At 33.9% G+C, this 239,569-nt stretch overlaps 22 protein-coding genes, 1 long non-coding RNA gene and 1 other non-coding gene across 32 annotated transcripts; 12 read left to right on the forward strand and 12 right to left on the reverse strand.

Annotated features, from left to right (window-relative positions):
• Positions 1–18,994: 18,994 nt before the first annotated feature.
• On the reverse strand, positions 18,995–23,319 carry LOC106714035 (beta-1-syntrophin). Its single transcript, XM_045678692.1, has 7 exons — positions 22,583–23,319; positions 22,014–22,208; positions 20,851–21,068; positions 20,632–20,717; positions 20,222–20,517; positions 19,908–20,098; positions 18,995–19,550 (listed from the first exon to the last, which is right to left on the reverse strand). The coding sequence occupies exons 1-7, from the start codon at positions 23,076–23,078 to the stop codon at positions 19,443–19,445; spliced, it is 1,590 nt and encodes a 529-aa protein (XP_045534648.1). The 5' UTR covers positions 23,079–23,319; the 3' UTR covers positions 18,995–19,442.
• Positions 23,320–26,253: 2,934 nt separating this feature from the next.
• Positions 26,254–26,688, reverse strand: LOC123721147. The gene is made up of 2 exons (XR_006756156.1): positions 26,579–26,688; positions 26,254–26,537 (listed from the first exon to the last, which is right to left on the reverse strand). It is a non-coding gene; the product is annotated as an uncharacterized LOC123721147 (long non-coding RNA).
• Positions 26,689–28,727: 2,039 nt separating this feature from the next.
• Positions 28,728–30,905, reverse strand: LOC106714071 (THAP domain-containing protein 2). The gene is made up of 4 exons (XM_045678616.1): positions 30,731–30,905; positions 30,269–30,440; positions 29,618–29,740; positions 28,728–28,871 (listed from the first exon to the last, which is right to left on the reverse strand). The coding sequence occupies exons 1-4, from the start codon at positions 30,799–30,801 to the stop codon at positions 28,728–28,730; spliced, it is 510 nt and encodes a 169-aa protein (XP_045534572.1). The 5' UTR covers positions 30,802–30,905.
• A 2,900-nt stretch (positions 30,906–33,805) lies between these two features.
• LOC123721128 lies at positions 33,806–34,916 on the forward strand. The gene is made up of 5 exons (XM_045678617.1): positions 33,806–33,927; positions 34,035–34,160; positions 34,366–34,552; positions 34,766–34,838; positions 34,898–34,916. The coding sequence occupies exons 1-5, from the start codon at positions 33,832–33,834 to the stop codon at positions 34,914–34,916; spliced, it is 501 nt and encodes a 166-aa protein (XP_045534573.1). The 5' UTR covers positions 33,806–33,831.
• On the forward strand, positions 34,906–39,174 carry LOC106714036 (zinc finger protein 85). Its single transcript, XM_045678730.1, has 7 exons — positions 34,906–34,993; positions 35,241–35,476; positions 35,878–35,993; positions 36,713–36,821; positions 37,037–37,189; positions 37,670–37,865; positions 39,001–39,174. Exons 1-7 carry the CDS (start codon positions 34,918–34,920, stop codon positions 39,123–39,125), a joined length of 1,011 nt encoding a protein of 336 aa, XP_045534686.1. The 5' UTR covers positions 34,906–34,917; the 3' UTR covers positions 39,126–39,174.
• Positions 39,175–41,492: 2,318 nt separating this feature from the next.
• Positions 41,493–45,770, reverse strand: LOC106714114 (tyrosine-protein kinase transmembrane receptor Ror). The gene is made up of 4 exons (XM_014507060.2): positions 43,367–45,770; positions 43,081–43,223; positions 42,760–42,909; positions 41,493–42,026 (listed from the first exon to the last, which is right to left on the reverse strand). Exons 1-4 carry the CDS (start codon positions 45,650–45,652, stop codon positions 41,672–41,674), a joined length of 2,934 nt encoding a protein of 977 aa, XP_014362546.2. The 5' UTR covers positions 45,653–45,770; the 3' UTR covers positions 41,493–41,671.
• A 381-nt stretch (positions 45,771–46,151) lies between these two features.
• On the reverse strand, positions 46,152–47,238 carry LOC106714117 (glycoprotein hormone beta-5). Its single transcript, XM_014507063.2, has 3 exons — positions 47,048–47,238; positions 46,447–46,605; positions 46,152–46,262 (listed from the first exon to the last, which is right to left on the reverse strand). Exons 1-3 carry the CDS (start codon positions 47,183–47,185, stop codon positions 46,161–46,163), a joined length of 399 nt encoding a protein of 132 aa, XP_014362549.2. The 5' UTR covers positions 47,186–47,238; the 3' UTR covers positions 46,152–46,160.
• Positions 47,239–51,321: 4,083 nt separating this feature from the next.
• Positions 51,322–54,309, forward strand: LOC106714037. Its single transcript, XM_045678618.1, has 6 exons — positions 51,322–51,351; positions 51,936–52,025; positions 52,616–52,827; positions 53,063–53,198; positions 53,547–53,806; positions 54,097–54,309. The coding sequence occupies exons 2-6, from the start codon at positions 51,974–51,976 to the stop codon at positions 54,307–54,309; spliced, it is 873 nt and encodes a 290-aa protein (XP_045534574.1). The 5' UTR covers positions 51,322–51,351; positions 51,936–51,973.
• Positions 54,310–55,759: 1,450 nt separating this feature from the next.
• Positions 55,760–63,153, forward strand: LOC106714115 (leucine-rich repeat-containing protein 40-like). The gene is made up of 10 exons (XM_045678550.1): positions 55,760–56,116; positions 56,193–56,377; positions 56,607–56,810; positions 56,904–57,027; positions 57,194–57,506; positions 58,072–58,257; positions 59,787–59,930; positions 60,673–60,861; positions 62,047–62,238; positions 62,875–63,153. The coding sequence occupies exons 1-10, from the start codon at positions 55,954–55,956 to the stop codon at positions 62,981–62,983; spliced, it is 1,809 nt and encodes a 602-aa protein (XP_045534506.1). The 5' UTR covers positions 55,760–55,953; the 3' UTR covers positions 62,984–63,153.
• A 3,066-nt stretch (positions 63,154–66,219) lies between these two features.
• LOC106714136 lies at positions 66,220–75,293 on the forward strand. Its single transcript, XM_014507093.2, has 14 exons — positions 66,220–66,844; positions 69,214–69,486; positions 70,124–70,271; positions 70,458–70,624; positions 71,341–71,435; positions 71,634–71,844; positions 71,928–72,138; positions 72,338–72,481; positions 72,584–72,732; positions 73,537–73,634; positions 73,923–74,063; positions 74,336–74,597; positions 74,759–74,882; positions 75,050–75,293. Exons 1-14 carry the CDS (start codon positions 66,790–66,792, stop codon positions 75,180–75,182), a joined length of 2,211 nt encoding a protein of 736 aa, XP_014362579.2. The 5' UTR covers positions 66,220–66,789; the 3' UTR covers positions 75,183–75,293.
• Positions 75,294–80,467: 5,174 nt separating this feature from the next.
• Positions 80,468–81,905, forward strand: LOC106714038 (protein SCO1 homolog, mitochondrial). The gene is made up of 5 exons (XM_045678709.1): positions 80,468–80,871; positions 80,976–81,099; positions 81,286–81,367; positions 81,449–81,575; positions 81,726–81,905. The coding sequence occupies exons 1-5, from the start codon at positions 80,587–80,589 to the stop codon at positions 81,876–81,878; spliced, it is 771 nt and encodes a 256-aa protein (XP_045534665.1). The 5' UTR covers positions 80,468–80,586; the 3' UTR covers positions 81,879–81,905.
• Positions 81,906–82,487: 582 nt separating this feature from the next.
• LOC106714133 (zinc finger protein 2 homolog) lies at positions 82,488–88,929 on the reverse strand. The gene is made up of 13 exons (XM_014507086.2): positions 88,671–88,929; positions 88,326–88,480; positions 87,084–87,157; positions 86,547–86,643; positions 86,411–86,433; positions 86,050–86,111; positions 85,722–85,902; positions 84,766–84,934; positions 84,190–84,357; positions 83,973–84,103; positions 83,711–83,831; positions 83,468–83,595; positions 82,488–83,068 (listed from the first exon to the last, which is right to left on the reverse strand). Exons 1-13 carry the CDS (start codon positions 88,893–88,895, stop codon positions 82,488–82,490), a joined length of 2,115 nt encoding a protein of 704 aa, XP_014362572.2. The 5' UTR covers positions 88,896–88,929.
• Positions 88,930–92,647: 3,718 nt separating this feature from the next.
• Positions 92,648–94,228, forward strand: LOC106714072 (mitochondrial basic amino acids transporter). 2 transcript variants are annotated; one of them, XM_014507011.2, is made up of 3 exons: positions 92,648–92,860; positions 93,131–93,196; positions 93,273–94,228. In XM_014507011.2, the coding sequence occupies exons 2-3, from the start codon at positions 93,163–93,165 to the stop codon at positions 94,115–94,117; spliced, it is 879 nt and encodes a 292-aa protein (XP_014362497.1). In that variant the 5' UTR covers positions 92,648–92,860; positions 93,131–93,162; the 3' UTR covers positions 94,118–94,228. The 2 variants fall into 2 exon arrangements, with proteins under 2 accessions (XP_014362497.1, XP_014362499.1); XM_014507013.2 differs by lacking the exon at positions 92,648–92,860 and adding an exon at positions 92,939–93,038.
• Positions 94,229–94,380: 152 nt separating this feature from the next.
• Positions 94,381–102,399, reverse strand: LOC106714075 (kelch-like protein 10). 2 transcript variants are annotated; one of them, XM_014507016.2, is made up of 13 exons: positions 102,348–102,399; positions 101,219–101,382; positions 100,474–100,725; positions 99,848–100,112; positions 99,603–99,767; positions 99,299–99,385; positions 98,993–99,139; positions 98,560–98,752; positions 98,190–98,335; positions 97,671–97,888; positions 97,198–97,378; positions 95,061–95,229; positions 94,381–94,718 (listed from the first exon to the last, which is right to left on the reverse strand). In XM_014507016.2, the coding sequence occupies exons 1-12, from the start codon at positions 102,387–102,389 to the stop codon at positions 95,092–95,094; spliced, it is 1,998 nt and encodes a 665-aa protein (XP_014362502.2). In that variant the 5' UTR covers positions 102,390–102,399; the 3' UTR covers positions 94,381–94,718; positions 95,061–95,091. The 2 variants fall into 2 exon arrangements, with proteins under 2 accessions (XP_014362502.2, XP_014362503.2); XM_014507017.2 differs by having other exon boundaries at positions 102,102–102,386.
• Positions 102,400–103,303: 904 nt separating this feature from the next.
• On the reverse strand, positions 103,304–120,837 carry LOC106714130 (alpha-aminoadipic semialdehyde synthase, mitochondrial). 2 transcript variants are annotated; one of them, XM_045678826.1, is made up of 21 exons: positions 120,647–120,837; positions 118,236–118,364; positions 117,937–118,083; positions 117,505–117,681; positions 117,171–117,323; positions 113,026–113,172; positions 112,704–112,782; positions 112,204–112,331; positions 111,418–111,569; positions 109,136–109,258; positions 108,724–108,895; positions 108,438–108,508; positions 107,878–108,002; positions 107,253–107,487; positions 106,306–106,442; positions 105,062–105,174; positions 104,771–104,939; positions 104,563–104,657; positions 104,240–104,441; positions 103,851–104,027; positions 103,304–103,497 (listed from the first exon to the last, which is right to left on the reverse strand). In XM_045678826.1, the coding sequence occupies exons 1-21, from the start codon at positions 120,716–120,718 to the stop codon at positions 103,379–103,381; spliced, it is 2,922 nt and encodes a 973-aa protein (XP_045534782.1). In that variant the 5' UTR covers positions 120,719–120,837; the 3' UTR covers positions 103,304–103,378. The 2 variants fall into 2 exon arrangements, with proteins under 2 accessions (XP_045534782.1, XP_045534783.1); XM_045678827.1 differs by lacking the exon at positions 118,236–118,364.
• On the forward strand, positions 108,228–108,309 carry Trnas-uga. Its single transcript has one exon. It is a non-coding gene; the product is annotated as a tRNA-Ser (tRNA).
• A 1,202-nt stretch (positions 120,838–122,039) lies between the features above and the next one.
• On the forward strand, positions 122,040–132,436 carry LOC106714039 (ethanolaminephosphotransferase 1). The gene is made up of 9 exons (XM_045678573.1): positions 122,040–122,271; positions 122,431–122,499; positions 123,098–123,290; positions 128,725–128,851; positions 130,215–130,344; positions 130,548–130,705; positions 130,836–131,016; positions 131,497–131,682; positions 132,334–132,436. Exons 1-9 carry the CDS (start codon positions 122,221–122,223, stop codon positions 132,394–132,396), a joined length of 1,158 nt encoding a protein of 385 aa, XP_045534529.1. The 5' UTR covers positions 122,040–122,220; the 3' UTR covers positions 132,397–132,436.
• Positions 132,437–134,854: 2,418 nt separating this feature from the next.
• On the reverse strand, positions 134,855–135,776 carry LOC106714096 (RNA polymerase II transcriptional coactivator). Its single transcript, XM_014507039.2, has 2 exons — positions 135,542–135,776; positions 134,855–135,151 (listed from the first exon to the last, which is right to left on the reverse strand). Exons 1-2 carry the CDS (start codon positions 135,602–135,604, stop codon positions 134,894–134,896), a joined length of 321 nt encoding a protein of 106 aa, XP_014362525.1. The 5' UTR covers positions 135,605–135,776; the 3' UTR covers positions 134,855–134,893.
• Positions 135,777–136,107: 331 nt separating this feature from the next.
• Positions 136,108–137,623, forward strand: LOC106714086 (nucleolus and neural progenitor protein). Its single transcript, XM_045678734.1, has 2 exons — positions 136,108–136,260; positions 136,367–137,623. The coding sequence occupies exons 1-2, from the start codon at positions 136,188–136,190 to the stop codon at positions 137,515–137,517; spliced, it is 1,224 nt and encodes a 407-aa protein (XP_045534690.1). The 5' UTR covers positions 136,108–136,187; the 3' UTR covers positions 137,518–137,623.
• Positions 137,624–138,703: 1,080 nt separating this feature from the next.
• Positions 138,704–149,966, reverse strand: LOC106714040 (formin-2). Of its 2 annotated transcripts, XM_014506972.2 has the most exons (10): positions 148,759–149,966; positions 146,390–146,554; positions 144,397–144,572; positions 141,964–144,136; positions 141,330–141,721; positions 141,039–141,248; positions 140,812–140,952; positions 139,956–140,139; positions 139,221–139,557; positions 138,704–138,907 (listed from the first exon to the last, which is right to left on the reverse strand). In XM_014506972.2, exons 1-10 carry the CDS (start codon positions 149,633–149,635, stop codon positions 138,799–138,801), a joined length of 4,764 nt encoding a protein of 1,587 aa, XP_014362458.2. In that variant the 5' UTR covers positions 149,636–149,966; the 3' UTR covers positions 138,704–138,798. The 2 variants fall into 2 exon arrangements, with proteins under 2 accessions (XP_014362458.2, XP_045534482.1); XM_045678526.1 differs by lacking the exons at positions 146,390–146,554; positions 148,759–149,966 and adding an exon at positions 145,325–146,123 and having other exon boundaries at positions 138,709–138,907.
• Positions 149,967–154,086: 4,120 nt separating this feature from the next.
• Positions 154,087–195,640, reverse strand: LOC106714127 (hemicentin-2). Its single transcript, XM_014507077.2, has 11 exons — positions 195,266–195,640; positions 169,773–169,953; positions 166,352–166,612; positions 162,118–162,314; positions 157,438–158,592; positions 156,775–157,334; positions 156,100–156,294; positions 155,592–155,793; positions 154,996–155,379; positions 154,499–154,897; positions 154,087–154,375 (listed from the first exon to the last, which is right to left on the reverse strand). Exons 1-11 carry the CDS (start codon positions 195,315–195,317, stop codon positions 154,185–154,187), a joined length of 3,777 nt encoding a protein of 1,258 aa, XP_014362563.2. The 5' UTR covers positions 195,318–195,640; the 3' UTR covers positions 154,087–154,184.
• Positions 195,641–196,142: 502 nt separating this feature from the next.
• Positions 196,143–203,470, forward strand: LOC106714111 (juvenile hormone esterase). 2 transcript variants are annotated; one of them, XM_014507057.2, is made up of 4 exons: positions 196,143–196,198; positions 200,595–200,733; positions 201,551–202,845; positions 203,125–203,470. In XM_014507057.2, the coding sequence occupies exons 1-4, from the start codon at positions 196,170–196,172 to the stop codon at positions 203,297–203,299; spliced, it is 1,638 nt and encodes a 545-aa protein (XP_014362543.2). In that variant the 5' UTR covers positions 196,143–196,169; the 3' UTR covers positions 203,300–203,470. The 2 variants fall into 2 exon arrangements, with proteins under 2 accessions (XP_014362543.2, XP_045534467.1); XM_045678511.1 differs by lacking the exon at positions 196,143–196,198 and adding an exon at positions 199,839–199,896 and having other exon boundaries at positions 203,125–203,469.
• A 1,019-nt stretch (positions 203,471–204,489) lies between these two features.
• On the reverse strand, positions 204,490–208,895 carry LOC106714112 (splicing factor U2af 38 kDa subunit). Its single transcript, XM_014507059.2, has 5 exons — positions 208,647–208,895; positions 208,215–208,369; positions 207,345–207,502; positions 206,837–207,036; positions 204,490–204,766 (listed from the first exon to the last, which is right to left on the reverse strand). The coding sequence occupies exons 1-5, from the start codon at positions 208,688–208,690 to the stop codon at positions 204,640–204,642; spliced, it is 684 nt and encodes a 227-aa protein (XP_014362545.1). The 5' UTR covers positions 208,691–208,895; the 3' UTR covers positions 204,490–204,639.
• Positions 208,896–209,423: 528 nt separating this feature from the next.
• Positions 209,424–238,339, forward strand: LOC106714042 (multidrug resistance-associated protein 1). 4 transcript variants are annotated; one of them, XM_045678754.1, is made up of 26 exons: positions 209,424–209,825; positions 211,030–211,332; positions 212,446–212,712; positions 213,052–213,245; positions 213,457–213,642; positions 214,385–214,639; positions 215,134–215,374; positions 215,865–216,002; positions 218,965–219,114; positions 220,520–220,604; positions 223,094–223,285; positions 223,533–223,709; positions 224,127–224,260; positions 226,063–226,273; positions 226,585–226,701; positions 232,304–232,410; positions 232,560–232,706; positions 233,013–233,088; positions 234,128–234,351; positions 235,501–235,718; positions 236,071–236,269; positions 236,362–236,460; positions 236,541–236,743; positions 236,996–237,210; positions 237,508–237,674; positions 237,952–238,339. In XM_045678754.1, exons 1-26 carry the CDS (start codon positions 209,778–209,780, stop codon positions 238,144–238,146), a joined length of 4,548 nt encoding a protein of 1,515 aa, XP_045534710.1. In that variant the 5' UTR covers positions 209,424–209,777; the 3' UTR covers positions 238,147–238,339. The 4 variants fall into 4 exon arrangements, with proteins under 4 accessions (XP_045534710.1, XP_045534712.1, XP_045534711.1 ...); XM_045678756.1 differs by lacking the exon at positions 234,128–234,351 and adding an exon at positions 234,941–235,161; XM_045678755.1 differs by lacking the exon at positions 218,965–219,114 and adding an exon at positions 219,871–220,017.
• Positions 238,340–239,569: the final 1,230 nt, after the last annotated feature.

Genomic DNA, 239,569 nt, shown 5'->3' on the forward strand with positions numbered 1-239,569 from the left:
CGTCCGCGCGGTATTTAAAAAAAAAAACTAAAAAAAGTAGCCTATGTGATCTTCCAGACTTTGTTCTATGTATCCATTGACTCGTTTTGGAGATACCTTCAAACAAACATCCATCGATCTAAACTTTCGCATTTATAATATTAGAAAAGTAATAATCCATAATTTCTTAATTTTTGTCTGCCACTGGAAATAACTGGAAGTAACTGAATCGAAACGTATATTATAAAAATATTATTGACCTACAAAGACCTACTCACAGATTTGTGGTAGGATCAAACCTATCGGTGGGACGTGGGACTAAATTGTAATCTTTGAAAAAGAATACTATATTAAGTAAAAAAATAAGTGAAAAATATATCATATTTTATATGTTTCAAGTGTGTGAAAATTGCCTGAGTTTTAAAATTAAAATTGTTTTTTAAAAGAGTCACAAAGTAAAAACATTATTTGCCCCGCAGCGCGAAGTCAACGTCGAAAACTTTGTTATATCTTGCATTCACAAATGATGAAAAATGTCTCGCCAAAAGCCTTTTCTTTCTACTAAAGCGGTACCCAAATCAAGATTTATTATAATGGAACATTTAAAGGCATATATGTATGTTCAGAGACATGCCCAGTTAGAGCCGACATTTATACTTTGACTTGTTTTATTTTATGATAATTTGAAAGCATGATTTTATAAAGTTTTCTATAAGAATGAGTTATTTTAACATAAATCAATTTATATTTAAATAGACTGATAAATATTAGGCATTTGAAAGACTTAAAATGTATATAAAACAAACAAATATAAAAACAATCTAGTTTCAACAATTTTACGTTGTAATTTAAGATACATTTTTGTCTTTGAAATACATTCTATTACTAAGTTTTAGTACTAACAAAGGCGACGTCTAAAAAATGGTCATTCAAATTATATTTCAAGACAGACAATTTTTTAATTGCTTTAGAATCCTGTTAGCGACTAAAAGGCACTTAATTACAACATTCAAATTGGAATTAGTGTTAACAAGATAGACAATTCCACGCGAAATCGCGTTGGACACAAATTTATTTTGACAAAAAGTGACAACGAAAGAGGAATAACGAATGAAGTTAATCGAATATATTATTATTTCATATAGTGACGAAGAATTTCCGGCACTGACAGTACTTACATTGTCATAGTTAAAGAGGCTTAACCAATTTAACTGCCGCCGCAATATTGGTTATATTACGACTTCTGGCAAGCGTTTTAGGCCCTTCGTACGCAAGGACAAATATTCGTGCTAGGCCCACTGGTAGCACTGGCGTCAGCTACGAAAGGATAAAATGTAATCGATAAGTACCTAAATAGAACATCTGTGACATTGTCTCGCGTAAGTCGCTTAGAGACTGAAATCGCCGGGTATCGAAAATTTACATAGCCTTATGTGCGTAGGGCCTAAGTACACTTAATAAGATGTACGTAGCCGACGTTCGGTCTTTGTTTTATCAATCTCAGGGGCTTTCCTCACTTGGTAACGATCGAGTCTATGCACGGCGAACCTCGCATCAAGATTTTAAAAAAAACACTTTTATACGGAAGTGGTCCATATTATGTCAGTGCGATGAACTTTCTTGATATAGTACCCGATAAGTCGACACTATTGGATTAAAGTCATTTTTCGTTATGATATTGAATTTTATTTGTTTAACAATCATTTCTTTTATTTACTCCTAGGGAAAGAGTACTTACTCATTACTGAGTAACTTCTAACATTTGGTTACTCCACATAATTGAGGTAATTTTCTTATGCAAACTTCCTTAATATGTCTACGGAATGTGTATTGAGTAAAGACAGTTACAAATATTTCTATTTCACACTACATATTTCAAACAACGTAGAGCTTATCTATTTTATAGCAGTATAAAAATACAATATAAAAAATGAACAACGCAGCATTGTTAAGCTGTAGAAGGTTGAAAGAAAATTCTTACAATGTTAGGTTCTTGACTTCCTAGTCACGCAAAACGTAGCAGCGTATTGAATTTTCTTTTGATTTCTAGAAATACTTTATTTATAATAAACTCTTGTCGGTGTAATATCACCTATTGTTGTTTAGTTGCACTGTTGTTAACCTTTTATTTTTTTAATTAAAGTTTTTACTCTGCCTGTACTTACTCAAATAATTTTAATTCAGTGACAATTAACGAAATTGTGACAAAGACAAAATTAGTAATTAATTACGAAATGTAAATTTTTTCAAGTATATGACATAATATTTCGTACTTAATATAAATCCAATTCTTTACAATTCTTACGCTTTAGTTCGGAATCCTTTCACCAGTTTCCTTGAGAAATGCATCTCAGGTCACGTAACGTTAGCGTCAGTCAGCTCACGTTTTTGTTTTAATTTGTTCTTACAACGCAGTTGTAAGTGCCGCACTAAATGAGATGTTTCGCGTTTACTTTAACAATAATCATAGAATGAAAGTTCATTTTAATTTCTGTAGTTGGACTTTTATCACATTTTTAAAACATAAGAGTACATTTACTAAAATTAAAAATAGATGATTAATTAATGCTTCAACATAATGCAAAATAACAGGCTAGAATTTAAAATTGTACACGTAGATTGTTATTAGGTAAGCGACAAAGTTAATAAGAAAGGATTTTTCTAGATTCTGCTCATAAAGTTATTAAACTGATAAATTGCTTGGTAAGTTTCTTATTAGATTACAGAACAATACATTTATTACTAGTAGTTTTGGATACATAGGAACATAATTCAAAGTACGATGCGATCTGTAAGGACGGTTGACGTTTCTCGTATTACTCAATGTCGAAGAGACTTGGCCTAATCAGTACAATAGATACAGAGTAATAGATATTATTAACATTGATTTATTCCCTCTGTAATTGAATTAATCAATACAATAATAAAAATGTAGCTGTGATATGTTCAATTTATATTTATATGTTAAAAAGTATAAAAAACGAAAATAAGATTACATTTTGGATTTTTGTATAATGAAACTAACCTCAACATTAAATAGACTTGTAATTATTTATCTTACTAATATTATAAATGCGAAAGTTGGGATGTTTAGATAGTAATTTGTTACTACGTATCTCCAGAACAGCTGGACAGATCTCGCTGAAATTTGCCATATATGTAGAACGTAGTCTGGAATAACACATGAGCTAGTAATTAAGTTTTTTTTTAATACCGCGCGGACGGAGTCGCGGTCCAAAGTTAGTAAAATAATAAAAGAGATGATAGCTTGCAGCTAATATGAGTTAAATAAGTTTTTTTGTACCACCATACCATCAAAAAATAGTGCTGTCAAGAAACACATTAATCATAAAACAACTACTAATTTCCCTACTAGATTGTAAAACCAGAAATTTAAATGGACAAAGGCTAGTTTACTCGTTAAATATATCTTTTCGTTACTACATTTATCTGTCGTTTAGTTAAAAAATTCCCGTCCGATACCCACACGAGACGAGGTGGTCTCGTAAGAGAATTCATCTTCCGCATCGCATATTTACGCGACGTGAAATTCACCATAAAATCCGGTGGCTTTCGCAAGCGTCAAGCGCTGACGAGAGATTATTTGCAAATACTTATGAATGAAGAATAATGTTTCGGCTTAAATTCATCCGCTTACCTTACACGAAATTATAGCGATTTATTATCCGCGGGCAGCTGTGAGACTTTATTATGACATGTACTATATTGACGTCATAACAAGAAGCAATTTAAATCTCAAATAACATCTACTAAATTTACCTTGGGTGTAGGAGCGAGTCACCTATTTTCATCACACCATAGTAACCTTGATGCGATAAGGACCTGGAAGAAATAAACTATTTTATTAAACGTATGGTCGTTAGTATGACAAATCTTTATCTGGCCACGTAATGTTAAGATACCGCCTAAGCCTTGTAACACATTTAATATTAAGACGACGACTAATTTCCTTCTCAAAGCCGGGTTTTTCCCGAAATATCTTCGGATTATCCTGAACCATGTCGGTTAAGGATTAATACACGTCCGCACCGACGTCTCTTGTAATTTATGTAAAATAAAATTTTCCACGCAAACAGGCATAATGAGAAAACTTATTAAAATCCGAACGAGCGCTGTCTTTTTAAATTAACCACATTTAGGCTACACCTGACGTCTCCGACGATGTTTTACATCTTTTTTGTCTAATAATATTAATCTTAAATGTACAATCACGGTTGTTCATTAAACTTTATTCAACACTAACCCAAATTAATAGTTTTCTATTCTTAAACTTTTTAGTCACATAAATTAAAACTAGCTAGTCTAGATTAAACATTTCAAATTATTTACGCGTTAAATTATCTTGTCCATCATATGCTCAGAAGCAAAAAGTCTCCGTCCCACGGCTGTCTAAACTTCAAAGGGACTTTACCTATAGATGGAGTTACAAGTAAGGAACATAAGCAGATTAAAATCTCCGGAACGTCTTGACCGGTACTTTAACGGAAAGGTAGCACACATCACATTATAGGCTACAATTCTTCCCTGATGAAGTCGAGGGCAACCGGTAATGTTTAATATAAGCGAAGTATGACTATGTTTGTTAGAGAAACGTAATACGCTAACGATATACTGCGCAAAAAGATTCGCAAGTATTAAATACAAGTTTTTACCCGCGACTCCGTCCGCGCGGAATAAAAAAAATAGAAAACGGGGTAAAAATTATCCTATGTCCGTTTCCTGGTTCTAAGCTACCTGCCCACCAATTTTCAGTCAAATCGATTCAGCCGTTCTTGAGTTATAAATAGTGTAACTAACACGACTTTCTTTTATATATATAGATTAGCTTTTACCCGCGACTCTGTCCGCGCGGAATAAAAAAATAGAAAACGGGGTAAAAATTATCCTATGTCCTTTTCCTGATTCTAAGCTACCTGCCCACCAATTTTCAGTCAAATCGATTCAGCCGTTCTTGAGTTATAAATAGTGTAACTAACACGACTTTCTTTTATATATATAGATGTATTATGTTTTAACATACAAATGATTGTATATACATAGTTATATTCTTACGTATGATTCAACAATGTTAACTTTGCCGGGTCCGAAACATGAATTATTAATACAACGTTTGCATTATGTTCTCCTTGTGTGAAAGTGTCATTGGAATAGAGATTTATTTGACTTGCCTCACGCAATACATAAATAATGAACATTGAATTTATTACTCAAGCTTCAACATCAAACTATATTGAACAAAAAAAACTGATTGTAAATTTCAAAAATGTAGTAAACCCTACTGTAGGGGGTCTAACTCTGGGGGAAAATACAAATCGATTGACATCTCGTCCGTCAAAATAGGATTAACCGTTCAGACTTAATAGAATGGACATATCATCTATAAGTCGTGTAAAAAACAACTCAACATAGACAAGAAATCAAAGCATTAATAATATTTAAATGTTAAAATTATTAGGTGTTTTTGTATTGTGTTTGTAATACCGATTTTCTTGAATAATTCTAACATAAACTTGAGATACGTGGTCTGGACTACTCATACGTATGTAGAAGCTAGTAATAGATAAGACAGTACTATTGTTCAGTTGAAACCATTTGAAACTCAACGTATTTCACAGCAGTATTATTTGTTTAGTTTACGTAGACAAATTCTTTACAAATCTTATCTTTCTAGTACAGTTTGAAACTATTTTATACAGTGAACATTTTTTTTAAATTCTATATTACTATTTAATATAATTGTATTTAATTTAAATATAAATTTTAAAAAAAATCCATATTTTTTAGCATTTGTAAATTTAAATTATTCAAAAATATTACCACACTTGTTTTAATAACATCTAACAAACAAGTAACCTCAAACTTACAACAAATTTTAGAAGAAATAACAACTTTTTGTTATTTCTTCAACAATAAATATCTTTGTTACCTACTTTAGGCAAAAGTTAAACAGAACAAAGGCAATTATAACGAATACTTCTTGTTGTTTTGTTTACTGATAATAATTTTAGAATTTTAACTTAATTTACGAAGGTATAATAAAAAAATTATGCAATACCGTTTACCGGAAAGTAGACAGAGATTATCAAGTAAAACAGACACTTAGCCATTGTTATATGGGTTTAAAAAAACTTAAACTTTCTAAGAAAACGAAAAGAAAATGTATTGAAGTAATATACCTCTGAGACAGGTGCTAAAAATTCAGCGTTTAGGTTTGGAAATAGAGTTGATATTATGCATGCTAACACGAGCCGAAAAAATACTAAAGCACCCAAATGCTCTCTGGAGGCGAAAAACATTAGTTACGTTTAACCCTCAAAATATGTGCATAAAGTGATAAATAGTAAACTTACATTTATCTTTCACATTTTCAGGATTACATAACATATATTTAACATAGTAAAAAGAAACTTTTTTTAAAATAAATTTCGGTTATAATCTTACGGTTAGAACTTTTTTAGAGTGAAGATGTTGTAAGTAACAGTTTTAAAAATCAAAATAAAGAATTATGTAACCTACCCAAGTTTTTCAAAAACACAATTGCTTTTATCCATTTAAATTAAGTTTAAACAAATTCATTTAATATAACATTATAACTGAGAAGCAAACACCAAATCATTAAATTATGTCATTACTTCACCGATACGATATTGTGGTTGTAAACACGAGATATACAATATGTGAATATTATATTGTTTCAAATACATTACGTGAGCCGGTGCTCAGGTGCTAAAGCAAACATAACTAATATGGGTATCCTTTGTAAACTGTTACATTTATTTGCCATTATGTGTAAACGTAATGGCGCAGTTTAATTTTTATCTTTTATTCTTTTAGTCTTTGACAACATGTTGCCAGTGATTAGACACTAACTGCCAGTAATTAACTTGTAGAACAAAAAAAATCCTTAATTTCTATTCTTAATTAGAATTTTTTAATTACTAAACTTAATATTATTTTGCTATATAGTAACGAATCTATGTAAAGTTATAATGTAAAAAAATCTTTTTCTAAATATATGATAAATTTTCAATTATGTGACATGTCACATAACTATTTGGAACGTATATAATATGTGTAATATAAAAATTATGTTGAACGCGTGAGTAGTAAAGGGATGTAGATTATTTGTAAAACACACGCAAATGAAGATAAATGTCGACTTAAACTTTTCCGCGGCCGACTCGAAATATTGCTCTGTACAGATTTATTATTCAGAAGACTAAAAGCTGTTTTATTACGCTCTACATCGTTAAAATATACGCGTATATACAAGTACATTTATTTATCCTCCGAGTCCACGACACCCTGGCCGAAACGAATTTTATTTGGTGGTATTGCTTAGCATATTTTATTTTATAGGTTTTTCTCAGCGGTATTTCCAAACAGTTATGACTTAGACTTCAAGGCTTTTAAGAAAAGCGTATAACTTTGTTAAAGGCCGGCAACGCATCTGCGACTTTTCTGGTGTCCACGGGCGTCGGATTAATTAATATAAGGCGATGCAGTTCCCGTCAACTGTAAAAATTGGCTGAGGTATCTTGGCTCAGGACTTATGAAATTCGTTGTCATTCAATAACTGTCACCAAAAATGTGTAAGTCAATTGTACCAATTTATAATAACATCTTATTTTCACCAACACAAAATAGAAAAGGATTCAATGTCTGTATGTTTTGCTTTTCAGAGGCCAGCATTTCTCGTGTTTGAAGAATTGTAAATTAAATTGTGATCATTCTTCTACTGTCAATGTTTTTGTCTAAATGCATTACTAGTGCTTTCAAGAAAACTATATAAATAAACTAGCTTTTACCCGCGACTCCGTCCGCGCGGAATAAAAAATAGAAAACGCGGTAAAAATTATCCTATGTCCGTTTCCTGGTTCTAAGCTACCTGCCCACCAATTTTCAGCTAAATCAGTTCGACCGATCTTGAATTATAAATAGTGTAACTAACACGACTTTCTTTTATATATATAGATTGTTCTATAAGTGTATACTAAAATTGGTTACAGTTATTGAAGATGTCCATTTGACAAAAAAAACTCAAATTGACGCTTAATTTTTTAGATCTCGTAACCGGGTTTTCTCGGCGCAGCGATAAATTTCTTTGAGTAGTCAGAACAAATAGATCTGTTTGCACATTTTCAGCCACCTCTTGTAATTAAGCTGCCTCATTGCCTCCTTCTTCACTATTGGTTTTTCCATTTATGTTTTAAGAAAGTTTTTTTAAGTAGTAATTGTATTTTATGTTCGAAGTTATTTAAGAACTAGTTGTCGCCCGAAATTCTGTCAGCCCGAAATTTAAAATAGCCTAATTAGTAGCTTATGTATACATAGCTTAAGCTATGTCCTACATCTATGACAAATTTCAGCAAGATTGATGCAGCCATTCTGAAAAACCTTCTAACAATCCATCCATCCGTCTAAACATTTTCATTTATAATATTAATAAAAATTATTGTGAAAAAATCTTATTTAAATTAACCTAAAAGTCGTAAATAAATTTTGTTAGGATTATACAAATTAAATTAAAATCACAATTTATTTATCTTAATACATTATAGTCTAAAATTATACTACCTTATTTACCTTATTTGTCGCTCTATATAACCACCTAAAAAATGAAAGACGAGTTATATTCAGCCAGTCATTGACATAAATAAAGAAAAATATATTTGAACAAAATATTCTTGTCACAAGCGCAGCGCTGCAAAAAGGATAAATTTAAAACGAGATGACAAAAGACATTCGTCTAAATCGCATAGCGCGGATAATGTTTAATAGTGTTTAAAAATGCCAGTTACTTTGTAAGGAGATTTTCACGGTTAAAGCTGCATCTAGTTGCAAGATAGCTTCCGATTTTACGTAAGCCTTTATTTCTTTTGATATTTTTTCAACTCTACAATTTATTTTTGACTGGCAGACTAGTATTTAAATTTTTTGAAATTATGATTAAGCTCTTTTTAGATTCTTAAGACAGAATACTCGTAAATGTAACTACTTAAGGGCTTTCAGTCTATGTATGACAAACTATTGCTGTCGTTATTCTTGCGTCTATGTTAATTGAAAGTAAGGTGCTTTAATCTTTTAATAGATACGATTTAGTGGTAATATAAAAGAGATTTACACGTATTTTCATAGGTACACGCTGGGTCCTGTAATGGGTCAATGGAAACAAACGACGAAGCGGCAGAAGTTAATTTAATTAGCAATTTTCCGCTTGGCCCTACCTCAGCGGGTTTTCCGCAGATTAGACAGTGTGCGGAGGAAGCGATGTAATACACCTTTGATTTTAAATCTCAGACCCCTGGTTTGACTTAGTATTATTTTTAAATTTTGTAATGTTAATCGCGTATTTTTCATTTTTCAATTAAGCGTTTAAAAATCACAGTGTGTCGAATTAAAGTCAATGTTAAAATTGCAGGGCATTTTATATTTACGTTTTGTCAACGTTGAATCGGAAACTTTATTAGTTTATAAATTATCTACTTCAGAATTGCATTTATTTGTTGTATAATTTTAAACATAACAAAAGGTTATTTCGTGTTTGAGCTGTTTTTTAACTTTAAGATGCTGCTTTTGTTTACGTTTCGGAAATTAATGTTTATTTAATACATGTAGTTCGATTGTCAAATTACAATCAGCTGTTTGAAGAGCACTCGTTTGCATCTAAGTCACGCGTGCCGCAACTAATCTAATTAGAAAAGTGTGCGCGCCTGGTTTTTAATTAGTTCCAGTGCAATATCTCTTTGACAGAGCGAATTGTTGAATAGAATTTACTATGAGAAACATTTAAAGAAAAAACCTTATTCAAGATACTTATTTTAATAGATTATGGGAACCTTTGAAATATTAGAATGTCTTCATCTTTTTATAAAGTGTTAAACTTTTTCTCATTAATAACTGATTTTTTTTTCCATAAATATAGCATCTAAGTAATATACTAATTTAAAGCCAAATAAATATTTAAATTAATGTTATTGCAACATCAATACACTATTACAACAATAACAATTATCACAATGATGACGTAATATGTGCAGTTGAGATAAAGTGAGAAAACTCAAAGACTTACAAAGCTGCATTAGACGTTTAAAAGCGTAGATAGCGAGCGAGAAACACGAGAAAATAACATTTTGACTTAAATCCAACTTTTATTGTCCGTTTTAAAAATTGTAAAGGCTTAAATATTTTGAAAATTTGATGTAAAAAAACTGTCACACTTATAACCTGAAAGAATACTCAGTAATTATGTTTTATAATCACATAAAAACAATTTGTTTTATGATATTAATTTAATAAAATTACTATACATTATTAAAATTATTTCAAAAGTAAGTTGGAATACTCGAAAAATCTTAGCAAATAAAATTATATTAATATTACTGATCACTCATTAAGTCGGTCCCTATTTCTGGGGATCGTGGTCAGCATGTGGAGCAGATGATATGCCTTCACCCATTCCTTTCCAGCCCGTCTCTCACAACGGTGTAAAATTTTGTGTACATCTCCTTGACTTCGTCAGTCCATCTTATTGGTGAGCGGCCGCGTGATCTGGTACTGACACAGTATTTTCTTAAATATTTATTACATAATATTGTGAAACAACATTATTAGTAATATAGCCGCAGTTTAAATAATATGTTCTCTCAAAAATATTTCGATATGAAAGTATATTCCCATTGACAAAGACTGTTAGAAAGGAGAATATGTTTATATTGGATGTTTTAAAACTTTTAATAAGGCCCCAGCTACTGGCTGCTACGACGAATATAAGCTGAGAATAAAATGCAATATAACGCTAGAAATGTCCGGATAAAACTTAATTAGAAATTCGAGAATTTATTTAATAATTAAGTAGTGGAGTTAATAGAAAACTAAATGTAGGTCAGTTCATGGTGTCGACGTCTTGGTACAGCACATTTTTATTATCATTGCTCGAACGAAACTGACAAAGAAAAGGTGAACCGTTTTAATACTGAGACGGATTTTCATGCTTCGTTATTTTAAATTTGTTTCTATTCGTCTTTTAAATGTTATTCAATTTAAACAAAACATAATCCGATAATAACTAAACAATGTGTACTTGAAAACGAAATCCGTGACTTATGACAGAGGATTTTCCTGAAAAGTAAATTTTAACACGACACTTCAATCGTGAAAAATGAAAAGAACAAAGGTAAATACTTCTAAAAGATTGTAGAAGAGAAATTCGGACCAGTCGAGTGCTTTCCACTTATACATTAATGGCCTTGCTATCATGATTCTCTCAAACGAAAGGACCAAGGCATTCGAAGACGTTCGTGACTTAATTAAAAAAGGGAACAGAAATAAGTTCACTTTTCGATTCGATTGACTCAGTTATGTGTTCGAATGGAAATCGTTATTAGGTTTTTAATAAGATACGAGGGTAAACTTCATAGTGTTGAGTTTAGAGGTAAGAAGTCATGATCATACCAAACAAAGGAACTTTCGTTTAGATTTTCATAGACAAAGGAAGAATGTATTGTCTTGTTTTTGTTCTGTCAATGCCAGTTGCAATTTTATATAATATACGTGTTAAAACGTGTTCTTTTTAACCTACGCTACAGCTTAAAATAATTTTGTATCCATCAAACATTGGAATTTATTTTTAAAAGCGCTACTTAATTGTCCTTTTATTATAGATGAAAAAAATATGGTCTATTTTCTCTCACCCCGGTTAAATGTTACTCAAAATAAGTTTTTGTTTATTATACTTGAACATAAGCTGTTTGTTTGTGAGCTGTACATTGAACTGTTACGTTTGCACAAAGCACATAATTACGCCGTCGAAGCCTGTTTACAATACAAACTGTTATTATCTAATACAACCTAACCTATGTTAGTGTTGAAAAACCATTAAATATTTTTTTATTTCGTGTTAAAACCTGAATAACGATATAGTAGTGTTTTAAACAGTATTGCATCTAGGTGGTGGTATTTTTCTTCTATAAACACCTATTATTATAATACACTAGCTGTCACCCGCGACTCCGTCCGCGCGCAGTTAAAAAAATGAGAATCGGTCAAGCCGTTTCGGAGGAGTACGGGAACGAAAACTGTGACATGAGAATTTTATACATTAGATTTTGTTTTCAGCTAACAGTTCTATGCAGCTCTTTAAAAACTCCCCACAGAACTAAATAGGACATTTTATACGACTTAATTATTGTCGTATATTAACCACCTAAATATAAACTTTTTAGTGAAAAAGATTTTTTAAAGGCCAGCTAGAAGTAAAGATTAAAAGTTCCTACATTCAACCACTAGACCAGAAAATATCCTTCACAAATAGTACCACTATCTTCACAGGGCAACGTAAATTGGAGGATGTTTTCGCCAAGCCTAATGAAGTCACGGAGTGTTGCCAGTTCCCTCGCCTGTATAATCTCGATCAGGATCGTATTAATTTAAGTGCGCTCTGGCAACACTGTCAAGAGCTCACTTGAGCACGGACATACTGACAGTGGACTTTCTAATCAACACGGAGATTTAAGGATATCTATGCACTACAGTGATGTGTGACGTAATAAGTACTAATTAAGTATACACCAAGGATAGCCATAGAGATTGCAAAATGCAAATTGTTTACGCAATAAAGCAAAAAAGAAATCTTTTTAGAGTATGACTACCGATATCATTGTAACGTAATAACGTACAAACCTACCTTCATTTATCAATCAAATGTAGGTACGTTAGTCTAATGTTCTAATACAGTTGATTCTAAATAACCGTTGGTTTTTGAGACCAAAATCTCTGTATATAACATGACTCTTTTTACAACTCAGAGATAACAATATGTTTTAAATGTAAATTTTGGTTTCGGAAACCTAAGTTAAATCAGTCCTAACGCAAGTATCGTATCTTTAATACGCATACATTACAAAGTCAGAAATGCAGATGTTATGCCAAATTAAGAATATACACGTTGCATGTCTAAAAAATTTTGGTACAAAAAGGAATACTTGCATTTTGTACTTTTTCGCTTCTTCGAAGTTCAAAATATGATTTAAGCAATAATTTGAACTTCCATCGAAATATTCAAAAATAACTTATAGTAAAATGTACCTTAGTTCTTTAACTTTATCGTACATTTTCGAATAGAATGTATATGTCCATCTTATATCTGAAAGGAGTAATAAAAGGCAGACTTCGCTATAGACTGTGACCAAGTGCTCTCAACCGATCGTTGGCCCTCACTATGTTAGCACTTGACCCAATGAAAATTTATTTGTTAAAAAAATTATCCTGCATTTCCGTACACAAGATATACCAATAAATTACTGACAAAACTAGAACATCAATGTGAAAGGCTTAAAGTTAACCAATATCTTTTTCTGACAATATTATTGTACCTTATCTTACTAATATTAAAAATGGGAACGTTTAGATGTTTGTTTGAAGGTATCTCCGGAACGGCTAAACGGATCTTGACGAAATTTGGCGCAGATATAGAACTTAGTCTGGAAGAAAACATAGGCTACTTATTACTTATTATTAAATTCCGCTCGGACGGAGATGAGGGCGACAGCCAGTAACGTATAAATACTAATACTAGAAATAATATTAGTATTTATACGTAACTGGCCAATAACCTATAAATATAATACTAGAAAAATAAATCTCCTCTTTAACGGGATTTACTTAAGGCTTTTGACTTTTATTAACAACTGGCTGTGCTTTGTCCGCGTGAGTGTCTTTGAGTTGCTTTTCCTTATTGTTATTTTACACCCTTGAGCGTAAAACTTTTACAGACATTGAATGTCATATTTGTTCATATCTAATCAAGTCTAAAAAATAAATTTCAAGCTTCAAACCTCTAAGTGACGATACTTCCATTCGAATTTTCATCATCTTACAAACCTTTTTTCGCAATAAAAAGTAGCTTACGTCCATTCTCATGATCTAGATTGTGCACCGACACGAGGGTATGAAAAAGAAAACAATAAATTTAACTTTCGTTGTTTTTAATGAATCAGTTTGACAGAGTACGAAGTAAATTTATATAACAGCTCATACAATTGCAAAGTACAACGCTATACTATACCATTATTTACTAATCATAGATTATATACTAAGAAATTTACAGTGAAAAAAGACTAAGCTGTTATTGTTTTTTGTCTGTGACCTTTCGTATAATACACATCATCCAATCAATTAGTATATTAATCTATGATATCAAACAACACACTTTTACAAAATTATACATTTCTGGTTTTAAACTAAAATTTCTTTGCGTTACTAATGAAAGCGTCAATGTAACGAAAACAAGCAAAAAGTTTCATTATATCGCAATTTGTTTACAGCCTTCAATTTATAAATTGACTTATAGATTCGCTAATACAAACAACAACATTAGTTCGTTGGAAGAGTATCGCCAGAATGTCTTTAAATTCATTCTTAAAATACTCTTCATTACGAATTTAAAAATAATGTAAGGTAGTACTGTCGTTATTTCATCCAGTAGTGCTAAATTATTTCAGCACTTATGCTAACAGTTTGCGGTACGATTTTCAAACCTAAGTTGGAAGCGAATTTAATTATTTCACTGTAAGTAGGTTATCGAGGTTATTACTCGTTAATCGTATTTTATTGAAACAATTCTGACTTCTTCCTAACTCTACATATAGCCGTATAACAATGGTACAGAAAGCGTTCCCCATTTTACAACTGAAGTTAAAACAATTCAAGGACTAAGAAGATATACACACGGCACGCATAAAAAACACTACATACCTATTAGTACTGCAAACTCATATACACAATCGAGTGAAAGGTATAAAAGATTTCTAAATTATCAGAAGTATGTAATTCGTTTTCTTTTACTATAAATTTAAACGTGGATATCCATTGTTGAAACAAACAAGAAAATATTGTTCACCAAGATGTTTTGGTATGAATTTTGGATTAGTGAAAACCTACATTATATCAGTAGAATTAATGATTTGATATTTTTTTTTAATTATATAAATGTATTAACAGGCAGTGTCTATTGCTGTAGATTAATTGTGCGATAAACCAAAGACAATAACCGTTTGTATTGCTCTGTGGAAATATATCTTTGGTACACAAAATAATTGAATATAGAACACAAAATAAAATTAGATCACAATTAGAAAATTCTAATAATGAATGCAATTTTTTCGTTGTATTACGAATGAATCTAAACTCAGTGTTGCAATTCAAAAACACATCGGTATCAAGTATTGCAAATGGAAAAAAAATCAATTATCAGTTTACTTTAGTGTCCTAGTTTTAAGACTAGACTGGACCTGTAATTTTTTTTTTTTATTTATTGAAATAAAAGCACATGATAGAACCTGACAAGAGAACTTTGTTATAATAAAACATATGTGACATTCTGACAGACTATTTTTTTTTATTGCAACACTGGGACTTTGTTTCTAACTCTTAAGTATTGTAGGTTAGAATACAAACATGAAACGTATATTGTAGACAAAACTGTTTATACTCTGTAACTCTATCGTTAAACTGATTTTGTTGTAAATTTTTTAGACGAATAGTTAAAAATCTAGCGAGAAACATCATTAAAAAACATTAATACAGTATATAGGGCAGGAAATATACATTCGAGAGAATTCGATGATATATTTTAAAAGTACAAAGTCTTAGGAAAATTTAATTACTGTAAAATACAATCAGTAATACAGAAAAATCGTAGAAATTCTAGGAGATTACATATCCTTTATGACTAATTTCGTATAAATTGATATGGCAACAAATTCATTTAGATATTAAGACTGATATTAGTGTGGGCTACTTATTACTTCGTTGAAGGCTACGCTACTAGATATTAGTGACTTATTAAGATAAATGGTAACTTATTATGCATTAAATAAACATACAGTAACATATATAATGTTCGTAAGAAACGGGATTCTTACCACGATTAGGCTGTTTGAGCTCCCGATATTTCGGCACAGTTGCATGCGCCATGTACACAGTGAGTGTAGTTTGTCGACAAACAAAAGTAACATCGAGTGCGGACTTAATGTGCAGTGAGAACGCGGACAGTGGTAGTGGTCGCCGAATCAGGAAGAAGGTAGACCGATACGGCTACCTTTAACATTTTTTACACTACCGCACAACACCAGTCAACCCGTGAACATGGCGCATGCAACTGTGCCGAAATATCGGGAGCTCAAACAGCCTAATCGTGGTAAGAATCCCGTTTCTTACGAACATTATATTAGTAAAAACCACGAAAGTTTGAAGTTATATATACAGTAACATATATTGTCATGACCATAATAATGCAAACAAACAAAAAAGGCATGATATCATAATTAAAAAAAAAAATAACGGTAATGGGATTTTATTAAAATATTTTATAAGATTTTTAAGACAGGCAAAAATATTTTTTTAATGGCAACATTGATGTTTATGATTATCTGTCACAGAGTGATTTATCTGTCATAACTTTTACCTATATTTTTTTTAATAATGAAAGATAATTACAAAACCATGCCTTCTTTGGTTATCTTTGGGGTTCCGTAAAATAAACTAATTGCATAAAAATTTAAAAAACAAGATCCTTATTTTTGTTTTAATGAAGAAGCTACGGAACTCCAATACATAGCTTTTATAGAAAAATTAGCTAAATTAAAATATATACCCGAATTATTGTGATTAAATATCTTAATGCACTTATTCTAACTTAATTCTATATTAATTATTTAATGGAACCGTACTAGTCTTTTCGTACCAATAAAAAAATACTGCTTTTACACAAACATAAATGTAAAAATATAAAAAAAAAAGATTACAAGATTCATAGCAAAATTGAACACAGTACAGTCACAAATAAAACAAATCTATTAATAAAAATAAATAATCAAGGAATTTTTTATTAAAAAAAATACATATGTTATTCAATAAAAAGCCTCTACAAAAGTAAGAAATAATGAGATTAAGGCAAGGTAAATACATACAATGTCATCTCTCATTCAAAGCAAACCAAATGTTTGAAATTCCGACCAAAGAAAAGAGTCACATCTCTAGAGATCTAACAAGATCTCATAAGACATGTAACTTTATTCATTGAATGAGTCGATTTCTTAATGTACCTAAATACTACTCGTTCAAATACACGCTTACAAATGTCTTATCACCACAAATATTGCCCATAAACTTATGTTAACTACTTCATTAAACGCTATATTAAAAAACCCCTTAAAACGCATGAGATTAAACACTACCTAATTAAAGCAAATATGTATATTGTTCTACATTCTGGGAATGTAACGGGTCACATAAACAAACACTAACTTTAATATTTACAACTAATAAATTACAAAAATATGTCAACAAATTATGCTGTCTAAAAATAATGTGAGGAAAATTACTATAGGAGAAGGTTATATTCTTTGGAAAAGCCACTGCCTTAGATTGGAGTGTTAGAAGGAATAGGCCGATGTTATACCCCTAAGATTATGACATACATTATATATAAAAAAGGAATAAATAATGAAGATTATAGAGAAGTACAGTCAGCCTCAAAAGTGTTAGAATTTTTTTTTTTGAATACTGTATTTTTCTAGCGATTTTCGACAGATCGAGGTCATTGAGTAGTGACATTTTATTTGATACGCATTATATTTATTTGACTGTACCTATCATGAAGATTATACAGAAAAGTGAATAAATAATAAAGATTATAGAGAAGTACAGTCAGTCTCAAAAGTGTTCGAGATGGTTCAGCAAAGCGAATTCGCGTGCCTAATTTTTTTTTAATCTTTTCTTTTCTAGCGATTTTCGACAGATCGAGGTCATTGAGTCGTAAAATATTATTTGATTGTACCTATCACGACCATTATATAGAAAACAGGAATAAACAAAGAAAATTATAAAGTAGTACAGACAGCCACAAAAGTGTTCAAGATAGTTAAGCAAAGCTATTTTTCACTTTCAATTTTTTTTAATCTGTACTTTTCTAGCGAGTCGTAAAATATTATTTGATTGTACCTATCATGAACATTATATAAAAAACAAGAATACACAATGAAAATTATAAAATAGTACAGTCAGCCACAAAAGTGTTCAAGATGGTTCATCAAAGCTATTTTTTTAATCTGTACTTTTCCAACGATCTTTGACAGTTCGAGGTCTTTGTGTCATGAAATTTTATTTGAAAACGCACTATTTTTTTTTTATCGGTACAATATATTATCGAATACTTTATTAAACTGATTTTGGTACTAGATTAAACAACATATCCACTTTCTAAACCTTACTAATTTTACAAACATTAAAAATTATCAGATAATAGTTGCTTATAGCTTTCTACGCAAGGCAACACAGAATCATTAAAATATATTTTTTTCTAACGTTTAATTTGCCAATTACAAAATGCCACTTGAACAAAGCCATTTTTATGATAAACATTCGATATACTGAACACATGCGAGGCATTAGATGTTTGAGTTTTTTTTTTTTTAATTATATTATTAATATTTTTAATTAATAAATTGGAATGTTACAATTTGTTGAAAATATTCGAGAAATATTAAGTTTAATAAATAGTAAAAACTTAATTTTAATATAAAAATATACACAATTCTTGGTTTAAAATAATAAAGGTTATTGCTAAATCAGTGCATTGGAAAAATAAATCTCCATAAATTATTCGTAATGAAAAGAACTATAAATAACAAAAAGTGCATTAATTTAATAGAAAATCATGCGAAAAATAAGAATTTGAGGTTATTTTTTTCTAAATTACACTTACGTATTTCGTAATGAAATATAACAAATATTATAAAAAATAATAAAAATACAAACTTAACAATTAAATTAGTAATATTTAGTCATTTTATTGTTAAAGCAAAAAATAATAATCTGAGAGGTAGACATGGGGTACAAATTTGGATTTTAATAAATTATAAACTTGTATCCACAACGAATTTTAACATATAAAAAAAATTAAAAAAAAAGATCAAGACAGATCCATTGCAATGTCATTCAGTTAATTCTAGCCTCACCTTTATTGTCAAACTATCATTCATCTAACAATATTTTTTTTACACATTCGGTGTCAAAAATATCGATCCAAATGACTTTAGATTTTCATTCAATCATTCACTCATTCAGTTAGTAATACGATGTTATATATTCTAATAATATCAAACTAAATACGAAACAATGTAAAATTTCTGATCTCATTATTAAACTTATGTTTTATTCTTTTTGTCTTTTTAACTCGCTCTTGTATTAGTATTAGCGTAGAACTTCACTGCTGTGATGCTTATATTGTCATATCGTTGTCTGTTTTGTCAAAGTTAATGAAAGTGACGACAATATGTAATACAAACGTATTGACAGTGGAAACCTACTCTTATCTGTAGTTATTTGAATTTTTGAATACATTACGTGTATAAAAAGTATTGGTATGTATATACTTGTTGTTATAGAGGATTGGCGACCTCCTCCCCCGGCAGTGAATGCACTCGCGCTGACAGCAGGTTGTGTAGTATGAACACTGCCGGCTTTGGACTACCTTCCATATCCAACTCCTGGGGGAAATCATCATCAGTAAATATTACACTGGATGTGGATAATCTTACGTAACAAACGTTTCCTAGTATTACTAGGTAAGGTCTATATTATAGATCACACTGAAATATCAATCTTTTTCGAATTAATTCGTAATCGAATTGGAATTTTTTTTTCAATTCAACATCTCTAGACAACAAGACGTGTTTGTTAAAAAAGTTATAACTCAAAAACAGCTGAACTGATTTGATGGTGGGTCTTAGAATCAGAAGACAGACACATAAATTTTAATCAAGTTTCCATGGGACGTGAGATAAGAAGATTTTTTTAATTCTACTTTTTATTCAACTAGTGTGTCAATAAATGTTTATGCTCACAAGAGTGTCATCGTCTGCGAAGTGTAACCAGAGCGCGGTGCGGTCGTCATCAGCGGAGGCGCGGAGTGCGTGCAGCGGGCGGCGGTACAGCGCGCGCGCCCCGCCCCGTCCCAGCGACCCCGCCGCCTCCCACACGCACACACCGCCCGCCCCCAGCGACAGCCGCGCGCACGCGCCGCGGTACCGGCATCCTGCACACACACACAATACATTAATACTTACTTGTGTCACTAAAAATATAGTCACATTATTAAATCTTTAAAGACTTAAAATAATCGATTCATTTAAAAAAAAATATCAGACGTAGTACTTACGGAAAGTGAACTCGGGCTGGGCTCTGACCGCGTGGTGTGCGCCGTCGACCAGCGCGCCCGCCACCGCGGCCAGGTCGTGCGGCGTGTCCGCCCGCAGCGCGCGCACGCACAGCCCGCCCGGAGTGCCCGCGCGCACGCCCAGCGCCGCCGCCCCGCACCCGCCCCCAGCCCCGCCACCAGCCTCCGCCTCCTCGGACACGCCGCGCCGCCACCACGCCAGCCGAGTCGCCGCCAAGTTGAAGTTCTCAGTGGGCGCGCACCACGCCTCCGCCGACCACGGCGCCGCCTCGTACAACCTGGGAACATGCTTTACTTAATTAACATTGCAGCGATTGGTTGAAAAATATTATATTCATGTTCGATGACGTCACGCTAAATCCATTCATTAGCTTAATTAAATAAATATTCACCTCAATTCACGATCTGTGATAGCAACGAATGTTGGCACCCAACCTTCCGAGTCGTCGGAACTGTCAGATCCGCCTGAAGCTCCCATCTGAAACGAAATGAGGACAAATGTAGAAAATCTTCAATCAAATAAAATATTTATATATGTTAAATATTTTACCGTGACAATAATAAATGTTTAAGACATAACATTCTCATAAACTGTATGTATAAATACTTACGATATCCTGGGGCGGTCTACGCGCAAGCCAACCAGCATACCGCACGTCACCAAGCAGCGCACGCAGGCGAGGACGCGCACGGGCAAGCGCGGCGCGTGCAGCACGGCGAGCAGCCGCGTGTAACGCGCGGTGCCAGCCCGCCGCCGCACCGGCGCACCCGGCGCGCAATGCCAGTGCATGCACCCCGTCCGGCGAGTACAACTCGATTATACGCTCCTCTATAAATGTATAAAACAAAATATATTAAATGTATAAAATTAAATATCTCAAAGCAACATCTTTTGACATAACACACATAAAAAAAAAATACAGTCGAATTGATAACCTCATTCTTTTTTAAGTCAGCTAAAAAGACGATGTTTTAATGGATGAATTAACTATTATTGCCTAAGCCCTATTATTGCCACTGTCCAGTCGTCCATTCTTGTGTCACCCGCGCTTTCGTCAGCGCACAATGAAAAAATTGTTTTAAAATTACCGCACATACCGCGAACCAGCTACCTTCAAGTAACTATCCTTGCAAAATCAATCTTGCGCACAGATAGACAAGTAGATAGACAAAAATTATAAAAATATGACTTTATGTATACCAATGCATATACATCATGTTGAGAAACATGAACTTTTTTCGATGTTACACACAAAAACTCCAATTTTATTAATTGTATGGATATATAAAATATTGTCACCACAAATAGCGTTAACTTGCTACGGTTTGTGGGTTTCACTGTAATTAATACAAACGTAATAAGATATTGTTCACCTGTCCACACATAGGTATTAAGTTCACTATTTAATTTAAGACTGCAAAAGTTGTATATAAATTAATCTTATTAATATTATAAATGCTGAATGTTTGGATAGACGGATGTTTGTTTGAAGGTATCTCCGGAACAGATCAACGCATCTTGATGAAATTTGGCACAGATGTAGAACATAGGCTGCTTATTTATTTATTTTTATTTTGCGCGGACTGAGTCGCGGGCGACAACTAGTCTTTTTATATATGCCAAATTATATTAGGTACTATTGCATATGCATTGTTATTGACAAAATTGGACAGTAAGTAAATTTTATGTTTAACAAAACAAGACATCTAGATTTAGGCTAGTGGAATTGTCTACACCCTACACCCCATAGTATGATTTGTAGTGCCTAATTACCTGGGTCATGATGGCGAAGATTCTTAGCCACACATGCCATCAGCAATGGTACGTAACGGGTGTCGGCGCGCCGTCTCCTTGGAGATGGCGGAGAAGGGGGTGCCTCAGCCATGTAACCACGCTGCAGCTCCCAGCCCACCTCGCTAATGATAGACGCCTTGCGGAAATATGGTGTCACTTCACGAAGATATTTCACTAGGAAAAATTCATATTCATATTTTATATTGAATTCTATGAAAACATTGAAATATGTGATGAAACGTGACTCAAGTTGCTTAATATGATTCTTTAAATACGGGCATTTATTTAGTTGTATAATAAATTGCGGTAGAATTCTAAAATAGTATCATAGATGAGATGAGAAATGAGTTCTACTATTATCTGTGTGTGTATATATATGTAGAATACAGTAACAAGACTACACACACCAACCCTAATTACTTTGAACCTAATTAAGAGGTCATTTCAATTTGAAGCAATTATATCTATGAACTCATATTCAATATATATGTTAAAAAGAGATAATATTATCTAGGCCAGATATGTTAATGAGAATTTTATCATTTTACCTTCTAACTGCACCATTTTTCCTGCTCTTTTTAATGCTTTCACAGCTTCTTCATGTGTTGCATCTTTTAAATCCTCACCATTTACAGAAAGAATAGCATCACCAACATATAACTGCTCTGTAAGATCTGCGGCCATGCCTTTAAAAATTTTTGATATTAATATAGGCATATTATTTTCTATCCCTCCTTTTATAGATATACCTAAACCATTATTGTCTGATTTCACAACTTGCACCAGGCGTTTCTGATTGGCAATAGCTTCAGGCACCTCTGTGAAGTCACTATTTGGTGTTTCTACGTTATTGTTATTCAATGTTCCATTTAAAGTTGTGGTAGCATCGTACCCATCGTCTAACGATACGCTCAGGTAATCATCTTCGAGAGAACAATGCACCCGGTACCAAACACCACGTACTAATGTCTCCAGCAACCCTGACCGGGCACATGTTGCATTAGGACTCTCGCTTCCACCGCTGGAACCACCGTTCTCCACCATAATTACAATTTATTCGTTATAATTGACTCGATAAGTAAATGTATACCAAAACTATAGTTCCTTTTCGTAAAATATTGAAAAAATTAAACATCAAGGTGCACGTTTTTATTTTAATTCAACACATTATCGTTTTTATTTCTCCAAGGTTTCGACAAGTATGACAATTCAATAATATCATCAAATAAACACAGATTCATTGCACAATCAATATTACGACATAAATTTGACGTTCCCCGTCCGCCCACCGATTATAGAGAATGAATGAATAAGCACGAATTCGATCAAAAACGAACGAATGGTACACAGTGTTGTCAACTTTAAATTTTAAAAAATGGGCAGTTTATTTTCTAATGTTAGTAGAAAATAATCTTGTTGATTTAAGATCGCTAGATTTATACATAAGTCTCCGTCTTTGTCAAAAATTGTGCGAATTTTCTCAATTTTATCTAATTTTTAGTAAAATATTTTAAAAAGTTATCTGTTGAACGCTCTATGACAGGATAATATCTAATGATAATGACAGGAACAGGCCACTGAAGTAAGTATGAAGCCTATGAAAATGAAACAACAATAAATTGCGTGCCAATGTGACGTCATCTGGCCGCTAAACATGGCGGTTTTAGTGCTGCCCAGAAGATTTTAATGTTATTAGGTTTTATCGATAAACGCTCTTGGCTCATTTTATTTTAAATATAATTGAGTATTAATTATTTGTAGAATTTATTACTGTTGTAAATAGGATCTTCTTTGAGATCTAAAAAGGTCGTACATTGTAAGACTGGCATTGTTAAAGCAAGACATTTTTAAATGTGACATGCTTTTATATTCGAATATGTTCTTGAGTTAGAATATTCATTGAAGTAATTTTGTATGCTGTTATAAAATGAATTTGTATTAGTTTTTTTTTTTTTTATAAGAGAAGGGGGCAAACGAGCGGCGCGAACAGCGAAGTGATCATCGACGCCCATGGACATCCGCAACACTACGAGAATTGCAGATTAATTTAACAATAAACATTGTTTACTAATTTTTAAATAGTGTTATTCGCTGCGCTAACCAAATTACAACAATTACATTTACTTCAATTGGAAGTAAGTATATTTTTATCTTTCTAATATTATAAATGCGAATGTTTAGAATTTAGATGGACGAATAGATGGATGGATGTTTGTTTGAAGGTATCTCCGTAATGCTTCAGCGGATCTTGATGAAATTTGGCATAGATGTATAGTATAATCTGGAAGAACACATGGGCTACTAATAAAGTTTATTTTTAATTTCGTGTGGACGGAGTCGCGGGCGACATGTAGGTAAGTGAAAGTGATTGATATTTTAAACTTATCAAGGGACCGCGTGTTAAAAAACACAACACCCTCAGAACACTTATTTATTTACAAACGTCATTCATTATGACTTCCGCTCTAAAATCACCGAATTATTACAACTTTAACGAATTTACAAAACCGAATGTCTAAATATGTTTTGATGACACATTTTATTAAGAGGTATTTATGATAAGTGTCATGATTAATTGATTCCCACTGTAAAATGGTGTCCGATTTTTCAGAGTAGTGCTCCACAATGAATTGAAATATATATCATCGACTTATCCAAGGTAGGTTTAATGATCTTTTCTGTCTTTTTCGTTTTGTCTTCAACATCTTTCGATGGGTATTTCAGACCACCTCTTGTTTTAAGATGAATCAGCGTTTTCGGATCTCCAAACAATAACGAAGCAAACGTCTGACATTTTATATTGCGGGATAATTTTCTCGATACAAATCCTGCGATGTTAATAACAACTGAGTCAGCATATGTAGAAAGCGTGCTATTTAAGCATCTTGAAACGGTGGATGTGGAAGCGTGCTGGGCCCATAACCTCTTGAAATGGTGGATGTTGATGATGGGATCACTCTCAAACCAATTATACACTTATAGACTGATTCGGAAAATATTTATTCTAACTCAAACATATTGGATATAATTTAGTTGATACAAGATTATTATTAAATATGTATATAAAAGTTAAACAGTTATTTTTGATTACTATACATCTTACTTATTTGAGAATATAAACGGAATTAATTTATTATAACATACTTCAAACTTAAGAAAATAATACTGACATTCCTAATTCAAAATAATTTAAACATACTACATAAAAAGCCAAGTAGGTCAGAATTATCAAAAAGAGTATGTATAGGTATATTCTGTGATTACCAAATCAACACACCCCCTTAATCTCAGAATATACATCATAACAACAGACAAATACAAAAAACCCAAATATTTAAAGTTATCAACAAAACACCAATAATAAAAAACAATAGAACATTCTCTCAACAAAACCACAAACTCTTAAACTCTAAAACCACAAGAAAAACACAATAAACTATAAAGGATGGAGATATTAAAAAATCCTGTAAAAGTTTCTCTTAAAAATTTCATTTGAATTCCGTTAAAATATATATTAGACTGTAAAATATTTGACCTTGTATTAAAAGTCAAACCATAAGTCCAAAACTGAGCAAAAGAAAAAATGAAAAATTCAGAATATTCCTCCACTAACAAAAATTAATTGATTCACACCCACGCTTCCACTGCCCGAATCTATTAACTCCACCAAATTATCAACAACCCTTACACTAACACTTTCTGCAACAACAACAACATCAACAACTTTCTGCAACAACAACAACATCAACACAACAACAACAACAACAACAACAACTCCAACAACAACAACTCCAACAACAACAACAACTCCAACAACAACAACAACTCCAACAACAACAACAACTCCAACAACAACAACAACTCCAACAATAACTACAACAACAACTACTCCAACAACAACAACTCCAACTCCAACAATAACTACAACTCAACAACAACTACAACTCAACAACAACTACAACTCAACAACAACTACAACTCAACAACAACTACAACTCAACAACAACTACAACTCAACAACAACTACAACTCAACAACAACTACAACTCAACAACAACTACAACATCAACAACAACTACAACATCAACAACACCAACTCTTCAACACCAACTCTTCAACACCAACTCAACAACATCAACAGCAACCCTCTCTATTCTATCTTCATTTCAACCGTTTCTTCACAAACCACTTCCATCCGCCGCTGCACTCTCATCTTTTCCAACACCGTCGATGGTCACCTCTTCTTCACTTCTTGAACCGTTTCTTCAAAAATCACTTCATCCGCCTCTGCATTCATCATTTTCAACACCGTCAATAAATGGTAGATGGATCTTTGACAAATTTGTTTGCAACTGTCACTCTTCCTCCATCTTGACATATTTGTTTGCAACTGTAATTCTTGCTCTCCAAACAGGAAAAATGCTCCAAAAAATATAAATATCAGCATTGCTGGGTCCAAAACCTCTTAAAATGGTGGATGTGGAAGCGTCCTGGGCCCATAACCTCTTGAAACGGTGGATGTGGAAGCGTGCTGGGCCCATAACCTCTTGAAATGGTGGATGTTGATGATGGGATCACTCTCAAACCAATTATACACTTATAGACTGATTCGGAAAATATTTATTCTAACTCAAACATATTGGATATAATTTAGTTGATACAGGATTATATTAAATATGTATATAAAAGTTAAACAGTTATTTTTGAATACTATACATCTTACTTATTTGAGAATATAAACGGAATTAATTTATTATAACATACTTCAATCTTAAGAAAATAATACTGACATTCCTAATTCAAAATAATTTAAACATACTACAAAAAAAGCCAAGTAGGTCAGAATTATCAAAAGGAGTATGTATAGGTATATTCTGAGATTACCAAATCAACAATCTATGTATTCCTCCTATAAGGTGCTGTAATTTTCTGGCACTTCAACAAATTGTTTTTTTCGGTTAAATCGTTCAAGGCGTTTTGTGGGCACGTGCTTGTGTTATTTGAAATATTAACTTGCTCCAAGGCAACGCAATTGCCGAGCCCTTCGTCGCGAATTTCGGATCGAATAAGAAGCCTGTTGAAGGCTGCTTTAAATTTTAAGGCATTTGAATTATTGTTAAAACCCTTTTCTAGAGCTCTTATAGCCGAAAAAATTGCTCGACGTGATCCTAGCTGATCTTGTACAGCAAATATTTTAATAATTTTGTGTTTTCGACAAGATGTCGATATAAAATTAATGCGCTTTTCATATCAATGATCTGCCCCACAAAGCCAGTCTTTCTCGTCAACTCAATTATTAACTGCCCTGACGGCAGCCTCAGGCCGCGTATATAGCTAATTGCACCTTCAAACAGCACTTCGATAAGGCCGATGTTTTGGGGACACATGGCTTTTTTAATCCAGTGACTGACTGTTCAGAAAATCGAACACATCGTTAAGAAGTTTTATAAAACTTACGGTGCCCACACAATTTTCAAACGCTTTGAGCACACGCACAAAATTCAGAGTTACAAAACTCTAAAGCATCCGCCACAGAGTTAGTTAGAAGTTGAGTTGACAAACGGACTTTCATCTTTTGCTTGGCAAAATATGTGGGCTTTAGTTATTTTTGTGGTCATGTGCAGTCCCTCTCTTTCTTGCAAATTAATAAGCGCCTCCAGATAGGTAAAATATTTTTTTCTGCCATGCACATCTTCTAACACTCTAGGTCGCTGAATGTATTTCAGATTAACTTTATCATATGACAAGGATCAAAAAATGCATGCAATGCGCTTTCGCCGCACTTGAATGTGCTATCAGTTTGTCCTCTGGTATAATGGCAACCAAGCTCTTGTAACATCGCAAAATTTGCTGCAGGCCCATCGCATGTAACACTCACAATGTTGATGCCTACTTCCTCATATTTTTGAACGCACATTTTTAACTATTCACATTTTTGCTCTGTCAAAGATGTAATGAAAAATTTCCAACTCCCATTGATGTAATTTACTAAAAATACGAGGCATTGATTCGCCAGCTCCAATGCGTCATTGTCACATTCTGACCCTATTGTAACTCATCCGTAATACTTTTTTTTGGGATCAAAGATTAGCGAGCAAACAATAGGTGTGTCACTAGCTAGAACTATGTTTTGGAGAGCCTCAAACGCTTCCTCACAAAAGCCGGGATGTGTATTTATTTTTTGATACCACCTAGTTAAAGTCCTTGGGTGAGGCAAGCATGTATTGTATGTTCGACACACAAAATTGTAGGCCTTCGGCGAAAAGAAGTGGAGCGTAAGGGCAAATTTTCTAGTCTCCTCCGAATATTGGTTTTCCAAAGGCAAGCCTTCACTTTACGAAATTTGCCTTTTTAAAGAGGTATTTAGGACCTGAGCAGGCTTCCAAAACTATAGAATTCTCGTTGTTGACAAGGTTCCTTTCCTGTAGATCTTTTATAATGGTCTGGAACTCAGCAATTTTTTTTGTTTGCCGCCGCACTTTTTCATTTAATATTTTTACTTTCTTCTTTAAGAAATCACATTTATCTTCAAGTTTTTTTATTTTTTGTCCTTGGTTCTGAAATAAAAAAATATTATAATTGAATACACTATGTTTACGTGTAGGCGATCACGAATTCGGAGGTTTAAAGTTATTTGTCAATACTACTAGTACTGGACGGCAAGCACTCGGATGTTTTTCAATATGAGCGTTGCTAACTGGCGGTTAGTGGGTCGATTGAAAGGATGCCATAAGGTAGGTCATTTTGTAGTATACGTACCGGTAGATTATCCACGCTTGTGGTGCCAGGGACAGAAGCACAAGAAGCAGTACATGCGGCGGTCATCGTCATGGGGAGCTGTGTATAAAAAAAGGTGTGTTTAAAACCAGACTAAGACTAAAGGCGCCCACTGATTACCAGTTCTCCGGAAGATATCGGCCTGTCAGTCAGTGTCACAAAATTTAGCATTTCCGAACACTTGACAGGCTCATATCGTCGGGCGAACTAATAATCTGTGGGCCCTTAAAGTGAAGTACCTATTAATTCTACGCAGACAAAGTTGTAGTTACTCATATATTTTCCAAAAATTGGCAGCTCTTAAATTATCTTAAATTATTAGAAAGCTCGACAGCAATTCATATGTTAATAATTTTATGTGGTTATACAGAACAGGAAAAGGCTTTTTTTCTTGTAACGTCACCATTACGTAGGCTAGTCACGGCTCCTTTAATGATGCATAATATATTGCCTATGTCAAACCAACAATATGCCATTTGTCAAAAAAAATTGCTTGTTTATTTAATAGTACAGCTTTTCTCATAAAATAATGCAAAACTGAGTTGTTTTTAAAGAAGTCAAGAATCCGCGGTAAAAATCTGTCGAGATACTCTTTCTCACCGAGTATACGATAATTTGTTTAAAGATAATTTACAATTTAGCAAATGATATTATTTCACTCAGTCTCAAAACCAAACCACCTCGAACGGTAACTATAGCTGATAGATTCAAATTAGCACGGTAGTTTTGGCGCTACTGCTGTAGAACAAATATAATTAAGATAATTCATAGCTAATAGCAACCATTGTATTAAAAAAAAAACTTACTTTTGGAATTCCAACATCTAAAGTTCTATGAACAGGTGTAGTAACTGTAGTGGCGACCGAAACAGGAATTGTTTCCAACTGATTTTCTTTTAATATTCCAGTTTTATGTTGGCTGGAATGTTGCTGCAAAATATTGAAATATTAGTTTAGAATAATTGTATTTTTATACCACAGTATTTTTTTCATAAAGTTTGCTTCAATGATGACATTATCATTCAAATTGTGCTAATATATTTCTTAGATAGAATCGCAGTCACAAAACCCATAAGTTTTTCTAAAATAGTTATATAGAATGAGAATGACATAGACCACAACTAGTCGTAACTAGCATATCAGTAAATCAGTAATAATGTAAAAGCAACAAGTATATCAAAGGCTGTAAAAGTACAAATTTCATTTATACAAGCAGTCTCCATGAGGGTAAGTGGCACGAGAAGACATATTAAGGCCTTCAACTGCAAATACTGAGCAGGAATTATATAACAAGCCGACAGTCCAATGACTATCCTGCTGATCATCATTCCACAATAAAAAACTTGTATGTCTTTTTGATTTATTAAGTCATTATTTTGTAAAATAATATGTATGTAATAACAAAAAAGTACATCAATACTAACTATAAATGTATATGCAGTATTAACAAACTCTTACAAATTTGAAGGGCACAGCATCATCTCGTAGTCGTGTCACATCCAGAGTTTTGTTGAAACATTTATCATCAAAATGTAGCGAGCAAATATAAATATCTTTTACATTTGTCTTAATATTTTCCATTCTAATTGCTTCTAGCCACTTTTTCTTTTTAAGCTCATTTCTTGGGATCCTATAAAATATGTTTTAATTATTATTTTTGTATGTTTTAAGCGGGGTAGCATGATAAAATAAGAAATTTTATATAAGCAATCATTTTAAATCGATATCAAAGTCGATAAATACTGTACAACCCCAGCTTAAATTAACATTATTTAAGCGTCAAAATATAGTTAAAAAAGTCAAATCCATTTATGACCTTTAACTGCACATAAGAACCTTGCTAATTATAATGTAATTCTTCCTCTATTTTACCGGTAAACTTAACAATAACCAATATTTTTAATGTTATTTATAGCGTACCTGTGTATGGTTAAAGATGGCTGATTTGGTGTTTTTCTTATGCCGCACCCTATTACACTACACAGTGGCATATTTGCGACGTAATTATTTACATTTGGCTTCAATTATTTTAAATCAAGATAATTAATTATTTATTTTGATTAAAACCACGACTTTCTGACAAGTATCGGCTGAACTGACTGACAATGACATTTGGTGCGCTAAACATGGCGGATTTTCGAACTCATTAGTAGTGATGCAACGGATGTCTGTTTCCGTTTCCGCAAGTGCGGAAGTTCCGCGTGCTTTTCAACATCCGTTTCTGTTTCTGTTTCCGCAACTTTTATAACGGAGATAAAACGGAACTTTACGATGGCTGAAAGATCCAAATGCGCGGCGCAAGACGCGCAGTCCGTGCGCGGCCTTTCGGCACTTGTCGCATTTGTTTGTTTACGTACTTTTTCGTGATAAATTCACGTAATATTTTCTGCTGCTGTTTGAAACAATCAGTTTCTCTTGCTGGAGTAAACTGTCTAGTTGTTGTCCATATAAAATTTGACAACTGGCAAAATGTGACTATTTCATACTTACGAGTTATTAAATGTACTTTTGAATAAATGATAACCATGTAATATATCATCATCATTATTATCATCAGCTCACTATACATCCTCACTGAGGGGCTCAGAGCCTACCCCAAATTAGGGGTGACTAGGCCATAGTCAACCACGCTGGCCCAGAGTGACGCTTCACACATATCATTAAATTTTTTCTCAGATATGTGCAGGCAGCATCACTATGTTTTCCTTCACCGTAGGAACGTCGGATAAATGTAAATATCTAAATCGAAAAACACATTGGTACATAGCGGGATTCGAACCCAGGCCCTCCAGATTGCAAGTCAAGTGCCTAATAATTATTATATCTTTTTCTAATCTAGATTTGGTGTTTTTGATACTTAACACATTCGCTGTTTACAAAATAAAAAAGGTAACAGCTGGAAGCCAAAACTTTTTATGGTGAATTTTTATTTAGTATATCTGGGAGTGTTTGAACATATAGATATTTTAATAATGTTTTTTGTATTTGAGCGCTAGGGATCATCATTTTGAGTGCTAGGGATGGCAATGGTTTAGTTCACTAATATGTAGATATTTGTTCCACGATTGCATTTCGGTGTACTAATATGTTACAAGATTTTGACAAAGTCAAGTTTTTCATCAAATTCCAGAATATTGAAACATGTAAGGATACTAATCAAAACCAGCTTTTATCTTCTCGGTTCAAGATCTTGTAACATTTCATACACACCCACACATACACACACACCTACAGGACATACATATATTTAAAAAATATACATACATAACATAAAGTTCAGCCTTAGCTTCATGTGATACAAGATATTTGTATGTTTGCCTCCGTACGAACGTGGTACTAATCACTACAACACTGTAAGAATGAAACTAATACTCTTTTTCGCTAGTTGACTATATTGCCATAGTGGCCTCACAAAGCAACATGGACTCGCTTCAAACGCCGGCGGCTTACTGGCTACTACAAAGTGAACGGGCCCCTCGCTCGGATCCGAGGAGGAGGCGCCGCTACTAATAGCTCTGCCCACTCGGATCCGAGTGGTCAGCAGTGAATGTATTAATAAAGAAATATATTTGTCGTTTATCAACACGAGTGGTTTGGCGAACATTAATTTGTAAATAGTGTAATTTTGTTTCCTGAAAATAAATAACAAAAAACGTATTTTAACTTATTGCAGCACAGTAAAAATACATATATTGAAGGCTAAAGGGCACCGATATCCAATGCCTTAATGAATTAAAAACGAATACAAACTGTTCTTACCAAAAAAATTTTGTAAATATGTTTTTTTTTTTATTTACACTTCTGTTTCCGCTTCCGTTTCCGTTTCCGTTTCTGCTAAAATTTAATTTTGACATCTGTTTCCGTTTCTGGTTCCGGTAAGACACTTCCGTTGCATCACTACTCATTAGGGGTGTGTTCCGATATACACTGCGACCACTGTAGAGTGTGACGTCAATTCAGTATACTGTGAAGCCGTTCCTTAATAGCCAGTTATACTGGTTACGATTTAAAACGGAACGCAATCTCGTATACTGTCAGCCGCATTTTTTGACGCAACATTCAAATGAGTGTATTCAAGTTTTCTAGTACATAAAAAAAAACTGTTTTGGAGTACTGTCAAATTAAAAATATTTTAATTAATATTAATTATAAATTGTATTTATAATGTAATAAAAATAAGTACTTTTTCATAAAAAGAATATGTTTTTCACTATCAACACAGTCTAATAAGGTTAATTTTTGCAATTCTTCCATTGTTTTATTTATTTATCCAAACTAATTACAGAACTTTAACATTTTCTGATTAAACTGTAGCTTTGTTTATAAGATGTCAGGCACTCGGGTGGTTTTGACTGATCACGTGATCAAAGTACTGCGAGTACCTTACCTCGAAAACGCCAGTGCTCACAGTAGAATATGGCGGCGATTTATGACGTCATATATTTCCCTAGGGTACTGCGGCAGTATACTGGCAGTCCATAACGGAACGAATATGTCTACAGTGATAGCACTGTGCAGTGCTCGCAGTGTATATCGGAACATACCCTAGGTATTTACGTATACATATTCATCTTTCACTTTATGTAGGTACTGAATACTGTTATGTTGTTTTCCTGCGAGTTTCAGTGCTAAGGAAGAACGATATAGATATATGTTTATGTGTGTGCCTTCAAAATGGATACTATTTATTTAATTGTACGTATAGAACAATATGTCGCGTCCCTAATATAAAGGTTTATGGAACGGGCAGATATATTGAAAATTAAAATTCGACAATCACAAACGATTGTCATCTACGAAAGACTAGGCGGTATGGTCGAAAGACTGCCTGCGCCATGGGCGAAAAAAAAAGAAACAAACAATTGTCAATGTCAATTGTCAAGTGACAACAAAGTGATGTCTTCGCGTTTAGTTTTGTTTGGAGTGACACTCGAAAAATATTGAAAATATAAATATTAGCATAGTTCCCCTCTAAAATAAAATTATTTAGACTAAACAAATTATAAACTAGTAGGGAAATAATGGTTACTTGTCGGGCATGTCTTGAAACCAATAAAGAAATGAGAACTTTTGATGAGCCATTTGCTATTCAGTATAATTTACTAACCGAACTTGAGGTTGTCATAATCATTTAAATTAAAAATTAAAATTAATTGAAACACTCTTATTAATTATTTGGTCTCATAATTATGACACTATAGCATTGTTTTTGTTACTTTTACAGATATGTGTAGGTGATAAAATGTCGCAGCTAATCTGCTGCGATTGTTGGGAAACAGTAAATTATTTTATTGATTTTAGGACCAGGTGTATTACCTCAGAATCTGTTATGAGAAATGCAATATTGAACGTGAGTATGCGACTATAGTCTATCTAGTATTAATAAGTTCATCACCATCTTATATGCAATCAAAATCACATATGATGGCAATTTTGGCGGATAGCCTTCTAATCCTAATCCCTTTCTTAATTAATGCTATTGTTTTGAGTTATTTAAGAAAATATAAGGAGAATAAAGAAAGAGTACAAAGTAAATATATTTTATCTTATTACAGATAGTAAAAGATGAACCTGATAGTACAATAACTACTGAAAACTGTTTATATATTGAAGTAAAATCTGAACTTAAGGAAGAATCAATGGATTCTGCTGCCTTTAACAATATTTATGACAATGATAACTTTGAGACTAGTGAAAAATTTGAATTACCATTGTTTTCTATATCAAATGTTACCTCAGAAGGTATGTTTTGTCTATTCTATGTTTTATCAGATTTTGCCAGACCATGTTCTGTATCTATGCCAAAAATTATCAAGATCTGTTGAGCCGTTCTGGAGATAGTTTCTAACAAACATACATCCGTATATCTTAAACTTTCGCATTTATAATATTGGTAAGATATAAAGCTGATCATTAATAATTATAATATTAAATAATGAATATGTTTAATTTTAGCAACTAAAACAAAGAGAATCTTAAAAAAGAAAAAAATTAAACAACCTGTTAAATTTGAAAATGAAGAAAGAAAGCAACTTAATAAGAAGAAAAACAAAGTGACAATGAAAATACCTTTGAAAAATGAAGAAGAAATGAAACTGATAACTAAAATGAAAGAAGCAAAGATTAAACGAAAATTAAAAGAAAAGCAAAGAGCTGCAGAACTTGATTTAAAAAAACTATGTGGTAAACAAAATAAAGTAATCTACATACAAATTATTTTAATGTCAATTAAAAAAAAAAAAATGTCACCCCCTCTTCTATAAGGGGCAGTTGTTACCTCCTATTTTAGAAGTGACTTGGCTACAATCAACAATGCTAGCTCAGTACAGATTGACTTCACACACACCTTTAAATAGATTTGCTGATATGCAGTTTCATATTTTTTTTTTTTTTTCATTTAAAAAAGTTAGATAAATGTACAAACTTTCAGGTATTTGTAAAGCATCATTTGAAGATAGTAAAGAATTATTTGATCACTTAGAGGGTCATAAAAAAGATAAAATGTGTCAATTATGTCATGAAACATTTACTGAATGGCCGGAAATACTAGGCCACAGATTCCGGCATACTCCAGATAGTCAAAGAAGGTGCCATTTATGTAATAAATCTTGTATGAGTCATGTATATATGGAGCATCATTATAGAAAAATGCATTATGATGGAAGTGTATGTATTATTAGAAGTTATACATAAGTATCTATCTATATATATAAAAGAAAGTCGTGTTAGTTACACTATTTATAACTCAAGATAGGTCGAACTGATTTCGCTGAAAATTGATGGGGAGGTAGCTTAGAACTAAGACGGACATAGGAACTTTTTTATCTTGTGTGCATTTTATTCCGCGCGGACGGAGTCGCGGGTAAAAGCTAGTTATTAATAAAATAGTAGTGTTTTTGTTGCTTAAATAATACTTCATCTTTACAACACTGTTTTTTTTATTAAAATGTTAATCAAAGGGTAAAATAACCTCACAAGTTTAATTTAATCAGTACTTTTGTTGTATATTTCAAGATAGTTCTTTTTTATAGTGGTCTGATTATATATAATTACTATTTTTTTTTTAGGTTAGGTTAAAATGCAACCAGTGTGATAGAACATATGACACACCTCGAAATTTAAGAAAACATAAATCGAGTGTACATTCTGATAAACAGTTCATCTGTGATGATTGTGGGGAAACGTAAGTAAAGAACTTTTTTAGTTTACATTATTCTAATCCAACGATTGAATACAACTGAAAATACGTAAACCTACATTAGAAACAGATTGAATTTTAGTGTAGGCTTACATTTTTCCAGTTGTAATCCATTCAAACTGGACTGGAATAATATATACTGTTCGTAAGAAACGGGACCCTCACCACGACTAGGCTGTTCGAATAGTATATTAGTAAAAACCACGAAAGTTTGAAGTTATATATGGAATAATATAAACTGTTTATTTAAATCTTACCACCTATCTTTATATTTAAAAGAAAGTCGTGTTAGTTACACTATTTATAACTCAAGATCGGTCGAACTGATTTAGCTGAAAATTGATGGGCAGGTAGCTTAGAACTAGGAGACGGACATAGGATAACTTTTACCCCGTTTTCTATTTTTTATTCCGCGCGGATAGAGTTGCGGGTAAAAACTAGTATTGTTATAATGAATATATATAAGTCTGGAAGGACACAGGCTACTAATAAATTTTTTTAATTCCGCGCGGACGGATCGCGGGCGACTGCTAGTTTTAGTATAAATGTCCTTTTTTTTAATCCATAAAACACCTGTGAAAGAGTACATTTTTCTGTCAGTTTGTATGAGGGAATAAGAGAGACATCAATATGTTTGCATTTTATTAAATATTTTACATCTAATTAATGGTTTGTAAGATATTTTCAAATCATTTTTATTTCAGATTCAATACAAAAGGGAAAATTAAAACACATGTATTAAGACATACAACTGTGAAGCCGCATGTTTGTAAATTTTGCGGATATTCAACCAAATATGTTAGCAGTCTGAGGGTAATATATTACAAGCTCGATTTTTTTTTTACTTTTTTTTAAAAAATGAGAAAAATAACTTGATAGAAACATTGAAAAAAAAAAAGACAAATAAGTTGTACATGATTTTCCTTTTACAAAGTTCCTTTGTCAAACATAATCGTAAAAAAAAAACTTTATTTTGTTTATAGTCACTTTTGTTTTAAGTTAAATAAAAATACTTCTATTTATCACAGGATCATAATTTAAGAAAACATACAGCATTAAAGGTTTATTGCAAAGGCTGTGGTACAGTGTTTTCATGTCAAGAAAAACTTGACAAACATGTTTGTAAGCAAAAGTCAAGAGTGTGTCCAATATGTGGCTTGAAAATGCATAAATCGGAAAGAGTAAGAATTTTATTTTCACTTTAAAAATTTTTTTTTTTTTTAAATGTTCTCTTCAAACAATAATTCGTTCGAAAGTTCGAAAGAAGCAATATTTTTAAAAAGAAAAAAAAATTATGCACAATGTTTTTATGTGTGTTACTAACTGTGATTCCTTTGCCATAAAACTTGTACAAAACTATATATTACTGTCAGTTCTAAAAATCTAGACTTACACTTACTAAACACTAGTAAGTGCATACCATCTTTTCATTAGTTCAGTGACACGAATCCGTGTCGAGCGCTAGTTTATTCGTTATAAAAAATATAAAATGCTATATCCATTAATACAACTATGACTTCTGTATATGGATAGGCTATAAGCAGAAGTAGTTTGTGCCTATTTGATTTTTACCATTTTGGCGCTGATAATAACGGATTTGAACTTAAAATAGAGTTAGGATTAACTGTCAATAACATCCAACAGTTATTACGTTATTACAGATACATAGTCATTTAAAAACTCATGAAAAAGAAAAGCCGTACAAATGCGAGCTGTGCGCCAACACGTATATGAGTAAAGTAGCACTAAAGGCGCACCTCGACAAGCACAACGGTAACCGCACCAAGCAGTGCGAGTACTGCCCCGCAACATTCTACTACGGTTCTGCTTTGATCAAACATCGCCGCATACATACAGGTATTGAGGTTGGCAAATATCATGGCGGCTTAAGCCGCATTCACATTTGCCTGACGTGTCGTGTCGTGATGCTTTCTGTCGTGATGGCTACTGTTCACATCTATGTGACGCGTTATGACGCATTTTTAATCAGTTCCGTTATAGCTCTCGGAGAGTTTACACATTCGCAATGTTTTTTCATGAATCATCCGATTCGGATTCAGATTATGAAGAAGATATGCAGTTATTGGCACTGGCAACACTTCTAATAAAACAAAAAAAGAGAAGAAGATATTGGATACATCCAGTAAATACAAAAAGATAGTTTAGTTTTAATAGATTGATCCTTATATTGTTTACATTTTGTATCATAAATCGCTTTATATTGTCGTACGTACTCGATCAGCTCGTCGTCCATACCTTCTGACGCGTCACAACACGACACGTGCGCGTGCACACTAGTCCGACCCGCTGTGTCGTGTCGCTGCGCCGTCCCCCGCACCTCACCCAACTGACGCGGACCGGGATCGCTACTGACGCGACACGACACAAGCCATCACGACACACTGCGTCAGAGAAGTGTGCACGCAACCATATTAATTGTATGAGACCGATACCTTTCTGACGCATCACGACACAACACGTCAGGCAAATGTGAACGCGGCTTTAATTGTATGAGACCGATACCTTTCTGACGCATCACGACACAACACGTCAGGCAAATGTGAACGCGGCTTTAGAACATCGCAACACAATACCTTTCTGAACCAAACGTTTTTTTTTTGATGTGAAACATCTATAGGATCACTTGTAAACCGAATTGTTGGCGTGGCGACGCTTGCCGTGGCGACGGGTCGCCACGCTATACATATATACTAATTATTATTTTGTTATTATCATTATCATCATTATTATCATTATTCTTATTATCATCATCATTATTATTTATTTTTTTATAATATTTAATATTTTATGCATATTGTACACACACGATGTTTTACATCTGCCAGGCGTCCCATGACGGATCACATTTTTTTTTTTTTAAATATTAATTTACTTTATTAATTATTTTTTTTTCCTTGTCATCTTTGTAACACAGTTAATCATTAGAAATTAAATTTCACCAGAATTGTTAACATTTTCTATTATTTTACAGGAGAACGTCCGTACGTTTGTAAAACTTGCGGTAAAAGTTTTACCAGCAATTCTAACCTCAAAGTACACAGGCAGATCCATGGCGAATACTTGATAAACAAGATAGTCAAAACTGAAGATATATAAGCAACTAGCTTTTACCCGCGACTTCGTCCGCGCGGAATAAAAAAAAAAAAAAAAAAGAAAACTGGGTAAAAATTATCCTATGTCCTTTTCCTGGTTCTAAGCTACCTGCCCACCAATTGTCAGTCAAATCGATTCAGCCGTTCTTGAGTTATAAATAGTGTAACTAACACGACTTTCTTTTATATGTATAATAAGATTATTATGAATGAATATATTGAAATAAATAAAATAAGTAAATATTTCGGAACATTTCTTTAATAAATAAATTACCGTAGAAATACAGATTATATCTAAGTAAAAAAAAAAGTAAATGTATCACATACAAAAGAGTCTTTGGCAAGTACAAAATGTACTATAAAACTTTTAAATTTACAAAAGTATAAGTCGAAGGTAGAAACATTAACGAAACAAAAACCATCTAAATAATATTGTTATAAAAAATTACACGCTAAGAAAACATGTCCAAAATACTGGCAAGAATACAATAAAAAAAGATGTAGAAAAAATGTTACCATTATTATTTTAAATTACATCAAATTACATTCCTTATTTTAAGTAATAGCACGACCATTACAAAATAATATTACATACTTTTCATAGCAGAGAAATATGTTTTCAGTAATGACATGGCAATATTATATCTTTAATCATTTTTTTTTATTTTCACATAGACACAGACAATATAGGGCAGTGTTTTGTTACTGTGTTTTTATTGTACAATTTTGTGAAAATATATTTTCATCCCCACTCATTATCTTTGGAAGGACAAGAATGACATATGACAAGTGTACTGCAGTGACATTTCACGGTTACACCAATGGCGTCGCCAGCCAATGATCTGAGTTAAATCTAGGGAGGGCTAGTAGTATTTTTTTTTATTTCAAAGGATTATTAACATGTCCAATTTCTTTAATCTAAAACTGACTGGTAGTTTTAGAGTTATTATACGAGATTGTAGGCATCCTAGTATTTCAAAATAGTCTAATATATATTATAAATTTCCTCGTCTTTCTTGGGCCCCTCTCCAAGCTGCGGCCCCGGCCCCCTTTGCGACGCCCATCGCAACTCAATATTGAACAATAATAACATAATTCTGATATAAATTTGAATAATACATCTTCTTTAAAAGGGTTAGATCAGTTGCTTCATTACAATATTATGAAGTTTCATCATTGTCTATGGATTTCGTTTTTTTTCTTTTCCTCATTTCATAGCAATTGTAATAACATCTTATAATACTTAAAATTAGACTTAAGTTGGTTTCCATTGTTGAAACAAATGTACAAAAAATTTGACATTCCATTTGAAAAAAAAATGTTTCACACAGTTGTTTCCGCAGTGGAAACCTACGTTAATGTTACTTAAATACTTATACAAAGTTTTATAAAAACTAATTGTAGCTAATAATTTAAAACTTGCCGATCTACATTTTATAATCTATATTTTTTATTTATTTAATCTAAGGGCAAAATTTAGGTACTTTTAAAGGCAGATTTGTGTTAGCAAATATAGATTTTATGGGTATTTATTTGTAGAAGATAATTATTGTAGAAAGACAAATTTAATACTTTGAGTGTTAACAAAATTTACTGCATAAACCGGAATAGTCATTTATATTCTGACGTTTGTCATATCTTTTAAGTACAAATATTAGACAAAAAAATTGTTATAAAAGGCAAGCAAGGAATTACTTAAAAAGTATGGCATAGTTTGTTTAAAGTTACTAATTAAAATAAGTAAAAAGTACCGAAAAAAGCGCCATAAGAATTTCTGTTAAATAACAAAATGGACATTAGAGATAAATATTTCATGCAGTATTTACTTTTTTATTTCTTAATACCTTGGGACATGGAAAGATTTAGACAAACTTTTTGTGTATATCCAAACTTATATAACTAAACAAAAAATATATATATAATAAGATGTAATAGTAAAAACTAACTTCAAACTTGTGTCATCCTTTAATTATCCGGAACCACAGTATAAAATAAAAGGTAGGAACCAAATCTAATACTTTTTATGACGAAATACTTCAATAATTCTAACAAAGTTTATGTGATGAGTGTACTTTTAAATGATAAAAAAATGGGACAAACACAAAAAAAATTGTAAAGCACTAGACACAAAAGTAGAAACTACTTACGCTTAATTTTTTCTAAAACAACTTGCTCAATAACTTGTGATTCTACTTTGATGTCTTTTAGTACAAAACATTTATAACAAATTATTGGAATGTATTATTTTGTTAGGTAATTAATAGTATAAGACACATATCTTGTACACAGAATTATTTAATTTGTTTACGGTTGGAACTATTTTATTGAGCTTGGAATAATATCATTTTAACGTAATGTATTTTTATATGTTTCCAGAATAAACTGATTTAATAGAATATAAAAAACTATGAGTGTTAATTCCTTCACTCACCCTAATCCTTTATAACCATCAACTTCATATCCTATATCCATAATAACACATTAAATGCCACTTCGAGTCACAAATGTGAACTTGTTGGCAGTAAATGTGTTAAGAAGTTAAATACTGCATTAAATATCATTACTATAATGAGTGTTGGGTATCCTAACAATTGTGTCTCTAGTACCAACCTTATCCCCATCTATGAGAGAACCCGAGCTATGTTTCTTTGACTTGGGTGCTAAACGTGGTACTTCACTGCAAGTTGATCGATTATCATCTGTTACCTTGGTACTGGAACTTGCTGCACTGAATTTTTTTAAGCTCCCAGTTGCTAGGGAACCATTGGAAGAGGAACAATGTGGTGGTAAGAGAGGCGCCCGTTCTTGTTGATCCTTTGTTGATGTGGTCGGTCTATGGGCACAAGATGTACCTTCCGAAGGACCAATCTCCGGACAACCACCAACTTGTATCCATTCTTGTAATCTAAAATGAATGTTCATATAACATTTAAATACGCGCATAGTTAGTAGAAATGGGTATTAAGAGAAAGTGGATGCGCTGTTCCACTACACATAGTAATTATTTAATAAATTACATGTCTGATACGGACAATAGTTACATACCAATGAATAATGATACAGTATCAGTTATAATTAAACAGCAATTAGTACATTTCTTTAACATTACATTATACAATGGAATTTATACTTAGAAAAACGCCTGTTTTCAACTTTTTAGTGTCTGAAAATAAACCAGCGACTAACAAAGAATGTAATCTAGTAGTATATTCTCAATTAACCATCATTTCAATCAACATAATTCCGCGTTTCGTTTGATGAGTGTGGTGCCGGAGGCCTAATTCTAGTACTCTTTCCCTTCCCATCCTTTCCTTATAAGGAGGAGGAGATTTGATGGAGGAGAAGATGCATAGGAAGGTAGGAATATTCTTTTCTTGTGCGTCTCCTCCTTCGTAGATTGAGGGTAGGCAACGCATCTGCAATTCCGAATGTCTATGGGCAGCGGTCGCTTTGCCATTTCGGTAAATTCATGTGGCCGCTTGCTCGTTTGCCACCTTGTAATATAAAAAAAAAATTTTTGCGATCCCGCATATTCTGTTAATATTATTTCGGTCTCTATTCAGGTTCTACCCAACATTACACTACAAGCATAATATAGAAAAATACAACAAACTATAAACCGCGTATAAATATATTACCTGTTAACAATATCTTCAAAATTGGGTCTTCGTTGTGGCGTATGTTTCCAACACTCCCGCATAAGTGCGTACATTTGCGGCGGGCAGTTAGTGGGAGCAGCGAGCAGTTCCCCGCCACGCACCATAGATATCACCTCCTGGTTGCTGTACCTAATCACGAAAAAGATTTATAATAACCAGCCAGTAGGATAAACCAAACAGCCAGTTATATCTCACAAAGGAGGAAAGGAAAACCTCCTTAAAAAAATTTAAATTAAATAAACCAGCCATTTTAAGATGGAACTTTTTATTTTAGTCTACTATGATGCTTTGTTTTCTTACCCATAATAAGGCTGGAGGCCATAGCTATATATTTCCCATAACACTACTCCGTAAGACCAAATATCACTTTCTGTTGTAAATTTACCATACAATATTGATTCTGGCGGCATCCATCTAACTGGCAAGAGACTTTTAGATTGTACCTAAGAAATAAAAATATAGTGAACAAGAGAGAAACATTAATCATATTTGGAAACAATGAATTTCTAAGATATGTATCATCAAAAATTATTCATATCTTAAAAATCGGAAATTATAATTAAAAATGATAATGAAAAATACTCACTCTGTAATAATCTGAACTGTAAATATCCCTGGAAAGACCAAAATCGGATATTTTTACTATAAAATCATCTGATACCAAACAATTCCTAGCAGCTAAATCCCTATGGACATAGTGATGTGAGGCAAGATATTGCATGCCTGATGCAATATTAAATGCAATATTTAGCAATCTCATAGGTGGCAATCCTTTTCCCGAAGGTGGAGCTCGGCCCATAAGAAATTCATGAAGATCCCCTCTTGCCATAAACTCAAATAACATACATAACGGTTCTTCTCTAAGCGCTACACCAACTATACACACAATATTCTCATGGCTGAGCTCCGAAATCAAATCAATTTCACGTCTAAAGTCAGCTTGAGTCTTTGCTGAAGCATTTTCCTTTAAAGCCTTTACAGCAACATACTGAGTTTCTCCATTGTTCTTCAAGGCTCCTTTATAAACTTTACCAAACGCTCCTTCACCAAGTTCTTCCAAAAACTTAATTTGCGATAAAGAATATTGAGGAACACGAAGTATGCCATTTCCTCTCACACTTCTACATAAATGTGGCTGATTGTTTATATTTTGATTAGTCAATAGCTCATTCATTTCAATTGGAGAATTTAATCTTGAGTTACCATAAATATTCTTATCAGCATTTGGTAGATTTATATCTCGTATTGTTGCTGCATTCCCTTTATTTTTATGTCTATAGCAGAGACAGGCAACTAATCCAATAATAATCAGTGTCACAAGTAAAAATATAACTAAAATGTATATCCATATTTTATGTGCACATTTGGGTATGTCACAGATATGTATTTCTGTTTTTCCATCTTTTTCAACAACACACCATGGTTGAGTATTGAGACTACCTGGGTTTCTGCAGTAACTATGTCTTCCTGTAAGTTCAGGGTAATCAGAAGGTTTTACACGGAGCTGCATGGACCACTCTACACAAGGCATTCCATTACTAGCTACATTCACTCTTCCTAAGTATCCACTGCCATCTTCCCAGTAGCATTCATCATCTGACACCATCATAGTGCCTATGTCAATTTTCAAGCAATCAGGGTCATCTTCTGGCAAGTCTTGGCACTCCTCCAGTGTCAATTGTTGACCTATGTGAGGATGTCTTTTAGCAATGGCATATTCAGTTTGACACAACTCATTTTCTAATATTTCACAGTCTTGTTTACAAACTCTTCTAAGTACTGTTGAGTTATAGCGATAATTGAAGATATTGGATGTTGAATTCTTACTAGATTTTGCATTCAATGCAAAATCCTTAGGTAAATTCTCAAATAATATATCTGGCAAATTATCTACATGATCATTTGGTATGTTTAACAGTCTTCTTGCTTCCTTATAGAAATTTTGATTAATAGTTTCAGGGTCTCTACAGATTGGAAATGTTGAGTAACAGAGACTTGGCACTGCATAACCTTCACAATGTGAACTTATGTCTTTTGAAAACTGCGTAACTTTTATGGCTTTAGAAAGTTTGTCTTCTAGAATGGCCTGAGTTGTGTCATAAGGGATGTACACATATTTGTCTTTCAAATGGTCACTGCATTCAATACCAACATATTTTTGACACAAAGGCTCGAGCTTGCGAGTGATAGATACATTTTGGGGCTTTAAGCTGCTATCAACAGTCATATCTTCAAATTTCAGTTCTGGAGTAGTTTTAATATTTATTTCAATTTCATCACTTACCCCTATATTGGAAAATAAAGGTGTGAAAGTAGGTAGTTCATAGTTTTCGACATCTATCAATTTCTTTTTGATTTCCAATTTTGTGGTTAATTTTTTCTCATGGTTTTGTTTTATAACACAGGAATAGTTACCTTCATCAGGCAAATCTATGTTCTTCAATTTAATACTTGTTCCTATTGTGCCATTTGTTTTATCTATTATTGTAGAAATATTAATCCTTTCATTTTTTGAGAGCATTCTATTATCTTTGAGCCAATAAGCTTTTAAATTTTTCATAAGTCTTTGTTGTATGTAATCTGGAGGGGCTTCTTTTAGCGATGTCTCGATTCCTTCTTTGTATTTGGTGAAAGTCTCCACTTTTGTGAAATTCATTATAGCTTCACACCTGAGTCTGACGTCCGCACCTGATGGTTTTCGTATGATAGACGGAAGTGTCTTTGTAAAATAAATATTAAGATTTATATTCCATCCTTTTCGCTCTGGTGTTGAGTTACCCTTTATTACTGATACCGAATCTGTTTTATCGGTATACAATGTGCAACTTTCACGTAAAAAGCAAAAAGCAATAATCGCACAAAAGATATACATGACTGATGTTTTCCATAACACTTATTTTCAAAGCTTTCTCTCAATATATGAATCACATGGTCACTATGTAGTTTAATAATGTATTCCAAAATAATTGTAGGAAAGTATTAAAGAAATTGTATGCCTAAATTTAATTGTAATTTAAATTTAATTTAATTAAAAGCCCGAGTAATACGACACTCTTTCAACCTTTCAGCAGTCGACCATAGAGTATACACATACACGACATGACAGACGCGACAAGAAATAAAATAGCAAGGCCAAAGAGTGCCTAATGCTACGACGGCTAACTGCATAGTTAAATGATATTAATTCTTTCCACTTATGAAGTCGACAATGCGAAATATTTCCTAAAATATTAAAGGGAAGTAAAAAAACAAATATTTATATGTATTCTTAGTGCATAGGTTTTATTGTAAAGTGTAACTCACAAATGTAATTTAGTATGTAAACAATGTAAACCATTTATTTTATTTATCAAGAGAATGCAATAATTTTTTTCTGATTTCTAGTCTAGTTCTTCAGCTAATTCTTCTCTTAGGATAAGTCCATCCAGCAGAGAAGAGTCAGGGGGTAGCCACTCGCAACTCGTATCTTCAGACGAACACACCTAGAAGTGAAAATGGTTTAGTTTTCTTATTACTTTTAGACATCATATAAATGACAAGATATTTTGTGATAGGCATTTTAAATAATTATATAGACTTTTATTACAATCATTATACACATTTTAAACTACTATATACTTTATAGGACACACATTGCAAATGGTCAACTATAATATCTATTCTCACCTGACATTTGCAGTTAACAGCCTCAACAAAGTGGTAGATATCAGTTCCAGGTTGTACTCCAGGATCGCAGTTCTGCAGTTTTACGGAGGCGGGACGACGTTCTCCGTGCACGCATACCGGATGGTGGGATTCTTTGTATGGGAACTGCCAGTGAGAGATCTATAAACATATAAAATTATCTTAATTTTTTTTGCTTTCTCTTTCACATTCTTACTTCCATGCTTTGCTCGCATATCTGGCAATGTATCTAAATGTGAACTTATTGGTTAAGTAGGAATTAATAGAAATAATACGAAATAGAAATAGTTATTTTACAAATAGTCCATGGACTGTTCGAAGGGATTACATGAAGTATCTACCCTCTTCACTGATAGGAAGCCTTTAAAGTGTACCATTATCATCACGGTACGTACACCTAAATATACAGCTATGAATAGTACTGGACGGTTTAATTTTCTGTCCGAAATCTATAATAGTTAATTCTATCATAGAACTATGGATTTAACTATTTTACCTCTAGTGGGACATTTACATACAACTCCTAGTAGTTTAATAAGACACTAACTTACAGATCAATTTTTAACTACAATAAATCCTTTACCTCGTAGGACAAACAGTAACCCCAGCACGATCCGATCTTCACATCGTCCCAGCACCGTCTTCCATTCAGGTCTGTCTGCATTGCTTTGTGTGAGTAGCGCTTAAGCTTACAACGAAAGTTTGAAGCACTCACGCACATAATAACCCAGTAGAAGCACAGAGCTGTAGCTATGCCGTAAATAAAAGTTTTATTCCACATCTGAAAAAAAAATCAATTCATCGGTACATTCAAAACATTATTGTTATACATTTTTCAACAAGTTTATCTTTAACTAAACGGAAATAAATTGTAAATTCATTAAAACGAAACACTATATGTAGTTATAAATATTTTTTTGATTTTGTGAATATATAAAATCCAGAATTTATAGTTTGCTAGCTAGGTACTCTGAGCACTTGGCTGGCTTGGAATGAGCGAATAAAACATTATAATACGAGTAAATTTATCTCCAACCTTGTTGTAAGTCTGAAGATGGTATGATGAATCTGGGAACCGACTTGTGTTTTTATTAAGATGAAACGAAGACGTCAGAACATTTCTTCCACTTCAGCTCACGTCAAGGCAGTGTACAAGCCATTTGTTCTACGACTTCGCATTAAAAAGAAATAGGGGCGCTTAGTATATTTGAATATTAAATCTGAGGACAAAGTTTTCAGGCTTGCTAAATGCCGACCGACAGTGTGTGATAGATGCGTAGAAAATAAAATAGGGAGCAACATAATGGGCCTTTTCATAATAATAAAAAAAAAAACTTAGAAAGTGTTTAATTTAGTGCCAGGCGCAGATTTTTTAAAAATCACGGTTATTGAAACATTATTATGTGTAGGCTTGCAAAATAGGATCTTTACCAATAAATAATGAAGTATTTATACCGGAAGCATTGTGGTGATACATATTTATGGTGAAACATATACTCGTAACCACAAGTCCTTAGAAATGGTTTCTTTTTTTAATGACATTAACGTCAAACGAAACAGCCCAAAAACTTGTAAATTTGTTGGCACGGAAAATATCGCCTCATTTGGTGGCGGTCTGCCTCAAGAGTGCGTGTTTTATTACACAGATATATCTAAATTTAAACTAATTGTACAGTCTGTCTACTACTAAATCGGAAGTGCCCTTCGGTTGGCACTGATGTAAATCCAATATAAAATATTCAAATTAATTTAGTTTCGTTAGGATAGAATAAGACATGAGCGTCACCATCCAATTATCTAAGCTAGGTCTAGGAGGTGCAGCTACCATTAACATGGTCTTATACGAAGTAGTTTTTATTTCTATTTTACATTTTCAATTGTTTAAGGGGATCTTCCGTGGCCACACTCATGGAATAAGACTAAAAGAAAACCCTTTTTGAGGAGCGTCGGAACAAAAACCGATAAATCATGTTTTAAGAATTTTTTTATTAAGATGCCAATTGGTTGTGAACCACCAACTTTAAAAAAAGCCATATTAAAAAAAAACAACTTTTCCAAAAAAAAATTAATTCGTCGGTTTTTGCCAACGCTCCTCAATTGTAGACCATATTATAAAGACCTATTTTGGAAAAATTTATGTAACGTCGGTAGGTACCAATATACTAACTAAAAGTTAAATTCAGTGAAATGCGCATTAACTATGAGTCACACACGCTACCTTGTATAGCTAAGATCTCGGTATCTGGTGGCCGGTGGCCATTCGTCTTTTGCTACAATTTTAAAGAGATTGTAATCAGCCATATTTGTTAACCGCACGCGGACCTTAGCCGGAACAACTGATGCTGATTTGTATGCAAATAAACACTTGAAACTTGTATTTTATTATGCGTCATTTATAATGGAATTTGATTTATTAAAATGTAAACCAAATTCATAAAAGAAGCTTTTGCACATGAAAAAAGTTATTCCGAGAACCGCAATTCTAGAACGACAAACATATTCCAATGGAGTTACTTTGTTTTTAGAAAGGTAAAATAGTTATCAACTGCATTCAACTCTATATTACTTACTTAAGAAATTGACAATTTGTACTATTCTAGAGCTTTACGACGAGTTTACCTCCAGTCTTGGCTTATGTAACTGTTGCTTACTGAGAATATAAATTTAATAACAAACATTTATTCAAATTAAGTACATTATAACGCTGAAACCATATACTTAACAATATCTCTGGTTAGACCTAAAAGTTCAGCTAAATCTGGTAACTGGTATGTCTACGCTGTGTGCGGAATAATGCGGACAACTTTATCCGAAATTTTTGAATTTTATTATCACTCTTAATTGCAAACTACTCAAAACAGTGAAATTTTGATACCTCATATGTTGATTGTGAAAATAATAAATGATATTTAAAATCCTTATTATCAAACCTTCTAGAAATAAGAATATTTTGGTCCCTCGTACATAAAAATCAATAAACATTAACTCTTCTAATACTACGTTGAGATTGTCCTTGATATACCACTATCATGGTGAACGTACCAGCATCTGTGCTCCCGTGCATTGTGTCCAGATCAATTTGCAGTGTGAATACATTTATGGCAACGGGTGATAAGTCTGTGACGTAAGTATGCCGAGCCCGCGCCGTTTTAGCCGGACAATGGGCTGCTCTACGGTTTTATTGCTTTGCGCGATAATTCACGAGTTCGTCAAGATAAGTAATCTTAACTTTAAAATGAATTACCTACTTTAATTCTTGTACTAACATGAGCTTACTCTATGCTTCAGAACATATTTGCGACTTCTGTAAAAACATGTAGACCTAGATTACATTTTGAGCATTTACTTTGAACAAAATACTTTCCTATCTGGAATTTACCTACATTTTACCATTTTATAAGTTTTACAAAATTTGAAACTTAAACGTAGGTACGTTACTTTAAACGTACCTAATCAGATAAGTATAATATAAGTAATCATAACTTGAATGAGTATGTTAGGAAAATATCATCGGTAAAGATCGTATCGAGAGAGCTATTTGAGCGCCTGTCAGTTACAAGTAGAGCTAAAATACGATATGTGACATATAAGATGTCCGTCATTTTAAAAATATTAAATTAATTTTTCTATTTTCCTTACTTCTATTCGATGTCTGGATCTAGACAATTATCAGATTTTTAAAAGTTAATTTAGATCATCTATATATATAAAAGAAAGTCGTGTTAGTTACACCATTTATAACTCAAGAACGGCTGAATCGATTTGACTGATAATTGGTGAGCAGGTAGCTTAGAACCAGGAATAGGACATAGGATAATTTTTACCCCGTTTTTTTTTTTTTTTTATTCCGCGCGGACGGAGTCGCGGGAAAAAGCTAGTTTAACATAAATAACATCTAAGATTTATTTGGTAGTGATAGGAGCTTCGATAATCAGAGCTTTCAGATATTTTCGAAGACGAACGGCAAACTGCTACGTTATTTGAAAAGCGTTGCTTGTAAAAGCAACACGCACGCTTCGGAGCTGCATGTGTTGACATTAGTTTACGCGGGAAAAGTTTACTATTATTGTTGTGTTTAAATTATTAACAGAGTAATTATAACATTTTACATTTTAACTGTGGTTATGTAAGATAATTCAAAATGAATATTACGTAAGGTGAATATGCATTTTTTAATTATTATTTATGTTCTTTGTGCGTAATGGTTCTACTAACTACTAAAATCTAGTGTGTTTTTATTGACGTTAAGGAGATTCAGAAGGTTTGTTTTGACCAATAAATAAGTTGTTAAATACAAATGAGTGTTAAGAGAAATTATGGATTTACAGGCTTTAATCTAGAAATATGACTTTGCATATAAGGGTCAGAAGCAAAGTTATGATTTTTAAAAAGCTAGAGTCGAACACTTGAGCAGTTTGCTCTTTTCGCTTATTGATTAGATTAGATTTGATTCATATATATTTTCATCATTAACCTTTATTAATTGTAATATCAACTGTTACACAATTAAGTACACTAGAAATATTATCAGAAAGCTCTAGGAACTTTCAGAAGGCAGACGTAAAGAACATCTACTACTAAGTTATGTATGATGCGCTAAGTGTCTCGGGCTTTTCTATAATTTTCTGTATTCACTTCCCCTATGAAAAACGCAACGTAACGTTCTTGATGCTTGAGAATATGAATGTCTAAATTTTTTTTTCTACTAAGTATTAAAATCGTTAAGTATATTACAACATGCTTGTTAACGTATCACGACTCCATAAATGTATTCTATTTTCTAAGCGGATATTAAATGTCAAACGCGCTATTCTCTTGTGTGTTATAAAATGTCATTAAGAACTTTGTCTTCCACACGACATTTTGCAACGTGCTATTCAAAATAAGGTCGCGTAACTTTAATTATCTTTATTAGGGCAGGACGCATTCATTATTCAATTAAAATAATGATAAGATAATATAAAAAATGATCATAATTTGTGTGAACATTGCTATATCCTTTAGGCGTCAGTCGGTTGAAAATAGATTACCTTAGGACTTACATCGCTATTTTACTAGTCTAGTTTATCATTAATCTGCAATGAATCTTGTACTACTAATGATTACAATGAATAAATTCTTTTTATTGCATTACTAACGGGCACTTATAAAACCTTTTAGGAAAAGATGTATCACATTTCGCTATAATCGTAAAGTAATTTAATGAAGCATTTATCATCGTTCGCTTTCATGATCGAATTTGGGACGATCTTAATTTGTAGACCGTTGATAGAATAATCCGAGAATATCTTACGTTGCGTCATACTCTTGTAAGCTTTACTTTCATTTTGTTCAGATGAGTTACCTTTTTATGCTGTCCTTAACCGACATAAAAAAAGAAGGTTTTAGTTCTGAATAAGTCGTAGACCCAGGAAAAAATAATAAAAAATTAAGATTTAATTGAGATACGAGTAATTATGCTTTGCTTCCAGGTGTATAATGAATAAATTTGTCGACGCCGTTCTAAACTATGACGATTTCAAGATATACATTAATTCTCTATACATTTGTACTTATTTTTGGTAAGTTTCCACTGGCGAAATACTTGTTTAAAAACATATTTACTTTATAAGTATTTAAAGGTGGAATTTTATATATTTACTAAGAAGCTAATATCGCACGATAGAATAATATGAACACTTCTTATAATTCCTATTGTCTCTGTTACAGAACCATTATTCTCTTGGAAATGATTATTTTATAATACATTTTTTTAAACAATAACAACACGCCTGCAGAATAATAACTATGTACCAGAAATAGTACAAAGTTATGTACGTACAACAATGGTTACAACAATTCATTTTATATAGGGTACAATGAAAAGATAATAAATCGGCAGTTATATACACTATAGTATATATACAGGCTCAGTAAAAATTTTACGGAGAATTAGGAAAAAAATAAAACTAACTTAAAAACAATTACAAAATAATTTCGTGTCCTCTCTTTTCCTTTTTTGTATCGTATTGTACAATTATTGTTATTGTGTAGTCGGTATCAGTTGAGGTATATCAGACACTACGGATATACTTAAAATTCAGTTGTGTTATTTTTAACGTAAAGATTAATTGCAATACTATGTCTTAGTTAAGGTACATTTCTCTTCCAGATTGCTTGTTGTCACTAAAACTACTAGAATTACGAGTACCAAGTCACGTAAAGCTTGGATCTCAACCTGAATTGACTTGTCATTGGGAGCTGGGCCCGCAAGATGTACTTTATTCCATCAAATGGTATAAAGACGGTCAAGAATTCTTTCGACATGTGCCGCGCGATCCTGAACCACATAGGAAGTATTATTTACCAGGAGTTGAAGTTAATGTAAGAAGACCACATTTTCTTTATTTCATTGGAATTTTTATGTTCACAAAGGCAAAGATAATAGAAGACATTTGGTCACTTAATTTTTATATCCACTTCTTCTTAATTATAACAAAAAAAAAAAAAAAAACTAGGAATAAATACTACGATTATGGCATAAAAAATCGCACCACTATATCGAACATTATCTCCACTAAAAAGTTTGTGTGAGTTTGTGTTTACTATCTGTTCTTAGAAATCAGATGAGTTGGCGTCACACATAACACTTTATCCCGCCACACTGGACACAGCAGGTCGTTATAGATGTGAGGTGTCTGGAGAGAAGCCGCTTTTTCCAACAGTCTCTGAACACGCCAATATGATCGTCGTGGGTAAGACATCACTTGTATCTTATTACTACCAGAGTGGTTAATTAGCTAATGGAGGCGCTCAGTGTAGAGTTTTCATAATAAGTGTTGATTGACAAACACAAAGGGAGACTTAATGTCTTTGAGATAAGGCGCCTTAATTGCTGTCATTGTTGTGTTCTGCTATTAAAGTTTTTAGCATTAAAATTTGTGCATATAGCATTTAGAAACTAAATCCTACATACAAAAACCTATCCTGTACATATCTGAAAACCATACTATCTATTTGATGACATGAAAAGAATTTAGTGCTGTGGAAACTCTACACTTTTAGTATAAATTTGCTTACATAATTATTTTTCTTCTATTTAGTTTTACCAGAAGACGGCCCTGTGATATCAGGGTTCAGTCCATACTATAGGATAGGTGATCAGCTCAGAGTGAATTGTACATCGGGTCGATCGCGACCGGCGGTACGACTGACTTGGTATGTCAATGGTGAACCAGCGTCGTTCACCGCTATGACCTCACCAACTGTATACAGAGATTCTGAGGGCAACGAAATCACAAATCTGTTTCTATCTTTTCAACTCAATGAACAACATTTTGTTAACGGAGTAATTAAAATCAAGGTACTTATTCAATTAAAAAAAAAATCCTTATACCCATTTCATTTTGTTCTAGTAAATATATGAATTATTCACGAGTTACTATTAGTGTTTTATGTAGCATGTATGTTAATGGCATGGCTGGGGTATATAAAAATATAAGCAAACTTACCCACCTTGACCTAAGAATACTCTAGACTAGATAACTAGCTACCTATATCCACTAGAGTTAAACATCGTAAATTGTATTGTATGCTGTATGCTTCTAATCTATGTTTATTTTTTTAACGTTTATTTCCAATATTATTTTTCAGTGTCTTGCTACCTTGGCTTCAGTATATTGGAAAAGCAACGAAGAAATTGCTCGTGAATTGAAAAGTGTGACTCAAATGAGGGTTGAAGAAAGTTCTTACAATGCAATGAAGACTATCGAATTAGAACTTAGTAATAGTAGTCATTCTCGATTTAGATTACAGGATATGATCTTGACCTTGCTTATTTGTGTAATGTTAGTAAATAATGAATAAGAAGTTAGATTAAAAAAATCACTATTCTCTTTTTTTTTAATTTGTGTTTTCGCGCGGAAAAATTGACAGCCGTTGATTTAATTTAGATTATCTGACAGCATCTCGGCTTAATATAGGTGAGGTTTAAAGATGATTGTTTGATATTTAATGAATAATTAACGGTCGGTATTAAAGAATATTTGTGTAAAAGAATAATCCATCTATATATATAAAAGAAAGTCGTGTTAGTTACACCATTTATAACTCAAGAACGGCTGAATCGATTTGACTGAAAATTGGTGGGCAGGTAGCTTAGAACCAGGAAACGGACATAGGATAATTTTTACCCCGTTTTCTATATTTTTTTTATTCCGCGCGGACAGAGTCGCGGGTAAAAGCTAGTTTTTTATAAAATAAATCTGCAAAAGCATCAACACAATATTGTATGTTGTAAAAAAAGTATAACTGACAAATTAATGACATTTTAGTGACTTTTCAAAAAGCTCGGTACTATAGCCAATCCATATTTTTGTATAATAATAACTTGGCCAATCTAAATGTAAATGAAACATACCAGAACTAGAACTACATTAAGTATATTTTTATTTAGTGTATTAACAAAATTTTATTCCACAATAAAAAAAGGTAATAACAATATAAAAATGTAACCTTAGTAATTCGTAATTCATAGAAAGTTTTCTACAATGGTATTTGTAAATGATACACAGTGATAATTTTTATAAGGATGATAACCAAATAGGATAATAATTATTTATTCCTGTCCAACTTTTCCACATCAAATCCTTTTATCACTCTTGAGACATTTTTCTAAGAGACCTCACTCATTAAACCATAAATAACCTCATTATACCTACCATTATACCACAATAAACTCATTAAATAAAGTAACCAAATTTGGTCATTAATATAATTAATGCTTAGTAACATCTTTACAGAGGATTATGCAAGTCGAAAATTATGACCCAATGGAAAACCGACGAATTGTAGTATTCTGCAATGGGTTTGTCGGTAACAAACTTATGTGTTTTAATATTTTATTTTATGAGATCATTCCTTTGAAAACGTAGCTATTTCTAACTAATATAGGTTCTTTAATATTATTCACCTAAATGATACGAAGCCATTGAGGCTTCAGTGCTGTTTTTTTTTGTACTTCCAAAAAAAGCAACGGTGATACCACCTTAATGAATTTCGAGCATTAGCGGGGAAAATAATTTTAAAGAACACATTATTTATATACAGTTACTGTGTAGATAATGATAACATTTTCAATTTCAGTGGTTTTTAATTTGATGTCCTTAAATATTGTTTAGGAGAGTTCTGTTATCGAAATACGAATTACTTTTTAAATTTAAAGTACGACGAAATAACAACTTTTATAATGGCAACACAATACCAATCAGCCGGTCTGTGTTGAATTGATAAAGCATGTGGAGGGGAGAAAGGTATGAGGTGGAGTGCGGGGTCCGGGGTCGGAATTACCGCAACGCGAGTGCGATTACGATTACATAGTTTTAGTGTAAAACAATAAAATAACTGGATTGTTTTTGTCCTTTAATTAATTGTGACCGTTGTTTAGAATAACTATGGTGGTCTTATATAAGTATTTTGAATAATATCAATAAAACCTAACTAAATATAACGATGTCTCGTCGTACACCAATTAAATCAAGAATTAAAGTTTGTAACAAATCTGTTTTCAATCTTCAAGATAAGGAAGCAGATGCAAATGAATTATCAAAAGGATTAATAAAATCAGCCAAACGCACGGGCCAGTTGAGTCTTTGTAACAGAGGTTTGGGCACAGGTATGGTTATATTTTTAAATAAATTGTTTTTTTATTCATGCTCTCCACAATATTTTTCCTTGACGATGTATTTTAGTACCTGACAATGTTTGGAAAATTGACGAATTGGTGTTGGAAGAATCGAAAGAAGTAGATTTTGCAAGATCGGACAACAATAGCTGGTGGACTGATGTTCCATTGAAAACTCTCGACCTCAGTTCTAATGTTATAAAAACAATTTCGCCAGATGTTAAACTTCTTCAACAGCTTGTTACTTTCAAGGTAAATAATAAAATAAAGCCTATTAAATAGCCTTTGAGTAGTTTATTCTAAACCATTGTTAATTAATTAGCTATAAAATAATTGATTTAAACAAGCAAAGTACTAAAAACCTATAATAGGTTTAAGTAGACCGGAATTTGTAGCAAAAGATTTTAGTTATTATTTCTACAATTCAGTTAATGTTTACATTTTACATGTTTATAATTTAATTCTGCAATATTTTTTATAGCTTCATGATAATGCACTGACAAAATTGCCAGCAGAATTTGGTGAATTGAAAAACTTAGCTAACTTAAGTTTGGATCGTAACAAAATATCAGAGTTGCCCAAAGAATTTTATACATTAACTGAACTAAGATGGCTAAGTATGTCACACAATGAACTGAAGAAAATTGAACCTGAATTTGGTGACCTTGTGATGTTGACATTTTTGGTATGATTTATATTTTAATAAAATATTAAATAGTTGGTAAAAGATGTTAATAAAAAAATGTTATGTTATACAATTTATTTTTTTATTTTGTAGGATATTTCACATAACAAGCTAACGGAGCTCCCACCTGGCATGGGGTATTTAGTACGATTAGTGGATTTAAATTTATCCCATAACGAACTGACCGAGTTACCCCCTGATATTGTTAATTTAAGAGGTATGTTTTAATATGAAATAATTTGACTTTATGAAACTTTTAAACACAATTGTAATATTTAGTGCCATATTAAAAACTAGAATTATACTTAATTACATTATTACATGTATTTTATTTAAAAAAAATTGAGTAATAAAGTTAATGAATTTTATGTACAAAATTTTAGAATTAAGAAAAATGAATATCAGTCATAATAATTTAAAGAATCTGCCAGCAATGGGCGAGCTAAGGAAAATGGAAATTTTAGATGCAAATCACAATGATATAGAAAAATTACCTGATTTCTATGGTTGTACTGCGCTGAAAGAAATTTATATTGCTAATAATTTTATTAAGGAAATAACAGAAGAATTCTGTGATCAAATGCAACATTTAAATGTTTTAAATATAAGAGATAATAAAATTGAATTGTTACCAGAAAACATATCATTGCTACAAAGACTGAAAAGGCTTGATTTAACCAATAATAATTTAAACAAGTGAGTTCTTCTTTTCTATCCACCCCTTTTATTTATGTCACCGTCTGATTGTGAATGCCATTTGTAATTTGGCTTGACAAATAGTAGAATGAAGTGACGTGTTTCGACATTTGATAATTCATCATTAACATATCGTTGTGCCGAAAAAATTCATGGGACCTCAATTAAGTTTATTGTTAAATTAGATGTCGCCAGCGACTCCGTCTGCGAGGAATTAAAAAAAACTTTATAAGTAGCGTATATGTTCTTACAGAAAATGTTCTACAACTGTGCTAAATTTCATCAACATCTGTTGAGGCATTCCGGAGATCAAACATCCATCCATCCATCCATCCATCTAAACGCATTTATAATATTAGTAAGAAGTATAAATAAATAAGTAAAAGTCTTTTTGTGCGTCTCCTCCTTCGTCAATTGAATGTAGGCACCGCATCTGCAATTGCGAATGTCTATGGGCAGCGTTCGCTTCGCCATTTCGGCGAATTCATGTAGCCACTTGCTCATTTGCCACCTTGTAATATAAAAAAATATATATTTTAGATCAATGCTTATTACATATTTCCAGGTTACCAAGAAACTTAGGTCTGTTATCGCAGCTACAAAGCATAAGTATGGATGGGAATAAATTGTCATTTGTCAGACAGGATATATTAAGAGGGGGGACTGACAGGATGATGAAATACTTACGAGATCGCATCGCTGAAGAGGTGGATAGTGATACCAAAACATTACACAACGAATGGCCGGACAAGTGAGTGATAAATATATTACTTAAATTAAATTATTTTGCTTTTAAAATTAACATACTATTACGCCAAGACGTACGTACGTACAATTCAAATTATTTTAGTTTAAAGGTTTATTTTTGTCTGATTTTATTGTTATTGTTTGTGGATATATTTTTTCAATATACCAGTTAATCTCTTTCTATAAGTCTACACGTTTCTTAGTAACACAGAGTTATAATATACTAGTTGTCGCCCGCGACTCCGTCCGCGCCGTATTCAAAAAAATACAATTAGTATCGCACGTGTTCTTCCAGACTATGACATTTGTGCCGAATTTCATCGAGATCCGTTGAGTCGTTCCGGAGATACCTTCAAAGATCCATCTATCCACCCAAACATTCGCATTTATAATATTAGTAAGATTAATCTAATGCGAAAGTTTAAATGAATGGATGAATGTTTGTTAGAAAGTATCTACAGAACGGCTAAACGGACCTTGATGAAATTTGGCACAGATATAGAACATAGTCTGGAAGAACACGTAGGCTACTTGCTAAATTTTTCCTCTACTCAACCGCGCGAACGAAGTCGGGAGCAAAAGATAGGTATTTATAACAACAAAAGAAAGTAATGAATCGGAAATCAAAAGTAAAATTGTTAATTTTATCATAATGCATGAACATGAAACCGTTACTTTCGTATAAATGCAATTATAGTACATTCGCTTTTAATGTGTAAAGTTATTTACTTATTGGAGAAGAAATTGAAAGTAGTATTATAGTCTTACTATAAATGCGAAAGTTTTGGATGGATGGATGTTTATTAGATGTAGAACATAGTGTGGAAAAACACATAGCTTCCTAATTCAGGTTTTTTTATTCCACACAGATGGAACCGACGTCGACAGTTACGTTACCATATAATGTTTTCAATTTCTTAATCACTCGCACTTTCTTATATAAACTTATATAAATGCGAAAATTTGGATGGATGAATGTTTGTTATTATGTATCTCCGAAACGCCTTAACGGATCTGGTTGAAATTTGACACAGATCGCATAGCCTGGAAGAAGACATAGGCTACTTAGTTTTTTTTTAATTGCGCTTGGATGAAGCCGCGTACAAAAGCTAGTTTTGAATAATTCTTTTGTTTTTAAGTGATGTTTTGTATTAAATAAACAACTCTAGCTTACACTGTCATGTTTATTAATACAACTTATCATTAGGTCAATTTGTTTGACGCGTTAAGTGTAATAAAAACTCCATTAGTGTTACAACAATCCCAAGAGTATTACGAACGCGTTTCTTTTACACATAAAAGTATCCATTGTTTTAATAATTTAATTATATCTTAATAATATTATAAATGCGAATGTTTAGATGGATGGATGGATGTTTGTTTGAAGGTATCTCCGGAACGCCTCAACAGATTTTGTTGAAATTGAAACATGGTCTGGAAGAATACATAGGCTATTAATTAGTTTTTTTTTTAATCCAGCGCGAACGGAGTCGCGTGCGACAGCTAGTTAATGTAATAAATATGACGTTTCAGATTTACATTGAAGAAAAGTCAAGCATTAATGTTGCCTGGCAAAGATTTGACGTCAGTACCCGAGGACGTTTTCACTACTGCCGCTAGTGTGGAAGTACATATTGTAGACATATCAAAAAATAAACTGAAAGAGGTGCCCTTGGGGTTAGTAGACTTATGTAACCAGTATCTGAAAGACTTGTCCAACTTATTCAACACTCTTGTGACCTTTCAATTAGTTCACCATCAGCTCACTATACGTCCCCATTGAAGGGCTCGGAGCCTACCCCAAGTTAGGTGTGACTAGGCCATAGTCAACCACGGTGGTCAAGTGCGGGTTGACTTCACACATATCTTTGAATTTCTTCTCAGATATGTGCAGTTTGCATCACGATGTTTTCCTTCACCGTAAAAAATGTTCAATTTGAATACCATATCATAACAGTATGAGAATTAAGAAACAGATAGATTCAGATCTTAGTAGATTTACATTGTTTTTTTCTTTTAACTGAACTATAAAACGACAATGATATCTGCCCTAGTGGAAAAAAGTCAAACTACATTATGTTACCTCATTAGCGCTCTCCTATACTTTAGCTGTCATCTCATGTTTTTTTTTATTTTACGTCATTTTCTACGTTCATTTTACATTTTTTCTGACATAACTTACCTTGAAAACAGCGCCTTTTCACAGGCCCTGATATCAGACAGACAGAATATATAGTCATACAAGGATATCTGGCCTACTTATAAGAAAGTTGTCAAGACAGCTACTGTATAACTAAGATCTTGTGACAATTTTTTCATATTGACAGGTTAGGATTAGTGAGTTGTCATAATTTAGTTTGACTTATGCCCACCAGGTCAGACATACTTGTCGGTCTATATATAAATTTTTTTTGTTCAGAATATGTGAAATAAAAAATACATTATCCCAATTGATATTATCCTCCAACAACATCGAAAGCATTCCAAGAGAAATAAGTAGTTGTATACATTTACAATATCTGGATTTGGGCAAGAACTGTTTAATGGATTTGCCCTTGGAATTTGGTAATCTGAAGCACTTGAGGGAGTTAGTAATTTCATGCAACAAGTAAGTATACTTTAACAAAATTATACTTCCTTAATTATTCTATTTAAATGTCTAAAATCCCAATCTTTGAAACTCACTGAAACTCAAATCTTTGAAACTCACTGAAACTCAAATCTTTGAAACTCACTGAAACTCAAATCTTTGAAACCCACTGAAACTCAAATCTTTGAAACTCACTGAAACTCAAATCTTTGAAACTCACTGAAACTCAAATCTTTGAAACTCACTGAAACTCAAATCTTTGAAACCCACTGAAACTCAAATCTTTGAAACCCACTGAAACTCAAATCTTTGAAACTCACTGAAACTCAAATCTTTGAAACTCACTGAAACTCAACTCGGCAGATATTGGACTCATTCGTTCTATTTCCTCTGATCCTTCAAACGTTGCTGTACGGTTGTGTCAGTTTATTTCATAGACCGAGAAATAGCTACTATGGGATTGACATGTTCTATATGGACAAAAATAAAAAATAATCGTAATAAGTAATGATGAAACATAAAGTTAATTTATTAATGAAAATTGATAACTAATACTGAGTTGTAAGGACCTGTGAGCAATAGTGGTATTTTATGATCCTTCGAGTCGGATACATCGTATTTAGAATAATATTTACTAATGGCTTCGGTGTTAAACACTTGATTTGCAATCTGCGGGTCCTGGGTTCGAATCCCGACATGTATCAATGTGCTTTTCGTTTACCAGGCGTGAGTTTTTATTTACATAGTGTATACAAACGGGGGTAGATTCACTAATTTTCAATGTATTATTAACTCTGCCTATGATTAGGAGCTATAAAGCTTGAATATTGATAATACAGTGCAATCTCACTAATCCGGCACTATTAAAAACCGGAGGGTGCCGGATTATTGGAATGTTCGGATTACTGGGTTATACTGAAAAAGTCATCGGTAATAAATAAAATAAAGCATTTCATAGAGAGAATAAATGTATGTAATGTATTATGGAACAATTGAATTAACATGTAGGCACATATGTAATTATCTAGTTTTGAAATAATCACAGTAACCCTCCGCCCACGCCTCCCTTTCCCCTCTTTACCTGTGCGACCAAAGCGCAAAGGGAAAGGGAGGCGTGGGCGGAAGGTGCCGGATTATTGGACGTGCCGATCTATCGAAGTGCCGGATTAGTGAGATTATACTGTAATTCATATATTCACACAGATTTACGAAGATACCACGATGTGTATATGATATGGATAATCTAGAAATTCTACTAGCTGGAGAGAATAAAATCACCGAAATTAACGTATCCTCCGACGCGTTAGCCAAATTGAAGAAATTAGCAGTTCTAGATTTAACAAATAACAGTATTATTACAGTGCCACCTGAACTTGGTAACTTTACTAATTTGAGGTGAGTATATATTTTATATCAAAACATAATAGAATAAGAGACACTTGTTAATGTTGAATATTTGTAGCTAGCTCTTACCCGCGACTTCGTCTGCGCGGAATAAAAAAAATGCACACAAGATAAAAAAGTTCCTATGTCTCCTAGTTCTAAGCTACCTTCCCATAAATTTTCAGCTAAATCAGTTCGACCGATCTTGAGTTATAAATAGTGTAACTAACACGACTTTCTTTTATATATATAGATTACAGTCACTATTTACTATTTCAACTTAATACTCTTCAAATTTAGACAAAAATATAGTTCAATGGTAATCTTAAAACGTAATCTTTGTTCTTCACTGGAGATGGGTTAAAATAATAAATTGTTGAACGTAAAGACTGACATTGACAGATGACAGTGACAGTTGACTTTTGACAGTAGCCGGAAGCACATTAAGACAACTCATACACATAACCTACACATTTGTTCATTGCTTTTCGTGAGTGCCAATAAAATGCAGTTAATAAATGCAGAGTTTATTTTCACAACGGATAACAACCCAATCATAAATTATTCATTAAAAAAATCTTCATTAAAATAGTAACTAATTCATTAAAATAATAAATCATCCAATTAAAATAAACATGTTATTTTCAGGGCTCTCGAATTAATGGGTAATTGTTTCCGACAACCGCGCCACGCCGTTCTGGCAAAAGGGACGGCAAGCTTATTGTCTTATCTTAGGGATCGTATCCCTAACAAATAAAAAAAAAAACAATTTATACATGAGTAAAATTATATTGTCAATGCTTGCCTTTAAAAGTACACGGGCGACGTGCTTTATAAATTGTGTTTATCTGTATTATCTATGGCGTACAGTGTTGCCATATAGCAACCAATTTAAACCAAAGTATTTATTTTTGTTTGTACCTGATTTCCACCTTTGTTTTTTTTTTGTATTAATATTTCATTGTTATTTTTTTATTATTGTTATCGATTTATTTATGAAATTTAAAATATTGAATATTTTTTACAATTAGTATAAGATTTATTGGTTGTGAGTAATTAAATTGGATGATGTGATTCTAAATATTTAAAAACTAAGTGTTAGAGACCTAAATGGATAATTAAAAAAAAATGTTCGTACAAAAAATTCAAGTAGTACAATTATAAAAGCTTATGAATTGGATTTAAATATTTTTATCTAGTCATTAAAGTCATTACATGAAGGCTTTTTTTTCTCGTTTGAAATAAATAGTCAACATTACTTTTGGTTTTCAAAAGTTTGCGATCTATTTTCAAATATTGTTGTTACTTTTTTATTACTAAAGTTTAATAAAACACTAATTTTATTGCATTAAAATTATTTAATTTTTTTTCTGGCCACATTATATCTTTGATAACTAGTCCAAGTTTGCCATATTTAACAATACATTTATAATGTGGTTATATTATCAAATTATATGCGAAGTTTGTTTCGTTAATTAAAATAAAATTTGTTGCCAAAAGACTTGTGTTAAATTGACCCCTTGAGATAACTTCGTCTTAGAAATCAAAATAAGAAAGAATTTACATTAAGCGATAATGGTCTCTAACATTGTATAAAATTTTAGATTGTTCTTTATGTTTGATTTTGTGATGATATAATATGTTTTTTTTTATTTAAATAAATACTAACGATATTAAAATAAAACTCTAAAAGGGTTTTGTAAAAAATAACACTTGATTCCAATTTTACGCTCGCTGTAATTTTATTTATATTTTACCTCTATTCTATGTATATTAAGAAAATAAAAGTATTAAAAAAGCATGTTGCCAAAATATTAATTGATAAAAAAATGCTTTATTTTTGAGTGATATTTTTAGATGTATAAAATTAAATTTATCTGGAATTTACACTTTTATTGAGGTTTTTAATTAATAAATAATTAAATAACAACTTAATAATTTTGAATTAATATTCAATTTTACTTTGTGTCATACAGTTTTCGTTTCGAAATTTAAACAGATAATAAAATTTAATACCAAAATGCCTTAATTAAAGTGCAAATTATGAAAAATATCAATAGTTTTTCAAAGTAAAAAAATATTATTATACAATTTGAATTGTTAAATATTTTATGTATCAGATTTTATAATAAAGCCATAAAGAAGCTATATAAAGAGCATAAAAGCGTAAAGCTTATTTAGCACAGCCTAATATGGATTAAAATGTAGTTTTAACAAATTATAAGCTAGTAATTTGCGTTGGCATTTGTCTGAATTATTTTTATTATACAACTCGTACGCATTATCATGACAAGTCCAATGACGTCTGCGCAGTTCTAATAAAAGTTAACATCGCTAAATAATCTAACGAGTCTAATACTAAAAGTGACGTAAGTCTGCTTGTATCATGTTATGGCTCACGGGTTGTAAATACTATGATATTCCAAAGTGTGGCATCTATATCACGGATTTGTCAGCGCACAAGTTAAGTCATTATTATTGTGTTATTAAATTAAAATGCTTTCGAAAATTGTTTGTTTTTTTTTCTTATACGAAACGATTTAAAAATACTTCAGTATTTGTATTCTGATATATGGCGTTATTAGTATGTTCAGTTTTTAATTCGAAAAAAATAATCTATTTGCCGACATTTTCATCGTTAGCAAAATAATTCGGGTAAAACACATTTTAAGGAATTCCTTCCGATTCTAATTTTTTTTCTGCTTTACTTAAGGGGTTAGTAAATAACCTCAAATAATAAACTTCGATAGGCGGAAGAATTGTTACTGTTAAGAATCATATGTGAAATATGTTAGCACATCCTTTGTTAACAGTTATTACAAAGATAAATAATCAACTTGACCTTGTTGTATAACGCGTGACAAACTATTGTGTGACATCTAAAATTTATTTTTATTTAGAGAAGTGTTTTTGATTCAACTTATAAAAAAAAGTATAACGATGTTAAGAAAATACTGTGAAGGTGTAAAATGTAAATTAAAAAAAAGGCAAACGACATTGGCCGCACAATTCAGTCGTCCTTTAAAGTATTCGGCATGGTTACTCACGCGATCACAAACGTACCTTTTTTTGTTGATGAATTTACATCACAATAAAATGAATGGATTTGAATTAACATAACAGATCGCCTTTTTAGGTCGCTATATAATAAACTGAGGACAGACAGAATGAAATACAAAAACGTGCAACTTATTTTTTATCCAGTTCGATCTTGAAGTGCTATAAACACTTGATGTCCGTGATTCCCATCACTGCAATTTATCGTTAAACTATGTTTGTCATGGAAGCATTGATGAAGAATTTGAATGAAGAATTCCACAGCTCTTTATTTCCAGACTGCAATTTTGAAAATAAATACATTTTTTTTATTAAATCTTTCACTGTTAAGTAAATAATCGTATCTCACAATATTTTATTTCAAAATGTTCTGCGTAAATTTTATGTGAGATTAAAAAAGAATTATCATCAGCTCACTATACGTCCCCACTGACGGGCTTGGAGCCTACCCTGAGTTAAGATTGAATAGGCCATAGTTAACCAGGTTGGTCCGTTGCGATTTCACACATATCTTTAAATTTCCTCGCAGACATGTTCAGGTTGCATCTCGATATTTTCCTTCATCATAAGAACGTCGAATAAATGTACAAACATGTGAATCGAAGATCGAAAAACTCATTGGTTCATGGCGGGATTCGAACCCAGGACCTACAGATTACAAGGTCATGTGCCAACCCTTAAGCCAGTGAAGCTCAAAAATATACATAATTTAACATTAGACAACCGGTCTATAGTTTCTGTCCTGCAAAATGTGAGTTATAAACACCATTATTTATACGCATCGAAATACGAAATAGTATGCTATACCTACTTTGTACAATACTGAGATGTCATCCTGGATATCGTCGTTCAACAGTTTCCTACAAATTACGCAAGTAATAATTCACAGTGACGCAATGAACAGAACGTCGCAACATCGGAAAAACGAAAAGTATCAGTTAGTCAAATATACGTTGTACCTATATCATTATAATACCCGCATGGGTTAGTTACAAAATATAATGCATCGTTGTCGAAGGACCATAACATTTTCACTCTCGTTCGTCGCTTGTTCTATTGTAAATTGTCCGTAAAACCATAATAAACTTCAAGGTCGTGGTTCAGTAGTGGGGGTACAGCTGATGCATTTTGCACCTTCAGTTGTCAACATTTGAAGACACGATTGAGTTCTCTTTACTGGAAACAAAATGTGGTAATTGAAATTGATAGTTTAAAAAATGAAACTACGCCTTGTTGGAATGTCTTGTACGGAATGATGTGTGTTTGTTCAGTTGTAATGTGACAATACCACAAAACGCATTTAGTTCAGTTACCGTGTTATGGTTCGATTTTAAAGGACGCGCGGCTGTACCCATGGAATCCTTGATTTTAGTGTTTTTAAATAAAAACCATATTAAATTCTATTTCTATAATAATTCTTGCTGTGTAATATAAATGTCATTTGTTGATGAAATATTAGTTTCACTGTGTTATTTGTTTTCTTTATGTGTTTGAAACGATTATAATATGAAGAGTTTTTGTGCAATTTTGACGATCTTATATACACTTGGATTGATACAAAGTGAGTTATTTTAGTATTATTTACTTATAATTTTCGTCCACTGTTGTTTTAGACATAGATTTGGCTTTGTAATTATTTTTAATCATTCACGAATACTTATCGATTATGTAATCAAATGCATTTATCTGGTTTTATTAGTTTTACACGTTTGTCTCATGTTCACAATTTAGGAGTCGCTCTTTTTTAACAAAGATTTCTACATAAACAAAAATAATTAAAACGAAAATAACTTAAATGATTTTTTTAAACCATAACTAATGTGTTAATAATCAATTATGTTCAATCTCCGGGCCGCGGTTGATTACTCCTGTACTTGAGTCAGTTGATACCTTAAGCCGCAGATATAGTCATTATTGTGTATCACAGTATATTATGCCGTTTAATTAATTACAACTAAAGCACCATTTAAACGTTAAATTAAAAAAAAGTTATTAATAATTAATTAATTTTTGTATCAGGATTACATTCTTGTATTTATAGGTTTTGTGAAAATACTTGATAGTACTGCGTTTGCCGTTCATGAGCATTGCTTTGACTGCACTGCAATGCTTTGAGATCTTCGATCAACAATATAGAAGTTTGAGACACAGTTAAATGGATAATGCGTTTTATTTATAAACTGCGGTGACTTATCCTAAGACACTAAGTTACACCATTAAAGTGTTACCTACGAATAAATTAACTACAAAATCCTGTACGAAGTAAATAAAATAAACACTGCAAATTGCGCTGACTGTACCGAGCAATCAGTACGCCCGCATTTGAGTCCGTGCTATGTTGATGCTTTATACATAAATCTCCTTAATATATTATGTTTCACTTACGTAATGTTATTTTATTGTAGAGAACTTTGAAACCAAACTAGGTAAGATTAAACTCAATAATAAAATGTATATTACAATACATCGATGTTGATTGAAATGGAATAAAACGGATTATGTGTTTGATTGATAAAAATTATTTTAATTTATCGATTTAATTATTTTGATTATGCTATTAAAAACCAAAAATTAAGATTAACATAAAGAGAAATATTAAAAATCAAGAATCATCACTAGTTGTATTTCTCCGGCAATAACTTCCGAAGCCAATTTTAACTCTTATAGTACTTGTTGGACATCTCACGTACTCTGACCCTGGTAACACTCCTGCATGCACTAGCATTAGTGAAAAACCCAGCAGTAGTAGAAATACTAGACCATAAACTCGAATGTTGCAAATCTGTAAAGAGAAAAACGATACTGAAACTATAACGCAAAAAGAAAGTTTACTTTTTCACTTAACATAAAATTGGTTTTAACAATTCTTCTTAAATTCATTGTTAATAAACACTGCCGTTTATCAGCACAATAATCGATTGGAGCATTCTTACAACACAATTAATAGCTGAATGTTGGTTTAAATTACAACCTAAAGTTTGTAAACAACGTCACAGACTACCTATTAACCTTTTATATATGTTAAAAATTGCAGAAACCAACTTTTTACAGTTTATATTCTAATATTAACCATCCGTATTGCATAAGTAGGAGCAGTTTCTTTTACTTACCATCTTATTTTCTTTTCCTGAATAGTAACAATATTTAAGTGTAAAATACAGACCACCTTTTAGTTTTAAAGATTCATCGAAACTGAATGTCAGATGTAAACGCATCCGACGTATACAGGCGAACAAAACAGGTTTCCATACGTGACGAGTTGCTTGATTAATTTATAATATCCTCGAAACTTGACCCCAATCTTTGCCAAATCATGTGATGAATGTATGGCGCCAATAGCCTTGTTTACCGATCTAGCGGTCGTGGGTTCAATTTCCGCTTTAAGCTAAGCTTTTTAAAAGTGCTAAAGGCATAAACAGACTTAAAAAGTAGATTAAGAATAGGATTAAATAATAAAACTTATTACTGTGATCGTTGTTTTTTTCATTCGGTCAAAGATGTCAGTTTATCAAAGTTACATACAAAAGTTATAATTTTGGTTTCGTAAATATTTTTTTTAATATCACATTCTTAAGGTTGCAAATTAGAAAGTTGTCACCTGCAGAAAAAGCGTAGCGACTGCTGCGCATGACATCCGAAATTGTAATTCCTACCTTCAATCAACGGAGAAACATGATTTTTCCCCTTTCTATGCGTCTCCTCCTCCATGCAATCCTCTTCCCCTTCTCATTCTTCCTTTATCTTACTTTTATTGGCATCACAAGTACCTAAGTCTTACACAACACATATCATCAATAATTTTTTTAGTAATTTTTTATTAGGAACAAGATTACATATAGGATTTTAGTTTTTTATATTTAAGATCTTGGTTTTCTTCATTTTCATTAGTTAATTAGTTTATCAATGTGTAACCAAAACCTTATTTCGAAGGTAGCAGCTCACAATGCACGAACGGCCAGAAGTTATCGTTCATCCGCTGGTCTGGAGTGACCCCGGAGCGGACTGCGCCTGTCTTTATGTACTCAGCAAGCGGCGAGGAGCAGTCATTGGTCGGGGTCTGTCTGTCTCGATGTAAAGAGTTGGATGACTGCGCTGCGGTTGTGGTAGAGTATGGAAAGGGCAGCTGCCAAGGCATGAATACTGCCACAGGAAAACTACACTTCGATAATGATGTCGCCTACTTCAGCAAGATATGTTTGAAATGTATGACTTTTTTTTTATTATTTATTGTGCGATACTAATGGCGGAATACTTGTAAAAAAATATTAATCTCGTTTTTTCTTTAAAATACATTGAAAGTGAGTATAGAATAGAGGAACAAGGACTAGCTCTGCCGCAATTGCTATTCAAAATGTTCAGGCCGCTTGTTGCACTTGATTTTTCATCCCTCTTTGATAAAACACGGCAGTCTAGACCCTCAGTAAGATGTTGCACATATTAGTATACGAACGAAAGTGTTCAGCGAACTTATCGCGACCTAGTTACTTTCAGTTACGCAATACGTTGACAGCGCACGGCTGCTCATAAATTTTATCTAATATTTTCAACATACCCTCAACATTGTTACAACTCGACTACAAGTTGTAATAACATATTAAACATATAAACGTATAATAGATAGAGACACTATAAAGAAAGCACGAGAGCTATACGTTGAGATCTTGTACGATGAAAATTCATGATTTCTTATGTCATATTGTTCTTATTTTTACGATTAACACCGTTACTGTGACTAAATGACGTAAAATATAATCGAAAGAATAATCCCATATTGCGTCTTAACAAAGGTGGGAATTTTAATTCTAATCGACTTTCAATTTCTCATAGAAACTGTTTTCAGTGCCAATGGAATGCGAGCATCGATGGTGGGCGCTAGAAAGCACGCCTAGTTATTATCTGCAGTCCACTACCGCTGGGGAGACCAGGCTGAATGTCACAGAGCAGCAGTGCTACGAAGCTTTACTTGCAGCAGACAATAATACATACCGGTACGTCAACATTGAGAACAATCTTCGCATCATTAATTTCGAAGCGGCTGCGAAGCAAACTGCGACGACGCCAATAAATCGTAGTGGCATGAAACGTGTTAAAAAACCTCAAACACAGATAGTAACTGACCAGTAATTTACCAAAAAATATCACAAACATGTTTCAATATTTTAATTTGTATACAGATCAGCGCAATGGATTGTACCCGAAAGAAACTTTATTATGTTCGAAACAATGACGAGCAACTTGGGCAACTGTATTCTGATCGTCGAGAACAAATTCACTGAACCAGAGTCGTATCGGGTCACCAATTCTTACACATATTATATAGAAAATCAATGTGGACATGACTGTGAGTAAAATCAAATTTTACTTATTAACATCTCATTTCTTAATTACGTTCTTTATTTCACCTAACCCATCTTATCATCATAAAGAAATTCTGAAACTTAAATCATTATATTACGTGAAAAGAAACTTCCTACCCCTTTTTAAAAAATTGGCGTGATCGTATGAATATCGTGACACAAAATAAATAAATTTAAAACGTTTTTGAAAATTTGAAAACTTTGATTGAGCATATTTTCTAACTTTTTACGATGTTATAAAAGTACATTACGTAAATAATGTTAATTTATATTCCAAGTAATTACTTTAAGTGTATGTCTTATATATGAGTTGCCGGACGTAATCTGCTTTATGTCATTGTAATAACTTTTGTACTTCACATTATAATTATGGCGATATATACAAAGTCATTGTTTACTGCATTAGACATATTGCAAGTGGAAATAACCATAATAATTTTATAACTATTTTTAAAAATGGTGACAAAATAATTTTTTCGTCTATAAAAACTTTTTTGTGTAATTATTCGATTCTTTGGTGGAATCATAAGTTAAAGTTTACATATTTTTAATGTAATATTGCTCTCTTATTGAACAAACAACATTTTGTGGTTACTTCTATTTTGTTTACTAAAAGATGGTGGTGTGTTAGCCGTGGTGGGTTAGGGTGTTTGAATACAACTGTTTTTCCAGCGGAATTTCACAAGAACTTTAATTTCAGATCCACAAAGAATAGACCGATGTTCTTATGAGGAATATTACAATCAGACACTGAAGCATATTGATTTTACGACAAACAATGTCACCAAAGATGAGGTAAGAGATAATAACAAACATTTTGCGTGTAAAAAATTTCAGCCAATCCTACAAGTTCCATATTTGATTAATGAATTCGCTTGATATGCATTTTGCCGAATCTTTATAACTTATGATGGAAAATTACGGAAAAGCAGAATTCATGATTTGTCCGTAACAGATATAAACGGTGAGGCAAAAGCTTTAAATTTGTTTTAGTGTAAAACTGCATGTGAATTGGAGGAGCGCTTCGTTTGTCGTGGCTTCACATGGGGCATGCGGGGCGTGCGGGGATTGCGGGATGTGCGAGGTTCGCGGGACGGCCGCGGCCTCTGCGACTTGCACAGCGAGGACCTGGTGACGTCGGGTTCTTGGCTGCTGCGCCGCAACACTGATGCTACGTACTACCGACGCGTCATTTGCCTCAATAGTAAGTCTTCACGTGTACAGTACAGTACTTTCCTCGTATGTCTATGCGTCGTTGCCTTCAACTTCTGTTGTTTCATTTAACAGTAAGCGTGGAGTGTCAAGACAGCAGTATGCTGGTAACGTACAGGCCGCGCGGTGTGTTCCGCGGCCGCTTGTATGTGCCCGGGCGCGGAGAGGCGTGCGGCGTGCGAGGGGAGGGCGCCGCGCCCGTGCGCCTCACCTTGCCTCTGAGCGGAGACTGCGATGTCAACTACGCGTATGCCATCTCCAATGGACCCGGAGGAGTCGTCAATCGGTTAGATCGGTTAAATTATTTGAAAGACTATACCATTTTTCTTTGAATGTTCTTCTGCGTTCTTTCCTTAATTCAACTATAATAAAACAGCGCAACTTTTTTTACAGCATTTTGTTACCCATTTTTTTTATAACTCTAACAAGAACATCGAATTGATTTATTGTCTGTTTTACTGGATTGTTTATATGCTTCCTGTTAGAACAATGGCATACGTGATGGTGATGATCCAGAACAATCCGATCATCCAAACGGCGGGTGACCGCTGGGTGCGTGTCGGTTGCTCGCCGGGCGGCGCACGCGCATACACTAACGTCGACGCCACCGTCGCTGTTAAAGATACGGGGTAAAACATTTGCTTATATTATACTAGTATAACAGTAGACAGAGTTTAAATGAGACCCGTGTAGATTTAGTTGACTTAACTACCCGCTTATACTGATTATAGGAAGCCATCACAAGCGAGTGAGTCGGGTGCAAGCGCGGTGTATGCGAGTACAGCGCCTCTCAGTATGTACGTGGTGCGTGCGCAAGACACGGCTCCCGCTCCCGCCGTCGCCCTCGGGGAATTGTTGGAGCTGCGCATTGAAACGACTGGTAATTATCACAACTCCATAACTCATCAGACACTGTAAGCTTTAAGTTTGAAATAAGAGTGTGCACGTATATAATGAGACTATGTTTTATTGACCTGTAGTACCTATTTTCTCATTTTTTAGAGCTATGACGTCACAATATGGCGCAGTTTTATGCGCATATGTGGAACGCAATGCAAACTATTGAGAACTTTTTTTAGAAAACATCTGTAGTATTAATTCTAGTTGTAATCCATTGCATTGATATTAAATTGTTTAATTTGTAATGAAGAAAGATTATCGCAGCAGCAGTAGACCTTGACATGATGCAAGTACATTTAAACAATAGACACTCGTTTATTATAATGCGACTGCTGAACGTTGTATATACAATTATTGTTGTTATGTAGAAGAAAGCCTATCAATTATTAATAGTAGTGTATCATACTTTTAAAGCAACCTTTTATTACTTTTTTCTAGTATACTTAATTTTAACTATGATATATATAAAGGCAAATATTATTATATCACTTGATTTCGCAGTTCCTACACAATTTCTATATCCAAATCTAGCACTTTAGTAATCCTTTGTTAACTTGTTAATTTACCGTTATCTTATGAAATCAAAAACCCGTTTAAAACATATTGTTATCTTTTATTTGTCAGAAATAGTGACAGGGATAATAATATACTTCATACAGAGTTTTTGGTCTTAGAAAGTTTTTGCTTAGTCGTTTTGTTTTGTCACAAATCGACTACAGGCCTCGTTTAGTTATTAATAATTTAAATTATTTTTTTGTATTAATAAAAAATTATTCATTTCCAGCGGAGACGGAGATCGAAGCATACCACCTGGTGGCATCGTCCCGCCTGGGCGACAGCTCTGTGCTGTTGCTGGATAGTAGGGGCTGCCCAACCGGACAGGTTAGATTCATTCAAGTTACGATATTCATCAATAATTCACGAAGAATACCTTAGTATTCCTTAAGACTTAGCCTGGCATCGCGAGGGGGGTAAATATAATAAAGAAAAAAAAATTAAAAGTGTACAATTTACATACGTCTAGAAGAATATCTCTTGAGAAGAAAAGATTTAACTTTTTGTTTAGCAGTCCTGAATAGGTTGTAAATTTTTTTGTCCATATATCTGCGAGTTTGAAAGTATGCCTGTAGATTGTAAAGATATTTATCATTTGGTTATTATATTCTTAAGGTGGACTTCCCAGCGTTCAGTCGCACGTGGCACGGCGGTACGCAGCGGCTGACTGCGAACTTCAAGGCATTCCGCTTCCCAAACTCACACGTCGTGCGATTCGCGCTCATGGTGCGCTTCTGTCAGCGCAAATGTAAACCGGTCAGTATTACAAGGCATTATACATTACTATGGAGACTCGTAGCTAGCTGGCCTCGCCTCCATACTGCGTCTCGCCGATACCTGAATTTGTGTTCTATATAGTGGCTCGTGAGATATTCCGAGCGGCCATAAAGTTTTCATAGCACTATATTTCAGTTGAACTAATAGATAGGTAAGAAAACACTGTGAAAAATTTCCTACAAATGCAATAATTTAAATAATAAAAAACGTTGTAGAATCTCGCTAACTTGTCATTTATTTGCGTATTCTAGGTAATATGCGGCTCGCAACAAATCAGAACATCGCGGCAAACGGATCTATCGAAGAACTGGAGCAATAACACGGGAATGCCGGCGGCGGTGCAAGAGGCCGTGTGGTGGGAGGCGCCGCGGGCAGGCGTGGTGGCGCAGGGCGGAGCACCCGCCTGCGTGGGCGCAGCACCCGGCAGAGTCCCACTTGAGTTGGAAATGGTGGTGGGCTCGAGGGATATAATATCCGCTGATACGCTGGTTAGAGCTGATCATCAGTCTGCACGTAAGTTTATCGATATTTAAATTAATCATGTTTATGTTCAAAATCTTGTTTTTACAATTATAAAATCTACTATGACAAAATTGAAATCATATTGCAGTACTACTATTATACCTTTACGACTTAATTTCGCATAGAAAATCAATTCTTGTTATAACTTCCAGAGTCTGAGAATGAGAGCGAGAAGTCGCTAGTATGCGTCCATGAGTTGCTGCTGGTGTCACTCGCGCTGACCTGGCTAGCCGTGCAGATTCTCCTCCTCCTCGGCTGCTGCGTGCTCGTTAAGAGGTACACCATTCCCTCAGAACAATAATAACCACCAACGGTTTTTATAAAACTACCGTAGGCACAAAACTTCGCTCCCGAAAGATTTCTCAGGAGCGAAGTCAGCTCCGTATTCTCGTATTTTATGTAACATCGCAGTATAATAGCTAATGTTGAAATTTCGTTGCCAGATACCGCAACCTAGCAGAGATGAGCATGCAGAAAGACTACCACTCGTTCGACAACCTCGGCTTCGAGTCGAGCAGCACTCCGCGCCGCGTGCACTGGCCCGACCAGACCATAGACATACTGCACACCACTTAAGCTCTATCTCCCATAGACTACACATTTTTTTTAAAAAACAACTGTGTAACTTATAATGCAGTATAACAATGAGCTGAACAAAATTACTTTTTCCTCAAACCTATCCAATGAACACTCTTATACTCTAAATGTATTAAATTTTTGTAAAGCTTTTTATTTAAGTTCCAATAAACAAGAGGTACATTTAATATTTTATGACCTCAAAAAGCTTTACAAACATTATAAACTACTAGTACTAGATTTGATAGATAGACAGACATACACAGACAGATAGATAGACATTTGATAAGTTAAAAACGAATCGTGTTCAATTATTATTATTTAGGTATTTATTATTGTCCAAAAATAAAGAAAATTTCCCTAAAATGTATTATTATTATTATTACATAAATAAGCGCGACTTTTACATGACATTATATATTACACAATTTATACTACCAGTAATTACGAAAGGGTCCCATAGAGAAGGGATAGGGGTCAATAAATGTCTAGTTATCCTAATCTTCATGATGTTAAAGCCAAGGATATCTTTCCTGGATACACCATTGTAATCAATGCCTTTGCCATTATTATTGATAATTGTATCTATATCTATATATATTAAAAAAAGTCGTGTTAGTTACACTATTTATAACTCAAGAACGGATGAATCGATTTGACTGAAAATTGGTGGGCAGGTAGCTTAGAACCAGGAAACGGACATAGGATAATTTTTACACCGTTTTCTATTTTTTATTCCGCGTGGACGGAGTCGCGGGTAAAAGCTAGTTTTATATAAAATTTCATATCACTGTTCACTGTTTATTAATTTGATATGAAGCGAAAACACAATCCGGGCATTTCGATACGGTTTTCTAAGCCATAAATAAAGAAGGTATTCGTTTTAAATTAAGGCAACATATTTGTTATTACAAAACAGCAATTTTTAACAAAAAAAAACAATAATATGAATTTTACAACGTCATTTCAGCGAGTTTAAAATGTATCCTTTTACTTTTTAGCCGACTTCAAAAAGAAGGAGGTTATCAATTCGACTGAATTTTTAAACTTTTAATATTCGGACGTAAAGGAGGTATTTATTTGTTATTAGTGATGCAACGGAAGTGTCTTACCGGAACCAGAAACGGAAACAGATGTCAAAAATAAATTTTAGCAGAAACGGAAACAGAAACGGAAGCGGAAACAGAAGTGTAAATATTTAAAAAAAAACATATTTACAAAATTTTTTTTTGGTAAGAACAGTTTGTATTCGTTTTTAATTTATTAAGGCATTGGATATCGGTGTCCTTTAGCCTTCAATATATGTATTTTTACTCGTACTGTGCTGCAATAAGTTAAAATACGGTTTTGTTTTATTTATTTTCAGGAAACAAAATTACACTATTTACAAATTAATGTTCGCCAAACCTCGTGTTGATAAACGACAAATATATTTCTTTATTAATATATTCACTGCTGACCACTCGGATCCGAGCGAGGGGCCCGTTCACTTTATAGTAGCCAGTAAGCCGCCGGCGTTTGAAACAAGTCCATGTTGCTTTGTGTGGCCACTCTGGCAATATAGTCAACTAACGAAAAAGAGTATTAGTTTAATTCTTACGATGTTGTAGTGATTAGTACCACGTTCGTACGGAGGCAAACATACAAATATCTTGTATCACATGAAGCTAAGGCTGAACTTTATGTTATGTATGTATATTTTTTAAATATATGTATGTCCTGTATGTGTGTGTACGTGTGTGTGTATGCGTTTATTTTTATGTGTGTGTGTGTGTATACGTGTGTGTATGTGTGGGTGTGTATGAAATGTTACAAGATCTTGAACCGAGAAGATAAAAGCTGGTTTTGATTAGTATCCTGACATGTTTTACTCAATATTCTGGAATTTGATGAAAAACTTGACTTTGTCAAAATCTTGTAACATATTTGTACTCAGAAATACGATCGTGGAACAAATATCTACATACGAGTATTAGTGAACTAAACCATTGCCATCCCTAGTGTTCAAAATGATGATCCCTAGCGCTCAAAATGATGATCCCTAGCGCTCAAATACAAAAAACATTATTAATTTATCTATATGTTCAAACACTCCCAGATATACTAAATAAAAATTCACCATAAAAAGTTTTGGCTCCCAGCTGTTACCTTTTTTTATTTTGTAAACAGTGAATGTGTTAAGTATCAAAAACACCAAATCTAGATTAGAAAAATATATAATTATTAGGCACTTGACTTGCAATCTGCAGGGCCTGGGTTCGAATCCCACTATGTACCAGTGTGTTTTTCGATTTAGATATTTACATTTATCCGACGTTCCTATGGTGAAGGAAAACATAGTGATGCTGCCTGCACATATCTGAGAAAAAATTCAATGATATGTGTGAAGTCAACCCGCTCTGGGCCTGTGTGGTTGACTATGGCCTAGTCACTTCTAATTTGGGGTAGGCTCCGAGCCCCTCAGTGGGGATATATAGTGAGCTGATGATAATAACGATGGTGATACATTACATGGTTATCACTTATTCAAAAGTACATTTAATAACTCGTAAGTATGAAATAGTCACATTTTGTCAGTTGTCAAATTTTATATGGACAACAACTAGACAGCTTACTCCAGCAAGAGAAACTGATTGTTTCAAACAGCAGCAGAAAATATTACGCGCTTAAATTCACGAAAAAGTACGTAAACAAACAAATGCGAAAAGTGCCGAAACGCCGCGCACGGACTGCGCGTCTCGCGTCGCGCATTTGGATCTCTCAGCCGTCGTAAAGTTCCGTTTTATCTCCGTTATAAAAGTTGCGGAAACAGAAGCAGAAACGGATGTTGAAAAGCATGCGGAACTTCCGCACTTGCGGAAACGGAAACAGACATCCGTTGCATCACTATTTGTTATACCTTAAATGTGGATTTCCTCAATAAATGCGTTCGGTATTACCCCTCGGTTCTTTACCGTAAGTCAATTGTTATCGTTATCAGTTTATAGTTCTCTAAGTAATCTATTAACAATGTAAATATTTCGCAGTAATATAAATTCTATTTGTGTATGATGTCATAGTTGTCACTAGGAAATGGAAAAACCTATATTTTATCTAAAACTAATGAATAAGATTTTTAGTAGGATTAATTTTTAGGTTAACTGAAGTTTAACCTATATTTATTATTAAAGAACTGACAAGGAAAAATGCGTTGTTAATAACATTTTATTTTTAATGAACATTTATTTATATTTGACAAGAAAATTACTACTAAAAATAATTAATTTATGTAAAATCCAATGCATAATGCAATGATACGAAACATAATTCACAAATCAATTAAATATTAATAATTTTATTATAATAATTTATAATATTTTCTATTTAAGTCATTGATCAAAATTACTCGATTTTCTTTGTTTAAATCAAACATATATTTCAATTTGATAGTTCAATCCGCTACCACGTTCGCTCTTCAGTCTAACGTTAACGAAAGAGAAGCCAACGCCCCCTGCTGTCACCGTGGCTGAGCCCTCCGTGTGGTCCAGGTCTCTTGCAACGACCCCCTGAAAGTAATTGTAACTCTGTCAGTGACCCTAAAAGTGTTGTCTCCCTTTCTCTGTCTTTTTCAACGAGTGTGCGAGGAATGACAAAATCTTTCAATACTAGTGTCGCAGCTTCCCAAACCCTCAGTAAGATAGATAACTATAAGGTGGCTCGTGGTTTGCTGCGAACACATGTCTTCTCAGGTGGTGGTCTATCGCATGTGTCTGTGTCTGTATTATTTCGCATTAAGTTTGTATATTTCGGTTTGTAGAACGATTACTTCGTTATTGTCATTTGCAAAAACTACTAATCTTAAATTAAAAGTTGACCCTATTTATCATTAAATATCCTAATTATATAAACTCTAGTCTAATTATTCGATACTAATAAAAACAAAACAAAGTATAAAAGATTAATATGTAAATCAAATTATCAAAAATAGCGTCACATTTGACCCTATTTTATCATCTTCTAAGAAATACAGTTAAGTTGTCATCACCCATTATACATGGGAAATGTGAAATATTTACCCTTATAACTTGCATGGCTGGGTCAGAGTAGAACACTTCTTTCACTCTTTTTCGAAATGGGATACCCATGTATTCGGCCTTTTGCTGCCACACCAGACGAGTATTATATGTAGTGCCTAATAAAAGATCACGGCCATAACACGTAGACAGACATAGTAATATAACAAAACTAAGAAGGAAAATGCTCCTCATTGTAAGAGATGCTAACAACAAATGCCACGACTAAACTGCACAGAGGAAAACGATAAACTGAATCTATATTGCAATGGAACTGATTTATGATATGGAATATTGGTATTAATTTTTTACGCTTTACGGTTCACATTTCAAAGTGTGACGCTATGTATATTATCATGTTTACTAAAGCTGATCTTCAATTATACTGAATGTAAACATGTCAAGCAAAGACTTAACTATTACGCTGATAATGGCTGATTAAATCACCAATATTCATATTCTAAAATGTTTTGTCAGACATTAAAAGAACAAAGCCTTTTCCTCGTTCCTTTGGAACGATTCTACTAAAGAACATTGACTATGATAATACATGCAAGCGTTGTCGGTTGTATGTAAACCGTTCTGTAGAACCAATGTCCTAGGCCAGAATAATATAATTTTGGTTACTACCCGACTGAATAAGTACTATGACCCATAATTTGTAGCCCTTTGATCGTTGTTTCCGTATACAGGCGCAATAGGCATGTTCAGGGATAGTAGGCGCAAATTTCAAGGAGCTCGCAAGTCAAATTATTGGGACTGTTTCATTAACCCTAACATACTGAATTATTGTCCTCTCTCCTTCCCAGTAACGTTATTTAATCATACTAATATTATAAATGCGAATGTTTAAATGGATGGATGGATGGATGTTTAATGGTATCTCCCGAACGGCTCATTGTATCTCAATGACATTCGGCACGGATGTAGAAAATAGTCTGGAAGAACACATAGGCGACTTATTACGTTTTTTTTTTAATTCCGAGAGGACGGAGTCGCGGCGACAGCTAGTGAAAAATATTTTACAACCACGGAACTATTGTAACAATCTTAAAAGTTTAATAAAATATTTAAATTCAATTCCAATACAAAGTTCTTGTGTTGGACTGTTTGCAGCAAAAATTAATTTTGCCAACAATCAATTTTATACGCTGCGAAAGAGGCTAAAGGACACCGATATCCAATGCCTTAATAAATAAAAAAAAACGCAGCGAAAGAAAGTGACACTGACATTTGACAGTTGTCAAATCTGCCGGAATTGTAGAAACATGAGATATTTAAGATAAACTCATGTTGATAATTGATAAGTTATAACATTTTTTAAAATAACCTGCCGTGAAAAAAAACTCAAAATGAATTCTATAATAAGAAGTAGATGTATATCAGCATGTCGCACATTTACAACTTCAAATATAAGACGCACAACTGCTCCTCCTCAGCCACCTAAGGCTAAGCCGAAAAAGTTTTTTGGCCCTATTACATGGAAATCGATGGCAGTAACTGCCGTAGTTGGAGGTGGTTTAACTGCCTTCATGATGTACGTAAGAAGAGAAAAACAGCAAGCGATAGATCGTGAAAGAAAACGACAACTGGGTAAAGCGAAAATTGGAGGAGCTTTTGAGCTCATGGATCCTGAGGTAGGCTTAATTATTTAGTCTCTCAAGCTTTGTCAATTTTATTTATTTAAAATGACTTTGTGTAATATACACTGAAAATTACACAATTAATAAACTTTTTTCAGGGCAAATTGGTAAAGAGCACAGATTTGTTAGGCAAATGGCTTCTGATATACTTTGGATTCACACACTGCCCTGACATTTGTCCTGATGAATTGGAAAAACTTGCTGAAGTTGTAAAATTGCATGGTATATTTATTTACTTTTGTTACATCAGATTTTAAATGTAATTGCAAAATTTTTAGATTCTTAAAATATGACAAAAGATAAATTTGAAATTACTTAATTTGTATAATTCCCTTGTTCTTTATTGAGATTGAGTATGTTTGTTTTAACATCAAACATTAAATTTATGATATTTGACTGTGTTTTTAGATAATAGTGAATCTGCACCTCCTCTGCAGCCAGTATTTATATCAGTTGATCCAAAACGTGACAGTCCTGAAATTGTTGGAAAGTAAGTTTTATCGGAATATCTAAGCTATGTATTTTTGTATGTGTCAATATTAAAAAAATAAAAACTTCTCTTTGTTTCTAGATATTGCAAGGAATTTTCTCCACGGTTCTTGGGTCTAACTGGAACTGAGGAGCAAGTTCAGAAAGCTTGCAAATCATACCGTGTGTACTTCAGTGCAGGACCGCAAGATGTTGACAATGATTACATTGTAATATTTCATTTAATTTATTCCTTAATATAAGTTTATTTTTCATTACAATTTTAGTGTTAATAATTAAAGGTTTTGAAAAATATCGTATAATTTTAACAGTAGTATATTTTGAGAAAAAAAAAACTGATTTTTTGTTAACTCTTTCAGGTGGATCACACAATAATCATTTATCTAGTGGACCCGGATGGAGAGTTTGTTGATTACTACGGTCAGAACCGAAATGCAAATGAAATTTACAACTCAATGCTTGTTAATATTAAGAAATATGAAGCATCAAAGAAGAAAGCTTGGTTTGCATGAATAAAGTATGATTGACAATAGTTGTAGATGTGAATGTTTGTTTTAATAAATTATTTTGATGTTAAAAAAAACGTTGTTTCATTTATAGATCAGTGTTAACGGGGTAGGCAGAGACTATAGAGCTAAATTGGGTTCCTACAAAATTATCATATGATGAACTATGACCCAACTATTTCTGATGCATTGTTCTTTGACACTATTCCATGTCATCATCAGCTCACTATACGTCCCTACCGAGGGGCTCGGAGCCTACCCCAAGTTAGGGGTGACTAGGCCATAGTCAACCACGCTGGCCAAGTGCGGGTTGACTTCAATTTCTTCTCAGATATGTGCAGGTTGCATCACGATGTTTTCCTTCACCGTAAGAACGTCGGATAAATGTACATATGTAAATCGAAAAACACATTGGTATATGGCGGGATTCGAATCCTAGACCTTCAGATTGCAAGTCAAGTGCTTAACGCCTGAGCCACCGACGCTCTCCATTATGCACAATTCCATGTACCACATTAAAAATAAAATAGCATATATAAATAAAACATTTATATTTGACTATATACAACAATTGATACTAATTAACTTTTCACAAAAATTGTGACTTTAAATGCGTTAAAAGTCGGTCTTCTTACTGGTTACTTTGCGCACAGTTAACTCTTTACCCAACCTGTGTATTATGAAACTGTTTGCTGTTTGCTCTAACTGGTAAAGTTTTATTCCTCCATCCTCTAAAATGGCCGATGAAATATTAGGTCCATTTTCAGTCATCTTAATGTAATGTATATTACTTTTTAAATTTTCACAGACATTTCCATCACTTGAATTAGTAACATATTGACTAGTTTGTGAGTTTTGAAATAATTCTGTTCTATCCTCGTTGTCTTGGAGTATCACTTCCTCTGTCACTTCCAATGGCATTTCGTCAGGAATTATAATTTTTGAATCAGTGTTAAAATCACTTTGTAAATTCTTATTTCCATCGTAAGTTTCTTGATTTTTGCTAGTTTCAGTTTTATCATCAGAAAATATAATTTTTTCAGGTGATACTTTGGGTTTTGATATTTTTGGTTTTTTAATGATAACTTCTTTTTTAGCTGGTTTCTTACATTTTTCATGTATTTTAAAATGTCTCATCAGTTGAACTTTGGTAACAAACTTATCGTTACACCTCGCGCATTCGAACGGTTTTTCGCCTGAAAATATGTATATTAAATATTGTAAATTACAAAAAAAATTTACATTATTCTACGTTGTTACATGAAAATTAAGGCCCATAAAATTTCAATTTACAATTAGGTTTTAAATATAATAAATGCAAGTAGGTTTGAGGTCTCTTCAAACATCTTCGCTACAGTTCTGTGAATTACACAGTGTCGCGTACACTCTGGCCCCAAAACATGGTAAAAAATGAGGAGCCGTAGAAATCTCGCGTAAGGCGTTATTAGCGCTGAAATGTTTACACAATTAAACGTTGAAAACGCATCTGCAATTGCGAATGTTCACTTCAGTATTTAGACGAATTTAGATGGTCGCTTGCTCGTTTGCCGTTTTATAAAATCAAATAAAAAATCCGGCCCTATTGACTATACAACCTGTATGCAAGCGGCTGTGCTCGCGCAGGGTCCAGAGCCGTACGAAGCGTTTGCCACATGCGGCACATTCGTGCGGCCGCTCGCCAGTGTGCATCGCCATGTGCATTCGCATATTGCTGCGCGCAAACCTGCACACAAACATACATACATACATCCATTTCAGTAAAAAAAACTATAAAAATGAGATGACACCTGCACAATGAGATATGTATTAGGTTTAAATAATTTCTTATAAGTACTAACCTCTTGTCGCACACTTTGCATTGGTAGGGCTTTTCCCCGGTATGGATGGTCATGTGATTCTTCAAGGAAGATCCGCATCCGAACTTGCGATCGCACACTTTGCAAGTGTATGGCTTCTCTCCTGTCGAACGCAAACAGATAGTTCAAGGTTTGAGGCCAATAAATTGTAATTTTTCAAATACACGTGTAGTGTTTAGTAAGTGTATTGCAAGATTCAAACTTTATAGCACATGTGTGTCATACAGTTTGCTTGTCATTGTACCGGTGTGGACGCGCATGTGTCGCACGAGGTTGGAGCGCTGTATAAAGGTGTTGCCACAACGCGCGCAGACGTGCGGCCTTTCGCCCGTGTGAGTGCGGTGGTGCGTATTGCGCGTCGACACGTGACGAAAACTGAAAACATTTATTAATATGTGGTAAATTAAAATAAACAATTGTAGTAAAGTCCGCAGCAATCAATCTGACAATAATGTTCTTACGTCTTATCGCAGTAGTGGCACTTGTAAGGCTTGTGGTCGCGGTGCACGAGGCTGTGCGAGGTGAGCAGACGCTCCGAGGCGAAAGTCTTGCCGCACGCTACGCACGTGCACGGCCGCGCGCCGCCATGCTGCGCCATGTGCGCGCTTAGCAATGCGCTGTATCTGAATCTATACGTACATACAAACTACAATTCATAAATATACTTTATAAAAATTACTTCATTCAGGCCGCATTAAATGTCCACTTTGTGACTTCATTCACTCACTCATTCATTCGTTCTAGTAAATCAAATAAAATTGATGACCTGTAGACCAGCTCACGGTTCATATGTGCAGTAGGTCAGTGATTCGACGACAGCAGGCGGATTGTCTGCTTAAATAGTTTTAGAACATCGCATTGAGCCATGAGCTGCCCATTTAGTAGATGAGCTATAGATCACTGTTCAATTGAAATGTGACCTGAACTTTTGAACCGATTCAGAGCTGATACACACGTCTAATTTATTCCATTGTTTCATCCAGATTTAGATTCCATTCAATTCGATCGTTCCCTTTCATTCGGAGTGATTATCTGACCGTTTGTCGCAGAGTTGGCAGGCGAATGGCTTGTGGAGTACTTCGCCAGTGTGCACGCGCTCGTGCCTGCGCAGTGAGTACTGTTCGGAGAACATCTTGCCGCACGCCGCGCACGCGTGCCTCTTCACCTCCATGTGCCGTTCGATGTGACGCTTCAACTGTTTCTTGCCTACGAATTACATTCGTACGGCTATTTTACACGTAACAGAACTCGATCGCATTGAATGTGTTAAGAACGAGAACTTAGATAACTTTATTATTGAACCTTTGTCTAATAACATGCATTCAATAATCTACATGCAATTAATACAATTGGAGTGTATACAAATATATATAGAGTTCCCAGGTCGCCAAACCTAATAGCCGGACAGACCAGCCAGTTTGACCGGACATTTGGGTAGAAAGACCGGACACGACCGTCAGTCGACTCTCGTCGCCGGCGCTGGGCCACTCTCGTTTGCGAAATGTCAAAAGCCTAACAAAGCCGGATAACCCGGACACCGTTTATTTTGGCCGGACACGCAATCAAAAAACCTACCATGTCCAGCTTTATCCGGATCCCTGGCAACGCTAAATATATACAATTAAAAAATTCTTCGTACACACATTATCTGCGCCCGCGACTTCGTCCGAGTGAAATGCTTCGGGTGGCATTTTAATTATAAATGCTAATTGTTTTACTTAAACTTATAAAGCACTAGCTGTCGACCGTGACTCTGCGCGGTATTTTTTTTTTTTCATTTTCAAAAATTATAAGTAGCCTATGTGTTCTTTGAGACTGTTCTACAACCATACCAAATTTCATCCAGATCCATTGAACCATTCTGGAGATACCTTCAAACAAACATCGATCCATTTATCCATACATCTAAACTTTCACACTTATGATATTAGTAAGATTGCAACAAAACATCATAAAAAACATTCAACAAGACATAAAAGTAAATTTTTCTCACAATTAAACTGTTTGTTACATTCAGCACAAGTCCATGCATCACTTTTGGCATGTATCTGCAAATGTAATTTCAAGTCATGCTCTGATGAAAATATTTTCTTGCAATTGCCGCAGGAGTGTGACCGCAGCACCCAATGGTCACTTTTCACATGAGCTTTTAGTGTTTGAGCTTTAAGGAATCTCTGAAAGAAGCAACTGACTGTTATATACAGTTTTTATTGTTATATAATGTCATATAAGCCTCATCTACAAAAAGCTACAACATGATAAACAAAACAAGCAGATCACTTCTTTTTGTACAAGTTTACTTTTAGTAATTATGTACTTACCTTAGGACACATTGTACAACTATATGTTTGTCTTGATTTACTTATTTTTTGGCATCTTGAATCTGAAGAAAAAAATAATTATTATAACATATTAATTTATATTACACTAGCTTTTACCCGCAACTCCGTCCGCGCGGAATAAAAAAAAAGCACACAAGATAAAATAGTTCCTATCTCCGTCTCCTAGTTCTAAGCTACCTCCCCATCAATTTTCAGCTAAATCAGTTCGACCAATCTTGAGTTATAAATAGTGTAACTAACACGACTTTCTTTTATATATATATATATATATATATATATATATATATATATATATATAGATAGGTATCCATTACAATAATGTAAATAATATTTGTCTCACCTGAACTTGATTCTGGTATATCCCTGTTAAAAAGAAAGTTTTTTTTAATAAAACATATATTAAAAGAAGGTTAATTTGGAATTTGACAATGGAAACCAACTGTATATGTATTAAGTTATTAAATAATTTAACTCACTCCACATTTTCTGTTTCCCTTGTTATAGTTACACTGATTTCCTGGTCATTGTTATCATACATATCGTAATCCAGAGTATCATCCAAATATTGCACATCTGTAAATAAATAACAAATATGCTATGTAACCTTTGTTTTAATTTTTACTATACTTTGCGAAGAACAAAGCAAATAAGGGTAGTAAATAATTCAAAGACTAAAACATATGAAAACTGTTAGTTACTAGCTGTCGCCGACCCCTCCGTCCACGCGAAGTAAAAAAAACGTAATAACTAGACTATGTTCTATGTCTGTCTCAAATTTCATCAAGATTAATTTCTTTTTGCCTTTCTGTAGATACCTTCAAACAAACATCTATCCATCCAAACTTTCGCATTTATAATATTAGTAAGAAGTAAGATTTATCTATAAAACATTAGGCATGATTTGATTAAAACATGTATATATATATACATATTTAAATCAAGAGTTTTGATTTAAACATGTATGTAATATGTATACATATATAAATCAAAACCCCAAAATCAAAATCACATACCTTCATGCTCAATTACTTCATCTTCTTTCATTCCCTTCCCATCATTTTCAATTTTTCTAGCAGTTGTTACACTTCTGAAAATAATTATTGACACAAATAAAATAAATTTTATTTATCTAATATTAGTTAATCATACTCATTGTCCATTTAATTAACTGAAAGATGAAGTGATATGCAATTTTATAAAGTAATGGGAGAAAAATTAATTTCTTCTAAAATCTAGTTTTGGGTTATTTAAATTAATTTTCTTGGTATTGGATATTACAAACCTACAATTTGACTGCAACATATACACATATAGTTATTACCCACTAAATATCCTCTCTTTATGGTGTGGTCAGCTGTAAAAGAACTCTTTTAGAGTTAAGCCCACCAGTACGTCACCACATTTCTAATGTAATGCTACAAAAATTAATTTGTGTAGCTTAAATAAATAAATAAACTATTATAACACAATTTACTAGCTTTTGCCCAGAAGCAAAATCCATATGAAATTACAAAAAAATTTAGTAACTATCCTTTGTGCAATACTAGAGAACAGACAGATCTAACTCTTTGCAGAATTTAATCCAGACCCTTTAGTTGTTTATGGTTAAAGAAATCTTTATTTTTCCTTAATAAGAATCGAAATTATAATTCACTTACTTAAGGCTACAAGAATTATTTTACATTTGTTTTGCAAGCGTAGTGATTTTTATTATTATACAATGTAGGTAAGTTTAAACTTAAACAAATTGAAGCATTAATGAGTTTACAGAGATACGAAAACTAGATGTGGCATGGAATACATTAATTTATTATGCAAATGTAATCTATATTTTTTTTCTTCACATTTTTTTTTTCTTTAGGTTTAGGTAGCATAGTTTATAAAGTAGTTTCCACATATTTTGGTGAGTTACATGGTATATCACGAACATTTGTTAAGTTTGGTTGTGACCCACTCAAGTTTAGGAGTCACTGTTTAGGAGTTACAAGCTAAGAAATATATGTCCATCCATCCATCTCAACTTTCACATTAATATTGTTAATAACATAAGTTCCAGTATGAGAAGCAATTGTATAAAAACTAATTTTTGTCTTTTTTTTACCAAAGAGATAGTGAAAATTAACAAAATAGTCGAACCTGGATGAGCTAAGCAAAAAAAAAATGGTAATGTCTTAAATTGTCCCTTATGAAGTTTCAACTGTATATTGTTTTACAGGTGTTTTGAGAATGCAAACCTCTTGTTGCATTCTAATTACCTTGTGCCATCATCTTCATTTGTTTTGTTATCACCGATTAAGGTCTTGAAAATAAGATCAGACTTCAGGCATTTCTTTTTAAAATCATAAAAAAATGTGAGATCATTTTTACATATTTCACAAATCTTAAATGCATAATGACTATCCATATCCACCTGAAAAAAAAAAAACTTTATTTAATATTCACATACATAAATAGATTAATTATATTACATTAGAGAATTTGTCTTTTTTTATGATTGATTTTAAAAATCCTACAGAGAAGCAAGTACATACTTGTTTATAAATTAATTTAATTTTTATTTAAAGCTGTCCTACAATTAATTACTAAAAAATTATACATACCTTTATTGATGTTACAGCAAAATACATATCAGGTAAATCTTTGTGAGCTTCAGATAATGATGAAAGTAAAGATTCCCTTGTTAATAAACATATTCGGCATAGGTGATCAATGTTCATTTTAGACGAATTATTTTTTTCATTGGTTTTATCCTCATTCATATTATCTATTGACTTGGGTTCATTTTGTTTTATTTCATCTAATTCTTTATTAACCTTACTATCCATTTTTGTCACACTACATTGTTTTTTATTAACTGGTTTCATTGTAGAAACATACATAAAATATTTAAAGTATATAATACTTTAATGATTGTTGTTTATTTACACACATCCATCCTAACTTTTTATTAGAATTTCACTTTCCTTTTTCTTTATTTGGAACCTACTTGATGTTTCCATCCATTTTAATGAAGAAAATATACTGCTCTTGTTAATAATTCAATAATTTCTCAAATCTGCTAAAATAATAATGAAAACCTTAATTTTCATTAAAAATCCTTATTTTGAATGACATTTGTCACTTGTCAATTAGTTAGTTGTCAACTTTATCATCTTGGCAGTCGGCAAAGAGCAGGTGGCGCTTGATGAGTTTGACTTTTTACTACAGAATTATCAGCGATTATTTTTCATGGTAAGAGAGAGGGCCATAAAGGAAGTATTATTATAATTCTTAATCTGAGATTATTAGTAATACCTATTGTATTAGAAAAGGGCACCCTCCCAGATTTATCCAAGAACATACACATTTAATGATAATTTGAAAAAAGGTTCAGAGATCCCGAAATATGTAACTAACTAGGGTGACGCAAAGACCCGAAGTAGGCCTTGGCCTCCAAACAAAAGGCTCTACTTTGTTGTAGAAGCGACTTATTTCATGCAATGGTCTTCTTGATTGATTGATTCATTGATTGGGAATGCCAAATATGACTTGTTCCTATTGTTGTTATTAAATAGTTATTAATATAAGGCTGACTTTGCAAGAGGCTAAAACCTCTCTCTCACATATATCTATTTTGTTTAAATAAGGAATAATCCGCCTCTACGTTCTAGATCTCATAATCTCTCACAAGGTTAAAATGCAAGTAGAAAACACATTCATAAATCTATATTATATTGACTTGACTCATTGATAACCGTACACCTTGTTATAATAATATTTACAGTACATCATTCACATTCATAATTAATTTTATAGGGGTAATTAATCTCATTCATCTAGGCATTTATATATTGAATGAAAAGACAAATATTATTGTGATGATTATTTCAAATCAAAGAAAGTGTTACATCTGTCTCCACCAATTAAAAGAAAACACTTTCTTTTTATTGTTTTTCCTGAATTTTTCTTTATCAGACGGTTACTGTGAATGTAAATAATATTGAGATTAATTTGAATGGTGTTCCGTACTTCTGCACCGCCGGCGCGGCGGGCTTTCTGGCCTTTCAGATCTCTTCCGGCACCCTGCTCACCCTCACTTCAGTTGCGCTTCAGCGTTCAGCGCACTGTCATAACAAACATCTTTGCCTTCTATTTTGTACTGATCATCCTTTATATTATAAGTCTTCATCTACCAGAACCACCTTTCCGCCATTACTCAAAATACAGTCCACACGCTTAATAATTGAGGAGCAGTAAAAATTAAAAATCGAAATTTTATCATCCACGGAAAGCTTTAATTCATGGGAAATTTTACGTTTTTTTTTTTCAGATAATAATTGAACAGAGGGCCTAGCAAGAAAGTTTGCGAGAAAGTATTCGTCGTCGCCAAAAGTTGTATGTATGTCGATGTCTGTCGATGACGTTTCGAAAACGTTTATCGCAAATATTCGTGATAGACCCTGTGTTAACTCATAGTTATTAGGTACCTACCTACTCACTTACCTAATATCTAAAAATATGATGTGATCGTTTGCTAAATAAGTATAATTAATTTAAGATAATTTTTTCGATATCTATATCGAAAAAATATACATCCAGTTTGCTTTGCGCTTTTGGTCACTGACATCTATGTCAGTGACCAAAAGCGCAAAGCAAAACTTGTGTTCACGTAGTTTCACTGTGAAAAACAATTTCATCACAATCTCGGATAGTAAAGGTGAGAGGTTAACATCAACTATATGGCGGTAAGTTCACTGAAGATAACGAAGTGTATAGTTCTGAACGTGTATTTACTCTTTTAATTAAAAAAGCGCTTATTTTCACTACCGCAAGACATGTTTAAATTTTTCGACTCTGTTTCTTAAAAATAATTTCTTATTTAGAAAAAAGAAAAAAAATTTATTGATAATGAGGGAAATTAATATGTTTTTTTTAATAGTATTTTAGTAGTACAGACCTACATTTGAACATCTTTTACACGTTTACTTTCACATAACTAAGACTGGCACCACGCGGCACTAATCTGCGAATCAAAAAGTAAAGCCAAATAAGTCATCAATTGTTGAGACACAGTCAAGCTTTGAGAATGAAAAATCATTTCCCTTAAAGTAATTCGTAAATTGCAAGTGTCTCGCTCTTGCATCCCTTCACTTCACACTTTACCTAAAATTGTATTGTGCGTGGTGTCTCGTGCAATTTGGATGCCTCTGTACTTTAGAACTTACCCACTATACTTGTGCGGCAGTTCATACTAAATCAGTCATCATTACTGAATAAATTTTACCATTTTGTGATTAACAGCGAAATAAAACATGTAAAAAGATTTTTTTTTAAATGACAACGAGTTTCTCAGTATCAAGAGCCAAGTACTTACACTTTATCTCGTAGTATAATTTTAAGGGATGGAGGTTAGCGTTTTTCCCGTTGGGTCGATCGATCGGTCCAATGGAAAGTCAAAACACTGGATCTAGAGACTTGTAATACTACTACGTCGACAACTTAGGAATTTTCGAAATTTATCCATACTATAGACTATAATGGGCGTCCAAAGTTTGTATATAGGAAAGTTATTCTTTCGATAGAATTACTTGAAAATTGCCATAAGCACTTTTCAGCAAAAATAAGAATTCACCACATCTATCACGCTTTTTTTATTTATCCTCTAAAGGTATTAACTAAGGAGTGAAAGTTTATTTTAAACTTTAATACTCCACGCGGACGAAGTCGCGGGAAACAGTTAGTTCTCTTATGAAAATCTGAGATAACATATTATACAAGTGTAGGTGGGTGTGGTATCAGTTCTGTTACGTATAGACTATGATAATGGTAGCTATTTTTTTAATGACGCAAGATTTTTCCTTTCAAGATTATTTTTTATTAAGGAACCTGGCGCTTTTCATTGCTACTGACACGCCAACAAAACTGGTCGTACTCAAAAATCAAAGCATCGACGATGGTACGTTACAGTGCTACGCAAACTTTATGGCGGCTTGTAATTTCGCACGCAACGCTGCGCGTAGGTACATGGGTCGTATTCGTTCGATTTCTTCTACCCGCAGTAGGTCACATTGCGGGAGAGAAAGTTACCATCATCTCTAGCCTTATCCCACTTACGTGGGGATGGCGTCTTTATAAACCTAAAAAGAAGAAGTAAAGTATGTCTATTTAGAATTACAAAATTACTCCGTTTCTTTTACAGAATTGCTTAGTATTCTACTGTCTATCTTTAACTAATCCAACAGATTATAGCTCAACGACTTTTCTTAATTTTAAGAACTTGCCACGACTAAATCAGCAGTCATAATTGGCTATAATCAATCTACATTACATAATTTACATGAGCTTCAGAGAACGAGAACAGAGACATAACATGTAAATATTTATTTTCATGTTAAGTATTCAATTAAGTAAATAGGAAGTTGTAATGAACTTTCACTTGCACGAGAAAGATAATCACGTACGATAAGATAAGTTAAAACAATGAAATGCAGTATGAATTAACAATTAAAAATATAGTAAAACATGCATGAAGCAGCGAGAAATGGGAGTTGAAACAAGACGCATAATGCCCCCTTAAGATAAAGGTTGACCCCAAAGTGATATGTGCGTGGATGAGTCTTGAGCGGGTTGAAGCGCGGGAGACGCACGGTGACCGTTGTCTGAGCAGACCGTCAGCACTCAGCACCGAAAGCCGCAGCGAACGCCTCAGGAGCCCGCTTCGCCCAGCCCGCGGCAACATGTTCATTGGCATCACCTCCAGTGGTGGCAACGTAAATTCACACTACGATTATTTGATTTGAACAATACAGAGGTAAGGTTTCTTTGCAATTTCGTCTTATCGCAGGTCAACTGTGCTAACTATCAGAATGTTATTAAAATAATAACACTACGCTGATAGTTAAACAGTCCAAACCGCTACTGTGGTCGCGCTAAATGCTGCGGGCATGACGTCCGTGCGTGTTTCAAACTTTTATGCCACACTTGACAAAGTTTGTGTTGAATTATAATCAATATAAAGAAAAAAATTGTTTTTCTTGGCAGTGAAAAATAGAATACTCGAACAAAATTATTTGTATTGCAGATCACACACGACCGCACAAGGGTTCTATAATTATGGCTCTGGATTTTGTAGCTGGATGTATCGGAGGTACGTGTGGCTCCTGCCAGATTGAATACGATACGAAATCGAAAATCATTTTAATTATGCAACGATCTGTTTTTAGGAAGTGTCGGCATTATAGCCGGACACCCGTTGGACACTCTGAAAGTACACATTCAATCGGGACGAGGAAGTGCGTTGGAGTGTACGAAAGCTCTTCTGAAAGGAGGGACGTTGTCGACGGTGTATCGCGGCGTGTGGGCGCCGTTGGGGGGAATAGCAGCAGTAAACGCTATAGTATTCGGGGCATACGGGAACACCAGGAGAGCGTTACCCAACCCTGATTCGTTGACGACGCACGCCGCGGCCGGCGCCTCGGCCGGTCTGATGCAGAGCGTCATTTGTGCGCCGGTCGAACTAGTGAAAACCCGACAGCAACTTGCTACAGCGGGTGAAGGCATGCCCAAGGGGGCGTGGGCGGGCGCTCGACATATACTTCGAATCGGAGGTTTTAAAGCGCTTTTTCGGGGCTTGAGTATAACAGCGGCTCGAGACAGCCCCGCGTTTGCTATATATTTCACATCTTACGAGGTGATGACTAGAGGAAATCAATCCGCTTTGAGAGTTTTCACTGCGGGGGGCGTTGCCGGCGCCCTCTCGTGGGTTTTACTGTATCCTATCGATGTTGTGAAGTCTCGTATACAAGGTGACACAATCGGAAGATACGTGGGCGCGTGGGACTGTTTCCTGAAGTCGATACAGAGCGAAGGTTGGCGCTGCATGGGGCGCGGACTCGGGGCGGTCACACTGCGCGCATTCGTGAGCAACGGCGCTTGTTTTTCTGCCGTGGTGTGGACAGAGAGGGCGTGGCAACACTTCACGCCGGACACGGCTGTCAAGAAGTTGGTACAGGCGGCGGCGATAAGTGACGCGGTACTGCACGAACCCGACTACATCTGTGATATGTAAACACTCTGCAAGTTTGTAATGAGGTTAAAATTGCTACATTAGCTGCCATTTATTTTACAGAATTATTTATTTGTTTATACAGCCGTATCATTTTACAGTAAACCATAATATGTAAAACAATGCACTTTTTGTTTTCTTGTACAAAACTATTGTGTGTATTATTTGTTTCATGATTTAATTTTCAAAAATGCGATGTTATTATAGATAGAAAACATAATTTAACACAGTATTTTTGGTTTTGCTCTTTCAGTTAATTGTTCTAAGTCTTTCTGTGTAAATGATGATAATGATGATGGAAGTGAATGTAATATTAAAAAAGAACAGAGATAATGTTCTTATAGCATATATTTCTCAGAAAAAATTTATACAATCGTCAAAAATGATCGAAAAATACAGAAATGATTCGCATTACGAAATATCACATTATAAATATGCCAGAAACGTTAAAAACAAATGTAAATATGTTAAAAATTACCCGTTACGTTATAATTTTACAAAACTAATAACTTGACTATATTGTATCTTACTTTTGTATAATACTTTCCGTCTTATTCGATGTCTTATGACTCAGCATACCGTACGACTGAACATTAAACATTTCCTGCAAGCAAACAATTTATATAAATTATATAACATGATTCGACCTAAACATCTTTTAATATGGAACTTTATTTGATTAGGCTTCATTTTATATTTGGTTACTTAAATTCTGTCCTTAAAATATAACAGCGAGAATAAAACATTTCATTTACAAATTACAAATCAGGAATACAAGTAGAAAAACGCCTCTTCGGTGATCCATTGTGTTAGCATGAATAAGCGGGTAATTCACTATGCCCCCTATTCGGAGCTCAAGCCCCTCTTAAAGTTTAACCCACCTAAGCGAATGAACGGGTTGATTTATCAATTCTATTTCATAGAAAGTAATATGAGCTAGAGTTACCAGGAGTATATGAGTGTTGGTGTGAGTGGCTTCAGTTTCTGTCCTGCTCCATGGGCTGCGGCGGCAGAGGCGGCGGCGGTGGGGGCGGGATGGCCAGGTTGTTGTTGGCCTGGTGCTCCATCAGCCCCAGCTGCTCCAGCATGTCGTCGTTATCTTCCATTAAGTGGACCTAAACAGTAAAAATTCTAAACCCACTTTCCACTAGCGCTATTCGACACGCCTCTGTTGTATGTCAGTGCTATGCTACGAGCAATGTATTTTCGATTTACACCAGCGTGGACGCAACTGTTATTGAAAATAAAATGGCGATGGCTCGGAGCAGAACAACACCTTATGGCGGCGAAAGAAAATTTAAGTGTTTTTTGTTAAGCGTAATAACTTTAGTTAAAATATTGTTTTAAAATATGTGGCCATTGAATAATATTTGAGCGTCCGGAAAGTTTGTCGAAAATGTTTTTGTTGCATATTCTTAAGGTGTATAATGTTTATTTGGCGAAGCTTTTCCATTAAACTTAAAATCTTCTCTTTATCTTACGGCCTTGGAATTTCTAAAAATAATTTGTCGTGTTAAAGTTTTTCGTATATGTGTTTCGTTTCTCGTTTCTGAATTAATTGGTATCAAGTAATCATTCCGTTAAAACATCTTCAATATTCGCAATTTATGTTTTAAACGAACATAGTTATTGATATATTTGAATTTATCTTAAATAATTATTGATAACATTTGATACAACTCTATTACGCAAAATTCAAACTACACTTGATAATAGACGTCTAAAATATAGTTGATTAGAAGCGTTATAATTATATATCGCGAAAGCGTACTACAATAGTAATATAACAATAATAATTGATTAAACTGAATTAGTCTAAAAGTATTTTGATCCACATACAAAATTCGCTTTTTTTTCGATATCATTCGTTTAATTTAATCCTGAATCAAACCTGTAGCCAAAGCAAAACCAAGCAAGTGAAAGTAAAATTTTATATTCCATATTGTGTCGACGCTTATGTAACTACTACTTATTTCTAATTCGTATATATCAGTATACTAGTACTCTTCCAAAATATATTCTACATCTGTGTCAAATTTCACGAATATCCGATGATACCTTCAAACATCCATCCATTCATCTAAACATTCGCATTTACCTATATAATATTAGTCAGATAGTAAGAAGTAAGATTGTAATCTCATTCAAATGAACTATTTAATAAAATTATATTGTAATATAATGTCATGACCAAGTTCATTCTTAAGGTCTCAGAAAATCGTGTTACATCGTATTTATAAAAACGCATGCGAACCATTGATAACCAACTTATTAAAAAAGATGAATGACATTCAATAACCTTGCATGATAAATAACTCTTATACAACAAGTATTATTTCAAACTTATGTTGATAGGCTAAGTAACAATTCGAGAAAAAATATTTGAGATTGACCTCTTCTTGGCTACCTATGTTTTAAATTGATGGAAACACTGGTCAAAATCAGCTCACTAAACATCCCCACCTAAGTTAGGAGCAAGTAAGCCAAAGGCAACCAAGCTGGCCCAGTGCGAGTTGGTTGACTTCACACGAGTCATTGAATTTCTTCTCAGATATATGCAAGTTGAATCACGATGTCCTTTGCCGTCAGAACGTCGAATAGATGTTCATATGTAAATCAAAAATCGAAAAACACATTGGTACATGGCGGGATTCGAACCCAGGACCTGCAGATTGCAACTCAAGTGACGACAATGGAAACACCAACGCAGTACCAATTCTTTGCAATAAGCACGGTAAAAATTAAATTTATAGTTATATATTCTATATAATATATATATAGTAGTTATAATACATAAAAGCATACGTACAAGTTCAATTGTATGTACCTTAAGTGTATGAAGGATTACTTATAGGGAGGTGTTATCCTACCAAGAAACAAACATCTGTCAGATGGAGCGGTGATAGTCGTTGCTGTATTTGACAGAATATAATTTCGGTGAGTTTAGTTCCACTGAACTATTCATTTAGACCGTTGCTATGAAAGTAAGAGACCATTCGATATAGCTCGCTTTATGTGACAGCAATTTGCTTTCGTTACAACGATCTCTTCATTTCTAACATAATATTAACCAAGAGACTAACATCAGGCAGTGCGGTGCGGTGCTGTCCATGACGCGCTGTTTCCGAGAGCAGGATCTTTTGTCGCTTCTCCTCCATGAGCCGCTCGCGGTGCTTGTGTATGTAGTCGTACACGTTAGGCAAGCCCATTATCACGCACGCCGACAGCGCCGACCGGTAGATGTTCATGTCCGTCGCCTCGTACCTGAATTAAACTCTCAAAAATATACCTTCAGAACCTTCTTACAACAGTACGGTTAATTAAATTCAGAAATAGTCATAGAAATCTGTCAAATTTGAAATAGTAAACATGAAATTAAGTTTATATTAATTTTCATTAAAACTTTTTCATTAAAAAAAAAAAAAATTCATTAAAAAAAAGTTAAATGACGTGCCCAAGAAGAGTCTGAAAGTCTATCCCTTACCGTCCTATCTGAATCTTTTAGTGTCTTTTTCTAAATTATTAGACGGCTAAGTGAATCATAAAAGAAATGAACCATTCGTTAGTCTTCTCATCATAGCACTCGACATGGTAGATGGTGGTGACGCCGTTAAAACCGCCGATGGCAAATATCATGTCGTCGATGACCTCGATGGCGAAGTTGCTGCGCGGATTGTACATGTCGGGTACAGGCGCCCACGTGTTCGCCGCGGGGTCGTATACCTCGCCGCTGCACATCCGAGAGATGCCGTTAAAACCACCTATCACGTAAATCTGTAACAAGCCAACGTACAGTGAGCTCAACAGCAAGCAGTGACTCATCGAAAATAAAATTATGTGACTCTAAAAAATATCCAGTGTTTGCTGTTTATGATTCTCATTTATCTTTATTGAGTCTTGTACACAAGTCTCCTGAAGTAATCTTCTGACAAGATAAACAGATTTTTAGCCCATTTTGATTTCACTCCTAATTAATCTATGTCTTTTATTTTTTAAAAAAGGTCACCGTGAAGTAGTTGATAATAAATTAGTTGTTGAATATAAGATGACAGCAACAATGGATGTACCTAGATACCTTGTTGTGGTAAGCAATGCAGGAGACGCCGGAGCGGCGCGAGCGCATCGGCGCCAAGTTAGTCCACTGGTTGGTGTCGGGGTCGTACACCTCCACGCTGTTCATGCACTCCTGCCCGTTGAAGCCACCCGTAATGAAGATCTTGTCTATAAAGTAACCAAAGCATACGTTACTACAAAATTCAATCACCGGAAACATTACATGTACAGTTGATAATTATTATTAAAAAAATGTGAAAATCCAACTGTCCATTGAATGCAAAGTTGTATTTAAATCGTACAGCTACTGACGGCTAGCATTGTGTTTAAATACACTATAGAACTTCGAACATATCAAGATTGTATACTCGAGAGAAGCAGAGTGGACTTACTGTCAAGTGCTGCAGCACTCGCGTCTGACCGCTGCGCATTCATGGGCGCTACCAGCGACCACTGGTTGGTGCGGTGATTGAACCTCTCTGCAGTGTTTTGCCGATGGTGACCGTCGTAACCACCCATCGCGTAGATCGTCTCTCCCAACACCGCTACTGACACGTAGCAGCGACGCGCGTTCATTGGTGCCACCTGGTATTACAATTGCTTCGTTAACTAAATGAAACCGAATTATATAAACAAGAGCTATGTCTTTTAGATGTAATAAATCGTCTTAGCTTCAATTTTTTCCGTTAGTAAATTATTAGCAAGAATTTCTAAACTGAGACCAAGAAAAACCTTAATACATGAATTCGTGTTTACGAGAAAAAACCTAAAATTTCTATCCGGAAAAACGCTGTGTGAAAAATTAAAAAAAGTACTTTTAACAACCTCTCGCCAGGTTTTGTTGACAGCGTCGAAGCAGCGACACGAGTTGAAGTAATCCATGCCGTCGAAGCCGCCGATGACATAGATGCAGTAGCCCAGCACCGCTGTGCCGTGGTACGCACGAGGGCCCGCGGGATCTACCTCCTCAACCTTTATACAAATGAAGAATTGAAGATTTTACTCCATGCAACAGATAATATGTACAAAGACATAAAACGGTAAGTTACGTTACTTAGTTACGACTAATTCTAATGGCAATGCAATTAAAGATCAATTTTCTACTGAAGAGATAAAACTTTAAAAGAATACCTTAATCCAACGATCTGCTCGAGTATCGTAAGTTTCGATGAAAGCCGTCGGAGAGCCGCCACTCCAACCACCGATAGCGAATAACACCTAAAATATATTAAAGGAAATTATAATATAAAAAGACTATTTAAGAATAAAAAAACATTAGTTGATAAAAAAATTACACCGTTCTGTTAAATTCTAGAGCACTTACATTTCCAAGCCACATGTTTGTAAGAATAAATCCTGTCATTATTTTTTAGGATTAATATGTTAACTATTTACAAAAATTAGAAATTTTGAATTATTTCATTCGTTCCCTTACCTCATGCGGCACCCTCGGACGCGCGATCTCCGGCGTGGCGACCTCGCCGTCTCTCTGCGCGATCATCTCCAAGTCGTAGAGGAACTTCAGCGTTTCGATGATGATTGGCCTCGATCCCTCGTTGCCCGTCACGTACGGATGGTCCTTCACGTTCTCTAGAAAAAACTAAGAAACAAATTTATTCGGTACGGTAAATGCACTAAAAGATATTTAATACGTTTAGTTAGTCTTTTTTATCTATTTACTTGTGTGTCCAACAAGCCGAGTCGTATGCTGGCCATAAGTTTGACGGTGTGCTGCCAGCGCTGGTCGGGCTCGTAGTTCACCCAGCGCAGCACCGCGTCCCACACTGCCTCCTCGCTCTTCACGTTCAACTCGTCCTCCAGAATGATGGCGTTCAGCTCATCCAGCGGCAGGTGCAGGAACTCGTCGCTCTGCGTCGCCACCGTCACGAAGTACCGAAGCAGGTAGCGCCGTGCGTCTGCCTCCAGCTTGTAGCAAAATACGCGCCTACATGAATAATGCACCTTGATTTATTATCATCCTCATGTAATATACATCCCCAAAGAAGAGATGACACCTACCCCAAATTAGATGCGACTTAACCTTAGTCAACCGCTCTTGTCCAGTACAGATTGACTGATTTTATACGATTCTTTGGGTTTCTTCGCGCATACTTTGTATCATTCTATCTTTAAAGCTTTTAGGAGGAGTATATGATATGTAACATACGATAAGATGCACTAAAGTCTCTTAATTTATGTAAGAACCCACACTAAACCGGGTACGGGATTGCTACTTATTCACATTAAAGAACTATTGATACCTTCCTAAGATGGCATACAAACGGCCCTTAAGTAGGTGATATGACCTGGCAAACATCATGATGCCGAGACAGTTGCGCGGGCTGAGGGCGAGGCGAAGGTGGTCACAGCAGAGCTGGAGCACGCCGAGGAAAGCGAGGTAGTCGGCGGTCATGAGAAGCTCGTGCACGTTGCCGTCAGTGACGTCGATGCGGCGCAGGTACGCGTATTCGATCAGCAGCAGCAGGATCTCTGAACGCACGCCCGATATCAACACGTCGCTCTGCTCGCGTGAGTGCAGCGTCGTTGTGAATAGCGCCCTGATCCAAACATATTCTTAAAACAGCCGACATTCTCACTACATCTTTAATAATATTGTAGACTTCAGAAAACCGCAAACTCAAGAAATTAAGAGAGTGATAAAGATATTTATATATATAAAAGAAAGTCGTGTTAGTTACACTATTTATAACTCAAGATCGGTCGAACTGATTTAGCTGCAAATTGATAGGGGGTAGCTTAGAACTAGGAGACGGACATAGGAACTTTTTTTATCTTGTGTGCATTTTTCGCGCGGACGGAGTCGCGGGTAAAAGCTAGTTTGAAATAAGTACTTCGTGAGATAAGCAACTCGCAAGGCGCTTTTTTACATAGATTCGCTCTTTTTAACGTAACAGCTGGTAAACCTTCTAGAACTTACTATTATTGCTTTATTTATCGCTGATTAAACATCATTTTACCTGAGGAAAACTAACATTTTATTTAGTTCCTCTATCATAGCCCAATTAATAGTAAACCTATAATAAGACTAACAGAAAGTAAGGACTGCAGGCGGAAAGTATTGCGCGGTGTACTGGGAAGACGGCGCCGTCGTCCGCGCGCACCACGGCGTCACACAGCAGCCGGCACTCGCGCAGCCGGTGCAGTGCCTGCATGGCCGCCACGGACATACACCGCCCCGTCTCGCGACCCGCCGTCTGCCACACCGCAACCATACAAATAAGCCGACAGTAAGCCTCATTAACCCTTTAGTCGTACATGCCGAGTTAAGTTGGGCAAGGTAGGTTAACTAAGATACTCCAAGGAAGTATAGGAATCGAATGTCATATCAATAAAAACCCCTCCCGTGCAAAAGAGGGTACAATTGTCTATGTATGTTTTCGTTAATTCCTCTTAATCTCTCTCTCTCTCTCTTTTTAATCTTTCATAAAAGTTAGCGACAATAACCACAAGTATTGATTTTTCTTTTTAACTTCTATGTTTGGGGATGTAAAAGTGAAATGCATATTAAAAATTAAGGAGTTATAATTAAGTTCACTTTGCATATTGGCTCCCGCCAATGGTCGACGTTAACGTCTAGCCTTCTATCCATTTATTGTCACCTTGTGGAATGAAGTGGCAAGGAAGAATCAGTCACCAGAGCAGTGTTAATTTTTATTTTACAAGGACATTTAGACTTAATAAATAAGAATTTATATCTGTAGATTTATATGTATCAATTGCTTTGGTATTCTCATTATACTTATTATTTTGCATTTTAATTACATTACATATCTCTTAGGATTTAGACAGCAAACTTCAGATAGTATAAACAATTTTGTTTATATAAATTTGTTCGGAAGTGTTACGACTAAATCCCATTTTAAAAAAAACAACATGCAGAATAAAGCGGTCGTTAGTTCGAATGTTGACTTACAGTGTTATTCGGGTCGGTGTCCATGTTTTAACTTCTCTAACGCATTGTCATCATTAAAAAAATTATCACACGTTAAATAATACGTCGAACCTAAAACGAGTTGTGTCGCGATACAATCGAGATTTGTCTTCGTAAATTTATGGAAAATATACGTAAAAAAATTAGTAAAAATAGCGAGATCAAGTCATTTGATAAAACATTTTAGGTTAGCAAAAAAATGGTACTTGAATGACGTTCATGTCAAACCTTTTTCTTCCAGATGACATTTCTGAACAACAGTATTTTCATTTTCAGTGCGGTTGCCTTGTAGACATCACAACATTTTACTTTCATTTTTTCCAACACAAAAGTGCGTTTGTTTTTGGTCTTGGAAAAAGTTTGTATAAGCCGAGGGTTGCAAAAATTCACCAATTCTTTAATTTTTCTTGGTATTGTTTTACTTAAAATATATCTTTTTCTATCCTAGATTGCTTTCCAGAAAAAGATTACCGTTACAAGTTATTAACGATGTGATTATTATTAGCTAATATTAACCTCCTGAATGTAAGAAAGATTTAATTTACGAATTTTTAAAATAAATAATCCTAAAAATGATAAGCTCACATATTTTTACTATTTTGGTAAAGCTAAATGTTGTATGGAAGTAAACGAAGCAAATTGTAAGGTAAATAGAAAAAATTATTTGTATAAAATTGCATAAACAACTTGAAACAAATAAAACCGTAAATGCCAAATAATAATAATACATTTTTGTAAAATAGTTTTATTCAATACATAGAAAAAATTAAACTTAATAACACAAACAATAAACTTATAAGTAAACGTAAATATATTTACAAGATATAAATAAAATGAAACACGGAGTATTTTATTTATTTCTAGGCTTTTAAGACAATCATGTGAAATGGAAGGATCACCTCATAGTTTGTATTTAAAAGCCTTTTTTTCTTAATTTCGTCCTAAAAAGTTTAAATAAAGCTTTACTAAAATGAAGTAATGCTTTTCCAGTACAGATTTACTTACAACTTCTTTTCAGCAAACATAGTTTTGAATAACTAAAAAATAATTAAGTAAGTAGTTATCTTCATTCAAATGTATACCGATGTACATATTACTTATTTGTAAAAAATAGATAGGGTCATACTTTTAATTAATTATTCCTAATTACACATTATTACATTAGTACACTATTAAAACATTAATTTTAACTTTCTTAAAATGTAAGTTTGTGACGTTATTTTTTTGTCTTTGAAAAAATTAGGTTATTTTTATACAGATTAATTTAGTGGCCTTATCACCTCCTTAGCAGTAATGCCGTCGGCCCTCAACCTTGACAATAGAGATTTGTAAACAGTCGGCGAAAACGGTAGCACCACGCCTCGGTCTTGAATTTCACCTGAAATTAAACAATGAAAAAATTAATTATCAGAATGAATCATTTTCCTTCTTTTCACTATCATTTGTTAAAGGTAAACTTTCAAGTGAAGTGACATTTAAGAAAATAATAGTAATTGCAAAAGATCTGATACATATGGAAGCAAATACGGATAGACTTTTCCCTTTCTTGTAATCCTAGAAAGGAACATAAATACTATTGCACTAAATAAAGCAATGAGATTTAACGGATAGTCCAAGAAAAAATATAATGGCGCCGTATTGTGATCGTTTGAAGCAGACAACGGGGAATTAGAGTAAAAAGTAGTCAAAATTTAGTCAGATAGCAGACGATAAAGATAGTTAAATAATTACCATCTAGCAGCATCTTGGCGGCGATGGCGGTGGGCAGGCCGACAGTGCGCGCCATGGCGGTGTGCCGCGCTGGCTCGCCGCGCACCGTCATCGTCACCTCGCGCCGCTCGCGACGTCCGTCGCTCCACGTCACGCCCAGCTCGTGTCGGAGCACCACGAAGTCGGTCTCGTCCTTCTCTACACATCCATTTGGAATTATACATTTTAGTTTTGTGATTTACCAACAATATTGCAACATTCATAATAAATAAGGATTAAATACGAGCAAAATACACCTAGGAAATGTTTAAGTATACAAGTGTACACACAGTGCAATCGGAATACAACGTTGTCAATATCTAATTTCAGTGAACACGAGTTATATTAAACACACTAAAAGGCACACGTACCCAACTGTAGCCGTTTGGTTAGATAATGACTGATCGTATCGAGCGGTGTGCCACACTTGACCACCGTATCGTCGCTCAGCAGCCCCAGAGACTCCAGAGCCTGCGCCCCCGACACGCCGATACGCTCCGATAGACGCGTCTTGAGATTCTCGTAGAAGATCGATGTGTCCAGAAGACCAAGCAGCTCGCAGGCAAATTGACGCTGCATTGGAATAAAAAAAAACATTATTGATACAAATTATATCTTGTAGCTACAGTATCTTATAGTTAAGTTACTTGGGAGAACATTGCTGTATTTTTTTTTGTAATATAATACCACGTACCCAAGTAATTGATGGTCCCTCAGGATGCAATGATGGATGTGGGTTGGGATCTATTAACCCAAATAACTGCATTGCTTTCATTGTTTCCGCAAAGCCTGCAATAAAAAATAATCAGCTAGAAACAAAGAAAGGCCATCATTTCATTAATATTTAAAAATGTAACAAAGAACACTCTCATTCATAGTTAGTTCTTTGTGTGCATCGCTACCTTTGTATCTGATAGTGCCTCGGAACATCGTATGAACGTCTTCAATGCCGTACAGTTCGGCGTACTTGGTGCTGTCCCTGTTGGGGAACCCTTCGAACGCGAAGCCTGGCAGGAAGTCCAGCTCGCGAGCCACCGACATGAGCTCACCACCGCTCAGGACTTCCACTATCTAAATGTAGGAAAGATTGGTTGGATATATTATGCCAATAAACGACACTCTACAAAGTCTTGTAATTGAAAAAAAAAACCTAAAATTTCCATTAAGTAATTAGCCATTTTGTATGAACTAACCTGACCCCTGCTCAAATATTTAGCACTAGAGATGGTGTTGAGCAGTACGCCGCGAGGATTCCAAGAGAACTTGTAACGCAGTGCGTTGTCGCTGAACTCTGGTGCGGGTAGACCTTAAATGTAGACGAAAAGTATGTATTATGTTTACTTTTCGACCGTTTCCGTTTAATTTCTAAATATGCATTACTCAATAATTGATTTACAAAATTTGTTGTATTTTATACTATTTTCGATGCCCATACAAGTAATACATATTTTCTGACAGAACTAACCGCGATAACAGCGCCTCTAACCGGGCCAGATATTCTTGTTTGACAAAAGGTCCGAATTTGAAATGAAAAACCCATTGTTAAAATTTAAAACTGATAACATTCTACGTATATTTAATACTCCTAAAATAATTCCCTCTCTTTCTCAGACTTCTTCAATACATTATCTTTATGTTTACATAAAATGTTTGCCGCAAATTATTAACGATGATTTTAATAGTCAAATTTGTATGATTGTAATTAAACGTTCAATTATTATCACAAAAATAATAATCGGACAACAAAAACCTGATTACCGCGTGTCTAGAGCGTGGTAGAGACATTTTAATATAACAACTTAATACTTGATCACAATCCAAAAATGATTACATAAAATGATGAGATCTTGTTGCTAATATTACGTCTAAGTAATCTATCTTCTATCTATCTATATATATAAAAGAAAGTCGTGTTAATTACACTATTTATAACTCAAGAACGGCTGAATCGATTTGACTAAAAATTGGTGGGCATGTAGCTTAGAACCAGGAAACGGACATAGGATAATTTTTACCCCGTTTTCATCATTTTTTTTCCGCGCGGACGGAGTCGCGGGTAAAAGCTAGTATATATAAAAGAAAGTCGTGTTAGTTACACTATTTATAACTCAAGATCGGTCGAACTGATTTAGCTGAAAATTTATGGGGTGGTAGTTTAGAACTAGGAGACGGACATAGGATTATTTTTACCCCGTTTTCTATTTTTTTTATTCCGCGCGGACGGAGTCGCGGGTAAAAGCTAGTATGCTTATATAACTTAAACTTCTCGGGTGTAGTTTTTTCTTTTGGTTGTCAAATCGTAATAAGAATAACTAAATATGTTTCTTATGATAGAGACATCAAATGGAAATATTTTTTTCAAACTCAATTAATAGTTTCTGAAATCAGAAGGATGTTACAACAATCACAACCAGTCATAATATTCAAGATTCCGTACCCCCGCAGTAGGAGACAAAGGAGTCAATACGACCGCCGTGGTTCTGAATGTCGTGAATACACTCAAGCGCCAGCAGATGGTCAATGCCGGGGTCCAAGCCGACCTCATTTAGTAGAGTTACTCCAGCTTCTTTTGCCCTGCATACAAAGTAAGTAATACTTATATCCATAATTTTTTTTTATTAATATTAAAATCATGAATTTCTCGTCAGCGATTTCTAAACTGATCTGTTATTCTACTATTACAAATATTCTTACCTAATAAGACCATAGATCGACAATTTGAGATTTAAAAATAGTTGAACATGTTTTGGAAATCATAATTTTTTTTCTAGTAGTATTATAATAATTATTATCAAATTACATTGCTTGGTATGTAATACGTAACACAGTTATACTATCTATATAATTAAAACAAAAACGTAAGTTTTCCTGCGTAAAATAATAGATTATTTATTGCGATTTATCATGATAAAGATATCGTCGTTATCTTTTTATCCACAGAATGTAACAATAAGACACGCCTTTGTATCATTCATTTTTATTGATATTAGAAGTTAATCTTATTTGTGCGTTACAATTTTCATTTGCTGATATCACAACTTTAATCTAAGGAATAAGATAAATGAAAATCATTATTATTATTATATACGAGAGACGCACAGAAAAAGGGTATATCCCTTTTATATGCGTCCCCTTCAAAATCCTTTCTCCTTTAAATCCCTTTCCCCTTCCTATCATTTATTATAAGGAAAGGGTAGGAATCGAAAGAGGACTAACATTAGGCCTCCGGCGTCCACACTTGTTAAACGAAACGCGAAATCGCTTCCACTTCACGCCGATCTTTTGTGTAGTCGTGGTATTTCACCGGGTGAACCGACCAATAGGGAGCCCCTAGCGCAAGCCTCGAAATCGGACCAGAGGAGTTAGAAGTGTTGTTCAACATACGCATCATGCAGTTCCTGTACTTCAGGTCTGACGTAAGACGCGGTGACCATGTGCACGCCGGCGCTGACGCAGGCCCTCGCCACGGGACCGTGCAAGTCATACGGCAGTAAGGAGACCACGAGACGTGCGTCTGACGCCAGCGCCCGAAGGGCACTGTCGTCATTGGCCTGGATGTACTCTGCACGGACGCCGTAACGTTCCGCTAGTGCGTCTGCTTCCTCGCGCACTTGAGATGCTAGTGGAAAAGTTGACACATTTGAATGATTGTGCGTTAGCTAGCGAGCTGCGCAATCGCTAAAATCCAGATCTGGACATAAGAGTACTCAGATTTGTATTTGTACTCACACCAATAAGAAAATGAACACACAGTGAATTGCCGAAGTAACTTCTTACCGTGAATGTCTTATAGAAACAAGTGCAGTAAAAACCTACTGTAAGGTTAGATTAACTGTTGAACTACCTGTTATAACGACGTTATCGTCATCGACACCCCTGACGACGGAAAGTCAGTGTGTCATTTATTTACTGGGGTCGATGGTCACAGTAATTTTAAATTCCCTACCCAATACATAATTGAAACGATTTTGTAAGAAGATGATATAGAAAAATCCTAACATTGACATACCAACAGTGACGGCGACATTTTTATCTCTAGCCAAGTATTCCACAACGGGCGCGGAGACCAGGCCACTGCCCAGGATGAGCACCGGTGTCTGTTGATCATTGCCCTCCACCTTGTGACGAGATCGCCTACGAATTATACAAACTTTAAACCACATTATGCACTTAATTAAACTGCGCTGTATAGTTGCGTCTGCGATTCTTTGGAAAATTATACGTAAAACATACTTGATATTTTTTTTATTTAAACAGGTGTTCAACAATCAACAACAGTAAAACATGTGCCACTGAAAACATTTTTTGTTTTTACAAGTATAATTTTACATAAAACTAAATTTTATATAGTTCGTCATAGCTGAGGTGTCCGAGTGGTTAAGGAGTTGGACTTGAAATCCAATGGGTTTTACCCGCGCAGGTTCGAATCCTGTCCTCAGCGGCTTTTTTTTTTGCATTAATCTTAACATCCATTATCATTTTCAAGTTTTTAATTGAAAAACAAATTTCAGTGTAACATCAATTGTTGATTATATTATTATATTGGAATGGATAATTATTATAACTCACGTATTTGACATCCTTAATTCATTGATGTACTCGAACGACGGCGTTAATTTCCCATTGCTTGTAATTATGGCCTGGATTATAGACAAACATTAGCTTACAATTTAAGGAACATAGAGAATTAATAAAAAAGTTACAGCTCTCATACAGAATACAAATTTATAAATATTTAAAAATATTGGTTTCATATTATATTTTTAAGACTGACAGATTGCACTACGTACTAGACAGGTGCTTCGTCAGTACATACCACTGAAAATGAAAACCTACAAAAGCTATTAATACTCACGCCTTGAACAACAGGTGAGAAGTCATGTGCTTCCAAAGGTTTGGTGGCGTCGGAGCTCATGATGTCATCCGCGTAGGGATACAGCAGGTCACCGAAGAAGTCTGTGGACTCGCGCGGCAGCTGTGTTGGCATGTTGTCGATAGAGCACACCAAAACGCCCGGACCTTTGAAGCTGGACACGACACATTACAATTGGATTAGAAAAAAAAAGTTTTAGATATTTCAGGCTATTTCCCATTAATTAATAAATAATATGCCGCCAATTATTTGGAGACATTATTATGTTCAGAAATTGTCCTGTTGAGTGACTCTCAAGGTCAAGCAAGTGAGCAAATAAGTTACTCTTTGTAATTAATATTAAAATAGTTAATTATTTATAGGCAGTATATACTTTATGTTATTAAATACCAACCTTTTCGTATCCTTGTTTCTGTCCGCATCATAAAGACAGAACGGCGTATCTATAGTGGTGCATTCGTTCATGAACTCGATCGAGCCGCCGGGGTCCGCCGATATGTCGCATATAGCCAGCATTCTGCAATAAAATTAAATACAAGTAGAGTAACATCCAAACATTATGAAAGCTCGCACGCACGAAAATCTACGTAGTACACTATTTTAAGTATCGGCGGGACCTAAAGCGATACCAGGGTGGTGCACACTTACTTCACTACCACCTAGCACCCTAGTTTACGCAGACATGGTCTAGCAGCAAACAACGAGCCGCCATAAAGTTTGAATCTTGTAATACTGCTCTTGTACCTCACCTTGGAAACTTATCATTCAATGCAATATGCAATTATACACTGATAAACGATTATAGTATCGGAAGTAATCGTAGCAATGTAAAATCCACTTCTGAGCCAGGAAGTTTTTACGAGACCTGAGTAAATTAAAATTAAAAAGTATTTTAATGTAAGAAAAAAATATTAAAACGCTTTATGTACGACATTATGTACATATATAAGACCTTTTTTCTTATGCCGTTAAGGTAAAAGAAATAAGGTAGCGAGAAATGATACTTTTGCCCTCAAAAGATGTATACTTGAAAATAAAACTTCCTAACTTATGTATTCTTATTTATATATACTTGTACAAGTATATACGCAAACTTTGCATATTACGTCAAAACCTACTTTTTGTGACATGGAAATCTTTTTTTATTTATCTTATCCGGTATTTATCGATAATGACTTAATTAACTGTAACGAATTGATAATATTTCTCTTCCGTTTTTAAACATACTAAACATATTACCGTGGGTTTCCGAGTTCAAAATCTCCCTTTAAAATATATAATTAACACTGTTTGTCAAGGATGCCGATATGTTTTATGCAGAGATTTTGTTCTGAGAAACTATCCTTCTTATACATGATCCACGTGACCGACAAATAAGACTTATGTAATGTATAATAAATAACTTACCGTTGGTTTCTGAAACCAAATTATCTGTAGATATAAAACATGTTGTGTTCATCCCTGTCATTATCTAATATATAAAACTAGCTTTTACCCGCGACTCCGTCCGCGCGGAATAAAAAATAGAAACGGGGTAAAAATTATACTATGTCCGTTTCCTGGTTCTAAGCTACCTGCCCATCAATTTTCAGTCAAATCGGTTCAGCCGTTCTTGAGTTATAAATAGTGTAACTAACACAACTTGCTTTTATATATATAGATTCTCGTGTCACAGTTTTCGTTCCCGTACTCCTCCGAAACGGCTTGACCGATTCTCGTGAAATTTTGTGAGCATATTCAGTAGGTCTGAGAATCGGCCAACATCTATTTTTCATTTTTTTTTTAACTGCGCGCGGACGGAGTCGCGGGCGACAGCTAGTCTTTGATAAAACAGAGATAAAAATATGTTTTAAACGGGGATTTAGGTCTCAGTAACCCCCGGTTAATTTTGTAGCCACGATAAAGTATACAAGTAACGTACAAAGTAAGTACATGTTTTTTAATGTTTCTCATATAATCTTTTTATGACCAAATTATATTTATTAATCTTAAGATTCACGGTAAAAATTAAACATACAAGAAATTATTACTTGACTATCATTTTGGAAACAACGTAATTTGTATCTAATCTATAGTTTAGTACTATTTAAAATAATACTTCGAATAAACGCAATAGTACATGATAATTATTGTTATTTTCACAGCAAAATCCGATAAGACAAAGTCGAACAGGGTCAGGAATGTTTCGCGATTATGTTTTATTCATCACACAAAGAAGAATATTAAAAATAACAACATTAGCAAAACAATATGAAAACAAAAGCAAGATAAATGAGTAAGTAATATTATACATAAAATGTATTAATTTTCAATTACTTATTTTATTCTACTATTTATGAAATAAGAAAGCCACTTAGAGAATAATTTTAGGGTGAACTTAATTGTTCTAGAACATGTCACGTCTGTTGTTAAAAAATTTTACTCATCATTTTAAGTCAGATAATCTTACTAAATTAGCAAATAATACTAGCATGTGTCTATTTCCTGAAATAGTAACTACGTAATATTGAGCAAAATTACTTAGTTTACTTTTTTATAATAAAAGGTGGAAAACAAGCCAGCCAGATTGCGCTAAAAACGAAGCCACCGCTGCCCGTAGACATCTCCAACATGTTGTCGATTCGTTGGCTCCGTTGCCTATCGTAAATAGAGGCAATCATAACATTAATGTGTTACCTGTGAGGCAATGCCGGCGCACCGACACTCTTGGGCAGCCAGGGCGTGTGAGATGGCAGGAACAGATGCTTGGCATCAGGTATGGTCAGCAGCTTCGGACTGTCTACCGCCCAGTAGATGCAGTTCACCAGAACCGATGTGTATGGCGCTATCTGCATTCGATTTTTTTATGAAGTTCTTACCAAAAGCACTCGTAGTAAAATGTAGTCATTACAAAAGAAAAATATGATTTTTAGAGGGGGTCGGTTTTGTAACTGCTTACTGCCGTAGTTAGTTCGTTAACATCAGTTAAATTTTGTCCAGCGGTATGAATGGCGTTAAGTACAGAAAGAAAATCAAATCCAAAATTTGAGCTACAAATTATTTGAAGGCTGTATTTTCTTTTATAACAGATAAAAAATATTTATCTGTAATATCTATATCACCAAAATAACAGCATTATTATGTAAACAAATGTAATAATTCCATTTAATTCAAAACCTTACTACACGCCTTTCGCAAGGTTGAAAATAGTTTATTTTATAAATATTTTATCAACAACGTGCCCCTCATTGAGTTTTCCGTCGTGATAAGCTGATAAAATCATAATTAATTCGTAATTTACACTTAGCTAACTCAATAATAACAGCTTGTTAAGATAAGTAGTCGCCAAGCAAAGCAATGCAAAGCTTCTTGACAACCATAGGCTATAACTTTTTTATTGCTTTTTAGCAAGTAGGCTTCAGGGAAGCTCAGGTTTAAAAATATGAACGTAGTCTTGTAATAAAAAAATCTATAGCTACCTACCGTTTGTGCGAATGTAGAAATGTATCTTTCTGGATGTTCTTCGTACTCCTGATGATCATAGCCGCCTCCGTTTTTTCTAACAAGGTGATGCCTTCGACGTACTTCGCAACCGTAGATTTTATTTGGACCTAAAATTATTGTTTCATAATGCAAAAATTGGTTTTTGTTTTGAGATAACAAATTACCATACGGACTCCATCAATTACTATCCGACTGATAAACCGGATTATCTTTTCCTAGTGACATAGTTTTGACGAAATGTTTTAATTCTTTGATGGTTATTTGTGAAAACAACAAATGTATCGATTGGAAAATGTATAACTTACGTGGATTTAATAAGATACATGCGGTTGTAAAAACGTATACATCTTTCATCACATTCTCTTTAACGAATAAAAGGCAATAAATTAATACAATAAATTAATCAACTAGCTAATTTAAAGTAACTTAGTAAATTTCAAATTATTTACAACTACTAATCAATAAAAACTTGTACATACTGCCATGTTCTGCCACTTTCCTCAACATTTCGGGCGGTACGTATTCATGCGGTAGTTCTTGGAAAATTTCTTGACTTCCCTATAATTAAAGAAAAGATAAAAACTTAAGAAAAAAAGCGTTTAAGATAGCTCCCATTTCTTAAATTTTATCTATTGTTGTTAGGGTTGCCATCTTCTGCCAAGTTTGACATCAATGTCTTCTTAGAATGGAAGAGCGCCAAGGATAGATGTCTGATTCTCAACTTTTTTTCCTTCGTAAATGTATGGGTTCAACTCTATATTTTCTTTTGAAGTTGGCAACCCTAACTTGTGACATACTTACTTGTGACACATTTCCTGAACCAGTGAAGACAAATGTGAGAGGTCCGAGGGACTTGGGCATCATCCCGAGTGCGACCTCGTATCCCGCGTCTCGTATCGCTTGTCGCGCCATGCTCGAGTTCCTGTAGTTGTGCGCTGGACCCACGTGCTGATTGAAAATTATACTTTTATCAAAATGTTAATTACCTAACACTTTGGGAGAATTATCTTACACAGAGTCTTAGCAGTTCACTTCATCATCATCTCGTCGGCGTACAAGGTTTTTGTTTTGGCTTTATATCTAAGGCCGGCCGCTACTTAGTCAACCCTACTTAGCAGGAATAAATTAAATTTCAATAGATAATTGTGGCAAAAATGTTTATTATAACCAGAGCTGGGCATTAACTCGTTAATCCGTTAATCGTTAATTAACGAAGTTAACATTTTCCTTAACGGATTAACTTTTAAGTTAAATTCAAAAAGTGTTAACGCTCTTGTTAACTTCCGTTAAATTTCACTTCCGTTAATTTAGTCCGTTAATTGTTACAATAGACACTTATTGACGTGTTGTCATTTTATTTAAATTATGCATCAGGCTACATTCGTAAGTTCGGCTATGTTCGTTGACCGTCGGCGAGTCGAATGGTGACCGAGAACGAGAGAGAACGAGAACGAGCGAGTGCGAGTGTATGTAGGTTATACAATACACCGAGCGGCCGGGATAGACGTGATCAAAAGAGTACCGCAGAATCCTTGTTAGAAAATAGTGACGATTTAACCAAACTTACCTCTATCAAATATTGCGAAGTTTAGGCGCTAGACACCTTCAAAGTTTTTTAATTATTTCACATTTACACAAATATCTCGAAAAGTCTATATTACATTTTATTCACATTAAAACTGGTTTTTATTTATTTAACATCACTTTTTTTTAGAACATGATATTGTTATAAAACCAACATAAGGTACGAAAGTACTTTATTCTAAATACAATAATTATACACTTTGTCTTATACGTGAAACGCAAAAATCTAGTAAAAAAGATAAACACTGCGTTGAATTGCAATCAAAATAATCAAGTGTGCATAACTCTTCAACGTCGTAACTAAATTACAACTAAACTTTGTTGGCGACGAAAATGTTTATTTTAATATTGAAGTTTAAAGACAGCAAAAAATATAAAAAAAAAATCGTTTATGGTTCATTTGAAAAAGCGTACAAATAGGATTTTTTTTGTTATTGCGTAGATAAGAAAAAAAACAATGAAAAATAAATTTAAAAATACGAAAGACGAAATGTGCACGCAATAAACATTCCTCAAAAACAAAAGGGATTTAGGTGTTTATTACCGTCGTTTGTTTTTTTTTTTTTGGGCTTCTTCATAGTCAACGAAAAATAATTTTGCATTTTAAAAATATGAACAAAGGATCAAATGGACAGCCGCACAGAGAATGCGATAACGAACTCGATGGATTTATGGCCCCAACCCTTCTAATGGTCGGGGATGCACGTGCGCTGCACAAAGACAATAGCGAAGATAATTTGTTTGTTTACAAAAAAAAAAGTATACGATAAAACGAGAAAGAACGAGGAAAAAGGTAAAATAATTATGTTAGTGAAATAATGTTAAATTGTGTTATACTAAAATTAATATATGAAATGTCGTCGGCACAAGTGACCTTTACAATAACATAAAAAACAATCTCAAACAAAATGCACTGAAAAGTAACAAAATAATGTCATGAAAACCCTCTAAACTCTAAAGAAAGTTCTCTTCTTTCTTGTATCATTTATTGTATAATTATTGTTATTTCGCAGTCGGTGTCGGCCGAAGTAAATAGGTGACATTTTATATTTGAGATGTATTAAACATACTTACGTTTATGTCCCTTCTTACTGCATTTTGTTTGAGATTTGAGATTGATATTCTTTTGAATATTACCATAATACGAGTATGTCTCACTGTTTAATAGAAAACTTGTGTTGTCTAAATTTAGTTAGTTCTCTAATTCCGTGAAGTTGGATGGTCGATAAAAAAATGACTGAAAAGGTCAATTGTCCATCATTGTCAGTGCAGTATATAAGTGTGTGTAACTAGTGCATACTATGTCATTATTATGGTACAGGCATTAGTACATCGCTCCTATTGTCTAAATTATATTTTAGTATATTATATAACTAAACTATAGATAGGATTAGCGATCGCCCGAGATTTCGTAAGCGCAGTAAAAAAATAGCCTAAGTTCTATTGAAAGTCTCGACAAAATCGGTCCATACGATTCGGAGATTATTCATATGGCCATTTCCCGCTTGCGCCTTATACTCGTAATATAAACAAAAATTAACTTTAACTGTTAACTTTAACTTGCGTTAAATTTTGGTAAATTAAACGCTTTGACGATTAACGAAGTTAAATTTTTATTTAACGAATTAACGATTAACGAAGTTAACTTTTTGATTAACTGTGCCCACCTATGATTATAACACATTGGCTCATACATAGATAGCTATATACTACTCTTAAGATGACATCTTCTCTGTCTTTGATTTTATGGGAATAAGTTTTCATATCCTAATGTTTGTATTGTGTATAGTAATAATCAGAGCTGGGCATTAACTCGTTAATCCGTTAATCGTTAATTAACGAAGTTAACATTTTGCTTAACGGATTAACTTTTAAGTTAACTTCAAAAAGTGTTAACGCTTTTGTTAACTTCCGTTAAACTCAACTTCCGTTAATAAAAGTCCGTTAATCGTTAAATTAGAAACTTGGAGACGTGCTGTCATTTTGTTTAAATAACGTGCCACGCCACGCTCGTAAGTTCAACTATGTTGGGCGACTGTCGGCGACTCGAATGGTGAACCAACGAGTTTATAATTGATATATGTGAAGTTCGCGTGCAAGTGTGATGCATCAGAGCATCCGGAAAAGACGTGACCAACAGGACCAAAACAAAAGAAGGTTCGAAATAGTATATTTCATTACGAGTATATAAAAGCATGAGTATGTAATAGCCCACATTCCGAACGCTCTTCGCCCCTGCAATACGCTACTTTTTGAGCAACTGTATTAAAACACTTTTTACTCGTGCCTTCTCTTTCCCAACTGTAAAAATGATGTCTATTAAAAAGAAAAAAACAACCACGAAGTTTTTACAAAAAAAAAATCATTGAAGTTTTATGATTCGTGCAAATATTTCTAAAAAGAAGCTCCTAATTTGTTACAATATCAGATTTAATGAATTAGGTTAGGTTTCATTTTATTTCATCTCATTAAATTTCATTTTCATTTCATATCAATAAAAATAATCTACTGAAACCTTGGCTGTTTGGGCATGGTTCCCTTTGCCTACCCAGAATGGGCGAAGAAAACAAAAAAAATCTTTGTTTGTATTCTTTTACGGTTGGCGCCATTTTTCAAACATTTTAGTTAGTTGAGTTTATTGTGTTTTTAGCCGACTTCAAAAAGAAGGAGGTTATCAATTCGACTGTATTTTTTTTTTTATTCTAATAAATTGCTTAATTTTTTCGCAACCGTATTAAAATAGTTGTTTAGTACACGTGCGGAACTGTCATTACAACTGGTTCCTACTGTCAACCCTCACCTTCGGCTGCGCCTCGGCTCGGGTAGACATTTGTTGGAACTCTTTGCAATGACAGGCTTTCCGCACTCGTAATGAAATATACTATAATGCATTCATACTTGTCTCTAATACTAAATAGAATCTAATACTAAACTAATGTTATAGAATGTACAGTCAAATTACTATTTTAAACAAGTGTCGCCACAATAAGTGCGAAATTAGTATGTATAATTTTGGTATGGTTAACTGTTAACGATTAACTTTAACTTGCGTTAAATTTTCGAGAATTTAACGCTTTAACGATTAACGAAGTTAATTTTTTAATTAACGGATTAACGATTAACGAAGTTAACTTTTCGATTAACTGTGCCCACCTGTGGTAATAATAAATAAATAATAAGAAATGATCAACTGTAACCTAACCATCTAAAAGTAAGATTTTAGATACTTTAAATTGATGAGTCTTTTGATCAATGTATCAACGCGAACACAAATCAATGACTGTTAAAATGTCTGTTTGTCTGTGTGTTTGTGGTCGCCAATCTCAGAAACGGTCCCTTATAAGTACAATTTTAAAATTTACCATGAATGGTGTGTGGTGTCCCAATGCTAACAGTCGTAGGCCCAGGCCGTGCAATATGTTGATCATGCCAGCCACTCCCGCGTACTTCCCGAACGCCACCACTCTGTTACCCGCATCATCCATCAGCTTCTCGTAATCTATTAATCGGATGTTCTAAAAAATAATAATTTATCATTTAACAATATTGCACATACACGATTTTTTTTAAAAGATCTTTAAAATATTTAGATTAAAGATTTTTCAGGTACTTATTATATTAATCGATAGCTACTTCATTTGTAGAAAACATTACATTAAAATAAAAACCTGAATTAATTCTACTGTTTTCACTTACCTTTGCTAAAATAGCATCCAACATTGGCATGTTGGCTTCCTGAGCTTTTATTGTGTGCGAAAAGAAACAATAAGTCTTGTTTGGTATAAGGAGATCGATCGGAGTTTGTTTCACTCCAAATATTACGCTAGCTTCACTGATGTCCTCTTGAATTATAGCTCCGGCGTTTAAATATGACTAAAAAAACACATTAAAATAATATCTTGTACCTGAATTTTAGGGTATATTTAGAATGAGAAATCTACACTAAGTGACTATTTAAGAAAGCATTAAACAGCAAAACATTTTGATATACCTACGGTATTAGTAAATAACTGTGAATTCACATTTTAAATTATGCTGCAAACTAAAGAAAGACAAAGTTGACTAGGCACTAGATATAATACTCCACAACAATGAATATAATATGTATATTAACTAGTTCATATTCACCTGCATTGGGTATGCACGTCTGTTTGAAGGCTGCACTATAACTTTGACCCCCTGCCGCACCAGTCGACTGACGTTTGCCGGCGAAAAGGGTGCGCGTCTTTCCCATACTGACTGATCTTCTCTTCTTATTGCGATCACTCGACGAGGCTAAAATATTGGAAATTATATTATTATAAACATATCGTCACTAAAAAACAAACTGGCTAAGTAGGTACTCTACCGAATTTGTTTTTTTTTTTGTTCTAATACTAGGGAACCTAGGTAAGAATTTAGTATACAGATTTTTAGTATACAGTTACCTTGTATATTTCGCTATTCTTGGTGCCTTTGGCTGATAAGTTTGTTAATTGAAAAGAATCTGGTTTGCGGTTCAATTGGAAAATGTCTAAAATCCGGTGCAGAACTTCGGAGATAGACCTTAAAGATATCTAACAATGCAAAAATGTTTTTTATTACAACTGAAACTATTAACATGAAATAGAGATTGCATATTTAAACACTTTTTTGTTCCTATAAAACATTTCTTGCACATTCTTGATACTTGGAGGTCAGTTATGTTAAAAATACGCATTTTTAAGTAGCCTTAAAGGACGAAGGAAATACATACTATAAGAATTTACTTTTACAAATTCCTTTTAAAAGTTTTACCTTACAATTTCCCTTTTACCACATGAAAAGATAAGAAAGCTATTCTTTTTTGTTAAGTTTCAAACTACTGATGACGAAGTTATTGTAATTCCTTTTTTTTACTTCTTTTATATGTTATACGGAACTTGAAGTTAAAAAAATGAGATTAATTTAATGATTGTAACAAGTGTAAAGCAAATAAAGTTAGCCAACATTTACTCGATTGCATTAATACAATCATGACAAATGCATGTAACGTTAAATGAGGTGAGTAATAAACAATAAACAAAATTAACAAATAAGATAACAAATTGTTTCCATCGTAACACAACACTATCGAGCTAAATACTTGATAATAGTTATGGAAAATATTCAATGTATAATAATCTATCGATAGTTGGCCAAAACATTGTTATCTTAATTTTAAGTTATTTGTCATAAAGATTGTTTGTCGCACACATATATAGTTTTTTTCCTCTGTATAAAATGATATCGATTCTAAAAATTTGCTTGTCGATACAAATGATAAATTAAAAAAGACATATATTTATTAAAACGCCATAAAGTATTATTCGCTGACGTCATCATACACTATAACATGTCTAATACATTGAAAACCTCATTAAAATCATGAAAAGTACATCTATATATATAAAAGAAAGTTGTGTTAGTTACACCATTTATAACTCAAGAACGGCTGAATCGATTTGACTGAAAATTGGTGGGCAGGTAGCTTAGAACCAGGAAACGGACATAGGATAATTTTTACCCCGTTTTCTATTTTTTATTCCGCGCGGACGGAGTCGCGGGAAAAAGCTAGTATTAAATAAATACTATTGTTAAAAAAAAAATTGTTTTTCGCTTGTGTTTTTGTTTGCCACTTCCATTATGACCTCATATAGCTTAAAAGCATTCATGTATTATAATCTCTACTACTTTTAAAAGTTAAGGTGCTAGTTTTGTACTTTTTCTGCAAAATATTTGCGAAAAAAAATAATCTGTAAAGGCAATAATAATACTGGCCGAACAAGTACCGATGTGAAAGTAGCTAGGTAACATTGGGTCAGGTTGGCAACTGCAAAAGCTTTACCATCCGGATATGGCGGGAGATATATTGCACCGTGCTCGGTGCAAGTCAAGATGAATGAACGAATAATACGATAGAGTACATTATTGTATGATAGTTAATTCACAAAGACATTCAAATATTACACTATTTACAGAGCGGACATTCTTCAGAATTTTTTTCATAATCGCGAGTACGACAATTAAAGAAAAGTAGAGTGCCAACCAAGAATGTACTGGTGGTAAATATTTTTGGTAGTACAGTTTGGTTCGTAATGTCCCGTCTAATGATATTTGTATATGTTAGATTTCTTTGTTAATTTAAAAACAAATAAATCCTATTAACAGTGTTACTTATATTCTGACGAAGAACACAAATCGTATAACACCACACTGTTCGAAATTGCTTAAGTCGCTAAGTTCTACGAGATCAAAATAAATTGGACATATAAAGCCGCGTTTACTTTTTCAGATTTGCATGAAAAACTTGTACAAAAATATGCATTTTATGTCTTTTTATACATTGAAAACAATTTTATTTTTGTAATTGAGAAACTTTTTTAGAAATAGAATAATAATTTAGAAGCGATTTAAATCAGAAAAATGCTGGGATTAGAATTTGCCATGCATATTATTCAATAAACTTGTTACATCCACTACTACAATAAACATGATAGCTTTCTGTTTATGTACGTATAAGCGAGGTCCTGATCTTGAGAGGTCTACGGTAAACTGGTAATCCATAAATGGTATTGCAATGGTTAAAGGCTAAGGTAATTTATCTGATTCTTATTCATTTGTAAATTATTACATGTCTAGTTTTAAATTTTCTACTATAAGTTCACAGTACCTATAGTTATAGTTGAAATGCAAAGAGATCTCATTTTGTTAAATAAAAAATACCATTTGGTTATACGAGAGAGGTAGAGATAATTTTAATTTTAAAACTGATTTTATAATTTTCAATGTTTTTTCTCTTGATTGAAGTTATTTAAAAACTATTTAAAAAAAACCTTACCTTAGAAGTGGAAACCGATAACTGCCTCACCAAATGGCTCTTCGTTCGAAAAGCCGCAATCCTATGTGACATTTTATTTAATATCTTTATTTATGAAATATAAATGGCTGATAAACTTATTAAAATATTTTTAATCTTGCCGCTTCTCGCGGAGCGTGTTGGTGATCTATATGTTTGCGAATGACTGACGTCCTGACTGGAGTTCCTTGGCGAAAACATTAATATCTTAGTGACGTTTTATCTATAAGCGATTATAATGGACCATTACGTTGTTTAATTGTCGTTCGTTGTACTAATACAGTTTTATATCTCACACGCCTACATTTCATTATGAGATTATAATTTTTTTCTTACTTCTGTGACGATATCTAATTACATATATGGTATAGACTGGACTATTACCTAACATTAGAGAATCCAGTAATGGGTTAATATATATCCTACAAATGTTTATTGTCGAGTCTTTCAAAACTTTTCTAAGGGCTGCAGAAGTATTCCAAAGACTACCTTATTCTCTTTACTATTTTATCATTTTATAGTTTTTCACAATATCCTGTACATCACTAACACCTAGGAGTTCCCTGCTCTCAGCTATACCTAAGCAGGTTTTAAACTTCTCAGAAAACCGGTGTAGACAGAATCGCGACTGCATTACGTCTAAAAGAAACGTGGTGTAGCCACCAGACTGATCATAGAAAATACGGTATAAAACATGACGTGGTATCTACCATGTATCCAACATTAAATTAATGAAAAAAACAAAAAAAATCTCTCAATGTAATAGGTACGTTGATAATAATAATTATTAGCGCCTGAAGACATTTTGTCCAAACTTATCATATAAGAGTACAAGCAAAAATAATTGTAACGCCTGACAAATTAGTTCACGCAAAACCTAAACGTTTCAACATTTTTAATACACATTCTTGGTTATTGATATTTCGTTTTTTATTTTATGTTAACAAAAAGGCACATTTATTTTAGTAATATTTTATGTAGTTTTTAGGAGCATAAATAAGATTTGAATAATGTTCATGTGATTTGAATGATGTTCATGTGAAAACTACATGAGTAATATTCTGTAGTTAATAAATTAAAAAAATCAACAATGAATACTCTGTCTGTGAAATAAGATGTTAGGGAATAGACAGAAATAAAAGACAGAAAAAGTCAAAATTCATAATTGGTTTTAAAAAGTAAATAGAAAATTCTAATTAAGCCGAAACCTGGTAGCGACCAGCGAAATAAAAAAATTGCGGACACTTCCTGTGCAATTTGAATGGTTAAGTTGGCACCATTGTTTTTTTTTTATGTCAAAAATATGTTTTTACAATGGCAATGATTTGTCAAGAGCTACTTACTCTTTGACTCAAACTTCAAATCAATCAAAAAGTAATTTTGATTCAATTCAAATCAAATCTTCAATCGATCGTCTTGCCGGTTTGGTGTCTGTAAATAGTGTGTTAAAACAGATAAAAGGAAATAAATACGGAAAACAAAGTTAAATCAATATCAGTTTAATTACAAAAAATGAAACTATTCTAATTGTTACATGTTCGATTATTGCAATCAAAATGTCACGATTTCTATCAAAGGCGGAATTGGAAGGATTCGAAAAATACAAGGTAATTATAATAAATCTAACTCAATAATTCAATCAACGTGTGTAAATATAAGACGAATTTAAGATTTTTGTAAGTAACTTCATTTCTACATTCATAAAAAAATATTTGATGTTTAAGTTAAAACTTTAAGGAAGAATATAATTTATTTTTTATTTTCAGTATAACTCAGTGGACACAAGTATACTCAGCAATTATGTTATGCATCCATTTTGGAACTGGTGTGTTCAGGTCAGATTCTTATATAACATAAATATTAATTATTTCTAATTTATATTGTATAAATTCCTGCATGTATTCTCAGTACACCACATAAATCTTAGAAAACTTATTGTTTACAATTAATTTATTCGATTAAGTGACTTTTTAACATAAATTTATTGTAATTTCCCATTTTATTTTCTCAATCTTTACCAAAATTACTCAAACAGATAGATATACAGATATAATTATATACAGATATAGTGATTAACTGTGCATTAATAGTATTTTTATACCTAATTCAGTCCCATAATGTCTGAAAAGATAGTTTAGTTTAATAACAAAATAACAATTATTTTAATTTTTAAAACAAAATATGTTAAATATTATGTGTAGTATGCTTAACCTTATTGTTATTAAATTCACATAACCATGTGTTTCCATGTAACACCTGAACAGCTATTGCTTTCTTATTCATTCTCTTTTCATAAAATTGAGACAATATTATGTCTTCGTATGGATATTTATAACTGTAGAATTCCACTGTTGTGACATTTGAGTGGTAAGCAAGTAAACTTTTTAACTTGAGTATGAATGTTCCATCTAACATATATTAACATGTTTGCAGTTTTGCCCGGTGTGGGTGGCACCAAACCTGCTAACATTCACTGGCTTTCTACTGACGGTCCTTAATTTTCTATTGTTCTCTTACTATGACTATGGGTTCCACGCCCTCACCGAGGAGAACATCACCAATGATCATATACCCAATTGGGTGTGGGCCGTTACTGCCATCAACTTGTTTGTTGCTTACACCTTAGGTGAGTATGTTAACATATTAACTCTATCATTCAATATTTTACATATTATTATTAACTAGCTGTCACCAGTGACTGTCCATGCAGAATTAAAAAAACTTAATAAATAGCCCACGTGTTCCTCCAGACTATGCTCTACAACTGTGCTAAATTTCATCAATCTGTTGAACCGTTCTGGAAATATCTTCATACAAACATCCATACAGCAAAACACATACAGCAATGTAAACATTTGCATTTATAGTATTAGTAGGATTTATTTATTTTTAATTAAAAAGTATATTTCATGTAAGATATTCAGGTTTTTAATTTAACTTGAAATCTTTGTTTACATAATATTATCCTGATGTTATCAAATTTTGTAATTGTAAATGTTTGTTAAATTATTACATATTATGAGGCATTTGGTTGAAATTATTTTCCAAAAATTTGCCTTCATGCAATTTTGTGGTAGATGGCAGCCGAATTTTAAGGTCGTGTCTAGACAGAATAACTGTTTATTCGCGCGTAGCAACGCACAGGTGATGTTTTCACTGTCAAACATCTGTATATAAAAATACTGTCATCTCACATTATATTTGAAATAATTAGAGATAAAAATATGGTTTTGTTCAAGTATTTCGACATATCACACTCGTTACAAATGACAACATGACATTGTGTAACATGTCTAAAGGTTTCAAGTTTTATATACATAATTATTGCGTGTCGTCTGTCTGTCGTCAAGCTATCTACAAGTCGGGTGTTTATTCACGAAGACAATTCCGTCGATTTGGTTTTTAAATTAGTATACCTGCGTGGGTGAAGCATTAAACTTATTTTTTATTCCTCCTTGAACACATAGTGGTCAAGACAAATGTTTTGATTCAAAATGTAATAAATTATCAATCTTTAGTACGTACTAACTGTTGCTCGCGACTCCGATATACGGCGCGCTATAAGAAAAAATAATAGCCTATGCGTTCTTCCAGACTATGATCTACATCTATGCCAAATTTCATCGAGATCCGTTGAGCCGTTATGGAGATACCTTCAAAAAACATCCATCCATCCATCCAAACATTCGTATTTATAATATTAGTAAGATATACATAGTAATAAAATTAGAGTGTGAAATATCGAAAAAAAAAATAGTCATGGTTTGTACACACGATGTTTTTGCGTAGCTCATAATGAAACATATATATATGTCTGTCTATCGGTTTGTCCTGTATGTCTGTCGGCAAGGCCGCGTTTGCTTCTGGTAATCTCTGGTACGGCTGGACAAATTTGGATGCAAATGTAGCTGATGCACGGGGGAATATTGTAGGCTACTTTTCTTCTGCGCTAATGAAGTCGCGGGCGACCGCTAGTTTATTATAAGGTAATAAATAGATCAACGTAAAAATTGTCACTATGAAGTAATTATAGTATCCCGTTACCTTATTTCAATTATATTGGAAAGCGCGTATAAATATTATCGTTTAGTACGAATTTTTCTTCTTTGCCATCGTATAATTTAAATAAGTAACCGACAGACTAAATGGACTATAAATATTATAAATGAGTTGCGAAGGTTGCATGTATTTCGTTGCACATACTTTGAATTATGAAAATAACAGTTATCGTAATAAACAGACGTAATTGGCACCTAAAATATAATAGAATAAGATCGACATTCAAGGTTCTCCTGCGCCGGAACGTTAATTAACATTTTTGTATCGACAGCCGTAATAACTTCACTAGTACCTATTTGAATTTACCGACCGACTGAAAACTAAAAAAAAAATAGAATGACGGAGTATTCCTTCCTTTTCTTACCATGATAATTAATGTAATTCAACTTCAAGCATACACAAATTGTTTTTTTTTATTCATGATGAGAAAAATAAATGAAAGCAAAAATCTATACCAGTGATTGTCAAACTTAATTCTTTCCCCCATTTTTTTGGGCTCCTTATCGCCCCCTCCTAGGTTTGAAACGCTCCCAAGGGGGCGTTATCGCCCACTTTGGGAAACACTGATCTATACTGTCAAACTTCTTATTTAAATTGAAAGATTTAAAACAATGCAGTAATCATGAGCCAAAATAACACTTTCTTGTATTACGTAACTTGTAATAATCCCAATTAGATCAACGGAATCATACACTGAGTCAATGATACAGGCCAAATACGATAACCACGGAAAATTATTTCATAAACACAAATAACCACGAAAACAATGATAAAAATCTTCCCGACATTAATGATTTATTTGTCTGTCTTATATTTCATTAAACAGTCTGATAATAATTACATTAAATATTAACAATCATTAAACCAGTAATAGTTTTAAATCAACACACCGGTAGAAAAGGTCTTTTATCACTAAAAACTTTTTTAGCTCAGCATAGCCTTGAAGACTCATGCACATGAAAGACGACAAACACGATGTTAAAACATGATCCAACTTCGATCTTAGTAATAACAATTATTAAAAATATATTTAAAGAAGTTTTTTACGCATATGATATTAACTATCTACGTAAATAATACAATCAAGATTTGAGAATCTGTTGAAAGACCAATTTAGATATTTCTATCATTGTTATTGAATTTTACATTTTTTTAATTATAGGTATATAGGTTAGCTATATTATTCATCTGATATATGTATGATTAAAACTAGGATTGTAATGTAGGCCCTTTTTAGCGGAAGCGGAAGTTGAAGAGTAAAATTAGTATAAAAGTATTTATTTGATAGACCAAAAAAAGTGATTTCCAGATCTCCGGCATTGCTTAATAACGTAAATAAACCTCCGTTACATATTCGGAAAACAAATCGAAAGCGAATAAGAATGCGAAGGTTTGATTTCATGCGGAAATTCCGATCTTGCTGAGGCGGAGCGAGGTGTCTTTACAACCAAAATTTTAACCCAGAGCCAAATTTTGAAAGATTTTATAAATCATATAATTATTTTCATAATATCAGCGAAATAGCTACGACTTTACGCCAATTTTTCGACAAACAACATAATGGTGTGGCTTTAGCGCATCGAAATAAGGTCGTTGACATTTGACCATGCAAAAACCTGCTCGTATATCATCTTACAAAAACAAAATATGTGCTTAAGGCACTTACCATACTTTTTTAGGTTTAAAGGATGATGTAACAGGTTTATCGATCAGAATAGTGTTTTGTACAAAAAGGTGAATATTGATACTGCAACATATAGACCCACTGACCCATAAATAGACATTAATTCTGATAGAATTTCGAAAAGGTGACCTTCAACCATGTCTTATAACGTGCCTTACACCATCGCTCTTTGCATTTGCACCAATTGGTGGTTTGGTTCCTTTCAGGCTATCTCACTGAACTCCTTTCTTTACCTTTATTTAAAGTATCGGCAACTCGAACTCGTTTTGGATATCTAAACGTAGTGGTTAAAATGATAACATTAGATGCATCGCTGTTCCTTTTATTCCTGAAAAATGTCATGCTTTCTCTTACTGCTTCCTATAAGAAAGTGTGAGCGTATTTGTTTAGAACAAAAACGCTACACATGGTATCGACTTACTCGTAGTTCATAGAGTGTTACTGATCTATCATTGATGTTGTGCCCTTTGTTATCTAATGTTACTGACGCTTAGATAAAAGCTAACAAACTACGCGCTTTATAAATAGTATTACTTTAAATATTTCTTGTTATAATTTTGTTTTATCTTGAGGTTATTGGGTTATGAGTTAAATTGTATTTATTATTTCCGTCTCTGGGTGCCGTTCTTTCTGAAAAACTTGATTTAGCGTTATATGTTGATAGATTTAATTATACCAAATGTAAGTTCAGTTTTTCTTTATGTATATACTTAATCTTTGTTTAATATTGTTTAACTTGGCCCTTTATTTTAAACCATTATTAAAAATCATTCTAGACCTAGCATGTCTCGTCTATATTTTAACACTGTCTAGTTTTACTTTAATCTCCTAAGAGATAACCTACCTTAGTATGTTCCACTCATTATTTATTTAAAAAGGTTAATAAATAATCATGTAATAAATATTCATGTAGTAGTTAATACATTCAGATAGTATTTAATGGTCCCTTATCGTAACCATTCGTTGATGCGTAAAATGTAGCCACATGTCGACTAGTACATACATACTCGATCTATTCCAAAATAAGAAAAATATTATCGAAAAATATTTATGTTATAAAAAATATCTGAGAGATTTTATTTAAATTTCCTTATTTACTGCATCCTTGTTCTTTTTTTTAACAAAATGTATATATATTTTCATGTACATAACTTGGATTCGAGGCCTAGAGAGTATTCCTCAATTACACCATGACCTACCGACGATCGAAAATAAATTGTACATTTAATTTTTACTTGAATAAATCGAAATGGTGTGTTAACCTCAACTTACGGTTTTATCTATTTTTATTCAGTAAAATTTAATTGTCACCGTTATTGACCAAAAAGGTTTTTGATTAATTTTTACGATATATAGATAATTTATTCGTGCAATAGTGACAAGCGGAAACAAACATCACCTGATTGTAACATCAGATACAGTGACGAATAAACATTTACTTTCAGAACAATTGTGTGGTAATAATGTCTACTGACTACATTATTATCAGAAGCCGACGTTATCCATGAATTTAACATGTTACAAACCTATTACGTGTAAATTTGTAATAAGTATACATTTATTAGTTGTTATAGCAATGTTCATTTAACATACTAGCTTGTAAGATAAAAATAATTTTAATAACATTACAAGTTCACAAAAGTTTGATTTTTTTTGATGATTTATGGCAATTTTTTTTTTTGTAATTGCATTGGTATAAGAAGAATTGATGAGTAGCGTATTTATAACTTCTTGACTTCTGACGAACGTCGCAAAGTTGTAAAACCAAATTATCAAATTTTTTTCGAGCTGTATTTGGCTATCGCCTAATTGAGGCGAGGCTGCCAACGATTCTGGGACGTAATAAATAAAAACTTTATTTTTTAAGAAAATGTTGTCTGATAACTCTGTCATAAGATTGAAAATAAGTCTTTAATAATTATAAATGCCTATGCTATCTTACAGTTTTCTTAAACTTAATTAATGTCTTACCGCCATGTACTCGTAATTCCTTTTCCGATAACAAAGCTATACATATGTCGAAATAATTGGTATTTCTTAATGTTATCTTGTTAAAAAAATGTCTGCTTCAAATTCACTGATAATTAATGTCACGTTGTTAATTATACATTGGTTTTTTAATGAATAACTTCTTACAAGATTAGTACAGCGCCATACAAAAGTTATACCAGAATTGCTGCACACAACACAACTGTAGGTATCAGCAGGATGTTGATAGATGCGGAGGTATTCATATCGTATATCCACCTGTAGTTGGCTCACCTAACACTGAGAAGCTAATTACGAGCTACAAAGTTTGAATCTAATACCTTTACAGATGGTATTGATGGGAAGCAGGCGCGTCGCACGGGCACCAGCGGTCCACTGGGGGAGCTGTTCGACCACGGCCTTGACTCTTACTCAGCTGTGCTCATACCAACCTGTCTTTATAGCATATTCGGAAGGTAAGTCTATAAAATGCAAAGACATGCGTACCTCTCAGAAAATACTTATCTTTCATATGCCATGTGATTTTACAATAATCGTTTAGCCTTAAAACTTCGACATTATTGCATTGAATACATACATGTTTAGAAGCCAAAAGTGCTTTTTTTAACCCAGATGTATTCAACCTTGTCTATTTTCTTTTCTAAAAAAAAAATTACTGTGACAATGTCCTACATGTTACTAATATTATAAATGAGAATACAGTCAAAACCGTTTATGGCGACATCGTTTAGAACAACATACCGGTTAAATTGACCAAAATCAAAGGTCCTGGCTGAATGTTATATACATATCTTTCCTATTAATACCTGTCACCGGTTGTTACAACTATCGGTTTTTACGACTCAATATGAGTAGTCCCTTCGATGTCGTTATAACAGATTTTGACTGTATTTGGATGGATGGATGTTTGTTTGAATGTATCTCCGAAACGTCTCAATGGATCTTGATGACATTTGGCACAGGTGTAGAATATAGTCTGGAAGAACATGTGCTACTTCTTAAGTTTTTTTTTTTAATTCCGCGCGGACGGATTCGCGTGCGACAGCTAGTATAGAATAAAAAGAAAAAATAAAATACAAATAGTATATTACTTTTTCTTTTTATTCTTGTGCACTATCATGGAGTTACAAAAAAAGAAAGTACATCAGGATTTTCACAAAAGGCGGTCTTATCGCTAAGCAGCGATCTCTGTCAGACAACTTTTGGGTAGAAATTAAGATAAGTAAACCAAAGCGGTATCCACACAAATAGTGACAATAAATAAAAATAAAAACAATGCAAATATTAATAAAAATTTAATAAAGTAATACAATATTTCAACAATTTTACTAATAATATATAAATATAATACTTTCGTGAGAATGCTGATCATGTTATAGCCAAAAAAATAATGCTATGAGAATACAGAATCTAAATTAAAGATTAAACAAGGTTAAGTTATTGTATTAAAATAATGTCACGGTTTAATTGCGTACGATAATTTTATATCTACATTTGTATATCAAGGTCTTGTTTTTATACTATCTATTTAATTAGTCAATACATCAAATGCTAAAGATTAAATTTAAATCAAATTAACTGTTGATGGTTTACGAATTTCATGGTTTTTGCAAAGTTAAATGAAATAGAATTGAACCTTAGAAATTCTTTTTCACTACTATGTAAAACAATACAAAAACTTATGTCTATATTTTTTCTGAGATATTCATTTTTTTTTGTATAAATGTAAATCAAAAATTTTTTTATTAATTTTTGTGTCGCATTTCGTGTTAATGATGGTGTTTCTGTGTGTTAAAATTTAAAAAAAAAATTGTTTAGGGATGAGCTGAGTCCGCTCCGTTTCTTCTTCGTGATCTGGAACATCTTCATCAACTTCTACCTGACGCACTGGGAGAAGTACAACACGGGCGTTATGTTCCTGCCCTGGGGATATGACTTCACAATGATTGTGAGAACTTATAACAGTTACAATTTATCTACAAGTTGTAAACAATGTTGAACATAACGAGGACCTTCCACTTTTACAGTATGTCTAGCAATTGGAGAGCAATAAACAAGAATTGAATTTAGGTTTATAAATGTATACTAAATGTCTACCTTAGCGACCACTTAACATCTGTGAGTGCGGCAGTAAAATCGTGTATCGTACAGGGTTCGTGTATTCTGCTGCTGGTAACATCTGCAGTAGGCCCCCGCACTTGGCACGCGCCGCTGCCCGGCGGTCTCTCCCCGGGCTTCCTCTTCGAGCTCGTGCTCTACTTCTCCGCCATACTCACCAGTCAGACTGTCATACTCTGGAATATATACAAGTCAGTACAATTGGTCATCTTTTTTACTGAAATGTTTTGCTTTTTAAATGTAGGTGATGTTTCAGAGCAGATGTGAAGGTCCGCCTGTGTAGAAGACACTATAATAAACTTTTCTTCCCTCTTTATGTAGGTCCTACCGGGATGGTACAGGTAAGATGCGTCCGTTGTGGGAGGCGGTGCGCCCGCTGGTACCTCTCGCGATTTTCTTCGTGCTCAGTTCTGCATGGGCGTTGTACTCGCCCAATGACATCATCAACCGTGGACCCAGGCTGTTTTACATCCTCACGGGCACCATCTTCTCTAATATCAACGTAAGTAGCCACATACAAGGTTTGATATAACATCTTAATATATATAAATCTCGTGTCACAATGTTTGTCCTCAATGGACTCCTAAACCACTTAACCGATTATAATAAAATTCGCACACCATGTGCAGTTCGATCCAACTTGAGAGATAGGATAGTTTAAATCTCAAATTATAGTCGCAATTTTAATTTATTGCTAATTATTTGTCTGTTATTAGTTGACAATCACAATTATCTGTTAACTCCAAATGATTCTAACAGATGTCGATACCTTTCGACTGGGTTGAGTAAGTAATCAATAGATGGCGCTGCCATGGTAAATCTACGAACGTGTCATATAAGCTTATTAACTGCGCGCGGACGGAGTCGCGGGCGACAGCTAGTAATTAAATAAATGTCATTGTATACCATTTTCCAACAGAACGAATCTCACCGAGTCAAATACCTTTGGCGTAGTATAGTAATGTGACATATATTTTGTCAGTGTCGCCTGATCGTGTCACAAATGAGCGACACGAGATGCGAAGTGTCGAATGGTCTGTTGGTGCCGTACGCGTGCGCGGTGACGCTGGCGCTGTGCGGGACACTCTCGCCCATGAGCGAGCTGCTCCTGCTGGCGGGACTCTGCGCCGCCGTCACCGCCGCACATCTCTACTACGCCACCAGACTCGTGAGTAACCAACACAATGTTTGCAACATTATTGCATTATTATTAATACACAACTAAATTGCATATTAATTTAAAAGTAACAAGATAAACTGATTGAAAAATAACTGTGGTAAACTCCACCACCAACATTTGTTGTACGAATTTTCCCTTTCGACAGATGAAATACAATGACCACACAGAATTCCGCGTTACGTCTGATAAGTGTGCATGTCGGAGGCCTAATTTTAGTATCCTTTACAAACCTTTTTTTATAAGGAGAGGATAGGAAGGGGAAATGGATTTAACGTAGATTAAAGGTAGGCATCGCATCTGCGATTGGGAATGTCTATTGGGCAGCGGTCACTTCGGTGTAATCAAGTAGCCGCTTGCTCGTTGGCAAACTCATTAAATAAAAAATACACTGTATTTTGGCAGCGACAAAACGGTTCACTAATGTCAAACACCAGTGGCGCTAGTGTCGCACGCCAGTGGCGTTAGTGTCGCACGCCAGTGGCGTTAGTGTCGCACGCCAGTGGCGTTAGTGTCGCACGCCAGTGGCGTTAGTGTCGCACGCCAGTGGCGTTAGTGTAGCGAGTGTTGGTTTGTTTCAAAATGTGATTGTGTTCCTAATAAAATATAACAGTATTACCACACCATAATATTATATTACAGGTTCAAGAGATGTGCGAACACTTCAATATTGCGTGCTTCCATATAAAACCAAAGATAAAATAGAATTATGTTGCCAGTATCAAATTAATTCCTACAAAGTTGGAAATTTAAGTAATCTTATTTATTTTCCTATTGCAATAAGTTTTATTTTAAGCTCTCATATGTAATGAAATTATTGCAGAGAGTTTGTGGATGTTTCCAAAGATCTGATATGCTTGTCATAAATGTATGTTTAATATAGATAATGTGTTAGAATTAATATAAAATATAAAGTACTGAGCAGTACTTTACAAGTTGACGTCATTTTTATGCTTACTTCAATATATTTATATTGACTAGCATTTATCATTTAAAGCTATTCTGTACTCATTTAAGGGTTTTAGTTAATTTTGATTTCAACTTGTTGGCGTTGAAAACAATTTGTTTTCGGTGTTTTTTTTTTCTGTAACCCAAACTTATCTTACCGTAGTTTTTCACTGCTGAAAAATTTGTAAAAATATATTTTTTATTCTCCGTTTTTCTTAAAAAAGTTCGAGAGATGATGTTTTCGTACAGGTGTTTCGGCAGTGGAAATGCACTTTAAATTTGCCCTTATAAAGCAATGCACTACTTGTATAAGTATTCATGTTTTTTTTTCGTTTTTTACATTTTTTTTCGTTAAATTAGTAATTGCTCATAAGGCTAGTCAACTAGGATGTCTAGGTAACATCAAAAAAACTATTTTTAGGATATTAAATTTGAAAATATTTAAACATTTTTTCCGTCTCAAGTCAATGTACAAGTTTAATTTTTGGATGGATATTTTTTAGTAAAATATTATTTGTAATTTATCAGGTAATTGTGGATATTACACTCATATATTCTACATTTTTTGAAACAATTTAAAATATTTTGGATATATTTTTCTCATATTTTCATTATAAAGTGCTTCCATTGTTTCAATTGATTTGTATATATATTATTATGAAATATAAAAATATCGTATTTAACTTCCAAATGTTACACAATTTTTGGAAAAAAAAAATTACATTGAATGTAAAAATATATAAATTTAGCCATTTTTATATGTATATATTTCTCTAATTATTCTTTAAAACATATCATAAACCTGGTTGCAGGAGGTGTTTCTATTGAACTTTTGTTCATTTATTCATAAAATTTGTTCATACAGCAGTATGGCAACCCCAAACTAATGTTTTTATAAATCCATAAAATTATATGTTCCTGGATGATTTTGCCAAAATAAATGTCTAAATTTGAGAATGTCTAAATTGTCTAATTTATTGACTATCACACTATTGGTACTTTATTTCAGTACTTGTTCAGTCTTTTAGTGTACATTTTTCATACAACATATAGATTAGTGTTTAAAAAAACCTGAGTATGATAACTAAACTATTTTTTAGATTATTATAATTTTTGTGAACATAAGCAAATTAGAAAATTATTACAGAATAAAAGTACATTTTTCACTACATTTGGATATAAAATTATATTTATAGTTCAGCATAAATAAAATGGGGTAAAAAGCAATAAAATTATAAATTAATGGATTACCTAATCGATTATTGAATATTTTTTGTACATGATTTGATTTTGAGTGTACTTTTTAATTTTTTTAAGATTCAATACATTAAATAATTTTTTCGTCTATTTTTATATGATTACGGATTTTTTATGTGGAAAGAAAATAATAGCAAGAGATTTTTTATTAATAACTGACTGACGATTTTTTACATTTTATAAAAGTATATGAACTTTTTAAATTATTTTAGTGCACTAACTTTATATACTGAAAAAACACTGTCACAAGTTTTTATATTAATCAAATTAAATGTAAAAAAAAAATCTTGCCAATGTCTATTCAGTTATAATATGTCTGTAGCCAAGAGTAGAAAATTTCCGGAATTGAATTTTAATCTTAAGGGGTTTAGGCATAAAAAAATTGCCTTTTTATCTATATGTAGATAAACATTTCTTTGTACTCCAGTTAATAACGATACCATAGATCTTTGTAACTGAAAGTAGCCGAAAATTATGAAAAAATGGTCTATTAGTCATGAATTTTATGTATATTTTGGCTGCATTCACTCATTGAAGCTAAAAAAGGATGCAAAGATTTGTGGTAATCACTTTGTGTAATATTTTCTATTTACCAGTAGTTTCCATAGATATTTTTAATATAAGATTTTCAACATTGTCTCATAATTGTAGTGTCAATTCAAAATGTATTCCAGTTTATAACTCATATATTAAGGAACATGTTCTTAAAAATTAAGTGTTTAGAAACCTTTGAAAGCAATCAAATAAAGGTAAAACATATTCAGCAGTTTCATTTTTACTAACATTTATTTCCTAAATCACTCTTTTGTTTTATTCTTTATTTAGGGATGTTCAAAAAGATTTAAAATACATGTATAATTGTTTTTGTGGAAAACGTGCAAGCCATCCAACCTTATTCTCCTTAAAATTTCAGTTTTAGATTAATGGTGATTTTTAAAAGATACAAAATAATAAAATGGCCAAACAACATTCATCTTTATTAAAGTTATAAAAACACTTAACCAAGAGAACTAATCGTTTCATTAATTTCATCACCCAAAGACAACAATTTCCTCCATTGCTCTGGTGTTAAGCTAATACCCTTCTTGCCCGGCAACAATTCTCCATTTTTCTCATAGAATTCTCTTACATCTACATAAACTTTTCCTTTAAACTCTCGAACCTTGACTAACTTTTTACCCTGCAGCACCCAAGTTGGTTCCTTATCCTCAGTTCTATTACCCATTTTTGCTTTTTTCTCTGCTGGTGGATTTCTCTAAAATACAGTGAATACATCTTATTATCTTCCAATTATTATTGATGAGTTAGAATGCAAAATGTTATTTATCTAAAAGGAACTACAGACAAAAAGCTTTCTAAATATGTAGTGAGTATTATATCTGCTTCGTAAATAGTTGTTGCATGCAACAATTGCTGACGTGAAAGACTACGACGTGAATTATGGTCTTTCATCATTTCATTCTATTTTAATTCTACTACATTTAGTATAATTCTGTTAGGTTACCGGTATTTTACATCGATCGTTTTAAAGAAATAAATAAACAATTTTACTTGTTTACCTCCAGTGAATGAGCATTTCGTCTATTTTTATGTCTAAATTGATACTTTATGAATTTCGTCCTTTTTTAAAAACACATAAACTTACATCAACTGGACCCTCATCACTGTCGCTGCTCGAACTTTCTTGCTTCTTCTTATTTTTAGGCATTTTAACTTTTTAATCAAATGCTTAATTTACCCGTAGAATAGTTTTCAACTTTCTATCAATTGTATTATCTCGCTTTATTTAAATTTCATGTAGTTTTTTAATTAAAGTTTTAATAAAAACACCTTCCTACCTTTTTCTTAAACTAAAACACGTTATCAACGACATAGAGTAAGGTGCATGTTGTTCGCATGAGTATAGTAACAACTATTTTATAACTTGTTTTATTACCTATTGAAAATCGAAACAGAAATTTAGCAGTATGATATGTAAGAGAAGTTTTTAAACAAAATATTAGATATCACCAAGTAATGCAAAGTTGTAAAAACACAAGAGAACTTGGCACCCGGGTGTGGCAATATCTTAAGGCCATTGAAGGTGACATTTTCGTTTACTCTTTGAGATTTTTCAGTTTTATATTCTGTTACTGTTCTGTCAATACAATTGTCAATGTCGATATTGTCAAGTTAGGTCCCCTAATAAACTTTAACCTTAAAAGTAAAAGTTTACAATACTTCATTTTCAAGTTTAACAAAGAACTAATAAAAGAAAACAATTCATATTCGTACCATTTAAGCAACGAAAAATGTTAGAACCATGGAATAATAAAAATCTTTTACCGCCACCAGTTCAAACGTGTTATTCTGACGAGAAAATTGGTAAAAAGATTTACATTTTGATTGATTTACAATAATATTACATATTTATCCTTGACTTAGGATAGGTGTAATAATATTAATTAATGTAAATAAATAACTTTTACAGATTGGAGATATTTAAAGCAAGCATGCACAAATGCAGTGAACATTTTGTCTAAGCAATCTCCATTGCATAATGAAAGTGCTTTACTTTCAAGGTTTATTTATAAATACGATAAAAAGTTTCGTAATGATATTGGGTATCGTATATTTAAAAAAATAAATACAACTCTTCGGAGATATTTAATGTTAAATATTATAAAAGACATTGAAAACTTTGCATTAACATTGCCCAATGATACTGAAAGCGATGAGTATTTGCCAACCCGGCAGATGTTACAGTATGTTTTGGTGAGACTTGTGTCATTCTCCAAACTTATGTTGAGGATTTCAGTTTGTTGCAAAAAAGCAGCTGTTTTCTATTTAGATAGAGTAAAAAGAGGCGAAAGTCACTGGATGTCTCTGATGCCATATGCATTACTGTGTCGAATATGGTCACTAAGTAATGTTTTACTGCAGCATTCTTGCAGTTGGTATGCACAAATGTATCCATTTTTACGAAATCTTCAATTAAAAGGTTTACCATTTTTACCAAATGGTTATGAACTTCCGGTAAATTTAGCAGATTGGCTAGATTTAAAAAATCTTGAAAACCTCGGCCGCTTTCAATGGGCTCACAAAGAAATTATCAAAGTTGATAAAATTTTAGTTGAAGATTCTGAAAGTAATACAGTGGACAGTTTAATGATGTACATAAATGAAATAAATAAAGACAATGAACAAATAGAAATGAAATTGCTGCCTTCTGAACCCTTTTTAGAAACAAATATACAAACTATTGAGAAATATGTGGACGAAGGTGAGGTTATATCAAGAGAACACTTTAAAGGTGTAGACAATGGTGAAGCCATAACTAGAGAACATTTTAAAAGTTTCTTTGAACAGCCTAAAAAAGAAGCTAAAGCAAAAAAAGGTGCTTATTATCATTCATTGGACAGGGTAACCAATACTAAAACTTTAGCTGAGTTTGTAAATAAAGAAGAAACATATAGATATGAACAGAACATAATGTCATTAACCAATCATTTAACATTCATGCAATGGCAAGCTTTAAAAACAACATTACTAAGGCTCTGTGGAGATAATCTTAGTAATAACAGAAAGATTCAAAGGAAATTCTTACAAATATGGAAAAAGAAATGTGTAGAAATCAGTTAAAACTAAAAGTGAATAATTGTATGGATTATATCACAATAAATTTTATTTTTGACAGCTCTATCTTCAATTTATAATGTTAGTTATAATATGCTGGTTTTATTTCACCTTTTCCTGGACAAAGCTAACTTTAGACAAACAGGACTTTTCTTAAAGAAATAAAAATCTTTCTTGTTAACATATTTTATTATTTATATTATACATCCAAATGCAAAATGTAGCTAAACTCGTAAAAATCAAATTCACAATCATTGTTCTCTGTATTTTAACAAATTACAAAAATTATTTACATTTTCCCTTCATTGTTAAACAACAATATTACCCTCGTTATTTCGATGGAATGAAGCATAATTCAAAATTATTCACTGGCTGGTTGGAAAGTGAAAAAATTCTTAACAAATTTACAATTTTCGTATCAAACAAATACATGAAAAATATTAAGTGTCAATTAACACTTTGTTGACCAGACACAAGTTAACTTGTGTTTTTATAGCCGAACATTGCTGATCGGCCAAGAATAAACTCTTAATGCACTTTTTTATCGCATAGCTGCTGTTTTCTCTGTTGGTGACCATACAACTAATTGTAAGTCAGTATAACACAAGCTGTTTCGATTATAATACCCGCCAAATCTTTAGTTCTAAAAAAATATTTAATAATTTAAAAAAAAACCGATGACGGAACGTAATGAAAAATCTTATACGCAGATTCTTTACCAGATTGATTTGCAGTAAAATTGATGGTCAACAATCTTTAAGGTGGTTTTAACACATTTTTTTTTGTTTATTTTTAACACTTGGGTTTTACAGATTATATACTATAGATACAGACTATATTATATATAAAATATCTCAAAAACTTGAGGTAAACAGACACATGTGTATAATCAGATAAATTCAGTTACATTTAATAACATTTGTCTTATGCTCAATTTTTATTGTGCATGCATTTTAATATTTTCATTAAATTGGTAATCATAAGCATTTTTTATTTACTTTTTTTTATTTCTGGCTAATGGTTAATATTATAACTGTTTTTTTTTTTACCAATGAGATTTCTTTGTATTGAAATTATTATAAGCGTAGTAGCACCTAATATAGAAATATTAAACAATGTTTCATAAAATTAAATGCAACAAAAGAACGTCACAAAAAATAATTCACATACAGGTACATTTTGTGAGATTTTGACAGCAAATTCTTTTTTTTGTACTCCATATAAATTAGTAAGAATTGTGCTGTCCTATGTTTGTATGGCCGATTCCTAGCTCCCAGGTTTTAACACTTATCTTCTTGTACCTGACAATTTTTGAAGACGTGCCTTTAAACCACCTTCTTTCTTAGGCTGTGTCAAAGACTTTCTTTCGTCTTGGAGTTTCTTATTTTCTTTTAATCTGCAATTTGAAAAAAAAATTAATTTCCCACCTAAACTTATTATTTAGAAACAAGTTCTACACAAGTACAATTATTTTTATTATCATGAACTAGCCGCTAGCGACTAGTCTATGTTCTTGATCTATGCTATATTTCAGGGAAATCCGATGAGCCATTCTGTGGATACCTTCTAAGAAACATTCATTCATACATTTAAACTTTGAATGTGAATTCTATAAAAAATCCTAAAAGTAATTATGCTAACCTTACACAACTCTCAGACCGATTTATTATTACTATATCGGGTCTATTTTATGAGTTGTGAATACTCACTTTTCTTTTATGGCAATCTGTTCTTCCTTCTTGAAGATATCTTTGAAGTCACTGCAGAATGAAGTCCACAGCGAGAAGAACTCCTTGGGCTCGCACTCCTCTATTTTGCCACACTTGGGCGTGTACTGGTAGAATCTGACTGTGCCAATGAACTTGGCACGACACTCTTCTAAGTTATCGTTCTCAGTCTTCAACTTCTCCTCAGCCGCGTCAAGGAATGTCTTCATTTTATCTTTGAACACTTCCAATCTCTTTGTGTTATCACCACACGATGATACACAGTCTTCGTTCCTTTGAGCATCACATTCTAATACTTTCTTTGTCTGCTCTCTACAATCTGTGAAAGTAACAAACTAAAGACACGGAAGATACTTATGAGAAACAAATAATTATGGTCCAAGCGATGATGCACAAAAAACTACTACCAAAAGATAACATTTAGGACTTTAATTTATTTAGAGTTGGGTTAATCTGCTTTGAACCAGTTTCAAAGTTCAGGTCACATAGAGTTGAACCGTTGAGCTGCGGCTCAACACCTAATTGTCAGCCAACTAGCTGTGACCTGCTTTGGTGACTCGCAGGTCGAAACGCAAATCTGCACCGAGCCTTAAACTGATCTGCTTCACATATGTAAACAGTGACTAACATTATTAATGGACATAATATAGAAAAAAAAAATTGTGTGACTTTTCCAATTAACTGAATGCAGCAGACTGTTATATAGATTTAGATTACCTTGCAATCGTTTATCTAACTCGTTGAGATGTGCGGCGACATCAGCAAAGTCAATGGCGGCGGCGCGCGCCACGTCTCCGGGCTCGGGCACGGGCAGCGCGCACGCGGCCGACAGCGCCCCGCCCCGCGCACGCATGTATGTGCGCACTATGAAGTGCAGCAGAGTCACCTGCGAGTGCTTCGACTGCACGCACACATACATACATATATCTTAATATATATAAATCTCGTGTCACAATGTTTGTCCTCAATGGACTCCTAAACCACTTAACCGATTATAATAAAATTCGCACACCATGTGCAGTTCGATCCAACTTGAGAGATAGGATAGTTTAAATCTCAAATTATAGTCGCAATTTTAATTTATTGCTAATTATTTGTCTGTTATTATTTGACAATCACAATTATCTGTTAACTCCAAATGATTCTAACAGATGTCGATACCTTTCGACTGGGTTGAGTAAGTAATCAATAGATGGCGCTGCTATGGTAAATCTACGAACGTGTCATATAAGCTTATTAACTGCGCGCGGACGGAGTCGCGGGCGACAGCTAGTATTTATATAGATATCTATATTTGAGTCTTCAAATTATGAAATTTTTAAGCAAACATGTCAATAATATATACTAAAATGGGTCTACAGTTGAAAGAGTCCAATTTCACATTTATACTTTAGGAACATCTCTTGAACAAAGAAATAGCCATAAATTATACTTCAGTACAATAATGATGTACTTCTAAAAGTCGAAGTTTTGAAGTCAGCTAAAAACTAGTTCATAAAACTTTTGGATTACATTTAGTTTATCTAGTTTTCTCCATTATAATAAGTAAAACAAGATTTCTATATCAACATACCTTAACATCTTTCAGTTTGGCAAGTATCTCTAAGCCGAAGCCATCAGCCTGTCCCCTTTGACCGTTGCCACCATTCATGTAGTTGCCCAGAGTCAAAATAATTGCAAATAGCTGCTTCAATGGCTCACTTGTAGTAAGAAACTGTTAATAAATAAACATTTTATTATATGTCAAATTTATTATTATCTAGGTTTTTTTGTTTAAAATTGAAAAAAAAAATCACTTACCTCACATGTATGTTTTAAATTATCTAATTTGTGCATTGTTGTGTTCACACCATCCTCAAATTCAGCTTGAAACATAAAGCATGATATTCGTTCCGCAAAATTCGGTATCCCAGATAAATCGTGCAAGAAACTTTCTGGTTTATCTAATGGGATTTCTGGTTTATTACTTAAGTGGTCTTTTATTAGCATCAATTCTTCATCGGTTGCTCGCTTAAAAAAATACGAAAAAAAAAATTAATTGAGAAAACAAAAATAACATTTAAAGAAAAATAATAAAGTGAAAATACTTACCAAGTCGTAAATCTGTTGTAATGCTTCTAAACTGACAACAGATGTATCAAAATTATATATAGCATTTTCTATTTCAGAAAATTCCACATGTAAACTTTGTGCCAATATTCCTACGTTCTGTGACCGCTTGCTGTCAAGTAATTTGACAGGCTTTATCTTCGCTTTAACCTCAGTTTTCTTTTTTGCCGGTGCTTTAACAACTTGTCTTGAGAAGAGATCCGTAAATTCATCAATATTATCCAGTTTCGCTTCTTCAATTTCCAACCACAAAGGTTTCAATTTGCTCGATTCTGAATCTCCTTGGTAGGCTGGTTGTGTTGGCGCGGCCAAAATACGTGTCCAGTATAACGGTTTCATAGGAGCGGCTGGTTTTATTGGTGTTTTCCTCAATGCTAGAAGATAAATATAAATTATAAAATGATGTGATGCTAAATCTACTTGTAAGTTATAAACATAATAAATTATCACCTTAAGTATTGAAAAAATAAATAATAGAATAAAATCCAACTACACATTATTAAAAGCCATTTAACATATATCTATCCATAATATTAGCATTATATTAAAACTTTCATACACTTGGTTATGAACAAACATGTAAAATTTTTAAAAGTCATATTTTACCCGTACTTACTGGCTCGTTGCATGTTCCATCCGCCGGCGGGAGGAGCAGGGAAGGGCAGGGGCCCGGTGGCTTGGTGCGCCGGGGGACCGGAGGCATTCAGTGGTGGGGGAATAGTACCTATAGACTGGCCTGCTCCAGGCATAGGCGGAGGAGGAGGTCCTCCTCCTGGTGTTGGGTGTGAAGGCGGCTCCATGCCGGGCATCGGTGGTGGAGGAGGCATCATCCCAGGCATAGGTGGGGGAGGAGGCATCATCCCAGGCATAGGAGGTGGAGGAGGCCCCATTCCAGGCATTGGTGGTGGTGGCGGCCCCATTCCAGGCATAGGAGGTGGAGGAGGCCCCATTCCAGGCATTGGTGGTGGTGGCGGCCCCATTCCAGGCATAGGAGGTGGAGGAGGCCCCATTCCAGGCATTGGAGGTGGAGGAGGCCCCATTCCAGGCATTGGAGGTGGTGGCGGTCCCATTCCAGGCATAGGTGGAGGAGGAGGCCCCATACCCGGCATTGGGGGTGGTGGAGGTACCAAATCTGGCATTGGAGGTGGAGGTGGAGCTATTCCAGGTATCGGAGGAGAGGGCGACATTCCAGGCAAAGGAGGTGGCGGAGGAGGAGGAGGAGGAATACAAGGTGAGGTTGGTACTTTGCTTGTCTTGATATTCATGATAGTTGTAATTTCATCGGAAATTGCAGGTGATGATATAATTCCTACTTTAGAACTTTGCAATGATGTATCACATTTTTCTGGAGGTGGGGATAGACGTTTCTCTGGACTGGAGTAATATAGCTCCTCTGATTTTTGGGGATCTGTTTCTGTTGATGGCGTAGTTATTTCCGTATTTGAAACAGATGTAGATGCGTCTGTACTTGAAATAGGGATATTAGTTCCCACAGTTGAGGCAATTAAATCTTTACTACTATCTTCTCCATAGTTGGATTTACTCTCTTCAGATAAAATTGAGAGTGACGGAAGATTTGTTATTGATATTGGTAAAGACTTTGATTGTGCTGGATTTACGTATGGTGCGGGAGTCATTAGTTCAGGTGCTATTGATTGTGTTCCCGGTGCGGGTGGTGGTGACGGTGTTTTTCCAGGCATAGGTGGAGGAAGGGAAGATGATGTGTGGTTTAACTCCGTACTAGACAATGTTGCATCCCGAATTGCGGGTATTATTTGAATATCACTATGTGTCTCTATCTGTGTGCAATTTTCCTCTGACGTTGATGCATTAACATAACTAGCTGAGCTTTCACTTTGCTCATCAGCAGATTTTTGTGACTGATCCAGAGAAGATTGACTTAGTTCTGATGTAACATACTGATCCACTTTAGAAAAAATAATATTTGTAGTGGACACATTCTTTAAACATGATACATTCTGAACAACAGTTTCACTTTTGTTCCACATATGTTCATGGTTACTTTTCTCATCGGTCAATTTGCTTGAAGTGTAAGTACTGGCAAATGAAGAGTCAGAGGAAGTATCATATTTTTGACGGTCAGAACTTTTATCTGGAAGACTTACAGCATCACTATCAATAATTTGGTTATTGTTATCTAAGAAATCATCTTTACGCAATGGTTTATTATATTCTCTACTTTTATTTAATTTACAATAATTCTCTATTCTTTCAGATCTTTTTTCACATTTATCCCCAGCGTCACCCATCTGATTTTTATAAACTAACCTACTTATTTCTTCTGTATTAACATCATTATTATTTGATATTATTGGGCTATCATATTTAGTTGTACTTATCACAGGACTAATGGTTAGTTTATTCTCTTCATTGAGTGTCATAGAAGTCTGTACTTCTTTGTCAACTAATAGCTCAACTTTATCTTTTACTAAATTACTATCTTGCATTGAATTAAAGCTATTTGGTAAATTCCTGTTCAACAATTCAATTTGATTACTTATTTTAACTTTTTGCAGCAGATATTCTGCCTCTTGTAATTTCTTTTTTAATTGCTTTATAATAGCTTTTGCCTCTTGAATATCAATTGTTTCATCATTATTGTTTTGACTGTAGAACATATTGTTATCCATGGCAGTGTATAATGTTATATCACGGGACATTTGATTGGTTTCCTTGTCTGGTGGCCATGAGCTTGTGTGTAACCTTCCCGGAGTAACTGGTTGTGAAACTGGTGCCTCCATATGTGCCCAATAATACATTAGGTTTGGCTGAAAATCAAACATTACAAAATGTAGTGTGTTTTCATAAATTAATTTAAAATTTTACAACTCAACATAATTTTTTTTTAAATTCCTTAGAAATCAATTTCAAAGAATGAAATATTATAAGATTTTACAACGGTTGAATAAAAGTTACTTTAATAAATACAGACATATATTGTGGTAGTTGAGATATTATGTTTAAGAGATACAGAACTTAATAAGTTAAGTTTGAGCTGAATTTTGTATGTAAATATTTTCAATCATACCTTAAATACATTTTCCGTCGGGGCATCTTTATCTGATATTTGTCGTAAAACTCCAGCTGCTAACAGATGCGTGCAATATTGTATCCCAATATTTTTCAGATCTTGAGTACTTACAAGGCTTTTAAAGTTACCGTTGTCAGCAATCGATGACACGAACCAATTAAGTAGCATCTGCCCTGAAATTGTAAATTTGACTTCTCAAACACGTGGAATGTAAACAACAATTTAGGTATATAAAAAATCAAGAAAATTCACACGAAATTTGTCACAAAAACAATTTTTTTGACATTTTGATTTTGACAGATTTTGAAAGATGTAATGTTGCTAGCAAAAATTCTTCTAATTTTATAAGTTTCTAAATGTAGAAAATTATAAATAATTATAAATTTATAATAATTATTCTAATTAATTGTAGGTAATTATTTTTAAGCTGTGCGCAAAAAATGACGTTGTTTATGATTAAAATTACATCTCAACATGAAAATATTAAAACAAAACAGCTTCTATTCAGGCAAAGAAAAAACAACATAACTTAAAATTTTGAATGACCTCCTTTGCGGCGTATTGCCTATTTTGGATTAAAAGCCTTCAAGTTAAATAACTACCTATTAAAATTGCTTATTGGCTTATAACATTCGGCGTCTTGTTTATTTTCCTATAACGTCAAAAGATCGCTGGAGTTGAATCTAAGCCCAAATATCATTGTATGCAAAGTTCTAGTCCCTTGGTTATCACGAAATTTCATAATCATTGATTGTTATCTTATTGTAATTGACATTTACAGTCTTTATAAAAGTGTACTAAAACTATCATATTTATCTATGAATAGTAGAATATGTATCAAACTTTAGGGTGCAGATCAAATCGACATTACAATTTTGATCCAACAATCGATAATACGTTTTGAAAAATAAAAGTCAGTTGTTACCTATGTTACGTTCAGTACTATATTCTCGAACATCGCGCTTAAACAAGCGAGATATTTTCACAACGTATAAACATTTACGATCACAATCTCGTCGTATCGCCACTTTAATTACACCCGATCTCATGTCCCACTCCACTAACGTCTCATAGAACTTTCTTTTCGTATTGAATATAACAATTCGAAACCACTCCACCGCACGATCCATGTTTATTGTCATAGTTTTGCGAACATAAGGCACTAACGTTCGATCATTTTCCAACAATGGAGTTTTACGGAATAGTTTTCTTCTAGCACGTCTCACTTTGGTGTCAAAATCGACGAGAGCAAAGTCATCGGAATGCAATCCCAGCACGGTGAGGACGTTGTGGACGCCTCTCTCGGCAGAGTTTGGCTTATTCAACAACTTCACATAGTTGTATTGTGCCACGGAGGAGTTTGTGAAATTGACTCGACTGGTTGCCAGTTGCATATTGGCAAATTTGCACTTCACTTTGCACACGTAAAGTCACGTACACACTTCGCATTTCTCGGTATCGCCGCTGAGACTGGAGTGATTACGGATAAGAATTAGCCTGTTACATCTACCTACCTATCTAATTGTTCATAACTGATAATATTTTTTATCATGTCACTCATTCATATACTTAATTGTTCAGTCGACGATAGCGCCAGGCGTCCTTCGACGTTCTTTATTTGATGTTAATATGTGCGTAATACATGCGGTAAACAAATTACTTTTAGATAGCGTTGCTAGGTATCGAGTATTATCACTGTAGTAATTATTATATAGTGTCATTTAAAGGATTTATTACACACGTAAAAAGATCAGATTCTTAAGCATTCGTAGTGTAATGTCTTCCCTATTTTGCACAAAAACAATATAACAAATGGCTACGAATTTATTTTACGAAATTTACGAATATTTCGTTTCGTACAGAAACTTGTACCTACACTAAGACAATAGTGGTTTCGAACCTACGACGCGACGATGTGATCTAATGTCCGTACTATTATACTGTTGGTGCACTCCTATTCTTACACGCGTACGTGAGCAATTGAACAAACCTTCAAACTTCTCATAGAGCTGAAAGTCCAGTTTTTCTGGCACGAACCTGGGCCGCGCCACCTTTGTATCTGTCAGCTTGTCCAATGTCAGCGAGGCCACTTTTCTTAAAACGTTAGATTCCGCTACGGGCACATCGCTGAGACTCGAATGTCGTCGGTCAATTTCTGTAATAGGAACAATTCAGAATCAGTTTTAGATATTTTTTTCAAGCGGAAATTTGGATAAAAATTCAATACTTATGTTGTCAATCTTAAAGAAGACTTGTAAAAAATATAATGTAAATATTGTGGATGGATAGGTAAAATATAGAACTCAGCGTCTGAGTTGGCACCATCATCATTATCTCCCTGAACTTGTCCCACTTACGTAGGGTCGCACCATGTTTCCGTCCTCAAAATCATTTTATCTGCCGTCATCTCCATCGTCAACCCAAACAGAAAAATACTCGTCTTACCGATGTCCCAATTCAAATCAAGTATAATATAATCTATCTATATATATAAAAGAAAGTTGTGTTAGTTACACCATTTATAACTCAAGAACGGCTGAATCGATTTGACTGAAAATTGGTGGGCAGATAGCTTAGAACCAGGAATAGGACATAGGATAATTTTTACCCCGTTTTCTATTATTTTTTTTTTATTTCGCGCGGACGGAGTTGCGGGTAAAAGCTAGTATAGTATAAATCAAGTATATCAATTATAACAGTATATTTCCTGATATTAATTTACTCTATTTATGCAACTTGGACTGTTGTTACTCAAGTGAAATCAATCATGTGTAAAATGTTGAGGAAGGTAATAGTTTTTCTTCGACGCAGCAATGCAACAATAGTCAGCCATCCGTTACGATAATTATTATTAAAGTGTATAAACAAAACTATTACATTTGTGTACACTTAGATTTATAGTTTTAAACAATAAAGACTTTATTAATAAGACGTTTATACTAATGATGCCTTGATAAAATTTATTCTTATGTGCAAGATTACATATTGCTCCGAGTTTACGTTGCGGTGAAGGATTACGTTCTTTACGCATTATTTGTGTACTTTCTCTTCGTCTCAGTTCTTAGAAGTTGTTCCATTTCATATAACATGTAATGAAGAGGAAAAATGAAAAATATAAGTAGACATTGGTATTTAATACCACATCTTAATAAAAATCATAGCTCATGCTATGTATAAAGGAGTTAAACGGACAGTATTTTCCATATTATAGACTCCTTTTCTATTATATACTATACATACATTTGTCTATAACGATGATAATTCAAAACAAACATGTTATCACAAGTTCAGTTCAGAGTTCCTTATTAGTATTATTAATCTCAAAATAAATGTTAGGAAAACTAATTAAAAGCAATAAACAATATTTTGTATCATTTAAATTTGCAATCATATTTATAATATAACAACTAGCTGCGCCCACGACTTCAGCCGCGTGAAATAGTCTTCTGTTTGCATTTTTTTAATTATTTAGTCTAATTAATTTACTATAACTTTTATTTTGCACCCTTGAAGGTAAAACTTTACAAAATTTAAGCGTCATATTTATTTATATCAAATTAACAGCCTAAATTAGAAGTGTCAAGCTTTAAACTGTGAAAATGAGGATATTATCATACAAAATTTCAACCCCCACTTTTAACCCCTTATAACTCTTTTTCGCATTAAAAAAATAGCCTTTCTCGGGGTCTAGTCTATAACATTTCATTTAAATTGGTTCTGTAGCTTTGGTGTCAAACAAAACAGACAGTTACATTCGTATTTATAATATTAGTGAGAATTGTAATACTTAATGAAATTGTTTAAAATATCTTGTATATTTTAACTAATGTGGGCGCTTAAAACGTGACCTTTTTTCATACTTGATGCGCACTTCAATAATACGCCGGTGTATGTACAGTCAAGTACTAGAATGAGTAAATATTTATGTTACAACTGTATAGCAGGTGCAACACAAAAGTGTAAAACTGGTTAATTATACTCAATGTATGTATGTATGTATGTATGTAAGAATATAAACATGAAAAAGGTAACGGTCCCTTAATTTTGTCGAGGTTCGTTTAACAAAGACTACGACTCTACATATCTATCTACATACGTAATATTTGTTATGCTTTTCTCTTTGTAAATTGTACGTTTGGTTTCTATACACAATGTTGTGAATTTATTATATACAAATCATTGCTTGTGTCAAGTAAATAACTTATGTAAACATGTGCATAGGTTTTCACTATGGCATCTATGACTTTTTCTAGTTGCGATGATATTTTTGTGGGGAATTTAAGGAATATGTACTTGAAAAATTTGACGTGTATTCAGATTGTACGATATGTTTATCTTAGATAAGAAGTATTGACTGACCGCTATCGACGAGGGCGAGGGCTAGAGCATCGGGCGCGCTCACCGGCGGCAGCTCCACCTTGCGGTGCTTGGACACCGTGAAGGCGGTCTGCCCGGGGCAAGCCTTCAGCCGGTTCTCCAGGAATTCATGGCTGCACTCGTTCGGCTCGGAGTCGGACTTCGGCCTCGTCAGTATACCACCCATCGTGTATACGTCGACGTCGCTCGGCTCGCAGTTTTCATCGAATACGTCAGTTGCAATTTCTTTTTCCGTATCTGGCGTTCGTGTCGCGGCGGCGTCCGCGTGCGGCATGTTTACAACCGGCCAGCCGCTCTCAGGCGATGTGTCGACTGAGACGCCGGCGGGCGGGGGCGAGAGGGCGCGCGAGGGCTCGTCGTGCGCGCTGTCACTCTCTGCGGAGTAGTAGCACTGGTTGAGCTCGACGGCGAGCGGCGTGAGGGGGTCCGTGAACACGGACTCAGAGTTGGAGTCATCGGGCGCGGGGGCCGGGAGCGCGGAGTCGCGGACGCGGGTCGGTGACCGGCGCTCGGCGCGCGCGGCCGCGGACCACCTGGACCCCGTTACCTCCGAGTGCTCGCTGCTCGTCTCCGCGGCCCCCGCGCCCGCCGCACCGCCCCCCGCGCTCCGGCACGATGTTTTGAACACGCACTCGGCCGTATCGTTATCGGATGCCTCGATCGCTTCATTGTTATCGGAATCAGGCGTTTTATCGGCCTCCCTGTCGAACGCCTCTCGTTTCGCGAGGCTCTTTTTTCTCGCTCGTTTCTTGCCGTCCTTGACCGATCCTTTCCTGTTCAAATTCCTCATGAAATGTTTCCCCTTCGCTGGCGACTTCCCAGCCTTCGACTGTTTTTCATGAGCTTGGGCGTTACCCATTTTTTGGTCTTTTTAATGAATTCACTAATTAGATAAGAATATGATAAATAAACATTTATTTATAAAAACAAATGAAACATTTTATAAAATAAAAATCTAGTAGAAACATTGTCACAGCCCTTGAAGTCCATTTGCGATCTCCTGGGCTGAAGTGCTCCATGGCGCATGTGCCAACGAGCGGCTAGATCAATAATCAAAATATCTTGCCTAGTTCAAAAATGTATAAAATCAACAGACCAAATATAAACTTTGATACAAATCAGTTTTATCAATCCATTTCCAATTAGATTAAAAAAAAGCAAGCAGCTCATGTATCTTTTGTTAATGCGTTTTTATATAGTCAATGAGTAATGAGCGGCAGATGGCGTTAGTATCGCCCTTAATGATCTTCATTTATAGGACGTGCAAACCAGTCTTTGTACTTGCATTTAACTAGTTTTATTATTTTTATTTGAGCGACGAAGCGTCTGTACTTAGATCGATTAATGAATGTAAATATAATACACTTTACAAATCAGAAAGTTTAAGATAAAAAAAAGTCTATAGACTTTGCAAATACGATATGACTTATGTTTATAATGATGATATGAGAAAAATAATAATTTGATATTGCGTTTGCGCACAAAAAGGCTTATACTTGAGTTATCATTTTAACTACTACTTACGGGAGGTAAAACAATATTTCTGTTCTACCAGTAGTACCAGTAGCATTACAAATAAAAAGAAAAAAAAAGTAACAAGTACTTAGTTCTAAATTACATCATTATACTTACTCACACTGTTGCATTTAAATAGGTATATTTAACACTAATATTAAGATAAATTAATCGTAATTTGGAGTCTGTATCAGTGAATTACAAACTGTTAAGATAAAATGAGGGTAGTTGACAAAAATTTGAAAAATAACTATTCTACCTACCTATAGTAATCAATGTATTGTTACTGTGTTCTTTTTCCTTAGCTGTTTTTTTTCTTTGACTTTTAGTTGAAGAATTAAAACGATGAAAATATGTAAAAAGTTTTTATTTTTCGAACAGTCTTACATGAATATTTACAAAAAAATATTAATTGAATTATAATATCTAATTCGTAGATCGCCTTAAATTCTAATAAAAATGAATAATATGGCATTAAGTAGTAATTGTCCAATGTTAGTATTATTTATATTTAATACATAATGCTACAAGATAAACTACCTTCAAAAATAAAACATGTTACAAGAATTTTTAGAATCCTGGAAAATCAACGCCATCTATCTTGTACAAATGCTTACAATAGAAGTATTAAACAATGACAAAGTTTAGTCAGTTTCTTTTGCTCGGAACACTGTAACAAAAACATTATAATTATGTTCGTTCTCTCTGAAAAAGTTAAAACGTTTCATGCAGATGTCTGCAGAAACTGACTTTGTTTATAACTTGACCAGGAAAATATGAAACCTGTCATGGGGACGATTCATTCGCCTCCTTCTATAAGTACCAGGAAATTAGTTCGGAGATGTTTTATATTTCTGGTCTGACTGTACATTTATAAAATTCATTGTGAACACATTCATCAAGCTTACCATATTGTATTCTAATTATTTACATTTATTAAAACACTACAAAAAGTGCTTTCACGTAGCTTTTAATTCTAATAGGGTTGGCAGTATCGTGGTTATAATGGACGCAATATTTTATGAACAAAATAGTTCTGGATATAAAAGAATAATTAATTATAAAAAATTGCTTTTAAGACCAATAATTTCGTAATACAAATTTATATAAGTATGAAAGAGTAATTTTTGAGACATTTTCTATATTTTGGAAAGACAAAGTTAAACAATGTCACTTTTAAAGAAGTAACAGTAATATTTGATTTAAATTCCATCGAACATTTAATGAATACTAATGCAAAATTTACAAATTAAATGTTAGAAAAATATTTACTTGTATAGAAAAATAATATAAAGTAAACATATGCGTTTTCATTAACTACTTATCTAAATTTAAAAAAAAAAATTACACGTCGCCTACACCAATGACACAAACAAACTTGTACATAATTATTGCATAACTTTAAACATACAAATTATTGAAAAATGAATAATAAATATTTTAATGTTAAATCACTTATATCAAAAAAAGGGTTGTTCCGTCAACATTATTTTGGACGGCAGAATCATTGTGAAGTTACCGTTTCTAAAAAAAAATTGTGTTTCGACTCTTTAGAAAAACATAATAGCATCCCTCTTACTCTCTAAAAGTCAAAGAGCAATATATTTATTTTACAGGTATTGCAGTATACAGTATGACAAATCAAATTATACGTCAGTTTTCAAAAAAAAAAATCTTAATTATAATATAAGAAACAACCCTATAGTCTTAATTTCTATAAGTACAACAATTTCGAATGCTGCGCCGAAAAATATACAAAAATTTAAGTACTAAAACAAAGGTGGGCTCAATTTTCGATGATATTTAATTCACACGCTATGAAATATAAAAAAAAACGCGAGAAAAATATTTAAATAAAAGAGAAAAAAAAATTTAAAAAGAAATTGAGATTTTTTTCTAAATAAAACGAATGTTGTCACGTCATAATTCTATAATTAATTAGACACTTTTTGGCTATTTTAATTTTAAATGGGAATAAAAATTTTACAGCCTTATCAATATGAATAAAGCTGTAAAATTTTAGAGCAACATAAAAAAAGGCTTTATGAATAAAATATATAACAATCTAAGGAAAAAATAGTTAAATTCATATACATCAAGCCCTTCCATAATTAATAACTTGACCTTTGAATAATAGAAAGGACAGATAAAAAATAGTGATAAAAAACCAATATGATTAATGGAGAGATAAACTTTATATCTAAAAAGTATCTACTATCAAGAATCAAGACGCACAACATATACTAATTTATTCTTTAAAAATCATATTTTAATAGTCAGCAAATGTAACCAAACAGTTTATTCCAGATTATTCCATCAAAATGACATAAGACTTTGTCTAAGAAAAAAAATGTGATATGTATGTACAGTAGTGTAATGTTGAAAATGAAACTTTAACTACATAAATATAAAGGCCTGAATCAATAAAAAGCTTTAAAAATTGTTTTATTTAAGTATCTCCAACTCCAACTCTCTACTCTATTGGAATATAACAGGGGCTATTAACAGCAGTTTATTAAGAGAGGCCTTAACATTATAAAAATAGGCTACAATCATATAAAAAATATTTTACAGAAGAATTTTTTAATTATGTGGCGCGTGTAACAGTTCCCGATTATAAAAAAAAAAAACTAAATTAATATTAAACATTTACAATTATCCTACACATTGCAGTATCAATTAATAACTTTGCCTCTCTAAAACTATTACATATTTCCAATTATGTTATTTTAAATCTTTCTTATTTGTGTATATTTTGAAATAGTAAAATTATTTTTGTAAAATAATTATATTTAATTATAAAAGGTTGAAAATAAACAACATTCATATACTGAATGAACGAATGAAAGATGGATTCAGTTGTGACGTCACAAATGTCACGCATGCGTTAACATTTTTAAATTAAGAATACGCATAGCTGTTTTTTTTTTAATTTCAGAGAGGCAAAGTAAATGCGTATATCAATCATAGTAATTATTATTAAGCTTGTTGGCATTTTAATATGACAATTCTGCACAGATTATATAACCTTAATAACTAAAACGCTTTATATTTACATGTGCGTTAAAATTAGTAATAATGGCTGTGAGAGCTCTACAATGTCAAATGCCACAATTTTTATACTTTAATAAAATTGTTATCATAATATTAAGTACGAGATTCGTTATTTATATATAATAAGATAGATATAAGTGTCAATCAAGTATGTTTATATCTAACTTATATGTGATAGAAGTGTCTATACAATCAAAATAAGTAGATATAAGATTTTCTAATTATGTTGTATGTAATATATAGAAAATATGTATTGTTAGTAAATATAATAATTCCTATTTCTTTATATAAATGGCAATAAGTACATTTCAATGTAACTTTTAGCCTCGTGTATGATGTAATTGTGTGACTTTGACTCAATTGTTTGGAAGCGTGTATGATTGAGATCTATCAGAGAACTATGAACTTAACTAAAAGTATAATTTATGTAATTAGTTTTATTTATAGCATATTACTATCATTCTTTTAAACTTATTGAGTAGCTGCCATATTACTATGTCTGTATAAAGTTTTTTTTATTTTTATGGAGTATTTAATATTGAGTTGAAATGCAACTTAGTAACATTGTTGTAAAACATACAAGTACAAAATATTTTCAAATACCGATTTAATATAGAACATTTATTTAGTTTTTTTAAAATCAATTTAGTTGATTATGAAAATTATAACAATCATGGCATCAAGGCGTATACTACAAATAGTAAAATCAACCTTTAATCCTATTGAAAAAAAGTTGTATATTGAGATATTTTCCCCCTTTATAAAGTCAGTATTGAAACATCCATAATATTGAATATAATAAAGCCTTGTATACAGTAATGATGATAACTCGTGTGTGTTCATACTATGATCTCTCGTATGACGCGACGTGCGCGGGAGTTGGGCGTGGAGTAGCCTGACTCCAGAGACTCGTCGTAGCTCAGAGACAGCGGCGGCGGCTTCTCCTCAGCCCCGCCCTCCTCGCCCTCCGCCCCGCCCACACCACCCGCGTACGTCTCCGGCAGACCGCTCACCTCGTGGTACGGAGACTCTGTAAAAAAAGATCCGTTTTAAAACCGCTGCTGTATGAACTAAGGGAACATGGAAACGTAAACGGAAAGATCTATGATTTTTTTTCAAGTAATAAAACAAGTTAAATAAATAAGCAACTGACCCGTGTGCTGATCCATGCGCTTCTTGGGCTTGTGAACGGATGCGTAGGAGTCGGAGCAGTAGTCCTGACGCGAGGGGTTCTGTGAAGTGCGCATGTAATCAGTGCCGGCGGGGGCGTGTCCGGTGAGAGGGGCGTGGCCAGCCAGCTGGGCGTGGCCGGTGTGGGGGGCGTGACCGCCGTGCGGGGGGTGAGGAAGCGGCTGGTACGCCGCATAATCGTCGATGGTGCCGTAGCCGGCGTGCATGGGATCGTAGCCGTAGTTGCTGGTGCGCTCCAACATCATCATGCCGGGGTTGTTGGCGGCCGCCATCTTCATTTGCCACAGCGAGTCCTGCGAGTTGACGCTACCTCCGTTGTTGCTGTTCGCGTAGCCTTTGTCCATGTAGCCCGTGTTGACCCCTGGTAAGTGGTTAAATTGTACTAGCGTCTTGATATTTTATAAAACGAATTTTAACGTCAGGTAAAAGATTTTTGGTATGATTTTATGGTATACTTACAGTCCAAATTAGACATGTTCTGTCCGACATGTGTGGGTGTGGTGTGCGGTGCGATGTGGTACCCGTACGCGGCCTGTGTGGCGTATACAGCATTCTTGGAGTCGTCCATAGTAAGGTCCATGGAATGTTCCAGAGCTTTGTTCTCCATACCCGCGTTGGGGTACTCCATGTAGGGCGGCGGCGCCTGATTCTTGGGCGACGTGAGCGACATACCGTGGCCTATTGAGGCCATTTCATAGTCCTTCTTTTTCTTCTCTGTACGTTTGCAGCGGCAGAAGATGAACAGAAGACACAGGAAGAGAACAAAAACGATCACGGAGACGACGATCGCGATCAATGTTGCCGTGGTTAGGGCCGATGCTTCTTTGATGTACGCTGGACCGACTGGAACAAAAAAATATTCTTTAATAACAAGAAAATCAGCTACAACCGCGATATATATCACAATAGCTTTCTTAAATTTTACAGTTATACTTCTTCCCTGACTTTGGGAGTTTTACATGCGATATCTGTGACATTTAAGACTTTTTATTGTTAGCGAAGACAACATTATGCATCAGTTAATATGCAAATGCATGTTTGTATCAGATACTGACTGTCAGCTTCAACGTATTCGCTGCAGACGTCCTGCTTGTGCAGCAGACAGAGGCGCAGACGCAGACGGGGGTTGAGGTCGTCCATGGCGGGGGCGGAGGCGGCGGGGCCGAGGCCGAGGCCGGGAGGCCCCGCGCCCGCCAGCGTGCCGCGCTGCACACTGCTGCTCACCCCGGACACGCTTAGAGGGATCGTTTCCACAACCTAACATCATAACATACAGTTAAATATAAATAACTTATTAATGTAACAAATGCAAAGGTTTAGATGTATGGATGGATGTATGAATGGAAGTTTGTTAGCATATATATTCAAAACTGCTGCATGGATATTACTGAAATTTGGCATAAATGTTGATCATATCGTGGAAGAACACATAGGCTATTTTTTTTTTAATTTCGCGCTTACAGAGTCGCGGGCGATAACTAGTAGGTACATATAGATTAAATAATTAAATCCCTTTAAGTGTGGCAGTTAAGCACGTGTAAATGTTAGTTTTATTTAATTTACCTGCCATCCTCCGGACCTGCCGAGACCCTCAGCAACGGCGACGAGGCCCAGACACGTGGGGCCCACGCTGAACACCACGGCGCGTGTGCTCGGGTCGTACGTCAGCTGCTCCGGAGGCAGGATCTTGTTTACTTTCGTCGTCACCGTTATCTCGTTGGAATAGTTGCTCTGACCCTTCGTGTTTACTGCTTTCACCTGGAAATTAAAGTATGGAGATCATTCTCACACGAAAGTGGCGTATTAGCTTCGAATGTGTTAATTAAAAAATTATTATTTATTATTCAATCTTAAAATTTCGTATTCTTAGTTTTGTTTTTAAACACTCGGCCGATATATGAGAAATATTGTTCAATTGGACAGATGTAATTTATTAACACTTTCATGTACTCGTGTATGAGCGATAAGAGTAAATCAATTTATTGAACACCGTGCAGCTCGTGAACGATATTGCAGTATTGTACATTCTTACGTACTCGTAATTTGGGATTTTAATTATTTACATTTGTTAAACAAGGTATGTTACAAGCGGTGATAAAATAAATGTGTTTTATTCAATTAAAAGACTTCGTCAAACTATCACATATAGAGTGATTAAAAATGACACCAAAAATGAATTCGTTCAGCATTTAGATCAAAAATTTAGAAATGTATGAACAGGTATAAAAATGAAATTACCTTGAAAGAATAAGTATTGTGCTGGTCCAATCTCGTGACGTTGCAGGGATTTGCCCGCATACAGTCGTACTCCTTCCATTCGTTGACGTCATTGCGGTTGCCGGCGCACTGCTCCACGGAGCCTGCGCCTCTCGCCACTCTCCTGTACCACACGTAGTAGATGTTGGAGAGGCCGCCGTCGAAGCCCGACTCCCACTTCAAGGTGACGAAGGTCGACCCAATCTTTTGACTGGTCAACCCTCGGGGTGATTCCGGGGCCCCTTTCGGCTGCAATCGTATCTGAGGTCGAATGCTTCCGAGTGAATTTTTAACAGTGCAGTAGTAGTCGCCGTAGTCTTGAGGCTTCACGTTTCTTAATTTTAATGTACTTAAGTACGAATCGTTGTCCTCGGTGACTGTCGTGATGTCATAGTGATCCGATGATGATAATGGGGAGTTACTGGAGCCGTAGAACCATAGGAAGTCGGGTTTAGGATAAGCCTGCACCCTGCAAGATATCTCTGCTGGCTCCATCACATCGAATGCGACCTTCTTCTGTTGTCTGATCGAAATCGGTTCATCTGAAATGTAAAATTTCACCATTAATATAAGGTATTAACTTATAACGATGATACAGATCTCATTTGGACGGTATCGAAAACATGAAATATGTGCAATACTTACGCTCTATTCTAAGATGCATAGAGGACTCGATCTTCTTGACTTCATTCTCTACGGCGCAGGTGTACGAGCCCCGGTCCTCGGGTATGAGGTCGTTGCCGTTGGGTCGGGCCTTGCCGTAGAAACGCAGCGTGCTCTGCACGTTGTACACCGAGTCGCGACCCTCTGTCACGTCAGTCTTCACCTCGTACAGGTTTACATCGGGTTTGATCTCCGAATTGTTCTTGTACCACTTTACGTTCGGCAGCGGCTTGCCGAATGCGCTACAAGATAAGGAGAAGTTTTGTTCGCGCGAACGTTTGGTCGTGTGCGGCTGAAGCTTGGACTGAAATCGCGGAGGTTGGTGAACTTCTAAAGTGACCGATGCCAGCTCGCCGTGTCCTAGTTCGTTGGTCGCTTGACAGTGGTAGACGCCCTCGCTGCCGAGGTGAGCGTTCGGTATGTTGTAGGTGACCCCCGTGGCCAGGACTATGGGGTTAGCGTCGGAGGTGTCGATGTCTCTGAACCAGCGGTACTGTGGCGCGGGCCAGCCGGGCGGCCGGGCGCTGCACGTGAGGGTGACGCCGGCGCCCTCCTGAGCCACCGGCCGCTCCGGTGTGATGTGCGCGCGCCCCGGCTTGTGTCGCACCAGCACCGCCACGGAAGCGCTGCTCGCTCTCTCCGCGCGATTCCCGTTGCTGGTCGAAATTATATTGACAGCTCGGCAAGTGTACGTTCCGGCTACGTCTGCATCTACTCTGGTGAGTGTGAGCGTTTTCCCCTTCTGTCTGAACTCGGGTTTCCCCTCCATGGTCCACTCTATGGAAGTAGGTTCCGGATTTGCGGAGACTTCACAGTGTATTTCAACATTACCGCCCTCCTCCGCTTCGTATGTTTTGGAATCGATGGTGACGGTGGGTGGAAAGAGCACGTCCAGGGTTATTTCGTTCTCGCCGGGCCGGCCGAGTCCGTTGTCCGCCGAGCAAGTGTACTGGCCGGCGTCTTGCACTACCACTCCTTGAATCGTGTGAGTGAAGGAGTTGGAGATGTACTTCCCGTTCCTGGTCCACCGCACGCTGGTCACTTTTGGTTTGGCGTCAACTTTGCAATCCATTGTAGCGGTGCCGTCTACTTCTATGCGGAGAGGATTTTCTGGCCCAATTTCTACTCTTGGAAAATCTGTGGAGAACAGAGTATTTGTAGAAAAGTACACAATGATATGATTTAGAAACTAAAAGTAAAATTGAACGTGTTCAAAACAGATATCCTTTAAGGGAAAAAAGCTTGACTTAAAATTAAGTAGATTAAAGTTAAGGACTGATCGGTTGTTACCAAATACTTTACTAAGATTATATACAAAACGACAAAACAAAGCTTTCGTTTAAAGTTCACAGCGTTCAATCAACTTAAAGTAGCCTCATATGATAAATATTTACAGCATTGATTCAATTAATAAATATACTCTAAGTGTTGCAACTAATCAGTGTACGGCATAACTTGAAACGCATGTGGCTGATTTTTCATAACATCAAAAATGAATCAAATAAAAAGTAAAATTTTGTACACGGATGTGAGCGCAATCCGTGAGCTATAAAACTCTATGATACCTCGCAGTCTTCCGCCATCATCTTTAAATCAAAACCTGCGCAACTATTTCACAATCTCATTGATTACATTTAACCAGAAAATCTTACGAGTAACGGATGTACTGGTGTTCTAGTTACTACGTGCGCAGACGCGGACGCCGACAGGCAACAGGCGAATGTTTATGTCTGTCGGAACTACGTCCAATTTAGAACATACATCGCGCTCATTAGCGGTTCGTGCTTTTCATTCGGGTCAGTTGATGCCAGTCTGGAGGCTGGCGGATAAATAAACAGGTATATCACAAGTACGGATATTTACAACGCGTCTGTACATTGCAATGCGGCGGTGTACGTTGCCCGCGAGAATACCGGATAAATCCCGTTCGGTTTTTTTCTACAGTTTCTTTGTGATTGATAGCTAAAGGAGCTATTTAAAAGTCTTTGAAGTTGCTATGATTCGAATCAGAGAAATTAGAAAGATTTCCATAAAAACATGAACAAACATTTTTGATGCATTTGCCAATTTTTGTGATTTTATTTCAGTTTAGAAGATTTTATCACCTATGACTATGAAAAATTAAAGAGAATCAAGATTACATTTAAAAATAAAATGAATTTAACATAGGTACAGGAGATACGCACATGGTATGCCTAACGTTAAATATTTCTCAAGCCGATTCGTTATACGCGTACGTAAAATGTCAAATTGCGAAAGAATGAGAAGATTCTGACCAGATGCAAGTCTGTATTTATCATTATGATAGTTTATATTGCTTTAGGAAATTACAATTCTAGCGTTTTACGTTAAATGTATTTTTTGGAGTAATAAAAATAAATATAACGCGCCATTGGATATAGGTTAAATGTGCAAGAGTTTTATAAACATATTGCAGCAATATTTGTAAGCGGTAAATGCTGATTTAATGTGATTGATAGCTAAAGGAGCTATTTAAAAGTCTTTGAAGTTGCTATGATTCGAATCAGAGAAATTAGAAAGATTTCCATAAAAACATGAACAAACATTTTTGATGCATTTGCCAATTTTTGTGATTTTATTTCAGTTTAGAAGATTTTATCACCTATGACTATGAAAAATTAAAGAGAATCAAGATTACATTTAAAAATAAAATGAATTTAACATAGGTACAGGAGATACGCACATGGTATGCCTAACGTTAAATATTTCTCAAGCCGATTCGTTATACGCGTACGTAAAATGTCAAATTGCGAAAGAATGAGAAGATTCTGACCAGATGCAAGTCTGTATTTATCATTATGATAGTTTATATTGCTTTAGGAAATTACAATTCTAGCGTTTTACGTTAAATGTATTTTTTGGAGTAATAAAAATAAATATAACGCGCCATTGGATATAGGTTAAATGTGCAAGAGTTTTATAAACATATTGCAGCAATATTTGTAAGCGGTAAATGCTGATTTAATGTTAACGAGTCTTTTTACATTTAAAACTATCGTTAGATTAATTGATACTGAATATAACAGAACTACACAGTTGTGGTACAAAACTCATCATACTCTCAATACTATCTCCAAACGTTTTCGGTCCCATTGTGTATCGGCAATCGTAGAGTAGAGCATTTCGTTCGTAGCCCCTGTAGTACTAGTCTTTGTACAACATCAGTAGAGTGCTTAGCCCCCGTGACCTCCTTGCCACAGAATCCAGGGGAGTTCTTTTGTTTGCAATTAAACCCCCTGTGTGTCTGTATTCCTGCATTGTAAGGTTTTAATCAATGCGAGTAGCATTCTCACATACTAACGATGGGGATATATGTGACTTTACCCTGATGCACTAAAGTAATTAATATCTTTCGTATACCTAACCTAACTGTCTATTGCACATTATTTCCTATAGTGAAAACATTAAGTTCACGATAAAATTAAACGTAAAACATTAATAGTGCTACAACTTTTAATAAGGCTTTGTAAAATTGGATCATACTTAAATTTTCAAGATAACGAGGAATGTCAGTTAATGATCACTCCAATTTTGAGGTAGACAAGGTGTTACTAGTTAGTCTAATAAATCTTGCCTCTAATAATAGAGCGATAGGGATTTACTCCGAATGGAAGATTTCGAGAATTATTTGGATTAATAAATTATTTGGAGGTCATTTACATTGATTTCAAATGTTTTGCTTGTTAGAATTTTTTTAATTCAATCTTTTATCTGATAGAGAATGTTAGTTTTAAATAAGCTTTTAGAATAAGACATCGCGGTGAAGCAATGCTCCTGCATATGGATTACGCAAGAACGACGTTGGTATATTTTTAGCGAATCAATAAATATCAATTTGTAATGTTAAAAAATAAGAGTGCGCACTCGTTAAAAATTAAGTATACTGTCTTAATTTTTAATATTGCTATATTTTGATTTCCTATTGAAAAAAATAGCAATTTTTTGTTTTTAAATTTATGATTTTTTACTAGCAATAATTTTATCGAGCGAAAGGCGTCGGATCGCAGTCACCTGCCGACCGGTTCAGCTCATTTCAATGCAAAAGCGAACCACAAATTAGCATGCACCGCATGTCTGTTTTAACAATTTTTGTTACATTTTGAATTCTCTTTCTGATTACGTTGATAATTAATAAATATAATTAGTCTCACACGGCTAATTTAAACGAAGTAATTTTAACAAGCTGCTGTTAATTTACGTTAAATTTAAAATTGACTTTTGCTTTAAAGGCAATCAACCACAAGAAGTTAAATAATTTATTAATTGTAGTATAAAACGTGCTCTAACGGAGATTACGCCCGGATCGACCAACCTCGTTCCTAACAAGCAGTAGGTCTTACGAGTCAGACAAAGACTAATGTGCATTTGCAAACAGAGGCATTCAACAGCATACCTTAAGAATTGTTCAATGTTATAAAAACCACAACATAAAAAGATCTTAAGAAATTCCGCTATAGTGTACCTGCCTATGTCACTAAATACAGTACAGTACGGTTATTTTATTTATTTAAGTGATTCTTTAAACAATTATTATATTGATGCAGTAACCATGACAAATATTCTTATAGAGTAGAGTGAAAAGGCAATTACTAAACTAGAGCATACTAATTAATTAACACATGCTCTTGATGTGTGACTTACAATTGACACTAAGCTGAACCGTCGCGTTGTATTGTCCACCTGCAGCCATGGCGCGGTTCCATACCACACAGCGGAAGACGGCTCCATCGTCCTCTCTGCGCGGTGTCAACACCAGCGTGGCTACGGATGGCTCGGCGCGCGTGCGCCCGTGCTCGAGCGACGCCTCCAGCACGCTGGGCGATCCCTCGCGGTACCATCTGCAAATACACTACTGTTAAAAAACTAAGGAGTTTTACTAAAGAAAACATTCAACCATAATAATAGACATACATTTCTGCATTTGCACACTGTCTGTGTTGCCAAAATCGTTTGATAGAATAATACTTATGCGATTTCCTACACATTCTCTAAAGTTTACCAATGCTATGGAAAATATGACTTCCTTTCGTTAAAATTAAAAGCTTTGGAGTTTCTTAAACGTTTAAAAAATATTGTTTTACAACTTTAGGTTTAGAATTTGACAAGACACCTGGCTTGAAACACCGGATATCTAGAAATTGTTAGAATTACTTTTCATGTAAATAAAGCACTCAATTCAAACCCGGTGGGATTCACCGACCACCTGCAAATTGTAGGAAGCGATTTATTAGGGTTGTATGCCATATAAATTATTTACTAAGATTTGTGGCCTTATGCTAAACATGTCATTCCTTGACACATTTAAAACCTTATAAATTAAAAATATAGCGGCCATTTTAAACCTATTAGGTCAAGTGATCTCCTATGAAAAGATTTTAAAGTAAAAAACTGTTTTAGCAACGAAATAAAAGAAACTAACTTGAATAAGATTGCATGTCCGCTGAGATAAATACAAGTTATTTTAATTAAAGCTGCAGTTAAACGATCTCTTATGAAATAAATGTTGAAGTTTTCTAAAGAAAAACTTCGTAATTTCTCAAAGTAAAATAATTTAACGATATAATTATATAAATAACGAAAATATATATAACCAGAGATTGCTAAAGACTTAAAGAATTGCAACTGATGTATTCAAATACGTATTAAGAATATAAATCAGCAAGACTAGTAAATGAAAACTACATTAGTCTAGGCTACCAGGTTTTAAATTAAAGTACATTCATACATCTTAGACAACGTCTATGTTTAACATGTTACAAGTAATTACTTGATTTTGTCTATAGTAAAGTTAATGTCCATTGGTAAATAACATCAAATATGTGTCATGCTTGTATTAAAATTCCCGTGGGTACTTTCTAAAAATTAATTTTATTAAGCTAGATAGTAACATAGCATCTTGAGATCTGAATCTAACTGTTTGTTGGAAAGGAAGTATACTGGTAGAACAAGGACACTGAATAAGTATCTTTAATTTGGCTCTCTGTCTCACGGATAGAAATGTGAAATTATAATTTGCACTATATTATGTTTGGCGTATAAATTACGAGTCTCTAAACGGCGGAAAATGTATCGTAATAAACGTAACTTTCTTTGTATTTGGACAAAGGATTTATTGGCTATTAAATCACCTTTTATTGAATACTCCAAGTCCATTCATTTAACGATTAAAAAGGTTTAAGTGCTCTACAAGATTTGGTAGATTTATAAGCCAACTAACACTAGTAACTATTACAACCGGGTTATTCAAATATGAAGACAGTTTTTAACATGTTTTTTTTTTAATTAAGAAATATTCTCTATTTAAAGTAAGCATTTTTTTTATTAATAACTTGATTAGTTTTCAAACTTCATGTACATTTGCGAAAATTCAAGAAAAACAATTGAAGATTTATTAGTAAAAGATATCGTGAACATAAGTAGGGTAAGTATGTTCAAATGCTCTAATTATTGAAGCTTCAGTTCGGTTCATACATAAATAGCATTTAATGTATTTTATTTATTAATTGTATATTTCATTTGAATTTATGTTAACTTAATAGAATCATAAATTTTTTTATTTTGTTAATAGAACATATTTAAAATATAAAATAGAATATATTTAAAAAATAACTAGTTTAGCCCTGTAAAAAGATATCTGTAGACCGCATTCCCAGATGATCTGCGGCATTAATTAATTACAAGTGGATTCGTTAGGCAGAGAGCCGAGCAACAGATGTTTCGACATCCTCGCAGACGGCCTTACAGAGTTCGTTTAACTTGCTGTATAAAAACACTACAAACGTTTAACTCATATTCATTGTTACAATGTACCTTTGAAACAAAATCCTATTGTAATTGAATTAAAATAGAACATTCTTAATAATAAATAACTGTAAAGTTTCACTGTCGAAATTTCTATACGAATCTGTGGCACAAAGGCATGTCATACCTGTCATTCTCTTATCGTGGGTTACTGAAACCAAATTCGCTGTATAAAACATATTTTCATCCCCGTCATTATCTTAAACAAAGCAGAGATAACAGTAAGTTTTTAGACATTTTGGTCTCAGAAACCCACGGTTAGACAATTAAGAAACAATATGTTTGTCTGTTATTCTAAGCCAAAACATAACGTATTCAAAGATTCAATGAACAACTATGTTTGTTTAATTAGTGCTGGATCAATCAATAACAAGATCGGTGCTTGCTCATGAGCTAGAGTATATTGAATTAATTACAACCAGTTATTTCAAGGTCTTCATAAACTGTATGACACGTATGGAGAGACTAGATGGTAACGGTATGCGACAATACGAAGTAAGACAACATCTTTAGCTAATACGTTTGTATTACATTTTTATATCCATACTCAAGAGCCGTTTAATGTAAGCAGTCCCTTAATGATCATTAAATGAATCTACTTATATAATCAAGACGGTTTTACGACAGAATGACAAACATTTTGTACACAGAAACATTTGAAATTATGAGTATTTACTACAATGATGTTTATTATAATCAAATAAATACTTAAATGGCATAATATTTTACGTATTCAAATTCTTTGTATCAAACGATGACGCCATGTGTAAACTAAAGGGGATAGATGCGTCACGTGTTTTATGGACTTGGTAGACAAAACTCGCAGCTGTCTATATAAAAAACCTTCTCTCATCTTTATAGAAAAAACTAATAGGGACCGACAAGAGTGATGGGGATAATGTATTGTGAATGGGGAACTATTTTTATCAATTTTAAACGACCAAGTATTTGAGATTACGGATATGTTACTATTAGAATATTTTAAAATGTAACACTTAGTGTGTTGTTAATTTGGTTAACTTGTACACACGTTGTTATGAATATATCATGCTGTAACAAGTTACCTTTATTTTTTCTCTTCTTATATTATTATAAACAATGTTACCAAATAACAAAAAAAGATTTCTGCTGAAAAAGACTGCCGGAGATATATACGAATTACAAATTCAAAACCACACAAGAACTGAGAAAAAGTATTACAATAATATCGTGTTCTTAAACCATTCTTGTTCTTGTCTTTGTATATAATAATATCTTATTTTGACCGACCCTTCAAAAATAATAATGCGTAGAGAGCTGAAATATTTTTAAAGATAATGTAGTTGAAAGCAATGGTATTTAATGTCCACATATAACTGTCAGTAACTCAATAAAAGCGTAAGTTGGGGTTCGAAAATTGTCGCTTTAAAGTACTTAATACATTTAAAATTATCTGAGAGAGGTCACATTAACAGTACCGAGTGGCATGGAGAAGTGCTAGACTATGTAAAAGGTTTTTTTCAAACAAGTGGATGGCGTTTGGAAAGCATATTGAATACGTCACCGGAAAAATCTTTAAAGGTATTAAATTAGAGTTTTAGATATAACTAAAAAGTTACTTTTTACTTCCTACTGCTTATCCTGGAGTTATGATTAAGTAAAAAATTCCTTGAAGACTTGAGTATCAATAATGTTGTATATATTTCTTTTGTATTTAATCAAGAAGTAAAGGTCGCTACATTGCACAATATTCCTTGCCATCTTGACATTTGCTACATTTTTTAAATAAATTCTCTAAATCTGAACAATATCCAGGCAAGGTAACCTTTTGCCGCCCTTTTCTGTTTGCTTTTATACTTTGTGCTCAAATACCGGAAACATAATTATTAAGTTTTTGTGCATCCTTGTTTGTTCCAAAATATTTATAGTTTTTACTATAGGAATATTCAGGTAAAATTTCCCTACGCTCTGCATATTTTTTTCTCGAATTATGATCTTAGTCAATTGCCAATGTTGTTCACCAACTCGGCTGGGAAGTTTCCTTTCATACGAACAAATCGTTGTGACATGGGACATGTTAATGTTGGTAACTTACTTGATTGAGGGTTCAGGGGAGCCGCCGGAGCTAGAGCACTGCAGCCTGAGCTCCTGCTCTTCGTGAGCGAGGGCCCTAGGTCCGGGAGTAAGGCGCGGCGGCTGCGGTGGCGTAAGCACTGTGAGCGCGTGCCCCTGCGCATGAAGCGTGCGTCCTGATCCGCCCGCCTTCACCCGACACTCGAACCGCCCATTGTCACGCTCGTACGTCACGTTGGATACCAGAAGATCGAAACGACCCTCAGACGGCGCGTATTTTATTCTGTGGAAATCGGGAATTTGTTATAATCTTGCTCATGATTATTATAGGCACAAATTGTTTACGATAATTCATTTCTAAAAATTTCGAAATCTATAGTGTACAGTCGTTTCAATAAAAAATTGTCACTTTTCAAGAGTTCTGAGAAATCTTTGTATTCAAAAGATAAAAGGCTTAAAAATTGTTCTAATCTATATGTAAAATTTGACTCCATTCGGTATGCTAATAAAACTGATCCCAATAATGTGAACAAATTCGAAGCATACACTGTTATTACATTTCACACAAATAATCATGTTTTTGGGTCAAACACTTCTGTCAACCCGTCAATTAAGATCCAGTACGGGTTTTATTAAATTGTATCTGTTGTTGTCGCATGTGTTTGTTAAACCGTCGCTCCCAATTACAATCTTCATATACAACGAATATCGAATGTACAGTTAAATGGACATACCGAATAAACCATTTAAAATAATATCATAACATGATTGAATAAATTGGAGTTATAGAGTTCTATGTGTAAAGATATTCTCATTATTACATGCCTTATTGTTGTTGACCTTTTATATGTTGATATTTTAATTAAAAAGAAAAACTTAGAATCACCTTATTATTTTAAAACCCGTAAACTTTACAAAAGGTGTGTAGGCAAAATTGAAAACTGAACATTTTATCTGACAGTTCAACTTTTGCCTACACATACAACGAACAATTACGATGTACGATTTAAGTAAACAGTTCGGCTGTACAGTTAAAACTGAAAACGTGTAAACGGGCTTAATAGTAGACGATACCAACGAAAACACACCTTAGTCGTTTTTCTTATGTTTACATTGTAATAAGAAACTACAGTAAAATGTAGGTAAACCACACCTTTTCAATGTTGGTTCCTACTACAAGTAAAATTATGTGCATTCAACATGCATACTATAGAATACACATAACTTAAATACGTTTCAACAAAATGGTAAATAGTTATAAAATATCATAAGCCAAGCGGTGCTAATAACGTAAAATTATTTTAATAAGTATGACCTAGTTAGTAACAATAAATTCATACTAAACCAAAGTATGCTCGTTCTTAAACTTATGACTCACGAGTTATGTTAACAAGAAGAGTTTCAAGTGAATTAAGTGAAGTGGCATATTTAAGTGTTGATAGATCCTATGGGTTCATTATGAGTGCTCAGAATATTTTATATAAGCTAGCAACATGGGAGCATACCAATATAAGTAGAACGAATGATAAGGAAGTGCCGAATGAAATGATGAACGATCTGGAGAGCGAAAGTCTGGAGTGCTGATCACACACAGATTAAAATAAGGAGGTAAATGATGATATTTTCAATCATTTGCGCATACCCAAATTTTAATTAAACACGAAAATCTAATATATGAAATTCTCGTGTCACAGTTTTCGTTCCCGTACTCCTCCGAAACGGCTTGACCGATTCTCATGAAATTTTGTGAGCATATTCAGTAGGTCTGAGAATCGGCCAACATCTATTTTTCATTTTTTTTTTAACTGCGCGCTGACGGAGTCGCGGGAGACAGCTAGTAATATATATATTTTTGGATAGAGTTAAATTTCTCTAAAATTCTAGAGCAGTATTGCATAGGTAACATTCAAGGACAAAACAATGCAATAATTTTGCACAGCTGTTATATTTTAATGTGCAAACTGTCACGGTCACGTACATTTTATTGTGGCATTGGTTAATGCGTAACTACACGTACAGTATGCCGGCGAAGGTCGGAAATGCACATTGTACAAACGTACACAAAGAGAAAACAATGAAAATCTAACTACATTGACAGAGTTAACAATTGATACTAGTGAAACGGTCCTAGACTGTCTCAGTAAATAAGGTTATTACAAGAAATCATGATGACTTAACAACCAGTTGTACTCCAATTAACATGTTAAAAAGCGGCTTGTAAAAACACCGAAAGAGGTACAACATATAAAGGTAAATTGCAAGTGCTGTGCAAGTGCAAGACTTTGAATATGCTAACAATTTGTTGTTAAAGCGTTTTTAAAAAAATAACAAGAAATACTTGTTATTTATCACCTACTTGAACGAAAGCAATTTTAATGATGACTGTATATAACCAATTAGAAGTTCGATACAAAGGTGTTTTTGAACCCAGAAGCGTTGACACATATTACGGCTTTTCATTGCTCTACTCTTACATACATCTACTCGTATACATTCTAGCTAAATGTTTATTGATTACAGGTACATTTGCTTTATTTCACACAACTGTTCTTTATTTGTTTGAAAAACAACATGCGACTTTTCTGCAGCGCTTCTGCATAATGTAAAAACTTTGATAAAATATGAGGAACGTTTAAAGTAAAAGAACTGTTTTTTACATATTTCAAAACTATCAAGTGAGCAAAGTTTTAATGTACAGTCGAGGACATATATTTCTTTACCATTTTCGAAAAAATGTCATTTATGATCACTATGCAATAAGGTCGAAAACTTGTCATACCACATATATACGCGTTAAATGATAGCTCTTAATGATGACGGTTTGCTGTACGATAGTCGGCCAAGTTGGTAGCGAATTTAATTCTTTGACTGTACGCAGAAGCGTAACATGTTGGATATAAGTATACACTTTTATGTCTTTGTTAGAAGCTTTAGTATCGAGCATTGAATCGTGTGCGTGGGCATACCATCACGTGTGAGAAGACTATTTATTCAAGTCGTGCACCGCCGCTCGATTGTACAATCGTTGGAAGATCGGTCCGAAAAACGTTTAGAATTTTTTTTACTATATATTGGCATTGGCGGACTCGATATCGGCCGACTGTACGCCTGATGGATCAACCTAAAAACTGTTTGATTATTTTGCGTGCAGGTACAGTCAATTGAAAAAAGCAGATACTTCATAGTTACATAGTAGTATGTACAAATTTTAATATCTAAGATCAAAAAGGAACGGGTTTTTGTAACAGAAACTTAACTAAAACGTGATAAAGATTGTTAGAGCCTCGTCAAGCAAGCTAACTAACCAACTTAAGTGTCATAAAGACCCAATCTCTGACTTGGCTTTTGTTAATAAAACTTCCAAAAACTTCTCTTAGTACTGTGAGGTCACATAGATGTGTCTACATCCAGCTTTAATTAAGGTAGTATAACAAATCACTTACTGGTAGTTAGTCTCTAGCGGTATGTTGCCGATGGCGACGTTGTCGTGCCCGCTGGCGGTGTTGCGCACCCAGTAGTAGGTGAGGGAGTCGGGGCCGGGCGGCAGGCTGAAGCGACACTGTAGCGTTACGTCGTCGCCCTCGTGCGCGTCATGCTGCTCGTCCTCCGGCAGCGCAGAACACACTGAAACATTACACATAGATTAGCACAAAGTCAAAACAACAGTAAAACACAGAACGTACTGTAAGCAACAAAAGTCAAAGAAGAAAGAGCCTAAGAAATAACACAATGTGATTGCCTCACGTTACGAAAACATTGTGGCTTATCCTGAGTATATTAGGAATGAGGAAAGAAAGCACAATAAGAGAGAGATAGTCGAGACATTCACCTACTTATTGTACTAGTAGCTTAAGTACACCACCATCTAGTACAATGACTAACACTATACGTAACTATAGAACAAAATATACTGTCACGAAATACAAATCAAAAATTACGCATATGCAATTAATTAATTTTATTGAAGTAGCAAAAATATGATAAATGCTTGTTAAACACAAATAGTATTCAATAACACAGTACATTTATTCGTGCAGCAAAATTGATTGTAAACGTCGGAAACATTCAATACCGTGTCTACAAAACATCGTGCATCGACTCAAATCGAATTGATTCCGCACAGACCGATACCAACGATGCCCGCGAAGATATTACTCAATGTCGTAATACAAATGCTAGTCAATGTAGCAATTATGTTTTAAAATTAAACTAAATGTAAAAGCATATATTTTTTATTCATTTATTTTGGGCGCTGTACAAGGACATTTATTTCCGGATTCGAGTCAGTAATAATTTATTTCAGAAATTCTTTTGGTATTGTAAAAGTAATAGTGATACGTAATGCTTACTCATATGAATAGATGATGATTAAACCAGATTAACATTTTATGACAAGGCGGTATTCAAGGTATTCGAGTACAGCGGGAAGAAATAAATGGATTCAAATACTGAACATCACGAGAAAAAAATCCGTCTTCCTTAAACTATAGGTAAATCGGACAGTTCTGTTCAGTCTAGGTACCAGATTTTACGTCTGACACATTTTACTATTTTAAAAGTAGCCTTTAACGTGATTGCATCAATGCAGGCAGTTTGTTAGAAGTGTTTCCTGGTTAAAAAAGCTACAAAAGATTTACGTTACAAAATAATATGTGGATATCTCTTTTATAACCCACTTTAAAAATCGTAGAATTTATGATCAGTAAACGTTTGCCATAAAATTTAACTGCATGGCGAAATCGTTGGGAGTGCTTTCGATCAGGTAGGCCAGCGACCTTTGTGTAGTTTGAAATTAAAAAAAAAAGAACAGCTCAAACGAAGCTTCAGGTTTTTTTGATACGATTTCCTGCGTATTGTCAATAAATCGACAACAAAGCGAATCGGATTGTAATGGATTTACAATGGATCTTTTTAATTTTTAAATAGATGGCGTAGAAAGGAAATGAGTACAATTGGGACGGTCAGTACTCCATGAAATGAGCTGTAATGCAATACCAATTAATGGTCATGTATTATGATAATGAATATCCATCTTCAGCTTACAGTGCTCTGTTGCCAGGTCCTCGAAAGCTAATATTGCTTAGTTACGAACGACTTTATTATCCGAATATCCTTTGCCAGAAATCTTAATAAACACAATTATTACATACATAAATTTATATAATTTTTGTATTTAAAAAAAATAATGATTTAAGAATAAATTTTTCTATAATCAGATGTAAAATTAAAATTACACATCTGATTAAGGGTTTAAAAATTTTGATCTTTAGCTTCCAAGTTTAATACATATATTACAGTAAGTATGCATTTTACATAATCAGCCGCTCTGTGTTTTGATTGAGGAATTTTATTTGTTCACACGAGTAACGAGGCATCCGCATCTCGTGTATTTATAGAGGCCTAATATAACTGTCTGCTAAACGCAAAACTACATACAACAAAGTCTGGCCGACTATTGCTAAAATGTATAGAGCAAGTAAGTATACACGAAAGCATTTGTAATTTGGAGATTAGTTTATTTCTTTTCGTCAATAACGCGTTTACATTTGTGTTTAATAAAGTAGGACATCAGATATTTTACCAAGATTGCTAAATATACTTCCAAGCAATTAGATGTTAGTTGTTATCGGTGCCTTTTTAAGATATGGTGCCTGCCTTTACACCACTGAGCCTTACACGATCCGATGCCCTTCGATAATGTGCACAAATGTTATGCCACTCAGATTTTCGTATTGTAAGCCAAATAAATATTGTCCCGGAAACGTCCTTATCCTTTCTTTATTTCGTAAGTTAACTATTGCCTGTTTTTAAATTGTATCTGACGATTTATTGAAACTATAAATTTTTTGTATAAATGAACTCGAAACTATCGGTAGAAACTTTTTATTAAAGTGACCGTTGCCTGTTCCGGTTTCTATTGTCATTAGAAACAATTCGTAGAAACAAAATCCGAGCTCAATCCAGATTGAATTACGTACAAAACTTTGTCACGGAACACTTGTAACGTTCTAATAGATTAATCGTTGCTTTAATAGAGAAAGTGAATAAAAATCGGTTATGAAATTGGAAAGTACGTTGGTTGTAAGAAAATTATCAAAGGTAAAAAACGGTGGAAAGGAGTAAGACGCGGGCGCGGACGCGGGCTGGCGGTCAATGACACGGGGTCGCGTGCGCCGGCCACACTGAGTTGCGCCGTCGCTTTCGAAACCAATGCTGCCAACTGTCCGCCGTGCACTTGGACATGTCTTTTCCACTTAATATTAAGTTTAGTGCAAGAAAATTATCTATGCCCATAAGCAAACTTAATACTAGCTTAATAGTTCATTACCGCATCTGTAATGTAAAAAAGTGCCACTGGAACTTTGCCTGACTGTGAGCTGTCTTATCATGTGTTTTCCATGTCTATGTAGGACTTATATATTTTCTGACAGATCTAACTGAGATAGCAGCGATTCTCTCACCAGCCAGATAAGTTTGCCAGATTTCTAACATGACAGATCATATTCGACATATCAGATGGAAAGGTGATAATAATTAGAAATGGAGTGTCCTTATTTCGGGACAAAAACATTGTTACCCTTGTATAACTGGCTGCCGCTTGTGTTTGCTTTATCTCAACGCTTTATCAACTTCCAAAGTCACCAGAAAGGTCTTTACATTGCCCTCATTTCTTAAGAGCTTATGGAAAAATTATCATCGAAATTCGACGAAATGGTTAATACTATTTATGTCTTGATAAAAACCGAATGAAGGAGAAAACAATATTGGTAATTTTTATTATATTTGTTTGAGTTGTAATTCATTAATTTTCATCCATGAAAATAACATTTAAATTAAAAGTTCTCGAAGTTTAGAAGCTAGCAAATTAATTTGCCTAAAAATTACAAATTACTTTGTGCGTTCTACACTCATAGTGGATTTGTAATATTTTCATACTGGCTTTTACCCGCGACTCCGTCCGCGCGGAATAAAAAATAGAAAACGGGGCAAAAATTATCCTATGTCCGTTTCCTGGTTCTAAGCTTAAGTTCTAACCTGCCCACCAATTTTCAGTCAAATCGATTCAGCCGTTTTTGAGTTAAAAATAGTGTAACTAACACGACTTTCTTTTATATATATAAATAGATTTAAAAAATATCTACAAATTATCATCTTGGTTAACACGGACTGTGTTTAAACCTGTGGTGCATTAAGAGACATGGGGCATATTATTTTAATGAAAGACCCCCCCTGGATGAATTGATGCAAGTGTTATTCAATGGCAGCTTGCCTAATGGTACTTAATTATATGTGGAGACTATTAAAACAAACATATTGAACTTTACTTACCGGTAACTTAATTATTGACAGAATAGATATTATTACTGAGATATTAAAATAAACAATTTAGGCATTAAACCTCTAATCATTACGTTATTGACTGTAGATATATTCTCTTTCTTATATGTCAACCATATTTAATTTGATAAGTGTTAGAATTAATTAAATATTAAAGTGGAACAGAATGTTAACAAAGCATTGTTTGATAGAACATTAACAATCTCCTGCATTAATCTACAAAGTACAAACAAACTGCGGCGCAAGTCGCGTATGCATAAGATAGTGAGAGGGCGTCGGCCGTGGTGCTTTTCAAGGTAACACAGCTTAGCGTTAAATAAAAATTAATTTTAATAGATGATAAACATCTAATTACCTAGACTAGGCTAGTATAAATAAATGTTATTACTAGATCTTTTGACAAACTAGAAGCTAACTATAAGGAAACTAATTCAGTGAATAAGCTTAATTGTTTTTGAAACACAAGATTTCAAATACATCTCAAGTCTTCAAGTTATAAAGTTATAAGATCGGGTAGAGCAACGCTTGATGATTTCTGTAATGGCGCGAGTTTTGTTAAACAAGGGCATTAGTAAAGCAAGCACATAGGACTTTGTCGTTCCTTTCTTGACTCTATTCTCCACTAGGCGAGTGTCAACGAAAACACACGTGTTCCGCATTGTTAATGCAGAGAGCAATGTTCAGCCACAAGTGGGAAATAATAATTAGGGTTGGCTTCACATTTTTTACTGTAAACTTGGATTTTTGAACCGAAATATATGTATTTAACTAGTTTTAACTAAAGTAACTGAACTAAAGATATTAAGAGTGAAACAGTAAGCAGTGGGCGCAGCTGTTCTGAATTATCAGCTAGACCGAGAAAGTGTACCATTGCCGGCGTGTTTTAGAATTGTATAGTTTATACTAATACATTTTCTCTATCGAGTAAGGTTCCTAATTTACTCACGATTCGCCTCCTTCTCTTCTTAGTTACTCATTTCTTATGTATAAAGAGACATAACTGTATGTAATTAGTAAAAGTATGTAAAAGTAATTAGTTTTTTACAAGCGAAAGGTTGCTTAATCTGGGATCCAATAAATTTAAACTAAAGATCAGGCTCATTTTTTTCAGTACGATATGACTAGTTATTACAGGTACGTTAGACTAGTGGTACATTATAAAGTAATTAGTATTAGCAACCCTAGCGGTGGCGCTGTAAACGGAGACCGTGGGAGCATGCGGGCCCCACAATGTGTCGGATTGCAGCTTGAGCGGTGAACTGTCGATACACTTGCCAACATTAGCCACTGTTTCCACTGGATACGTGCTCCTCATGTGGGAACGTTGTCACCGGTAATACAATGTCTCATGTGAACTTACGAGTATTAAGGACAATTGTGCAGATTCTGTAGCTAAGCGTCGATTATTTTTTTAAACTAATTATGACCAATAAATTTGTATGTAACATAAGGTTACATAACATTAACGTGACAATGATAAACTCTTGCGAAGCAAAGAACTCTAATAAGATGAAGATAGATGAAGACTACTACTCAGCCTTGTACTAAAGGTCACCATTATATTTAACTAAAGTAAAACTGACACAATTCCTCAAATGAGCGTACCTACTAAAGCACGTCAACTAAATATGAAACAAATACATCACTTTGTCTTTGAAAAATAAATTACTTGGCCATCAAGCTTATGGCCTATGCTTTACCCAAAACATAAAAAGATACATTTACTCTTGTAAAATAAAGGCAACATTTGAGATACTTTACATGGAGGCTTTACAATTGAATTACGAAATAATGTTGTATAATCGGAACCAAAAAAAAAAACAGAAATTGATAAATGACAAAAAGTAAACGTGACTTCATTACACTTCGAATCTGAAGAAAACAAAACGGTGAAGTAAAAAAAAGGAAACTGCTAAATCGAGCGGAACAACTCGATTGTAAATGTTGCCGTACTTGTCCAATCAAAAAGGAAGCATAAAACAAGTTTTGTAAGTGAAAGGAATCGAAGCTGTGTGAAAAGTTGCACATTCCCCACTCTACGAGATGGCGCACACGACGAGTATCGCCAGATTATATCGGACTGACTACTTGAATTGAAACGCCAAACAGTTCTAGTAAGAACCGCAGAAAAGAAATACAAAGTTGTCAGGAAAACAAAGAATATTGGTATACTCATTTGTTGCGTTTCTTAAATAATGGCCTACCGCTATTTGCTAACGTTGCAATGCACTGCTTTTCATAAAGTTCAATTTCTACCTTAATAAAATAATGTCGACAAGGTAATAAAAGAAACAAGCCCAGATACTTAAACGTTTATATTAAGCCGGGAAAATACAGAAAGCTCGTTAAACATATTGCAAAAATAACTTACTTTCAATAAAGAATTGAGAGCATAGGCATTCGTAAATATGAAACGATACTAAGCACTGTTTTATTTTGCTCAGCAATTAGTGTTACTTAAATATTCTATTTCTGACATAATTCATTTCAGACATAAATGTTAGACTTTCGCAGCAGTAGTCAAGGAAATAAGTTAATTAGGTGGTATTTTGGTTCAAATTATAGTTAAGTTATAACGTAATTTACAAAGATAGAAACTAGTTTGAACGACTAGGTATACAATTTACAGTTTACAATTTGTAGTATGCAAACACTACACGGTGAGTTACCGTTCATTGTAGTGGTCACGCTTCAGTCGATGCGAGACGTTATTTTAATGACGTAAATTTCAACGTCATGTAAGACTTATGTAGTTTCAATTACTTGCAACATTATCCCTTTGACGAATATGATTCCTTCAAAATAAAATGAATAGGCCGAGGTATACCTAATTTATTGTCTGTAACTCCGTGTCTACTAGTTTATAATGAACATGAACTTCAGAGGTTACCGTTATGAAAACATTTAGTGCAAAATTTTGGACGTTAAAAAAATAAATTAAATGTGCAAGTAATTAAAATTTGTAAGAACTAGATTAAAAGTAACATAATAAATGTTATGTACAGTAAATTACATTATTTAAAAGCATTGTCGTTTGTTTAAAAAAACAGCGTTTAAAGTTTTGTACTTACATATGTTTCTTGCGTTAATGTTTACATTGACCGGTACAGTTGCCGCCAAGTGTTTTATTGCGCAATTTCACACGTTGTTCGTCACACCTCTTTCATTACTACTTTCACAATTTATTGAACGTACCAAAAAATACCACTGTTGTAGTTTTAATTTACAGCCAAAGAATTAAACTGGGATATTCACTTATCAGCGAGTATAGTGCATCAAACAGTTACAAGAAGAACAAAAACTTGAGAGGTGGTGTCAAGGGACACCCGGATGGAACGAAGTTCCTTTCAATTAATTAGTGAAGGAACCAATGTTTATTCTGTGCATAAAAAACTTAAGTCTTCACAAGAAGTACATTTTATTTCTATGAATTTTCGTTATATATTGTCACGTCGTTGCCATGGTGATATAGCAAAAAGTGTCGTGACAACTTTTCGTAAGAATTTTTTCCGTCTAGCCCCCTTTCACAACGCGCGATAAGGAACTTCGTTCCAATAATTTCGTGTGTTTTTTGAAAAGTTTTGAAACTTGCATTGTGAGTATCACATTTCACCGAAATGGGTAGGAAATTAATGTCTTCGACTGTTTTCTTATTGCCCTTCTGTATCCGCATTAGCAGTCTGAACGATGCCTTTAGGTTTGTTGGACAAGCGGTCAATTGATGTCGATAACGGTTGTGACAGATTGTCGGCCGCACGCCGAGTTACTCTGAACACGGAATCTATGTAGTATATAAGATAATGTACGTTTATCTGTACCTAACATTAGTGCATTAGCTCTAATCTGTAGAATCCTTATGTAAAATTATAAGTACCGTATTATTTTGTATACTTATGGTATTTATCCGTCTGACTAAAAAGTATAATAAACGGTTAAATATAAAAAAAATAAAAATAAAAGGAAGCTCATTAATTTAACTTATCTTTGATCTATGAGGTCGAAGCAACGGGCCACTTAGATTATTAACTTCAACTTTAATAATTATTCTGCAAAAATTGTTAACATTAAGCACTTTTACATTTCAAAATCACATCGAATAACCAAAAATGTGTATTTACTTACATCAAATTTGTTATTCATGTGTCAATATATACGAAGTTCTTTTAAACGCTGTTTATTTACCCCCAAAATCTGGAACTAGGTTGTATAAATTATATCTGGAAAATCTAGAAAGTATTTGTAATAAGTTTACTAAACAAAAAACTGAGGTATGTATTGTAGGTGATTTCAATTTGCCCGACATTGGTTGGACTCAGGATATCGACAAAGCTTTAAAACCGATTATATCAGGTCTGAATGAGGAAAGTATATCGCTAATTGAAACATGTGAAATGTTAGGTTTGTATCAATACAACCATATATTAAACTCGAATAATAAACTTTTAGACTTGTTGTTTTGTACTTCAGGTTTCATTTCACATATTGAAACAGCTATTCCTTTAACAAAAATTGACAATTATCACCCCTCCGTACAGTTCTTTAGCAGAAGAAAAAGGTCTCCCCATATAATGAAAAAAAACTCACTTTCGACATATAATTTTCGGAAAGCAAATTACCCTGAAATAATTAACGCTTTAAAGCAAATTGATTGGCAGTCAAAACTAGGTAACTTGGATACTAACACAGCTGTTAATACGTTTTACGATCTATTATTTGAGATAATTGATGTCCATGTCCCACTTAAGATTAAAGGAAAAACTCTGTATCCTGTATGGTTCTCATCAGCACTGAAAAAGACACTTAAACGTAAAGAAAAAGTATGGCGCAAGTGGAAAATTTATGGATTATCGGCGGATTATCGCGAATACAGTTTACTCAGGGCGCGTTGTAAATTATTACTAAAAACAGACTTCAAGTGCTACACCAATTCTACAGAAAATTTGTTATTAGAAAATATGAAATCATTCTGGGGTTTTGTATCATCTCAGCGTAAGTCAGATGATTGCTATCCGAATAAAATGTTTTTTGGAGACAAATCTGCCGATAATCCACAAGATGTGGCTAATCTGTTTTCGGATTTTTTCAATTCAGTGTTTGAAAAAAAAGTTAGTATAAATGCAGAGGAACTAAATATGGAAAGTGAACACATAAGCGCAAGTAATATTACCAATATATTGTTAACCGAGGAAATAATCGCAAAACAACTAGAAAAATTAGATGTCAATAAAGGGCCAGGTCCAGACAAAATTCCACCTATATTTATTAAAAACATTAGGGCCGTGATATCGTATCCATTGTACTTACTATTTAATAAAAGTTTGACGGAGGGAATTTTCCCGGATCGATGGAAAATGGCTCATGTCACACCAATTCATAAGTCGGGGCCGAAAGCTTATGTTACCAATTATCGTCCTGTATCTGGTCAATCATGTTTGCCTAAAGTTTTTGAATGTTTGATACATAATGTAATTTATCCACATATAGAAAAACACATAATCGAGGAACAACATGGGTTTGTTAAAAACAAATCAACAACAACAAATTTACTTTTATATAGCAATTTTTTGTTCAAGTCTATGGATAGTAGAAACCAAGTCGACGTAATATACACCGATTTTCAAAAAGCTTTTGACAAAGTAGACCATAAACTTCTTTTGCAAAAGTTATCTTATAATGGTATTAAGGGGAATTTGTTAAGGTGGTTTATATCATACCTGGACCATAGAATACAAAAAGTTACTATAAACGGCTATATGTCCAATGAGGCAGAAGTTACATCTGGTGTTATACAAGGTTCCATACTCGGTCCTTTAATGTACATTATTTTTGTGAATGATATCTCGAGCTGTTTCAAACATGCGTCTTTTTTGTTGTTCGCTGACGATCTTAAAATATATAAAACTGTCAAAAACTTCAATGATTGTATATTGATACAAGAAGATTTGGATCGTCTGGAACAGTATTGTAAAAACAGTAAACTATATTTAGCCTATGATAAGTGCATGCAAATATCTATTACTAGAAATAAAATGAACATTGTAAATACATATAAATTGGGTAATATACTGTTAAAGAAGGTAAAATTAGTAAAAGACCTTGGAGTTTATATCGACGAAAAATTAATATTAGATCATCATATTGAAAATACTATCAAAAAAGCATATAGAATGATGGGTTTTGTATTGCGCATTACCAAACCATTTAAAAAGCTCTCAAGCTATCTTATTTTGTACAAAACTTTAATTAGATCTCAATTAGAATACGCATCAGTAGTGTGGAACCCACATTATAATACCTACATAGAAAGACTAGAAAGAATACAGAGAAAATTTCTTTGTGCGGTGCATCTTCGCTTGTTTGGAAAACCTTTATCATATAAAAAACTTCAAGAAAAATTTAGTATAACTACACTTAAAAATAGAAGGCAACAAATAGATGCTACTATATTGTACAACATATGTAATGCTAAGTATAACTGCCCTGCCTTGTTGGCAGAAATTCGTTTCAGAACCCCCGCTAGACGAACGCGATCGACGGCGTTACTGGACACAGTTTCGTGCTCCACTAACGCCGGCGAGCGAGCTCCTCTACAAAGAATATGTAAATCATATAATATAAAATTTGGTTCTACAAACCTTTTCGGCAACAGCTTATATAAATTTAAAAAAGAAATAAATGCTATTGTGGGCTTAGATAAATGTATCTATGTGAAACGTAGGTATACTTACAATTAAATTTATTACTATCTGTAATGGGCTTATGACACTTAGTAGTAAGGTTAAGTAATTAAGTATATACTATTAAATTAAGTAGTTAAATTACCCTTGCATCTTATACACTTGTAAATATATAATTTACTGTTTTCATCGTAACGTGGCTTTGTTACCGGGCAGAATATGTTTGATTGGACTGTTTACATCTTATTATTACTTGTCACTTTACACTTAGTATGTATTCTTACTTTTTTGTAGCTTCTTTTATAATTATGTATGTCTCAGTGAGAATATTTTAGGATATAAGTTTTTATGTACTTATATATTAGATTGTACGCATGTAACTATAACATAAACTTGTGTCTGTTAATTCTCCGAATAAATAAATAAATAAATAAATAAATAAATATAAAACTCCATTGTAGCTACTTTATGTATTTTTAAAAAGTCTCAACAGTTATATAATTTAATTGTAGAAGTTAGTTTCTTAGGAAAGTAAAAAAAATGAAGATCAATTTAATAAGCATAGTAATTGAAACGATTTTATCGAAGAAGAGTAATTGTTTGCGTGTACCGTGCAACGATAACGCATAACGTTACGTGCAATGACTTAACAGTAAGTGAATCTGCATAATCCATTTAACACAGCAAAACCCGGCCGCCAAGTATGCAAGCTATTGTGTAACAGATTGTAATAGAATTACCCTATTTAAGCTTAATAATTATTTAGCGTTACATCGATCAACCATTTTGCTACGTTAATTGATAACTAAAATGTAAAATAATAGAGATAAGGCCTTTTATATCCGCTTATTCTATAATTTAACAATTTTTAATTGTGTCTATTTAATATCTAAACGGTTTTAAATTCTACATTTAATTTTTTTGCGTTTAATTTGAGCGTTTCCTGCGATATAAATCAATGTAATACACGATGCGGAGGCACGTTAAAGCATTTCGATTGTTAAATATGAAGGGGCTACCTGCTTTAACGATGCATTGTTATGGATCGTTTGGCAATACTGTCCTTCCACCTGCCGCGCCGCGGGCCCCTGCCAACTGATTTGGCCGTCTGCGGTTCCAAGCACGTGCCCTGTGTTTTTAAAAGCCTTTGCTCGCCTTATTGGCATTTTAACCTGTTTCGATTGCAGCTGTAATGTACATTCGACCTCGAAAAAAGGACGTTACAGCACTTTTTTTTTTAGAATAAAACATGTTTGCGGCCAATATTATAATGAAAACATGAGCATGTTGCGAGTAATATATTTTGGGTACATTGTAAATTGGCTTTACGTAGGATACTGTAATTTATGTAATACGGAATAGAATTTTCTCATCGATTTTAAGCTAGATGTCACATAAATAACGAATGTGAACTTTCTAAATAGAGATTGATTGATTACTGATGCGCTTAGAAATTAGTAAATTAAAGTCATAGTCTCGAGGAGTTTGTCGCCTAAAGCTATGAGAACACAAAAACTATTTGACAGTGAAGTCAGAGCCACTAAGCTATTACAGTATCCGTGTACGTGTTCTCATTTTGAGGATGGTCTCACGTGTTATTCACATCGTTTTGCTGTTAGTCCTTTTTAATTACACCTTACTGTTACGTGGTGAGTCAGGATTCCCATGTGTAATGAGTGTAAAGACGGTCAAAGACCTTTCAAACGGTCTCCGTACAACCGCCACAACTTCCCTTTGATATTCAAAGAAGGCTGGCAGTTGCCTTAAGGCGGGTACACACATCAATGCAAACTTGAAACATTCGTTTCTGAGACACGCAAGTATGAACACCGCTTTTTATCAACGTCATATTTTTAAGTTCGTTGCAGTATTACGTATGTGCCTCTCCTAGATACAAATATATTTTGTTAAATAATAACGGCATAAATAATAACATTATTATATGAAATTATTACCATTCGCGCCCACAATACATAGTAGGTAAATTCCACAAAAATCGGTAAATTTTGTGTACTTGGTATAACTTTACAATCTATCCTCATTACCTATTGAATTTCATAAAAATAATGATAAAAATCAGATAATTATTAATAAACAGGAAAACGACAATATAACACCTATTTAATAATAAAAAAAAGGTTGAATACAGCTTTAGCAAGTCCAGAGCTAACGATACTTATTATCCAGAAGGCATCCAAAGCAAGCAAAGGCTACGGCTCCTTCTTTGTGCGGGAAACACAATAATTAACGCTGGCTAAACAAGCTGAGGAAACTGGATTTAATAGCGAGAAAGACTGTTTTATGTCAGGACCGGTAATTAGCAACATAAATTGAATCAGTATTATCAAATAGTATAGCAATAAAAAATTATTACAGTTTTAAAAGTGCTTCTTTCAATGAACGAAATATAGAATTTCATTAAAACATGTCTTAATATCCTGAATTTATATTTAAGTTATTATTTATAATATACATTATATTAAGACTTTTTTATACCTACGCTAAGAAAGGAGATGAATTAAATTTTTTAAACTACATCGTTTTGTATTTGCTCCTTTGCAATTTAATAAAGTTAAAAACAATAACAAATTGCAATTTCTGTGTACATTCATTAATACGATCGAAAAGATTATTTTTAATTTATGGTAATAACATCGTACTGTGACTTAAAAATGCCTCGAAGTCTAATCTAAACATAAAATTACATACCTAGTTAAGTTTCAAATGGAATTTGTAACTTTGCCGGTAAAACAAACAAATCAACCCTAAATTAAACAGAACACGCAGCCGTTGGCATATTTAATGGCTCTATACAATGCGAAAAACTTCAACCCTTTAAAACACACCGTGTAGTTATTTTCAAGGACTGTGTTTTGATGTTACGCGTTAATTACTTGCGTGCGTGTATAGGAACGCGATTTGAAAAATATTTTCAAATATTTTAAGACTGCCTATTCGAGCAAATATAGCATAATGTAACGATATTAAACAATTTCATTTAACTTGCCCTGTTTATTTATTTAGGTCAAATCTATGAATGGAAATCACAACTGCTTCCTGTTGAAAGATTAATCAGAGATCTGAAATTTGATAAACACCTTGAGTTCTGAAAACAATACAAGTTTAAAAAAAACGTAAAATAATAATTCATCACTAATTTATATATTTTTTATAAATTTATTATTGTCAGTAACAAATGCTAGACCTTTTGATACTGCTCTAAAATTATTTTATAAATTCTTAAAAGAAAAATTTTGAAGATAAGAAAAATATATGCATAGCAGCCTCTTCTTGTTTACAAGTAACGTTCTAACTTTGGTACACAGTAAAGGTGTTATATTCCAGAGCTTTATCCTTGTGGACGTGCAAGCGGCTGCAGTCGCTTACCTGGCAGGCCTGTACCCCCTCCCTATGGCTATCTATGGCCGTCCCTTACTAACACACCACAGAGGCGATGACGTATGCCACCAATAGGCGATCAAACTTGTTCGTTGTTACCTGCGAAGCAAGTTCTATTCCACTCAATAGATTGGTATCTTTTTGTTCAAATACGACATAAAGTTATTTATTAAAAGCAAAAAAAATGACCCAGTGATATCTTTACATATCGCATTTTATTAAACTTATTAAGTTTTAAATGTGACCATAAACGTTAGCTCTAATATAAAAAGGATTCCCGAGCAAATCCTTTGTTTCTTGACTTATTGTCCTAATTCCCCGCTGTGGGACAGAGGGCGCCCTACTCCTATGATGCCATTTCACAATATGAGTTTTCTTTTCGCAGTATGAGATTTTTTTTGGATTAAATATCCTATCATAAGATTTTAACATACCACGGTGTATACAATTTTAAATAAGTAGGCTGTAGCATACAATTAAAATTAATAGGTTATTTTAAAATAAGAGAGTTATTTTAAAATAAATAAGTGAGGTGTACAGTGACCGCAAAAATATTTTATAAAAGATTTTTCGGGTGCGTGCACCCCACTGCAGCAACAGGATCTCCGGATGCGTGAGCGAGCGCGTACGAGGACGCCACATGTTTGCTTACATATCATTGCCTATATTTACCAGGGTTTCGAGTATTTTTCTAGGACAACTTTACCTTAACATTCCTTTAAAAAAAAAAATAATTATATATTAGGTTTTTATATACTACATACACTGAAAATAAAACCGGAATAATTTCTATGTTTAATTATGTCTCAGAATCTCGACCCTTCAGATGGTCGAAATTCTTGACTTGAATATTACCTTAAGCTTAAATTATAACATAATCAAAAATAATATACAGCGTTAGCTTTTCTTCAGTATGGTTCTTTATTTTAAAGGAATCCTACAAAATTAATATTTAATGTTACCCTAGTGTCTGCACATGGGTTGTGCTCTTCACCCCGCGCCTTCCCTTTTGTTGAAAGTTGAGAAGAGCGGGCAAAAAAAACTAAAAGCGGCACAGTTCGAAACATCTTGCAAGCTTAATAATCACAGCAGTTTAGATGCTTTTACTTTTAGTTTACAGTGAAATTAAAAGTGCTTCAAAACTCATTATTTCTGTTGAATCAAATAGAATTGTTGTCAAAAAATCATTTATCGAAAGTTAAGGGCATGACATCATTTAAATTAAGAACCTATTTAATGTGTCACCTTCAAACATGAATATTTTACTGAACAAGTTATTTTCAAAGCAAAACAACGGAGTTTGATAAAAAAAATAATGCCATTCAAACAACCTACACATCGATTCACAATAAGAATACTTCGATGAACATTTTTGTACACGTTTTCCTTGAGAGTTTCGCAATGGACAGTACAGCCTGGTGAATACCAGACAGTATTTGTTCGATAAGGTTGCCTAGATCAGGGCCCCGTATCGACGCGATAACAGGCCTCTGTAAGAGCAGATGTTTTCGACTTTTTTTTCTTATTCAACTCGTAATGGCTGTCCTATTTAATCGTAATTGGCTAAAGTTATTTTTATTACAGCAACATTTTAAGATCAATGTACAATTGAACCTAAATAAGGATTCACATTTTTTCTTGTCAAATCTATGCTATGAATATTTCTGGGAGCCACCAGTCTTGGGTAAATCAATATTTATGCCTTTTGTGATACTTTTTACTAAACAAACTATTGAAAGTTAATTACAAAGAAACGAACTGTATCTAAAATATGAAACACATTCGCTTTCAAGCCCACATTTTTAGATTTAGTTCCCTAAAAGCTTTACATATTTCTTCAATTTATGATGGCACTACATTGTAGCTCTCTGGTCGCTTTACTGTCGTATCCTTGGACCGATGGCTTAGTATTTTATCTGTTAGTGCGTGGGAGGGACGTATCACTTAAATGCATTTAAATATCACCTTCACAACCACATTCTTATGCGGGGAAATACGACCATATTAAATCTTTATCTGTATCTTTTAACATCCCCAAAAATATCTCGACTCAAGAAAGCAACTCAAACTGTTTTGCCGTGAGTACATCAAGTGGGAATGTTTTGCATTTTTGTGCAAATAAAAAGGCAAAGAAATAATATGGCACGCAGTACGTGCTCGTTTTGAACTTCTCCGAGAAAGTAGGTGAGAGCAAAATGAGCTGTTTCTTCGTCCTTGTCGCGAGGAAATTAAATTCTTGGAAGTTTGCTTGCACGAAAATTTGTCCTCGCATTTTATACCAAAAAAAAACCTTTTATAAAAATAAGCTTATACATATGTTTCTTCTAGAGATATAATAGTGAAATCTTTTAGGAAGGAACCAAGTATGTACTGAGAGCCAGCATGTAATAAAACGATGAGTAAAACATTATTTTCTTCTCGACATTGTTTGAGTTATTTTTGAGCCATTTATTATATTATCTATATAATAAGGTGGCCGAACGTCATCTACAGTTGAAACTATAATATACTAGACCTCTTAACTACGTTTTTTTCCTTTTTTTAATCGAGATCGTAGTATGTATAAGAGGTTATTTTAAAGATCAGCTTATTGTTCTTACTCGTAAAAAGGATAATCCCTGTGGAGGATTAACAAAGTAGTGGTGTAACAACTTAATGGCTGAATTGAATACCTAAACGTTGAGTATACTTTCCAATCGACCGGACTTGAAAAGGGGTTAGTTCCCCTCTTTAATCAGAGGGTTTGAATCTGAACACAGACGATCTCATTGTTTTGCATTAACGTCGACATTTTTACGGCGTTTCAATTTAACATTGACAAGTCAAAATTTTATTTGGTATAAGTGTTAGATACAAGATCATCTTGCTATTAACAATTAGAAGCAAAGATCAATGGTGATTTAACTGTCGGACTGTAAATGTCACAAAAAAATCTACATTATGGTATGGCTTTAGTAACTGTTAAATGTCTTCGAAAGCGCTAATTAGTGTACTTTTAAAAACAAATAAGAATCAGTCAAAAATCTAGATGCGTGTGTCGTGGCAACCGTTAGGTTTCTTGGAAAAATGATAAAGTAAGTAGAATGGGAAAATAGTGTGCGAATAAGAGAGTGGGAACAGACAAACAAACGGCCATTGTGTGGGCGAATGGTGGCATGCAACCGAGCCCGGCCATTGTCTGACGAACAAAGTTTGCTTACCTGAACCCGTCCCTCATGCCACCAGGTACCAAATCAGTGCACTCTGTTGCACGAATAAGATATTTGTACATCTTATAATTTTTTTTAACTTTTAAGGAATCCCCAAAAATTGTATAGCTGTTTAGAAAAGAATATAAGTAAAAAGTATACGAACTTAAAACCGCATAAGATAGATTTCTGATCACAAAACATACATTATATAAGAATGCTATAAAAGTAGATTTATAAGTATTTTATTATGATTGTGATGCATGAAAATGATATGCTAAAGGACAAAGTTACTTTACCTAAATGTAGGTTTGGTAAAATCAAAAGGTAATATATGAGATTTGAAAATAAACCTATACTTTTTGAACAATTCAGCGATACAGATGTTTAAATTTTTACAGCCATCCTGTGTCACGGATGTGCCGCGTGTTGCGATCGTTGACGTGACACTTTGAATTAGCTGTCGAGAAGCGTAGCGATAGATCTCCTCACAAATATCCGGTGTAACGTGAACACTAGCGGATGTGCTTTTACTTTAATCAATCAAAATAAACAAACTTAATAATTAAACCATGTTTTGTTTATAGTTGTAACAACTACAATAAAGCGGTCTCTTAATATTAGTTCTCACGTCACCACGTGAATGGAAGACGCAGATAGTAAGCCCTATCCGATTTTATCTCCGCTATTTGGTCTGTAATGTTGAAATTCCGAAAACACACAGAGTGGAGAGAAAGTATAAGAGGCTATGTTTGTGATTTTAGTATGGTGGATATTTGGAAAAACCTTGGAACTAATCACTGTTAAGATTCAAATTTCGACATTAGTATTCGGCATTTGATTTGGCACATAGGAAACAAGAAAACTCTTGTGTTCGAGGTGCCAATTCAAACGTGCCGGATACTACACTGGGTTATTGATATAGATGTTATTTTACAATATCCGCTAATAATGCGTCATGCGTTACCTTATAGATTTCTGTATATTAACAAATAATAACTTTCACAGAGTGTTGAGTCATTTTGAATCGGTTTAAAAGCTCTGTTTGTGCAATAAGCGAATGAGTTCTCAGTATTGTTTATGTTTTAATGTCGTCAAATCTTAAGCACTGTGTCTGATGAGAACATCAGTCGTCGCTGTGCGATTAACAAATAAAAATATAACCGTAAGTACTGTGTTTACAAAATATTTTTTTTGCGATTTTACCATCCTCAGTCTACCCGCTACAGACGTTTAAAGGAAGTTAGTTAAAACTGAAGGTGGTGTAGCTGGGGTTAAAAAATTCTTTGGCACAATATTATTCCGGCTTTTCTTAGGATGGCGTAAAAGGCGAAAACTATTTACAATTTATTGGAAAGTATAGAACAGATTTTCATTCGCAACTCTACATTTAATAAATATGATAATTCATGCCTTGTCATACACCATATACAATAAGATTAAAGAAGTGTTGGCCATTTATATAGCCGCAACCGTCACACGCACGTGTACGTAGATTTATGGATTTATAAGTGAGAAATGTGTGCGAGGGGTGTGAAAAATAGAAAATTATATTCCATATAAACACACTTTTACCATACAATAAAGCCATATAAGTAAAAATATTATAAATGTTTAGATGGATGGATGGATGGATGTTTGAAGGTATCTCCGGAACGGCTCAACGGATCATGACGAAATTTGGCACAGATGAAGATGATAGAACACATCGAATAAGATTTTTAATGCCACGCGGACAGAGTGGCGGGCAACAGCTAGTAAGAAAATAAATTCAATTTTTCACACAAGTTGTATATTATTCAAGGAAATTCTTTGAATGTTTTAGTTTTATTACTTTTAATGAACTAAATGTAAATAATAATATTTGGTCTAGACATCTTTACAAGAATATTTAACTATTACTAATAGAACATGTTAGCTATTAGAATTTTCTTTAATCAATAATTATTTTCTTATGAGGATACAAGGAAAAGTTCTTTATACAGTCGGGCAGAGATTACAAGTCGTGCGGCGGCGAGGGAGGACGACCGCGCCGGCGGCGGAGCGGGAGCAGGCGCAACCTGTTTGATCATTAGGAACATGTAACACTGGTAGGAGCTATAAGTAGCACGTGTTACAACTCTCCTGATCTTCACTAAAAGTACGTTGTAACTTGGAATATAAATTCAAAGATACACACATATATATTATGCGAACGTAAATACTGTGATACCATATTAATTATAACTGACGCTCTTTCAATAAAAGAGACATTTACACGATGATTTTTTATCGATTATTAATTTCACAAAACATGGCACAAATCTCTGATTTGCCGTTGCACTATAAAATTAATTAAATTATTTAAGAAAAACCTTCAGCTGTAGGTACAAATCATTCAAAAGAGAGTTAAAGTTTCCTGTAATTTAAGATGTTTCTTATCAGACGTGCTTAAATTTTACAGCATTAAACTTTGGTGAGATTACAATCACCCTTGCAACGTAGTTAGTAAACACTTAGCATCCCCCTGCTTCTATGCTCAACATTGCACTCGCCGCACTACCTCTAACTTCACTCCTCTGCATGAATCTCAATTATGTACTCAAACTGCACTGCCACTAGTACATAATGTATCAACATTGATTTTACTTTTTAAAATTTCTTAGCTTTGTTGTAAAATTTAAAAAATAAAGCACATTTTCATTTCAAAAATAAATTCAATGTCCTTTGTGCGTTTCTAAAGTACCAAAGATAGATTTTGATGTAAGTTTGCAAGAGCGTACTGTGGCCGCCATACAGTTTTTGTTTGTTATCTTGATTATTTCGTCTTTTGACATCATTTTCACTTTGAAAATGCACCGCATACCCGATTTTACTACTTAATTACAAACTTCGTACAGAACTTCGAGCCAGAATCATAAGATTTAAAAGTTTATTTATAAAAGTCCGTATCGTAAAAAGTTATTTATGGATGTTTTATTATGTTTAAACGTAAACAAATATCCCCTTCAGTGTAATATAAATTAATGTCGAGAGTTTAACATTAAATTCGCCAATATATCTATTCTTAAAACGCACAAATTGTTCATTTAACGTGAAACGGAATACTTTCTAATTCGTCGTTGCTCGGTACGCGGCAGTGTAAATGTTGAAATAACATTACCAATGCTACTAGGTTATGGAGGACACGTCGCAAAGTTAACGGTCTAACATCGATTGATTCATCTCTTCCTAGTAACTACAAAATTGTTCTGCTAAATTCAATCTGTCAATGAATAACTTTGCAAGTTATAATTTATTAAGAGTTTATTGTGTCATTGTTCATTAAATCTTAGATCTTTGGATCATTAAATTTATGTAGTGTAGAAATCATGTCTGTTTTATTTCTGTTCTGTTAAATCTATAACATAAACGTAAAATTACAATCGCATTATAGCATACAAGTAAATAGACATTGAGTTATCTTTATTCAATTTGTGTAAAATATATTGATTTTGTTTTAAATTAATGATACTTATTGCCGATCATTGATATATTTATTTAGCATAATTAGTATTTAAGTCACTGAACTGTTTTTAAACTAGAATTTAATGTCAGTGAACCTAATGTCCTCGCTCGTTTACTTTGAATATTTCTTGGTAACGTGTTTTTTAATGATTTGGGATGACAACACTAACGAATTCAAAACCTTGAATCTATGTTTGGCAATCCGTACCTTAAACATTTGATGGTTCATTTTTGTGTACGAAACATACGGTATCTACAGATAGCTTTATTCTAAAAGTAATTATGTTAAGCTTCATTAAAAGAACTAGTATAGGAATGTTAATACATATGTGGGAGGAATTAAAAAGCGAAAGAATAGGAGTTTGTGACTACGAGGCGAGATGCGCCGCTAAGACAGCGTTGGAGGGGGTCGCGGGGTGAGGGGCGGCGCGGGCGCAACGCACCTGCACATAAACTGGTTCCGAGGCAACATTTCACTCTCCCGACATCATCGCCCGCGCCTAATTTACTTGAGATTCAAGTATACCATGCCTTTTTTGATCTCATCTAAATTTATACAGCCATCTGCCGATCATTGCAAACAAGTATCTTTTTGAGTATTTTATTTACAACATAGCATTTAAATTCTACCTTTTATTTTTAACACAAAACAGTGGAAATGAATCAAACAGTGGAATGACTAGGGAAAGGGAAGATGGAGAAAAATCACCTCCTCTGAGTTTTTGACAAATGCATTTCATCTATTATATTTCAAAAATTTAATTGGTACCTACATACATACATACATAAGTTATTTTGTCTTAAAAGAATAACAGCAATAGGTAAAAAAACGTTATGTTACTTATTATTCAGTGTACACAAGTACTATGGGTCGTACCTTTCTATTAATTTTATAACTCGATACAAACGAAACACCCAACACATGCAAAATAAAAAGCCGTTGCGTATCTACGACAAACGTGAAAGATCAATACAGGTTTCCAAGTAGTTACTTACTTTCATACACTACTGGTATTTTATTAATAGCTTAACTATTAGCGTGAATTTGTATGGTTTATGCAAACATAGGAAAGCTACGTAACAAATTTCACGGCGCAGTGTCAGTCGCGACGTAACAGATCCGATTATTCGACGGAGAAATTCGACGGGAAGTTGCGAACCATCGAGATGACCGTGAGATATTACATCAATTTACTACGTTACAACGTGATGAAACAAACTTCGAGTGTTACAAAAATTAACACAAGGCAAAATAATTTAATTCGTTAAGTTCTAATTAATAAATGAACAACCAATAAAGTTATTTGTTTTTGTATGAAAAGCCAAAGTTAAAAACGTATTTACAAACAACCAGTATTACAGTAAAAAACATTCGAAAATTAAAAAAAAATATTCGCTGTTCATTCCGTACATTTATCAGTAGGGAATCTATTATTGCTATTAAAGGGTTCCGTCAAGCTGTCAGGCATAACGGCGCATCTTGCACCTTGTTACCTTATCGGGACATGCATAGATATTTATGTACCCCAAGAATCAGTTACGATTCGACGCGCACAGCGGTTTCCCATCGTTTTTACTACGGTAGTAGAAACGTACGGGTAAGGATTTGATATTAATTGACCAACGTTGCTCATCAATGTACACACAAACAATTTAATTTGCCAGTATTTTCAGACTGGTATTCTAGTGTTCTAGGCTCTGCCATTATTCTAGACTGTCAAAACAGTGACATTGCAAGCAAAAGTAGATGATAAATCCGGAAATGCCCCAATTTTATTGTAACAATGCCTATGCCAACGAACTCATTAGAATTTTCGAAAATTTGACACCAACTTTTCTGCACAAATAAGGAAACTCAACGTTCACATTTACGAAAATAATATATGGGAAACCTTATTTACGCTAAATACGTTTTTGCAGTAATTATTCTAACGGATTTTAATTAAACAGTCTTGTGAGAAAAACTGATGTTCTTTTTATCTCAGAGCGGTTCTTTTTATTAAGATGGTGACCTCAAAAGATTCTTTGCAAGAGAAGATTTTCAAATTAAAATCCCGCAGTGGAAACAGTTACGCTTTTGATATAAATATAAACTACTGAATGAAATAAAAACACTTTTAACTATTAATGAGACGTTATTTTTGGTGAGTATTGCATGTGATGACGTCAGGTAGACGTGAGCGGGCACAGAAATAACCACATTGTTTGAGTTCTTGAAAATTAAAATAAGCTTAACAAAAATAAACTCTTTTATGTGAAAATATTTAGCCGTAAAGACAATATTTACGTTTGAATTTTATTAGGGCCTTTAAAAAAAATAAGAAAAACTATAAGAATTGACAAAAATTGTAAAAATAAATTGAATTGTTAATATAGCCAGCTATTGTTAAAAAGAAAGTCATTAAAACCATTAAAAGTTACGAAACTTTTCGCTTTAATAAGCATCTATTATCGATTTGTTTCTAAAAGTATTTAATTGTTCGATTAATTAATAAATAACTAAGATTTTTGCGCAAAATTATAACAATTAAACCTATTGTTAATTAATGTAACATAGATTAACTAGCCATTGATAATTATAGTCAATTTGCTAACGCTAAGTGCTCCTAGAGCTCTGAGATTTACATTAATAAGACATGCATTTATGTTCAACTATATCTCAATCCAAATGAACGCCTAAATGTAGTAAACGTATGAACTATAAGTTCCATAATGGCATTAAACTATTTAATGGGAAAATAATTTTGGAAATCCGTAAGATGAGGTGAATAAGATAGTATAAAATTTATTTCTACAATATTGTAGAATTCGTTGTGGAGGACAAATGTTTTTTTCTGTTTTTTTTTTCACATTATCGAATAAAATAGTGTGTGTCTATGTTTCGACTATTTGCAAGGCATACTACTAATGTGCAAAACATGGCGTCGAATCAAATATCATCATTAATTTTACATGTTAATTAAAAACTTCCAATGTATTTCTTTCAACAAATTCCTAGTCATAGTTGCTTGTTCTAAATCATATCTTATGCATGGCTACTTTAAACTTTAGTAGCTACATAAAATCTGCAAGCTTAGCCTAGATGAATTCACCTACGTTGATTGTATGAATAACGTAGCGATGACGTCACAAAACGTGACGAGTTCAAGGGGAACCTTCAGTTTAATAGAATGGTGAAATAAATTTTCTACTTTAAAATCTATCCCATAGCGTAAATGTAGTATTAGAAATCTGTCACTAAGCTAGTATTTAACGAACCATTTAACGACTTTAAGGTTAAACGGTTACCAGACCATAAGTGACGTGATTTCGAGTCCGTCACTCTTTTACTTATGATGAACGATTTTAAAGCGTAAGACGGATCGACATTGTGGTAATAATGTTCAAATATAAATAAAAAGTTACCTGAACGATACTCTGTATGTTTAAGGTTGCAACTTAAACTACTACGAACATAAGCATAGATTAAACTTTGTGGCTTTGTATATATCTTGAGCTTGGCTTTACGGCGCAACCATAGACACTCGGGTTTTGTTTGAATAACAAACTATACGCGAATATATTTGGTTACATAGCGGCTTTTTGTGAGAAATATTAAAAAATAAACCACATCTACATTATGCGTACTTCAGGGAGAGCAACTGTAAATATGGAAATTCCATTCTTTACAGACTCTCTAAAAGAATATCTTGCAAATATTTGCAAAAACTTTTTAAATCAAACATATTTTTGTTAGTAAACAGACAAAAATAATTACAATAGATCATTGTCATTGGCATTAGATAGATGAAATTTCCCTTGGCCTGGTATTTAGGGAAGGTCTTCATTACAAATACTATGACTATTTTTAATAACTGAAAAAGTTATACAAGATACATTATATGTAGGTACAGTCGAGGACGTTTATTTCCTATTCATTTTGAAAATAATTTGATGCTTTGTAATTAGGTCGAAAAATTCGCAACGTACTAAATTATGGTTTCAGTTTGGTACACTAAATTCGATCTCAAGTGGGAAGCAAATTTAATTCTTTGACTGTACATGTATACGAAGCTCTTGAACTGCCCACGCGTTGAGCGTTGGATCTGCAAGACCGTAACTTGTTTTAAATGTAAAGAATAAGAACCAACGGGCTTTTAACTTTACCAAGAAACTTTACTGCCGAGCTTTTGCTGCAAATTTTAACTTGTACAAACGACTTTTTTCTTTTAACACAATTTATAGAATGATTAAATACTAAAATGCCTCCTAAAATGATGGTTTTAACGGTGTTTAGATTTCTCCAAAGCGGTTACGAGTTTGATTATCAACAAAAGTAACGTCTCTTCTTGATTTATTTTGCTTTAAAATATTTCATTGATGTTTACACAGGCATTACGTCGAAGAGAAGGCAAGGACAGAAAGGTACCTTTGTGTTGAGCCGATACTTATTATACCTAATATAATGATGTTAAGCGATGAATTAAAAAAATAACATGCATATTGGACATTAAGTTTACAAATTATATGGCAAGTAAATTATGCTAGTGCAGTCGTATTCCCGTACATTAAGTATCTCAATATTTGTGTTTCATTTTTAACATTTTTTTAAAGTTCTGAAATCGCACAAGGCTGCTACATGCACATGGTAAATTTTTTGAAGTTTAAATACTCGATAAAACATTATCTTAAGTAAGGCCTGCCACAGATTCCTGTAATATTTTATAGATAATAACTCAAGAAACACAAAGCATCCAGTTCACAATACAATACCAAGAACGAGTCGAAATGACCACGGCAACGACAGCGATACTGGAAAGGCTCGTGAGCGCGACGTGAGTCAGAATGTAGGCAACTTGGTTTGCTTACCTGCGCAAAACAGCAGCAAAGTAAACGGTGAAAGCAACCGGTAGAACTCCATGTTGATACAGCAAAAACTTTCTAGTCACTTTTTGTCAAATAACAAATCCTAAGCTCCCATCTTCTTACACATTTTTTGTTTTTATTTACTTTGAAACTTCTTATCTTCAAGTTAACCGTTACACACGCGATGAAATAGTTAAATACGTTCCACTGATAAAATCCAACTAAAACCTGGTCTTAGGAGTATTTATTTGCATAATAAGTCACATTAACTACACTTTAGATATGTATTAGATGTCATTTTGAGTTTCACAAAGTAAACTTTCGCGCGAACATAAATGTATTACAGTGACACGCGTTACTACAGAGCAACGGTTTGTACGAAGCTGGACGACTGAATAAAAACCGGTTTCTAGTGTTGCCTGTCGAGTTCTCCGCTTACCCAAAAAAAGTATGCAGACGAACGGTGATACCATAATATAAATAATTTACTTTTTCGATTGAATCTTCTATGTTTTTAGATTTTTATCAATTCACGAGTGTTATAATTGTAATAAAATGTATCAATAATTTTTAGTATTGATGACTTAATAAATTCAGTAAGATGTTGGTAAAAAGGCAACAAAAATGGCCAATGCACTATTTCGTAAGTTCATACTTATCTCCAACAGAACAAAGTTGTTGTACAATACATAACATGTATTCGGCATGGAAAGTATATTCTATAATATGTAATAGTTAAAAATTTGAGTAATAGAACAATTATACAGTAAATTCCAAATTTTGTATATCTATTTTAAAATAGGGAGTAGAGGCATTTAAATTGTATTTCTAGGGAGAATATTTACTTCTAGCAACACTGTCAACGCGCCAAAGGAAGGAGACAGGCGGCGGTCGCGTTGTTGCGTCGATGTTCCTTTCCCGCTTTAACTTATTCAAGTAAGTTTTGTTCCGCTAACTTGCTTTGTCTACCTTTGAGAATTTTATTAATTTATACGTCATTCAGAAGTTATTCTAGATTATGAATTAAATACAGAAAATAGAGAGAGGCATTTAACGTTAATAATGTTTTTATATACCCTATTGTCTTTTCTACGCTTAATTTGTTTAATCTATTTGCATATTTGCATAATATTTGTCCGAAGAATAAGAAAATGGTTTCTATTCTACTGCTCGCCGTTTCTCAGTTCTAATTAACCTCAGTTAAAAGAGTTACAATGATTCAGTTTTACTTTGATTTAAAAGAGGAAAAGCCTTGTGTTTAATGTTTAGACATTTATATTTATATTAATAACAAATCTGTGAAAATTGAATATTAATAAGGTCAATGTTAGAAGACTATTACATACATATATACCAGCTGTAAAACTTACAATCGATATGAAATATGATTTGTTGATATAAACTATCAAAGACCTGTTAATATCTTACATGTATTTTGTCATGTAAAGACCTACGGATAGCATAGTATGTTTTATTTTTGCAAAGATATGTAAACATTTTTTTGTTGTTCCCGGCGAGTCCTGGGGACTGCGATATATTTCTCGCCTGTAATGAAGATAATGGTTTCTCGCGCATGTAGAGGAAGTGTGACTGCTACTTACCAAGAGGTCCACGCACACGAATTTGGAGCCGCGACTCTCTGCTTAAGAGGTTTTAATTAACGCTTATGGAGGTTTTAGGGGTTGAAAAAGTAGTAACTAGACTATGACTCTTGCTAATAGAGATTTCTCGCTTATCCAGATTCGACTGCATATGTTTTTTTAGAGTTTTCAATGCGGGAACACATATAAACATTGTTATATTCGTTTATATTTTTGTACCTCCAAGTGTCCTCCTTGTATATTCACTTAGTTTTAGCATGTATGTTTGCTAATAGGGAACCTGGGTGACAGTAAAAGGGGATAACTGTGGAAATAGCGCATTTGTAGAGCTCATTATCATGTCTATAAGCAGCAGCCTATATCAGTCCACGAGATCCGTTGAGCCGTTCCGGGGATACCTTCAAACAAACATCCATCCACCCATCCATCCATTGATCCATCCATCCATCCAACATTCGCATTAAGAATTAAGTAAGAAGTAAGACTTTTATGTCATAATCAGTTTGTCATATGCTGAGTACATAGTAAAATACGCTCTCATTACGCAATAAAAATAACCCTTATGTGTTAACAACAACCGACATTATGGGAACGTAATTAAATTACAAGTGGTCCCTTTGACTGGTAACTGATCTTAATAAAAGCATAATAGTTATTTTTGGCGGAGGGTCGGTCCGGTGCGTAATTTTAGTGATTGCTGGGGATGCGCGAATCATATTGCCTCAGGCGCGTGCCGACTGCCAACCCTACTATGGCACTGGCGTGGCGTCTTGCTGTCCTAAAACTTCGACCCTCCCCTTTTATCATTCTGCATCAAATTGGCCAAATTTATGCAAGTGCCGTCTGTGTCCCGAACCCCACTAAAAAGCGCATCAAATGTCTATGTTCAAGAAGGGTGGTCGTATTTGAATAATAGATTACGGATAGCAATATTTCGCTTGACGGATTAGAATGTTAACAAAACGCTTTTGTATTGTCGTAAGACGATTTCAAAATGTCGAATTGTTTCAGCATAGTGACTTAAAGCTAACGGGGTGGGGATTAGCTATTTCTTGCTATCTCAGTTGTGTCGGAGATTTCAGAGATTAATTTAATATTTTTATAATACATTCTTAATAGTTACAAAATAAGCTCAATAATTAACAATGGTACAGCCACGTAGAAAATAACCTTCAACATCACTTGTCGACGTTTTCCTTATACCATTCAAAAGCTACATAAATGGTATCCCATTCTCGTGTATATATATATATATATATATTTTAGAAATATCTATACAAAAACAGATGAAGATGGTCATACTATAAACTTTGCGCAGTAGACATCAACGATGAAAGGAATATATTCCCGGGATCAAAGTATTTTACGATTATATATAATACAAGTGATAGTAATTCACACGTTTATCCCCCAACACAGTTTGCTGCCTCTCCTAAAAATACATCTTCAATCTAATCTTTTTATCACATGAATGATTTTAATATTGTGTACCTTCACTTTCAATATTTCTAAACAGTTGCCCGATCCTATCCCTCCCTATTCCCTAATATTAGAGGACTGAGAGAGGGGAATGAGTTGTCGATATGCGCAAAACACGGCTCACCCCAAGTTTTAACGAGACGGGCATGCCTAGGGTTCTCTGTCTACATCCATTGTTTACTTTGTACTGCCTATGTCTACATTATAATACATTTCCAACATATAATGAACACATTACATTACTTTAATGAAAATCTTTCAATTTTAGAATGTATGTTTAACCTTAATAACAAGGAAAATGTTTAGTCAGATGATTGTTTGAATCGCAATTCACATGAGACATTCAAATTACAAAGTCTACGCTTTTAAATATCTCAGAGATCACATGAGTGATCACAGTTGTGTTTTGAAGTAAATTTTTTGAGTAGAACTACGCAGCAACGTCACATGATCTCACAGAAAGAAAACTAGTCTAGTATTCGACCAAAATAAAGCCTAATAATTTTGTTCTCCTTTTCTTACCTATCTTCTCATTGACGTGTCTATGTATTGCAATACAGTAACAGTAATTCAGCCAACTGTTTGCATGAATAGTGATCTGCAAACATTTAGTTTTAAGGGGTATTTGCAATTCAAATCGGTGAACCTATCGGGCCGACGGGAAACATAAGATTGAATTTCGCAACGAGTCACGATCATCTAAAGAATATAAATGAAATACATAGATTTATATACCATAAGGCCGTAACAATAAGAAATATGACGTATTTATTGTCGAAGACAAATACTTGCTGTAGTGAAGGGAGAAAGGGAAAAATATTCCCAATTGAAATGATCAATGATCTGGGAAAGCAGTCGAGTGAAACTTTAACGTACTCCCCCATGAGGGAAATTGTTATTGTCTACGCCCCAGCGAGGTGTTTTTTTAGGGAACACCGCAACAGATAAATTGCCTCTAGCGACGCGTAAAAAGCAATGAAAGCATTTTCATTCCTCCGGCACCCCTTTGTTCCCTGCGGAATGCTGAACTGTATCTACAAGCAGAGCAACCCCAAGGGTGCCGGTCCCATTTGTGGGGTATTTTATGAAATGTTGATTGAATAAGAAATCGATCTAAACTACGAAATATCGTGCCAAAGATATCTTTTTTTATTTATTTTATTGTCAATGGTTTGGTAACTAGCAACTAAATGACTTGAGAACGGATTAGCGTTTTCCCCGGTTTTGGTTCCAGGTATTTGAATTTAAAAAGATTAGCCTTTTATACTGAAGAAATTTTACCACTTCCGTATTAAACTGTTAATTTATCTGTTTATAGGTAAATTGCATGTCTCAATTTAGATAGCTGTTATCGCTCGTTATTAAAATGATAATAATCGTCAAAGAGTAGTATCATAATCGTGGAACTAGCAACATAATAAGTATACGTTTCACGTATTGTTCAGTCCTAATTAAACAGACACTAAACAAGTAAATTATCAAGAAAACCGTCACAGTAGTTTTCACTTTGTAGCTGTAATGTTGTTTTTGATGTCTCGCGCATATTGACAATTAGTAAGTACATTAAGTTTCTTTAATTTTGTCTATAAAAACGATATAAAATAATGTTTTGTCTTAGTGGCAAATACTGATTAGTTTATTACGACTGACCTCTAAGATATAATTATCTAAATGACTAATGCATCTTCTAATCTCAATACGTTGTTAATATTTAAAAAAAATACAAAGAAAATAACAATTAAATAATGCTATACAATACGGCACTAAAATATTAGCCATTTTAAAAATATGTACTAAATTAATTTCAAAATTGATAATTCCATTTTAATAGCGCCATTTTATTGTTTTTTTTGCTATTTTTATTCCTTATTTTAACGTATGTAAAACCAAGCACACTAAAATACACACAATATTGATAGTTATATATTTTCAAGCCAATTTTTCATGCTATTTCAATACTGTATTATGGATAATTTATCAATTGACGGAAAACTAAATTAGCATTGCTGAATTAAATGATTAATATTAATTCGGACTTTTTCGCTTGTTTTTCTTCCTTGAAAATTCAACATTTAAAGGAAATAAATGAGGTATTTTTTTCATTTATTCACACGGCTTCAAACGTCTCTGTCGTTTATAACTTTGAGGTTAAATTTAAACGTTCAAATATTACATTTTATTTTATGTTGAAGTGATTTCGATAGGTACCTAACGAGTTGTTGGCAATTATTCAATAGTCATTTTATTTTCAGCTATAGTTTCACAATGGTAATTGTAACAATTAATCAAGGTGATCTAAAAGGAGTATTGTGTAAAAGTGGCAATGTAGAATATTGTGCATTCAAAGGTATTCCTTACGCACAGCCACCGATTGGGGCATTACGATTCAAGGTTAGTATATTAGACATGACAGTTCGAATAATTTGCTTATTATTTTCAGTGTTGTGTGTGAAATGCACTTTGATGTAAAAAAATGTACTAAAGAAGACAGTTTATAAAAAATTAAAGTGTTATATTTATTTTATTGCGTTTTTTAATAATGCTACATATGTAATTAGTAAATTATATAGGTATAGTTTTCTAACAGTTTAGTTTACTTCTAACTGCCTTAAGCTTATAGATTTGGCGTTTCGCTGGCATATTCCATATAATTACATATATCTTACTAATATTATAAATGCGAAAGTTTATATGGATGGATGGATGGATATTTGTTTGAAGGTATATCCGGAACGGCTCAACGAATCTTGATGAAATTTGGCATGGATGAAGAACATAGGCTACTTATTAATTTTTTTTTAATTCCGCGCAGACAAAGAATCACGGGCTTAACAGAGAACAGTGGTCGTACGTACGTTTAGTAGTATGTAAGTTTGAACGTACTCAAACGTCCTTGTTGCAATTTTTTGATTAATATAATCGCGTAGTCGTGCAGCCGTAAGATAAGAAACGTACAGCGTGTCATGCGAGGCACACGGCCACGTGAGGGCAATACCTAATTGCTTGCTGGCTCCCTCGTCAGCGGCGCGGCACGGGGAGCGCGGGAAACCGGTTGAATTTGATATGGGACAGCCGACACTCTGCATATAACAACTAGCATACCTTGCTACGCAAGTGCCGTATCATAATGCTTCTTACTATAGGATCTTATTAACATACATTTTGTTATTGTTGTATGCTAAGAATGGCTCTTTCCTTTATTTCTCAGGCACCAGAGCCGCCGCAACCTTGGACTGGGATACGAGATGCATCGCAACACGGAGCTGTCTGTCCGCAGTACAACGAGCGTTTGGACCGCATCGAGGCCGGCAGCGAAGACTGTCTCTACATTAATGTATACTCTAAATCACTGACACCTCTTCAGCCGCTACCAGTTCTCGTTTGGATCCACGGCGGAGGATTCTATACGGGCTCCGGTAACTCTGATTTTTACGGACCGGAATTTTTCATGGAGCACGATGTTGTTCTTGTCACCTTTAACTATAGACTAGAAGTTCTTGGCTTCCTCTGTCTCGATAACGAAGATGTTCCTGGAAATGCCGGCTTGAAGGACCAAGTGATGGCTTTAAAATGGGTCAAAAATAATATATCCGCTTTCGGAGGGGACCCTGGTAACGTCACAATTTTCGGATGCAGCGCCGGTGCGGCTTCCACAAGTTATCATTTGACATCTAAAATGAGTGAAGGTTTATTTAATAAGGCTATATGTCAGAGCGGTGTATGTTTGAATGAATGGAGTTACAATTTATACGCCAAAAAGCGTGCATTCCAACTTGGAAAGTTATTGGGCAAAGAAACCGAAGATGAGTTGGAACTATTAGATTTTTTAAGACAGCTACCAGCATCCTCACTTGTTAATATTAAATTACCCGCTCTAGATGTTGAACACAGGGATATGGCAGATAGTATATACTTCGGACCTGTGATAGAAAAATCTAATTTAAAAATAGAGAAATTTATAACAGAACCACCTTATGAATCAATGAAAGGTGGAAGAGTTGCCGATGTGCCAATTATAGTGGGATATACAACGGCCGAGGGCATTGAAACCGCAAGAAAAATTAATCACTTACTAATTTATCTGTCAAAAATAGGCTCTATTGTACCAAGAGAAATCAAACTTAAAGTAAATGCAGACGTACTTAAATGCATAGATTTGAAAATACGTGACAAATATTTCAATGGCAAGACAATAACAAATAACATGTTGCAAGAATTAACAGATCTTCACACTTATAGTTTATTTACTTATAATATTTATAGATATGCAACGTATTGTGCAAAAAATAATTCAAGTCCAGTATATTTGTACAAATTTGCTGCGGAAACAGAAAGGAACTTTGCAAAAGGCAATTATAAGATGGATCACTTGAATGGTGTTTGCCATGCAGATGAATTACCGTATTTATTCAATGTTACCTGCCTTAATATTCCATTAACTGATAATTCTATACCTATAATAAAAGAAATGGTTGGTTTATGGACTTCTTTTGCTCGAACCGGGTAAGTGTTCTACATAAAATTAATAATTAAATATAAGAATGATGGTGTAGAGGTTGGTGTATATCTTGGCGGCTTGGAACATGGTACTAGAGTCTCATAAGATCTCTGACCCATTTATCAGAGGTAAAATAAAAAAAAAACATGGTACTAGTCACTGCGCAGTAGAGACGTAGGGGGGGGCACAGTGTGATTTACTTGAGCAGGCAAGATATTTGTAAATAAGTATATGGCAACAGTAAATCGTAAAAATAAAATAATGGCTATTAAATTAAATTACAGGAATCCCACGGAATCGAGAAATATAACATGGAAACCATATACTGGTAAAACAAAGAACTGTTATGTCATCAGTAAAACATGTGTTTGCAGTGAAAACCCAGATTCAGACCATATTGACTTCTGGGAAGAAATATACGCGAATGTGTTTGACGGAGACACTAAATGCAATATTTAATTTTAATTGACATAAAATAAAAAGTTATTAATTTAATAGTTAAATAGTACAATTAATTGAAAAGTCGCCCGACTATTAATCTTGATGTATTAATATTAACGATTATTTACAGCATTTACCAAATACATTAAAATTCAATAAATATTTTTGTTTTCAAATCTTTTCATTTTTTTTCACTACTCATAGACATCCACAATTACAGAGGCGTCTGCCTACTCCCATTAGGTTTAAAGATCTTTATTTCTCATAAAAAACACAATGTTTCACTTACAATAAGAAAAAAAAAAGAAGTAGATAAAACATACAGGCTTGCGGGTTAATACGTAATATAGATACAGAATACAGGATTAATATAAAACAAAATAAACCTTAACACAACTAAAGAAGAGAATCTAAATTCAGCGGAATATTAGGAGGGGACGCACAGAAAGAGAATATTCCCCCTTCTCTGTCAAATAGCACTCCCCTTCCCACCATTTCCTTATAAAAAAGGGTACCTAAATTTAGGCCATAATGCTGTAGGTGGAATTTCTTTCTTTCACTTCACGCATGTCGAAGACCAATTCGTGCACCCAACAAATATTGTTTCAGGATCTAATATTAAAATAAAATATGTAATTTTTTTGGAAGTGAAAGAAAACCATATAGGAATGAATTCTTATAATTATATTTAAAAGTCGATCTCTTACAAATATATTAAAATAACTCAAATAGCGCCTGCATTTCTATACAAAATATTACAATAATTGTGGACAAAATTGAACTTTCTACTAATATTGTAATCAAAATGTATGATAAGACAACAATATTCTACAACATATTATTTTAATTATAGAATTATTAAGTTAACTGTTGCTTTAATTAATCCTTTGGAGCTTTTTCCTTTAAAAATTAAAAAAATATATATCTTTTATTTATATTTAAAACATGTTACATATTGATGAAAATAAAACTTAAATTTAAATAAAATCGTACTTCTGAATACATTGTATGTTTGTTCATTTAAACAATAAAAGGAAGCTTGTATTTTAAGAGCCAAAATAAACAATATCATGACCAAATATTCAATGTTTACATAACATCTATAACTTTATGTTTATAATTATAGTATATACATTAATTCATTCTGAAATTTTCCATCATTTATATTCAAATTTATAATTTTATCAATGAAATATTTGTTAATTTTTAATAGTTACTAAATGATTTTTTACATACTTGACGTGTATGTATAGAAATGCAGAAGTGGCGCTAGTGTAGTATAGTTGATACTGGCGAGTGTTGCCAGCTGTTGGCGAGCCAGTGTTGCCAGCTAGCGGCTAGCGGCTAGCGGCTAGCGGCTAGTACCGCCCGGAGCGCGAGTTGCGCGGCGGCTCACGACGACGTTCGCGGGAGCGAGAGCGACGACGACGCTCACGTGATCGGCTGCGGGAACGACGCCCGCTCTTACCTCGAGAATACAAATACCTGGAAGAATTACAATTAAGAAAACATAAATAGTGCTTATAGATTAAGTAACATAATGTTACTAGCATATGCCCAATTGCATGAATACTATATTTTTGAATTAGTATGGTATTGTTGTGACATTGGTAGATGACAGCAACAACATTTGTTGCATGAATTGGTTGGCTCACAGAAACAACACAAACACACAAAAGATAGAAGACGTAAATTGGAAATCATTCCGCGTTTCGTCTGATGAGTGTAGTAAGGAGGACTAATTTTAATCTTCTTTCTCTTCTTCTTCTTTTTTATAAAGAAAGGATGGGAAGGGGAAGTGAATTTGATGAAGGGGGGGCGCAAAGTAAGGGAAATATTCTCTTTCTGTACGTCTCCTACTGCATCAATTAAAGGTATTGCGGATACCTATGGGCAGCGGTCGCTTCGTCATTACGGCTAATTCATGTTACCACTTGTTTCTATACCCCTTTATAAAATATAAAAAAAATTATTACTATATATATTTGTTATTTGTTAACTACCAAAAAAATGACAAATAATGCAGAACACATATATGATCTTAAATATGTAGTAGTAACTTTTTAACTCAACAAAATAGTTACAGTCAAAATCTGTTATAACGACATCGAAGGGACTACTCATATTGAGTCGTAAAAACCGATAGTTGTAACAACCGGTGACAGGTATTAATAGGAAAGATATGTATATTCATGTAGGAAATTAAACCGCATTTTGTTTACTTCAATACAAACGTATAATATAAAAGAACAATACCATTTTTCCATCATTTTGTATGCATAAAATCTGTAATTTTAGTTTGTTTGAAACACTTCTGTCGTGCATACACATTTTATAATTCACGTTGGATTTTAATCAGCGTATCGTCACAATTTCCCTGCATGTGGAACTCTTCATTAAAAAGAACAATATTTCGTAATACACTAACAGCATTAAGACCGTCAATCAAAGTTGGCACTGTAAATTGTTCTTCCGAGTCTTCCTGTTCATTTTCATTTTCCTCTTGAACTTCACGTACAGTATCATCCTCCGTAGCTGGAGCACAAATGGCAATAGACTGATCTACATCAATGAACTCGTGTGTTTCAGTAGTAGATAAAGTAGGTCGTAAATTTTGGGCTAATTGAGCCAAAGAAATATTGTCCTCTTCATCATCGTCAATCACATCATCTGAGGTTCTTATTATAATACTTGTAAGATCTTTAAAACCTGCATGCCCAAAGCAGTTAGCTATAGTTTTTTGTGAAACTTGACTATTATACTGTGCCAGATGTGGATACTGTTACCTATTCAAATTGTTTACAATATAGCTGAGCCGGTCGTTCTACAGATATAATTCTCCGAAAACATTAACCAAATGTGGTCGCTTAATGCGGTATGTCGTAGTAAACAATGTCGTAAAAACCAATGTTTTCGATAAAGCGGTCATATAACATTCAGCCAGGACCTTTGATTTTGGTCATTTTAACCGGTATGTTGTTCTAAACGATGTCGTCATAAACGGTTTTGACTGTATTAATAAATTTGTTTATTGCAATCAACCAACATTAAATTAAAAAAAAAAAAAAAATGGGACCCATCTGCAAGCACTTCCTTTCGATTAAAATATTTTTTATCAAAATCGGACCACCAGGGGCGGAGTTTCGCGGTAACACACGTAAAAAAAAAAATACAGTCGAATTGATAACCTCCTTCTTTTTGAAGTCAGCTAAAAATGATGTTCACTGCCTTTATTTTTTACATATGATTGGAATAGACAACAGCAACGCTATTTTATTCTGGTTATTACAAAATAAATAGCTAATTTAAAGAAAAATATTTCATGAAAGCATCTTGTTGAATGATTATTAAAACTCAACGACAAGACAATGCTAATTTTTCACGAGACCATAAATATAACTTACCTAATCTTTATTTGATTTGATTTCACACAAATGTTTAGACATCTATTCTATCTTGTCAGTTTTAATTTTGTACTTCTTTTCTTTTGTTGAAATTTATTTTAAATGTTCAAACAATTTTTTTATTTGTAAATGTAAATTGAAAGAAAATTACCTTCTCAGTTCTCTGGAAATAGGTTTCAAGTGCATGAAGTTGCAGAAACCACTTCTTGTGCACTCTCCCATCTCATATTGGCGGCAGCAGGCCTCACGGAAATCTGTTACTGGAGACAGCTCAGCGTAAACAGGTCGGCCACCAAACCAGCGGTTGTTTAGATCACTTACTGCTTTCTCTGCATCCTCCTCACGACGAAACTGAATAATACAAGAATTATACAATATTAATTGACGGTTTATTTACAAGAAAATGCTTTAATATTTTAAATTCTTTAAGATCTGGATCCTTAAGGATAGTTTCAATGTAAAGTACAGAAAATCGACATGAATTTATAAAACAAATACATTGTTGGGACCATCTTTGAGCACTATTCTAAGCATGTTGTTGTGAAAACATATATTTCAAAGAAGTGAGAGTCTTAATAAAAGAAGTCACATAGGCCCATGGAAATCGGTAACATTGCGGAAAATAAGAAAATAGTGAAAATGAAATATTAAAGTCTTACCTTTATGTAAACATTTCCCACTAAGTGATCTCCTAAATTGTCACAAACGTTCATTTCCTCGATAACTCCATATTTGTCTTCGCATTCAACAAAAACATCTTCAAAGAAGTTATCATAATGCTCCTGCATCTCTTCATCAGACACATTTGCAACAACCACTGTAAATGTACAATTGTTACATCTTATTATGAATGCACAATTAAATGTCAAATAAATAATGATACAAATATGTATTAATCACTATTTTTAACTCAAGATCGGTCGAACTGATTTAGCTGAAAATTGATGGGGAGGTAGCTTAGAACTAGGAGACGGACATAGGAACTTTTTTATCTTGTGTGCATTTTTTTATTCCGTGCGGACGAAGTCGCGTGTATAAGCTAGTTTTAAAATAAATACTTAAATTTATTTCTTTATAACAAGCTCAATGTTAGTTTTTAAAGTAAATAAAAAAAAACTGATATTGTAAGAATTAATAAATTAGTACTGTATGAGTACAACTTTAGTGATATTTTTACAATAGTTAGTTTACACTACAGAGAGATTATTGAAAAGCATAATTAATGTATTGAAGTGCTATTAATTTTAACACATTCAGCACCACACCAAACATCATTTCCATACAAAAAATCATAGTGGCATTGAAAGTGTTAACATGCTATGATTGATCTAAGATATCTTTCATAGAGTAGGTATATAATATAACAACATAATAATGGGAGAACAGAGTAAAGTTGAAGGGCAGTAGACATGCTTCACTCTTCAGTACTTTGACTTTGTTACTTCAATATAGTTATAGTCTTATAATTGGATTAAAATATCCATTAGTATTCCGTCAACATAATATGTATTTTATACAGGTTAACTTACAGTGGCTGCCATCAGCAGATTTTGCAGAATTTTGAGGATTGACGTAGAGATTTTGTAATAAAACCGTTTGGGAAAACGTTGGTTTATTATGAATACGGGAACAACGATCTCCATGCCGACATGCTCCTATTTTAAAATAAAAGGAGCAGTTTACTCTGAAAATCAAACAGATTTGTATATTATTTTAGGTTATAATCTGAAGTTTAAATACCGGTGACATAATAATAGCATAGCACAATTTAAGATTTCGTTTTATTAAAGATATAGTCAAATTACAGTAAAATATAAGCTCAATTCCAGATTTTAATTGCAATTTACTTAAAACATAACCTCTTTTGCTCTTTTCTTTTGTTTTAAACAATTAATGACTGTTCCGAGTAGAAAAAAAATAACTTAGTAGTTACTAATATTTAACGTGAAAATTTTACATACTTGTCCTTTTCTGTACCAAATATAGCGGCTAAATATTCAGCCATTCTTTAGCTTACAGAATCAAACTTTGTTTCACTATTTGTTTACCCACAATAACTTGAGTAATTATTATAGACCTATAAAACACTTATTATTTACGAAAGTTTGTTGTAAATTTGATATTTAACATCAGTTATGCTACTTTCCAAGAATTTTATAGATTCGATCACTTTAAAATATAGTTGCCAAACTTGCAACTGACGCCATTATCCAAATAACCACAAAGAAATAACCACAGAGTACTAACTTTGTCTATGAAAAATCCCAAACTAAGTAACCATAGATAAAAAATATAACAGTTACCTAACAGTTAAATGTTAATGGAACAGTATTATAACAGTTGCTGTTTAAAACGTGCTATTTATTGAACATAAAGGAAGTTTATTATTTAATTTTTTTCATGTTACCATAGCCCATACCACCACCAAAACAGTGTATTTATGTATATATTATATGTAGTTATTTCATTAACCGTAAATCATTTAACATACGTTGTAGAACTCTAAAAACTTGATAACTTTATTTCTTTTATTCGATACCAAGCAAAAATGTAATAGTAGCCGTATTCAACATTATAATTCTACATTGCAATTGTACATTCTTTATTGAATATACGTTTTATTTTATTTAAACAATATCACCGTTTTATGTTGATATATTAAAAGTTATAGCAATGATGTAGCAGTGTTATAATTTCACAAAACTGTATGAAAACGGTCCTATTTTTGGTTCAGGCAGAATCAGACAGTTTTCGAGTCTTTCGAATAGTGGTAGCGGAATAGTGGAGTGTCTTGTGGTTGTGTATACCGGAGATTGAACGTTCTTTAATCGAATGGTCTTTTTGTTGGATGAAGTTGTAACCTTAAAAGTTGACGTTAAAGTAGCCGTTAAAAACCATGTGCAAATTGGCTGTTCCAACATTTACCAAAGTCAAAGTTTTTAGTGGTTAAATCAAATATATGTGTGTCAAAACTAGTGAACGTATTTTTGATTGCGGCGAAAGGATGCTGTTAAATTTATAAAGCCGTTCAAATAAATGTTAAATAAATACCTAATAAGTGAGACGTCATACGTTGTAACATAATCGTGATAATGTCTTATAATTCTACACTTGATGACTTCTGCGGATCTACATTTTGGGTAAGTAGGTCTTTGACCCTGGCTACCTAGTACCTACTATTACGCGTAACCTATGAAGCTCCAAAACTCATAAGTGAGGTTATAGAAAAGTTGAGGTTTTCTTCCAACTTGTAGTTTTACAATTTTTCACAGGTAAATAATTTCAAAGACTATTTTCCACAATTTACTGCCAGTAGTCTCTCATGGTATATTTAATTCATTTTTTGAAATTTTACTGCCTCCTAATACAAAAACAAGTGTCAATTCATATTATTATTAATTTTTTTCTATTAACAATTTAACAATAATAATGATATAAAAATAACATCTTCCAAATTAATAACCTTGACTTTTTCTGACATATATGTAAAGTTGATTTTGTGCTGTATTTTTTTTCTATTTTGTTTTTCAACATAGCAGACAGAATTGTTATTATGACTTTCTGGGTAGTGATTTTTATGTATTAACAATAAATAATAATTTATATGTAAGTGATTTAATAATGAAATAAAAATAATATATATAGAATGTAATTTTTCAATACACTTACTATGTAAAAATCAGCTGATATATTTTTTACTAAGTCCTTGAACAAACTTCAGATCCAATGAGAAGACTATTTGTTTTACTCTGAAGTACAAATCATTATTCACTAAAATTAACATTATCAATTGTAACAGAAAGATGAAATGTATAGTTACCATTTTTGTGAAAATAATAACTTCACATTAGGAAGTACTTGTGTAGAAACCAATGTATATATATATGTGCTGCAATAACCAAAAACTATGCATAATAATCATAACATGAATTAATCAATGAATGAAGCACGAAAATGGACACTTCAGATTACAGGAATCCTGTATTAGACAGGGTATTGACTATTGTGGGTTGGCTGTAAAATATTCGGGGAAATATAGTACTTCTTTATACCTCCTCTGGACCATTGTAGTTAGGCAATACATCAACAACATTGTTGAACATGTCTATTGGCTGTTTCCAGTCAGTCTCATTATCAGAGTTGTTTGCATATAATTTGAATCTTATTACAATTCAGATTTTAGGCAAAAAGAGAAATACAGTTCTAATTTAGTTTGTTTCACTTGTAAACATCAATTGTGCTAAAAACATTCTAGTAGCCATTACTTTCCGATCACTTAACAAAAGGGATACACTCTTTTAACTATTTAACTATTAGTTTTAATAAATTTATGTTTATTTTTAGGATAGTAACTTAACTTGGTACACAGATAATCCAGAATTTACACCATGTTTCGAGAAGACTGTTCTTGTTTGGACACCTTGTCTCTTCTTATGGGTCGCAGCTTTATTGGAAGCTTATTACATTTTGAACAGCAAGGAGAGAAATATACCATGGAATATACTTAACATCAGTAAATTAGTTATAACATGCCTTTTGATTGTATTAAAGTTTGTGGACTTGGGTGTAACAGTCCATAAATCATCAAAAGATGAGGAGGTGTTCAACGCTGATTATTACAGTCCTATTATCAAGATACTCACATTTGTAAGTAGCTCTAATTTATTATCATTTATATTTAGATAAAAGATTGCACATTATCTTATTTGTAAATGTATTAACAACTATTATTTTCGTATTTGTCAGTTATATGTGATTATCATCTTTTGTCTTGTTCCATGTGTGATTTTAATGTAACCTCCAGTCATGTTATATTTCATTATTATTGTAATTAAGCTCACTTTCATATGAAAAACTATCTAATTTTCTGTCAAATTTGTTTGATCAAGATGTTTAACACACTTTAAATATGGACAAAAGTTACTAAGCTACTATGCTTAGTAACTTTTATTAATTTGACAAACATCAAAAATTTATAGTTACACACTTAAGTCAGTGTATTCACTAAGATGTTTCTATTTCAAAGACATTAACGGATGTCTCAGATGTTGTTAACCTTGAAATGTTATGAAATACTGGTTTGGTTTCTCTATCAATTTACTATGGGTCTTTTTTTAAGATATATTTCTCACATTCAAAGCTGCACTTATTATCTGTATATGTGTTTATAACTTACTGCTTTTTATACCATATTCCTTTATTTTTATTAATAAAACTCTGGACACCTACATCTACTTAAAATGCAATTTTTTCTGAAAAATTAAAAAACCTATAATGTCTAAAGCGTTTGGAACAAGACTATATTTTCACTTGAAATATATGTTTATAATTTCAAATTCACAAGTAAAAGAGTGTAGTAAATCAAAAAATACAAGCAGATTATAAGAACCTATTGTCTATATTTCTCAGAAACGAGTCGACAGTCGCGTTGTTTACACTCGCATCATTGTAAAAGACTCCATAGTATTTTATGTAAATGCCACCGACGAGTACCGAACACCGTCCGTTTGTAATTTATTTAGATGAATTGCAATAAATAAGCATATCGAACGAATTCATTCTCAAATTGACGTGGTATTTTTCTACACTTTGCAACGGTGACATTTCATTGAGTGTCATTTTTGTGCAGCCAATAAAGTGTCGCAGGTAGATGGGCACTTATAAACAACAACCATTTGCCTAGACAAAAAACAAACAGCCGGTTTTCGCGATCAAACGGGGACATGTATCAATTCCATTAAACTGTGTTGTTCCTTTCAGGCACTTTCAGCAACTTTGTTATACTATAATAGAAAGTTTGGTATGAGAGCTTCAGGTGTTCTGTTCTTCTTCTGGCTACTTCTAATCCTGGCAGGGTTACCACAACTTAGATCCGAAGTAGTAGCACATTATAAGTTGATGGATGATGAAAATGTACAATATAACTTTGTCAGTTACATGATATACTATCCTATGATTATTTTGATGTTTATCCTGAATTGTTTCGCTGATTTACCGCCGAAAGACACGCCATATAAATATGAAAAGGTATTCATTTATACATTCAAATAGATTAGTCATCTTTAAATATTATAGATAAAAATATCGTCATCCAAGCTTGATTACATGTAACCTAATACTTGGTCTTACATACATAGGTTTCCCAAAAAAGAATAATACTAATAATTCTGAAACGTATCGTTTTTTAGATCGTATTTTGCTTAACATCCATACAATTTTGAAAACAATCATAGTTACTCACCTACTTTCCCACAATCTCCACTATTGGTCTTCCTTAGTGACCAAAGCACCAAAACACACTAGTGACAAGTGCGGCAGATAGTGTAATGGATAAGATGGTATATTTTACATGTAATTTTCCACCAGAACCAATGTCCAGAAGGCGCTGCCGGGTTCCCTAGCCGTCTGACATTCAGTTGGTTCGATCCCCTCGCGATCACAGGATTCCGACGTAGTTTAACCGAATCCGACCTTTGGGCACTCAATCCACCGGATTCGTCCAAAGAAGTTGTGCCCAGGTTTGATAAATACTGGGCTAGAATACTACAAAAAAGGGAAATGTATGTATAAGTTTAATATATAATTTAATATATATGTGTATGTGACATATTTAAGTGTATATTCCCTTTAATAGATGAAAAAATGTAATGGTGTTTATATGAGCGTAAAATATGATGCAAGTGGATGGAAGAAAATTGATAAAGCCCTTCCATGGCCACTATCTTGTGTTTTCTTTAATCTATTTCCCATTCAATATTGACATTTTGTCAGGTCGAATGGTACGAAAGCTACATACAGCAAGACATCGGCAAGTGTCAATTTTAAGCCAGAGAATGAAAAGAAACCAGCTTCGATCCTGCCCGCGTTGTGTCTCGCGTTTGGTGGGCAGTTCTTTTTCGGTGCCTTACTCAAGCTCTTCAATGACACACTTATGTTCCTCTCGCCGCAACTGTTGAAGTGAGTTTATGTTAAATCTATATAGCAAATTGGTAAATATCATCATCATCAGCTCACTATCGTCCCTACTTAGGGGCTCGGAGGCTACCCTAAGTTAGGGGTGACTAGGCCATAGTCAAACATGCTGGCCAAGTGTAGGTCGACTTCACACATATCTTTGAATTTCTTCTCAGATATGTGCAGGTTGCATCACGATGTTTTCCTTCACCGTAAGATCGTCGGATAAATGTACATATGTAAATCGGAACTCGAAAAACACATAGGTACATGGCGGGATTCGAACCCAGGACCTGTAGATTACAAATCAAGTACTTAACCCTTTAGCCACCGACGCTCATCGTTAAAAACACTTTGGAAATATTAATTTTAAATAGTAATGAAAACCGAACTGCAGTCTGTGTTTTGTTCACAATTGAAGTAAATTTCGTATGATTTTCAAATTGTTTTTTTGTTGTTGATGTCAGTATAATATAACATGTTAGTTATGTATCGTTATTGATTTATTTTTCTTCAAGGAATTTCTTATTTCGTTTTAATAACAGTTTCTAGTTTGTATTGAATACAATTGTAATTTGACTTGAAATTCAAATGGATTTTCTATCAACATAAAGTACAAGGCACAAACAAACATTACGTAGATAAAGAAGACTGAATCTATTAATGTCTTACCTTATACTGATAAACATTGAATTAATATATTTATGTACGATACTGTGAATTTATAACACAAATAATCTTTTAGGGTTCTAATAGAATTCGTTAAAGGTGACGAACCGGTATGGAAGGGCTATGTATACGCCGTGGGGCTTTTAGCTTGTGCTACAGTACAGACTATGTTGTTGGCGCATTATTTCACGAGAATGTACTTTGTTGGTATGAGAATAAGGACCGCACTGACCAGCGCCATCTATAGAAAGTCTCTGCGGATGTCCAACGCAGCGAGAAAGGAGTCCACCGTCGGAGAAATCGTTAACCTGATGTCGGTTGACGCACAAAGGTATAGTTGGGTCTATAAAAAACATATTGATATCTATAAATACTAATGTCACTACACAAACACAAGCTAAACATATTCACTGCCACCAAATTGTCTAATAATTTTCATACAAATATAATAGTGGCATGTAATGTGTTAAGATAATTATCTCGAAAATTTTAAGATCACAAATGATGCTCAAAATTACATATCTATTCAAGCACACTAAAGCAAAACAATTAATTTATCCAAATCTTAATATGAACGTGTTGTGCAACATGATATAATGTTTAAGAATTTATTAATCACTTGAAACTGTCAAGGTGAACTTCGTTAAATTATGTTTCTATATTTTTATTTCTTTAACATAAATATAAAATAAAAACTAGTATTACATCACTACTATTTAATTATAAAGGCACATCCACATGCGGACTCTTCTCGAACTACTTGCGTTTTCTCCAGATCTGAACTCACCCTTACACAAAGAAAATTTGATGATTATTAATTTGCAGGTTTTTAGAGTTAACAGCTTACTTAAATATGATATGGTCGGCACCGCTACAGATAGCCTTAGCCCTGTACTTTTTATGGGGTATTTTAGGACCCTCAGTACTAGCTGGGCTTGCTGTTATGATAGTACTTATACCCGTCAATGGTCTAATTGCGAACAGAGTTAAAACATTACAAATAAAACAGATGAAATATAAAGACGAAAGAGTCAAGCTGATGAACGAAGTACTTAACGGAATTAAGGTGGGCTTCTATTGAAATAATATTTAAATTTATAAAAATCTGATTTAATGATGTTAGATAAAATTGTCATCTCTCTAATCTTCGAAGGTCTTTCGCTATCTTTTTTTATATTTTTATTCCGTGTTATCGATACGTTATCTTTTTTCGAGTAGTTTCACTGTACGTAGGAAGTAAAATTTTGTGATAAGTTAGTTAAAATGTTGACGCATGCTTAGTTATGCAAATATGTTTTCTGAAAGACTTAAAATGTGAATATCATATACTTGTTACTATTTACTAAAATAAAACTTGAAAGTCATTTTTATGGAAAAGTTTCAAAAAATATATATACGTCTCAGATGCTTTTAATAAAGTTAATAATAAATTAAAAGTCAACAACAATTTTTATATTGTTTCTTACATACAAATCATTGTTCATTGTGTCAATTGTCATTACGTAGCTACTGAATTGCATTATTTAATGATATAATTATGTCATTGTTTTGTAAAGGTTCTCAAAATGTACGCGTGGGAACCGAGTTTCGAGGACCAGATACATAAAATAAGAAACAAAGAAATGATTGTTTTGAAACAAACTGCGTATCTAAATTCTGCAACGTCATTCATATGGTCTTGTGCACCATTTTTGGTGAGTACAATTATTTTACCTCATGATACCGATTTCATAGTAATATTTTTCAAGCTATTTATATCATCATCATCAGCTCACTATACGTCCCCACTGAGGGGCTCGGAGCCTACCCCAAGTTAGGTGTGACTAGGCCATAGTCAACCACGCTGGCCAAGTGCGGGTTGATTTCACACATATCATTGAATTTCTTCTCAGATATGTGCAGTTTGCATCACGATGTTTTCCTTCATTGTAAGAATGTCGGATAAATGTACATATGTCAATCGAAAAACACATTGGTACATGGCGGGATTCGAACCCATTACCTGCAGATTGTAAGTCAAGGTGCTTAACCCCTGAGCCACCGAGGCTATTGATAATATTTTATCTGTATATTTATTAGTACAAATAATTTTTAATCTATATTGATAACTTTGATTTATCATTATTGGTTTAATTATGTTTTGACAATTAATGATTGATGATTCGTATTTGCGTGTCAAATATTAAAGTCAAGTTAGTAAACATTTTATCATTGTTTGATATTTTGTCATAAATGTTAATACCGTTTATATTAAGGTGAACATTTCCTGATTTATATTATGCTTGTATATTATGACAGTAGTACTCAAAATTACCTTTGGGATAATCTAAGCCACTTACTGGCGCCAGTCCATGTCACTCTAGCGCTGTCCTACTGTACTGGCATTATGTAAAATACGAAATTTATATAAATGTCATAATTTTTCACGATGTCAATGTAAGTCCATGGACTTTGGTTTTTGAATATCTTTGCGTCAAAATGTCTAAACATTTCTAATTGTTATGAAAATAAAATAAGTTCCAAGCGATTTCGCACACGTCTGTAATATTGGTAACAGTAGAAAACTCGTAATTTTTAATTTAGATGAAATCGAAAGTACCTGTTTTTATTTTCTTGCTACCAAAACTATAGATGGCTTGGCCTTAAGTGGCAGACCCATCGCTATTTTGGAGAATTTAGGTGGCCGCTTGCTCGTTTGCTACTGTATACTATAAAAAAACGACTGAAAATTGCAGATCTCTTCGAAGTCGTTGTAACCATTTTTGTTTATTGTAAAATAGCAGTGTTATTTCGTGAAATCAGTAGTTACGGTTATATTATACGGTAATTATTATCAAAAAAATTTCATTCTTCTAACATAATAACAGGTCTACTGACATTGGACGGTTGTGCATCAGCTGTTATAAAACAAATTATTGTCGGCCATGAGCTTAATTGAATAATTTAAAAAGATAAAAATAACTATGCATTCAAAAGGGCTTTTGAACCTTGAAATATCTCTATTTCATGGCGCATCTAAAATTTCAATGTCTTTGTGTGTAATTAGTACCATTTGTCACTTATTTTTTTTGTTAAGTGTAAACTCTAGTAAACTTTGAATTAGAAAACTTTTAAAACGTGCGATAAAAACACGATGATAACTTTTTGGAAGAAAAAAATCACAAGTTATGTAACACAAAGAAAGACAATTGTACAATACTTTTTGACAAAAAACGAAATATTGTGTTAATATTTCATCAATCTGCAATTACCTTTTGTGGCGAGAGTCAATGTGGACCAAGGTCGTTGGACGCATTTGACAGATTAAAGTAATTGAATATTGCTAACCTTATCGGCTTCGAGTACAGAGCGTACTTTACGTATTTTAGTAACATTATTTCACAATTATTTACCCGTGTATTTATTTTCACACGAGAAGTTATTACATGACTTAATAATTACATACTATCTATGTCTTTAATGTTCTCTACTTGTACTTGTATGTCTTTCCTAACATGTAGTTTCAAATGTTTAATTGTTACGAACCTTGTGAAAGAAACATTCCTTTAGTTAGGAGCAAAAAGCACCATTATGTACTGCAAATCTTACTTCTTACTAATATTATACATAAATGCGAATGTTTGGATGGATGTTTGTTTGAAGGTATCTCTGGAATTACTCAATAGATCTTGATGAAATTTGGCACAGATGTAGAACATAGTCTAGAAGAACATATAGGCCACTATTAAGTTTTTTTTAATGCCGCGCTCAGAGTCGCGGGCGACAACTAGTAATATAATAAATGCGAATGTATGAATGAATGTTAGTTAGAAGTTATCTCCAGAACGGCTGCATCAATCTCGCTGAAATTTGACATAGATGTAGGACATAGTCTGGAAGAATTATGTTTTTATTGAATTCCGTGCGGAGTCGCGGCCGACAGCTAGTCAAATAAATAATGACGAAATAACTTTGTAAATAAAATGTTCTTTGTTAGTCATTTGTTTGAGAAATGCGAGTCATCATCATTGTGAATGATGTCAAATCCTAATAAATAAATACTGTAATCAAGCTGCTTTTCCTTGTAACATAACTATTAATATTTATGACAATGAACAAAAAAAAAAGATCTGTGCCACGTCTGTTACCAAGGTCGAAGAAAATAACGTAATTTCCTTTTTCAAGATATAACCCTAAATTAAACCCGTCACTTATCATACAAATTATGTTAAGCTTTCGACGCTAAATAACATAAATTTGTATGTAGTAAAATAATTTGATAGGGATGTGAAAATGTTTTAAGAAAAATTGTTTCGGTATTTAACTTATTGAATTTGATTTTTTTTTGTACCGACTTCTGGAGTCGTTATTCAAATATGACTTACGATGATAATATAACAATATAGTATAGTTTAAATAGTTATCATTATTTTTTACTATTTATTTATTTATTCATAAACAGGTTAAATAGAATCAACATTTGAACTTGTTTATTTAGTTTACGAAACAGCTACTTTAGTCTTAAATGTAGATAAGAATATATGAATAAGATATACATTACTATGTTATTTTTCAGCAATAATTACATCATGGCGCATAATTATTATGCAATTTATGATACATTACAAGTGGACTGAATATTAGCGGATCAAAGTACAATTTGTTTTTCTGTTCAAGGTGACCTTCCTTACTTTCTTCACGTATGTGATATCAGACCCTGAGAAAAATGTCCTGGCTCCAGACAAAATATTCGTGTCGATGTCCCTGTTTTTTATAATGCACTTGCCATTAGGTTTGCTGCCGCTCATCGTGGTGTCAGTGATCGAGGTAGTGACCTCGGCTGTTAGCACGTCTCTATGCTCTTAGTCTATGGTACACGCATAACTAACATGCCCGAACCTTCATTGGTGGTTTTTTTTTCTATATTTAATATGCATCATATTTAAAATTATATTCATTGTACCGAGGTGTACGGTTGAACGCTCGCGCAGTATTTACCGGTTTATCGATTCGTTCGGTTTTCGTTGATTTGAAACTGCAACTCATAATGATTCCTCATTTCCTAAAGACCTTCCTTTTTTTTAAATCCTCAATCTTTTTTGTTGTTCGTCAAGAAAACAAATAAAATAGTTTTAGTGCGGTCAAAATATTCATTAATGACATTATTTTTGCATAGTAAAAAATCTTATAAATCAAATTATTACTAATGCACATTTCATTTTAAACAGTTAACCAACATTTTGTTACGTAGGCGTTGGTTTATTTTAGCTGTCTTATGCAAAGACCAGCTTAGCTCCGATAAACGAATGTTTGTTGAACACTCAAACCTCAAGTTTATTGATAACAAATTGTAATCTGGCCTTTGTGAAAAGATTTCATAATAGAACACTATTTCCTAATTATATGTTATATTATGAAACATTGCTTAATAATTTTTCAGTACATAGAAAAAAAACTCAATCAGTTTTTAAATTAACGAAATTATGTTCAATATAAGTTTGTTAAGTTGCAGTTCCGAGTAGCGAAAACATAATTTACTAACAATACTCTAAAAATGTCATGTTTTCTGGAATGGTGTCGTAGGTGTCGCTGATGTCATTCGGGTGCTTTGTACTGGTAAATGAAACAGAAGTACTGGATTCTGAGAGGGCTTTCGTAGCGTTGTCTCTTTTCAACATCCTGCGTTTTCCGCTATCCATGCTGCCTAACGTTATCTCGAATGTTGTACAAGTAAGTTTACCATAGACAATTGTGTCGCTAGAATATATGAGACTCTTTTTGACAGCTGTCAATTTTATGGTATTAGGTATGTGACTCAAAACTCGAAACGGCAATCCATTTTGACTTGAAGTTTTACATTTTAATTATTTTGCTTGCTTTTTTTGATGTTTAAACGAGTCTCATACATTATATGGATTATAACTATTCTACTTAACTTTACCATTTTTTTTAAAGTAATAAACTAAAAATAGATTTCTAGTTCTGGTTTTAACATTTTCGGTACAAGATCCACCTTCATTTCAGTATTTAGTTAAATTAAAATTGAGTATAATTGGTGAAGGTTTTTTTTAAATAATTAAAAGCATGTTAGTATACAAAATTTATGTACAGCTTAAGAATGTTTTATATTTTTCATTGCAAGTCTATTATTTTTATTCTTTTTCTGTACATAAAATCTTCAAAAATAAAATTATGTTTTCATTTTGTTCTAAAAAACTCTTATTTATTTTAGACTTCTGTTGGTATTAAAAGATTAAACAAGTTCATGAACTGCGATGAACTCGACGTTAATTCAGTGGAACACGACAAAAGTGAACGTAAGTACATATAATTTATAATTAACGTTTTAATTTACTGTGGGTTTTCACTGCAGGAACACTTATGTAAAAATATTGCCATCTCTCTTATTCTACTTGAAAAACAGAGACAACAGTATGATTTTGTACACTCCTAAAGTAGAATTTAAGGCGAGTTTAAGAGCGACGAATCAAGTCTTAAAATTCATAAAAAACAATTAAAGTCGATATTAATTAACGAAAATATAGGATGTTTTCCCGATGGGAATAATTTTCCCATTGGGTCGAACGAATCCATAAAATCAATCGGCCCAATGGGAAGAAATATTCCATTATGCCGATCGGTCCAAACATTCTAATGGTTATACATGATGTTAATTTTTACATGAAAAGTAAAACTAGGTAGAAAAACTATTTCTGAACTGTTAATTATTGTACGGGTATTTGTGAACACCATTTGTATCGTTCATAATCAAGGGATCAAGTCATTGTGCCACAAGGCAATAGACACTCATTAAAATTATTTAGTGTGCACGTGTTTCGGATATAAGGCAAAGAGTAGATAGAAGTACAATATACCTTTAATAGTATGAATGCGAATGTTTAGATGGATGGATGGATGGATGTTTGTTACAAGGTATATCCAAAAATGCATGGATCCCGCTGAATTTTAGCATAGAGGTAGTACATAGCCTAAAAGAACACATAGGCGAATAATTGCGTTTTTTTTATTTCCGCGCGGTCGGAGTTGCCGGCGATAGGTAGTTGGCAAAACGTCGTTATGTTGATCACGATGATTTCGTGTATTTAGCCTTCTTATGACGAACGCGATGTTGTCATGCGACTTAAAGACTTTAAATAAAAAATAGACTTTCGTAAGTGATGACAGCACATTAATTGTCTATTTAAGAGTTTTTTTACCTGCCCATAACAATTTTGCCCTTGTAAAATATTTACATAGTTTCAAAAGTAAATAATAAGAATTATCGAGATTTTTCTTCGCAGACCAATGGCCAAATTATCTAATAGTGAAGTACTAATTATTTGTTATGAACTCGAAAAGTTCACATTTCATCTAAATCTAACAACGTAACTTTGTAACGGCGGGCAAAAAATATATATTTCTTTTTGATGTTAGAACTGAACATTTGTTTACCTTTTTTCAAATTTCGTTTACATATGTTTTTTGTAATCGTGTCAATCAAAGTAGTTTTAATGTTGGTCAATGAACTCTTTTTCTTTTTAAAATCTAAGGACGTTACAAAAAATCGAACCATAAACATGAATATTTCATAAAAACTGAACTGAAATTAATTCACATATTTTTTTACGTCCGAATCTATTCTGAATGAATCTCTCTAATCAATATTTTTTAAACAGCTCACTTCATTATGAAGCTAAATTTGATTGATATATTTTATTGGTATTTGTTAGTAAATGAACAATCGCTCTCACTATCTAGCATAAGGTTGTTGTAATAACCTAGTCAGTTACATCTTGTTGAACTTGAACTTTGCCATGACTTGCATTTTAAAACATGATTGTATGTTATTTTTCAAATACTACAATATTGCATAATATGTTGTATTTCAATTTAAACTACTTTACTATTAGATTTTTATATAAGTTTAATTTTATTCCAAATATCTATGTTATAACAAGATAATGTTTTCTGAGATGGGTTTTAAATATGAATCTTTTTAACTTTATATCATAAATACAAAGGATTCATAAAATATTTTTAAGTAATTTCTATTCCCTGTAACCGAATGTGTAATACGGTCAACATAAACTGTCATGTTTTGTTTGGGTTAAGTCCCCGCAACCTCAGCTATTTATTTCGATTGTATCAAATAAAGAGTCATTGTGTTGTGTGCATGAGGTTTGTTATTCAGTACCAACTGCTATCAGATCCGGAAATGATTCGTCTGATTCAACTGTAGGTACAAACTCTGACTACATATTGCTACAAAGTATGCAGCATTTGTTAGCCTAGAAACCAAAGAGTTGTAAAATTACTATACCAACAGTATAAGTGGTATGACGTTGTTGATTTTTTGTCATCACTTATTGTGTCGTTGGTATTACTGTTAAACAAAGCAACATGATAAACCTTTATCTCACGTTCACAATAGAGATGGAGAACTTTGACAATATATTAAGGGACTATTGTTGTTAATCATTTTCTCGCAACTGTTTTTAGTTTTGTGATAGTAACGATAAATATCTGACGTAAATTTTACGTAGTATAGTTCCTTAAGAGAGGGTTACAATCTATTCAAATTAATTTATCAGCTCTCTGAGCATTTGTTCCTTAAACAAGAGCGATACGCAGACATTACATATTACCTTATTCTTAAAAGCAGCCAACACATGAAGTTTTTCTAGTTTTGTGGATGTCCATGGGAGTATGATCACTTAATCTTTTGCTGCTAGTGGATTGCTCAATTATCACATAAGAAAGCGGATTTACATTTAGGGGGATTAAAATTTTCCCTATTGTATGTTAGCGGACCCTCTTGTGATCGAGAACGGTCACTTCTCGTGGGGTGAGGAGCAGCCGGTGTTACGCAATATTAGTGTGCGCATCCCGCGCGGCTCACTGGTGGCCGTCGTGGGCGCCGTAGGCTCCGGCAAGAGCTCTCTGCTCGCCGCGCTGCTAGGCGAGATGGACAAGATCTCAGGACGTGTAAACACACTCGGTAAGTTCATTTAAATTTTGAATGTGGAACGAAATCAATAATCGATTTTGAAAAATTTTTGATTATCCGCAGTCTTTTCAATCCATTTGCTTATAATTTGACCGCAATAGCAATATAATAAGAGAAACCCTGAGGTTGATCCAAAAAAATTGGACTATCGATTCGGCCGTAACACATACTGCTTGTATACGGTTGTTGTGTATGTCCATAATCTAATGAAATCTCAATAAAAACTAATATCTCACAGGCAGTATAGCATACGTACCGCAACAAGCTTGGATACAGAACGCAACCCTACAAGACAATATATTATTCGGCAAGCCATTAGATAAATCCAAGTATAGCAATGTTATCGGCGTATGTGCTCTCAAGCCCGACTTCGATGTTTTGCCCGGCGGGGACCAGACGGAGATCGGAGAAAAGGGTAAGTTGTTTATACCTCTTTAACGATAATTACAGGTCAGTAAAAATAAAACAAACGTGTTATTGTTTCTTGATAGAACTGCATGTTAATAGCTTATTGATAGGACACGATCATAAATATGTAAACTATGTTGTAACTAACCGTAGGTTTCTGAGGTTCTGTATAAATAGGTCCTTAATCTCCAACAAACTCAACACGTAATAGACCTGTCACAGTTTGATATTAAAATTAAATAAAAAAAAAATAATCCATCTTATAAAATATGATCTAAGAATATGTTTTGATATTTTCCACAATATAAGTTACGTGTTGGTAGTGATAGTAACTATTCAATAATAACGTAACGGCCTTACGTTATTATTGAATAGCCCAATATTATTGTGCAGAAGGAATAAAAAAATAATTTTTCCTGTCCAGGTATCAACTTATCAGGAGGTCAGAAGCAGAGGGTATCGCTCGCTAGAGCAGTATACCATGATGCTGATAACTATTTCCTCGACGACCCCCTCAGTGCTGTAGACTCGCACGTTGGCAAACATATCTTCGACAAGGTAAAAATATCTTAGAAATAGTTAACGTCTTAATTTAAGATGCCCTTCACTGTACAAAACATCTCAGCGATCCATTCTATTTTTTTTATTTAACTTCGACGAGCTTTTAAATATTTCGTACTAGCGCTCGTTCTCGACTTCTTTAGCGCAGAATTTAAAAGTACCTCGCGTCAATCAGCTTTTTGACTTGACGGGATACCTTCCCGTCAAAATTCCGGTCCAGCTATTCCGGATGTTACACAGTTAAAAATTTAAAAAATCAGTTTTTCGTAATCAGCAACTCGAATACAACATTTGTACTAAATTTGATTTTTCTTTTCTTCGCTATTACATACAGTCACTCCAATTTTAATATGTATAGATTTTCTCGGTTACATAAATTACACATTGTATATTGTATATTTTCAAATTCTATCTAAAACCAAAAGGTATAAGATCTATATTCCAATGACATGAGAAAAGAAGACAATCTATAAGTGCGGCAATGACAAGTCAAATTAACCTTGGATTGTCATCTCGGGATTGAGTAGGGCGTGTTTAGAGACAATAAAAACAGACCCACTATGAAATTACACAACATTTCACAATTTTGAAATGGAGTAATTTAAAAATGTTCTTTAAAAAAACATGGTTGTGACACGCATGTTGAAAATGGTCTTTAAGGGCATTGAACTTTGGATCCGACTCGTGGGATCAAATTACCGCATTTTATGATATTCCGCTACATCTTAGTTACCTACTAGAAAACGTATAAGCTACAATATGAACTAGTCCGTGGGATAAGGTCTGCAAGAAAGTCCTTTTAATTTGTTTACAATATTTATTCAAATTATTTCCGAAGGTTGGATTTATAAAAATGACTTTTAAAGAGCCTTAAATTTGTCAGATATTATTATAATTTCTGTCGTTGATGATATTTAAGTTCGAAAAGCTCGGTAGTTGATAACTTACATTCAGTTTATATTAAGCGACTTGAAACCGTTAAACGATGCTCCAACAATTAGAGGCCAATGATATTGCCCGTGATGTTTTTTTTAGAAGATATCAGTCGATGCATTCCTTACGCAAATCTATAGATACAAGTCAAGTGGGCAGTGGGTACTCTCCGTCGCGCTACGGGCCAGTCAAACTAGTTTTTATTGATAAACAGGCAAACGTTACTCGTACGATGTATGCAAACAGGTCCCACGCTCTTAACTTTTATTTTATGTACTCTATAACTTTTTTTTTTACATATTTTAAATTCTGTTCAAGTACTGAATTTTATAGTGCAACCTTTTGAGCAATAAAAACAAAAGATAGGTCGATGTTTAGTGTCATTTTTATATTTGACCATTAAGTGTCAATTCTGGAATGCAAGTAGTTATATATAATAACTGCTTGAGAAGAAAAAGACTCACAAATATAGAATTAAATTACCTGAACCAACATGATACAAATTTATTACATACAAGTACATTTGTTGATTAATTTTTATTCATATGATGTCGCAATTCCAACCAAAATAATAAACATGTTCCAAACATTGTGGTCGTTACATTTTTATACATTTTCTAATATATTGTGTACGTGTATTGTAAAAGAATTATTAATGAAGATTTAAAAAAAAACAACTTTTACATGAAACGTGTTAAACGGGTCTGCAGGTTCGCTTTCTATGCAGGAGCAAATGAAATCGCAATAGTCATCTGTATTTTGAGGACAGAAAAGTGATGTTTAGTGTCGTTATTTCTTTAATTAATTCAAGATAGATTTAATAATTTGATAGAATTATTTGAAAATATTTCGTCATTGTGTTGAAGGTGATAGGTCCGAGTGGGTTACTGAAGGACAAGACTCGCGTGTGGGTGACGCACAACGTGACGTACCTCGCGCAGACAGACCTGGTGCTGGTGCTCCGGGACGGCCAGGTCTCTGAGGCGGGCACTTACCAGCAGTTGCTGGAGAAGAAGGGCGCCTTCGCCGACTTCCTGCTACACCATCTCAGTGATGCCGAGAGGACCTCGCCTGAAGGTAAACAACCCTCATAGTTATAGTTCTCAACGATTGAATTAGCACTTCTTGGAGTTGAGAATTATTGTTTCCGTGTCAAATCAAATGTCGGGTGTTTTTCTATTAATGTCCATTTGTTTACTATAATAAAGTGTTTTGATATGTTGATATCTGAAAGTTTTTTAATTATATAATTGTAATTTGTTTTACTTTTAATGTTTTCATACTATATGGCAATAGTTTGGAATTAATTATCAATATTTTTTACGTTAACGAAACTTTTTTCCTCATTCCTTGTGTAAAAGATAAATTAAAATGTAATATAATTTCAGAACTGGACGAGATTAAACAAGAGTTGGAGAGCAAGTTGGGTTCAGAATTCCAGAATAAGCTGCAGCGCGCGCGTTCTCTGTCTGAGAGCGCGTCGGAGTCGGACCAGCCTGCAGCCGGTATGTACACTGCTACCTACATTTTTATGCTGTATTGATTAATAATAATGGTACAATTTTAACTCCTTGAAACATAACTTTAAAAGCCTATAGAAAAGAAGTAAGGCGTAAATTATAAAATTTACTGTTTTTAGTGAGAGGACCGATGGCCTTAAACTAGTCTTCTCACCCTACCATTCCTTTAAATGATATTAATTATATCTCTATTATTAGTTCGAATCCTCACCACCCCTACCATCGAGTACCCTCCGGCGCGTAATCGAAGTTCATGTCGCTCCGCGTATTTAATTATAAAGTATTGTATTATGTCGATATTATAGTTTCAAAGTTTCAACAAATTGTGGTGCATAGTTCGCGTAACACATTGTGCTATAAATAAATAGTGAATATCTTTTTAATAAGTTAAAAACTAATTGTTAAAAATTCACCGATCGACGCGTGGGCATTGCTAAGCGCGCGCGCAAGCAACTCTCGCGGTTCCGTCCACTGCATAACCGTGAAATTCGCATCCACTGGTATTCCGAACTATATGCCGTGACTGTGACTCAGTGTTAATTGGTTGTAGTCCGTTTGCAATAAATACAAAGATTTTTTGCTTACGTTAACTCGTACTTACAAAAGTGCTCGCCTGAAATACTAAACACTATGAAGTGCGCGGGATGTTTGAAAACTACGAAAGAAGCTAACATTACAAAATGTACTTCGATTACTTGTGAAAAATGTTTTTGCACTCTGTGTGTTCCGCTGGCTAATTCAGCTGAGAAGAAAAAAACTTGGAAATGCCCCGATTGCAGCGTGCTACCAAAAACCGGCTCCGAGTTAGCTGAGTTTACAAATGAGCTACGAAATCTGACAAAGGAAATATCCTCTCTTAAATTACAACTAGAGGATGTGACCAAGTCTATTTGTTTCTGCCATTCTCGGCTGGACGAAATTGTCGCCTCACTTAAAACCACTGACAAACGGTTAAAAGTATTAGAACAACGAGATTATGAATTAACCAATCTCAAAGCTACCGTCGCTCGTTTGGAGGATGATTTACATAATCAAAGACAGACTTTCGCGAATAACGAAATAGAAATTATCGGAATACCTGAAGCCCAGAATGTAATCTTACAGCATTCCGTAAAGATCGTTGCTCAAAAACTCGGCGTGGAACTGAAGGATGATGACGTGGACTATATCATGCGTGCAGGGCCTCGTCGCCCTGCTCCCGTCACCGAAAGGCCCGACGAAGCTCAAGGGATGTGTCGCCCTGTGGTCGTACGTCTGCTGCGGCGGTATAAGCGAGATGAACTAGTTCAGGCCTCGAAGTCGCGTCGCAACCTGAGTACCACCGACCTACAGATACCCGGTGTCGCACGTAAGATATATCTTAATGAAAGGCTTACCAAGGAAAATCGGCAATTATTTCGCGAAGCCAGGACGAGATCTAAAAAAGGAGGCTACGCATTTTGTTGGTGTAACAATGGCGCAATTTATGTCAGAGAGAAGGAAAAAAAGCCTGCTGTACGTATACGTAGTTCCAAGGACCTGGATCAAATCTTCCGGCTTGCGGCTTCAACGGCGGAGTAATATAATTATATATGTCGTAATTTACATTCTATTCATTGTTCTTACGGTTATAAGTGTTTATTTGGATTCTCCTAGACCTGGGTTAATACATTGTTATGTAAAGACAACTTATTATGGTAAATTCAAATATCACTTACTATGTAGAAAGGTTTGTTTTCAACCTGTAGCATTTTTAATTGCTAGCTGTAAGAGTCTGTGTCTTATTATGCTTCGTGTCAAAATGTTATGCTGTTCCATATTTTATTATGTTTATCACATCTATGCTCCATATTCACGTACAATAGACTATATAATCATGTCGTCTAATAAATTAATAGTATTAAATCATTTAATATTTGTTACAAGTAATTGGCTAGTATATATTACAACTTTAACTATTATATTTCAGGATCTTCATTATCAAACCTATTTATATTTCACTTGTAAGTACTATTTAAAACATTCACTTACAATTAATTTGCGCAGCTTTCTCAAAACAACAACGTATGTTTCTTTTAATACACAGTTGTGGATAATTTTAGTATTAAATTCAATCAAATCCTAGAAGAATTGGTAGATAATTTGGACTCATTAAAGGTTGACTGCCGTGTTGTTCATGAAATTGAATCATGTAAAGAATGTTTTACATCAAGCCATAATTTCAAACTACTTGCCCTTAACATTAGAAGCATACAAAAAAACTTTGATACGTTTCTCATTGCACTAACACGTTCGGATTTAAGTTTCGATGTACTCATCCTGACAGAATGCTGGCTAAACGAGACTGTGATTGTCCCACAAATACCAGGATACACTTCTTTCAAAACAGAACGTAATATTAATCAAAACAGTGGAGTTGTAGTCTACGTTAGTGATGTCTGGAACCCGTCAATTATAGAGCCAACCATCAACGATGCTAATTGTCTAGCTGTTAATATACAAAATATAGCCACCATATTCGCCATTTACCGCTCTCCGTCATGTCATAACATTGATAATTTTCTATCTTCCATTGAGAGTTATGTTAAAAATAACAGTGGTATACCTTTGATCCTAGCTGGCGACCTAAACATAGATATATTGGATAAAACTAGTTCTCGAGTCCTAGAATATCAATGCTTCCTAGCTGAGCACGGATTTACTCCAGCCATTACCAAATCTACCAGAGGGTCATCGTGTCTCGACCACATATACTTCACTAACTTTCATCGTAACCTAACCCCAGTAGGTATTGTCTGCCAATCTGATATTACTGATCATTTCCCTGTTATGATTGGGTTGAGCCTTAATAAATATAACCTTAGGCGACCAAACCGGACTGTGCTTAAAAGAGACTTTACTGGCATACGAAATGACCTTTCAGAGAGAGACTGGAGTGATGTCATAACTAATACTAACGTAAATGAAGCTGTTAAAAAGTTCTCGGATGTTTTAGTTGCTACTTTAAAAAGGCATACGTGTGAAGTCCGTTTGAGTAGAACGCAATATAACCTCAAGCCCTGGATTACTTCAGGACTCATGCGTTGCATGAGACATCGAGACCGCCTTCATCATCGTGCAAAGCTAGAACCAGACAATATGATCCTGCAAATCTCTTATAAAAGGTACCACAATTTTCTTGTTAGTCTCTTGCGTAAAATACGATTACAACATGAAAGGAATGAAATTAATGAAAACAAACATAATCCGAAGAAGCTATGGCGGTCAATTAAAACAATGTGCGGCATCACTCACAAAAGCCACGATCCCACTGAATTGTTAGCAGACAACACAAATACCACCCGTATGCGCCTCGACCAACACAATGTTTACTTCTCCACCCTTGGTCATCGTCTTGCAAATCAGATTTTATCAGATATCAATATGACGGAAGCGGATCTTGCTAAAAAAGTCCAACCCAAAACAACACCGCCAAATTCATTTTACATGTACCCTACAGATTGCGAAGAAGTGAACTCATTAATCTTGTCTCTTCAAAGTGGAAAAGCTACAGGCATTGATGGCTGGTCAAACCTCTTAATAAAACACGTTAAGGATGCTATCTTAATGCCATTAACTTTTATCCTTAATTTGAGCATGACAAGTGGCACTTTCCCCTCTCTCTGGAAACTAGCTGCTGTAATCCCTGTTTATAAAAGTGGTCCCAAGACACAGATTGAGAATTACAGGCCAATCTCATTGCTAAGTTCTTTTTCGAAATTGCTTGAAAAACTTGTTAACAACCGTTTGGCTAACTATCTGAGATCCCAAAATGTTATTGCTCCGAGACAATTTGGTTTTCAAAAGGGTAGGAGCACTGAAGATGCAGTTTCCCTTCTAATTTCCACCGTTTCTTCAAAACTTGGTGACAAAAAATGTTGTGTTGCTGTCTTTTTAGACTTGGCCAAGGCTTTCGACACAGTGTCTGCTCCTATCCTTTTAAAAAAACTATTTAATATTGGTGTAAGAGGCATTGCCCTTGACTGGTTCAGAAGCTACCTTTCAGACCGCATGCAATGTGTTAGGATTGGCCAAGTCATGAGCAGCCCGCAGTCCATCAGTTTTGGGGTCCCGCAGGGCAGTATAATAGGTCCTACGCTGTTCACCATTTACATAAATGATATCCATGATTTATCAATAGGTAATGCAGATATTATATGCTACGCGGATGATACTGCAATCATATTTGATGGTTTGACTTGGCAAGAAGCTCTTCAAAATTCTCAGCTAGGTATGTCTCGAGTTAGTGTCTGGCTCCAAAATAACCTCTTGACCCTTAATGTAAAAAAGACCAACTATATCTGCTTCCACAAAACAGCAGCTTCTGCACCCGATCAAAGTACTGTTATTAAATTACATCATTCTCTTTGTAACACCGTCGTCTGCGACTGCGAATCCTTGAGAAGAACAAGTGTAGTAAAATATCTGGGAGTCCTCATAGACGAAAAATTGACTTTTAAAGACCACATTGAATCGCTTACCTCTCGGGTGCAAAGAGTAATTGGTATCATGAGAAAATTACGAGATGTGACCAGCTTAGATATTTTAAAAAGCATATACTTTGCGTTGTGCCAATCTCTTCTGACTTATTGCATATCTTGCTGGGGCGCTGCGAGTGCCACCACTATGATCCGAATTGAAAGAGCTCAACGTTCCGTCTTAAAAGTCATGATGCAAAAACCTTATCGGTACCCCACGACGGATCTATACAGAGATTCTGGCACTCTTACCGTAAGGCAATTATACATATACAAAACTGTGATGATGGTGCATAAAAGTGTGCTTGGATCCGCTGAACACAAAAGTAGGCTGTCTCGCAGAGTCTACCTTTTACCCGTGCCATCAGTTAAATGCTACTTTGCACAACGCACGGGCTCCTTTATGAAATTTCATATTTATAACTCGGTAGTAAAGCGTTGCGATTTATTAAAGAAATCGTTGCCACAAACCAAATCCACCTTACTGAAGTGGTTGCTTACCTTAGATTATAAAGATACTGAGTACCTTTTGAAGATACAATCCTAGATCCTTTAATATATTTATATCTTATCTATTTATAAATCCGTACCATACATACATATTTATAGTATCTATATTAATTTTATTTTGTTATTTTTCCATTTACTTAAATTTATTTATTTATTTTTCAATTGTATACTGGAGTAACTTATAATTGTTAAATGCTAAAATGCCGTGAATGAGGGTTTTTGTTATTTTGTGTTCTGAATATTGTATTTCTTTATTGAATATCGGTGCCCACGATACAGGCTATGCCTAGTGTGGGCATCACAAGATTACCCTAAATACCATAAATGGTAACTTAATATTCCAGATTAATTATGTGTAATTTTATGTTAGTATAAGGTTATTGTTTTTTGGTTTAATCTTTTTTGTGTTAATAAACTTTCTTCTTTCAAACTTTCTTCTTCTTACTAACTGCTACCGTCACAAATAGGCACAAAATACTACAGTTTATAGCCTATCCCTTGTATAGAGGTCAGCGAGTATGTGGTATAATACGTGGTCGGTGTCTTTATGTATCAATGAAGGATTGGTAATTCTGTTACAGGAGATAGAACAGGCAGCGTAAAGAGACGAACACCAGAAGAGAGCACTCCTAACGAACTCAAAGAGAAGAACAAACTTATTGAAGTTGAGAAAACTGAAACCGGCAGCGTACGTTTGCAATTACTAGCTTATATTTCTGACATTTGACTTTGAAATCTCAATTCATCATTAGTTTCAACCATCAGATTAAATTTAATCCCAACTAATTTGCAATTTATCTCTACCAGTTTAGTAAATGATGATGTAACCATGTGCAGGTGAAATGGACGGTATACAAGCACTACCTGACGAGTGTGGGCGTGCTGGCGTCAGTGGTCACCATCCTCATGAACCTCGTGCTGCAGCTGTTCCAGGTCGGCTCCAACTACTGGCTCTCCGAGTGGTCCAACGATAAAACTATCATCGTAAGTACATATTTATAGTAAAAAAACTAAATCAGTTTCGATTAATAGGCGAAAATCTTTTGGTATCCCGGCTTGAAGGACCATTAAATATTGTTAATGCAGCTTTAGTAAGATCTTTAAAAACAAACCTCATTTAATAAGTGTTTAAAAAGTATTTTTCTTTACCTCGATGATTTTCAACCTGTAAATGTTTAAAAAAAAATTTTTTTTTGATTTTGTTGCTTCGTCTCAAACCAAGAATCTTTTGAAAAGTTATTTAAAATAGTAATTGGTAGTTTTTTTTATCAATGTAATCATTAATTTCAGTCAGAAAATGGTACATTAGACAAGAGCAAACGGGACCTATATCTAGGAGTATACGGAGGCCTTGGTGTTGGACAAGGTAAGTCATAGTTAAATAACATACAGGGTGTTTATAAATATATTTACTAAATAACTGAAAAATGCTTTTACTAACACTATTTTTATGTTTTAAAGGGGAAATGTTGTATATAATTGCGTTTCTAATACCTTATTAGATACACTAACAAGTACAGGGAAGTCCACATATTGTATAATTGATTCAGGAAATTAGTATAAGTGGAACGAATGATGAATACGGCGAGCGTGAATGATTACTGAACAAATGAATGAATGACATAATAAAGGTTTAGGAATGGTGTTATACAATTTGCAAATATTTCACCTTCAAATGGTTAACCTTGTACGAATTTAACTAAATCTGGGTTAGGTTCAGTTTAAAATAAAGTTTTATTATAATTTAATTGTATGTTAACATAGAATACCTTATTAATAATGAATACATTATTTTATTCTTTTTTTTTTCTAATTTTTTTTTCTTTATAACAATATTTAATAACACTCGCAGCAAATAATCATGAACAATCATTGCATGTTTTTTTTATAAATTTTTAATATTTTACAATTAATTGCATGATAATTTAAATCAATTTAGTATATGAGCTCTATATTGAAATATATTTGCATGCTATGTTTGTTTATATTAAATACAAAACAGTTCTTTACTATAATAAAATCTAGCCTTTTTTACTAAAAATACAAAGATCCTTCGAATTTTGCTTTTACAGCATCATATTCGATATTTAAAGATGTGTGTTTTTTTTACTGAATTTCACTTTCAATATCGTCTAGAAGTATAGTTAAACAAGGATATCTGAACCTGTGAGAGCGACACGACAGCTCCAGTACAAAGAGGATCTTGTAACATTGTTAGACTTTCACTAAGGGGCGCCAGTGAGCTTTTATAATTTAGTTTGTGTTACGCTCACCTGTTCTGATAGCCTTGCTAGTGTATATAAAGGAAAGTATAAAAGCGAGCTTGTCGTGTCGTTGCGGCGAGAGACGTGACGTGTGACGTGATGACGTAAGACGTGACGTGAGCGTGTGCGGGTGTTGCGCAGTGGTGTCGGTGTCGGTGTCGTCGCTGGCGCTGTACCTGGGCACGCTGGCGGCGGCGCGCGCGCTGCACGCGTCACTACTGGCGGGCGTGCTGCGCGCCCCCACCATCGGCTTCTTCGACTGCACGCCCGTCGGCCGCGTGCTCAACCGCTTCAGCAAGGACATCGACGTGCTAGACAACGTGCTGCCAATGACGCTCCGAGGATGGACCTCGTGCTTCTTCTCGGTACGAATGACGACTTGACGCGTCGCTCTACTAATGAGAGAAACATTTATTACAATGGCTGTTTCATTTCATAAGTTACCGAGTTGGGGAGAAAATCCTCGATTTACCCATGCTGTTGAATTGGGATCAGTTTACGAATATTTTAGTATTTTGGTATATATTGTGTGCTTTTATAATTTAGTAATGTAGCGTATTGAGGTATGTCGACGGCGGCTTGCGGGGGGGTAATCACAGATTTGTATTATTTTGACTACGTTTGTTGCATGTCGTGATATAGTTGTGTGACTAGCGCACTTTGCACATCATCGTTCGCCCGTAAACGTAGTTATCACTGATATTCACTAAATAGCTTGTCTTAACTTTTTCATATATCGTAATAAGATAATGTATTCATTATTCATTTAACGTATTGAATTTGCCCCAGAATGTTACATATTAGGGCTAAAAACTTAACCACTCATACTTCATCTTGAAATAACCATATTAAGATTGTACTCTTGAATTCTCAAAAAAATTTGCGCGCCAGCGACCGCGAGAGGTTTCCGTTGCGTTATCTCAATGACAGAATCTTTCCTGACCATTGTTGCAGCGTTAGCGTCGTTTTTCGCGGATTTATTGCCTTATTTGGGATGTTGGCGGGCGGCGATGATACTGCACGCACTTTTACTGGAGAACGTACTAAAGGCGCCGTTGCAATTCTTCGAGGTGACGCCTCTCGGCCGGATCCTCTCGAGGTTTTCTAAGGACGTTGACGTGCTCGATACGTTGCTGCCCTCGCAGGCCTCTGACGTCATATATTGCGCGTTCGAGGTAACAGTCGACTACCTGATTATATTTTTATCGATATTTTGGACGGCACATCTTTTTTCTTTAATATGACGAATTATGAATCAATATTAAATCAAGTTAAATTTGTGAAAGAATATGCAGATTGTATTATAATTACATCAATATTGGTAAACTGATCTCAACGTTTCATGGATAGAAGATTTTGAAAGGGTTACAAATACGGCTTATTTCTAAAGACTAATAAGGTGTATTTTTTAAAGATACATCTTATTTTTAAGATTTCGATATTTAAGTATTAATTTTATTTTAATTAATTTAATTTTGTTTGTGGTTAAGCGTCATTGATATATTTTATAACAGGTATTGGGCACGTTGTTTGTGATAAGTTTCTCGACGCCGATCTTCATGAGCGTGATACTCCCAATCGGACTGCTGTACTACGTCATCCAACGTTTCTACGTGGCCACGTCCCGGCAGCTCAAGAGGCTGGAGTCGGTCTCCCGCTCACCGATATACTCCCACTTCGGGGAGAGCATCACTGGAGCCACTACGATACGAGCATACGGTGTCACCAACAGGTCAGGCTCCATAAGACTAAACTTATATTGTGAACTTATTGGAATCCAAAATTAAGTGCGGGACATTTAGTCTCTGTTATATAAGTTGACAAACTAATGTAGAGTGCTAAACATAAAGATGCGTGTTTTTTTTAATCTTCTTTAGATTAAGGGAGGATGAAACCATTTGTCTGCTTATAAAAAGCTGGACAATAATCTATAATGTCACACATACGGTCTGCCCTAAATCTCATCAAAAGAATCTCATGGTTCTGCTGTGTATGAAATTGTCACCATTCTATAAGTCATATAACACGACTTTTATATTGATGTTCCATTTATCCATTGTAATGCTATATTTTTGTGTGCATAGATTTGTGGAAGAGTCAGAGCGGGGCGTGGACCACAACCAGTCGTGCTACTACCCGAGCTGCATCGCCAACCGGTGGCTGGCGGTGCGGCTGGAGATGATCGGCAACTTCATCATCTTCTTCGCGGCGCTGTTCGCCGTGCTCGACAGAAGCTCCACCAATGCCGGCCTCGTCGGACTCTCTGTTAGCTACGCTCTGCAGGTTGGGATAACATCTTGATTTTTAATCTGCATTGTAAAGAAAACTGGTGTAAATTACCGTGAATTTGTTTTTGATATTAAATCTGTTTGTAGATTACACAAACACTCAATTGGTTGGTGCGTATGACATCTGAGGTGGAAACAAACATTGTTGCTGTGGAGAGGATAAAGGAGTACGCTGAAACTGAACAGGTGACATAATCGATTTTGATTCAATGCCTATGTGCTTTCAAGATTTCTCTTACTAAATATAAAAAAATATGATGTTGCAGGAGGCGGCGTGGATGGTGGGCAACGGTCCAGGTGCGACGTGGCCGGAGACGGGCGCGCTGCAGCTGGAGCGGCTGACACTTGGCTACCGAGCGGGAGAGCCAGCACTGCGCGACCTCACCTGTACCGTCGCACCCAGAGACAAGCTCGCCATTGTCGGCCGCACCGGCGCCGGCAAGTCCACACTCACACTGGGACTCTTCAGGTCAGACACGTCACGTCACGACACTTTCAACTGACAACACAATGTGTCACACATGCCTACTGAATAACGGCATACTGTGACGTCACACGGCACATGCGCTCAATTATTGTGGGCACGCACTTATTCATGCTAATGTGACTTCATAACACTAACATGCACTTCATAAAGACAGTTTGTGAAATAATTTTGATTTACTTCCTTATGATTGCCGTTTACGTGTCGTCTGAAATACAAGCTTGTACATCCATACAGGATAGTGGAGGCGATGAGCGGCAAAATTCTTATCGACGGTATCGACATCTCCACAATCGGGCTGCACCAGCTGAGGTCTCGTATCACCATCATCCCGCAGGACCCGGTGCTGTTCTCGGGCACTCTGCGTATGAACCTCGATCCCTTCGACGCATACACCGATGAGGATATCTGGCGCTCGCTGGAACATGCGCATCTTAAGACCTTCGTACAAGGTATGGGTGATGTCCTTGTAGAAGACGATAATAAACATCTAATCATGAAGTTCAATTGCAGTAACATATGTATAGGAATATTCTTAGCTTGCAATATTGTTATTTATCTGTTAGAAATAGACTGTATTGTTTTGAATGAGATCGAAGATGTTATATTTAAAATTTTCAATTTAATCTGACATTTCGAAGGACAAAACAAGTTTAAGACAGGAACACGTATAATAAAAGTAATATAAACAATTTAGACTATAGTTTTTTTTTGTTTACTCTATAAATGTGCATAACCAATATAACTAGGTCTGCAAGCTGGTCTCCGTCACGAGATCTCTGAAGGCGGGGAGAACCTGTCTGTGGGTCAGCGGCAGCTGGTATGCTTGGCGCGAGCGCTGCTGCGCAAGACTCCGCTGCTCGTGCTCGACGAGGCCACCGCCGCAGTGGACCTTGAGACTGATGAACTCATACAGGTATTTACACATTATTTCTTTAACAAAAAGAATAGCTAAGAATGTGTATTTATTGAATTAAATGGGTTCTAAATAAAAATGCTGCAAATGTCAAGCTTTGCGGAAGAAATTTTTATTTTTTATTATTACTTAATACACCAATAAGTTGAAAAGAATTATTTTTTTTGCTATCCATCTTTCTTCAAGTTAAGTCTTTAATTGTTTAAATAATTTCATAACCATAAACATTTTTTTTTTATCCTGATGCAGTTTTTCTATCAATTCTTTTACGTTTCAGAAAACGATTCGTTCAGAATTCGCGTCATGTACAGTACTAACTATCGCTCACCGTCTCAACACAATAATGGACTCGACGCGTGTGATGGTGCTGGACAAGGGTCAGCTGGTGGAGTACGCGCCTCCAGAACAGCTGCTGCAGGACAAGACCTCCATCTTCTACGGCATGGCCAAGGATGCTGGTCTCGTCAATTAAATAACTCGGTCTACATACTTCAACACATCTTGACTCAACGTACTTATAATATGAATTAAAAAAAAAACTGGTCATCCAATCCTCACTTAAAGTATACCATTGTAGAAACTTTGTATATTTGTTTAGTTTTAGTATTACTTGTTAATTTAATAATATTTCTTGTAACCATTCCCGGGTAAGTTTAGAAAATCTTGTTTTAATATGTCATCTATGTGTTTAATTTCTGAAATCTGAAAGCTGAGATAATTAATCCCATTAACAATATTGTTGTAAAATGTTAATTTTTACAATGGATTGTGCGTTTTCTACGTAATAGCACATTTAGGTAATAAAATGAAAAAAATGTTTTGGAATTATAAATCACGTGTCAAGATGTGTTGAACTATTAACTAGTTTCTCCTTTAAACTTGTTAAAAACGTGTTCAAAATATACATTTAGATGTTATAACTAATGCTCGAAACAGATCAATTAACTTTTTTAAAGTATTATTTTTATATGTTTAGATGTACTTAAGTACAAAACTATATCTTCATCGAATATTGCCTTAACATCATTTTCAAACAAGTTTTATTAAACAAACTACCGTTATTAATATTAACAGTCTAAAATAACAGTTAACTTTATATTTAAATAGTTAAAAATATTAAAGTCTCACATAATGTCTGGTTTACATTATGACAGTACAGTATGACAGTAGCGCTGGCCTTGTATTAACTGTTCCAGCTCACTGGCGTCAGTTTGTTTTTAATTTATAACAGTTGTATGCCAGCGTTGATTTTCAACGCTAATATCCTACTGTACTGGAAAGATGTAAACCAGGTATTATGCTTGTATTTGTTGCCAGTGAAAAAAATCTTGATTTGTTTACATAAAACCTAATGTGAAACAGACTGTAGTTACCACAATGGCCGCCCCCTATACTTAATTGTTTTTATATAGATCTAATTATTTCGAATCGAATTTTACAAATAACTCAATTTTTTTTTTCGAATAAATATTGAATAAAGTTTCATCAATATAATTCTCGAATTTTCTGTATTTGTGATAATGTAATAAAAATTCTTGTACTTAATATAAACTTCAGCGTTTTAAGCTTTAAAATTGCCTTGTGATCCCAAGTGGTATCAAAATTAATGTGTTTAACTGCAATAGAGTTGATTAATGTTTACTTAGCGGTCTTTTAGTGTAGCTAATATAAACTACACGAGATTATTTTCAATCTTAACTAAATCATCTTTTATCAACACTTGGAGTGATCCTTAGGGACCAATTAACGATTTTTAGTGTGACAGTAAGACGCATATAAATGGTTACTTAAACTTTACCATAGTGCAGAGTCCTACATATATGCTAAGGGTATCCCTTAATGGCCACTTAACTAAGTGTGACAGTTTAACATTAAATAACTCTAATGCAGTAAGT

This window comes from Papilio machaon, chromosome 7 (assembly GCF_912999745.1).
Source record: "Papilio machaon chromosome 7, ilPapMach1.1, whole genome shotgun sequence".
NCBI classification, from domain to species: domain Eukaryota; kingdom Metazoa; phylum Arthropoda; class Insecta; order Lepidoptera; family Papilionidae; genus Papilio; species Papilio machaon.

Bases quoted from the DNA above. Each gene is read 5' to 3' on its own strand.
- LOC106714130 (XM_045678826.1), bottom strand. From the start codon at position 120,718: ATGTCACATAGGATTGCGGCTTTTCGAACGAAGAGCCATTTGGTGAGG. The intron at 108,896-109,135 runs GTTGGTATTTAA...TGTCGTGTCCAG, and splicing joins AGAAACAAGGATACGAAAAG to CTTCAAAGGTCCGGGCGTTT. The intron at 104,940-105,061 runs GTTAGTTCATAC...TCCTACATTTAG, and splicing joins AATATTTGAGCAGGGGTCAG to ATAGTGGAAGTCCTGAGCGG.
- LOC106714036 (XM_045678730.1), top strand. From the start codon at position 34,918: ATGAAAGAAGCAAAGATTAAACGAAAATTAAAAGAAAAGCAAAGAGCT. The intron at 34,994-35,240 runs GTAAACAAAATA...ACAAACTTTCAG, and splicing joins TGATTTAAAAAAACTATGTG to GTATTTGTAAAGCATCATTT. The intron at 37,866-39,000 runs GTATTGAGGTTG...ATTATTTTACAG, and splicing joins ACATCGCCGCATACATACAG to GAGAACGTCCGTACGTTTGT.
- LOC106714035 (XM_045678692.1), bottom strand. From the start codon at position 23,078: ATGGTGGAGAACGGTGGTTCCAGCGGTGGAAGCGAGAGTCCTAATGCA. The intron at 20,099-20,221 runs GTAAGTACTACG...GTGTGTGTGCAG, and splicing joins CCAGCCCGAGTTCACTTTCC to GATGCCGGTACCGCGGCGCG. The intron at 19,551-19,907 runs GTGAGCATAAAC...GATTTCCCCCAG, and splicing joins TCGCAGACGATGACACTCTT to GAGTTGGATATGGAAGGTAG.
- LOC106714136 (XM_014507093.2), top strand. From the start codon at position 66,790: ATGAAGAGTTTTTGTGCAATTTTGACGATCTTATATACACTTGGATTG. The intron at 72,482-72,583 runs GTAAAACATTTG...TACTGATTATAG, and splicing joins GTCGCTGTTAAAGATACGGG to GAAGCCATCACAAGCGAGTG. The intron at 73,635-73,922 runs GTTAGATTCATT...TATATTCTTAAG, and splicing joins GGGGCTGCCCAACCGGACAG to GTGGACTTCCCAGCGTTCAG.
- LOC106714096 (XM_014507039.2), bottom strand. From the start codon at position 135,604: ATGCCTAAAAATAAGAAGAAGCAAGAAAGTTCGAGCAGCGACAGTGAT. The intron at 135,152-135,541 runs GTAAGTTTATGT...ACTGTATTTTAG, and splicing joins GTGATGAGGGTCCAGTTGAT to AGAAATCCACCAGCAGAGAA.
- LOC106714072 (XM_014507011.2), top strand. From the start codon at position 93,163: ATGGCTCTGGATTTTGTAGCTGGATGTATCGGAG. The intron at 93,197-93,272 runs GTACGTGTGGCT...ATCTGTTTTTAG, and splicing joins TGTAGCTGGATGTATCGGAG to GAAGTGTCGGCATTATAGCC.
- LOC106714039 (XM_045678573.1), top strand. From the start codon at position 122,221: ATGTCACGATTTCTATCAAAGGCGGAATTGGAAGGATTCGAAAAATAC. The intron at 123,291-128,724 runs GTGAGTATGTTA...ATACCTTTACAG, and splicing joins GTTTGTTGCTTACACCTTAG to ATGGTATTGATGGGAAGCAG. The intron at 130,706-130,835 runs GTCAGTACAATT...CTCTTTATGTAG, and splicing joins ATACTCTGGAATATATACAA to GTCCTACCGGGATGGTACAG.
- LOC123721128 (XM_045678617.1), top strand. From the start codon at position 33,832: ATGGTTACTTGTCGGGCATGTCTTGAAACCAATAAAGAAATGAGAACT. The intron at 33,928-34,034 runs GTTGTCATAATC...TTACTTTTACAG, and splicing joins ATTTACTAACCGAACTTGAG to ATATGTGTAGGTGATAAAAT. The intron at 34,553-34,765 runs GTATGTTTTGTC...GTTTAATTTTAG, and splicing joins ATCAAATGTTACCTCAGAAG to CAACTAAAACAAAGAGAATC.
- LOC106714075 (XM_014507016.2), bottom strand. From the start codon at position 102,389: ATGAAAATACTGTTGTTCAGAAATGTCATCTGGAAGAAAAAG. The intron at 101,383-102,347 runs GTTTGACATGAA...GCGGTGTGGCAG, and splicing joins ATGTCATCTGGAAGAAAAAG to ACGGCGGGTCGCGAGACGGG. The intron at 98,336-98,559 runs GTAAGTCCACTC...GTTACTTTATAG, and splicing joins GAGTGCTGCAGCACTTGACA to ACAAGATCTTCATTACGGGT.
- LOC106714086 (XM_045678734.1), top strand. From the start codon at position 136,188: ATGTTAGAACCATGGAATAATAAAAATCTTTTACCGCCACCAGTTCAA. The intron at 136,261-136,366 runs GTAAAAAGATTT...TAACTTTTACAG, and splicing joins TTATTCTGACGAGAAAATTG to ATTGGAGATATTTAAAGCAA.
- LOC106714117 (XM_014507063.2), bottom strand. From the start codon at position 47,185: ATGTGCGTGAGTGCTTCAAACTTTCGTTGTAAGCTTAAGCGCTACTCA. The intron at 46,606-47,047 runs GTAAAGGATTTA...ATATGTTTATAG, and splicing joins GTTACTGTTTGTCCTACGAG to ATCTCTCACTGGCAGTTCCC. The intron at 46,263-46,446 runs GTGAGAATAGAT...TTTCACTTCTAG, and splicing joins CTGTTAACTGCAAATGTCAG to GTGTGTTCGTCTGAAGATAC.
- LOC106714071 (XM_045678616.1), bottom strand. From the start codon at position 30,801: ATGCCACTGTGTAGTGTAATAGGGTGCGGCATAAGAAAAACACCAAAT. The intron at 30,441-30,730 runs GTACGCTATAAA...CATATTTTATAG, and splicing joins CCATCTTTAACCATACACAG to GATCCCAAGAAATGAGCTTA. The intron at 28,872-29,617 runs GTAAGTTTTTTT...TTTTATACACAG, and splicing joins TAGATGTTGGAATTCCAAAA to CTCCCCATGACGATGACCGC.
- LOC106714111 (XM_014507057.2), top strand. From the start codon at position 196,170: ATGTTCCTTTCCCGCTTTAACTTATTCAA. The intron at 196,199-200,594 runs GTAAGTTTTGTT...TTTTATTTTCAG, and splicing joins TCCCGCTTTAACTTATTCAA to CTATAGTTTCACAATGGTAA. The intron at 200,734-201,550 runs GTTAGTATATTA...TTTATTTCTCAG, and splicing joins TTGGGGCATTACGATTCAAG to GCACCAGAGCCGCCGCAACC.
- LOC106714112 (XM_014507059.2), bottom strand. From the start codon at position 208,690: ATGGCTGAATATTTAGCCGCTATATTTGGTACAGAAAAGGACAA. The intron at 208,370-208,646 runs GTATGTAAAATT...TTTGATTTTCAG, and splicing joins TTTGGTACAGAAAAGGACAA to AGTAAACTGCTCCTTTTATT. The intron at 204,767-206,836 runs GTAATTTTCTTT...TAATTCTTCCAG, and splicing joins ATTTCCAGAGAACTGAGAAG to GTATTTGTATTCTCGAGGTA.
- LOC106714114 (XM_014507060.2), bottom strand. From the start codon at position 45,652: ATGTATATCTTTTGTGCGATTATTGCTTTTTGCTTTTTACGTGAAAGT. The intron at 42,910-43,080 runs GTAAGAAAACAA...TTTCGTGATTAG, and splicing joins GGCCTCCAGCCTTATTATGG to GTACAGCAACCAGGAGGTGA. The intron at 42,027-42,759 runs GTAATATATTTA...CATTCATTTTAG, and splicing joins TTTGAAGATATTGTTAACAG to ATTACAAGAATGGATACAAG.
- LOC106714038 (XM_045678709.1), top strand. From the start codon at position 80,587: ATGAATTCTATAATAAGAAGTAGATGTATATCAGCATGTCGCACATTT. The intron at 80,872-80,975 runs GTAGGCTTAATT...AACTTTTTTCAG, and splicing joins TTGAGCTCATGGATCCTGAG to GGCAAATTGGTAAAGAGCAC. The intron at 81,368-81,448 runs GTAAGTTTTATC...CTTTGTTTCTAG, and splicing joins AGTCCTGAAATTGTTGGAAA to ATATTGCAAGGAATTTTCTC.
- LOC106714037 (XM_045678618.1), top strand. From the start codon at position 51,974: ATGACGATTTCAAGATATACATTAATTCTCTATACATTTGTACTTATT. The intron at 53,199-53,546 runs GTAAGACATCAC...TCTTCTATTTAG, and splicing joins CGCCAATATGATCGTCGTGG to TTTTACCAGAAGACGGCCCT. The intron at 53,807-54,096 runs GTACTTATTCAA...ATTATTTTTCAG, and splicing joins ACGGAGTAATTAAAATCAAG to TGTCTTGCTACCTTGGCTTC.
- LOC106714040 (XM_014506972.2), bottom strand. From the start codon at position 149,635: ATGGGTAACGCCCAAGCTCATGAAAAACAGTCGAAGGCTGGGAAGTCG. The intron at 140,953-141,038 runs GTAAGTGATTTT...ATTTATTAACAG, and splicing joins ATTTAAAACATACATGTGAG to TTTCTTACTACAAGTGAGCC. The intron at 140,140-140,811 runs GTATGTTGATAT...GTGTGCGTGCAG, and splicing joins CCAAACTGAAAGATGTTAAG to TCGAAGCACTCGCAGGTGAC.
- LOC106714127 (XM_014507077.2), bottom strand. From the start codon at position 195,317: ATGGAGTTCTACCGGTTGCTTTCACCGTTTACTTTGCTGCTGTTTTGC. The intron at 162,315-166,351 runs GTAAGTTACCAA...GTGTATTTGCAG, and splicing joins TCCCCTGAACCCTCAATCAA to ATGGTACCGCGAGGGATCGC. The intron at 157,335-157,437 runs GTAAGTATTGCA...TTTACATTTCAG, and splicing joins TATGCATCTTAGAATAGAGC to ATGAACCGATTTCGATCAGA.
- LOC106714115 (XM_045678550.1), top strand. From the start codon at position 55,954: ATGTCTCGTCGTACACCAATTAAATCAAGAATTAAAGTTTGTAACAAA. The intron at 56,378-56,606 runs GTAAATAATAAA...TATTTTTTATAG, and splicing joins AACAGCTTGTTACTTTCAAG to CTTCATGATAATGCACTGAC. The intron at 56,811-56,903 runs GTATGATTTATA...TTTATTTTGTAG, and splicing joins TTGTGATGTTGACATTTTTG to GATATTTCACATAACAAGCT.
- LOC106714133 (XM_014507086.2), bottom strand. From the start codon at position 88,895: ATGGATAGTAAGGTTAATAAAGAATTAGATGAAATAAAACAAAATGAA. The intron at 86,434-86,546 runs GTGAGTTAAATT...TCTTTTTAACAG, and splicing joins AGGGAAACAGAAAATGTGGA to GGATATACCAGAATCAAGTT. The intron at 83,596-83,710 runs GTTAGTACTTAT...GTTTGTGTGCAG, and splicing joins TGCAAAGTGTGCGACAAGAG to GTTTGCGCGCAGCAATATGC.
- LOC106714042 (XM_045678754.1), top strand. From the start codon at position 209,778: ATGTCTTATAATTCTACACTTGATGACTTCTGCGGATCTACATTTTGG. The intron at 214,640-215,133 runs GTATAGTTGGGT...ATTAATTTGCAG, and splicing joins ATGTCGGTTGACGCACAAAG to GTTTTTAGAGTTAACAGCTT. The intron at 237,675-237,951 runs GTATTTACACAT...TTTACGTTTCAG, and splicing joins AGACTGATGAACTCATACAG to AAAACGATTCGTTCAGAATT.